Genomic DNA, 288,358 nt, shown 5'->3' with positions numbered 1-288,358 from the left:
TATCATCATAGTCAAACTGCGTACATAAAGTATTAAGGTTTTAGAGTATAAAAGATTTACAAACCATACTGTATATTACATTCTTGGCCGAGCGGCCATCAAAAAGCATAGCAGAAATATCTATCCAAAGCCATAGATAACTAGGGTGCGAACGAAATGACTAACTCTACTCTTCATCCTCGCCTTCGCCTCCAGTGAAGTCAACGTCTGCTTCCTCATCTGAATGATAGCAAAAGTAAGTACGGAAGGTACTCAACAAGTCCTGTACTATTTCAAGGTGTTGATAGATGCATAAATGATAACTCAATGATAAGGCTTTATAGTTTAGTTTTAAGCGCAAAGCAATTTATGTAGGGATTCAGTTGTATCCTCCACTGTTGACTTTAAATTAGTTTAAATCTAGAAAACAAGATAGCAATGTATATCTGGTGGGTTTTCGGTCCAAGGAGGGGCTACATCTCGCTCTGTAGTCTCTATCATCACATTTGGTGTACCTCTAGTATCACACAGCTCTTGGCGGAATGAGTCAGCAACCTCATCACACGGACATCTAGTCCACACACTCACTCATTAGGACATACACACCCTGAGTCTAGTCAAAAAGGTTCTGCCTTCGCCTTGTACTAAATGATGGTTCCCTTTTTAAGCTGTTGCTGGTCTCGAACATTCAAACAAAGGGACAGATAGTCACTTGACTTCTCGTTGCACCCAACCTCCTAGTTTGATGCCCAACCTGGTCCAGTGGTAGAAAAGTCAAGTCTTGCCCATACAGGACATATGGTTTCACTGGGGTGGCTAAGCATGTCGATGAAATGACTCAGTCCTTAAGTTTACAGGGCATGCATCTTCTGGCAATGAAGACCACAGAGGTAACTCAAGCCTCCAGGAGCATCCTCGCCCAGAGTGCTACTCTTCTTGCCCTCGTCAAAACAATTTTCACCTATTTTTACATGACAGGTAAATCATAGGGTGATATGTATTTTGGATGATAATAATTAAGTCATGACAATTGTATGATAGGATTAACTAGTATAAGCAGTTGAAAAGCACAATACATAGTACATGCGATAATAAGTTTAGTTTTTAGTTGATCATGTAGATTATTTGAAAATATAGGTTCAATATGATCAATGATATACGACTTTTCTTCTCTAAAGTTCTCTTCTAAGCCTTGGTCGTAGTCAGGATCCTCCGCGTTCTTTGTGAAGTCTTCCGGTTCTGCAAACACGACTATGATCAACAATGAACTATACAAGAGAAGAAGAAATGACACCAAATGGAAAGACAAATGAGCCATAATAGATATCACAGTATGGTAGGTAGGTAGATCTCGAATTTACATTAATTTAAGTGAAAGAATCGCTAAATCGGAGCCATAACGGAGAAGTTATGACTCTCAAAAGATTTAATTTAAAATTAAATCTAGAAAATATGAAATTGCACTATTCATAGGTGGGGTCCACTGCACATCAACCCGGTCCCACTGAATAGTAACTTGGTGGGCCCATGGTACAATAACCCAGGTTGGGCCGAATGGGCTCTGATTGGGCCAGGCTAGGCTTGGACTGCATAGTATTGGGCTGCATAGTAGCCAACCCACTCGAGTCGGGCCAACTGGTGTTGCGGTCTGTGGAAGATGGTCTAGCCAACTAGGGCACAACCTCTGGTGACTGGGCTGGCTGGCAGGCCGATAGTGCATGGGCCAAGAAGGGCTTGCTCAGCCAGGCTGCACGACGCGTGAATGGGCCTAGCCATGTGCACCGGCAGACCGGAGTAGAGAAGGGGAACGACGATGAGCAATCACGGTAGAGCCATGCCGGAGGGCTTGCTAGAGTTGGGTTTTCACTGGAGTCCCACGACAAGATGCAAACACCGACCACCTACACGCCACGGGGAACTTGGCTAGGGGTTCGTCGATGGGCATGCCGTGACCGGAGCAGTGTTAGATGTCAGCCAGAGAAGACAGCGGCGGCGCAAAAACATAGGCAACACCTCCCTTACACTACGCATGGTCTACCTGCAAGGAAAAGATAGCCTAGTGCTCCTGGGATACATGGCACGATGGCCGCTCCACACGCAGAGGATAGGTGCACGCCGACGGCGAGAGTTCGATGCAACGGTGGAAGAAAAGTTGGTGGCTACATGCTGCCACGCAAAAAGGAGGCACAAGGATGACGATATGCTATCTAGGAGGGTGCAGGAGAGGACGAGGGTGCTCACCGAGCTTGGAGATGGTGATGGGCTCGACAGTGGCCGATGATGCGACGGTGTGGTGGTGTCGGAGCTACTCGATCTTCGGCTCAGGTGCACTCATGTTGGGCTCCTGGGCAATGGAAAATGGCACGAGGGCGACGAGGAGCTCTTGGTACTCCTCTGCTGCTTGGGGAAGAGACTGCGATAGCAAAGCTATGACAATGGAGCTATGGTAGCGACATAGTGGTGGCGGCGAGTTGGAGAAAAAGGAAAATGGAGGCCGAGCTGCCCAATTTGTAGAAGGGGAGGGATGAACAGAGAGGCGGTGTGATGCGTTGTGCTGTCCTTGATGAATAGGATTGAAAGTTTATCTAGCTCTTATATGTGGTTTTGGTAATTAATAATAATACCTATAGACTAACAATGTTGTTGAGTTTGTTAGTAAGTTGTTCCATAGGTGATGCAAGGAGGAGGCATATGCATCAAGATGAATGAGCTCTTAGTAATGCTCATAAGACGAAAGAAAAGCCCATATAAGATTAACGATAAGTGTGAATGCTAAATTACCTTAGGAGATTAAGTAACTAAAGGTATGCCATTGTCAATAGAGTTTTATGGACTAACCCGTGCGCTTTATACTTAAGAGTGAGTTGGGGGTTATAATACATAAGAAGACATAAGTTGAATTTAAATCCAATATGGCCAGAGTGAAGAACAATATTTGACTCCATATATGATAAAGTGAATTTATTGAAGATGTCAGATACAAAATAGTTTTCTATGGCAAGACGGTGAAGAGCAAGCAAGACTCGGCCACGATGGACCATCCGGTGGTGAAGGGCAAGCAAATGTCTTGGCGTTGAAGGACCAAACCAGTGATAAAGAGCGAGTGAAAGGTTTGCACCAATACCATGCAAGGCCATGGGGAGCTTTGGGTGATTCACAACAATCACATGAAGAATCAAGAAGAGATTGAGTGAATACGATATAGAAGTTGGCAACCCTCAAGGTTTGAAAGAAAGAAGCGGTACTTGAAGGTAATCAAAAGCTCAAATTGGTTTAAACGAGTTTTACATTTAAATTTGAGTATAGGTATGCCGCACTATTAAGAGGGATGTAACATGATCAATTTGTCATGTCTGATTACTCAAGAGTTTCTAATCAACCCAAAGTGAGAGCTTTAAGAATCCGATGCGGAAAGTGTGGAAGTGTCCAAATTGAGTTTTGGGGTGTTCCTAGATTGTTCCAATGTGTTTGGAATCATGAATTTAGTTGGGATGTGTAGCCCTTTGAATAAGTGTTTCGTAGAGTCCAAAATCATCGAAATCGGACTTCAGGATCAAAAGTTATCACCGCTTTCAGAGGGTCAGCTATGCTGAACTCGGACACTCCGGGCTGACCCGGATACTCTGGGTTGGCCGGAGTCTCCGGGTTTAGCTCCGAGCCGGGTGGTCTGTTACGGTCTATGTGTTTCACCTAGATACTTCGGCTTGACCCAGAGACTTCATGTTCTAGTAGTTGTCTAGACCCTTTGAGTTGTACTCCAGCCAGGATCCTCGGTTACGCGTTCAAGTGCCAACTTGGATACTCCGTGTCAGTACAAAAAGCTGTGTAATGGCTAGTTTTTGGGGGAAGAATATAAATAACCGCTTACCCCCACACTTGTTTGCTGCTGCTTGGGCACTAAAGATAAACCTTCTAGAGCCAAAAGAACTCCTTCCCACTCTATTTTAGTGTGAGATTTTAGAAGAAAAGTGAGTTGTGTTGAGAGATTGGAAGATTAAGTGCAAGTGAGCTAAATCCCATCTTGAGCACTAGGGTTCATCAGCAAGAAGTTCATCATAGCGTTTGTTACTCTTGGAGCTTTAGCTCCTAGGCGGCAAGGCATCGCCAGTGAGCACCCAAGGTTGTGGTGTGTCGCAGAAAGTTTGTGAATGCTTCGATTTCACCTCTGAAAGGGAAAAAATCAAGAGTGCAAACCCAAGCTCAAGTGTGACTGAGCTTGGAGAGGAAAAGAGTTGAGAGAGACCTGGCTCAAGTGTGATCGATCCCCTCAGCGGAGACGTAGGAACCTCTACATGAGGTGTTTGAACTTCGGGAAATAAATCCTGTGTCACCTCTCTTGTATCCTTATTATTAAGTTTTTGCTCAATATTTATACATATTGCTCGATCTACTTGCTCGTGTGAAATTGATTGTAGGTTCTTCGTAGATCTACTTGGAATCATAACTTGGAACATATGACTTCATTTGTTTTGAGATAGAACTCTTTATGCACACTTTACTTTTAGTTTCAAGTTCATTCTTTGTGGAACCCGGAAGTTTCGGATTTAACATGGATACTACGGATACTGTACAATCAGCTCTGAACCCGGAGGTTCCGGATTCAACCCGGATTATCTGGTGAATAGTGTTTTCAAGATTTTCAACTAGAGTTTTCTTGCATATCTTTTGCTAGTTTTGAATAATCTTTGTCACCATAGGATTATAACTTTTACACTTATTTAGGGTGATTGTGCACCTGTTGAGCCTAGCATATTTAGTATTTTCACTTGTGAAAAATTCGTTAGTTTATTTTTCGCTGCAAGTTTAGGCCAACGGTAAAAGGGGATAAATTTTTGTAAAATCGCCTATTCATCCCCCTCTAGGCGACATCATTGTCCTTTCAAGGATGGCGGCGAGTTGGCATGCCGACACCTGCATCATTTCCCGCGGTATGACGGCTCTGTGCCATCCAGCGCGAATGATAGGCGCTGAATTCAAGCAGCGTTAGAGGGCTCAAGCGGCGCGCGTGAGAGAGTAGAGAGGGGGGGGGGGAGAGGGGGGGGGGAGAGGGGCAAGTTGCTGGTGCATTGAATGCGCTAGCCGTTGCAGTGGCGCGAGTGGACAACACGATGCTATCATACTGGAGGAGGAGAAGGCGCGGTGGCATGGCCCGCGTGTCGACAAGGATGAATGGGTGCATTAGGATGTCCGACATGCGAACAACTGCGTTTGCTCACTCGGGAGTGCATGATCTAGGCCGAGGGGCCCGTCACAGCCCAGGCGCACTGGCGGGGTGTGGGGGAGAAGAAGGGGAAGCCGGGCCAAGTGATGTGTTGCGCTGAGGGGAGAAGAGGGGGTGGCCCGAGAAGGTGAAAGAGATTGGGCCCAGGGCAAAAAAGAAAAAGGGGAAAGGAAAAGGGTTTTGGGACAATTCAAAAGAGAGATTTGAATTTGGATTTGACTTTAGACTTGGCATAAATTCAATTAAGTATATTTGAATTATTAAAAGAAGGTAGAGCTCTGAGATTTAGAAGATGATTTGAATCAAGAAGATTTGAATTTGAATTGGGTTTGAGCTGAAAAGAAACTAAGAATATATTTGAATTTGAGAGACACTCAGATTCAAATCTCCACTCAAAGAACCATAAGAATAATAAACTAAATGCATATGAATTAATTCAATGCATGGATTAATTTAGAAATAACTCTAGTGCACTTTGGAATCCTTAGCCAAATTAAATCATTTAAATGTATATACACATAAATGTGTGTGTGTTTGTGTATATATATTCAAATGTATATTTCCTTGATTTTAAGTTGGTTTAGTTAATTACATTTTTAAAAAAAATTGGAGTGAATTTTACTATAACATATATGCTAAAACTTAGGATGTTACATATGTTGTGTGCATGCGTGTGCGGGGGCGACCGGCCTAGAGAGAGATTGTTCTCTCGGCAGTGGCGGTGGCGACTGGCGAGAAGGCACTCAACCGGCATCAAATTGAAGCGGAAGGGTGGCATGGGTGTGAGGTCAATGCAGATAATGGCGGAGCTAAGGTGGAGAGGCTCTGGTCAACGCGGTACAAGAGACAACAAGCGATGAGAAGGGTCAGGGCGGCTTCACTTGGGAGCAACGCACGGCTCCACTCAGTGCGGCTCATGGATGGTGCTTGGGTCTGATACGCTTCGTGTTGGCTCGATTTGGGTGGGGATGACCTTGATTTGTGGTATGTTTGTTCAGTTTTGCTACCAAGGTGTTCGATGTGAAGACGAGAGAGAAGCAAAAGAGGAGCGGGTGTACTTTAGCAAGCCCGTACATGGGAGGAGTGATAGTGTCAAACCCCACCTTTGGGTCTCCCTGTGCAAACAGTATCAATCCCTAGATCAATAGCTGATACACATAATTTTAACAGAAATGGATATCACAAACATACTTTGAATAATATACCTGAATTAAAGGCTTATGTTGCAGCAGAACTCAATGGGTAAATCCAAGCCCTACAGGCAACTTGGGTGCGGACAAAACCTTAGTCTTCTACTCTTCATCGCCATCGGCATATTTGTCAGGATCTTCATCTAAAGATCAACACCACAAGAGTGAGTACATAAGGTACTCAGTAAGTCCTACTTCAAGGGGAATAAGTAGATGCATAGGGGTAGAACAAGGAAAAGGCTAGAGAGTCTTTAAGTTTTGCGGAAAGCCAGTTTTTCATGCAGGGGTTTAGTTTTGCAAAGCCTTTTCAAAATAGTTGAGAAAAACATAGTTGAGTTTAAGATTATGGGGTTGTTAGCCCTGGGGGAGATGCAATCTATCCCGCAAGTTCTCAAGTTTTATAGTTATGGGTACCGTGTCTTGACCAACTCGAAGGCTTAAAGCCTGTATTTCCAAAACATGGGCACACTGTCTACTTACATATCTAGGAATACTCATACCATAGAGCTAATCATTAAGACAACACTGTAGCATCGTTCATGACTATTGGCATGGCTATTTGAATAGATTTTCACTCTGCAGAGGTGTACAACTTTACCCACACGATATGCCCGAAATCCAACTAGGATCAACAGCGGAGTGACATAATGAGGCTACTCACCAACTGAACCTTCCGAATTCCTACCTATGGGAAATCAGCGACCATAGGCTTTTGGCTTTTGAGTTAGCCGCTCAGGGATAAGGCTTCTTAGGGCATATCCAGAATTTAACAGCCTCCAGCTGGACCTCAAGCCTTCCAATGGACAACTCGAGTCTTCTCCTGGCTCCCGCTGCAACGCCTGGCTTCAGGAGGTCATTCAAAAAGGTCGAAAGGGGAGTTGCCAAACCCTTTACCCATTCTTAGGACATGTGGTTGTATGGATGATCGCTAGGTGAGATGTCAAAATGAACTGATCCTTATGCGAATGAGGTGAGTGTCTCCTAGCATCTCGCTCATCATACTCACCCCTGTCAAAACATCTTTGGAGTTTCTTTATTAACACACTTACGCACACCATTAAGCGCGCGCGCGCACACACACACACACACACCACATTTCACACATTTCGTAAAAAGCATGATTCATGTTATTATGATGGTTCCTTTATTTAAGCAGAACAGTCCTAAGCATGCTAGTAGGCAAGCAATCATCCAAATAATCATTATAGTTGATGTTGGGAACCTTCTAGGATTTCAACAGAATAAAGGTAATCAATAACAAGGCATGACTATAATAAGCTAAGTCATAACTATCTCATCATTTTAAATTAGAGTTAACAACTTAAGCATGCATATTAGTATAGTTTAAAACAAGGCTCTACTGGTTGTGTTTGAAAATATGGGTGCAATATAATCGACGGTGTAGGACTTGCCTTCGTTGTAGTCCTCGTCTACTTCTTCTTCGTATTCTGATTCTCAGGGTCTCCTTCGTACACTTCTTCTAATCTACGAAAGAATGCCGTTGAGCGCTTGATCGGATAACATCTACATGGATTTCTAACAAGGAACGAACACTAGGGAGAGCAGGTCTAGCGGTACTAGAGGGATATGCTCTATTTTTATCTACTGCAATGTGTAAAGATGTCAATGGGGATCCAAGCCCCAATTCTCCGTGAGGGATTCCCTTATTAAGGGATGTGGATGGTGAGATTTCGTCCCCCGCAGGGATACAAATGGTAGAAAAATGATCCCCGTCGGGTCTAGCAGGGATTGTCCCTGTTTTTCCTTGGGACCCGTTTAGATTATAATACTTGTATATGCATACATGTATTGTATAACTGTGTAAGACCCATCCATTCAATGTCTTTCACTCCACCTCATCTCAGGGCTCAATCAGTAGCAGCCCAACACCCAACCACTCACCTCAGGCCCATCCATTCAATTATTAGCGGGGACGGGTTCAACATCGTGTTCCCATTCCTTGTGCGGGGACGGTGATGAGGAGAAAATATTCCATGCGAGCAGGGGCAGGTATAGAGAATTTTCTTTCGTTTGGGGATAGGGAATTCCTCATTGACATCTCTGGCTACGCGAATCAGAAACATGAGGTAAGGTTTACGTGGTGATTCTACACTATTGAGTGCACGTGTGTCATATTCCTTAATTCCTATTTATTTGGCATTTTTACCTAATTAACAAGTATTTACTGAATAATTGTTCCAATTAAGCTACTATTCATTTGAAGAAAAATTACTTTTAATTATTATCTACACAAGTTAAAACTAGTATAAACCGCACACTAATATTTCTTATATAACATAGGTCATGGTTATCTAATTTATCTACATATAAAACTACGATAAAACTAGCTAAAGAGCTAATTCTAGATTTTTGACAACGCATAAATAATTTAACAAATTATATTAAAAATGAATTAGGTTACCAAAAATTATGAAATTGACATAATTGGATAGATCTCGAATTTAGATGAATATCGGTGGAAGAATCATCAAAAACAGAGTTAGAACTTAGGAAAAACGAGCTTCAGAAGATTTGCGAGAGGTTAAAATCATAAAAAGGAAAAGAATATTCCTGAAATATTCCTTCAGCTCGGCTGGGCTCATTTTGGGTCGGCTTGGCTCAACTTTTGGTGGCGGCTCGGCTCACTCGAGTGGGGCTCTGTTGGGCCCACCTGTCAGGGTGAGGGGATAGGATAAGGGAGAGAGAGGCGGCCGGTTCGACTTAGATCCGATTGGATCGAGTAGAGAGAGAGACAGAGAGAGACAGAGAGAGAGAGAGAGAGATGAGGGGTGAAGGAGATGACTGTGGTCGACAGCGAGATCTGGTGGCAGCAGCTTCGACGTCTGGCAAAACGGAGCTACGACGGTCGGATCCGGCCCGAGCGGGGGATTGATATAGCTGGCGACGGCGAGAAGGCCGATGATGGTGATGATGGAGTCGGCTAGTGACGGCGACGAAGGATGCTCCGACGATGTGGCCGATGTATGTGGGTTCTTCACTCATGTGTGGCTTTGGGTGAGGGAGAAAGAGAGAGGGAGAGGGGAAGGAAGGGAGGGATGGCTCATCGGTGGCGGTGACAGTTTGATGGCTATGGCCTCGGGTGGAGGTCCTGAGTGGGGATTGCGGAGGAGGTGGTGGCGCTGTGGAGTTAGCTTAGGATGAGGCGGGCTTGAGGTGTGGCGAAGAAGGGGGGGGGGGGGACCTCGGCGCCATTTATAGGTGGTTGGGGAGTGCGGTGAGGACACGACGGCATGGTGCTGGGTCATGTGCGTGGAGTGGCACCAGAGTGGGGTGGCCACGATTCGTGCGACTTGCATGCCACGCACGATGCGACAGGACGACATGTGGGTGGTGGTGACGACGGAGAGGAGAAGCAACAGTGTATAGAGGACGACGAAGTGGTTGGTGATGCGAGTGATGGCGAGGATGTGGTGACGAGTGGCACTGTGCGATGGGACAGGACGGAGGATGGAGGCGAGAGAGAAGAAAATATATTTTGTATTTAACTTGTTTTTCTCTCTTTTGGTGTTCTTCTTTGGGTCTTCAAAAACTGGGTGTGACACATAGGCTACCGCAGCCAAGGCTTTCGGTCAGAGCAGTGGCTAGGTAAGTGAGCCTACGATGATCTGTTGGCGATTTGGCGGCGGGAGCAGCAGCGGGCAACTGGGTGAGCGAGCCATCATGGGTGAGACTTGGATTCATGGAAATCTATCTGTACTAAAGACTGATTTCTTTTTCCATTTGTTTTATTCTTTCATTTATGCCAAGCCTCAGGTTGTTGAATGGGGTAGTACGGAACCTCAAATCATAATCTTTCTTTGTCCATCGATTTGGATTTGTTGATGCTCTTCTTTCTCCGTTCCGGTTTCTCCATTGATTTGGGGGTCCACGCAGGAGGGCGCGCATAGAGGTGGTGGATATGGGCGACGAGGATGCCATGGACTCGCTGGTCCGTGCGCCACGTGCTTCTGGACCTTTGCTCCTCCCCGCCTGTGATTGAGCTTGTCGGTGAGGGAAGCAGTAAGAGTGGCGCTTTGTCGAGGAGCACGTGGCCACTCGAGAGGGAGGAGCTATGACCATAAGAGGGAAGAATAGGGCATGACAATGAGCACAGACTATCCACATGCTCACAGGTAAAAGCTATAATAGACGTGAGTTCGGGTTGCATTATTTGTCTATAGGTTTAGTGCGGGTTTGTATTTAAACTTAACGAGCACACGTAAGCGGGTATAAAAAAACTTACCCATGCCTATTGTACTCATGTACCCGCTTCAAGCATCGGACATGTGTGTCTAAATATTTTATAGTCGAGCAGGTATATCAAATACTTCTATGTTGTTTTATTTTCATCTTATTCTTTGCTCTTGATTTTTTGCTACTCTAGTTTTTATAAGCATAATTTGTAATGAGTACACCTTTGAATATATGCTTCTATATTCCCTAAAAATAAATATTGTCGGAGATGTAATATGCGAAGAGGGTGATCGTTGGAGACGCACGGGCTCGTAGTGACTTTTTTTCACGGGAATATGAGGAGTCTCTTATGTTGTTGGTGGGCATATGAGTGTGCCCACGGGTATATGGTGCCCGCGGGTGACGGATGTGGATTTCATTTCTTACCCATGTCGGGTAATGGGTGCAGGCACGGGTTTAGAAATTAACTCTTAGGTATGGGTATGTACAGCTTGTATATGTAGGTTATCTGGGTTTTGTGCATATAAAAAAAAATAGAGGTAGTTTTGTCATTTCCTGTAGGTCATTTTGTTTCTTTATTTTCTTTTGTTTCATGTTGAAACTGATATTGTATTCGAGGGAAGAAAATCAGACTATCGCCATAGTTGGAGCAGGCGAAACATGCTTTTTCTAAAAAAACACAACTCGCCCACTCCCCCGTCCACACGACCATGTCTCAAGTCCAACAAAATCCTGAGCCTCATTTAATCCCATGCCGTCGGCCCGAGGTTCCAACCCCAGGCGCGGGCTCCAACTCGGCCGAATGGCCAGCCCAACCCTCACAGCCCAACGCGGAACGCCGCGTGCCGGCCCGAGGAGCCGGGATCGAGTCGCGTTCTATCTTACGGGCTTACGGCCCGATACGAAGTGGCACCGGCGCAGCTCTCACCTGTTGGCCGCCACGAAAAGGCTTCGGCACGAACAGTCCCCCGCCCCGCGGCTTCGGCAATCTCATCGATCCCCCGTCGTCGCCGGCACGCTCGCAGTTCGCAAACCGTGGCCCTTCTCCAGGCCTTCTCGCTGCCATGAAGACGCGAATAAGAAGCCCGCCCGGTTCCACACGATCGGCACTTCCAGTCTTCCACGGCACACGCAACCACGCCCACGCCACAAGCACACGCAGGCTGCACCGGAGGGAGGTGTCAACCAGGGCAGGAAAGGGAACCTAACCTAATCTGCGCTAGCTAAATAAAGGAAAAAGACCACCGATAGCCAAGACCGACCACTTGCGCGCTAGATAATCCGCGTCGTTCTCTCGACTTCTGGGTTGGTGAGGAAGCAAGCAGATAACGCCGCCCGAGCTGGTTGCCAAATCAACAGAATCCTGCTCCTGCTCCACATGCCTGGATATGTAAATATATGACGAAGCTGCAGGTTGGGGCGAACAAGAAAGGAATTAAAGAGGGCACGCATTACTCTACTTGGAATGTGCAAAGCGCCCGGACTTTTGGAGAACGACCAGCATGTGATGGGACGCGAAGTTGACGTGGCACCTGTCGGTTGGAGGAAACATTTCAATTTTGTCACTAGCTAGGGATCAAGGAACGCTTTCTATTTTTTTCCACACTTGCCAATAAAACATTGCACTTACCATTGTTGTCACCCCTCCACTAGTAAGATGATGTGTTCTCCTTTTGTTTTCAACGTTAGTGTATTTTTACCAGGTTTAAGATGCTATAGTTTATGGAAAAAGATATTAAAAAATACTTTGAATAAAAAATATGGTGGATCCTTTTATGCATATTAATTATTTAGGCAAGATCAAGATAGTGTTAGTTTGACGCTGTTATTGTAAGCATAATTTGTGTCGAAACATTGGAAATGGAAAGGGAGAAACAAAATATGTTTTATTTAACTAAATAATTAACCGTATAAAACTCAGTACACTATCTAGTTTAAGTTATGCCACTCTATATAATTATTACCCAAAAAATATTCAAGCAATATTACGAATAGGTCACAACATATCGAAGGTATCAGAATTAGTAGAAATCTCTCACCCGGAAGGATGCTATAATTAATTGTATTGTCAAGGGGATGAACAAACATATTCCACTCTTGGTGGTGCAGATCGCCAGCCACGTTATCTACGATATGGAATAATGAAAGAAATAGAAAGGACACAAACGTGTGGGAGAGAAAGGGATCACGGCCTCATGATCTGAAGAAAAAAGGTTGTATATCATCTCAAATATAGCCCACCTAGAGGTGCGTGAGCATAACCTATAGGTGTTAATTGGGAGAGCTTTTGCTTCTCCAAACAACTTTTCTAAGAAGCAGACTTTCGACTTCTAGTTGTTCGGTGCCTTTTTTTTTCATTGAAAAGCAGGTTTAAAAAGCAATCTATTCGTTTCTTCTCCTTCACCGAGGAAAAAAAAAAGCCGAGGTTGAAGCTCCCTAAGCAGGCCAAGATCGATTTTGGATCTATTTTATCTAGTTACAGCCCATTAGAACAAAACACAAAGTATCATTGTCGGCCATGTAATTGGACAACATTTATAAACTTACCAAACTACTACCTCCGAAGTAATTGGCCGCTACGAGGGTTGGTCGAGTTATTGGTTGAACGCTAACATAAAACGTGGCACATACTTGGTAAAGACGTGACAGTGTAACATCTTTCGCTTTGTAACTAAAGTAAGATCGTAAGAACTTAATCAAAAGTTCTTTGTATGATCTATATATGGTTTAGGAAACAAATAAATCTGGCCTAAAAGAAATTTCCATTCTGTTCTAGAAAGACAATTTATCTTCTACATTATACTACATCCATTCTTTTTTAATATCGTTCTAAGATTTAAGTTTTCTTCTCAAATAGATGTCGGTCTCAGTTTTCTAAGCATTATCTTCCTAAATAGCCCCTATTAAATTTTGAGGAGTCCTAAGGCATTATCAGAGATCGATGGTTCTCCTGCTAGTTTATTCAAATACTACATTTGGGATCGAAGGGAGTAGATGATGGCGTTGGGAGGGATGCTACAAGAGTTAATTTTGGGTATATTGATTAGAGGGTAAGTTGGAATTAGAAGGAGCAAAGATATCACAAAGAGGAAGTATTAAGTGACATGTTAGTCTCTGTGAGAAAGACTAAAACGATAAGTAATTCCAAATAGAGGAAGTACTATTGATGGTCTAGTGGGACAGGAGTTCCATTTCCATTTCGAGAGTGATCAAATTTGAATAAGACTACTAAAATGAGATATCACATCACATGATCAGATAGCACCTAACTGCCGGAAACATCTAGCGTGACCAACATGTACGGACACTGACAGACACATGAATACTTTAGTTCTACAACATTATCTTCCCAGGTACAGAAAGTATCAATCTATAATTTTGATTGGCTGCAGGCAACTGGTCTCTTCTGACCTCCCAAAGGTAAATGGACAGTGGCGTGCAACCTCATTACTCACGTACGAAGACGTGAAAAGAGGAAACTGCAGCTTCATCTGGTATAGCTTCGCGCGGCCCGAATCTCCAGAAATCTTGACCTTTTCGTCTCGCTGATGATTGACACTTGTGATGAGTGCCATTAGATTATGGGAAAGAATTAGATCGAAGTCCTGTTGGTCTCTATTTTGAGGAGGTGCTGAGTCATATCCTCGAATGGTCGTCATTGGTTGCGAACATCATATCCTACCTCACTTGGCGGGCTCCACCAGTTACCAAGGACTTTGTCTCGCTCAAGTTCCCATACATGGTATCAGCAAAAGGCATGGACAATATCTTTCTACCCTGGGGAAAAAGAAGCGTTGCAGATGCATGCCGCCATGATGATTTTCTGCCCAAGATCTTCTATGCCAAGGAGAGGATTGAGATGAATACATACATGTTTCAAGTAATACATACCTCCCTAACTGCATCAATATTATCTAAGGCAAATCTTATGGCATTTTTTATTTGACTCATGATCTCTAACACCAATGCTTATAGTATGTTCTCAAATTCAAAACGTTGTGAGTCAGTTAACAGTTAACGTACGCTCCACTTCAACATGCTAAAGAGAGAACAACAGATTAGTCTCTTAACAGGACAATCATTTATGTTATATAAAAAAGCGCAAAGGAAAAAAGCATCTGACTAAGTCTAACAAACACTTACTGCTATATTTTTTATATATGTATATATGCATAGCATGATGCTATATATTTTTTATTTTTTCTCTTATTTTTTTCTCACCTCAGTAGCACTTAGAATAGAAATCATTGTATATTTCTGCTCAAATTTGATGTAAAGGGGTGACGGTTATAGACACAAATGCGCATTTCGAAAATAGTGCAGAACTTCAGGGGGTGAGAACTCAATCTTCTAGGACAAATTTAGCCTTGAATTTGCAGAACCCAATAAAGTGGAGGAGAAATGGATATTCTTTTTCTGTAGATATCCGTACAGTCAAAAAATAATGTTAAAATCGGAGTCCGTATGAAAAAGTTATACCCGTTTTACTGAAGATACTCTGGCTCACCTATCAAATTACGATGGTCTAAGAAAAAGAAGTGGCAATCACTGTGGATCCGATCCTGCAATGGTTGAACTCATTTAAAAGAATGAATTGATGTAATTGCACCCTTTGGACTCTGGTAATTGCAATTTAAGAATTTGGGAACATGAACATTAGTGACGGGTCAATATTTTGACATGTCACTATTTAGTCATGAGTGGTGGGTCATAGTTTGACTCGTCACTCATAACCTTTGGCAAAGATTCTGATCCGTCATTATTTAGTCATAAGTGACAGGTCACAATTTTGACCAATCACTCATAACCTTCGGCAAAAAAGGTTTAAAGGATAAAATATCCGAAATCTATCACACCTATGTCATAGGTGTGGTGGTAAGGTGGTTACGAGCGTGAGGGGGTGTTTTGGGTTCGATTCCCACGGAACACAGACTATAAAAATAGTGTGAAAAATAGCAAGTGAACCATGGTGATTGGTGATGGTCTTGCGTTGAGATGGCTCGGGTGAAAAAGATATATTTTTTAGCTTTTTTCATATTAAAAAATACGAAAAATATTCATCAATCATTAATGACCTCATAAGTGATGGTCATAAGTGACGAGTCGTACCCGTCACTGATGACTAGTTATCAGTGACGCGTTCGAAATGACGAATACAGGACCCATCACGTGTAACGGTTATCACCTATCACTATAAGGCTTTTTTCACATAGTGCATGGCTTATCCTAAAAAATACGGCCTGAGCCCGTTAGCCCGGCCCACCGATAAAACGTAGCTTTCTCTACGACTGGAAGTCATTTTTCTGCAAATAAATAAGGTAATGCTGAATGGTGAGTTTTCGTGGTACCTAGAACCTAACGTGAGTTTCGCGCTACCTTTAATTGCAATGTTATTATAATCTAAATAAAAAAATAAGTATCTACAAACACATTCACATAATTTTTGAACTTGAGGCATTACCACATTCTTGACTATGGCATTTACTCTAGCTAGTCTAACAAACAAGATTTAGAAATATTCTTCATGAAATGTCCTCTATGTGAGCCATTTCGACATCATGTAAAAGATTCGTGAAATATTTTAGGTTATTGAGGTTCGTTGTTAATCGATGGACCAGTCGTGTGCATTCGTGTCACCGGCCCTGCAGCTGGGCGGCCAACTTCTAATTTCTATACGACTTTCTTGACATATGATAAAAAGATATCATAATTGGTGGACTAACGTGCTATACTCAAGCTCTCAACGGTCTTAGTCACTTTATGACATAAACTATATTTTATATAATGATTACGCATGTTAAATGAATTCTAATCAAAGTGCAGAGTATGCTGATGCATCGTACATAATACTGGTTGTTATTTCTGAAGTGCCATCTTGACAAAATTGCGGCATAATATGTGGAGGTTCTAGCCATGAATCACCACTGATGATGCGGATCCGAAATTTTAGTTTAATCGGCCTTCGGCTTACGTCTGCTCACATCTGTTGATCCACACGCTGATATTTTTGCCCCGTTCGGTCCCCTCCTTCCTCAGCAGAACCTTACTCCATACCCCCTCTCTCTCCATACCTTATCACTTCCTCCTCTCTCTCTCGTGCCCCCGCCCATGCATGTAGGCATGCATCGGAGCTTGCGCGGCGGTCGACAAGCTCGACGGCCGAGCAGCTCCGGGCGAGCGTGACAGTGGGTGTGTAGAGGAGCTTGCACGGTGGCAGGCAAGCACGACGGTCGAGTGGCTCTGGGCGAGCACGGCGATCGACTCCCGCACGCGACGACGGGCGATTGGCCGATGGCTCCAGGTGAGCGTGATGGTGGGCGTGCAGCGAAGCTTGCACGACGGCGGGCGAGGGCGATGGCCGAGGGGCTCCCGGCGAGCGTGATGCCTGGCGGCAGCGCGCGGCGGCGACGGAGCTCACGTGACGGGGGCTGCCGAGCGGCAGGCGTGAGGAGGAGGCGGAGGTGAGTGGCGTGCGGAGGAGGCGAAGGCCAACTGCTGCTGGCGGCGGTACCGACAACCAAGCCAGCTCGATTTTGAGTCGGTTTTTTCTGTTTTTTGGCTCCTGATCCACCCTTACTGTCGATTCGCGGCTCGAACCGGTAGTGATGGTTAGTTTCTGTGCCGACTCTAGACTCAGCACTAATAGTCACTGACTATCAGTGTAGAGTAATCAGTAGAGGGTCAAAATCCGTCACTGATGATAATTTCAAACCGCCACTGGTGACGTGCTCTGTAATAGTATTAGCTCATGAAGCCAACTAAGAATTTCACAAATTGAATGTCCACTTGGATGGTGTAACAAGTTATTGCTTTGATCTACCACAAATTAAAATAAGCATATCTTTTTTCGATATAGTTGTTTCCTTGCCGTCTTGACCCTTCCTATGTCTAAATCCTGTCTCTTCCTGGAAGCCAGTGCTAGCTTTCTATGGAATCTCTCCAACTGGACCGAAGGAGGTGATAGCTTTTGGCATTTTGCCCGATGATATATCCCCTTTCTTCTTGGATAACCCACCAGGGTTCTTGCCACAAACGTCAGCTTTACTACCTGCAGAAGTGGCTTTCACAAAGATACATGGTGTACACGATCAGGTGGTGCTGTGCTTTCATGCTTCGTTTGCAATCGGGAAAAGCTTGGCCGATACTCCATTTCTCATTGGACAGTACAGAACGCAGGACCTGCAGGACAGTATGGCCGTCACATCATCCAATTAAACCTTTGATCCCATTGGTCGATGTACGGCCATCCTTGGTTTGATAGGTTTCGGTTTCTTCGTGTTATTCTGTTCAACACTACAGTGCATAAGCAGTACAAGCCATAGCCACACTGATTGTCTGAGGATGCCCTATCAATGCACTCCATTGATGAGTATGATGCTAGTTAGTAGTGGTTAGAAGTGGTCTTCCGTGAGAATTGTTTCATCAGTACTAATAAAAATTATGGTGATGACATGACAATATCTTATCGAAGCATATAACTGATATTTGATGTTTTCGACTAAGGAGCGGACATGGTGTTTAACAAAAAGATGCGGGTGACATTCTTAATATAGACAACATCCAGTCACCAGCATAGGTACGAGAAAATAGTGAAACGATAGAATACAACATGATTTGCTTTGCGCCGGTTGGGGGAAATAAGGGGTTTTATTGATAAAGAAGGAAAAAAAATAGTTGGTGTGTTATACTCAGGAATAGAGCCTCGGATTTTCTGTGCAAAATTGCACAAGTCTAGGACACGCACCTACTGCACATACGTAGTTGTTCTCAACTAAAGTTGGACAAATTTGGGGTGTTACATGGTGTGAACAAGATAAATCGAAATAAGAAGCTATATGGGCATGAAGAATATAATAACTTGTTGTTTTTATAGCTTAGCTCCTAAATTCACAAGAGGTGCTAAAGAATAAGCAACTAAAGAATGAGAAGAAAAATGGCAAATAATGTGTTACTCCCTCTGTTTCGCAATATTTGTCCACGCCCACCATTGCGTAAAAATCAAGAAATACTGAAATCGAGTGAAAAAATACAGTGAGATGACCATGCTACCCCTAATCAATACAAGGATGAGAGCAAGTAATTCACCAGCGTGGGAGTAAAAGCATGCATGCACTCAAGAGCATAACAGGAAAATAGACCATAAAATATCCTTAGTTACCGCAATGGATAAATAATTTGAGGCAGATACTTCCGAGACCATGAACAAACATTGTGAAACGTAGGGAGTACATACTTACATCATATAACAAACGCTAGGGTTCTCTCTTCTGCGCATAACCTTCTCCATATAGATTCCAATAGGAATTTCATAGGAAACCCCAAATGTGTTTCCATTTTTACGAAATACCTAAGTTCCAAGTAGGGCCTAATTTGTAGTACTGTCCTGAGATGCATCGAACCGAAGCTTTTGTTTATTCTTGTGGGATAGAAAATCCAGTGCTGTAAAATACTACAACAGAATAGATTATCTGTGTTGCCTTATCAGTGTCGGTTAGATACAAATCGGTATTGATGAAGTATCAGTGTCGATTCGTAACATTCTGAGCTCTCAATGATTGAGCCGGATTAAACCGATACTGATACTCATTATCAGTGCCAGCTCTATTTACCAACTGGTACTGATGTACCAGTGCCAGTTCATAAACATGGACTGACACTGATAACTTTTTATCAGTGCTGGTTCATTAATAGAATTGGCAGTGAAAGTCGGACCTAAAATTTTAAAAAGATAAAATGAATGTCTGGAGTCTGTGTATAGCATAGCTCAACCTTATCTCCTCACGCCTCACCTGACAGAGCTCTTAGTCTTATCTCTCTCCCCCCCTCTCTCTCGATCTCTCGATGGAGCCTAGATCCACGCTCGCGGACGAGGTGGGCATGGTGTCGCGGGACTGGGGCTTCTTCGTGGTGGTGGGGCACACTTCAGCAGAGGCTCGGTATCCAGTGATTAGCCGATATGGAGCAGCGAGAGGCACCCTATATCCACCAAGCGCATAGGCACTCGGCAACCGGCTGGGCCACGATGGTGGCGCGCGTAGCAATTGGTTCGCACGGGGGCGAAGAAGCAGAGAGGGTTGTCGCATACGGTGTTACGGCTGCTTCTGGTCCAGAGCGAGGTGGAGGAGCGGCGGCTTCATCCATGGCAGCCCTGGAATAGCTTTGTCGTCATCCCCGGCCGCAAGAGCCATCCCCGGATGCCATCTGCCCACTCCGTCGAATCCTCGTTTGGTTCCATGAATGGCAGCTATTAGTAATGCACTCCCCTCTAGGATCTTCAATTTGTTGATATGAAAGTAGTGGGATTCGTGAGTTTTGGGAGGTTGTATGCTGATTAGCATTGTGGAGAAGATTAGGTTATTTCGGTTTGGCGGGGACAAAATCGGAGCCGCCCCTGGTCCAGTTGCCATTGGATCAGCTGAAATTTTGGTTTCTTGGGGTGTATTTGATCCCGTGAATGTACTGTTTGTCTTCCATTCTCTTGTAGCTTTACTAATTTGCAGCAGCTATTTGATATAGTGATTTGGTCTGAATCTGGTAATCGATGCTAGACAAATTGATTAAGTTTTCACTGATTTACTGATTCAACAGTTGAGCGCATATATATTGCATCAGTATTGAAGTTTATGCTGTTTTTGTAATTACAGATTTTATAAGTATTGCATCAAACAATGAATGCATAGATGGATTTCGATGTATCAATCTACAGTTTCCTTGTTACTATGCAATTGTTTTATTTTTCTTTTCAATCCAGTTCAGTTCTAGAACTTAAACTATGAACCAAATCTCTTGTATTCAGTTCCATTTTTGTTAGACTAGTGGACTTCAAACCTGTCGTATCTCTCTGTATTGAGTTGTGAACATGAAGTTCGGGCATGTTCAGTTCAATACTTAACTGAACCTCTCTGTATTTTAGACATGTGGCCCTCTAATATTATTTTTATTTCTAAAATGCGAGTTTTTTTGTCCTGTAATATGTATTAGTATTAGTTGGTAAAAAAAACCGGCACTGATAATGCCAGTATCAGTGTCGGTTGATAAAAAGAACTAGCACTAATAGTTCTAATAAAGAATCAGCACTGATATTAATTATCAGTACCGGTTATATAACCGATACTAATAATTCATAATTATCATTGTGGAGTAATCAGTGTTGATTAAAAAACTATTACTGATAATATTTTTAAGTCGATACTAATAACTATTTATGTAGTAGTGAGACGACTTGACTAATTTGTGAATTGATGGCCACAACGTTGGAACCCTGTGGAGGGATCTGAATCTAACTCATGCATGTAGTGCTCATAGAAGATCTAAACCTAACTTATATTTATTTCTTCGTACATACCACGAGGCTTCATATTAATTGTTGTGGGTATACGTAAAATTAAACCATCATGCATGCACTTGTTCAAGTAAGCGTCAAGTGTGAACGCGCTTGTAGTGCGTTAGTAGTTTGCTGGTGGGCAAATGTCGAGAGTTTGACTCTCGGTCTCGCACTGGAGGTTGTTTCGGTTAATAGAATTCTTTCGAACACAGTCTTGAGTATATGTGAATCATAATGGTAGTGTGTGCTCGTCGTTTGCAGAGTTAGAGGTTTCGTAAATCTCATGTGTCTTAGTGTGTGTGGATGTATGTGTATAAAATGGATGTATATGTGTGTGTATATATATACGTGTGTGCCTGAGTGTGTGTGGTTGTACGTATATAAAGTGTTATGTGTGTTTAGATGTGTTACCCTTTACACTAGTGTTGAGGCTTTTTTTTTAAAGTAAACATTCAAGTTGCAGCTATATCACACGGAAAACGTAAACTTTACAGAAAACCATCATGATACATTTTTAATCTCTCGATATTCTAATTAATACGTAAATCATAACGCTAAAAGTTTAAGTCCTCCTTCATACATATAACCTTTTTAATTGCAGCTCGGGACGAATTAGGCTTACTATGTATATGTATTACTTACTCCTTGAGTATTTTAAAACTTTACTGTGATTTTTTGGTTGCATGTAAATGGTTTCTTGCTCAGATTAATTGTCAAACGTTTTATTTTGCCAAACAACCCTAACATGTGGTCGAGAATTAAAAAAGCCTACCACAGCTAAACTTGCCTGGGAAATCTTGTCACTGGGGGTGTACAGAACAAGGTTTGCATGAGTGGGGCCAATAATATTATTAGAACACTAATAGTTAAACTCGGACCTAGTTAAACTCGGACTGGGAAGACTGGTCCAGTCCTTGCTGCAAAGCTACTCGACCTCATCATTGAACCGTGGCCAATTAGTCGGTAAGTTTGTCTCTATTACTACTATAGAAGAAATTATCAGTGCTAGCTAAAAAACACTATCAGTCCTAATTTTTAAACCGACACTGATTACTCGGTACTGATAGTTTATGACTTTCAGTACTGATTTATGAGCCGACACTGATAATAAGTATCAGTACCAGTTTATAATAAGGAACTAATATTGATACTCAGACTATTAATACCAATTTTTTTTTATCATAAACCAACACTGATGGCCCCTCCCCCGTTACAGAATCTAGTCATTGCTAACAAGAGCACAAATAATATTACAAACAACACATACGACAAGATAAACATGTATATATAATCATCTCGGCACATATAATACAACATACATGCACAATTCATTCACATCTCATCTAATTCATACATACAAACATGATTTTTCACATGTCATTCACTAAACTTCATAACTAAGATAAGTTTCAAGAGAAGTTCATAATTAACACAAGTATGTAACAAAAAGGTAAGAAGCGATGTCATTTAAGTTTTTTTTAACCGAAGACCCTAAACTACGCCTTTTGTCTTGAGAAGAATCAAGTAATGAACTCCAGAGGGTAAGTGAAGGGATGACATCCGAACAACACCATTTGAAAATATGGTACTGGCCGAACTCTAGAATGACTTTGTCATTGATGAACCCATATAGTTGTTCCTGAAGTGCGATGATTCTCTGCGGTCTGAGCATACCTATTTTCAACTCGAGTTCCTGCAATTACAAGAATTGAAGAAATTAATCTATTTGAATACGAGTAGGAATCTGAAAATTAGTCATCAATATGTATAGCGGTTACCTCAGCATTGGTAATGCTACTATAATTATGTTCGGTGAATCCATACATGAAGTCACATACATATTAGCCACATAAATTGTTGTCCTCGCTCTGAATCCTACAAGCAAAGTTAGTTACGATTTTCCATTCCTTCCGGTATGAAAAGTGATGTCCATTCCTCTTGACGTAACGCACGTACACCCAACACATGTGAGATTATTGATCGTAACTAGACTTAGATTAAATCAATTTGAAGTTTACTAAAGCATTAATGAAATAATTAGTTTAACTTTGTAGCAAGTCTATGAGGGATTGATAGTCATCTACTGGATTTATTTTCGCATCTAAGACAATGATACTGCTAAGGCCTGTCTGGGTGACAAAGAGGACCTTGTGAAAACTGAACATATGTCATCATATGTTATTAGTCCTAAGTCCTAATGTTGTGTTGCTGAAAAAGAGTAAAACAAACATGGAGGAAAACACATACCTAAAGTTGTATAGTAAGAGAATGATCTACAAGGGCCTGGAAGTTCTTGAAATCATGAGAAGCTAGAGAATACTGCAGTCCATCATTCAGTCCTTCCAAAAAACAATCTTGCTTCTTCTCATCAGTATCGACATCTTCTGGTGCATACCAAGACAGCTAAGTGAATCTAGTGACATACTCACTCACAATCATTCCTCCTTGCTTGAGTGCTAGGAATTCCTTTCTCTTGATCTTGATAGCTCCTTGAAGTACATGATGAGCATGGAAAGCATTCTTGAACTCCTGCCAATTGATGCTGTCAGGTTCTTCATGAGCAGCGACATAGGCATCCCACCAGTCTGCGGCAGGTCCCATCAGCTAGTGTGAAGTGAACATAACTTTCTCCTTGATGTAACATTGAGTGATTGAAAGCTTCTTCTCGATGACCTTGAGCCAGTCATCGGCGTCCATAGGTTCAACAACATAAGACAAGGTGGACGGCTTAGTCCTTTGGAATTCTCTAAGCTTTTCACGGGGTTGTTATGGCAGTGCGAGGCGGCGGCGAGGGGATTCTGCTGCATTTGGGCTATTGTTTGGGCCACTCCTTGTAGAATCTGAGTTTGCACTGCCAGAAGATGCTTGAGAGAAGGCTGCAGCGGTGGAGGTGGATTGTCATTGCCTTGTCCATCACAAGCATCATCAATAGTGTTGGCGCAGTTCCTTAGGTTCACCATCTGACATAGAGACGAGAAGATGAGGAGAAGAGGAGAAAGGTAGAACAACAATAGTAAGAATGGATAATATAAACAGAGATAGATACCCAAACTAACTAATATATACTATTATTATAAGGATGCATTCATGAAGAAGCTCTTCACAATACATCACACAATCAAACAAAGATCCAAATCATTACATAGCACACCACCAAACTCAACAGCTCACTAAACTAGCACACAATTCTAACGACTCATAACATCTAAAGGGGTAACCTCCTAGACGAACTCATAACTCTGTTGAAGCCTCAGGGTGCTGGTGCTAGGAAATGATGAGTCTCAAGGCAGGGCAGAGAACGCGTAGTCTCTTCCTCAAACTCAGAGTCAGAAGAAGAAGATTCTCAACAATCTGGGTGGTGGAACTTCTTGTTGCGTAGCTCGCTTTGTGCATGAGCTAGCTTGCCTCTAGCATACTGCAACTCCTCAGCGGTATGGTCCAGCTCATGACTCAGCTCCAAAGCTAGGGCTGTTTGCTCTCCAAGCTTGGTAGTGCCTTCTGCAGGGACAGGAAGAGTGGTGACGTTGGTGAATCCACTGATGCGTTGAGGGTAGTGAAGAAATTGGGTGGAAATCAGCTCCTCGTTGTGGCGGTGGCAGAGGAACAGAAGGGCTTGGCGTGCAATGTCACGTTTTCCAGCCTCGAAGGTAGCTCTTGGTGAGATGGCATGGTATAACAGGTTAAATTTGCATAAATGCCAACTATGCTATCATAGAGTTATAAAAGCAACCTATTTAACTATATGATTCATCACTAGACTTCTAACTCCTAGAAACATCTCCATATGTTTCTCAACAACCTGAACACCACATCAGGATCCCAAACCAACCGACTTGATACCCATCATAGGTAACAACCCACCAACCAACTAATCATATGAGGATCCAAGTCTCTCATGATCGTGAACACAACTGTTATATCAGATTTTACACTCTACAGAGGTTGTCCAGCTTTCCCCACAAGTAGTGTTTTCCTTGTTGCCGTATCTGCAAAACACTTAACACACACACATGGTGTGTCGACTAGAAAATAACTACACGGTCGTTATAAAGTTTCATCTAGTATGTGCATGCCCGCTAGGTTTCACCGTCATCAAAGTGGTATTCACGCCACCTAGAAGCCCCCTTTTGCGCCTTGTAGCTACAGCAAGATTTCACTCTTCCCTTCCACTACACATTCCATACCACTAACCAAATAGTTATGGCTTTAGCCATCCCCACACATCCACTCTTACGGTTTGGCACACACAAAACTAGAATCCACTAATTAATAAGCCAAAATTGTCCCATACCAGGTCTCATGGTTGGTACGAAACTTCTTGGGTTGTCGCTCCACGAATCAGTCCTTACTTATGTCACTTGAGCAATTGCCAAACCAACAACATAAGTGTAACCACTATCACTAGCATCTCTTTGCTCAAGACCTAAGGTTCCATGTTGCTATACCATTACCAAAATTTCCCAACTCATAGTTGCAAAGATCATTAGTCATGTTCAACTGACTTCCCATCCATACCCTTGTGCAAAGCTAAGTATAAGTTACTAAACATAACCACTACTAACAACTAGACGATAAGGAATATATGGAACAAAGTACTATAAGTAAATAGGATTCAGAATTAACAGCATACATGTTTAAAATAAATAACGCATTTGAAAAGTTAGGATCATAAGGTTCAAGAACACTTGCCTCTTCCAACTTGCTGCTCAGACTCTTCAAAGACGTGGTCCTGGAGATTCTTGAACTGCTCCTCGTCTGCTCTCAGAACACACCAGAAAAGCACACAACAAAACTAACTAAGAATAGTACACCAAACAATAGCTAACATCTATAAAAAAAGGTACTAAAAGATAGTAAAAATAGAGGGACTCTTCAAAGACTTGTTTTGAATAAAATAGAGAGGATAGAGGTCTTTTGTAAAAATAGAGGGACCTATTTGTAAATAAATAAAAGTGTAGGGACTGAATTATAAAAAGAGAGGAGCTTTTTGGTAAGTGCAGAGAAGTTCAGGGGCTAAAGTGCAAAATTTTCAATTTTGCCAAATTAAAAACAATTATTTTTGACTAGGTAAATGGATGGCTAGTATGGCTAGTGACTGGGCTAGCAAGTTGTTAAAACGGCTGATGGGGCAGCTGAGGTGGACAGTGACGGGGTGTTGACTGGATTAATGAAGGTGACATGTGGCACTCTGCGATTGAATTGGCGAAGGGGTATTCTAGATCTAATCTCGACCATCGGTGTTAGATGAGATGGCTGAGAGATGGGGGAGGACAGTCAGAGAGGGGCGAGCGACGGTGAAAAGCTCGGCACGGCGGCAAGCCTATTGGAGAGGGGCGAAAACCTCATTGCCGTGCACGGAAAACGTTGGCGATCAGTGAAAAACGATGCTAGGAGTACGAGGGACCTGTTTGATGGAATACCTTGGGTGGTGCAGCTCGGAAAATCAGTCGACAGCGGGGTAGACAACGATGGTGCTCGGAAACGCATTGGGGAAGGGCTCCGGTGGCCAGAAAGTGAAAGGTGAGGACACCGACGCACAAATTGGGTAACAACGAATCTCACGGGTGGGTCGGTGATGGCAAAAAGGCGGCAGAAACGGCTGGCCGGCAAGCTCGGTCGATAGCAAGGGCAATAGGTGGCGAGAGCTAGGGTTTTGGCGAAAACAGATGAAACGGAGGGGAGGCATGAGATTATATAGGCGGGTGGGTCCCATGGGAGTCGGATTCAGCTGGGATTTAGTTGGGATACGGGCTCGGGAAGGCCGCGGTGCTCAGGTTCAACTCGGACTCGGCTAGCATGAGGAGGAAGGAGTCGGCATGCGGGCACAACGAGAGGGAGGAAATGGATTTCAGCCGAGGCGCCAACTGGGAGAGGCATGTGGCCTGAGCAGCTGTTGGGCCTGGCTTTCGGCCGGCCCAAGCAGGAAGGCGAGGGAGGAAATAGGCTTAGCCCGGGAAGTGACCCAGGTGGGAGGGAGGTGAAGGAGGACGGCTGGGCTACACAATGGGCTTCGTCTAGGAGAAGGAAGAAGGGTGGGCTGGAAAGGGAAAAGAGAAAAGAAGAGAAGAGGGAAAAAAGATTAGGCCCAAGGGGAGAAAAAGGAATTTTCTTTTTATATAAGCCTTTTTCAACCCTTTTCCCAAAAATTCAAATGGTGCACCTCGGTATTTTCAAAAATTATTTTTCACATAATAAAAACTCTAGTGCATCTATTCCATCATGAATGCAACACATTTTTCAAAACCTAAATTAATTACTTAATTTAGAAAGTAAATTTTTCTCCTAAGGTTTTGAGACAAAGATTAACACCCTAAATCTATGGAAGGAACAACTTATTACTATTTCCAAAAAGTTGAAAATTAGCGTGTTACGGTCCTGTTCTACCCCATGGTTTCTTAGAGGAAAGAAAATGAATAAAGAGTAAGAATAGGGTAGATTCAAAGGAATTTCTTTTGATCAAGTGTAATATAATCATGGTGATTAAATCTACTAGTCAAACTATCATGCTGACTAACAGAGCATGTAATATTGTAATGTACGAAAATAATAATACATCCAATAGAAAGATTATAAGTAAGAAGAGTGCATATCCATGAAAGTCTAGTAGAAAATATGGCCATCTAAATAGCAGCTATATATCTTAACACAAAGTAGAAGGCATGTTTGCAAAGAACCCAATTTATTTTAGAAGCAACAAAAATGCAGAAGATTATCTACAAAAGAATGATATTTTAGTAAATAATGTGATAATATGAGCATGGATTTCATTCCACATATACATATACCTTTGGATCTAGGTAAAGCATGAAAGTAAAGCATAAAGATCAATTTTCGAAATCATGTATACACCAAGTACTAGATAGCAGGTACATTTGTTTTGTATAAGTGCTGTCAGAAAAGGTATAACAATTGGCCCCAGGACAAGCAAGGTCATGCTCCCTAATTGTTCTAATGAATCCATCATCGACTAGGCAGTTTACTAAGTTCTCAACTAGTTATTAGAACCTGGACATATTTCTTGAAAATGAAATGTCACCATAAATAGTGTTGCTATAATAAGCCAGAGAGTAGAGATCCTGAACAAATGAAATAAGTTGCAGTCGAGACATATAAAGACTGAATAGCAGAGCACAGAACAAGTACTAACAGTAGCTAAAAAGCTCACTCGACTGAATTGTCCAGAGTCAAAAATGGTGAACACCCTCTCAGCTAACAGCAGCACTAGAACCAAGGATCAAAACAATAAATAGCCCACTGGAGAACCAACATAACAAATATTCTTCGGTGAACTAGAACAGACCAGGGAGTATCACCAACAATAGTCTCCAGGGGCTACCAAATATATCAAACAATTCGAGAATTCATAGGTCTAAACCTACTGTATTTAGTAAGCATGCTCAATCTCAATGCATTTGTTCATCATCGAGCTTTTGATATGTAGCCAAATTGTCCAGATAAACATAGAGATGAAGGGAGAGAAGTGAACCTTAAATACTCACAGTACTATGCACTCAAATGAATGGGACTCCTCTGGGACGGTGGCGATGATGTGGACAGTGGAGCGCGGAGGAAGGCGATGACGTTGGGCTCCTGGTCCTCCTCGTCAATGGGGACGACAGCAGCACGGGCTGCCTCCTTGTCCTCCTCCTCTAGGACGGCGGCAACGAGTGGAGGGTGGTGCACGAAGGAAGGCGACGGTGTCGGGCTCTTGGACCTCCTCATCGTTGGTGGGGGCGATGGTGGCATAGGTGGCCTCCTCCTTCTCTGGGATGGCGGCGGTGCGTGCAGCGGTCTCCTGGTCTGATGAGATGGTGACGACGGCAGCGGGCTCCTAGGCTTGGAGGCGGCTCAGGGACAAGTTAGGATTATGATTTAGGACTTAGGAAAAAAGACACAGAGAAGGGTGGGACCTCAGCCAATATATACTATAAGGTCATAGGTGACAGGTGAATACTATCACCTATCACCTATTATAACCACTCGTCACTTAGAACAAGTCATAGGTGACGGGTGATACTATTCACCCGTCACATATGACCGATTAGTGACCGGTGAAAAAAATCATAGGTCACGGCTGAATAGCATCACCCGTCACCTATCAGTTGTAATAAGTGACGGGTCAACATGATCACCTGTCACCTATCACTTTGACAGGTTTGACATTAATATTAAAAATTTGACATTAATATTACAAATATAATATATACAAATTCAAATTTGATATTAACATTACAAATTTGACATTACTATTGCAAATTCAAGTAACTTGAAACCTAAAATTCAAATTTGACATTAATATTAATAATTTAATATATACAAATTCAAATTTGACATTAATATTACAAATTTGACACTAAAATTCAATTCACCATTTTCGTGCTTTCCTGAATCCCCAAGTGTAGAGTTTTCTTGGTTGGCGAAAGGCATGGCACGGTTATGGTAGTAAAAGGGGGGATTTCATCGAATTGATTGAACTCCTCCTTATGAATGACATTTGCAACTCCAACGATGCATCTTTTCCCAGCAAGAACCACATGGCGTTTCTTCTTTGTTATGCCAGTCACATGAAAGACTTGGTGAACATCTTTAGCGAGTACGAAGGGTTCAAACTTGTATCCGACATGTTTGAGATCAATGCTAGTGAATCCATACTTCTCATTAGTGAGGTCCTTTGCCCCACATACCAAACGGCACCGAAATAGGGCTACCTTGAATTCTAAGTAGTTCAGCTCCTAGATATCCTCTATTTGACTGTAGCATGTGCCCCTCTGCAAGTCGTTGTCATAAGCATCTATATAAACACCAATATTTTTGTATATGCTTTTCTCATCTTGGGCAACCATGTAAAATGTGTATCTATTTATATCGTACCCTTGATATGTCATAATTGTGTATATAGGGCCCGATACCTATTTTTTATCTGAGCACTTGTAGAAGTACTCGATTGTCTGATTCGATCTCGAAACCAAGTCATGAATCTTTCCATATGTTACCTTGCAACCCAAGCTTCAATCTACCCTAAATTCTCTTCAAGTAGCATTTGCTTGTGCTCATTGACATATGGGCACACTTCACTCATTTGCTACATCATAAGGAGATGAGCTTGGTTTTATGGCTTCAGATCAGGAGCTTTTGTCATCTTCCCCAGAAGCCCTACACTTGCGAGCCTCCCCTCATGGCAGGACTTGGGCATGCCAACTGGGTTATTTGGGTCAATGTAATTAACATACCACTCCAATGCCTCCTCCGCCGCGTAATCTTGCACGATGCATCCCTCAGGAAATACTTGATTCCTTATGTACAACTTGAGAACACCCATATATCTCTCATATGGAAACATGTGATGCAGGAACACGGGGCCAAGGTAGTGTATCTCCTTCATAAGGTGAGCAATGAGATGTACCATGATATCGAAAAAGGATGGAGGGAAATACACCTAAAAAATACATAAAGTCTCAAAGTATCTTTTTTCTAGCTCCTCCAATGAGTCTTGATCGAGCACCTTTTGCTCAATTGCATTGAAGAAGAAGCACATGCTCAGGATAGCCTTGCGAACCTTAATTGGGAGGATGTTCCTAATAGCTACCGCAAGCAGTGACATCATCATCACATAGCAATCATGGGACTTCATCGTGGCAAAATTCATTTTCATCTCTTTCACCAAAACAATGTCTTGTGATGTTGGACGAGTAACTGGAGGGAACTTTCACACTGTGGAAGAACTAACCGATTTTTTCTCCTTCTTGGAGAGCTGATGGTGGTAGGTATTTTCTTTTGTCCGTATCATGTGCTTGGAGCTTTGACCTTAAGCTCATTTCTTCAAGGTCAGCTATGCGTTATCACAATCCTTTCCTTTTCCCTTCATTTGTAGCAATGTATCGATCAGAATCTCACAGATATTCTTCTTTACATGCATGTTGTCGATAGAGTGACAAACGTCTAATTTTTCCAAATACTCTAGCTCAAATAGTATTGATTTCTTGTTCTACATTCCTTTTTGTTCTTCATGCTTGGAGGATCGTTTTTGTTTGACAAGGAAAACATTGATATTCTTAACCTAATTGTGAACATCTTCGTTTCTTTCGTAGGATTCACCCGTACCGAAACATGGACAAGCAGTTCGATGGCAGAAGGGAGCATGTACACTATTTTTTTTTGAGTTGTTCAACCTCAAACTGCATGTGTCATCTAAGCAATGGGGGTAAGCTTCACCTTTTGTTTTACTTTGACCTGACAAATTACGAAGTGCTGGTAGATCATTGTTGGTGACGAACAACATGGCGTGCAAGGTAAAACACTCATGCTTGTACTGATCTCATACCTCGACATCTTCCGACCAGAGTTTCCTAAGATCATCGACTAAAGGCCTGAGATACACATCGATATTGTTGTCAGGTTGTTTCAGTCCTGATATTAAGACCGACAACATAATATATTTCTCCTTGTTACAAAGCCAAGGTGGAACATTGTAGATTGACAATACAACAGACCAGGTGCTATGTGAGGTACTCATGTTACCGAATGGATTCATGCCATATGTGCTTATAGGAAATCCAATATTTCTCAATTCTTCAGCGAACCAATCAAATGTGAAATCAATGGTTCACCACTGAGTGGAATCCGCTGGGTGCCTTATCATTGCGTCATTCTTACGACCCTCCTTATGCCAACGCACTAATTGTGGCTCCTTTCTGTTAGAAAACAAACGCTTCAGATGGAGAATTATAGGAAAATACCACACCACCTTCCTAGGAGGCACTTTACTTTTCTAGCCTCCATCTCAGTCACCACACTCATTTCTACGCTTATATCAATGAGTTCCATAAACGGGGCATTGATCTAGCTCTGCATACTCTCCATGAAACAAGATACAATCCTACTTACATGCATTTATTTTTTCTATTTCCAGTCCTAAAGGACAAATTATCTTCTTCATGTCGTAGACGCCCTGAGGCACCAAATTTCCCTCTGGTAGCATGCCCCTTAGCAGATCCAGCTATGCTTCGAAACTCTTGTCAGTCCAATCATGGGTTGCCTTCAACTGTAGAAGCTTTAGGTCCCTAAATAGCCACATGTAATTCTCTTATAGTTAGGATAAAGGGGCGTCTTGGAATCTCACACAAATTCAAGGAATTTAGCAAACTCACCACTATTATACTCGTCGTGCCGCTCGACATCCCACACCATATGGTCCACATTTTCTACAAAATCCTTGAAATTATTATCATCGAAACCTAATATGTCCTCGTCCCTGAGATCATGATCCATATCACCAGCTATAAGTCCTTGATCCACACTGTTGGCATGTAGACCCCGATCCATCTCTTCTTCGTTAAGACCTTCCTCACCATGTTTGTTCCAACATGTATAATTCTCTTTAAATCCACACATGACCAAGTGTGTATGGACATTGTCTGGTTTCAGAAACTTATCATTCCTGCAATAGCGACATAGACAATACATTGCCGTTTTACCATGATCTTTCATATCCGTCAAAGCAGCACTCATGAAATACTTCATCCCGCTCAGGTACTCTGGAAAAGTCCGGGTCTCAAGATACATCCAGATTCTGTTAGATATCTACAATGTAAAAACATTCATTTTTCATCAATAATTACCTTAATTGCATGATTAAACATGCGATTAAAATTTTCATACAATTACACTAGATATGTGGCATCTCGCGGTAAATTGGGCAAACTTAGTATCAAATCTAACGTAAATACAACTCACTTATACTAGGATTTTGGATAAAGATACAAAATGGTCGATTACAACTCAAAGCATAAAAAATCTACCAAACAGGGGTTACAGAGGACGAAAGAGGGAGATGCAAATCTTCAAAGACCTAGCAACAATTAAATTTCAAATCAACAAGATATTTGAGAGTCACTACTGTGCGTGCAATACTGTTGAGTCTTGTAACTGTTGGGCGCATATAGTAGCTGGCCAGCTCTTATAACAGAGCTAAGTCATCAATGACGGGTCATAAGATTACTCGTTACTTATGACATGTCATAAGTGGGTCACAATATAACCCGTCACTTATGATTGGCCCAAGAAGACCCATCACCGATGCCAGGTCATAAGTGCTGGGTTGTAACATGATGTGTCACTTATGACTGTCACTTACGACCAGGTTATAAGTGACTTGTCGTAATATGATCCGTCACTTATAACTTGTGTAGGGAGACCCATCACTTCTGACCAGGTCATAAGTGACGGATGTAGTTATGACATGTCACCAATGTGATAAGTGACGGGTTATATCATTACCCGTCGCTGATAATATGTTATTAGTGATGGGTCAAGGTCCCATCCCAACATGAGGCTACATAAGTGACATGTCGTAAAAGGACCCGTCACTAAATCGTGTCTCCTTTGTCTGTTTTTCATGTAGTGCATGAACCGTTCAAAAGGAAACATCTGATGCAGAAACATGGGGCTGATGTACTTTATCTCATGCACGATGTAAACAATGAGATGTGGCATTATGTCAAAAAAAAAAACAATCAAGGGAAAATACTCCCAAGCTAGCATATAGTATGGACCACGCCTTCCTGCAACTTTGTTGGTTTGCTCAGATCGATGACCTTATGTGAAATTGCGTTGAAAAATAAACACAACTTTATGATTGGGTCTCATACCTTATCTAACAGAATACCTCTAATTGCAACAACAAACAACAGTATCATCATCATGTGACAATCATTGGACTTCATGCCAACTAACTTCAAAGTTTTCATGTTCACTAATCACTTTACTTTGGAGGAGTAACCGGTCGGAACTTTGATTTCATGCAAGCATATGCACACGCCGATCTTCTCTTCCTTGCTCAGGGTGTAGCAAGCCGTGGGAAGTTCATTTGCCCTGTTGCCTAGGATTTTAGGATGCAGAATTTTTCTTAGCTTCATATCTTCCAGTTCTAACCGTGCATTGAGTGTATCTTTTATTTTTCTAGGTATATCTAGTAAGGTACCAATCAAGTTGTTAAACATGTTCTTTTCCACATGCATGAAATTAATTGCGTGTCGAACCATCAAGTGCTTCCAATAAGGTAGGTTACAAAAAATTGATCTATTTTTAAACATAGAAGCTAGTTTTTCAGTTAGGAATTTTGTACTGCCTTTGCCCTTTCTAAGGACAACTCTAATCTTCTTTACCATCTTATATACTTGTCCCCAGTGTGAACCTTCAGAGCTTGAAGAGTCTCCATTGTCCCATCAAGAGCTCTTTTATTCCTGCAATATGGGTGATCCGGGTGTAGAAACCTATGGTGACCCATATAGACTATTTTCTTACAGTTCTTCAGCCACAACCCATTTATTTCATCCAAGCACCATACACATCTATTGTAGCCTTTTAAAGTCTGTCTCGATAGGTTAGCAAGAGCAGGCCACTCTTGGATCGTTACAAACAGCATTGCGCATAGGATGAAATTTTCACGTTTCTACATACGTCATCTTTCCATAGCACAAGGATATCTTTAATAAATGGTTGGAGATACACATCAATATTGTTGCCAGGTTGATTTGGCCCACTAATCAGCAAGCATTTTATAAGGAACTTCCGCTTCATACATAGCCAAGATGGAAGGTTGTAGATACAGAGAGTCACGGGCCAAGTGCTATGACTATTTCTCATGTTGCCGAAAGAATTCATCCCATCCGTACTCCACCCAAACCTCATATTCCTCACTTCAGCTTTGAAATTTTTGTATTTTGTATCAAAGCTTGTCCATTGCATTCCATCAGCAGGGTGTCTAAGCATCTCGCCTTTCTTGCACCCTTTGGCATGTTATCGTATCAACTTGGCATTCTCTTTGTTGGTGAACAATCGCTTCAAACTGGAGATTATAGGAAAAATACCAAACCATCTTAGCAAGGGGGGCTCCTTACTCTTCTCCCCTACTTCATCGCTATTGATATCATCAACGTTGCGCTTGTACCGTAATGCACCGGAAATGAGACATGCTTCCAAGTCTACATCCCCGTTCCGATACAGCATGCAGTCATTTCAATATGCATGTATTTTCTCTACTTCCAACCCCGAATGGCATACAATCAGCTTAGCATGGTACGTATTTTTAGGCAACTTGTTGCCCTTTGAAAGCAAATCCCTCAAGAATCATAACAACTCGTTGAAACCCTTATCTGACCAACCATTGCTAGACTTCATTTGCAGTAACGTTGGCACGATATGAAGCTTGTTGTGATCTTTCTTATAGCCCAGTGACATCGGTGTTTTTAGTCCTCTATCATGGGCTGGAACTTTCCATATTGGCTATCATTGGGGAAGTCTCCCTCCGCATTGCACAACATTTCGTCTAGGTTGTCATTATTGTTGTCAACAAAAGTATCTTTGAACGCCAACATATCAATATCTTCGTCAGCCATCATATCATCTCCTCATGTTCACCATGCTTGGTCCAGCGGATATAACCAGGCTTGAAACCCCTGTGAAACAAGTATGCACGGATTTGCTCTATACCTGAGAACTACTTCTCATTCTTGCAATCAACGTATGGACCGCATATATAGTGATTATCATGCTTATTTTTTAGCTTCCTGTATGCCGTGGTAGCCCTATGGGCCATGACGGTCAGCCTTGTATATCCATATCCAGTCCATCTGCAAATTTATGATTATCATTACGTTTTAGCAATCATTAAAAAACCATTGAACTGATAATCATGCAATATTTTAAAATGCACATCTAATTTATTGAATTACCTCACATCTTGATTGTTCCATATTAGAGGGCCCATCACCTTCCGACACTTGGCCCGGGTCGAAGGACCCACCTTCTAAATGCTGCCACGATCGTTTTGTGACTAGCGGGTGGATGTGCCATTCTACAACATAATATTTAAATTCAATATGTTGATCTATTTAGAGGTGATTTTAATCTTTTCTCCTAATTCACTACTAGAAAATTGAAGCTAGGTTTTAATTTATTTAGAGGTGATTTTAATCTTTTTTTCTTAAATTACTACTAGAAAATTAGAGATCTAGGTCACAATGGCATAATCACATACTTTCAAATCTAGAGCAATCTAGCAAATAAATCTAACCACAAATAAAATATAGATCATCTCTATGTGCCCTACAATGACAAAATGTTAATACTCAATTATAGCTCAATCGGAGCTCTAGCTCCTCCCAAAATTCATCACCATGGAGCAATCACATATTTTCAAACCTAGAGCAAACTAGCAAGTAAATCTAAGTAAAAAATAAAATGTACATCACCTTACTAACCTTAGAGCACCTTGAGCACCTAGATTCCTCCAAATTTTGAAGTCTCCAAGCGCAAGGTTGGACAAAAATTACGGGAGCCAAGCAGAATAGAGCTTCTCTCTGTTCTCACTACTACAGAACACCACATATGTGCCGGTCCATCAGTGCCAGTTCAATAGTAACCGGTACTATTGACGTATCACTGCCGGTTCTTAAACTCCCGCACGTGACCATCCACTGAGGAGTTAAGCACCGGCACTAATAGAAACTACATCAGTGCTGGTTCCAGTCACGAACCGGCACTGATGGGTCGCTACAATATAAAGCCCTACCTTCTCCCCAAGCGTGACCAGCGTGACCAGAGTTGCTGCAAGCCCACCAGAACAATGCCGATCGCCATTTTTGCCATCTCTACCATCTCTATGGTTGGAGGATTTAAGATTTGGAGGAGTCAAGTGCTCTAAGGTTAATAAGATGATCTATATTTCTTTTTTAGATAGATTTACTTAGTAGATTGCTCTAGGGTTGATGGTTGGTACTTGTTCCATGGTTATGGATTTAGGGATGCAATTGAGAACTAATTTAGGAAACGTTGCAACTTTGTCATTCTTAGATGTATAGAGATGATCTACATTTAATTCTTAGTTGGATTTAGTTGCTATATTGCTTTAGATTTGAATTTAGGTGGCTGTTCCTTGGTGTTGAATTTTGGAATGAGCAAGAGCTCCAATATGATATAAATTAGAGAAAGATCGATATTTTGTCATTGTAGATGATTTAAGGAGTAGATTAATAGTCATATGTAAATAGATGTGGGTGCGTACATTAAGATCATTGCACAATTGCAAATTTGCCAATACTTGAACCGTTATTGCCATTAAAAAATTGCAAAAATACCACTAGAACTATCATTCGAGTGGTATCCTTGCAAAGAATTAAAATTAGGGAGGTATTTGCAAATTCCTCTAAAATCTAGCTCCAATTTTCTAATATGTGGTTTGCGTATATTGTTAAAGTCTTGAATTTAAATAATAATCCAGTGGATTTTCTCTATTCATTAATCAACGTAGTCAATTTAACATAATTGATAGAATACTATGTTGTAGGGATGGCACGTCCACCAATGGATCGCAATCGGACACGACAGTCTTTGGAAGGTGGGTCCACGACCCGGCTCACGTACCGAAAGGAGATAGGCCCTCAAATAGGGACCAATCAAGATGCGAGGTAATTCAATGAATTTATTCTAGATTTTGAAATATTTAATGATTATAAGTTGAATGTGTTTAATTATAATGATTTGCAGATGGACCGGTCATGGATGTACAAGGATCGAGTGCCAGAGTTCATTGTTGGCGTTGAAGATTTTCTGAGGGCTGCCGCATTGTACACGAAGCCAAAAAGAAAGCGTGTCGATCACTATATATGATGTCCGTGTGTCGACTGCAAGAACGAGAAGCAGTTTTTAATCATAGAGCAGATCCATACACACTTGATTCGCAGGGGTTTCAAGGCTGGCTATACCCGTTAGACTGAGCACGATGAACTTGAAGATGTTGTACATGAAGGGCAACTAACAATCAAAGAAGACATAAGCAATGATATGATGGCTAACGAAAACTTTGATATGTCGGCATTTGAAGATACTTTTATCAAGAATGATGAATGGGACACTTTTGTTGGCAACAATGAAGGTGGCTTAGAGCAAATTTTGTGCGATGGGGAGGGGGACTTCACCAGTGAAAGACAACATCAAAAGTTTCAGCGCATGGTAGAGGACTCTAAGACACCAGTTTACCCGAACTGTAAAGATGAGCACAGCAAGTTGCATGTGGTGCTGACACTGATGCAAATGAAGGCTAGCAATGGTTGGGCCGATAAGGGCTTCAATGAATTGTTAGAATTATTGAGGGAATTGCTTCCAAGGGGGAACGCATTGCCCGAAAATACGAACCATACCAAGCAGGTTGTCTGCCCATTGGGATTGGAAGTAGAGAAAATACATGTATGTGGAAATGGCTGCATGTTGTTTCGCAGCGAGGATGCAGACTTGGAAGTATGTAAATTTGCAATGCACCATGGTACAAGTGCAACATTGATGATATCGAGAGCGATGGCGTGGGGGTGAAGAGAAAGAAGAAAAGATCCTTCGTTAAGGTGGTTTGGTATTTCCCTATAATCCCCATTTGAAGATATTATTTGCTAACAGAGCGAATGCCGAGTTGATGCGATGGCACACCGAACAGTGCAAGAAAGATGAAATGCTTAGACATCCTGCTAATGGCATAAAATGAAGGAGATTTGATTCAAAATACAAGGAATTTAGAGATGATGTGAGGAAAATAAGGTTTGGGTTGAGTACGGATGGGATGAATCTTTTCGGCAACACGAGAAGTACTCATAGCACTTGGCCCATGACACTCTGTATCTACAACCTTCCACCTTGGATATGCATGAAGCAGAAATACCTTATGATGTCTTTGCTGATTAGTGGGCCGAATCAACCAGGCAACGATATCGATTTATACCTAAAACCATTGGTCGAAGATCTTCTTGTGTTGTGGAAAGATGGCGTATGGGTATGGGATGAGTACAGATATGAGAATTTCACCCTGTGCGTAATGCTATTCGTAACGATCTCAGATTGGCCCGCTTTTGGTAACCTATCAGGGTAGACTGTAAAAGGGTACAATAGATGTGTTTAGTGCTTGGAGGAAACAGGGGGGGAGGGGCGGTGGCTGACGAACAGTCAGAAAATGATCTTCATGGGTAACCGTAGGTTCCTTCGTCCAGATCACCCATACCGCAAGAATAAAAGAGCTTTTAATGGGACAGTGGAGCATCTTCAAGCTCCGAAGATTCGCAATGGAGAACATGTATTTAAGATGGTAAAGATACTTAGAGTTGTACTTGGAAAGGGGCCAGGCAGTACAAAAATTCCGGCTAGAAAATATGCTCCTATGTGAAAAAAGATATCAATATTTTGGTTACTGCATTATTGGAAGTATCTTATGGTCCGACATGCAATCGACGTCATGCACGTGGAGAAGAATGTGTTTGATAGTTTGATTGGTACCTTATTAGACATATCTGGCAAAACAGAAGATACACTAAATGCACGGCTGGACCTGGAAGAAATGAACCTCAGGAAGGACCTACATTACATACAATTAGACAACGGCAAAAAGAAACTTCTCACAGCTTGCTACACTATGAGCAAGGAAGAGAAGATCCGCCTGTGTGGTTGCTTGCGTGATGTCAAAGTTTTGACTGGTTACTCTTCCATCATCAGGAGCTTAGTAAACATGAAAGATAAGAAGTTAGTTGGTACGAAGTCTCATGATTGTCATGTGATGATGATGCAGATGCTTTCACTTGTAATTAGAGGTATTCTATCAAATAAGGTTTGAGACCCAATCATAAAGTTGTGTTCGTTCTTTAACAATTTCACAGAAGGTCATTGATCCGAATAGACTAGCAAAGCTGCAAGAAGACATGTTCCATACTATATGCCAGTTTGAGACTATTTTCCCTTCGATATTTTTTGATATAATGCCCCATCTAATTGTTCACATTGTGGGTGAGATAAAGAGGCTTGGCTCTGTGTTTCTGCATCAGATGTATCCTTTCGAAAGGTTTATGCGGGTTCTGAAGAAATATGTTTGTAACCGAGGTCGCCCAGAAGGTTGCATTGCCCAAGGGTGGAGTACGGAGGAGGTCATTGAGTTTTGCATTGACTACATGAAACTTAACACGATTGGTATGCCTATATCTCATTATGAGGGGAGGCTAGAGGGGAAAGGGACGATAAGTCATACTTTAATCCATATCAAAGATCGTGTTTCATTCACTCAAGCACACTTTGTAGTTCTGCAACAATCACTTGTAGTGAGCATGTATGTTAATATGCACGTGAGCATACTACGCTCCACAAATCCAACGAAGTCAGATGATTGGAGCGCAAGAGAGTACATAGATAATTTTGGTAATTGGTTACGTCAACACATGATGGGTAAGGATATCGATGATGCTCTGTTGGAATTGCTGGCTAATTGCCCGTCAACTACAATTCGCACATTCCAAGCATACAAGATCAATGGCTATACATTTTATACGAGAGCACAAGACAACAAGAGCACTAACCAAAATAGCGATGTCCGTATTGATGCCTATAACCACGCTGGCAATAAGGAGACCTACTGTGTATTCACAGAAAAGATTTAATATGGCGAGTTGATTGTCCCTCTATTTCAATGCCAATGGGTCAGACTCCCTGGAGAAGGTAAGGTCGGCAACTACGGTATGACTACTGTGGACCTCAAACTCGTCGGATATAGAGAACAATCATTCGTGCTTGCCAAGGATGTTCCACAAGTCTTCTATGTAAAGAACCTAGACCCAGCTAACAAGGAGGAGCATCGCGTGGTTATTCAATGAAAAAGAAAGATTATTGGTGTTGAGGATGTTGTCGACGAAGAAGACTGCGATAGATTCGACGACCTGCCTACTTGTGGAGATAATGTCGAACTTCCTCTCATTGATGACACTGAGGAAGCTACCTACATACGCCGCAATCATAACGAAGCATTAATCGTTTAATGAAAGCAACTTTCATGTATTTGGCGACCATAACAAGGTGCAACTTTTTGAAAGTTCAGATCTGAGTGTCGGACCAGGCGATTAGACTTATGTGACACCACACTTTTCTCTTATTGGAAATCTATATTATTAAGTTTGTGTATGTTTCAATTGGTTAAAATTCAAATTGGATTAAAAGGAGAAAATTAAATGAAGAGCTAAAAATCACAAAGTTAACCAAGATTAACATAGTTGGTTTCACATGTTTTTTTTATATGGATATTTCATAATTTCATTACGGAACTAACAAATTATAGACTTATTAATGAATTAAAGATAATTTAGTGCACATTTCATACATGCAACTATTTTAATCATGTAGGCGACAGTAATACAGACTCAACAAATTTGGTTTCATATTTTTCTCAACTACAATCATTTTTCTATGAACTTTCAAGTTTTCAGCTAAATTTAACAATAGAAGAATATTTCTAGAGAAAAAATAATTATATGTGTCAGTTCTAAGTAGCCACCGGCACTGATACATATATCAGTGCCGATTAGAACCTAAAATCGGCACTGATATCTTGCCAATATAGCCAACACTTGGTCGTTACCCTCACTCGCTGCATTCAGCAAATACTTAGCTGCCGTCTCTGCGCTCTTCTCCCGACGCCGCCGCCTCCTCCCCGACGCGCCGGCTCGCTGCCTCCTCCCCGATGCGTAGCCATTCAGCCTCCTCCCTGACGCGCCGGCCTGTGGTCTCCTCCCCGACGCGCATCCGTGCTGCCTCCTCCTCGAACGCTGCCTCCTCCTTATAGGTGTGATTTTGTCTATTTTAGGGCAAATTTGTGAATGGTAACCTCCACATGAAACAAATTTGTGATGTGTAGGGTGTCATCGAGTCCATTTGTGATGTTTAGGGTGCCGCCTCCTTTGTGTGATGTTTAGGGTTTCAAGGATGTCCAGCTGACCCATCTACTATTTTTCTACTAGTTGCATCAACGCTAGATGCTACTACATTCTTGCTGGTAACAAGCTTTTGTGTTTGTAACTGTTGCTTGTATATCCACGTCCACGTCCAATCCTTGTACATCCACATCTGCAACTATTGCTGCAATACAAAAGACTGGAAAAAAAAACTGAATGCGATACCAAAGAAATTCAATCGATCTTTTGTGTTTGTTCTCTATTAAGAAAACTAAAAATCATAGTCAATTTTTTGTTTATTGTTTGGGTAAAAAACCGATTTAATCCACAAAAATTGCATCCGATTTTTTCTGTATGACAAAAACAACACGAATCATTACATGTCTAATTTCTATTGCCCCCCAATAAAATGAGTGTATCCTCAACAAAAAGTAGCTAGCTGTCAGGTATTGCATTTCCTCGAAAAAATAGGTGCTGTGCTCTACCCTAAATGGATTGGTTTGTATTTTAAATTAGTACAGAAATTTAGATGAGTACTATAGCTTAGCAAATAAGCATCAAACATTCAAACGTTTTCAGATAATCATTGGATTTCAGGTGTTGCAAGTTGTTTTTTTCCAGCGGTCATAGAGTGGCAAGTGAATCATGGAAATGTCAGCAATCCCTAAAAGTTAGCAAACCCCCCATAAACTCGGACTTATCGAAACAATGGCAAATTTTACAGTACTCCATGTTACGTTTCAATTATGGGCAATTCATAATTGCAATTATCAGTTACTTTGTCCATTGGGAAAAGACACATTTTTCTAATCCTAACTTCTATGTCTTCACATTGTATATATGTAACATTGATAAATGAAATACAATAGCGAGTTCATTCTCTACTCTATTGTCTACTGTAAAATAGTAGAATGCTCTTGACTATAGACAAAACACTTGAACTAATAAGACTAATGCATGTACCATGTAACAAAAAGTGGTCGAGATGGTTTACACATAATGTCATAATGCAGGGGCGCAAGATATTATGTTTATAGCTTGCAACAAAACAAAAATCTGGCAAGAGCAATTAGCTATTGAGATCAAAATCAAGTGCATGTTTGTACCTTCTTGACCATAATTTGATTACATATCTTATTAATTTTAACTCTAAATCAAGTGCTTTTGCGTCTAAAATTTTTATGTAGGAATGGCACGTACAAAATCCAACCGTCGTGCATGGCCCCATCCTGTCCCCCTCTGATACAAGGCCCCTCCTCAGATCTAGCTCCAACCTCAGTACAAGATGAGCCTGCAAATATGGAGCTGGACTAGACAGGAGGTGGTAGCCCGAATGCATACCTAAACATGAATCAATTTGAGTTGGATATAGCCGTTGAGGCTGCGTAGGGTAGGGTCGAAGATGATGCTCCAGAGGGTCAGATCGATCCTAATGCTGATGCTCCGAAGGGTGATGAGATGACAAGAGAAGAGATGGCTGGATGATTTCCTAGCAGGATGCCCGAGGGACGTTTCATCATCACGGAGATCAATTCAGTCGGGGAGCCCACGAGACCTAAAGTTGTTCTGGGGCCGTTCAAAACAGCAGTCGAGTGTCTAGTGAGAGACCATGTTACAATCACATATAGAAGCTGGAGAGGCACACGGGATGACATGTGGGTGGTTCCCGATAACATCAAGGATCTTATGTGGGGCAAGTTGGTGGCAAAGTTTGAATACCCTGAAGGGTGCAACATGGTCACAACGAAGCGTCATGCCCTATCAACAATGGCCATCACGTTCAAGAATTTCAAGGGGAAGCTGTGGAGAAATTATTACTTGGTGGGCCGGACACCGAAATGGGATGATTATCCGACGGTGGAACCATTTTGGAATGATTTTGTAGAGTACATGCGGTCAGAGGAACCACAATGACCAAATGAGGTAAACAAGATCAACTCCCACAAGAACATGTACCAAAACTGGCTCACATGGGTATGTGAGGAAATACGACGAGTGGGAAGAGATGGAAGAACAAGTAACCCGTAGTGGTGCCACGCCTCAGACGACCGACTGAATTGCACGAGTGAAGCACTATCTGTATGCGAGAGGGGTGACTTTGTCGGCAGATGGCATCCTAATCTTCAAAAGCGTCAGAGAATAGGAAGTGACGCAAAAAACTATAGATGCCCATGCCCAGTCTTATCAAGGCTCTTTTAGGCTAGATAGAGTGAAAGATCAGCTAACCTTGGCACTGGGAACCAAGGAGCACTCAGGTCGCACCAGAGGCAAGGGTGTGGTGCCTTGGAAAGAGGGATTCCCAGAAGTTGTCAAAAGTTACTGGAGTCAGAAGAGAAGGATAGAAGAACTAAAAGAGCTGCTAGTTGTAGTACGACAAGAACTTGTACAAGAGCATCAGATGATAGACGCCAAAATCAAAAAAGCACTTCAGCAAGGAAACAAAAAGCAGCAAGGCGAAGAAAATAATATGAGCCCCAGTGGTCGTCAGAGCAGCTGCGCGTCCGCGGGGTTTGCAGAAGAAGAATCGGCCTGTTACCCCAGGGAAAACATCACAGAAAGGTAAGTGTGCAAGCTTGCCGTGCCCACCATGAACATTACCTCCACAGTGGCTATGGGGTAGGTCGATCAATGCTTGGAAGGAGCTCTCTTCAACGATCTTCTGATACTGTAGGATACGCCAAGGTCTACGTGGACTCCGTGAGAAGGCCGTACCGTAAGATTGACATGGATTACCCCAGAGAGATGGGTTCCAAGAGGATCTGATCAAACATGGGTGGCTTCATTCTGTGGCCCAAGCGCTACATAGTGTTTGAAGATGAGATAGACGAGTCGTCTGATGCGGAGTCGGACCCACCACACAGAATTTCTTTAACTCCTCCACAGTCATAGCCACCACCACCGTCACAAAGAAAAGAGCCAACTCCTCCATGGTCGCCGCCACCGCCACCATCACCCATAAGAGAGCCAACTCCTCCCCTATGCAGGTCACCACCAAGGGAGCCAACTCCTCCTCCTCAGAAGTCAACACCAGTGCCACCAAGAGAGCCAACTCCTCTCCCTTCGAAGTCAGCACCACCACCAAGAGAGCCAACTCCTCCCCCTCCAAAGTTGACAACAGTTGCACAGTCTAAGAATTTGAGTTCATCTCAGAAGTCGGCTTCATCCCAGAAGCAAAGGGCACCTAAGAAGGTGGCAGCACCTGAGAAGTTGCCTTATGAACAAACACCAGAGGAAACCAGAGCGATAGTGGACGCCAGTGTCAAGAAATTCTTTCAAAAACCAGAGTCTGAGAAGAAAATACCAATCCGTGTAGAAACATAAAAGTTTTTCTCGAAGATGGCCAAACCTATTGAGCGTAAGAGTAAATCAGACTACGCGTGCATCAAAAGAAAAAAAATACTTGAAGGAGTCTTCTATCGAATAGATACAACAAGAATCGAATTTAGAAAGATTTCTTAAAGATGCTAAAATGACAAAAGAGCAATTTCTAGATGAGTCCGTGACACCAAAAGCAGTCGAGAGATGGCAATTTAAGCTGGGCATACTCTTGGTCATGCCAACATGTGGGACAAAATGACATATCAACTTCGAAAATTCCATGCGTGGTACATGAAGGAATCACGGGATGGTAGAGAAATATTCGAGGCCAGATACAAGGATCGAGATTTCCTCCATAGGGACAGCTCTATTTATATATTATTTGAGAAAATGTATCGATTGTACCAGCAAGATGCCTTCGATATGTCTATCTTGAGTTGTTGAAGTCTGTAAGTATCGTATACGTATAATTCACAGTGTACATTTATGTACCATTGGATTCAATATCTTAACTTATTCCTTATGTAGAATGGAGGTACAAAGATGCAGGACGAATGGCATCGACCATGTGGGATTCATCGACCCGCATCATGTAAACCAGACAATGATACAATCTGATCCAAAAAGGAACCGAGGACTATGCACTGAAGTGTATTTTGGAGCTAAAATTGAAGAAATACATACTTTTGCCCTACCACTTTGAGTACATGTTTCCCTCCATGAATGTTCTACTCTTTTTGAGCAATACATCGTTAGAAATTAGGACCAACTAACATATATGGTGAACTATGTGCAGTTATCACTGGATCCTTCTTATCATCTAGCTAGACATTAGCAAGATTATTGTCTTCGACTCACAAAATAATCCAAAATAAGCCTACCAACCGATCATTGACTTTCTACAAAGGTAAACTTGACCATTCATTATTGCTCTGGTAATATTTGATTTGATTGAATCTAAGTCTACTTTTCTTGTAGGAAGCAGGGCCTGGGCAAAAATTTATGTAGTTTTTATGTAATGGAATTCGTGCACGGATTCAACAGAGACACGTCATACCAGGTGGTCAATGCTGAGGTATGCAACATACATTTTGATGACTAATTTTCAGGTCCGGTACGTGTTCATAAGGATTGATTTCTTTAATTCTTGCAATTTGCAGCTCCTCGTGCTGTCCAGAGATCGACTCATGGCCATTGAAATCAACGCGCTTCAAGAACAACTTGTCGGGTTCATCAATGACCAAGTCATCAGTCCAACCGGCGAGTTCTATGAATTTGTCTCCTCTCTCTCTCTCGTTACCTTCATCCAATAAGAAAAAGCAGAGTTCAGAACCTTCGATTAGTAAGAAACCTTAAACTCTTTTTCATTGTTGTAATGAAATCTCACATGTATGCTTTGTATATATACTGGGATGAGACTTGATATTTTAAAAATAAAATTTATATGTGCTTGTGTATATATGCTGCGATAAAACTTGATGTCTCGTAAATTAAATTTATATGTGCATGTCTATAAATATACCATATACTATTACCGGTAATGGCCAAAATTTGAAAATGTCACGGTATTAGCGGCAACCGCCATATTTTAAAAATAGCGGGAAATACCTATCAGTGTCGGTTGGTAAAAACAAACAGACACTGATATGTGTACTATCATTGCTGGTTCGATCCATGAACCGGCACTGATAGTGATGTTCAGTGCCGAGTAATCAGTGTCGGTTCAAAACCCGCCACTGATGACGATTTTGAACCGACACTAATGAGGGTATCTGTAGTAGTGTCTGTTCGAGCTTGGGGTCATGATTACCAACTGGCACTGAAATATTAGTACCGGTTTGTGTCAAGAGTCGGCATCAATACTGAGTATTAGTGTCGATTCAACCCGACTCAATCATTGATTGAACGGGGATGTTACAAACTGATATTGATACTTTATCAGTACCGGTTCTGATCTAACCAGCACGGCACGGATGATCAGTTTATATTGTAGTGTTTTCTTCATTTAGAAATAGACTGAAACCGTGTCAATACTAACTTTGGAATAATTCAGTTTTTTTTTTTTAGCTGCAGAGTGACGCCCCTTGCAAACCACCATGAGCCACTCGAAGTATTCTTCACCATGAACCTGTGCCCCTTTTGGCTGGTGACGCATCGATCACAGAATAACATATGTATATATGCTACTACTACTATTTGTGCTAGTATTAGACAATTCTGCGGGGTTGAGCTTGTGCATCCCCAATTTGCAAGTTGCATGCACTTATTAACAGGCCATATATCCAAATGGAGAGAAGATATTTCAGTGCTTTTTAAAAATAACCAAGTGTCTGTCTCTGCAAGTTATATAGAAAAAAAAATGCGAGCTTCTACACACCTTACATGTATGTATGAGCTGGTTGCCCTTGCAACAAGATCGAACTTACAATTTGCACTAAGCAGCATAAAACGGCAGCATACAAAATCTATCATGAAAGATGGTTAAAATTATCTAAAAGACTACCCTCAAACTTATTTATCATGCACGAATAATTGCCCTCAAATCTAAAAATTTGTATACAGAATTTGCATTTTCCATCAGCAGCCACAGAGAAGGGCATATACATGAGAAATATAATATGCGTACATATATGCAAAGAAGGTCCTTCACTGGGCAACGCAAGTTTTGTCCACGTCAAAAAATCAGGCCACTAGCTAATAGTTTCTCAAAATAAACATGGTTGCATTTTTGAGTTGTGACTAGTTGTTTTCTTAATAGTGCGGCGTCCAGCATGGTGGTGGGTGGGTTATTTATCCTCTGATATCTTTTTTCTGCAAGGAATCCTCTAATATCCTTGTGTTCCTACTTCTTTTGAAAGTTGTATTAATTAAGTAATCATACTTCAGGAGACCGCCCCTCGAACCATAATGAAAAAGTGAAGTGAAATCCAAGGTACCGATCTCTCTAAAACTTAAGGTTGAAGGCCAAAATATGAGCTCAACCACGCGACCATATACAAGTTACTACTCCGTTCACCCACGAGAGAGTGATCACCACGTTAGAATGAGTTATTACACGTGGATTTTAAACACTACATGTACGTCTCTTAAAAATATATATGATATTGATCTTATTATAGACGGTTATAACTACGTCTGTAATAAAGATATATACACAGATGGATTTTTCATAAAATTGCATATGAATAATAAGGGTCACAGACGGATTTTGTAGAACTCCATTTGTGAGCAGTAAGAGACACAGACAATTTTTATTGAAATCTGTCTGTATAAAGTGTCACAGACGGAGTTTTTTTTTAAAAAACCATCTATGTAACTCTTTCCCTCCTATAAGAAATTTTGCTTATTGTCTGCCCTCATGATATGACATACATATTTTATGGTTCACAAATTAAACAACATCACATGCATTATTTACATATTACACATTGAAAACATCGATCACATATTGTTCAGAATTTCAACATAAGCATTTACATATCACAAATGTTAAGAACATCACACATATGCACATGACACATTGTTTGAAACACATAAAACTAACTAACTATACACAATCCTTAGCTATATATCATTGGTGATGATGTCTTCTAAAATGATGAGATGATTGACATCATTAGCGATGCCGTCCTTCAAAAGATGCTTGACATCACTAGCAATGCCGTCTTCAATGATCGACATCATTGGTCGACGCTGTCTTACAAAAAGATGAAATTATTTACATCATCTTAGCCTCCTACGTTTAAGCACAATATCAACTCAAGCATCATCTTCAATGAGTATCTCGTTGTCATCCGGATAATACTCCATCCCGACTAACTCAGTTATGTGATAGAATCAGACTGCATTGCTACCAAACCGCTAGTAATGATTAAGCAAGAAATACGAGTTCAAACTAGTCTTGTAGTTCATGAAAATGTCTCCATTGGGACGGACAACAATAGAGAAATTTTCATCTACGATAACAGAATGGAGAACACGATTCGTAGCAAAAACAGGGTCTACGAAGGGGCCCTTCACAACAACGAATAACACGAAGTCCACATGACCGAAATTCACATCTAGCATCTGCATCGTGGAAGTGGGCATAGGGACAATCCCATCTTACCACTACCTGATAGATTTAAGATTTGGCATGCTTACCTTAGCCATCCTTGTTTAGGGATGATGATGAAACTTTATTTTCAATTTTGTTGGTCACAACATAAAATATTACAAATAACTTCTATGATCAATTTTGAGGCTCTCTCGTGCCATATGAAAATTAATTTTGATGCCCTTTTACTTTAAAATTAAACATGAACAACTTTCAAGGAAAAATATGTCATCTCATTCAGCCATTATCTGGATCATTCATGGTACTTTATAGGCTCCATGAAGCATCTACAAGATGGTCATATGTGTATCTACCCTCTCTGATAAACCATGCTCGTACCAAATTAATTGCTCCAATTACCCAATTAAGAGCAAAATATCCTACACGCGGGATAAACTCCATTGGAATGGATAATGCCGTGAAATTTTCTTCATGGACATTCAAATACCTCTTGTTTGGCTCTAAGTATCAATACGGAGCATTATGTACCTTATGTCCATACTCAAATGGTCTCTTTTCAAGAGAGTTAAATTAATTGAATTACCACCCCTCACAAAATTGAAATTTACTAACCTCTTGTTGGAATCATACATTATTGCACTATACGGATTTGATGCAAATCCGACCAACAGCATATCATGCAATTTCCCCATTGCATTCAGTATGTGGAAATCAACCAAGAATTTTCCATCTAAAAAATTTGGTTACGCTCTCTACGTACCGATATCACTACCGCAGCATACATTTATGGGCCCCTACAGGAAACTGTGGATCTAAGTGAGGTATAAATCTCCGTCAATGATAAAATACCTCGAACTCCTAACGAGACTTAGATACAACCCAGTATGTTGATTATATTTTGATAAGGACAATTATTCCAATATTAGAGGGAGATATGTATCACAAACAATACCTTCAGTCCTTAAATCCACGTACTAAAGAATCTGAACAAAAAGTTCAAAGAGTTATAAATTTGCAATATTTTACAAATACTTTGCCAATTGCATTTACTAATCACAAGAGTCTCACTAATCCCTGTGGTCAATGCACAAGAAAGAGTGAGGTACCTTATAAAACCACACATCTCCCAAATAAAAATAAGAGGGGGAGAAATCTAGGCACAAATAATGTTTCTCAAGCAGCTACATAAGCAAATAAAGATATTTTCTAAATCAGTAAATGAAATTCAACCCCTTATTGAAAGACACTTAATGGATGCCCTACATCCAGATCCCAGCAAGAATGTGCATACAAACTTATATGCTGGGATATTAGAACACCCTAACTCTATTGTTATTGGAAATTATGAGGAGTTAGAAGGGTTAATGAAATATCCACAAACTATATTAATTTACCATAATCATATAATAGAATGGATACAATTATCAACATATATATTTCTCCTCAAAAATTGCCAAAAAACTTCAACTAGATCTAGGCCAAAGTCCATAGCCATAGCAGAGTGCCTCTGGCGCTCGATCTGGACCAAATAGAACGAAGCAATTGAGGTAGAATTGCACTCACATAACAAAAGAGAGGTCATTTACCATTGTAATACCTACTCTTCATTAAGTCTTCCCACTGGAAGCAAAATGGTTCTATTCATTCGAAAGAATGAGGTGGTGAGATACAAAGCGAGGCTTGTAGCACACAGGTTCATGCGGAGACCTGACATCAATTTTTTTATGATAACATACTCTTGAGTTTTGTGTGGAATTAAGTTCTGATATTTAATATTTTGGCAATATAAATAGATATATCCATGCAGTTGATGTAGTTACCGTATACTCATATGAGTCACTAGATTCGGATATCTATATGAAAAATTCCTGAAGGGATTAAAATTATAAATTCAATAACAAATCGCAACATATATTGTATAAAACTAAAAAGTCACGCTATGACTTAAATCAGTCGTACAAGATATGGTATAGCTAGGGACGACAATCTTTCCCGATTACCCGATTACCCGTGGGTAAATACCCTAAGAGGGTCATATATGGGTAGCATTTGGTACCCGCAGGTACGTTCGTGGGCGAAAAATACTACTCGACGGGTATACGGGTACATGTATAGGTAAGACATACCCATACCTATGACACCCGTTTACCTGTATAAATCTATGACATGTGGATCCATTCCTCTAAAGCCTAACCTTCTACATCCACACCATATAAATACACACTCCCTATCTCCCCCACCACCCCACCCTCGCCCGCACCGCCCTGCGCCACCACCCTGTTCCCCGCCGCCCCTTGCCATCATGTCACCCTGTCTCGTCCCGCTCCACGCCGCCACCCCTTGTCCCACCACACCGCTGCCTTGCGCCGCCTCATGCCATCATGTTGCTCCACCCTGCATCATCGTAGTGTCACCCGCGCCGTAGCCCCTCGCCGTCGTGTCGCCCTACCCCGCCCTGCCTCACGCTGCCCCTCGTCGTCGTGTCGCCTCGCCCTGCCGTGCTGCGCTACCGCCTCGTGTCCCTATCCTACGGGTAAATGGGTATACCCGTGGGCACGGGTACCCGCAGGCGATGGGTTTGAACCCCGCTCTTTGCTTGTGGATGGGGCAAAAACTGGCGGGTACGGGCATGAGTGAGTACTTCCCGTACCTATCGTACCCGATTGTCATCCCTAGGTACAACTGATTGAGTGAGTTTCTTTTATTGAAGGGTTACTCAAATGATGATTGCCCATTTGTGTTCATTAAGTAATCTCTTATTGGATTTTGTATAATCTCAATATATGTTGATGACCTTAACATTATTGGAACCACACAACATTCCATCAGGAAGTGGCAAACAATCATCTTAAGATGGAGTTTGAGATGAAATACTTAGTTAAAATCAAGTTTGGTTAAGTCTATAACTTGAGCACATTCTATCAGGAATCACATCTAGAGCACCTATGGCTATTCGATCCCTTGGTATGGATTAACATCTATTCCGACCTAAAAGTGATGATAAGGTGATATTAGGACCTGAAGTTCTATATCATAGTATGATTGGCGCACTTGGGTATCTTGCAAGTCCAGACCCAACTTTGCACTTGCAGTCAAGTAATTAGTTAGACATAGCATAGCTCCAACCAAAGGACATATGATTGGCTTATGAAATATTCCTCAGATATCTCCAATGTACAAAGGATCTTGATTTATTCTAGATAAAAATCAAGATACGGTCATGGTAGGATATACTGAAGTTGGCTTATTGTCCTACTAGTTCTGTTTTCCTATATAGTAGTACAACCTTACGATGGAAGTCATAGAAAGCAAATTCTAGTTGCTACTTTCACTGATCATTCTGAAATAATTACATTATATACAACATCACATGAGTGTATTGCTTCGCAGAATGATTAATCACTAAGTCATTGCCCACTAAATGAAGTCATATGAAAACCTAGCATATTTATTCACTAAGTCATTGCCCACTTAAATATTCCAGAAATGTATTTGTGGAATTGGCATGCGAAGACTTCGAGAATTGCAGAGTCCAGGGGAGTCAATCGCTAAGTCATAACCTGTTTATGATCATCAGATCATATATATTGCACTATTTTCTCTTTATGAGTTTTATTCTCAAGTTTTCTCATATAAGATTTTTAATATGGCAATATCAATATAAGCATATATGACATATCATTTTCTCCTAAGATTTTTCTCCACTGGGTTTTCAAGAAGTTTTTCACTGGCATATTATAGTCACCTTTCTCATTATATTTTTTTCACGAGGTTTTTAGAGGAGTTTTTCATTATACTATATACAGATGGCAAAATTAATCAAAGGAGAGTGTTATAAAATTATCAATTCGTGCCTATTGAGGAGAGATGTCTCCCCAACAAGCATCTCCTCGTTTATGTCCGTTGGGGAGAGGTGTCTCCGCAACAAAACCATTTCATCTTGTAACAAGACACAATGCAACGAATCAATGATTTCGACTATACTCTATTGAGTTCTATTGTTTCTGTTCGTTTACACTTCAACAATTTGCTTATATGAATTTATGGGGCTGACCCGGACACCTGTACGACTCGTGTATGATGTATTTTATATTACAGATGAATGAATTTACGTAGATTGGCAATATAAAATTGATTACTAGGTTCATCATAATAAAAATATTATCATAATATATAATTATTCTTATTTAAATTATTATATTTTTTATAGAAATTGCAAGTCAAAGTATCACTTGAAACGATGTCAATGTCCTTAATGACTTATATTTTAGATCAAGGGGAACAATATATAAGTAAACACAATTAATACATAGCTAGAGAACACTTCTTTTATGGGGCATACAGAGAGCTTATGTGTGCAAATGCAACAGATCAAATCAACAAAGGAACCATATAAAAAAATCACCAAAGGAACGCACTAATTACTATGGAAACTAATCTATCTAAACCTAAAACTTATTGTAGTACATAGGCATGACTGCGTACGTACATGCATGCATATAACTGGCCAGTTGCTTGTGACGATATTGCGAATCTTCTCTCGTCCCTCCACGCGTCGGCAAACCGTCCGGCAGGCGGCGGGGACACCACGAGTACATCGCATCCGTCTCTAGCTAGGGCACACCAACAATATTATCTTCGCCATCGGCCTCGATTATTTAAAACTATAGTACGTTTTAATAAACTTTGCTAAGCACGCTAAACCAAACTCATTGTCTGTGATCTTCTGTGCGTATACCATTTGTAGCACTCTTTGCCTCTTTTGTATTCTTGGTTGGCAGCGTGGCACGTACAAATTATGTGCCTTCTGGTTTTCTTGTGGTACCGAATAAAATTGGGTATAGTTTTCTTGTGTTTTAAGTTTCCGCCTCAATACCGAACAACTTAGGGATGGATGCAGAGCAATATGTGGATTTATTTTAGTTTAACTTAATCAGTTAACTAGTTATTTAACTATATCAAAATGACTAATTAGTTTATTAAATGAATCCACAGATATTCATTAGTGCTCCATGTCCATCGTTATTAACAACCACTACCTTATATATATTCTCTATGTATTTAAATTTGCACACCCAAGAAAGGTTTTGCTAATTATAATAGTCTATTTGCAAAAAAAATCGTTGGCCTAAACTAATTTTCATATTAACTCAATTTGAACTGTTTGGGTGCCTCATTACACGCTACATGTACAGCTCGGTCGGAACAATGCCAACTTCTTTTCCAATTAACGACTTATATTTCATGAACAAGGCCTGGTCGAGTATATATTTGGCATATAATAAAAAAAACAGTGCTGTCATGTGCAGATTGAGATATAGTATATATCAGTTCCTAGTTTTCGTGCCTGCGACGATTTCCTCGTCTCTCATTAGCCCAGCCATTGAGCAGTAATTGGCACTAACCAATAAACTAACCCCTGTGTAGTGGCGTTGCCCCTCCAGTTTACCTCAAAATAAACTAACCCCTGAGCTCGGGTAGCCAATTCCTTGCTAAATAAAGAAAGTACTAGCAGATAGAGGAAAGTCGTCTCGCTGCAAGTTGCATCCACGCCAGCGCCAAGAAAAGCCAGCCTCTCTCCCACAAATACGCACACAGAGACATTATTCCCCTCTCCTCCCTTGGGAAACCTTTTGAGCTTTCTTCTTCCAGCTCCTGTCTCAGATCTCCTCCTTACCTTCTTTGGCACATTCGGCGTGATCGCGTCTGGCCGGAGATCCTGCCGAGCTCATCACCGTACTTGCTCTTTGAGGGCCATCTCCATTTTCAGTGTGTGAGAGGAGGAAGATTAAGAGAGAGATGGGGAGGGGAAAGATTGTGATCCGCAGGATTGACAACTCCACGAGCCGGCAGGTGACGTTCTCAAAGCGGCGGAACGGGATCTTCAAGAAGGCCAAGGAGCTCGCCATCCTCTGCGACGCGGAGGTCGGCCTCATGATCTTCTCCAGCACCAACCGCCTCTATGAGTACTCTAGCACCAGGTAAGTTAATCAGTGTTTTCATGTCAAATTTGATTGGTTTTTGCTTGTAGGAATATTGGTTATTCTTGCTTTTCTGGGTTCTTGCTTAGATTTACCAATTGAGAGCTAGCATTTCTTGTTCAAAGATTATATACGGACATCTACACACTTTTCTATAGAACATGTTAAACACAAAGTTACTTATCTCATATTTGCACAGAGTATTATAGTTACATATTTAGTCTTTTCCTATGAAGGAGCAAAGGTGTCCGTCTAATTTGTCTTTTTGGTTTAGTATCGGTATATTTTCCCTATTCCTTATTAATCTATTTCAATTTCTCCGTGTTTTGTGTAAAAGTTGTATATTAATTTGATCGTACACTTTCATGTGATCAACACCATGCATTAAATACTTAGGGTTTCGTGACAGTATTCATGTGTGGTGTGTTTTACACAGGCCAGTTCGTATCCTAAATATATATAATCTAATTTGCAGATTTCTCCCAGAGAGATTGCGTGGATCTAACTTGTATAGTCAAGAAGTTTTAATTGGCCTTCTGTTCCTTGAGAATTGAACTTAGATATTTTACACTGAATCACATAGTAAGGACCTTCGTAAATTACCTTTGTGCTGTGCAGCATGAAGTCAGTGATAGATCGATATGGCAAGGCCAAGGAAGAGCAGCAGGTTGTCGCAAATCCCAACTCGGAGCTTAAGGTTTGCTCTAGACAAATTGATCTTACAGTGTATTATATCCCACTATATATTTTCCTGAAATGTTTTCTTATTTAAGTGAGAGATATTAATACCGCTTCAAAAACTGTTTATTTAGATCGTGTACAGCATCTAGTACACCAAATTGAAACTTAATACTAATATGCTTAATTTTATAAATATAACTAATCTATTCTATTTTGCCACATGTCAATTCCAATTACAAAGTGTAGAGCCTATGTTTTGTTTTAGTGAAATAAAGTTTCTTATTTAATATAGGATGGTCTGGAGTTAGACTGATCCGGCAGCTTTGCACCAAATACTCCTTGGGTAGGAGTATTGATATTATCTCGGTCATGTTTTTCAATTGCAAAGGACATGTGTTTTAGGTTTCAGTGTTGGGGAGAACTACACATCTAATTACTAGATCAAAGAAAAATTGGAATTTGATTGGATAGATTTCACTATAAAGTTCATTTTAGATACAGGTGCTTGGGTTGTATTATTCACAAGTCACTGTATTTTTAACCAATAAAAGAGTAACTGTGACTAAATGGTTCCTGATGTCATGCATGTATTCTGCAGCGGTCGAACATTCTTTGAATTTTATCTCAAATTGCAGATTTGAGTTGAGATCACACATAAGTTAGAATACACGTGTTTGTTAGCAAGACATCATGCATGAAATGTTTGATCTTTGCTAGCTAATGAAGAATGTAGGATAATTTCCTTAATTTTCTAGATGTGTTTGATTAAACCAAATAAGCAAATTAAACAAAAGTAATTTGAACTACTTGAGCGTATTGGTTTGTTTGTTCTGTTCGTCCATGCTTTCCAAAACTCCAAAAAGGTTAACTTGATCAAACACTTCCATATTATATGCATGAATATTCAGTAAACAAAACTAATATAGAAAGTAGGATGTTATGTGAAATTAAATCCCATCATATTGGCTAGGGTATTACGACTTTTATTATTCGGTGCAGATTTGTAATAACAGAATTTTAAGGAATCAAACAGCTAACTATATACTAATAAACCAAAGAATAATCAACCACATGCATGAGATGACCATACTAGCTTGGCGATTGGGGTATGATACTTCTTACCACGGACTCAATATGGTTGTTATCCTATGCTTTCTAAAACAGTACCAAGATGCAGTCTAGTATTTCATAAGAATTCAACTTAAAAGAAATATGATGATAAAAATCGTTCACAACTGAATGTGAACAAGACAAGGTGTAAGAAAAGGTCCCATTGTTATCAGAAAGAATATAATTAAGTGGTAGTCTATTGATATCACTTCTTAACTATATTTTGATCAACTGAAAGACAGGCAGCTGCTAGCATAGAAGAACTACTCTTTTATATTAAAATGAACTTACTTCAACGCCTCAAATTGCTGGAAAAATAGTTACGAACCTTAAAAATATTAGTGAAAGGCGAATTTGAACTTGCTAGCATTATTAAGGGTAAATATGGAAATGTATTTAATGTTTCTGCTAATACATGAAAATCAGGTGCAAAAGTTTCAAAGTTCTAAAAAGAAAAGGAGAAAAAAGGCATATACTTTGACAATAACAAATTCACGTTGATCATTAAGTATTTGTTTTTCCATATATCTCAAATGTAGTTGATTTTGGTCTCAGACAGTTTTTCATCTAGGGCCTGTTCTGCCTTATATGATACGCTGCTTTGAACTTCATCGTCATTGCTAGACCTGTGCATAGTGTGTTTTTTTTTTTTTTTTTTTTGAGAAGGCTAGACCTGTGCATAGTTGAGGCTGCCTCAAACAGTTGGGTTGCACTTTAGACAGAGACAAGGTTCTCATGCCTACTCGTTCAAGTCCACATAGTCCGGCCGAACCATACTCAAATGGAGTTGGACTCAACAGACAAGATGTGAAAAATCAACGATGGGCTATCATTCAAACTTGCACTGCCCAATCCCCAAAGACGTATGGGCTTTAAATCTTGGGCCGGGCTAACTAGTAGATGATCGAGAGTCTGAAAACGAGTTTTTTTTATTTTTATATTTTTTTAAGTTAAAATTTAAATAAATAGATTCCCGGTGAAGATATTTACAAAATTTGCGCCTGTAGCCCTCTGAGAGGGTGGTTAGGCCTACCGTCCTCTCAAGGGGCGGTTAGGAACCGTAACCGCCCCCTCAGAGGGCGGCAAGAGGGGCTAACCGCCCCCTCAGGGCCTAACCGCCTCCTGAGAGGGCAGTTAGCAGAGGGCAGCTAGGGGCATTTTTTCCTTTAAATTTTTTTTCCCTTTTATCCTCTAAAAATATATTATTTTTGTAATTAAAGAAATAAAAAAAAGAAGGGGTGTAAGGAAATTAAGAAATTGAATTTGGAGTAGGTTATGTAATAACAGGAGAAAAAAATCAGTAATTAATAGTTGCAGCATTTTACGTGGGTATGGGGTACGAATGAGGACAAACATAGTATTAAACACAGGGTGAAAATATTACAATACATTGTAACCGCGACGACACGATGAGAAAACAAAGGTGGCATGTACGGTTCGCACTAAGACCTACTTATTAGTGCGCCGATCCTAATCATAACATGCCTTAGGGAGGGAAAGTATGTCGGATTATATTAGGTACTCTCTACTGCGTGCATCTAGGATACTGTCTCTTTCGGAGGGTATTGGGACCTGCCGCCTTAGCACGGCAGGTTCTCTCCCGCTTCCTTTCCCTCTCAGCCTCTCGAGCCTGGGCCACGGTACGGTCATGCGCCGCCTTCCTCATGCTCTCTTCTTCCTCCCGCTTGAGGCGAAGTTCCTCTTGATGTTGCTCGTACTCCCGACGTGCGTACGCTTCCCTTCTCCACCTCATGTTCATGTTGACCCACAGCTTCTGTGAGTCATTTTGCTCATTGTCGAGCCACTGAATAAAATCACAGAGCGGTGGAGGGGACTGAACAAATGGAACAAGATGAGCGGTTAGTAAAAGAGGGTGCGTAATCGGAAGAGATGAGGCGGATATCTATTACCGTACCAGTCGATAACCAGTTGTTGCATGGTAAGGCTTGTCATACTCGTAGTTGGCACACATGAAGAAGCGCAGCCCATAAGTGTATGAGATGTCCTGCGACTCGCGGAGCTTACAAAGGTCACCACAGAAGCACATTGGTGGTTCGAGACCTTCAGGTATGGTAGTCCCCCAATGTTTCTTTGGTGGGCTCGATAGAGCTGAGGAAGACATTGCACTTGAAAGATATGAGAAATGAGCGATGCTTCACCGTAAGGAGGTCCAGCTATTAATAGTTGGGGGAGGCAGGAGCATTGGATTCGCTCTTGAAGAAAGGAGTGAGGGTATGGGCGTAGCTAGTGGGAGGAGCATCAGATTCCATCTTGAAGAATGGGAAAGTTGTGTCATTGCTCATGGTCAGAGATTGCACGTTTATTGGTACCCGTGTTGTCATTTACTGATTGGAAAAAGCTAGGTAGTGTTGTCACATCTTGTTTAAAGCCTGCGGCAGGAAGCATGTGTTGTCAAGTCATGGTTAAAGAGTGCTTAGGTCACTTCTTCATTTAACATGTCTGAATATGAAATGCATTTACGAAATGCTAAGTCGACCATACAAAGTAAACGTGTCTTAATAAATAGGAGTACATCACGAAGCGAATATGCATATGTTAGTTACATAAAATGTAAAATGCTACTCATGCCTCCCTCATTGCCATCGCCCGTGCGCCCCATCGTGGTCCCGATGCCGCTGGTTAACCCTCACGTGACCCCTGGAGTTGGTGAGGGGGTCGGGTCGACCGACGTGTCTGGTAGGCCTAGTAGGGACCACCGGTGTCGAGGGCTCGTCTTGCGTGGGCTATGTCCGAAGCGGTGCACTGGAAACCTGGGACCGCTGAAAGACGTCATAGTCAGGTGTGCCCCCGAAGAAGTCACGGACGATGTCGTATGCGGTGTCGGGGCCAGCCTCATCCTCCTGACTAGGGTAGGAGGACTGTGAAGGCTCAGCAGGCGTCCATGTGTACTGGCTGGAGGAGCCTATGAACAAATAATCACGTTAGATACAAACAATATGGTATTGAAAGTAGTAGTAAAAAATGTATAATTGTACCTGCGTGGTACGACGGTGCAGCAGAAGAAGGCCACGCTGATGTGCCGTAGTACGTTGTGGGCGGGGTAGGGCGTGGGGCCGCCAAAGACGGACCGTCCTCATCACCAAAGTAACCTGAGCACAATATTAACTTATTTTGCTGAAAGTATTAGAAACCAGGAGTAAGGATTCCCGGAGTACCTGACTGTGGACGCACAGGGCTCGATCTACGAGGCTGCGTCGAGACTTGTGCAGACGGACCTAATGAATGTTTAATAATAATAAGTAAAGGATATTGTTCAACATTATTCAAAAGTATAATTCGTACCATGTTGCTCCGACCCTCCATGACGTGGTAGAAGGGGTCATGTGGGTGCCGACACTGAAGAACGTCGGTGCACGTCTGACGGCCGAGACGACTCGGCGTGTACACCACTCGACCTGGGAGGCGGCCCTGCTACATCTGTGGTAGATCGGCAAGAGGTGAGCTTCAAGGGGCGCGTCGTCTTGTCGAAAACCCGTCTAATGAAGCTCGCAACATCCGACGCACTTAGGTGATGCCCTTGCCGGACGCAGTCCATGGCAGCAGCTGCATCCCTATTTACGTCATAAATGATATCTGTTTGCGGATACGAACAAAAGTGAATAATTAAAGTATACGGTTATGTTCATTCAATATGGAGTACAGACTTCAAAAAGTTACTTACTGCTAAAGCGATGTCCTCGTCCCAATGTACCGGGTATGTCTCCGTTGTCGACGCGATGTGGGGCCGGACATCCTCAAGGGTGTAGGTGACACGGGTCCGCGTACGTGGTACATACCACCGTAGGTACTCCCTGAAGTTTCCCTCGCTGTAGGGACGCGCCTCCTCAACGACGTCCTGTAGCGCTTGGGCCCATGTTGCCACGTAAGGGGCCAAGCGCTCCGCCCAGAGGTTGTCAGCTGGCTGGCCTTTCTGCGTGTAACTGCATTGAAACCACAGTAAATGTAAGTCACACTGAAACGAAGGTTGCTCAAATTATAATTTTGCAAATGTACCTGTGGACTTGCACGGGGACGGTACGGATGGGGACGAGCGGGAATGCCTGGTGACGGCCAAACTGCCGCATGCGCGGTGCGGTGAGTACTCTTCAACGTAAATGTCGAAGACAAGGGGCGCCTTGGTGAGCCAGTACTCCTCGTCGCGGGTGCACAAGGGTGACAAACCCAACCCTGCGCGTGCCTACATGGACGGAACGCTGTATGGCTCTCATACCACATCGTTAGAACGTAGCCTGTCAAACTGGGTACGAAAATGCTCGTACGCGCTGCGAGGCTGCTCGTGCGCCCAGTGTGGCTGAGTGACAAACATCAATACAAATATTCAGAGACTAACACAATACGAAGGAAACTGTTAATGTAAAATACGTACCCGTCGACGACACCACATCGAGGCCATTGTAGGCGCGTCCTCGTCCGTCTCACCGTACCATTCCTCTGGGTACGGAGAGCAGTCCACCACCGACCTGCCTATGGCAAAATGCTCGTACGACCATAGCTGAAGAAGAAGTGGACACCCGGCGAAAGTGGCTAGTGCCTCCTTCTTCGTGCATACGTCGCAGAGCGCCCGATACGTCGCAGCAAGAACAGCGGATGCCCAGCTGAACTGCGGTACGTCCTCCGCATCAACGTCCGCTATCGACCGGGCGTACGGCACAAGCGTCCTCGTAACCAGGTGGCCTTGGCCACTAGTGAACATCACCCACCCAAACAACCAAAGCAGAAAGGCCTCCAAATGTCTCAAGACCGCGTATGCGTTGGCGTGTGGGTGTATGTACGCCGGCTGCACATATGATTGGTGTCGGAAAGGATCATTACGACATACTTTGTTAGTATTCGATAGGTTGTATGTTACCGTACCTGAAACTGTAGGATCCACTTCTTCGTTGGCCCTCGTGCATCGGATAAGAACTCAGGCACGTAGGGAGGTGCGTCCGCCTTTCGCTCCACCGGCCCAAATCGCTGATGCATGTCGTTCATCCAGTCAGCCTGCATACCGATGACCCCCAACCGCAGCTCCCGCGCAAGGAAGGCCTAAGAGGTAGGAGACATCCTGCATGGTTGGGGTCATCTCTCCGCACAGGAGGTGGAACGTATGTGTCTCCGACCTCCAACGGTCGACCAGTGCTGCTATCAGCGACCGATTGAAGTAGAAACGACAGGCCGCAACCTCGAGGTTCTCCGTCGATCGGGCCTCGACCAACTGGCAAAGCGGTAGGAGTTCGGCCGCTGCCAACATATAAGTATTGCAGTATATCAATAATATGTAACAACAACAGTGATATGATAATTTCGTATCAAATTTTCTAAGTACCTGTGGCTCCATCGCTCGTCTATCGTCAGCAGCTCTCCAGGGCCTCATGGGCGAAACACTCCTAGCTCTGCCTGGTGCTCGACGGATAAGAAGCTGCGATGCTTCTTGTCCACGACAGGGTCCAAAAGCTCGGGGGTCGAAGGGTGAGCCATCTCTGCATTTGAAAGACATGTACATTAATACATTGATAAATAAATACAACAACAATATACTTTGAATGCAAATTAACTATATGTGAAATTAACAAATATTAAAATGGTACAAAACTAGCTCAACACACATGAAGCTCACCTAGACAACAAGTGCATCACCACCTGCATTTTTAGGACAATATTTATAAGTGTGACCTACTTCATTGCACTAATTGCATCGCTTAATCCTAGGGCCAGCCTCGGATTCATCCATATCATTGCGAATCCGACGAGTTTGTCTTCGGCCCGGTGCGTTCTTCATCTTTCCCAAATCAGGCACATATATTCTTGCAGGCCCTGGGTTACTTGTAAAAGTGTCAACAATGCCGTAACCATACAGCTCCTGGTTCTAGATGTTCAGTATTTGATCTTTTATGAAATATTGTGACACATATTGCCTGGGAAGCATATGGTGCTCCGCACACGCAGCTATGATGTGTGTACAAGGTTTGTGGAGTAATTGTGGCTTCTGACAACTACATATGCATGTCCCACTCCTTAGCACACACTCTTGAACATGCCGCTCACGTCTACCCCCCTCCGACCCTTATCCCGACACAGGACACTGAACCTGTGCTCTGCAGTGCCCTCTTGATTTGCGCGATGCATGTGGGCCTTCCTATTTGCCTTCTCCATATACTCACATAGCATCCACCCGTAAAGCATACGATTGTCCTCCATTACAACCTTAGCAACTGCATACCGATCAATGAAGTACTTGCAGGTCCCATGCAAAATGCCTTCTACAATTCCAACTAGTGGTAGGGACCTCATTCCTCGCATGACCCAGTTATAAATCTCTGCAAGGTTTGTAGTCATTACTCCATACCTGGCACCACCACTGTCGTACAGTAGAGCCCATTTTTCATTCGGCTCATTGCGTATCCACTGTGAGAAGCTCTTAATAGATGAGCCCGATCTCCTTACAATCTGCGGAGTATCGGTTGGGAGAGGACCATTGGTTCGTCACCGTTAGGTGCAGCCTCCGCAGTTTGTTTTAGAATCAGTTCATCAAGTCTTGCCCATAATGCATTGAACTTACGTTGCTGGTTCTGACTGCACAACTTCTTGAAGAGCTTCATTAACTCTTTATTTTTAAACTGTCCGTAGAAGTTCGCACCCATATAACACATGCACCACCTGCTTTTGAGATCTGGCCACTGTACTGGTACACCCCGTCGCACGCTACCATGTTGCATATCCAGCAAAGCCTGCAACAATCCTGCATGTCTATCATGAATGAGACACACATCTGGTCGGTCAAGAACAATTGCATGCTTAACCCGCTCTAGGAACCAATACCAGCTGTCCCCGTTCTCACTCTCCACGAACGCAAACCCTAGTGGCAGGGCTTGATTGTTACCGTCGACCCCTATTGCAGACAAAATCTGCCCTTTGTATTTCCCAGTCAGGAATGTTCCATCTAGGCATATGATGGGTCGGCAATATCTAAATACTTTGATAGTTGCAGCGAATGCAAAGAAAGTACGCTGCAACACTCTTTTTCCGTTGTACTCCACATCAGTAGAGGGGTAATGCTTGATATCATAGTAGCTGCCTGGATTTCTTGCACAAATTGTGGCTAATTGACGAGGTAGATTGTGATACGAATCTTCATATGTACCGAACCTCATCTCAATAGCCTTTTGTTTCGCCCTCCATGCATTCGCATAGTTTATTGTCTACTGGAACCTTTGCTCAATAGCACGGATTATTGATCGTGGCTCATACCTTAGATTGTCCATAATCTCTCCGTACATAACATTTGCAATGAAAGCAGAAGACAGGTTCCGGTGAGCGAACTCTATTTCTTCAATGTGACAATTATGTTCCTTAACTATTGAGCATTGCCAGTAGTTTGCCCATTTTCCTCTGAATGCGTGCACCCGCCAAGGACACTGAGGCACCAAGCACTTCACATCATACTCTCTTTTACTTGATTTAACAACCTTGAATTGTCTACGAAGAGACAACGACCAGAATTTCACTGCATCAATAGCTGCCTCTTTTGTAGGGTATATAGCACCCTGTGATACCTCATTCTCATGGTACTGCCACGGTGTCTGGTCAGCCTCGCTAACCACCAACTTTGAAAATTCTTGATCCCGCCACTCTGCAGGAACTGGAGCATTACCCTCCTCATCAGAAGAATCCCCATCGGCAAGGCCTTCCTCTAACTCTTCATCCTCCAAATCCATATCTTCAATGATGCTAGGGATGTGCTCCCCTTCATCAGCTACACCCATCGGCTGCAGCTCTGGAACATCACCAACCTCCTCCCTGGACCCTGCATTAGCCGCATCTGACTCATCTTCCACTGCCTCACTTGGTCCTGCTACTGCTTCTGCAGAATTCACCTCATTTTGATCTTTCAGGTACGCCTCAGCTAACAAAACAAGCGGCAGGCCACGTTCACAGCATATATCTACATACTGCCTCCAAGTTGATGTGGCTTCGATGGGAACAAGCTCACCAAAGTATCCATGACTAGCACGGCTTATGACAGCTTTCAACTTCAGCTCATATTGCTGCGGATCCAGTTGGAAAAACCGCATGAGCCATTTGCACACACCCACAATAGTCCTCTCATTAGCTTTACTAAGCCCCTTCATGACATGACAAAATCCAGACAGATCTACACCGTTGGGACCGTACCTAATTTCACCCTCACCATAATATATCTGAAAAATTAATTTATCTGCCATCCCTGGAAACACCCGCAAACATAACACATGTTAAGACAACAAACTATATTTCTGATTATCGGATAAAATAATTTTTAAATGCTACCCTAGGTTCGCAAATTATCATCTACTGTTGACTCCTACGTCCGCAGGTACAAATAATATACTAAAAATAATATACTACAAATAACATACTGAAAATAATATACTACAGATAACATACTGAAAATAATATACTAAAAATAATATTCTATATTGAACTGCTATCGTACCATTTTCTAAATAAATTTGACAATTTTCTAAACCCTAGGTCATAAATGTCTAAAACCTATGTCATATACTACTAGTGCACTAATTAACAACAATAAAAAGGAAAAAAGGATTTACCCAAAAAATTTCTTCAAATCCGCGGCTCAAATGCAGCAGGGCTTCGCCGACCTCTCTTCCTCCCCTCTCTTCTCCTCTCTTCTCCTCTCTCTTCTCAACTTTTCCTTTTTTTCCGATTTTTATGATTTTTTGTCAATTTTTAGCCTTTTTATAGCAGCAGGGCGCAGGGGGCGGTGCGGCGCGGCGGGCGGTAAGGAGCTTTACCCGCCCCGGGCTGCAGGTGCCTAGTTTTGCAAATATCTTCACCGGAAATCTATTTATTTAAATTTTAACTAAAAATATATAAAAAAAACTCTCTGAAAACGCTACTGAGTTTGTACAAAATACAGTAGCGTCCTCTAAAACTTATATACGCGAAAGCTCTGTTACCGTGTGTTTAGGCCCAGTAAATAGTAGAAAATCAAATTGGGGTGAAGTTGAATAATTAACATGCAACAAATCACATCTTTTTAGCACTAGGAACATTGTCTATCCCTCTGCCAATACAGAACAACGTATTGTTCGTTATAATTCTTGGATCTTTTTACAGAGTGGTGAATTCATTATTAAAAGTCTAAAAGGCACCTAAGCTAGCCCTCCCTCTCTTTTGCGTGGCCCCTGATGTTTACACGAGTATTGTAGCTTTCTCCTCCATCAGGTGATGTCTTTGAGATACATGAAGTTAACCGTTTTTTTAGATTTTTCACTTGAACATACAAAAATATATGTCGAATCGTCTATAAGAGTATTACCATAATCCTTCATTGTATATTTAACCATAGATCTATTTGCATAACCGGTAAAGCATTCTGACGACTACAATCTTACTGTCTCCAACATCCACCCTTTAAAAGACTGGCTCTTGAATTGTTTGAATAAACTTGAATTTCATATATTTAGAGATGATATGAAGTATAAAAAAGGAACTACATCTCAAAAGACACATGCTTTCTCTTTCAGATAGTTCTAATAGCAAAAATTACAAGTTGCTGACTAGAAAAGGCTGCTTCATTTACAAGTTGCTGAACTAGAAAAGGCAGCTTGAAACACCGGTTAGATTTCCGAAGACGGTGAAGTCAAAGAGTTAATTAGGAGTTCCAACGGATAACAGCACCGCATACCAATTTGGAATTATCTTCCACTGCATGTTAACTGAAATCTCTCATCTTCCATCAACAGCAGGACTGTGTTTGGGACTCTTATGTTCCACCAAGAAATCCAAAATTGAACAGATGCCTTAACCAGCAATCATACTTCAAGGTGTCTCTTGGCCGCTTCCTTCCTCAGTAGTGGGTTTGGCTGCAAATGACAGTGAAATTTAGAAATTCTAGTACTGTTGCACGACAGCCCAAAAATTCCAAATACCATGCCTTCAACGGGGCATTCCTGAATACACCAGAAACCACCTTCGATGAAGATATAGCAGGATAGCTCAAACCTCAAATGCAACTGAACTCTCATTTGTAACCATGCCTGTTCCGACCTTGCAAAACAGAGAAAGTGGGATGAAGCTATAATATGGTCAACCCGTTCTGCTAATTGTCAATCACAGCGCACTTAACAGCAAATGAAGTTAAAAGGATACACAGTTCAAGACCAATGACACCCAAAGCTTTAAGCTTACCGCAGAGTAAATATTGAGCAACCTGAACACATAATAGAAGAATCAGAACGGACTTACAAATGCTATTAGTGCACCCTTTAAAGATCAAATAATAAAAATCACAATAAATCATTTACCTATACGCACATGTTCTTATCAGAATTTCCACTCACCTTATTACAACTTTCTGGAGTTTGTTGACGTTCTGCGTGGTGGAAACAGTCTGCTAAAATGGGCAAGCAGCCAGCATTTCCTTACAAACAAGTGTCATTTTTTCTCGTAGTCTTGTACCTAATATCTACTCTGTATATATCATGCTGCAAAATATTACTTCATGTCACATGACTTTAATTAATAATGCATCATGTTTGTTACCGATACACGTTTCTAAATTTAGTATCTATGGGTTCATTAATAGCATAACCTGTGCTTTTACTCTTGGTAGTTCTGGCAAAGGGAGGCAGCAAGCTTGAGACAACAACTGCACAACTTGCAAGAAAATCATCGGTATTGTCCGAAAACCCTGCAAAAGTTTCAAGTATATTATTCATTAAGAACTTGCTTATTCAGAGACAAGCACAATACACAAGTATGAAATATCCGAATGAATCTACAACTGTCCCACATTCAAACATGATAGAGATGATAACACCACGAATTATTATGTGAGGCTAAATACTTGAGGCAACATAGAGTTGAGCACATGGAAAGTATTCGATGTAAATAAACCATATCTATTAACTGGGCAATTGGCTATATCAGTGTTCATTTACCAAAGTATACATTACCTATATATCAAGTTATATTCTGATGCTCCTAATATTTACTGGAGAAAACAATGATGCGAAACCGCGTAAATTGACCAAGATCTTGGCTAGCCATTGTATTAATATAACACCTCATAAAAAGGTATTGCACATTAATTGGTTACAGGCAGTTGATGGGAGAAGATCTATCTGGGCTGAATGTTAAGGAACTGCAATCCCTAGAGAATCAGTTGGAAACAAGCCTACGTGGTGTCCGCTCAAAGAAGGTCCGGCCGCTAATCACATTTCTTTAGTCAATTGTTCCTACAAGAGCCTTAACTAAAGATTGTCACTACTGTTGCTGCTCTTTCCAGGACCATCTCTTGATTGATGAAATTCATGAACTGAATCGGAAGGTTCCACGACATTATGATTTTATAGTTCCTAGTGAAGTACTCGCTCCAGTCAAAAATAAATGTCATTTTGGGTTACGTGTAGTCAATTATTTCAAACTTTAGCTACAAATTACTTTTTATGTATTGAGTTTGGATACTTAAAAAATGAGACGGTAGATTTGTCTCGAAAAGTACTTTTATAATAGTATAATTCTGCTATGTTTTATCAATATATTAAATACAGAGACCGTGTCGATATAAAAAACGACACTTATTTTGGGCTGGAGGGAGTATTTTCTTTGATTTTAGTAATGCTGACTCTACCACTGCGTTGGTTGCAGGCAAGACTATTTCACCAAGAAAACATGGACTTATACAGTAAGATCAATGTGATTCGTCAAGAAAATGCCGAGTTATATAAGAAGGTAGCTGATGAATTGGGCAAGAATATCACAGAGTAACCACCTAACCACATATTTGATATGATATTAATTGTTCTCAGATCTATGAGACCGAAGGACCAAGCCAAGTCAATCGGGAATCACCGACCCCATACAACTTTGCAGTGGTAGAAAATACAGATGTTCCTGTGCAACTTGGACTCAGCACACTGTCACAACAGAACAACATTGAGCCGTCGACTGCTCCTAAACTAGAGTAATAATTATTATCTATATATATTCAACTGGTTAACTAGTCTTAAGTCTTAACTTCAGTGATATAATGAGTCTCAAACACATGCAGATTGCAATTAAATCCATGAAGCAGAGTAACACTGTCATTCTTATTATGATGAAGGGATACTATTCGTGGTAAAGGCATGATACTCAGATACAGACAGAACAAAATATTTATGCCAGAGAGATTTGGGATACGAACTTTTAAATGTACTGCAAATGAATTTCAGACCGGAATTGAGTTGTGGAATTCAGTGAATGATTGTTTTCTAAGAATGTTTGGTGAGACTTTTCTTACATTAAACAGGTGCAAGTTTGTTGATACAGTTACGAAGCTTCCAAAATAGATGATTATGTGTACTAAAAAATATCCATGATGAGTTTTACATAACTAAAAAATATCATCATGAATTTTACTATGAGATAAATATAACATGCAGTTAGGCGTTAGATTAGCTTTCTACCAGGAGTTCATTGGTTGCACAGAATCAGCACAAAGCCACAGATGTTAGGGCAGTTAGGCACATCAAGGATGGAGCGCCAGAGAGATTTTTCAAATTTTTGAGAAGTCAGTAATAAGCCTATTATCGCAAGGTACTTTTGTTCATCATGTCCTTTACTAGAGCGTCAGTAAGAGAAAAACATGAATTAGCATCAGCCATCAGTCGTATAATATTAAAACTGTTACTATGTGAATTTTAAGTCATCATAACCCACAAAAAGAACATTGATGGCAAGGGTTAAGCCTTGAGAGTATAATTTTTTGACGGACGCCTTGAGAGTATATTGAAAAGGGCAAAAAAAGAAATCCTCACTCTAGCTATGTATTGTTGCTTGTTAGATATGACTCAAATACTAAATACTTGGAAACCACCGTGTGTCCTGCTTAAGTCTAAAAAACACCGGTAGGCTACAAATAATACATCATATTCTCAATGAAAAGAAGAAAAAAGCATCAAGAGTTCAAGGCTCGAGAACACTGATAGCAGAGATCCCACTTCCCACTCCTCTGAGCCGAGAACTTTCTGGTAACAATAAGATGGCAGGGAATTTTGGAATGCAGTACAATCCCATGTAATCGAAACAAAATCTCTGTATGGGAACAAGTCCTGCATGATACCTATTTAGGGCCGAGAGGGCTCCCATGAAACCAAGCGTCTAAGACTCCATGTACCATAAATTAATATCTGCTTCTGCCATGGATTGAAGGCAATGCCTTAGCGGGCCAAATTTACCACTATGGGCTGGGCTCAGTCAAGGGGTTTCACGTTTTAGTTCATTTTCCTGCACACAGGCCGAAACAACCTATCACCCAGAAGAAACATACTTGTCCAGGGGATTATTCCATAGGAATGGCCCAAATCCAGGCTATCCGAAAGAGGACCTTGGTGTTCTTGCAAACAAGTAAATACACTTCCCCTAAAAATTATTTAGCTTTGTTTAATGTTGATAACGAAATTTCGAAGGCACGTGACAGAATCCAGTCAATAGACAATTCAAAACGCATTGATAACACTATCTCTAAAGCAACATGAATATGAATAATGCCAGTCAATACACTAACTTTTTTCCTAAAAGAAATCTAAGACGCATCACAATAACGATTCTAAACACTTCTGCAATTCAAGGGAAATTTTTGATACACGCTGAGAGTGATTACGAAATAACTTACATGTTCCTTGCAAGATATGCAGTTGCTGCCTCTAGCTTGTCACCGCCCCTTGCATCAATCTATCATAAAACAAAAATATTGAGGTCATATCAACGGTTTCGAAATAAATCTGAAGTAATTGTTATCACTAAATAAACAGCATAAAAAAATACATAATTCACAAGTAAAAACCATGTAATGAAGGACCACACAAGCCAAACTAAACATTTCTTCATGCAGTAAGTTAATCAATGTTTTTTGGTTCGCGCTACAGTACCTTGCATAAAATATGTAATGTTTCCAGCTGAGCAACTAAAGGATCCCTCCTAACAAAACCACAACAAGCAATGGCAAAACTTCACATGATCTCATCTAAACAGATGGCAGGCATACAGGCAACAGGAAAATAAAGAGGCAGGCAGATTCAATTACAACAACTTGCTAGGACTTGAATCACATTAACTTCCTGAAACTTCCTATGACTGTCCATATCCTTTTTCCTGGATATTTATCAGACATAAAATTCCACAGCTTTAACTAAAATTCAAAGCTAACCAGAATTAGAAGGTCAAAACATCTGATCTCATTAAGGCTATGTTTCCCCATGTTTTTGTTTCCTCAGTCCTCACAATTGCAAGGTCCTTCTCAAGGTCTCACCTCATGCCCTATTTCTCTCAGTAATCTCATCCAATACAAATTTTCTTTGGAACATCCCATTTATCACATGTATCTGCAGATCTTTGAACTAGTGCCATAAGTAACACTAAATCGAAAAAGATAATAAGGTCCTGTTTGGCACAGCTTGTGCTTCTGTACAATCCGTTTCCTGGAGAATCCTGTGAAAAGCATATTCTGCTTCTCTAGATTGTGCAGTTTATTCTCAGAATCTGCTTATTGATAATCTGTTGCAGAATCCTACCGTTTGACACAGCTTCTGCAGAATCCTCTAGAATCCACAGGCAGAAGTTGTGCCAAACAGGACCTAAATTAAGTACAAAAATCCAGAAAAATTGGCCATGACAAGTCCACTGACCCACTAACAGACCGAGATCGAAGCTACCTTAGAATTGCCACAGACTTACCAAAAGGTGGTCTTCTAGACAACCAGTTTCAAAATGATCATATCAACAGTTAGATCTATCGCAAATTGAAGCCAACACACGAAAACAAACTAGAAACAATATGCACCAACATGATGTGATCAGAGAAAAAGAGAGGTACCCTTCCATTTTTTTTCCCTTATTTTTATCAGCATCATGTTTTGAGATAACATCAGTGACTTAAAATGGCTAATCAAAATACTATTTGGCAAAAATCTTCTACGCAACCAGATTCAAAATTGTCATATCAACAAGTAGACAAGCAAAAACAAACTATATTAAAATAGAGAGCCATGATGTGAGGGGAGAAATAGAGAGCCACTATTCTATGTCTTTTCCTTCAATATTGTAATCATAATTGAATTGCATCATGTTTTGAGAGATAACAACAGTGATTTAATATGGCTATTCAAAATATTAAAATAGTAGGATATCAGGCATTATTACCAAACATAAAACAAACATTGACTTATCAAACTAATCTCCCTACCCTAATTCAGCTCAAAAAAATAATTGAATCATGCAAGCACATTATAGTAGATTTGTGTTCTTTCTTGCTAAATCTCTGATGTCATTCCACCACCTATCTCAAAATCTTAATATATGCCCAAACGTACAATTACAAAATTATGACAAATTTTAATTATTCAAAGAAATCAAATGCATTATATGTGTGCTCTGCACCAGGTTCACTTGCTTACCCATCATTGCATACTACACATTATCAAGTACATCTAAATCTTTAATACAACCTATAAAAAGTATAGCGGAATTGCAACATCATCAGAATGTCATCTTTCTAAGTACAAACAGTAACAAGCGCATGCCTCAGCGAGCAGATAGATGTACCCAAAATGTGCATTATGAAAACATACAATATACACAATCCATTGCAATAACTAGTCCTCTAAAATCCATCGGGGTTAAAAGTCACCATTCGCTTTGAATCTGCTCTGCCTGCAAAAACCGCAAGGAACACGCATCCGCTGCCACTCCAGATGACTAAATTCTAGGACGTCCCCCATTTCCTGACATTGTGAATTTGTGATATCGGTTCCCAGAAACCCGTAATAACACTCCAGCGTGCTTGCATACAAGTACAGTAGAATGCAGCCGCATGTGACATATGCCCTAGAACCTATCCCTGAAAGTGTTTACAGCAGCGAAAAAATTGAGAGAGAGAAAATCCTAGATTCAAACATAGACATCTAGAAGGCAAAAACCTTGATGTCTCGCACGGCGCTAAAACCTGGAAACAGCTAAAATAATTCGGTGCTATCAAGTCCGTTAGAACATCTCCAATGCAAGCAATAACAACACCATATGTATCCCAGAAAACACAAACCTAGCACGCAGGAAGGAAAAAGGCAGGTGTTGGACTGCTCACCTGAGACGCCGGCGCGCCGCGGCCGCTCGAGAGATGGGGAAGGGAAGGGAAGCCATTTGTGAATTGTGATTTTGGGGGGCAGTGGGCTACTCTACTACAAGAGCACGGGATTTAGAGAGCGAAGGAGAAGCACAAGGCGATGCCCAGACGACAAGCGACGAGAGGAAGTCCCGCGCGTGCGGATCTGGCTGGCCGCCGCGGCGAGGGAGAGAGACACGAGGACGCTTGGCAGGAGCCATGCGAGGCAACAGATGCCGTCGTCGAAGGCAAGCAAAACCCAACGGCACACACGCGTCGCTCGCGGGGGCTGACCAGGACGGGGAGAGAGAGAGAGAGAGAGAGAGCACGGACGCTGCGGGAGAAAGCAATCGAAATCTGAGTCGGATTCGAGATCTCCCGGCTCGATGCGAAGGGCGCTGCCGCGGCCGGTGCTCTTGTAGGCAGCGGAAAGGCGCCGGGGAGCCAAAATATCTAGGGCTTTCCGCCATTAAAATACACGGCGGAAGAGCGTTCCACCTTGGGCCACGTCGTCCCCCGACAAGCCGGCGCGGGCGCGCAGCACGCATCCGATCCTCCTCCCGCCGCGCGATGCCGACGCGAGAATTAGAAAACCTCAAACACCTGCTGGTCCGATGGAAGGGAACGATGGGCACGTGTGCTTACCTCCGTCGGATGGAAGGTCCGGAGGGACGGATCTTCCCCGGCGCCGACACGTGTCCACGTGGAAACGGGTTGCCGGGTCTGGCGGCAGCACCGGGCAGTGGGCTTCCACCGGCAGTCGGGTTTCCCCACGAATAATGCGGAAATCAATTGCGCAGGTACTACAAGTTGCAGTACGATGGGCCGCCTCGTGCTATTCTTCTCTCGTGCAGTACGACGGTAGCGGTACTAGAAGAAGCACAGCTCGTTGTAACAAACCCGATGGAGATCGGGGGATAATCGAGTGAGGAAGAGAACAACGGGAAGTTGTCTTGAGAAAGAAGGAGATGCTTATCAGAATCTTTAGAGTTCACTTCATCAGTAAAAACCTTCATAGCTTCCTTTCCGATTTAGCGTTACCCTGGTGTGCGAAAGATAGTCATTTCTTATCCCACTCGTGAACCATTAGACTGTGGGTTCTAGCCAATCCATCCCTAACACCACATCATAATAGCCCAGCTCCAATATGCGAAGATCAGATTGGAAGGAGCAACCTTGAACCCACCAATCACACTAGTAAATTTGTTGATCACACTGCAATATGCCTCCATCTGCCACTTTGACTGCAGTAGGGGAAATAGTAGTGCAGAATCTCTATAATTTGGTGGTAGTCACTGTGAAACTATGTGAACTTCCAGAGCATACCAAAATCAACGCCTTTTGATCATCAATCATGCCCCAAAAATGCATGGTACGGGGACCCTTAGTTCCATTTTGTGCAACCTTAGAGATGGGCATGAGCGTCTCTTCTTCAGAATCCTATAACGATGCCTCGTATTGCATTGCTTCATAATCTTGTAATATGTCCAAGAGCTCCTCCACAACATGAAGCTACATTTTTAGGGCACATCGATGGCCGTACCCCAGTGCCCTTCACAATTGAAACATAGGCCTATTACTCTTCTGTAGGCATGTAATGCTCAGCATCTCTAGCACTATCAAGCCCTCGATGGTCCGCTGCTAGGCCCTCAAGCGTTGGACGCATTTGTGGAGCTAAAAACACTAGCAAATCATATGTGTGCCCGCTGTTCCGACCCCCATACCCCGCTTCTGTACGCTCAGGGCACAAGCGTGGCAAGCCTTGCACCCCTTCCTAAATAGATGCCAGGGAATACACAGTATCCAAGTCCTTTGGCCAATGCAGAACTATCATGGCATGATGTCACGTCCCAAATTCTTAATCACGCATTTAAGAAAAATTATGCTTCTTAAGCATTATGCTTAAATTTTGTGTAATGGTAATTCGGAGCGCTAATGCACTTCGTTAAAAGTCATTTGGATGAGAGAAGAAAATTGGAGAAGAAAATAATTGAAGTTGCATTGGAAATACCCATTTTCTCTAACATGTGGGCCCCACATGTGGCCCCACCATCTCACTCACTCCCTCTCTCAAGTGGGCAGCACCCCACTTGCCCTCTCTCTCTCTCTCTCCTCCCTCACTCCCCACGTCCCCACCAAGTGTAGCACACAGCTGCTATCCCCTCCCTCTCTCCGTCTCCCACTCAAGCACTCTCTCCCTTTCTTCCCAAAATCCGAGCTCAAGTGGAGGGTTCAAGGTATGTATGTGGTACCATTGCATTCTCTAGCTTATGAGCTACTCATCTATCTAATCCATTTTCATTTTTGTGGAAGAATTGAGTAGTTCTTGAAGTTCTTGGCATTCTTGAGCTTTTTGGAGCAAAAATAGAGTTTTGGTCGAAAATAAGCTAGAGTCGTGTTGGTAGTCGATGAGTAAGTTTTTGTACCCTTAGACTATCCCTAACATATCTCCTTTAGGCTTGGAAAGGATCGCAACTCGAATCAATCAAAAATCCACTCAAGAACAACTTTTCTAGGCTAACTCGGATACTCCGGACTCACCTGGATACTCTAGGTTCAGTAGAATTTATCCATTGAATTGTGTTCAAATTTGGTTAGGGTTTAAGGTGTGAATTTGGTTTAGGATCTCTTGGATAAGGCATATGCACGTTTTTGTAGCACAGATTTGTAAAATGAGTCAAATCACCCGAGTGAAAAAATCGTGAAGAACCCAAGTCTGTATCACTCGGATTATCTGGACAAACCCGGAGACTCCGAGTAGTTATATAATCATGTAGCCGAGAGCTTCGTTCGGAACCTCACTCGGAGTGTCCGGTATATCCCGGATAGTCCGGACCAACTCGGAGGTTCCGAGTCAAGTTAAAATAGCGCTAACCGAGAGCTTTCACCAGAGGATGGCTCGGATACTCTAGAACTCGGACATTCCGGATTCACCCGGATACTCCGGACCAGTCAAATAAAAAGTAGCAACCGAGCACCTCTTCCGGAGGGTCACCCGGAAGGTCCGAGCCCGGATACTCCGAACCATTCTGGATACTCCGGATGACTGTTAATTTCCGGATTTTGTTTAGATTGTTTAGTATTGCGTTGATTCGCATATCTTATGCTTCTAGCATGTTGTTAAGCTTTGTGGCGTACTTGTTGCACTTCATTCATACTCATTGTATTGCACGTATTGATCCTTTTTAGAAATCACCGATTCGTCGATCCAGGAGGCCGAGGGCGATCCCGACGCGCCCCATCTAGTTGAGCCAGTGCATCCTGGCAAGCAACTAAGCATATTGATCCCTCTTGTGTAATTGGATAAGTTTAAAATTGATGAAATATGCTTATGTACGTATGCATGTTTAGTGAGTCAAAGTCGGGTATCAATGAGTAAAACCTATGGTGATTGTATTCTTCTACCTTGAATGCTTGTGTATTTACATTCCTTGTAGCCTTCAGATGTTGTCAATGTCTAGGTATGAGTTCGACTTATATGCTTAGCCATTCTTAGGTCATTCGGTAGAAATCGAACAACGGCGTATCCCGTTGTTCACGAGCATAGGACCTTTTTATGATTACATACACTTGTTGAGGTTGAGATAGTGTTATGGATGGTGAGTATGAGACGAGGTGTGGGCGGTGATAGGATGATATTTTATCTTTCCCGGATGTGGAGTTCCCCTAGGTAGGTCGGTAGAGGAAAACCGGACACCGTAAACCGCTTTGTGCCGGTTAAGCACCGATCGTCGGTGTATGGTAGACCTATATTAAACTAGCAATGACAATATCATGATGTTAAATGGATAAATGTCATCATGTATTATATAAAAGATCATACATTTGCTATTGTAGCCGAATTTGAGTGTGAATAAAAATTGATGTTTTAAGTTGATCATGAGACATGAATTTATCATAACACCTATATTTTATTCTTCTAAAATAGATTGGCCAAAATTAAGAAAAAGTCATGTTTTTTATAAAGATTGATTTGACAGCTTCTAGAACCAATTCAATTTTTCTCTCCTCGAGCCCCGCTATCGTTGAATCTTGACTCCGCCCCTGTGTGTGCGTCTTTGAGGATTAGTGGTAAAAAATAAAAGGAACAATTACAAAGAAATTACTATTCCTGGTGTTATTGCAAGCTTACCACTAAAAAAATACAAAAATACCATTAAAACTGTCATTCGAGTGACATCCTTGAAAAAATAAAAAGCCAGAGAGGTATTTGCAAATGCCCCAAAATAAAATAGTCCTCTCGTGGTTTTTGGTTGACGTCCATTGCACCACATTGTCATTTCAATGATGACGGAATATAAATGGTTTTTTTTTATTTTTATATTTTTTGATTAAAAATTTAAATAAATAGATTCCCTGCAGAAGAATTTGCAAAACTAGGCGCCTGCAGCCCTCTCAGGGGGCTGCATCCCTCTGAGAGGGCGATTAGGGGTCCTAACCGCCCCCTCAGCCCTCTCAGGGGGCGGTTAGGCCCAGAGAGGGCGGTTAGCCCCTTGCCGCCCTCTGAGGGGGCGGTTAGGGCCATTTTTTCCTCTAAAAATGTAATTTTTTGTGTAATTAAAGAAATAAAAAGGAAGGGGTGTAAGGAAATTAAGAATTTAAATTTGGAGTAGGTTTAATAGTCGGAGAATAAAAAATCAGTAATTAGTAGTCGCAGTATTTTACGTGGCTATGGGGTGCGAACGAGAACAAACATAGTATTAAACATATGTGAAAATATTACAATACACTGTAACCGCGATGACACGATGAGGAAACAAATGTGGCATGTACGATTCGCACTAAAACCTACTTATTAGTGCGCATATCCTAATCATAACATGTCTTAGGGAGGGAAAGTATGTCGGGTTACATTAGGTACTCTCTACTGAGTGCATCTAGTATACTTTCCCTTTCGGAGGGCATCGGGACCTGCCGCCTTAGCACGGCGGGCTCTCTCCCGCTTCCTTTCCCTCTCAACCTCCCGAGCCTGAGCCACGGTACGGTCGTGCGCCGCCTTCCTCATGCGCTCTTCTTCCTCCCGCTTGAGGCGAAGTTCCTCTTGCTGTTGCTCGTACTCCCGACGTGCGTACGCTTCTCTTCTCCACCTCATGTTCATGTCGACCCACTGCTTCTGTGAGTCATTTTTCTCATTGTTGAGCCACTGAATAAAATCACAGAGCGGTGGAGGGGACTGAACAAATGGAACAAGATGAGCGGTTAGTAAAAGAAGGTGCGAAATCGGAAGAGATGAGGCGGATATCTGTTACCGTACCGGTCGATAACCAGTTGTTGCATATCGAGGCTTGTCATACTCGTAGTTGGCACACATGAAGAAGCGTAGCCCATAGGTGTATGAGATGTTCTGCGACTCGCGGAGCTTATAAAGGTCACCACATAAGCACATTGGTGGTTCGAGACCTTCAGGTATGGTAGTCCCCCAATGTTTCTTTGGTGGGCTTGATGGAGCTGAGGAAGATATTGCACTTGAGAGATATGAGAAATGAGCAATGCTTCAACGTAAGGAGGTTCGGCTATTTATAGTTGGGGAAGGCAGGAGCATTGGATTCGCTCGTGAAGAAAGGAGTGAGGGCAGGGGCGTAGCTGGTGGCAGGAGCATCGGATTCCATCTTGAAGAATGGGAAAGTTGTGTCATTGCTCATGATCAGAGATTCCACATTTATTGGTACCCGTGTTGTCATTTATTGTTTGAAAAAAGCTGGGTAGTATTATCACATCTTGTTTAAAGCCTGCGCCAGGAGGCATGTGTTATCAAGTTATGGTTAAAGTTTAGTGGTGTGGTCATTTCTTCATTGAACGTGTCTGAATACAAAATGCATTTACGACATGCTAAGTCGACCATACAAAGTAAACGTGTCTTAATACATAGGAGTACATCACGAAGCGAATATGCATATGTAAGTTACATAAAATGTAAAATGCTACTGCTGCCTCCCTCGTTGCCGTCGCCCGTGCGCCCCATTGTGGTCCCGATGCCGCTGGTTAACCCTCACGTGACCCCTAGAGTAGGTGAGGGGGTCGGGTGGACCAACGTATCTGGTAGGCCTAGTAGGGACCACCGGTGTCGAGGGCTCGTCCTGCGTGGGCTGTGTCCGAAGGGGAGCACTGGAAACCTGGGACCGCTGGAGGACGTCATAGTCAGGTGTTCCCCTGAAGAAGTCACGGACGATGTCATATGCGGCGTCGAGGCCAGCCTCATCCTCTTAACTAGGGTAGGAGGACTGTGAAGGCTCCGCAGGCGTCCACATGTACTGCCTGGAGGGGCCTACGAATAAATAATCATGTTAGATACAAACAATATGGTATTGAAAGTAGTAGTAAAAATTGTATAATTGTACCTGCGTGGTACGACAGTGTAGCAGAAGAAGGCCACGCTGACGTGCCGTAATATGACTCGTACGTGGCGGGCGGGGTCGGGCGTAGGGCCGCTGAAGACGGACCGGCCTCGTCACCGAAGTAACCTGAGCACAATATTAACTTATTTTGCTGAAAGTATTACAAACTAGGATGAAGGGTGCCAGCAGTACCTGAGGGTGGACGCACAAGGCTCGATCTACGAGGCTGCGTCGAGACTTCTGCAGGCGGACCTAATGAATGTTTAATAATAATAAGTAAAGGATATTGTTCAATATTATTCAAAAGTATAATTCGTACCAAGTTGCTCCGAGCCTTCATGACGTGGTAGAAGGGGTCGTGTGGGTGCCGACACGGAAGAACGTCGGTGCACGTCTGACGGCCGAGACGAGTCGGCGTGGACACCACTGGACCTGGGAGGCACCCCTGCTACATCTGTGGTAGATCGGCAGGAGGTAAGCTTCAAGGCGCGCGCCGTCTTGTCGAAAACCCGCTTAATGAAGCTCGCAACATCCGACGTACTTAGGTGGTGCCCTTGCCGGATGTGATCCATGGCAGCAGCTGCATCTCTATGTACATCATAAACGATATCTGCCTATGGATACGAACAGAAGTAAACAATTACAGTATACGGTTATGTTCGTTCAATATGGACTACGGACTTCAAAAAGTAACTTACTGCTAATGCGACATCCTCGTCCCAATGCACCGGGTATGCCTCCGTTGTTGACGCGATATGGGGCCGGACACCCTCAGGGGTGTAGGTGACACGGGTCCACGTATGTGGAACATACCACCATAGGTACTCCTTGAAGTTCCACTCGTTGTGGGGACGAGCCTCCTCCCCGACGTCCTGTAGCGTTTGGGCCCATGTTGCCACGTAAGGGGCCAAGCGCTCTGCCCAGAGGTTGCCAGCTGGCTGGCCTTTCCGCGTGTACCTGCATTCGAACCACGGTAAATGTAAGTCACAGTGAAACGAAGGTTGCTAAAACTGTAATTTTGCATATGTACCTGTGGACTTGCACGGGGACGCTACGGATGTGGACGAGCGGGAATGCCTGGTGATGGTCAAACTGTCGCATGACGCGGTACAGTGAGTACTCTTCGACGTAGATGTCGAAGACAAGATACGCCTTCGTGAGCCAGTACTCCTCGTCGCGGGTGCACAAGGGTGACAAACCCAACCCTGCACGCGCCTGCACGGCCAAGATGCTGTATGGCTCCCATACCACGTCGTCAGGACGTAGCCTGTCAAACTGGGTACGAAAATGCTCATACGCGCTATGAGGCTGCTCGTGCGCCCAGTGTGGCTGCGTGACAAACATCAATACAAATATTTAGAGACAAAAAGAATACAAAGGAAACTGTTAATGTAAAATACGTACTCGACGACGACACCACATCGAGGCCATAGTAGGTGCGTCCTCGTCCGGCTCGCCGTACCATTCGTCTGGGTACGGGGAGCAGTCCACCACCGGCCTGCCTATGGAGAAATGCTCGTACGACCACAGCTGCGGAAGAAGTGGACACCCGACGAAAGTGGCTAGTGGCTCCTTCTTCGTACATGCGTCGCAGAGCGCCCGATACGTCGCAGCAAGAACAACGGATGCCCAGCTAAACATCTGCAAGATTTGTAATCATTACTCCATACCTTGCACCACCACTGTCGTACAACAGAGCCCATTTTTTCATTTGGCTCATTGCGTATCCACTGTGAGAAGCTCCTAATAGATGAGCCTGATCTCCCTACAATCTGCGGAGTATCGGTTGGGAGAGGACCGAGAGCTATTGGTTCATCACCGTTAGGTGCAGCCTCCGCAGTTTGTTTTAGAGTCAGTTCATCAAGTCTTACCCATAATGCATTGAACTTACGTTGCTGGTTTGACTACACAACTTCTTGAAGAGTTTCATTAACTCTTTGTTTTTAAACTGTCTGTAGAAGTTCGCACCCATATGGCGCATGGACCACTTGCTTTTGAGATCAGGCCACTGTGCTGCTACACCCCGTCGCACGCTACCATGTTGCATATCCAGCAAAGCTTGCAACAATCCTGCATGTCTATCATGAATGAGACACATATCTGGTCGGTCAAGAACAATTGCATGTTTAACCCGCTCTAGGAACCAATACCAGCTGTCCCCGTTCTCACTCTCCATGAAAGCAAACCCTAGTGGCAGGACTTGGTTGTTACCGTCCACCCCAATTGCAGACAAAATCTGCCCTTTGTACTTCCCAGTCAGGAATGTTCCATCTAGACATATGATGGGTCGGCAATATCTAAATGCTTTGATAGTTGCAGCGAATGCAAAGAAAGCACGCTGCAACACTCTTTTTCCGTTGTACTCCACATCAGTAGAGGGGTAATGTTTGATATCATAGTAGCTGCCTGAATTTCTTGCACAAATTGTGGCTAATTGACGAGGTAGATTGTGATATGAATCCTCATATGTACCGAACCTCATCTCAATAGCCTTTTGTTTCGCCCTCCATGCCTTTGCATAGTTTATTGTGTATTGAAACCTTTGCTCAATAGCACGGATTATTGATCGTGGCTCATACCTTAGGTTGTCCACAATATCTCCGTACATAATATTTGCAATGAAAGCAGAAGACAGGTTCCGGTGGATGAACTATATTTCCTTAATGTGACAATTATGTTCCTTAACAATTGAGCATTGCCAGTAGTCTACCTATTTCCCTCTGAATGCGTGCACCCACCAAGGGCACTGAGGCACCAAGCACTTCACATCGTACTCCCTTTTACTTGATTTAACAAACTTGAATTGCCTACGAAGAGACAACGACCAGAATTTCACTGTATCAATAACTGCCTCTTTTGTAGGGTACATAGCACCCTGTGACACCTCGTTCTCATGGTACTACCACGGTGTCTGATCAGCCTCGCTAACCACCAACTTTAAAAATTCATGATCCCGCCACTCTACAGGAACTAGAGCATTACCCTCCTCATCAGACGAATCCCCATCGCAAGGCCTTCCTCCAACTCTTCATCCTCCAAATCCATATCTTCAATGATGCTAGGGATGTGCTCCTCTTCATCGGCTACACCCATCGATTGCAGCTCTGAAACATCACCAACTTCCTCCCTAGACCCTACATTAGCAGCCTCTGATTCATCTTCCACTGCCTCACTTGGTCCTGCTACTGCTTCCGCAGAGTTCACCTCATTTTGATCTTTCAGGTACGCCTCAGCTAACAAAACAAGCGGCAGGCTACGTTCACAGCATATATCTACATACTGCCTCCAAGTTGATGTGGCTTCGATGGGAACATGCACACCAAAGTATCCATGACTAGCACGGCTCAGGATAGCTTTTAACTTCAGCTCATATTGCTGCGGATCCAGTTGGAAAAATCGCATGAGCCATTTGCACACACCCACAATGATCCTCTCATTAGCTTTACTAAGCCCCTTCATGACATGACAAAATCTAGACAGATCTACACCGTTATGACCGTACCTAATTTCACCCTCACCATAATATATCTGAAAAATTAATTTATATGACATCCCTGAAAACACCCGCAAACATAACCCATGTTAAGACAACAAACTATATTTCTAATTATCGGATAAAATAATTTCTAAATGCTATCCTAGGTTCGCAAATTATCATCTATTGTTACCTCCTACATCCACAGGTACAACCCCACTATAGTAAAAATAATATTCTACATTGCATTGCTATCGTACCATTTTCTAAATAAATTTGATAATTTTTTAAACCCTAGATCATAAATATCTAAAACCTATGTCATATACTACTACTGCACTAATTAACAACAATAAAAAGGAAAAAAAGACTTACCGAAATTTTCCTTCAAATCCGCGACCCAAATACAGCAGGGCTTCACCGACCTCTCTTCCTCCCCTCTCCTCTCCTCTCCTCTCTTCTCCTCTCTCTTCTCAACTTTTCCTTTTTTTCGGATTTTTATGAATTTTTGGCAATTTTTCGGCCTTTTTTCGGCCTTTTTATAGGAGAGGGCGACTGGGCGGGTACCGCGGCGCGGCGGGCGCGGAGGCCCTTTACCGTCCGGTCGGGCGGGCAGGCCGTACCCGCCCTTTAAGGGGGCCCCTCAGAGAGCTGCAGCTCCCTGAAAGGGCTGCAGACGTCTAGTTATGTAAATTCTTCTGTCGGGAATCTATTTATTTAAATTTTTAATAAAAAAAATATAAAATAAAAAAACTCGAATATAAACAAGGAGCTTGTTGGCACAAAAGGAGATTAGGCCCAGTTCTGTTGTAGTGGGAATCAAATCCCTGTCCATATTCCAACTTTGGTATAACGCCTGGTGAGAAATCTGGGCCTAGTATGGCTTGGTTTGTGGCATTTGAGAAGGCCCAACCACGTGCAAGCCAACATGTGTAGCTCGCTCCACGTCTAAACTTCAAACTAAAATTTGACTGTTTGTGCATCTTTCATTTCTTTCCCCACGAAAACCATCCCAGAAATGCAACTTTTGATATGCTACCTATGCATACATGCCAAACCAAAACTAAGTTAGGAAGTTGCACGGAGACACATATAAATTTGAATGCAGACATGATCCACAGAATCGATAGGCATGTTCATGTTTAGAGGTGCGTCCTAAACATCTTGTGACACGCTTAGGGGTGGAGTCAGATATCAGCCACACGCTAAGTTAGGCTTGACTCTATACATATTTATTTCTTTTCCTAATTTTTAATGTTGTTTTTATGGGCTTTTTGGTCCGATTGCAAAGCTAAGATCTTTAGAAAATCAGGTCTTGACGATGCAATAGAGTCTAAATGTTAATACGGTATTTATTTTCATGCACATACAAGTACATCCAAGTATTTCTAGAAAAGAGACAACCAGACAGTCGAGGTTGTGGAATTATTCTCTCATTGCAATTCTAGCGGTGTGGTAGGAGCAAGAAACTCTAAGGTGGGTTTGATATGGATTCAAATTCTTTTATAAACATTTTAATTTTAATTTTTTTCAACATTTTTATGGTGAATTAGAATTATTTTAAAAAATCATTGATCATTTTGCCCTTCGTTGCTATACTTTTTTTTAGTTTTTATCTAGCTTTTTTAACACAAATAATATTTTTTATTTTTATTTAACCTGTCACGTTTACTCTCTTCCTTATCCATTCACGACCACCCTTATCTCTCTCACTTATCCATTCACAACCATTTGGCAGACAAAGTAGAGGGTGGCCGGGCCGGTAGCAAGCGCGGTGGGTAGCCCGGTGGCAATTTTGTGTAAATACTGGTAAGTAGGGAGTTCGTTCGTTCGCGTCGAAGAAACGGCTGAAACGGCCCTCAAGCTGTTTCGTGGATTCACGCCCGATTCACAGAATGTTTCGTCATGAAACGTTTCGTCCGACAGCGTTTGGCTGTCGGATTCAGTGAAACGGCTAAGAATCAGAAACGATTTTAATAACCAAATGTGAGTCTAATTTTATCAAAAACACGTACTTATCTGAGTTAAAATAACTTACATCTATCCCTATTATATTCATCTAAATATTAGAGTATTTTTAACCATACATATCAGCTAGTTATAAAATTTTCATATTATATTTTTTTTAGTTGAATGCGAGATATGAATAAGAGAGAAAAGTCAGCTCTTAATATGTGGATAGAATATAACACATGAGACATTAAATATAAAACAAAAAGTATATGAAGATTAGTTGAGAGAATATGGGTGAGTGGACTAATTAAAACTTTAGTTGTGCTATAAATTAATGATTAGAGATGTACATTTTTACACCATCTATATATAATATGAAAGAAATAATAGATAGTAACTAGTTATATAGTTAGAGATGACGTAATTCACTTTCATATAATAACAATTCTATATAAACTCATACTTAGACGGTCATAGTGAGAATTGCACTCGTATGCAAGAGTAACCTAAGTAAAAATATTAAGTAGATCAATTAAAATCCTATCCACAATTTTAAAAATACGATTTCACCTAATTACTACTAGTTACTTGTTCATTGGATCGGTAACCAAATATAGTGGGTCAATAGTTACTCATATTGGTCAACCCACTTGCATTTCTAAGCGCAAATTCTATTCGCACGGAGGGGCACATAACATTTGATTTAGCAGCGAAGACGAGCTGCAGCATCAAGCCATCGACGGGTCATCGCTGGTTGCATCTGCGGTGGCATGGTGGCGGGCTGGCGGCGGCACGCCCATGTCTCTCCAGGTTCGCGTGCCATCCTACACAAAACCAACGGCGCAACATCAGCACGTGGAACTACAGGAATCGTACTCTGCTACGCTTGCGAGATGGATCATGAGGCTAAGGTGGTGACCCAGCAGTACAGTGGCATGGTAGGCCGTAGGCGCCGAACTGCACCTGTGTGGTGGATAATGGTGGAGGAACTGATTGACAGACTGATTGACTGGTAAATGATGGAATGGCCAGAGCAGCCACCAAACTGTATTTATTTATGTGACTTCCGCAAAGCAGAAACAGTGAGATGTAGACATAGTAGTGGTAGTGCTGCATGACTTGGTCTCTCACTGTCTTGAAGGCGCTCTTTCCACGAATTTTATGAAGATCACTTGCACGGAGAGACCCGATCCCCGATTCTTTATGGAGAATTCTTTTAGTAAAGGATGGAAGTGGAGAGATTTCATTCTTGCAAATTCATATGAAAACGAGAACGGAAAAACGCTATTTATACCTAATATATATATATATATATATATCATAACATAGAAAGTATCTTATTTGATAAATGATATGTACATAGAACATGTGAGTATATAAGATCATTTAAGTAATATATATATTTTTAAAGTGATTTGTACATATTTTTTAGTATATTATAATTTATGTACAAATATAAAGGTATTATAAAATCTATTAAAATTGATAGACTTTTTTTTAATTTTTTCATGTAGTTCACATCGAAGTATCTTAGAATAAGTATATAAGTATACTCATAATAGTAAAGGAGTATATCTAATTTATTTATACGATATATCATAGTAGGAGTATGTACTCAGAAGTATAGACTAATTTATATATTTATATATATATATAACATTATGTAGAGTAAATAATAAATTACTCTTATTTTTTGTCTAACCTACGATATTTAATCAATCTTATATTAATTACCCTCGTATGCATCAATAAATTACTTATTTATACTATATACATATTATTAATATATAAAAATAATCAAATATAATTCAATTTTACATTCATATTAGGTATCCAATTCCCAAAATTCTTTACATGAATAGAGATGAGTGAAATCATTGCCCCGATAGCTAATTAGGGACGAGGATATGGAAATATTCCGTGGGAGGGATTGGTCTCGTTGCCCTCCCTAACATATTGACGTATATGGAACGAAATTTTATAGGTCTTTTGAAAGATCCTCTCCTAACACGATATGTGCCATTCTTCTTCTTCTTTTTTATGCTAGCTATTGGATTAGATGAAAGATAGAATAGATCAAGATCTTTCTTGATCTTTCGGTAAAGAATCCTGTACAATTTCCTTCCGGCAGCATACCTAGGTTTACGTCGAAGCCTCTCTTCTTGAGCTCGCGGTACTGCTGGCAGAGCGCGCAGGGCTCGCAGCAGCAGTGGACGCAGCAGTCGGCGCAGGGGCTCTCCTGGAGGCCGTACTGCGCGCGCATCTTGGCGCGGTAGAAGCAGGAGTAGATGCACTGGCACCCCGTAAGCAGCAGGATGAGCGAGTACAGCGCGCCGCTGGCCCCGCACGACGTCCATCCCCGGTCGATGATCTCCGCGATCTGCCCGAACGTGATGCACTGGCACAGGCACGTGATGAAGCCTGTGGCAGTGCACGTATGAGAGAGTCGATCGCACGCTCGATGTTCATGTCGTCGACCACACGTGCGCGCGCTCGCATTATCAACGCGGCGAAGCAACAAAGGGATCGTTTATCTGGCCGCGATCGGGCGCGAGTACTTACAGTTGCCACAGTCGTCAGAGCCCAGTGGACCACGCGGCGACCGGCGCCTGCGCCTGCACCGCGAAGGCCGCGGTCGCGCCGCCCGCCGGGTAGTACGCGTCCCCGCCCCTCGTCGGGAAGCCCGTGGCCGGCGCGGCACCCTCCTCCGCCTTCGGGTACATGGCGGCACCGCACCGCACCGGTCGGCCCGCAAACCCTCTTGTCTCTGCGGACACGAAATGAGACCACCGGTGGTGAGGCCGCGGCGAGAGCGGAGAGACTGAGCAGTGGTGTGCGCTCTCGATGATAACTGCACGCGGGCAGGCTGCCTAACAACTCGAAAAAATAAAATAGAGATTCACTCTCATCTTTTTTTTTTAGGGAAAACCATCATACCGGATTTTATTGATCGCAGACAATAGTTACATAGTTCGTTAACAAAGCAACAATAAAATCACAAGGCTCCTCACGTCAAATAATCCACGTAGGACCCTCCGCATTACAAGCAAGAACATGTGCTACCATATTAGCTTCTCTCCGACAGTGGTCAAACACCACATTATCAAAGCTATGAAAACAAATTATATAGGATCTTGTCCAGAAAGACTTTTGTAAAACCCATTTATCTCATAGTTTAATAACTGAGCTAAGAGGAGAATCATCACAAAAGAGATAATCTTTTATAGAATAGAATTGCTTCCTCAAAACCACTACAAAGGAAAGTTCATTCTTCGTAAAGTGCAGCAACCGGCCCAATAGAATTCCCGCCATCCTTCATCACCTCCACCACCTCCATGCAATCATAATTTACGATCACCTTGCTGCACTCAGCTGGCCAGCTAGAATCAAACCATCACGTAGGGCCCGGGCTTCTTCAGATGGAGCATCAACAATGTAGGCGATCCCACAGCTGCTGGCTGTAATGCAGAAGCGCCGGTCATCACGAAGGACCGCACCAGAAGCCCCCGAGCCCTGATCAATACTGAAGCTAGGAGGCATCAATATTTAGTTTTACGTACCCTTCCTTCGGTTTCTCCCAGCCATGCCGAATGATACCCTTGTTCTTCTTCTTAGCTTTCGAGTAGTTCGTTGCCAGAACTGTTATTGCCTGTGCGGAACCTGACAGGATGTTGGGCCATCTCCCCGTGCATGGCCTGCCGTCTTTCCCACCAGACATACCAGATAGCAGTAGCAATCAAGTCGTTCCTATCGATCTTTGACAGAAGTGGCGCTTTCACATTCTTATCAAAAAGCAGAAACTCAAGAACAGACTACCCCTCTCTGTCCACCAAGCAAGCATCCTTCGATCGCCCTCGCCATTCCGAGGTTATCCCAGATCTCCTTCACTCTCGATCGGACACTGAAACAAAGCGCGTCTAACACTTTCACAGTCTGTCTTGCAAAGCACGCATTGCGCATTGTTTGTTATATGCCGGTTCTCCAAAACACCCAAGCATGGGATAGCACCCAATAGAACACGCCAGCATTGGATTTTAATTTTTGTCAGGACGTTTACACTACCGGATTTTGATACAGGGCACACGGCAAAGCGCTAAAAACACTCGGCAAAGTGTTTGCCGAGTGTAACATTTGGCATAACACTGTCGGCATACACAGTGCCGGCAAACAACTGTTTGCCGAGTGTTTTATATCGAGCACTCGGCAATCATATTTGCCGAGAGTCAAATACGACACTCGGCCAAAAAAAACGACCTAACGGCGCCAGGGTCTTAACGGCCTCTTTGCCGAGTGTCCGTGGAATACACTCGGCAAATCACGTCACGTTTGCCGAGTGTATTGGAGGGTACTCGGCAAAGTGAGTACAAAATAGCGCCGAGATAGCACTCTTTGACGAGTGTATACACTCGGTAAACTGGCATCCAAAATGCCAGATTAAACAGTCTTGCGACACGTGTCACGTTTGCCGAGTGTAACACTCGGCAAACTGTTCTATACCAGACACACCACCTCCTCTCTGGCACGTTCGGACTCACCATGGTAGGTCCACCGGGTATAGTGTGGCATAAACCCATTCTTACAAAGGTGTTGACCCATGACCTCCTTTGTTTGTTGACGCGCGTTTGCACAAATACTGCAGGGGCACCAAGTTCCACGAGGTCCCTTAGGTCTAGCAAATGCTAATTCCAAAAATGTATCGGTCTTCTAGATCCATTCATCGGTCAAAAAACCCTGACTAGAGCGGCCAGTGTACATCCACTCACGATCATCCATCCTCTAACATATTGGAAAACATACACATATAATATTTTTTATTCAGCAAGTAATATAAAAATCAATTTCATCTACCTATACAATTAATTATTTCCATCAAATATTTGTGTTTTACCATAAGAGGGAATCGGCATGCATCAAACTATCTAATCGGTAAAGATAGGTCCTAATCCCACCCGACGATGTGTAAATTGGGCCGTTTCCATGCTCTACTCCGATCCGAGACAGAATTTTGGCAGCACCTCCCCGCTGTTCTCCAAATACACGTCTCAGCAACAAGCCAAGACAATGTGTATCCGGAGAACAACGGGGAGACGCTGCCGAAACTCTGTCTCGGATCGGAGTAGAGCATTGAAACGAACCCAATCTACACATCCTCGGGCTGTCCAAAAAGTGTGGACAATTCGAAACAGTTACGGTTATAGATATGCAAAGACTTGCATATTTATAACCATAACTCTTTCAAACGGGAGACGCATAGGTTACGCGACATGCACATCCTAAACCCTAAATTAGCCAAAATTCAAAATATCGGCGGCACCTCATTTGTAATAAATAGCAAAACTGACATAACAACACAACAACACAGGCATGACAAACATGGAGGATACAACCATCTAAAGACTAATTCATAACCCATTCCCCGGATAGTATTGCCACGAGGACCCCATATGATCTACTTCATGTGCTATCAGCAACACATGCCCACAAAAGGGATGAAAGCTTATGAGCAGGTCACGGTTTTCCGATTCTTTGTTACAGAAATCTCTTTAATTGGTCATCATAGAATTCATGTAGATAGTAAGAAGAAAATTGATATTTATGTGATTTAATTTAAGTAGATGGTCAAACTGCTACTTTTCTGTTTATGGAACTGCGAACATGTAATTTGGGAAAAGTACACTCTGCTTATTTCTGTCTCTACAGAACACCTGCTTATTGCCAAAGACTAATGTCGACGGAGTACCTTGCTATCTAGATGCTTGCTGTTTTTTTTTCATTTAGATAGGAAGAGGTAAAACTGGATGGAGTATTTAATCTATTTCTAACAAATTGCAAGCTCGAAATTCTCCCAAAAGGAAGAATTGTTTGTGTGCTTGGATTTCAACTATTGTGGGCCCTCTCCACCAGAGAATTTTCAGATTAAAACTACATGCTGTTTTTCCCAGGCTGAAGGAAGTGTCATAGCTATCATCAGCATCCTCACAGGGTTTTCAAGCCATAATAATTTCTTATGCAAATTTTATCAGGCTAATTTTATCAACCCAATATATACAGAAATTCCAAGCTACCATTATCCCAACAGATCAGAATGACAATCATAACAACAATGATACAGTAATGAGCGAACCAAAAGATTATAATTCACAGCACGAAATCAATTAGAACTCCACGCTGTACATTTGAACCATATAATTTTTTTATCCTAAATGGCAATTGAACAAACAATTGGTGTGCATGGAGAGGCCACATACCTTGCTGATTTGCAGGAGGTCGCAGTCGACAGAAGATCACAGCCCTAGGGGGGCGGCGCGGGTGGGGTGGCAGCGGAGGAGGGGGAGCTGGCCGGCGCGGGGAGGCGTCGGAGCGGGCCGGCGCGGAGCGGCGTCGGAGGGGGCCGGCGCGGGCAGGGCGACGCGAGGCGGCGTCGGGCGGCGGCGCGAGGCGGGGCGGCAGCAGCGGAGGGGGATTTGGGAGGAGGGGGAGGGCGGCGCTGGCGGCAGCGGCGGATTGGGGCGCGGGAGGCGGCGGCGGCGGCCAGGGAGAAGGAAAGATATTCTGAGATCTATCCCCGCGCGCGGCCGGGGTGGGAAACCCTATATTCATGAAATTGCCGAGTGTCAAATCTAGAACACTCGTCAAAGCGCTTGTTTGCCGAGTGTAAACGCAAGAACACTCGGCAAACACCTGAAATTATTATTATTTTTTTGCTACAAATGCACTTAATGAATTAAAAATAGCAAACGGACCCCAAAAAATATCAGATTTTAACATCGAATATGCTATGTTGTATGTTGAGTATAAAAAAAGTTTCAAGGTCAAACGACGATTGAACCATCACTTCGGCTTCAAACCTGATCCGTTCCCTCTCGAAACCATGATTCTTCCTCGGAGATGCTTCAGTTTCTAAGCATCGTACGTGATAACTTTTGCGAAACCTTCTCAAATTTTTATCACAGCCTCTACGTATCATATCATGACACTATAGCAAGTCTCATGTTTTTCAGACTTCGTTTGTTTTTTTTAGAATTAGAAAACCAAAAAGCTATATGTTGGTGGTCGAGTATTGCCGCCCAGATGTTTCAAATTTCTTTTCATTTCTTGGGTAAGGCCTAAAAATAGACTCAACAACATGAATATGATTTTTCTACCCATTTTTGTTCATTATTTCATGTACTTGCAGATCAAATTTGACTTATATCCATTAAAAGCCAGGAAATGCACTTAATGAATTAAAAATAGCAAACGGACCCAGAAAAATGCCAAAGTTTAACATAGAATATTCTATATTGTATGTTAAGTATAGAAAAAGTTTCAAGGTCAAACGATGATTCAACCGTCACTTTGGCTTTAAACCTGATCCGTTCCCTCTCGAAACCATGATTCTTTTTCGAAGATGCTTCGGTTTCTAAGCATTGTACGTGGCAGCTTTTGCGAAACCTTCTTAAATTTTTACCACAGCCTCTACGTATCATATCATGACACCATGGCAAGTCTCATGTTTTTTTGTTGCTTTTTTGTTCCACCACTTCTCACTATGCTACCAGCTACCTTCTCTGATGCACTTAACGATGAACCAAGCAAAACCCATAGATTAGAAGGGCATCTTGGTGTGTCAAGCTGATCTGCTTTTGCTTCTTCCACTTGGCAAGCATTGAAAATTCTTTCTTTGTCTGGATGACAGCTGGAATGATAGTATATAGCAGAGAAATTCTTTTTTTAAGGCAAGCAAGAAGAATTGTCATTCTCCTTTGTTTGTGAGCTCAGCTCATCACACGGTAGCATCTTTGACACATGTTTAGAGCACAACTGATTCCAAGGGCCGCTCTCAGGAGTTCACATCTGCTGCATCTCAATCTTGAAGCACGACTGAATTCTAACTCCAAGTTCATAACAATATCATCCTTAAACCATACTGCAGTAGTACCGGAATCGATGTGTGGCGGTCCTTGATCGGTTGTTATTAAGAGAAAGAAAAGAGAACAAAAGGAAACCAAAAAAAAATAAAGAAAAAAAATAGTTTGCCGAGTGCCTAATATCGGGCACTCGGCAAACATACATGTTTGCCGAGTGTCCGTTAGACGACACTCGGCAAAGGGGCGACTCGCCGTCAGCCGCCGAACGGAGGGACACGTGACGCGTTGTTTGTCGAGTGCCCGAATTCGCCGAGTATTTTTTTCTCTTTTTGCCGAGTGCTATTGTTTGCCGAGTGTTTTTTTATGAATTTACCGAGTGCCTAATTGTTTGCCGAGTGCTTTCGTTGGGAACTCGGCGTAGGTGGCTGTTTGCCGAGTGTCCGATATAATGCACTCGGCGTACACGTAGACACTCGGCATAGGCCTCGTTTCCGATAGTGTTAGCGGCCAATAGTCTTCCATACTGGGTTGTGTTCTGATGGGCCAAAGTCACTAGTTCTTCTCAACTTCTCCCCGTGCTGGTGATCACACTCAGCGTAATACGCATAATAGACAGAGAACATCCCATTTTTCGTGTGATGCCATGAGACAAAGTCGTCAAGCATGCCAATTGCAAGTGGTATGTTGAGAATTCTCTGCACATCAACAGGCCAGAAGATGTCACGGATCAACTCTTCATCCCATGAAAAAGTCTCTTCATCAATTAGTCCCGATACTTTTGTCAGTACAATTGCTCCTCTTCTCATCGTGATCGTCCTATTCGGACTGCTAGGTACCCATGGGTCATTCCAGATGTCAATGTTTGATCCATCACCCACTCTCCAGATATTACACCTTTTAAAAATCTGGATACCTGCCTAGATGCTCTGCCAAGTATACGAACTTCCTTTCTTCAACTCACAATTTAATGAGTCACCCGAGGGGAAGTATTTTGCCTTTAGCACTGATGCACACAGAGATTCGGGGTCAGCAAGAAGGCGCCACGCTTGTTTAGCTAACATGGCAAAGTTGAAACAGTGCAAATCCCTAAAACCCATGCCACCTCGCTTCTTTGGTATACACATCTCCCACCATGCAAACCAGTGCATATGCTTCTGTTGTTCATCATCTCCCCACCAGTATTGGGAAATAGCAGAAGTTATCCCTTTGCATACTTGTTTCGACAGCTTGAAGACCGACATTGCGTAGGCAAGTATAGCTTGAGCAACTGCTTTCAAAAGCACTTCTTGCCCTCCAAAAGACAATTTTTTCTCCTTCCAAGTTCCAACCACTGAGTCTACTGCACACACTGTCCGTCAAGTGTTGAAAACAATCAGTTCTATCAGCTCCTACTAGTGGCGGTAGACCCAAGTACTTATTCGTGATGGACTCAGTCATTATATCCAAGACAATACAGACTGCAACCCTTGCATCCACTGATGTACAGGGCTAAAAAATATGCTGGACTTGGCCGTCCTAACCAACTGCCCAGAAGCGGCGCAGTAGTGATCAAGTACCCGGCGCAAGCTAGTGGCATTGCCTTCGTCAGCCCTCATGAAAATCAAAGAGTCATCTGCGAAGAGTAGATGGGAGATAGGTAGAGCAGCTCTGCACACTTTAACACCCAAAAGATTACCTGCCTCCTCCTCATACTTAAATAGACTTGTCAATCCTTCAGCACATAAGAGAAACAGATATGGAGATAGGGGATCCCCCTGCCGGAGTCCGCTAGATGGGTAAATACAATCTGACTCTTGGTTATTGAAACGAACCTGATACTTAACTGATGTTACACAGGCCATGATGAGCTTACTCCTTAGGTGATTCCTTCTCAAGCTGACTCTTGGTTATTGGAGTCGAAGCACCTGCTTGCTCCTTAGGTGATTCCTTCTCAAACTGGTTCACAAGCCTCTTCCTGGACTTCGGGTCTACTACCACGATCGACCTTATTTTGCTTGGGCTAGTCGCCGTGTCGGACAAGTCGTCTTCCTCCATGGGCTCCATGCCATTGTGACGGCCAAACCCACGGCCCCCGCCTCTTCCTCCCCTCCCATAGTACTAGGTTCGGTCTCTCTTCTGTTTTCTTCTTCGGTGGCCAGACAAGCATCCAATCCCCGAACTCATAGCTGTTCTCATCATGGACTCCATCGCCACATTCAAGTACTCCATGGCCCAGCAAACCACACACCTCACAGAAGCGTGGAAGCTTCTCATATTTGACCTGATAAGTATTCCTCGGTTTCCCCCTCTCAAGGGTGATATGCATGCACAAACCTCATTAAGGGTTTATTGAGATTGAGCTTCACCCGCAGTCGCATAAAATCACCAACAAAGTTACCATGATTCAGTGCCACGAACTGCCCAACTTTATCTCCCATGATCTTCCTCACTGCCTTATTAATGAGACCATCTGGGAACTTCATAATACGAACCCAAGTTTCGATGACATCCATCCCGGACGTATCTATATATCTCAGAGAAACCATCATACTCCTTTAGAATCACAGCACAGCCCTAGAAGATCCAGGGCCCTTCTTCCATCGCGCGTTTCGAATCTCCGAGGCATTGGAATTGGACCGTGAAGATCGTCTTATCGATAGCGTGGAATCTAATAAACTCCTTTGCCGGCCGGGCCCAAGCAAAATTCATGGTGGAGAAGAAAGAAATGTGGCTGAAAGGCTTGGTCATATGAACGCGAACCAAGGCCGTCCACCGCGCGCTTGATCGCAGATTTTCAAAGACGGCTTCCAGATTGATTTCTTCATCCTCTTCACCCTCGAGATGCAGCCTCCCAAGGAGCTCATCAATCCGATCTGCTCTGCTGGGCGCGTCCACATCTCCCGTACCGCTTGCCGACGCTGCCGTCATCCTTGCCCTAGCGAGAGATGTTTACAGGGGAAGAGAGAGACCCCGAGCAAACAAGGCACGGGGTAGATAAAGGAACCCACGAACTACTTCGACTCTGTACCGTAGGAGAACTCCGGTCCAGCGACGATATGGTGGCCTCGCTACGGGATCGCCGTAGGAGTAGGAAACCCTAGGTATTTTTTTTTCCTAATTTTTTTGTCACTCCCATCTAATTAAGTTAAGAAAATAATAAACTAAATAATAATCCATAAGTATCATCCTAGTTGCGGCACGTCGTTTCCTGGTGGGCGTCGGGACGATGAGTAAGGGTTTGTTTCAACAGGGAATTCTAAAAACGGTACGTAGATTGTGAATGGTAAAAACTTGAATCGTGAAAAGTTTAATTGTGAAAAAAAAATAGATCACAGATTTAAAAAACTTTTATAGGCAGTTTATTAAAATGAACTTTCACAGTCTATGAAATGCTGAGAGAAACTAACTTCCCAAATTTCTACTATCCAACAAGCGGTTTATAAAAAACTATAAAAAAACTATCTATTTATTTCAGTTTCAAATGCTAAACGCTAAAGGCCACAATCTGAGATCCTATTTATTTCAGATAGTAAAAGCTGAATTATGATCAAAATCTAAAATTGAAATAAACAGCTGGATTATAACAGTTGACTTGTGATCATAATCCAAAAACTGAAACAAACAGCTGGTTGAAAAAGCTGTATTATTACAATCCAGCATCCAAATTATAACAATTTAGTAAACCACCTTCCACCAGATTGTAACAATCCACAATCTAGTTTTTATAATTCAGATTTTACAATTCAACTTCTTGCAATTCATAATCTAAGCTGTTTTTCACAATCTGAAACTGAAACAAACACGCCGTAAAGGCAAGCGTGTACTTTTTCAGGAAGTAGCGCCCGGGCCGTTGGTTCGCTCCAGACCTTGTTTGGTTTACAGGAAGTAGCGGCCGGCCGGATGGGAGGCGCGAGTCCACGTCGGGGCGTGATTGAAGACTCCGGCGAGCGGTTCAAAGTCGTCGCGCCCGGCTGCCGGGTACGACGAGGCAAACTTGGTTTGGCCCGGCCGACCCCGCCGGACGGACGTCGCGGTGCGACACGTCTACTCAAGTATGTGGCCTGCCGGACTGCCATGAAGTGATCACGCTCTAGACGTTGTTTCCGACGTTTTAAGTTTGCACCGGATAATAAGAGCGTACGTAGTCTGTTGGGCACCGTCGTTTCTCTGCCACTTGTTTATCCAACCTGGCAAGCGAGAGCTGTCAGCTGTGGCATCATTTGACACTATAGCATTTGGTAAATTACATTGTATTTTATTCGTTTTTTAGGTTAACTTACGAGTAAATCTCCACTAATCCACATCACAGATAATCAGTGCTGGCTCCGCCGCTGCAGCCTCGGTGCACTCGATGAATGGTCCAACATGGTTCACAGATACTGATCCGTGCTATTGAAGTTGCAGCGAGACTTCATAAACTATCAATTGGTTTGCGAGGGTCACTAGTCACAGAGGTACCCGCGGCTAGCTAACCGCTCGGCACCGCAGCGCAACATTTTCAGCGTTCAGAGCTCTGTGCTCACGATTCAATACTCCGTCCGCCCATCTAGTCAGCTTTCAGCAGTGGGTCTGGCTCCTCCCTATGCTTACCCAAAATCAAACAGATAAGAACATGTGTTCTCTTCTCAATATGACGTCCACCGTCAGTACTCCAAATGCCACTGGGCCACGACGACAATAGTGGAAATGTTGAATAAACATCATGTGATTAATTAGTTGTCAATTATAAGAGTTATATTTATTAGAAAGGAGTGTCTCACTAATAGATATATCCTCTCATCATGTCCATTCAATATGTATAAATATATAAATATTTTCATCAATGAATACAATAATGACTCTCTACTCTCTACTTCTTTGTCTCTCTACAATTACTTGGAATATGTTATCAGCACCTTGCTCTATAAAGACTACTCGGCCACACCGTGCACCACAAGCACAAAAAGGAACCGATGAAGAACAACGCATAACTCCGGTGATCACAGAATTATGATGGTCGAACACCGAAGGAGGCTAATCGGCCGGCAACGTGCCTACGAGTAAGCCATGGTGATCGACGAAGATCTCACCTCCTCTTTGGCGGCACCAACGACGTGATGGCCATAACAGAGAATTGAGGCCAACAACAAAGGCCTCTACACAGAGGATGCATCACAGGTGAGCCATGATGTCGACTCACCTTCATCATGCTGAAGTTCTCCGACAAATGCACCGTTGTTGGTCATCGCCTTCCATAGACTTCGGTCGGCTCATTCCGGTCGGGTCCCATCCGGATGCGCAACACCAATGACATCCTGCCCAATCTGACATCGGTTGCGTCCATGGGCACCCACCCATGGAGGCGCCCCTCTAGCCCTCACGGCCGGCTCCATCCGGCCAAGCCTCCTATGACCATAGATCCATCAGATCTAGAGCCAACCACGGCACGAAAATGGCGGCCTCGGCCTGCCCCTCCGACCACGGCCTGATGGTGCCTTCCCGCCCCCGCCTAGTGGCGGCTTGCCTAGCGAGCTGATGGCTGGTGCCCATCCTCTGGCAGGGAAAATCTGCCCTCTAGCAGCAATCAACGTGTCGCCCTTTGGATGCATCTTCCTGGGGCGGCGACCTACCCAGATCCAGCGGCTTGACGCGTCGGTGGCCTCATGCAGGGTCGGCAGTGACCTTCTCGCACCCGAACCAACCACGGCCCACATTGGCGCCTCCCTCCGGCGACGGTAGACCGTGTGGTGCGCAGATCCGACTGACTGGCGCACCACAACGGTTGTGCCCACCCTCTTTCAGTCGATGGTGACCACCGCCAACTCTGATGGCTCCCGCCCTCCAGCCGAGCATCCCCATCCAGCGATAGCTTTCCCGACGACGGCCTTCCCGCACCTGGCCATTTCTCGGGTGCATGCGGCTTGGCCCGCACCGGTGACGGCCTGCCTAATGGCAGTCACGAGGCGGTGACCTCATCCCACCCGGCTACTCCCCAGCCTACCCAAGGGGTGGAAGCTCGGCATCCTGGCTAGAGGCGACGGCACCACAGGTGCAGGTGAGGGTGGTAACCCTAATCACCCCTCATCATACCAATTTATATGCCGCCAGCCCGCCAGGCCGAATGAGCCCAAAGGCTGACTAGGCCTCAGCCCAAGTTGGCTTGGCCCATTTGGCCGGCTGCATGACCAAATGGCCTTTTTACAGAAAAGACCTCGCGTTTCTATGAAATTGTGTTATAAAAATATAGTGAATTATCTTTTTACATTTAAACCCTCTGGTTTTAAATATATTGCTATGAGGAACCGTCCAAATAATATTCTAATTAATCACCAGGAGGATCATTATTCATAATCACAACCTCGATGATTAACTAGAATATCATCCCGGTAGTCCCGGCACATGTTTTGTGTCTAAGATTGGAACACATGTATTTCCAACATATACATCACAACAAAGCTCAAGAAAGAGCAAGTAATTATATTATATTACAAGTCTTTTGGCCATGTAACCATTTACACCAATTTACAACAAAAGACAATAACATTTACGCAGTGGAAACATAAATCTATACAACAAAAGAAAGTGGAGCCACATGCCCTTAGGCTCCACCCCAAAAGTACGACTTCTAAGAGTATGATGAACTACTCTTGCCTACCACGCTCAACGGCAGGCACGAAGTAGCCAAACACCGGCTCTTCCTCACCAGCAGCACTTGAAAACGCAGGCATGAGTACAAAAGTACTCGCAAGACTTAAACCATAAAGAGCACATATACATAGCTCGAGTCCAAGGATTATGCATTAAGTCATTATCAAGGAAAAGCCAAATGATTAAGTTAAACATAAGTGGTAAGCAACCTAGACACATGTGTATAAGCAACTAACTTAACCAACAACAACATAACTCTACCATGCTATAACCAAATGAACATAAATAACTAGAACCATTATGAGCGTACATGTAACAAAGATCAACTCAACCATCTCCCACATATCCAACCATCAACCACAAGTGAAAACTCTACGACCGATGCAGATGGACAAAAGCATGCTTATGACCGAGAGCACGGCATTTCGAAATGTTTTTACACCCTGCAGGGGATACTCCTGGACCCACACGACTTAAGGACCATACGACTAGCATGACCACACAGATCCATACAAGAAGGTACTCATGTCAACCTTTTCCAATAAACCCCAACCATTTGGATCATGCATCGCTCGACGCGGAGGTACTAGAACTACTCCCGGAGTAAACTAGCACCTCTTACAAGCCTGCATTCTCACGCCGTCAATGTTTATGCCCAAATAATCACAGCTACAGCGGTATTCGGCTCGCCTTACCATTAGATCGGCATGTGGTGAGTAAGGTAAGTGCTAAAGCCGACTACACCGATGACCGGTTCTTAAATGACGCAAGCGGTCTACGGTGTCCGGGTTCCTCTCCCGGCCTGCCCCCAGGACTTTCCTCCGGAGCAGATAACACCCCTAGCACCACCCACATCTCGTCTCATTATCACCACTCATCCAACCATCATCAACCCATATCCAACATTGTGATCATTACAAAAGTGAATAACGTCTATGTCGCGAATGATGAAATAATTCACTGCTCGACTTCTACCGAATAACCTATGCATTGCTAAGCATTTCGATTTAACTTGTAATCTAGACACCAACAACATACTCAAGGCGACAAGAAAAGGATGAACAACAATTCAAGGTAGAAGTAATGCATTCAACATAGGATCTACCCACTTGTACCCAATCTCGACTCGACACATGCAAACAAACATAAGCATAGATCATAAATTTTAGACTTCATTCAATTGAACAAATGCGCAATATGCTTAGTTGCTTGCCTTGCTGCTCTTGGGTTTGCCTGACACTCCCCACACAGAATTCACAGAAATGCAGGAGCTCGCTGCTGCCTTCACTCACACCCACGTCACGCTTCGGTTCTTCGTTCACTAAAGAAGAATGCATGCAATGATGAGTATGAATGAAGTGCAAATATGTATGCCACAAAAATGCATATGATGAAATGCCATAAAATTATGCATGAAAACATTTTTTTTAGATATAACAAGTCATAATAAGACTAGCAAAATTGGTTTCACCCATTTTAGGCTTGCGATGAATTAACGGTGAATTAATGAACTTTTAATCTAATTAATAAATCTCAAAAATTTAATTAATTATTTAATGGCTGGGAATATTTTTAATAGGTATACTAGGTTATTATGAAACAAAAATATTGGTTTCATAATTTTTGGAGCTACAGAGAATTTATTATGAATTTTACAAGTTTCAGCCAACAGTAAACTGTGTTGAAAATGGTTCTGCTGAGTTGACTGCTGTCAGACCGCCGACAGGGGCGGTCAGACTGCCGGGAGTCACGGTTAGACCACCGAAAATCACGATCAGACCGCCGGCGTGCAGAGAGGTTTGGGTTCTGACGGTCAGACCGGCCCGAGGGGCGGTTGGACTCCTAGAACGACGGTCAGACCGCCAAGAAACGCGGTCAGACCGCTGTATGGTGTCGGGGGAACTTGGTGAGCTCGTCAGCGACCATTTAGGTGACCTTTGGGGGTGGGGATTTGGACTTAGAGCATCATCTTGACCTCCTCTACCGCATAGGACCACACGCATAAGCCGAAATCGATCAAAACTTGGCTATTGCTACCAAAACATTAAGAGCTCATGAACTTCAAACCTGGCTCCAAATTCTTAGATTTAGACCAACCAATTCGTGCATCCATGCCATGGGAGCCTAGTAGACTCAACCATGGTGTTTTTGGAGTTGGGTGACCATCGGATGATGAAGGAAATGGAGGAAATCGCTCGGGAGACGAAGAAATCTGGTGTTCTTCACGTTTCAACCCCAAACACCAAAAGACACCAAAATGGGCTTGAATCCTTCGGAAAAGAGCAAAAGAATTGGAGGGATAGGAAGCTTATGAGCTAAGGATCGCGATGGTACCACATACTCACCTTGAATCCAAGTTCTTATGGGCGGATTTAAGGGAGGAATGAAGAGAGTGCTTGAGAGGGAACGGAGAGGGAGCTGCTCCTTGCTTCTTTGGCCGGTTGAGCACGGGAGTGAGGATGGGAGCAGGTGGCTACACGCGAGGGAGAGGGAGGGATGGTTGGCCAACTCCAATGGGGCCCACATTCTAGAGAAACAAAGTATTTCCAATGCGATTTCTATTCTTTTCTCTCTCGGATTAGTTTCTCTCATCCGAATGACTTTAAACGAATTGCTTTATAATTACAAAACAAAATCACACAAAATTAAACATAATGCTTAAGAAGCATATTTATGCTTAATTATGTAATTACATATTTTGGGACGTCACAATTGCATTGTATTATATTTACATCATGTAAATATGCATTCCAGACCCTGTTTTTCTGGAATTTGTGTAATGTTCAATGTGTTTGCACCATGCAATCCCTATAACATGCAATTTTGTTTACGATAGCTTTAATTTTACAATTAAGATTCATTTTCTTGCAAGATTATACATTAATTCACCTTAATTAAGCACAAAGTGCTTTTATGCCCGATAGTGCTTAAACCAAGCAAAATCAAATTAAGTTATTACCTCAATTAAATATTTATAAAACACAAAGTAAGGGAACTATGACATCTACTGCATATTTGCATATTATCCACTATTACTGTGAAGTTTATATTTTGTCACCTTGACTTAATGACTATCTTCAATATATTCTTCCAAATATTCTACTTAGCGTAACACAAGGCCCTCATGGCTGGCTCCATTCGTCCAAGCCTCATATGGCGATAGATCCATCAAATTTGGAGCCAACCACGGCACGAAAATGGTGGCCTCAGCCTGCCCATCCGGCCACATCCCGATGGTGCCTTCCCGCCTCTACTTAGTGGCGGCTTGCCCGGCGAGCCGATGGCCGGCGCCCACCCTCTGGCAGGGAAAATCTGCACTCTGGCAGCAATCAACGTGTCGCCCTCTGGCAGTCGCATCTTCTTGGGGTGGCGACCTGCCTAGATTTAATGGCTTCACATGTTGATGGCCTCATGCGGGGCCGATGGTGGCCTGCTCGCACCCGAACCAACCATGGCCCACATTGGCGCCTCCCTCCGGTGGTGGTAGACCGTGTGGTGCACAGATCTGACTGACTGGCGCACCACAACAGTTGTGCCCGCCCTCTTTCGGTCGGTGGTGACCACCGTCAACTCCTATAGCTCCTGCCCTCTGGCCGAGCCTCCCCATCCGGCAATGGCCTGCCCGACGACGGCCTTCCCGCACCAGGCCATTTCTCGGGCACATGCGGCTTGGCCCGCACCGATGACAGACTGCCTGATGGCGGCCAGGCGGCGGCAACCTCGTCCCGCCCGGCTGCTCCCCAGCCTACCCAAGGGGTGGCAACTCGGCCTCCTGCCTAGAGGTGGCGACACCACAGGGGTGGGTGGGGGTGGTAACCCTAACCGCCCCTCACTACACCAATTTATATACCGCCGGCCTCAGCCCAAGTTGGCTTGGCCCATTCGACCGGCTGCATGACTAAATGACCTTTTTGCAGAAAAGACCCCACATTTCTATGAAATTGCATTATAAAAATACAATGAATTATCTTTTACATTTAAACCCTCTGGTTTTAAATATATTGCACTGTATTATATTTACATCATGTAAATATACATTCCAAACCCTGTTTTCTGGAATTTGTGTAATGTTCAATGTGTTTGCACCATGCAATCCCTATAACATGCAATTTTGTTGACGACCGCTTTAATTTTGTAATTAAGATTCATTTTTTGCAAGATTATACATTAATTCACCTTATTTAAGCCCAAAGTGATTTTATGCTCAATAGTGCTTAATCCAAGCTGAATTAAAATGAAAAATCAATTAAGTTATTACCTCAATTAAATATTTGTAAGACACAAGGTAATGGAACTATGACATCTACTGAATATTTACATATTATCCACTATTACTGTGAAGTCTACATTTTTTTCACCTTGGCTTAATGACTATTTTCAATGTGTTCTTCCAAATATTCTACTTAGTATAACACAAGTTAATATGAGCATAAATATCTATTGACAAGTGTCAAATTATGTCTCTTATTACTGCGAGATCTACACCATATTTGGTGATTATCTTTAACATGTTAGCTATATAATTTGAGGTCTACACTATATAATTCAAGTATAAACTTGACTTTATAAACTTTGCATCATTATTACAATATTACCATGATGATTTTTAATTTACCTATAATAAATTAATCAAATATATGGTCAAATCCATGTAGGATACAATGATCCGAAAAGAGTTCAATTAACTCATGCTTGATGGTCGCAATTATCTTACATGAACAATGGACGTCAAGATCAGTCTTGTGTCCCACGAAATAGTAAGGGCACTCCAACCTCCCAAAGAGGGAGTTCCAACGCTACCAAATTAAGTAAAATATGGAGCTTTATACATAATAAGACATCATATCCATCTGGATCTCAAATCTGAGTATCTGATGGAAGAGAATCCGAGCACTTTATGGCTACATCTCAAAATATGGACATCGGAAGGCAGTCATTATGCCTGATGCAAGTTATGAATGGACACATCTTCGACTCTAGGATTTCAAATCTGTCAGAGATTACAACCATGTTGCTCATAAAATCTGCTCAAAATTGCATTTTTATAAAAAAAAACTACAGATGCAAAAAAGATAGAGAACACTTTATCTGATATTCTTTCCGCTAATAGGATCTTACAACAATAATATCGTGCAAAAGAATGCCAAGTTTATTCTGACTTAATACATGTATTACTTCAGACCGAAAAACATGATGAACTCCTTCTAAATAATCATCATCAGTGTCCAATCGGCGCTGCTCCTTTACCTGAAGTACACGCTAATGTTTAAAATAACAACAAGTTCAATAGTTCTTTTAGACACCATCTAAAGAACTTCAATGGTAAACGCAAACATAACAAGAAGCCGAAATCCTATGCACCAAATTAGACATTTAATTTAACTATATTTATAATCTGTGGGATGTAACCGACCTGCTCAAAAAAACAAGATATGAAGCACACTTCAATCTTTAAACTGACTCCACCAAAGAGACTAGTTGTTCACAACAAGTTCTAGAAGAATCAAGTAACAACCAAACTCTTTTGCTGCCAAAAGATCCAATGAGCATGAAAAATATGTTTGTCAAATTTGCTTCACACGATATGTTTGAAGATCTTAACTAATCTCCCAATTCCTTAGGTATCATGTTATCTATGTCCCATTAAGTGGTGTAATTTAATATCAGTATTTATAATACTCAATAAAGTTTCTATGTATTATATATATCCGATAAAGAATTTCATATCAAATTCTTCAATTCTATACATAGATTTTTACGGGAGTTAATCCAATGTAAGAGGAATTGCGCCTTGTGGACAGTTGTACCATGAACTTTATACTACAAGGAACCAAAATATTTTTAAACTCTTACTAAGAGATAATAAAATATTTTGATAATCGCTAGATGTGATGCAGTGATTGTTGGCTCTGGTCATACTTTCACTATGAGTACTCAAGTTATAATCGATGTGCTCTATTGTACCTCGATTCAACCTATACCTTACTAAATTATAAATATATCCATCAAAATGGTTTCCATAGTGAAACTCATGATGGCAACAAAGAGGAATTTCTTCTCTTAATTAAAATAACGGATAAGACAAGCTTCTCTATATACAGTCTGAATTGTACTATACATACATCAAACCCATACAATATATTGCGTATAAAATAAATTTTCTATCTCTTTCAAATCAATACTTGGCATGATTACTTTGGTCACTCTACCTTAGAGATGATGAGAAAAATTATTAACAATTCTATTGGTCACAGTATTCCCAAAATCTTCATATTTGTGTGCACCGCATGTGTCACAGGGAATTTAATATTAAGGTCTTCTTACCTTAAAATTCAAAATGTGCCACCCAATTTCTTGAACGTGTTCAAGAACATACATGTGGCTCTATTCAATAATTTTATGGATCATCTAGGTATTCTACAATATTAATTGATGTATCTATAAAATAGTCACGTATGTGACCCTTACACATAATGCACCATATTTATGCCAAACTCATTGCTCAAATAGTAAAAAATTAGAGCAAATTATTCTGGATGTAGGATCACATCCATTCACATAGATAATGTCATTCCTTAATATGTATTCAATTATTGCTTCATTTTGGGTACTACTGCATTAAGAACTCTATATACATATTCATAATGACCTAGTTGAATCTCTCATCAAGAGAATCGAATCATTTGCATGGCCAATCAAAGAATTGTAATTTGCTAACATATAGTTGGTGACATGTGGCTTTACACACCGCATCATTAAACTAAATCCATCCAATTGCAATCATACGGCTCCCTCCGTTGCAATTAATATATGGAAATTTAGCATCAGCAAAGTATTTACCATCTGCAAATCGGTTACATTCTGCACGTACTAATATCACCACCGTGCAACATACAACATAGACCATTGAGGATCCATATGAGGTGTAATTATCCGTCAATCATATAATACGTCGAGTTCTTCACATGGGAATTATTCATTGTCAGTATGCTCAAAATATTTTGAGGATAATTCCAGGTATTAGGGGGAAATTAATACCACAAAGAATACCAGAAATTATAAAAGAATGTCACACACATTCATATTCAGTCCTCATATACACGTACCAGAAATCTAAACTCTTATTTAGAACATCTTGTATTTACAACATATTGCAAATAATCTGTTAGATGTGCTTACTCATCATAAAAGTGTCATCAAATCCGATTTCCGTTATTAATGTGCTAGAAAGAGTAAATGTACCTAATAAAATCACTCAACTCCCAAACAAAAATAAGAGAAGGAGAAGTATGGTCACAAGGGATATAATATCTTGCAAGCATTCTCGAAAATAGGGGAAAACATCCTCCAAGACAGTAGATGCAAATCAACATCAAATTAATTGACACATTATGAATATTCACTATCCAAACGTCTATGGATGTTCAACATCCAAACGCCCAGCACAAATATATACACAAATTCAGACGATGGGTCATAGGAACACCCTAACTCTATTTTTCTTGGGAAACATGGAGTTAAACAGGATAATACTTACACAAACTATATTGATTCTATAGAATCAATCAATACTAAACACTACAGATTTTCAGCATATATGTCTCCTCAAAATGACCATACACCTTCCATTGGATTCAGACCAAAAGTCCTACACAGAGTGCTTCAACACTCAACTTGGTCAAACCAAAATTGATAATTAAGGAGAATTACTTTCGCTCAACAACACAATATCTTCCATATGGAAGGGAAATGAATTTTCATTCCATAAGGTGGTGAAATAGCAAAACTTGTAGCAGAAGTGTTCATGCAGAAATCCGACATCAATTACGACGCTACATACCCTATAGTATTTGTGAAAATTATATTCTCATATTCAATATCATTGACAAATCAAATGATTTGGATAGATTCAGATATATAAGTCCATAATAGACTTCATATTCTGAATCTAAATACAAATCGTAATATATATTGTGTACAATTTAAGTCACTTCATGACTTCAAGCAGTTAAGTTGATTATAGTACAACTAACTAAGTGAGTTCCTTCTACAAAATAGTTACTCTAACTATCACGATTACATATATGTGTTCATAATAAAATTCCAATTGGATTTTATATCATCAAACCACACACGATAAAGTATGTAATCATGTTAAGATAGAATTTAAGATGAATGATTTGGGTAAACCCAAATTTCGCTTAAATCTACAACTTGAGCATATTCTTTCAGAAATATTTATTCATTAGTCCACCAATATCTAAATGATATTGAACAATCATATCCATCAAAACACTTATAGCTATTTTCCTAAATATGAATCAAGATCCATCCATACCTTGCCTAAAGTTCATTAAAATGCCCATATATCTTGCAAATCACAATAGGCTTGATATTGTATTTACAGATAATTTGCTATCTTAAATATTGTTGCTCTAACAACACCATTAGGTGGGACTCAAAGAGAATATCCGCAGATATCTTTATGGCACTAAAGATCTAGATTTTTCTATCAGAAAAATCAAGGTATAACTATAGTGGGATATCCAGATACTGGCTATATAACTGATCCTCATAATGCCAAATCACAGACTGATTTCATGATAATATAGCTTTCTCATATGAGTCATCAAAACAGATTCCAGTGACTACTTTCATCTATCATTTTGAAATATCACATATATGTGTATAGCTTCGTAGAATAATCAACCACATACAACAGTAATGTGATATTGGTTTCATTAAATCATCAACCATTATCTACAAAGATAATGCTACTTGTGTTATTCTGATGCAAACAAAATAATGGGAAGATAGAAATCTTGCAGATTAAATCATATGATAACCTCACTAATTTATTCATTAAGTCCATATTAACTTCTACATTTCAAAATGTATTCGTGAAACTAGTATGCAGCGACAACAGGATTTGCAAGATTCCATGAGAGTTGATCACTAAATAATAACATATTCATATTATATTACACTCTTTTTCTTTATAAAATTTTTCTATACGATTTCTCATATAAAATTTTTAATGAGACAATATCTACTTTATTCCTTATATTTTCTCAAAAGATTTTAATATAATTTATAGATCATAATTATTGTTTTCTAGGCTCACCAATAAATTTTTCCTTCCTAGATTTCTCATACGAGGTTACAATGATTCAATATATACCATATTATTTTCTCTTTACATTTTTATTAGGTTTTACAAAAGCTTTAACAACATATTAACATATTGTTTTCTCTTTATATTTTTATATAAAGTTTTAGAGGAATTTCCAACAAAAAGTTTACAACTAAAATAATAGATCAAAAGTGTTGAGAATAAACGTCATTCAATCGATTAGATGTCAACAACAAAAGCTGTGTATTAGGAGATGTCTCCCTAATCGTTATGTTCATTCAACATATATAAATATATAAACATTCTCATCGGTTAATACAATAATAACTCTACGTTCTCTACTCTTTGTCTCTCTAATAGAAAGACGTCTCACACGCTCTCTTGCAATGCAATGCCACCAGCAGTCAGCAATCGGTGTGCGCCGCTCACAAGGTGAGGCAGCAATTACCCTTTGATGCCGAGCCATAGTTTGCAGTAGCCTGGAGGTTCATGCAAGTTAACTGCAACATTACAGAGCGCTGTAAAATTATGAAACTGCTAGTACCATTTTTTTTGGACAGGAAACTGCTAACATTCGCCATGAGGATGTCAACATAAGCAAACATGATAAATCAGCCAGACGGCCTAGTATGAGAAGCAATGATGTATTGTACAACCAGCCAACCATGAACTGTTGCCTACATGTTTTTCAGACTTGGCTATACGCTTACAAGGGCCGTTTGCAGTGCAGGCAGCCAAGCACAGTCGCAGTCAACATTGAGACCCATCAAAGTTCAAAAAAGAAAGAAAAAAATTCTTCCATACCTACAAATCTTACGACTACAAAATAAAGAATAGAACACATTGCCGCACTGACTAATATGCACAAGTGTTTCCATTAAATAATGAACAACCACAACCACTATGCATCACAAAAGCTTAATCTCGAAGATGGATTTAACAATTTCTATCTTTCCACAAAAGCCTATACAAATAAAACTAACATTGCCGTAATACCTGAGCATGAACACGTCACTGCTTCATTGGGATATGGGAACATTCTGTGGTTTCGGATAGCCTCCAAGATTGCTGGGGCACCTCAGTTCTCTAAATTTCAATGGCAGGAAGATCCAAAACTTCTTTTCTTCTGCAAATGCCTACCTAAGTTTTGATGGATTCACATAAACGAGCAATATTTAACCCGCAATTCAAATACTCGACGTATTTGGCAAACGATCAAGCCGACCATTCAGTATTTGGCGAGCACGAGCACTTCGGTACTGCAATCGCTCGTGTAGTGTCTCAGACATTTGCTCGAAAAATTCAGGATCCCATCTCTGAATCAAAAGGGGATCCTCGGCATAGCATATATATATTGATGTAACAGCACTTTCCACAACCACAACAGTTAGTCCAACCTGCAAAATAGATCATCACTCAGCTTTGAATAAAATATACAGATAATATCAAACAGGAATGCTCCAAAAAACTTTGTACAGTAAGAATAAAAACTTAACATGAGGTTTCCTTTTCTTAGTTACTTTAGTCAAACAAATTCATATAGAAAAATAGATACTTACCAGTATCATACCCATCAGCATAGAGGTTGAACCAACCATAACAGCTTTATCACTTTGTTTGAAATATGTCCAAACGCCTGTACAAGTTCCAGTAATTAACCCACCTAAAATGGTGCTCATCAGAAGGATAGCACCCGAACAGTCATAAGCAACAAGTGCTTCGATCCCTGTGGATTGAAACAGCTCCCAAGCATCCCTAGCTGAGCGATTGAAACTCTGTCCATTGACAGCAATCTGAAAAAAAAACTATGTGAGACATGCATTGGATAACCTGATATCAATTATCAATATTCAATAGCATGAGAATACAAATAAACTGTTGGTGTAATGAACACTCGAGTTCAATAAAAGCAGTGGTTGGATCACATATCATATGCAGTTGTGTAAAAATATTCAGGTATGCAAAGGTACTTTGACTGATACAGGTATTAAAGGCTATAGCTTTTGAAACAAAGTCAGTACAAGGATATAAATGATAAGCAGAAAACACTTAGAACAGGTGGAATCTTAACATTGATATGATCTACATCTTGAAAACCACCACCAAGATAAACATCACTCACCTGTACATATGCATATTTGTTGAAGAAGCGAACAAGTGTCTCCACAATATGAAACACAAAATCAACACAGCACAGCAAGCACTCGTTGCTGCCAATTTTAGATCGGATTCCACGAATCTGTAATTTAATATCAGAAAGGAAAGGGCAAGGACAAAAGGACAAAAATGATGAGACAATAATAAAAAATAAAGTTAATATCTGAGTTTGATGCGGGCAAATCTAGGAGGTAAAGGTGCAAACCTCCCAACGTAGAGTCCTAATAGCAGCTGTAAAAAGTGATCCATAGCAAATGCTTCCAAATGAAGTCGTTACAGCATATTGAAGCGACTTTAGAAGCGGTTTTGGGGGCATCGATGCAGCAGCTGGTCCACCGTGAATGAGAACAAGGAAAACCATCCCTGACACAATGACATGGACAGTATTGCTAAGGACAGCTCCAGTCCAAAATAAACTGACTGAAAAAATCTGCAAACACAGGAAACATTATTAAAAAACATCTAACAATATTAAAAGCACTGAAATTTGATATAGAACAACGATAAAAACTTGCCCGCTCACCAATAGCAGCCACCATTGCCCACCATTTGGCATGCCAAAGGCAACAATACCAGAAACTCCAAAGGACCATAATGCCATCCAACAAAGCATGACTAGCACAAATGCATATGCAACTCTCATCACATCAGGAAGTTCCCATACAATTCTTACTGCCTTCTGCAGTACTAGCATTGTGAAGGGAAACCTAGCAAAAATCAACCCAGTAACTGCCATGAACAATAAAGAGTATGCATTTTTGTAACAAATGTATTGCTCATGTGGATATAGAGGTACTGTTTCTTTGTGATTTAAGCACATAATTAAAGTCTAAAGGATCTGGAAGGCCTGCTGCCCCACCTTATTATAAATTTAGGAGGCATGATTATTGACTTATTGCACAGCATAACTTTGGGGGACAACATTCAACAAAAATTGAAAGGCCAGACAGACAGGAACCAACAACTAAATCAAGAGGCAAAAAGAGTAAATTTCCGCTCCAAGATGGTATGCATGGTTTGCCATATGCCCTTCAAGAGAACATATATGATATCTATGGTGGATGGGAGGTTTCAGCTATGGCCTTCATCAACCAGGAGCTGTGGTGTGGTTCAGGTGGAGGTGCCACCAACACAAAAAGAGGGAGGGGGAAAAACTTCTTGATCCTTCCTTGGTTCCACAGCAAAGACTCTTGACTCCTCATGTATAGGTGGACCTAGCAGACATAGCTAATGAAAATGAGGTAACGATTTAAGATAGCATGGAAATAAACTGAAGGATAATATGCTTGGTTATATGGAGACAAGATATTGTAATCAAAGGAGCTATTGACGCTGCTGCTACTGCTTCTTATAGCCGTGCTTCATGCATGTGGACCCTGTTGGTGATAGACACACCATTTAACCGGAAATCCTGCACTAGAATTCTCCTTTTCTTTCGAAAGGAAATCAGGTCTTAAGGTTTCAGGATTAGATACTATAGCTGTCTTCCACAAAGCAGTGTTATAAAAAGAGGTCTACTAGACGGCACAAGGGACAGGCATCTACTGATTACACATCACTGATAGGCCGCATAACCAGGCTGCTTATGGCATATAGTCACTACTGGGTGAGTGGCCAAACAGATACGAGTTACCAATTTTAGAACCTTGTTCCACTCCATGCACAGTTATTGAGTAGCAACTAAGTTTCCATATGACTTTCATGATAACTTTTTATCAAATAATATATCTTTCACAAGGAAAAAAACATTTTTAAAGAGTTATGTTAAAAACTTGTTAAACTCTACAGGTTACATGTGTATCACTAACTGCCAATAAAATGCACTTGATACTGCACGATGAACACCTGTAATCTGAATAGAATACAAAGGACTGACCAACTTATGGCTCATACTACACTAATCACTCTTCCCTTACCCATTTTACTAGCACTCCCTTCAAACAACTACAGTGATATTAATCTTGAAACGGCATTGAAGTTGAATGATCCAAAATATATAATACTTAAAAGTAGCACAAAGGCATGCTTAAATTGTGTACTTTCCACTCAAATCAAGTAGATTGAAAGAACATGTCAAGAAAGAAAGCAGTTACAATTGGCGTGAAGGCGAACGGGCACAGGTATGCCAGCATATGCAGACAACTGTTGGAAAGGGGCATTGAAAGAGACACTCATCAACCTCCTAACGAAATCATAACAACTGCAGGTGCGATAGTTCAAATTTGCAGATAAGATGTTGAGGAATCGTGAATAGAAGTTCCCCAAATTTGCATGTGATTGGCAGAAATTCACCTCCCTAATCGGTTTCAGCATCGCACCCTCATTCACTAGCGTCCAAGTTCGTTTCAAATTGGATCGAACTGCCAAATTTTACAGACTAAAAATGCAGTTGCTGTGGGGTGTACCTATCGAGCACTGACATGACGTAGAGGAAGTGCAGGCCGGCGCCGACAGCAAGCGCGACGCCCCAGAAGAAGTGCTTCCCCCAAAAGCACAGCACGCTGACGACGGCGAGGTACGCCGTGAGGCTGTGCACGGCGGTCCGCATGACCACCCTCCCCCCGTCCTTCCTCCCGGCCGCTGCCGCCAGCCACGCCCACGCGAGCGCCGCCCCCACGCCCCCCGCGACCCCGTAGTACTTCCAGTACGTCTCCGTGAGCTCGGACGCCGGCGCCGACACCACGTCAGGCACCTCCACCGAGGGCGGCGGCGGAGCGGTCTCCGGCGATGCGGCGACGCCCCAGGGCTCCGCGGTGAAGTTGGTGAAGCGGCCGATGTTGAAGCGGTCAACCTGGCGGAAGCGGTTGAGGCCGAAGAGCACGAGCGCGGCGCCGAAGACGAGCAGGTGGAGGAGGAAGACCACCAGCCAGAACACGTCGCGGCAGTGCCGCCTCGGCCACGCCCCCGCCGCCGCCGACGCGGCCCCCGCCACCCCCGCCGCCGGGGGGCTAGGGTTCCCGCTCTCGTCGCACGAGGAGGAGGACGAGGACATGGCAGCGATCGGCGATTAGAGGGGGATCAACCGGTACCGGAGAGGGGGGTTAGCGAGAGAGGGAGAGTAATTAGCAACGCGAAGAGGAGCGGTAACTGCGCGGTGGTGGCTGTGGTAGGGCAGTAATCATTTCGGTCATCTGGGGGAGGAGGGGAGACGGCGACCTGCGCGAACAGCCGGATGATGGTGACGTCCCGCGGAATCTCGGGGGACGGGGAAGACGGGGAAGCGGTTCGGCTCGTCCGCGAGCGAGGCTGGTTGGTGTGGGGTTTGGAGCGTCGCGACGAATGGGAAGCCAGGAAGGCTTGGGGTTTTCGTGCTGGGGCGGAGCGCGACCGGCGTCCGGCTCTCTCGACAGGGACGATGGCGTTGGTCTGGGGCGGGCGCGGCTTCTAAGGTGTTTGTTTGGTTTTTTTTTTCGCCCTTACAGGCTTAAATTTTGGTTATACATAAAATTAGAGTAAGGCTAAAATTTAGTAGAAAAATGTTATTTGATTTAGGATCAACTCAAAGTTAGGGTTATAGAAAAATTAAGACTAAAAGAGGATGTTTGGATTATAGTCATATCAAAATTTCTAAAAGATATAAGTATGGTATATAGGACTCACATATAACTATTTTTTAGTGTTAAAATATAATTAACATGGATCTTGATTTATAGATTTCATTGTAAGAAGTATAATGAAACAAGCATATTACAAATCAGAATTACGGTTTAAAATATATAGTCTATCAAAGCTTGCTAAATCTAAAAGCATGTATTTATACCAACCAAAAACTTACCCTGTCACTTCAGTACTAACTTGAGCAGTAGGTTAAGCCAAAATTGGGGTCTCCATTCTACTCGCTCCAACCCGAGCCAAATTTTGGCCTCTTATGAACTGAGGGTGCCAATTTTTTAGACAGGATCAAATCAGGATAACAAACTAAATTGAGGCTAAAATATATAGGCAATACTAAATTTTAGTTTAGCACACTAGAATCTAGAACTAAATAACCCTAAGCAAATCAAACCAATATTTGGCTATATGGCAAAAAAGAAAAAATAGCTAGCTTTGGGTTCAAAGCTAAAATTTGATCGTGCCAAAGAAATTTTAGCTATGACCACTACGGTCAACATGAAGACTCCGTTTTCCTTCTGACGAGCTTTTTTGTTCGCCTACGAATTGGCTCGGCAGCACAAACAGTAGCTGGGTTTGGTGGCAGCTCCCCACATGTCACACGGGTTCTAAAATTTTAGGATTAACAAATTTCAAACAATTTTATCTTCTAAACCGTATATCTTATGATATTTTTGCATCATAATATTTCTTATAATTAAATCTATAAAATAAGATATCAGATGACTATGTTTTGGTGAAAGAAAATTTTATTGACAAGTAGAATCACATGTCATACCAATAGTTTTATCACAGTTCAATATGGCTACAATCCAAACACTATTTTTTTCTCTAATTTTGACACCTATCTCACATTTAATTTGGTCACGAACCAAATATCATCTTTTTTATCCTAATTTGGTATGACCCTAACTTTGACCATAGCCAATATTTGGTCAGCCTCTCTGGGTCTAAAACCAAACATGCCCCTAAAAGTTGAGGAGCCAGTTGAACACGCTAGTGGCAGCTACGACTGGCTGAGTCACTGATGGGTTTTGTTACTCAAAAGTAGAAAGTGAATCAAATAGTCTATTTTTTAAAATGATTTTTGAAAAGCAAAAGTTAATAAAAATTATCAACGAGATTCTAAACGGTATTATATATATTATTAATTTTATTTCATCCACATCAAAAATCAATTTAAAATTAGTATTTCAATGAGCCTAAGTTCTAACACATGCCCTGAGAGAGAGGGGGGACGGAAATGTCGAGCCTCGAGCGTTTTGGTTTGGCGATTTGCTGCACTGGATCCAGCGTTTCCGCTGCTGCCTGCTCAAGTGGAGTGGAGTGGAGTGGAGTGCCTTTTCTTCCTGTTCACCTGCCCGGCTGTACAAGTGAGATTCGTGTGATGGTGCTAATGTCTCGTGACACCTCATTGGTTCTTCACCTTCAAAAGCAACGCAATCCTCGGATGGATTAAATCTTTGTTTCGAATGTAACCAGATGGATGAAACCAACAAAAGTTTAGTTATTCACACTTCGGATCTACATGGACGTATATTGCAAGATAAATACGCACAATTTTGTCTGTTTTCTCACACGTATGACCATGTCTTTCTGAACAATCTTCTGTAGGTAGTATTCACAGTTTTTCTTGATGACCAATTTGGTCTCTCGACAATTTCCAAATGATCACTCTAGTCACCGATGTTTCAAACAGGCCAACTAGTCTCCCAAGTTGCAATTTGGGGGCAAGAAAGGACTTCCGGTGATCTGGTTAGCCGCGTGGCGTGCTCATTCCTCACCCAATTACTTGTTGGAAATGACGAAAATGCCGTACACCATGTGGTGGTGGGCGCCATTGTCGTGCCCTCTTTAGCTCATACCCGTAGCATAGCATCACTGTGATCACTCGGCAGCTTGTTGTCAGTCGGCTCGTGTTGCCATTCATGCCGTAACAAAATTTCCCTTCTCGCCAGTCAGAATTTTGATGGGGCTCTTGACGCATCTAAAAATGAAGGCGGGGGATGGGGAGTGGTGATTCGCGACCAACAAGGGCGGCGCTTCGCAGCTGCTTGTTGTGGCAAAATCTCGTTCGTGTCGGACGCGCTGCAGGCCGAGGCAGAAGGCTGTTTCGCCGTCATCGATTTGGGGCTGATAGCTTGGGTACCGGGAGGATAATTTCGGAGTGTGATTCAGCAAACCTGGTCGCAGGGATGAACAGCAATGAATTTAATGTTACGTCATTTGTTGTGTTGGTGCGTGAAGCAAAGATTTTGTGTTTGGATTTTAGACGACTTTCAGGTTGTGTTTCGTCGGAGGAAGTCGAATAGTGTGGCGCATGCTATTGCTAGACATGGCGCGGAGTTAGGGCATGACTCCACCATGTGGGTGGATATTGCCCCAGGCTTTGTATCGAGTCTTTCAGCCACTGATCTAGATGTGCTGTCTGATTAATGGGATGAGCTTCGTTCCTATCAAAAGAAAACTCTGCCTCTGCGGTGTGTGACCACGAAGGGTTTTGAGCGAGAAGCAAGAAATCGGAGATCGGCCGTGACCCGGAGCCAATGGCTATTAGGCTAGCATGGGACACCATAAGTAGTGCAACACACTTCCCAGTAATTTAATATGGGCCAGGAACATGTTAGGCCATCTCCAACAGCTACCGTAAAATTTTATCCTCTAAAATACTATTACAGCATCCCTTATCACTATTATAGCTTCCCTCGTTCCATCCATCTCCAACAGATACTCTATATCCCACCTCATTTCTTCTCTCTCATATATTTTATTGATTTTCCTTCTCCCCTCCCTGTTCCCCATTCCCCGTGCATATCTCGTTCAGTCCGCCACCGCGCTAGCTCCCTCCACGATCCGCCACCGCGCTCCCTCTGCCAGCAGCGCCCCCGCCCTCCCCCATCCGCGAACCCCTACACCGTCAGCTGGTGGACGCCCCTCTTCCCAAGCAGCAGCGTCCCCGCCCTTCCCCATCCGCCACCCCGCCCCGACGGCTCCGCCGCGACCGGTCGACGCGCGCAGTGCCGGGGGCTTGATCCCGAGCTGTGACTTCGTTCTCTTGTCCGGCCGATGACCACCTCGTCGTCCGAGAGCATCGAGACAACGACGAACTCGAGGCCCGGCTCGCTCTCCTTCGCGACCACGAGCTACACGGACATGTTGGGGGCTCCACCGCGGCCGGCAGTGCGGCGCGCGGGGCGTCGAGGTACAGGGCCATGACCCCGCCGTTCCTGCCGTTATCATCGCCGCCAGTATCGCCGTCGTCCTACTTCAGCATCCCCGACGGCCTGAATCCCGCCGACTTCCTCGACTCGCCGGTCCTCCTCGACGGCGCGGCGATCCCTGTAGAGTTCTGCTACCTCTTCAGCCCGCGCCATGGCCACCGGTGAAGCAGTCGCCAGTATGGGTACGTGTCATGCTCGGCCTCATCGCGGGAAGCAAGCAAACAGTGATACGGCTACTCCATTTGTCCGCAAAACAGCCGACCCTCTCTCCTCCCTTTGCCGGCACCGCATCCCTGTAGAACTCGATGCCGACTCTGTTGGAGTAGATTTTCGTCCGCTCCGCGGCGGCACAGTGTTGCGGCCAGCCGAAGCCGACGCTGCTGGAGATGGCCTTAGGACCTATCATGCTAGGTTGCCTGTTGTACGGGCGAGTCCGGGCTGGATGTTGAGTACAACAAGGGAGCAACAACACCGACAATAAGGCATCGATCAACTGAACCAGAATCGAACTCCTCTCGTCCATGTTCTTGTTCCAATCGAACTCTTGCTGTTGTACCCTCTAGACTCCTTGCTGCTCTTGTATTCCAGTTCTCATATTGTATCTCCAAGAGATCAAGAGTGCCATGCCTATTGAATCAATGGAGTGGTTTGCTAACAGAATAGTACAGGCTACGCCTCGAATTAGGTAGAACTAGAATTACCGGTTACTAAGGATCTATTTGGTTTGCGTACAAGTTTACCACGTGTAAGATTAATCATGTTATAGATTTTTAGTCAACTGTTTAGTTGACTGTCACAACTGTGGTAAACCAATTTTGTTAGCCATCTGATCAATATGTTACTCACTTTTTAACTAATTTTGTCACAATATGACTAAAAAATTATGAACTATATTTCTATAATAAATTACACTTGACTAATCTTAAACGTGAATCAAAGTTATTAACTATATTTTTATAACAAATTATCAATAGGCCCGCTCCAGCTGAGCAGCCGGCATCCATCGTGAGCACTCCCCAGCAGGCATGTGCTCGCCCGGCCTCCCGGACTCCTGGGCCCACTGCATGCTGAACGCGACGTCGTTTGGGGCTCGTGGGCTGTCGGCCCGTCGGCGTAGAGTAGAAAGGCGTTTCAGTCCCAGTCGGACGCCGCATCCAAGCTGACCCCACGGGCCGCAAACGTCCAAAGTTTCTCACCGTCACGCTGCTTGGGCCCACTGCTGCTGCAAAGTGGAGTGCACACGCGATCATTCACTCCGGCGCCGATGACGCGTGGGGACCCAGCGAACGGCGGGGCCGGGGAACCAGGGCGCGCGGCGCGTCGTCAAATAGGGGCGCGTCTCGAGGTCCGATTGGATGGAGCATCCCTTTTTATACTGCCCGTGCGCCACCGCGGTGAGAGCTGAAAATAGTTCTTCGAAAAAAAAATATATCCTACACCTCGATTCGAAAAGGGGAACCAGCCGCCGGCGCACAGGTAAACTGCTCCTCCCTCAAATTTCTCTCCGATTTGTCCCGTTTCTCACAAACCAACACAAAATTTGGCCTATTCCTAGTGCGATTGAGTCATATCTGCTCGTGCTTCGGCTTAATCTGCGCTGGTTTCTTCTCGGACTTCAGGGGAATCGGGGTGTTTCCTGAGGTGATGCTGTCGAATCAATCATTCCGGTGTAGATAGATGAATTCCGCCTCTGTCCACAGGCTCGTCGATCTCGAGCGCAAGCAGCAGCTGATCCACAGCCACAAGCAAGGGACTGGCTCCTAGCCTCCACCAATCTCTCTCCATGAAATGCCTCTCCGATTCCTCGGTCAGTGGCGACGATTCCCGGACTCCGGTCGCCGGTGCCGTCGATGACGGCTCGAGCGAGCCGAGTAAGAAGCAGCGGACGGAGGAGCCGTCCTGCAGCTCGAGCGGGGCAGGGGAGTGCTCGTCCTCGTCCTCCCGGGCTCCGCCGCAGCCGCAGGAGGAGCAGCAGCGGGAGCAGCCCCCACCGGCCGCTGACGCTGGAGGGGGCGAGCCGCCGAGAGTGCCGGATCTCGGGGAGGACCTGGTGTTCGAGGTGCTGCTACGGGCGGAGGCGCGGGCGCTGGCAACCGCGTCGTGCGTGAGCCGGGGGTGGCGGCAGCTGGCGCGGGACGAGCGGTTGTGGGAGGCGGCGTGTGTGCGGGAGTGGGCGAACCTTGGCTTCTCCGAGCAGATGCTTCGCAGGGTGGTGCTCTCGCTCGGTGGCTTCCGCCGCCTGCACGAGCTCTACATCCGCCCGCTCCAGCAGCGTGGTGCTGGCGCGCCGCACAGGCAGGGGAGGCGGCAGGTGCCGGTGAGGATGGGCCGGGACCAGGTTCAAGTCTCCCTGTCTCTGCTGTCGACTTTGTTCTTCCAGAAGATGCCTAATGCTCCTCCTAAGAAAGACAAGGATAACGATAGTGGCAAGAATGGAGGTGGCCAGTGCGGGTGATATAGCTTGTGAAAAAGAATGACGAGCGTATCTCCCAGACAGCATCACTGCAAGCAGCCTATGCAATTTCAGGCGGTCTGGTTATGATTCTTTACTACATTTGTGGGAGTTAGAATCTGATAGTATCACTTGGATTGGTGGACAGAGAAGACTATGTGGATAGGTGCGTATGTACTGATGGGAGGCAATTTAGCTGAGTGAGATGGCATGAAAGGGGTGCAATAGCGCCTTAAATCAGTGCCAAGTCTACGTGCTGGAACTGCTAAATTACACGCTATCAGCAAAATGTGTAAACTTGCCTAGACAAATATGTGTCAAGAGGGTCAGTGTGAAGTTGTGCCATGGCATTTGTCAAATCTCCATGGGTCAGAGGGCATGCTTAGGTGAGCCTTTCTTTGGCTTCAAAGCTTTTTCTCACTCCCATGGAAAGGGAAAGGACTTTACCCGTTTGAGCACAATAATGTGAGGAATGGCCTGAGGTGTTGATTTCTGCAACAAAGTTTCAGTTTAGTGCTGCATTTTTCACACTATTGTTAGGTTCATTAAGCTCTTGTGATGCGATTGCTGTGTACTGATTAACAATGTTTGTTTGGAGGAAATTTGATTTTCTCAAATTAAAAATTCAAATTTGATAAAGTCGTCATGTATGATATATTTGTGACAGTTGGATCTGTCCGATGCTTTTATGGATTTAACTTTTGTTTAACTTACTTTATGCATTACAGAATTTTAATTTTCAAGATCACTAAGATTCTTCCTTCGCAATTATTTTATCCTTTTTTTTGGGTAAAATGTGAGATTACCTTTTCTAGTGAAAATCTTTCCTGTTTTCTGCTATTTCAGTTGTAGTTTTTAAGATAAAGTGTACAAATTGCTTCGGTGGTGTTGTATTTCGTGTGGTAATTAGCATTTAACTCACTGAAGGTTTTCCTCAAATCCTCCAGTGTGATCCTTGCTGGATCTTTAGAAACCACAAAGATGTCGCTGCCTGAGCTTTCACGTGAGGAAAACGTTTACATGGCTAAGCTTGCGGAGCAGGCTGAGAGGTATGAAGAGATGGTTGAGTTCATGGAGAAGGTTGCTAAGGCAGTTGATTCTGAGGAGCTCACTGTGGAGGAGCGCAACCTTCTCTCAGTTGCTTACAAGAATGTCATCGGAGCCTGACGTGCCTCATGGTGCATCATATCCTCCATTGAGCAGAAGGAAGAGGGCCGTGGCAATGAGTACCGAGTCACTCTCATCAAGGACTACCGTGTCAAGATAGAGACTGAGCTCACCAAGATCTGTGATGGAATCCTCAAGCTTCTTGATTCCCACCTTGTCCCCTCATCTACTGCTCCAGAGTCCAAGGTCTTCTACCTCAAAATGAAGGGTGATTACTTCAGGTATTATAATAATATTACTACGTTTAAATGTCTGTAATTTCTATTTTGTTGCACTATTAAATCGTTTTGGTTGAATCTATGGTGTTACAGGTACCTTGCCGAGTTCAAGACTGGATCTGAGAGGAAGGACGCAGCTGAGAACACCATGGTGGCATACAAAGCTGCTCAGGTAATTTGCATGTCCTGCATTTCACAGACCTAATGTTAATTTTTGTTGGCTGGGGCATTGATCCTTTTTATATATCCCGTTTATCATTTAGTGAAGTGTGTTTCTAATTCTTTTCTGCTAAATCTGTCAGGATATTGCACTGGCAGAGTTGCCCCCTACCCATCCTATTAGGCTTGGGCTGGCACTCAACTTCTCAGTGTTTTATTATGAAATCCTGAACTCTCCTGACCGTGCTTGCAATCTTGCCAAACAGGTTTGATTTCTAGATCAATTATATGCATTGTCTACTACTTTGTGTTGCAATCCTGATGAACGGAATGTGGGGTATGTTGTGAACCTGAGGATATTTTGTAGTTCACAGTTCAGACAGCTGTCCTGGACATGGATACGGGTGTCGAAATCCGATTCGGACTCGGGTGTCCGATTCGGCAAAGAAAATTTGGACATGCGAAATACAACTCAGAATCCGACACGGGTGTCGGAATTCGACTTGGATTCGGGGTGTCCGATTCGGCAAATAAATTTGGACATGGGCGTCCGGGTAACACAGGTTTAATCAAATGACTAGTGCATGATAATAAGACATCTGGGTCATAGAGTAGTGTAAGCAACTAACGTGTGCTGGATCCAAAATCCCTACGAGGACAATTGGTAAAGCATCATGATTGACCAAAGAATATGTGTAAGCTTCTTATTATGAATGAGCAAAATTTCAGATCAAGTGATGATCCAAAAGAACAAGTATAAGCATATAAACATTTGGAAGCATTTCTTCTACAATTCTTTACACCTCTTCTGTTGGAGTTAATTTTCTTGGTCCACTTTGGCCCTTAAATCTTTTTGAGACCTCAGTGGCTAGTCTTTTACCAACGTAGTAGAGCCACACTCTTGGTGTCTTACTCTGCTTTGCTTTTGGCAGGCTTTTGATGAGGCCATCTCGGAGCTGGATACCCTGAGCGAGGATTCCTACAAGGACAGCACTTTGATCATGCAGCTTCTGCGAGATAACTTGACCCTGTGGACTTCTGACATCTCGGTATTTTCTTCGTCCTAGCATGTTTACACTCGCATCCTATTTTTGTTAGTCATCCTAGATATTCAGATTCCATTTGCTTGGGTATAGGAGGACGCCACTGAAGAAATCAAGGAGGCTCCAAAGGGCGAATCTGGAGATGGCCAGTAAATATGGTCCATGTGCCCAGAAACTACATTTGTAGTATTTGATCTACTAGTGACACTGCCATGTGTTCTGGGTTCTTTTTTCATCAATATTGATTGTATTGTTCTCGTGATAATTGGAAATTCGTGACCCCCATTTATGTTGTGCTAGGAATGCTTGCAACTGCCTCGGTAATTTTTTGCAGGTGGGTTCTCGAGTTATATTTGGTATAGGGATCATCAATTTGAATCCTTCATGTTATTACTCTGTAATTTTTAGATTGTGCTTCTTGCTGTTGCTTGTGAACCGTCATGTCACAAAATTCAGTTTTCGGCTCTGGATACTTTTTTCTGATGTGTGCTAACGTGCATGCTCTTGAACTGAACGGGTTCTATATCTGCATGTGCTGCTGGATTGAATGTTTGGTATGACACGGCGATTTCTTGATGTGCTGGATGTATATGTGAACAACGGACCTTGTCAAGATGGCGCATGCCCTTCTCTGAAGCAGGTGTGTTTAGTCCCTTGGGCAATTGGGAACCTACTTCTGGTTATGACTCACGATATCAACTTCATTTTATCAACTGGGCAAATTTGCAACTGAAATCCTTGCAGGAGACATGTTGCATTGCACAACTGGGAGTGTCACAAGACATTGTTCAGAGTCTCCCCGATTGCCTACTAAATCACAACTGAGACCACGGCAACACTCTATCTCCCGTTTTAGCTGCAACTTGTATAATCCTTCAGCTGGATGATGGATTGAAATATCCTATCTATTTTAGTACGAGCCAAATGCGAAAGGCTTGAACCCACGTGGCCTCCTTCCCCTCTTCTCCAGCTCTGCCTTCAGCCTCTTCGCTTCTATTTTCATATTTAAAAAATCTCTCTCCACGGCCCGCCTCCTCGAGTAGCTCAGCTTTTGCCGTCCTGGAAAATAATTTGGCCATGTAAAGAGCATTAATATCCTAAGAACCTTAGTAAATTCACGAATACAAAAAAATATAACTGCTGATGATTTTAATTCTTAAAAACTTTCAAAAACACATTGCCCCTTGCTCAACTAATACATCCAGGTTAGAAAACTTATCTCTGTAACAAAGCATAATATTTTGAAGCAGAAATTTTCCATATGCATGCGCATGTATATAAGATCACAAAAGCACAAACCTGGCCCTCAAATTCTCCTCACGTAGATCAAGCACCTCTGCTCTTATAGCAGGTATTTGTTTGTGCTCAGATTGGATCTGTACTAGCTCCCTATACAATGATTGAACCTTCGCAGTTAGGCCTTCATGCAAAGCTTCCTGCTCCATCTTTTCAGAACTTAGGTGCAACACTTATGCCTTGATAGGCTCAAGAGCATGCATCTCTTCCTCTAATTTCAGGCCACCTTGGATAATATCCCTATACCCCAGTTCATTATCAGCATGAAGCCTGGGAACGGTCTGTTTGGTTAGTATGTGGATCTCGTCTTCAATGAGAGCTAATTCTTGCCTAAGACCTAGAATATTCTCCAGTGCAAGATTATTGTCAGCAGCAATTCTCTGAATTTCATCATAACGGGAAACAAGCTCCTCTTGAAAAGGGAGCGGATGCATGGGTCAGGAAACTCCTCCAGCTAGTGGGTTTGAAGGGCCATCTCCGTGACCAGGCCTATTACTCCAAGGTTGCCAAGTCATATGGTTATTCGATGATGCCTGAGATGGTGTAAGAAGAGGACATACAACTTGTGAATGAACAGTTATTGTAATAACAAGGAGTAAACAGACAAAACTATTTTTCAGCAGTTGAAATGGCTTAAGTATGTGACTATGTTATCAGCTCATCATTTCCAAACAGCATGAGTGCATTTCAGATACACAGAACTTCATGATAGGCCATGATGGTACAAGCACACCTCAGATAAAAAGAACATCTGTTCTTCACCACACTTTTACACTCAATTGCAACTCATGTTGCTCGGTGGCTGGAAAGTGGAAATTGCACAACCATAAAACACTTGCAGGAATAAAGGAGAGAGCCAGTACATTCTACTGTCTAAATCAGATCCAGGTATTTTTTAAGCTACACAATCATCGTGTGCAATAAAGGGAGACAGTTTACTCCCAGTAACTAAACACTCCAAGGGGCACATTTGGCCTACTTCATCAAGGAAGGAATCAGCGTTTCAAAAACCGGCTGCCTAGTCAGCCTAGGCACTTGGTGCCACCCTCCCGCCAAATCGGCGACTAGGCGCTAGGCACCATCTCACCGCACGCCTAGCAGCTAGCACTTTTTAAAACACTCAAGGGAGGCAAACATTAGGTTCACAAGTAACATATAATGGGTTCCCCTCTAAAAATTAATGAGCGGTATACAAACCAATTCGAAGTGCAGAAATGAGTGTGTTTCATATCGAAATCATGATACTTTTGTAAGCATGACTCCAGATAATCAAAAGGGGAGTTAGTAAACTCCTGCATCACCTTAGCCTCAAATTAAGCAGAAAACCGCTCCAAGTTTACATGCACATACACACAAAGCACAAATGTGATGAGCAACAAGCAACGAGCATAATCAATAGGAATCACTATGAATTACCCTAGGGCCAGGAATCTCGCTTTCTAGCAAATGTAATTACTAAGCCTGATGGTTTACTTGATGAGCTAAGAGCTAGGGCCTGCACGAAGGAACAGAGCGTGTGTACCTGTGGGCAAGCAGGCGAGAAGGACCTGGATGTCACCCGCGACCGAGGCCGCCTCCCCAACCTGCTCTACCCAGCGATGCACCCGCTCGAGCTGCTCGCGTAGGCAGCTGCCCCGTCCCCCGTCCACGCCGCCGCCCAGCTGCCGACCCGTCCGCCGTCCACGAGGCTGCTCGAGTCTCTTCGTCTTGTTCAGTTTAGCCCTGAGGAAAAACCAGGCCGGGCCGGAGAGAAGCACGGTTCAATTGGGGTCTAGAAGAACCTCTGTGAACGAAATTGGCCCGGTAAGCCCATCAGGCCGATCGAGATCGAGCCATCCGGTTTAGTCTGCGTGTGGTTCATGTTTCAAAGGTACTATGACGTGTTTCGGTGCACTACTCGTTTGCAGCATAAAAAACTATGAAGTCTTGCTTGGCGGGGTCTCCGTCTGATTCGGCGACGAAGGAGACGGAATCCAGGTCCGGCTCTGATATTTCGGTGACTCGAGACGAGATTAAAAATAGAACTCATTATTAAATATAAATTGTTCAGATCTAATTTTTTCAATTTGTTTTTGATCGATATACACAGTATACATATACATATGGGGCCTTTGATTTTGAGGGCCCGGAGCGGTCGCACCGCTTGACCCCTCTCCGGACCGGCCCTGACGGGATCCTTGCAAGATCCATATATAATTTTATTGATCTTTAGGGGTGTCAGCAGCTCTTCTGATTGCTGGCAACGAAAGAGACAGGATCCTTGTAAGATCCATATGTAATTTTGTTGATCCTTAGGGATGTCTTTGTAAGGATTGTTATATAATCCCGTTTATGCTTATATGAAATACATCCTGGCTTTAAAAAAAAATTAATGCTCCCATCAAGAAATTTTGGTGGGGCTGTGAACGAGGCAAGAGGAAAATATGCTGGGTTTGTTGGCAAAAGATGACGATGTCAAGCGCGTGCGGCGGGCTTAGGTTCAGAGATATTGCACGCAGATGGACCACACACTCATACTACTCTATATATATATATATGTATATACATATATATATATATACATGTATATATATATATATGTATATATGTATGTATGTATTCACACAACATCTATAGAAGATCGAAGATATAGAGTTTAAAGATCAATAAAGTTATCATAATCACACACTCATACCACTACATACACGTACTCATATAACGTATACTGAAGACCGAAGATGCATAATTTTGAGATTAATAAGTCATCACAGGTATATTGCTATTGACAGGTACACCATTTACTACTGAAAAAAAAATCCATCTTAATAAGACACTCAATAAGTAAATCTAAAGTTTGATCCTTGATAGATAAGAGATATAATCATTTTTACTAACCACCGAAGCAAGGCTTAGTTCTCATTCAGGTTTTCAATTTGGCATTACTAAACCGCCAAGCGTGGCGTATCCCATCTGATCCTGATTCTCTGAGTGCCCCGTCTGCTTAAGGCAGTGTACTTCCCGACGAGTGCCTTGCTACAAGCTGAATTGGGTGCTTCACCGTCTCAAGTGTGGCGAGCGATCGTGGAAGGAAGAGACGTTCTTCAATTGGGCTTGATTCGTCGCATAGGTCTGGTGAACGAACCAGCATTTGGGGACACAACTGGCTACCGAAGGAGGGGCTCCTCAAGCCTCTTCGGGTGAGTGAGCTCATCGATTCTTCTTCATGCACTTGGAGGAGAGACATACGTGAGAAGTTCTTCTACGATATGGATGTTGAGGCTATTCTCAATGTTCCTTTGAGCCCTATCCATCAAGAGGATTGTGGGGCCTGGCATTATGAGAAATCTGGCATGTTTTCAGTCCGGTCAGCATACAAGCTCCTAACCAACACAAAGTCTCAACAAGAGGATTGGCTGGAGAAGCAAAGGAAATCACTGTGGGGTATCAAAAGTGCCATCAAAGTGTTTTCTTGGCGATTGGCTCAGAACTCGATTCCTAAAGGCACAGTGTCGCAAAACCGAGGTATGGCAACAACAAAGGAGTGTAATATCTGTGGTGCTGAAGAGGATAATTGGGATCATGCGCTGCTGAGATGTACATTGTCAAGATGTGTTTGGGCTCTTATGGATGAGGATATCACTGAACTCATCGCGACGGCAATGATCAGAAACCCGGAGGAATGGTTATTCTTCATGATAAAATGCTGCCAGAAAATGAAGCACGGCGCCTTTTGGTGGCGTGCTGGGCAATTTGGTGGGCACAGAGGAAAGCTATCAATGAGGGCGAGGGCACTTGTATGATCAATTACGTGTAAAATATGCAATCAGAAGGTGAATGATTGCGAAAACTAAATTTAATTTTAATTCATCCAAAATAAATATTCAATTTAATCTCAAAATTAGTTTGGAACATACTGCTATCACGACAATAAAAATGATGTATATAAATATCTGATGGTCCGACTATTGCCCTTAAATTCTAAGGGTAACTAGATAGCGATAAAACTATTCCAATAAGAATTAAGTCAATCGGATCTCTGAATTAAGAGTTATGAATTTGCAAAGCAGACTATGACAGATGATGACGAAAATAGATTAAATACTAAATTTATAATTATGCAAGAATTACAAAAATGCTACCAACCAAAACTTTACCTTAATGTTCTAAGATGATTTTAGATGGATCAGATCAAGACAAATTACTACGATGAAAAGATCCACACGAAATCAAATATCGAACGATGAAACAAAAAGTGCAGAGAAGTAATGGAATTACCAGCACATCAACTTACAAAATTTGATCTTCATTGCATAGATGAGCTCTCAAAATACATCTCAAAGCATCCCTAAAAAATTCCTCCTCAAAACCCTAATTATCACTTAAAAGACTCTAATTTATCTCCTTGGCTACTGTACATGGTGTGTTGTCGCACAACAGGCTCTTGTAGCCATCGATCGGCACAATATCCTATTTGTTAGAAATCCAGTGACCAATGCCAGCGACAACCGTCCAGCAGTTGCTCATGCTGGTCACGTCCGTTAGGCAGTAAACACCCGTTCAGGAGGGATGCCTCACGAACGGGTATGATCCCGTCTATTCATTATGTATATATATCAAACATCAATCAATGAGAAAGAAGTTCGAATCCATTTGTTCATTGTCTACATTACATTGCAACTACTTCTAATACGTTATCAGACACGCATTGCTCTACTCGATCAAGAAACAGAGAAGGAGAAGAAGACGATCATCGAGAGGTGAGAGCCATGGATAATTGGAACTTACCCGTGATGCACTTGGCGTCTTCCCTTCTTTATGTTCTGCACCTGGCGCGAAGTCACCGCCCGAATGCCTTTATCGGCCGCCACCGTGATCCTCATCATGACCCGGGTCACAGTCGTCGTCACCACGCTCCCCAGGGCCGTGACCGTCGCTTCTTCACTCGTCGTGGTCACCGTGATCGCCAAGGCTCTCGCGTGCTCCATCGCCCTTTGGATATGTAAATGACTTCAAATGAAAAACTTTTCAACTATAAAGTTGTAGATCTCATCGAGAGCTACAACTTTTATATAGATTTTGTGCTCATCCAACTTAGTATGAAAAAGATATAAATTTTTTAAGATATGTTGTCACTCATTTTTATAGGCGGTTCACATAAAGAACCGCATGTAAAAATAAGTGACAACATATCTTAAAAAATTCATATTTTTTTTCCTACTAAGTTGGATGAGCACAAAATCTATATAAAAATTACAGCCCTCGATGAGATCTACAACTTTGTAGTTGAAATTTTTTTCATTTAAAGTCATTTAGATGCTCAAGTAATGGTTTGAAGTTTCGTATAGAAGATATCAAAAGGATTGCATATGGTGTTAGTATCACTAGCAATTCTCTGGTGGGATGGTAAGGAAGGTTCGCACGAGCTGAGGGGTCCTGGGTTCGAGTGCTAAGAACCGCATGCGCGCGTATTTCGCGCGAAAAATCGCCTGACTTTTGTGACTTACAATGTCACGATCGTGGGGGTGCATGGTCGGTTAAAAAAATTGTTTTTTTTCGAATAAAAAATGTCGATTCGGGGACCAATTATTACAGGCAGTCCGCTTAAGAATCCGTCTGTGAAAATTGATTTCTACAGGCGGTTCGCTTAAGGAAGCAGCACAATAACGGCTAGTTTTTGGGGAAAGGGTATAAATACATCTTCTCCTCCTCCAATTGAATGTTGCTGCTTTTGCTGAGCTACTTGTGGACAAACACCTTCAAAGCATTGAAGAGCCCTCCCAAACCCTATCTAGAGCCTTGTTTCTTGCTAGATTTGAGATTTAGGGTTTGGTGAGAGAGATTAAGAGCTTGAGAGCAAAAAGCAAATCTTTGGGCATTCGAGTCATCGTCAAGCTTTCGATTCACAATCTTTTACTCTTGGAGCTTCATGCTCCTAGACGGTGAGACGTCGCCCGTAAAGCACCCAAGATTTGTGGAGTGCCACGGGAAGTTTGTAATCTATCATCAAGTTGAGTAAGTACTCTAGCTTGATCTTTGTGGTCGCTAGGAGAGGATAGGGTTGAAAGAGATCTGGCTCTAAGTGAGCTCCTCAACGGAGACGTAGACACTTCTTTGTAGAGTGGCCGAACTCCGGGATAAATTCTTTGTCTCCTTTACATTCTTGCAAAGTTACTTTTGTTCAAGTTGATTTTGGGGATTTCCCCGATCTTTGTGCTTGTGAGTCTCTAGCTGCAGGTTCTTGTTGAAAAGAAACTTATACACCTGGTAGGACCTGTGGTAACCTTTAGATCATATATAACTTCTCTCAACTTACTTTGATTTCGTGCTCCTGTATAGGTCGAATAATCCGGGTTAGATCGGATACTCCGGACCTCGGAGTATCCGGGTCTGTTTTAATCCGCTGCGAAGTTTTAAATTTTAGGAACGCCTATTCACACCCCCCCTCTAGGTGACATCAAGTACATTCACTATAATAGAGTTTTAAATCCGTTTGCAAATACATGTTCTAGGGTAGTGTCGATCTTGCCACCCTGGAGGCAATAGCCCCTTTTTTTTCATAGAACATGACAAAAGAAGATTAAAAAAAATTATGTTCACCAATTTTGGGTATCTCAATATTTATTTATGAATTTATTAATATTTAACACATTCATTTAATTATGGGGAAAATAATATTATTTTTATACATACACATAATTTTAATATGTAGCCGACAGTAATACAAACTTAACAAAATTTGTTTCATTTTTTTTAGTTTTAGATATTTTTCTGTGCATTTTAGATTATTTCAACCGATTTATTACACCTTCCGCTATTTTTCTGGAATTTCCAAAAGAATTATTATACATGTAAATATACGAATATGTATATACATACATACATGTATATGTACATATATACATATATGTATACGTATACATATCCGCATCCGTATATATTCATATATACATACGTATGACCTACATAAACAGTAGATACAGTGCTTGACTCTTAGAATCACTTCAATTTTTAGAGCTTTAATATATAGTATTGATTCCAGATCTGTTTCACCAACACTAGTCCGGCTTTCTCTAAAAAAAACTCTATATCCAATTTTGCCCAAAATTTATTGCTTGCTAGTGACTTTAACAGATCAAAATTTATTTCTGAATCGTCGTGAATTGAATCGATTGTACGAACATCCCATATTCCCATTTGCCTCAGTCTCCCAGATCACTAGTGTTCGTACATTCAACTTCTGTACCTCTGTAGCGTAAAGTTTTCTCCAACTGGGAAAAAGGCACGTACGGTACCACAACATTTTTTGGCGAACACTCAAACGCTGATTGTATGAATCCTGATTGAATTTTGATTTGACTCAACTTCTCATACAGTTTTTTGCAAGAAAAACCGTTTCGTAACGGCCTCCGCGGCTCCGCATCGCAGGCATGCAAGTCTCAGCATGTGATCCTGTTACCCTGGCAAAGCCATCGTTCCTGCTCGGTGCGCGCGCGCGCGCGCGCGCAGGCGCAGGGGCTTAGTCAAACGCACCCAACAGGCCAACAGGTCCCCGCCTCTCACACCGCCGATCGCTCCTGAGACCTGGGGTCGACGACGATGCGCTGCCGCGTGCACCTCGCCGCTCTCCTCCTCCTCCTCTTCCTCCTCTCCTCCCGCGTCGCCGCCGCCGCCGCTGGCGCTGGGGGCGCCCCGGACGCCGCGCCCCCGGGACGGCCGCAGCCGTGCCTGGACGAGCTGCTGCCGTGCACGGCGTACCTCAAGACCGCCAAGCACCCCTCCAACACGTGCTGCACGGCCATGCACCACGCCGCAGCCGCGGAGATGCCGTGCCTCTGCCGCCTGCTCGCAGACCCGGAGCTGCTTGCCACGTTCAACGTCACCAGGGAGCAGATGTTCAGGCTCCCCGCCCGCTGCGGCCTCCCCGTCGGATGCCGCGCCGGCGCCCATGAGCCAGGTGAGCCCCCCGGTTAACTAGCTATCCTGCACGTACGCACGTAATCCACCGACCGATGGCGTCTGACACGTGGATTAATGCTCGCGTGCACTGTTGCGTGCAGTCGTGGAAGCGCCGCCGCCGCCAGCCCCTACGCCGCCGCACCACCAAGGTGACTCGTCGGGCGGCGACGGGTTGAGGGACTGCGTCTGGCGCTTGATCGCGTCGGTGGTTTTGGGCGGAATGTTCTCTGTTGCTGCGCTATCCTAGGCTTTCTGGATGCTCTCGTGCCATAAGATTTTGGTAGCCGCAGGCAGATCCGTCCTGCGCTTGATCGTATGCAGTGATGTGCTTGGTTTCAGCATTGTCATGTGGTAATGTTTCGCCGCCTCTCAGTTAATAGTGATAGCTTTTTTTTTCATCTAGATGTAATAGTGATAGCTAGGCAATGCAGGGCGTAAATAAAAAGCTAGGCAATGCGGTATACATGAGTGCTGCTTGTTAAATATCAACTGAACAAAATGAAAGATAATCACTCGGATATTCTTTTTTCCCTAACAGCACCATGATACCGGTGCCAAATAGATGTAGGAATGGATCTTCGATGCTTATCAGACTCGATGTCAAAGTCGGATGAGAATTTTAGGTTCCATCAGTCCATTTGTTCCTCAACATGTGATTGCAAACATTCTGAATCTGAAAAATCGGTCAAGCAGCAGATCATAATAGGAAGCATCGATCCATCAGAACAGGTTACAAGCTCAGCCATCATACAGTAATGCTGATTCACAAGCACAGCTACTCCCCCTCTCGCACTGAAGAACAGAGTCGAGTGACAGTTTTGACAGCTAAAGGATGTCAAGGTTTACATGGCAGATGAGTGCGTAGTACATGGAATTTACATCAGATTGGTTCTACATATTTGCAGAGAGGGCGATGATCTAGAATTCTACTCTCCTTGTCCTTCTGCATGTTAAATGGCAAATACAGGCTACTTCTAGTAAAACTGATCTTAGGTCTCAGCGTGGATGGCCTAATGGCTCAACAGCGGTTCTGAAGAGAAGAATATAGACCTTGTCAACAGAGAAGTATAAGAAACCTCCCAAGGAGTGAGTGACATAGGAACCAAAGCTTGTTCCGACAATGCAATGCCAAGCAGGACCATATGCTGTATCAAATTCCTGCAAACAATTGGAAACAATATCCAGCTATCAAAACATGGAAAAGGTATCCATAGAGTCGCTAAGAAATCTCACCCTAAATGACCAGGTTAAACAAGCTACTAATATGCACCCAATGTTCTGGAAAGCAGCATCCTGCAGTAACCAGCAGGCTACTGGGAACACATTTTAGGACCCGGATTTATTTCGCTCGGTTGGTTTAGGGGGTTAAGAAAGAAGAAACTAATAGTCAAGTCATAGAGCACATGAAGAGATACACAGATACACCAAGGTTGAACATTTTCACTTATTCTTTTGCTTGGGCAAATTATGGAAGTTAAAAGGGGAAAAATGGTGCTGGAGGGTGCGATTTGGACTACCAGGACTCAACAATGTGCACTGTTTTAAGCAATCAGACCTTCACGGATGTCCAGATCCCCATACAAAAGTGTCACACCCACAAGAGTGATGCTTCATAAAAGGAAGACATAAGAGTGCACAAAATGGTGAGCAAAATGCCCAAAGATTGCAAGGCAGCCAGTTTTTGTCAAGCACACTTTATTGCATAGCTTTGTACAGATCCATTTTAGTTAACATTAACACCGAGCATATATGTCCTCATGTATGGATTGCTCCCATCCTCCAGCATGCTTGAGACCAACAATTTTGACGATAAATTTCTCGTTTACAAATGTAGGTAATGAACTAAAATAATGACTGGGCAAGACAAAAGGATGGCAGGGAAAGAAAAACATCATAAATGAATGAGAAGTTCTTTTCAGGGGATGGGAAGACAAAATTCGGCGAATGAGAAGACAAGTAACAAGTTTCATGCAACACATAACCTTATCAGCTAGGTCCACTGCTAACTTAAGCCAAATGCATCAGGTCCACATGAACAAATATTAATAGCTACATAGAAACAGATTCCATATTTACATTTCTAGTACTCTGGAGTTGGGTCTAAGGTAACACTTTTAAAGTTAGGACCAAATGCCCATCTCTAAATGAAAGAAATACTGATCTGTCTCACTTTCTTCAACATGTCCTTTTTAGTTACTAAAAATGATGGTGCATTGCCATCATAATCCTATTCTTGCTAAATTTACGCTAAGATGCATACATAACATTTCACAACTAGCATCGTCTTCCCCTTCTTTTCCAGGACATCTCTACTGTAGTAGGCCGAACAAAATCAGTCACTAATGAAATCGTGTGTACTCATGCACACATAATTTGTACTCAATGTTTGACTCCTAGCTTGGTTGTGAGTCTAATTAACCATCTAAACCAGAATGCATAGCGTCATTCTCACAAAAGCTCCTCCAGCAATTTCATTTCATCTGAGGGAAACGAACAAACTGAATGTCAAAACTGGATCTTCGATTTTAAATCCATCCCAACGATGCAGCCTAGCCACATTCTTGCTCATGAACCTCCAGAATAACGCACACCTCCGCAGTCCTCTAATTAAATCCAAATCCACATCCACATCTATTTATGCATGGCTGCATTCTCCGTACCAGGTCAACAATAAATGATCTCTGTGCGCTCGACGTAGGTACGAAATCATCGTATCCTAGCTGCCCAAGAGGAACCAGCTACTACCAATTGAAGTCTACTGCGGGATGGAGGTATACCTTCTTGAGCGCGAGGGCGAGGCGCTTGCTGTCGAGCCGCGGCATGGCGGCGATGGCTTCATAGGCGAGCCGGATCGCGCGGCGCTGCAGCGCCAGGGGCATGTCAGCCGCCCGCACCCGCACCGACACCTTCCTGTTCTCCTCCTTCAAACCCCCCTCCTTCTCCTTGATCTCTTTCCCCTTTCCGTCCCCCTCCTCTTTCACCTCCCTCTTCTCCTTCTCCTCCACCAACGGCGCCTTGGCCTCCTCGCGACTCCCAGTCCCAGCCCTGGGCTCCGGCAGAGGAGGAGGGGGAGCGGGGTCGGCGCTGAGCTTGGTGCGGCGGATGAGCGAGCTGAGGTAGCGGCTGCGGCGCTCGAGCTCCTCGGACGCCGGATCCATCGCGGCGGCGGCGGGGTCTCGAGCGGCTCAAGTCACCTCACCCGCGGCGTCGGCGTCGGCGGGCGAGCATGGCTGGCTGCCGGTCCGCGCTCTGCGGTTGTGGTGCTGCGGCAGGGGGGATGGGCGGTCGCGTCGTGGTCAAAGACTCGAAGCACAGTACCGAACGGCGCACTGGACGGGATGCGGGATGTGGAGAGGCGAGGGGACCTGTACTGGACCCCTCTTGGCCTTTTGCAGATGGTGACCGGTGCGGCCAGTGAGGACAATTTTTTTTTTTTTCAAAAGGACGGTAAGAGCATGGTTGAATTTGCAACCAGCACAAGTTCACGATCTAATTCCATAGATCGACTGGCCTGCATACCGATTACCTCGCCCGTCTTCTCTCTGGAGCCTGGACTCTGGCGGCCGCTAGCTCATCAACGACGTCCCTGCCACGCTCGCCGTGATGGACGCGCGCACGGCCGCTGCGAGCTAGATGTTGGCAGTCCATTTTCTGGCCAACGCACCGGCGAACCAGCGGCACGGAAAACCGCCAATGTTTGGCGAGCCAACGTTTTGGCTGGGCACAATCCAAGAACGTGCCCTTCATTTGACAAATACAACTGGCGAAAAGAAAACATTGAAGTGACATGGGAAAACAGCTTACTAAACAAAAACATCTAACAGTAAGATCGTGTTTGGTTCAGGCTTTTGTAACGTAATCTGATTACAACGGTAACCAATTCTATTAAATCGTGTTTGTTTCATCTCCCCCTAATCGAATCACATGTAATGGGATACCATGTCGTCATCGTCAAGATTCAACACTCCGAGATATGGACTTTTTTTTTTTTTACAGCTAGGTCCTTTTCCCAATGCCTACATTAAAGGTTTTAAATGGGGGTGCATGTTCGGGAGTGGAAACTTGGACCGGCAAGGTCGCGCCTGTGTGCCTTTCCAATGAGCCGTTCGCTCGCATGCAGAGGCGCGAGCAACAATTCCCCTTCCCAGTACTAATAGTGACGCAAATGACTCGTTGTCTCTACCAACATGATACATCTTTGACGATAAGGTTCCTCGACAATCACGTCCTCCCACTCTCATCTCATCATGCAAGCACACAAGCCACAATAGCATGAACTTTCTCATCAAGTCATCGTCTTCGTGGAGGGGACCGGGCAGAGGCGGCGACCCAACATAACGCATGATGCGGTGGCCCCAAGCAAGCGGCATAGATGGCGGCCTAGGCCGGCGTGGATGCGGAATGGGAGGTGGCAACCAACATAAGAGAGAGGGAGCTTGGTGGCTGCGCGTGGAGAGAAGGAGCCAGAGATATATGCAATGAGCTAGTTTGAGATGAGAATATCGATGCATAGCAATGAATGGATAATATGACCCTCTATTATTCTACTCTCTCAGTTCTCAGTTCAAAAATATTATATTTATTTTTTTTACTTGGTCTTCGAAATTAAATTTTAACTAAAATTTTCCTATAAAATTATATATTATTTATAGCTATAAACTTATATAGTGTAAAATCATTTTAAATTATAATATAATTTTTGTATACAAGATATTTTTATAATTTGACTAAATGTTAATTAAAGTACACAAAACTTGATTTTTTTTTAAAGAAATATGTCTCTTGGTTTTAAACGGAGAGAGTATCTATTTGCGATTACTGAGTAGAGCCAAACAAAGTGAGTAATCGGTTAATTCATTTGCAATTACAGTGTATTATGATACCATTTATGATTACATTTGCATTCTCCGATCAAACACTAAAGACCAAACAATGACTCGAGCCACACGATCAGCGGAACAACTCTGAAAATTGACATTTACAAAATAAATACACAGTCAGCATCGTTTTATCATGATTCGTGAAGCTGGGGCAATCGAAGCAAAAACTAGGATGTGAGCCAGAATACGAACCAGCAATTGATGGCATTAGCATCAGGTGCTAGCTTTTAATGCGTAATAACATGATCACACCCTAGGACAATATCCATGATTCATCCTTGTTTAGTCCTTTCGTTCTTTAAGACTCTTACCTCTAGCTTTCTCGTTTCTTTTCTTAGTTTGGTGCTACGTTGTACGACGGAGGTTTATTCTTTCTCTCTTTTCTTCTTTTTTTTCTTTGTTATATATAATAATTACGGTGAGGATATAATACATAAACGATCGTATAACATAAAATTTTATGATCGTAATAATTGCTGGATTACGATTGCGGGTTGGTTGGCGGGGTTTCGCGAGATTGGTCTGGGTCAGGGGGGTGGGGGCGGGGCAACATTTTTTTGTAAATTATCCTGTCGTGAATAAATAACATATATACGGTTAAAACAAATGAGTAAATACGAATGTGTACGGTTATGTGCCGCAAGGGGGACCGTGAAAGAATAAAATATATATGATTATATTATCTAGTTCAGTACGGTTATGTGCGGGTTCGGCGTCAACATGACTGTCAATGGTATGTTACACGTATACGACCATATATAATGTAAAATTACGGTTGGGAATCGATACAGTTAATTGCCACGTCGAATCGTTAAATAAGAAAGAAATATACGGTTGAAATATGAATGGAACACGGTTGCGGTTGTTTTGATCTGGTTGCTATATGGTTACGGTTATAAAGATTAAATAATTACGGTAATGATATAATACATAAATGGTCGTATAACATAAAATTTTATAGTCGTAATAATTGCTGGATTACGATTGCGGGTTGGTTGACGGAGTTTCGCGAGTTTGGTCTGGGTCGGGGGGGGGGGGGCGGGGCTCGGGGTGGTTCGGGGCTGGTCTGGGTCGGGGGGGGGGGGGAGCGGTGCGACCGGTGCGTTGAATAACTATTTTTAGCGCAGAGAGTAGAATAGAGAATATATATATATATATATATATATATATATAGGAAAACTAGTATGTACTCCTGGGTGTATGTACTCCCACCTCTTATATACCACTTTTACACGTGTGTTATACTTCTTTATCACTTTAAATATACTTCATTAGTAATTACAAGATACTACAATACAAATCCCACGAAATTTTTTATGAAATTCCATGATTTTTATCTTAATTTGCGTATATACTTCTTTTATGTATAAAAAAGAGTATATAGCAAAAATGAAAGGCTAACATTGAATTTTTTTTCATACAACTCATATTGGAGTATCTTAGAATTAGTATTAGAGTATACTAAAAATGATAAAAGAGTATAAAGTGTTTGTTTAGGTGGTGTATTGCATGTGGGAGTACATACTCCTAGGAGTATAGAATAGGTGTCCTATATATATATATATATATATATATATATATTAAATATATCACAGTAGAGGTTTCTCTTACTTTTTCCGCTTCAAAAATATCCATGATTCATCACTAGAAAGCTTGGTACCGTTCAGGACATCTCAATGCTAAATTAATCTGACTAGTGCGCTGAATAATCTTAAGACTTAAATCTCAAAATAGATAAAACAGGATAAATAGAGATGCTAAGGAAATTCTGCCTAGTTATAACCAAGTGCCATATTTGAATAAAGTACAAGATGCGCACACAATTAGATTGCAATCACATAAGGTTGGGACTGATCTAACACAACAGTGTTCAATTGGACAGGAACTAGAATGGTTTGCCATACCTGCAATTCATATTCCTTCAATCATGCAGAGTTATAAAAAAATTGCATCAACTCTTATCCAATACTGTCTTTTCCAGGTTTAAAATGATCGAAGATACCAAGGTTCACACAAAACCTGTGTCAAAATAAGCAGTGCTTCTATCAACCTGCTAGATAGGTAACAACTAACAAGTGCTGGTTCAGGTTGGAAGTTTATCTTTTCCTAGCGAAGATTTAGTTGGTTCTGAACCGATAAACCTGGATAAATTTGAATGATCGATTGTGGACACTCAAATCAACAATCAACAATCAGAAGATGAAACCCCGCCAATACAGATTTACCAATCGTAAGGCGCACAGGGGCCAGCACCAAATTGCACACACAAGGCACTACACTTGAATGCAACATTCAGGAACAGTTCAGATAAGCAAATTATGAGGTTAGCCTAAGCAAAGATGGAATATGGGTTCATGATTAGCAACCATTGGAGGATTTTCTGCTAAAATCCAATGTCACACTAAAACTTTCACCCATAACATCCCAGGATAAAAACTAATGCTTCAGAATCACATGGAAGGTGAATTTCAGTACCAGGGCGAACCTAAAAAATGGTAAACCGAACTACGATTCTTAAAGAAACAAGGGTCTTCTGGGGCCTTTTTCTTTACAATTCTACACTGCATAGTTCCCAAAATTGTACTAATTGCAAAACAAGGAATCTATAAAAGATTAACAGGTAGCACCAGTACTGAATAAACAGCTAGCTCCTAAACCTTCACTTTATAGGAAAAGAAAACAGGACATGCATCAAATTTTAAAAAAATCAGAGTATGCTGTTTGCTGTGTAATGTGATCCAAGTCAGATAATACTTTAAAAAAAATGCTAAACGGATAACCACAGCATGAACAAGGCAATGCAAAATCTTAACAGCACCAATCAATTGAATGCAACATTCAAGAACAGCTCAAAATCAGCAAATTGTGAGGTTAGCGTAAGGAAAGGTGGAGCTTGGGTTTCATTATTATCAACTATTGGAGGATCTAAACTTTCAGAAAGGCTGATCTTTCGAATACATCTGAAACACATTCTGATACTAAATTCCAATATCACATTATCAAACCTTCATCCACAACATCCTTGGAATAAACATTCATGCTTCAGAATGACATAGAAAGCAAATATCATGCCATGGTACAGCCCACAAAAATTTTCTGGTGTCTTTTCCTATACAGGTCAACATTATATTGTTCATAGTAGTTCACTGATAGCAAAACCAGGAAATCAACCGCAAAGCAAAAGATTAACAGAAGCAGCTCTATAGCTGAATAAACAGATAGCTCCCAACCCTTGTTCATTTTTTTTAGAAAAATGAGAGAACAGATAGCTCCTAACTACATCCTCACCTCCATGTGTATGATACTCAAAAATAGAGTCAGAGAGTACTGTTTTCTACTAGATGTGATAGGAGGCACATAATACTATGGTAATGCTAACCAAATAACCAAACATAGAATCAGTACTCCTTAACTTTACAACTCTGCCGGGCTTAAGAGAACCACAACATCATAAGGCAATGCAGAATGTCTACAGCTCTGACCCACATATAGTGCAGAGAACAAACACATTCAGAAATCAAGTTGCTTCGGACCAAATATCATCCCTGCAATAGTTAGGGGGCCGCAAGCAAAATTCAACAAGAGATCATCACAGGCATAGACTGAGCATAATTTTGGAAACAAAATGCAGGAATTGTGTAATAAATTCTCCATCAGCGGAACATTATGAGCACTGTAGTACCATCGTAACAACCTCCAATCGTATCGCAAAACTATAACTATGTCGATGCATCTGAGATTATTAAAGCATTTCAATGGACCACTAATTAAAGGGTAAGAGACGACCCATTCACCGGGCGGCGTTGAGCCCGAGCAGCATCTTGCCGTTGTCACCGGAGGGGATGTACGAGACGTTGGGCGAGCGAGCCAGCACGCCAGCGATCTCCTTGGCCGCCTCGATCCTCCTGAGCTCGATCAGGCCGTTGCCCGCGTCGGCCGTGGCCTCAGAGATGAGGCGCGCGGCCTCGCTCTCCCCCTCGGCGCGGACGATGGCAGCGCGCCTCTCCTGCTCGGCGCGTGCGACGAGGAACCTGGAGCGCTCGGCCTCCTGCTGCGCAACCTGCTTCTTCTCGACGGCCTGCGCGAACTCGTGCCCGTAGGCGAGGTGGGTGATGGCGACGTCGTCGAGGACGATGTTGAACTCGCGGGCGCGGCGCATGAGTGCGTCCCGGACGAGCGCGGAGACCTGGGGGCGCTCGGTGAGGAGCTGGTCGGCGTTGAACTGCGCGACGACGGCCTTGAGCACCTCGTTGCCGATGGAGGGGAGCACCTTGTCGTCGTACTCGAGGCCGAGGGAGGTGAAGATGTCCGGGAGGCGGTCGACGTCGGGGCGCGAGAGGACGCGGAGCGTGAGGCTGACCATCTGGAGGTCCTTGGTGCCGGAGGTGGAGGAGAAGCTGTGCGGACGGGTGCGGATGTCGAAGAGGAAGGGCTTCTGGAGGATGGGGACCAGGAAATGGGTGCCCTCCGACACCGTCTCCGGGAGCACACCGCGGAAGCGGTCGAAGATGACGGCGCGCTGCCCGCCGTCCACCGTGTAGAGGGACGTGGAGACCGCGGACGCCGCCAGGCCCAGGCCCGCCGCCGCCTTCGCCGCCTTCGTCAGGAACGACACCGACTGCTGCCCACCACCGGCCATGGGATCTCTCCTTGCTTTCGCTTTTAAGGTGGGGGATTGCTCGCCGTGGTGTTCTTTTGGCTTTGGGGAATTCGGCGCTGTGGTGATCTGGCTGGGTTTTTAAAGCCGTGCACGGGTCTCCGCATCTCCTCCTCCTCCTTTCTTGGCGGAGAAGAAGAAAAGGTTCCAGTTGGCCGCGCGAGGTGGACAGCCGAGATGGTAGGTTAGTGGCCTCGAGATTCGCGCGTGGGTTTGGTGGCCTGCTTGCGATGGGACTTCTCGTAGGCTGTGAGATTTTTGTGGGCCAGCGCGCGATGAACGTTGATACCAACTGATATCAAGATTCAAAAAACATATGGGGTATTGCATTATTGTTAACCCATGATGAACGTTGCTTGTCTATTTTGTTTCCTGATAACTAGGTTAAATATGAAATTAAATTTTATCAGATTTACTTAACTTTATACGTACTACAAACATAATTTTTTAATCTAAATTTGGTAATGGGTACGTTATAACCTTTGAAAACAAAATCCGCACTCTTTTGAGATATGAGGTATAAGGTCTTTGGCAATTTGTAAACTCATAGTCTCTTATCCGTTTGCTATTCTCTTAGGACGGCATAGAAATAATATGATGTGTAGATTACAATAGTGCCATGTTTTGATCTACTTATTCTCCTACGGTTACCTATGCTAAATTTGCTATTTTCCTATATGCAAACATGTTTGGTAGAGCTCTTTTTGATTTAAATTATCTGTGAAGAGTAATTTTTTGGGAGAAGTGATTATGTGGCTGAAGATAATTCTCTAGAATAAACTATATGGAAAAAGTGATTTTATGTGGGAAGTGAATCAGGAGAAGCTATTTTTTTCAACTCCCCAGCTTCTAGTTTATTTCAGATAATCACTCCCACGAATTCGATTCAGATAGTTAAAAGTTGAAAGCTGCTGTTTAACAGAGCTCTCATTGATTTCAGTCGAGAAACTACTCTGTGAGCTCTGTCAAATAGACCCTAATATTATGATCTTATCAGTTTTTATAAATTATCCTCTTATTTCCGGCCCTGTGTTTATCATTACGGTGAAGGACAATATATGAAAAAAAAATCATTTCTTTCTAGCGATATACTTAATCTGTTTGAACAACTGAACTGTTTAAACTTCAGTATCATAGTCATGGCATTGCAATGTAATATAAGTTCATCATAACCTTGAACTTGCGCCTCATTCTTTCTTTTTGTTCGGTCCATCTTTTTCTTAAGTAACCGTACAATTTAAATTTGCATTTTTACTCTTGGTTGGTAGCAAAGTACCTCGATTAGGCACTATATTTATCAGAGGTGATCAAATGAGCCACTCGGGCTAGCCCAGCACGGGTTCGGCTCGGCACGGTCCGGCTATGGCACGGCCCAAACAGCTCAGCTACTGTAACAGGTCTTGCCGTATTGGCCCGCGTGCCTCCTCTCAGTACACGGCACGGCCCGTCGATCACCGTGCCGTGACGGGCCGACCTGGACACGATTTCGGTCCGACGGGCACGGTGCTACTTGCGGCCCGTCGGCACAACCAGTCCGAAAAAATAAAAAAATAACTACAAAATTAAAAAAATATAGAAAATAGATAAAAATAGCTACAAAATTAAAAATATATATAGAAAATAGCCGGATCCATGCTGGCCTGAGTTGGGTCATGCCCATGCCGGTCCAACTCAGTCGGGCCGCGCGGTGCCGGCACGCCGTGCCATGCCTGGACTGTGCCAGTGTTGTGCCTCAGGCCGACCCAATAGGCACGATCCATTTTAACATCTTTAATACTTATTCCGTGGAAAATACGATTTGGGCTCGTAACATGGAGGCCACCAATTCTGGTATTCTGCCCTAGCCTTGGTAGACTTCAGTAACAGTTTACAATTAACACATGCACATGCATATACAGTCAATAATAGAGGACAACCGAAACTTTAAAGATTTTGTATGCCCCGTCATAACCTAGCATATTCCTAATCCTAAAAATAAAAACTTTTTTAGTTCTTCTAGAAAAAAATTAAAAGTTTTGAAAAAAAACAAAATTCGCGCGTAACGTGAATACGTATGTATACACACATGGATTGGACAAACATAGCCTATTTAAGTTTAAGTGTCCTGTACAGATGGTGATATTCTCCTATAAATCCTGACTGAAAGAGTCGCATTAGTTCATTGAAGTTTTAAGCATACTTAGTACGCTCATAGAATGTTTCTGTCGTTTATCCACTATTTGGCAATGTCAATGATGTAGGAAGATGTGGTCTATGCCCCTTGCCATGCTTCTAGGATGATAGTCTGGAATTCCCACCTATTCCAAACTCATCTGAACTAAACTTGAGGCTAAGAGGGGTCTAGGTAACTTCGAAAAAGAAAAAAATGAAAATAAAAGGTGTAAACTATCTGTGCTGATTCTATATGCTGGAAATCGTTTCAGTGCTGTACTCATATATGAAAACAAGCCAACAAGAAGCTTTTTATTGAATGGTGTTGAAGTATAATTTGGTAAAATCTGGCAATAAGGATCACAATCTATTCCATGTTAAATGCTTTCCAAGAAAATATTGAGTTAATTTGAGTTCCACTGCAGTTATGGTACGCATTCCTATCATATCACTATTCGGTATTCACTAATTACTCTTCCTAAAATGTTGGATGTGTAAAGCATTCAGATGGAAGATAGAGAAGGCTGTCATCCATTTGATACGATATCTGCCTTTAGCCAGTGGACAAACCCTGCTTATAAGCTCTAGCATATGTATGATGTATCAAAAGCACTGGGGATTTGCCCCCCTCTCAGTGCCGGGCCCTGGGTAGGTGGATCGGCTGCCTTACGCTCTTTTTAACGCGAGGCCGGAACAAAAGGGGCTGGGGACACCAGCGAGCTGTACAGGATCAGAACACTTCCAGACCAAGGCCTCAACCAACTATCCTATTACGTCTCAAGCCAACTCCACCTGATTATATTTCCCCAACATTAGATACAGACCTAGGAGTAGGATTGAAGTCTCGCAGCCACCTCCAGAGCTGGGCTGAGGCGTTGTCCACCTTCATTCTATCGTCATCATAAAGAAGGATACTTCATTTCTGCACAAATAATACCGCTAAGATCAGAACTTCATCTGGCCTTTTGGGGAACTTCTTCTCGATCGTCATAGTGTTCCTCGTCCTCTACAGCGCCCAAGCAATACTTGCAAGGAGGAAAATCCCTAGATTTTGAGTGATGTTAAACAATTTCGGGAGCCAACTCACCCATAAGTCGGGTACCGAGGTGGGGAAACCATTCCAACCAAATGTATCTCTTAGCGCACTCCATGAAAACTGTGCGAGAGGATGCGAAGCGTGAGGCTGACCATCTGGAGGTCCTTGGTGCCGGAGGTGGAGGAGAAGCTGTGCGGGTGGGTGCGGATGTCGAAGAGGAAGGGTGTCGGTGAATCAGGAACCAGGGATCCCCGAATCCCGAGGCCAGGCCAGCAATCCGCCACGTGGCGCCATCCCGCCGGGTCACCTCCACGAGGTAAAAAAGACTAAGTCCCGGAAGAGGGCGCTCGGGGCCACAGTCAGTGGTCCCCGAGTACCCGGGTTCCTCGATGATCTGCGAAGACTAAGTGACCGGGAAGAAAGTGCTCGGGGAGGGAAACAGTGACCCCCCGAGCACCCAAGTCCCCCGACGACCAGGAGAACCGAGTACCGGGAAAGGTGTGCCCGGGGCTATGAGCAGTAGCCCCCCGGGCACCCGAGTACCCCGAGGACCCAACGAAGGAAGTTCCGGGAGAGAGTGCTCGGGGCTGCGAGCAGCGGCCCCCGAGCACTTGGTTCCCTGAGGATCCGTACAGTCAAGACCAGGAGAGAGTGCTCGGGCCGTGAACAGTGGCCCCCGAGCACTTGGTTCCCCGAGAACCGAGAAAGGGCATTCTCAAGGGAGAGTGCTCGGGGAGGTGAACAGTGACCCCTCGAGCACTCGGTTCTCCGACGACCCAGGAAGCCCCTCCGTCAGTGGCCCCCACAGGGGTCCAGCGATGAGGTGTCATCTAGTGAAAGGCCTGAGGCCGCATTTAAGAGCGTGCGTGGCCTGTCACCTCCAACTGCTCCCGCCACGCTCGGTGTCAGTTCCTGCCATATTCTGGCAGAAAGGTGTGGGGACATTTAATGCACGGGTCCCATCTCGCGCTACCCGGTGCGCCTCGGGATAGTATCGCGAGGCCTGAGGCGTTCCGTCTGCCGCGCTGCTGTGGTAAGTGAACAAGACGGGGCGGGTACGCCGGGCCGCTCTGCGGCTACCCGGTGGGCCCTCTCCACGGCGCCCGTTGCTAGCGCCATCATGATGACTGAAGACCGGGCGCAGGGCGCATTTTTCAACCCCCGTTACTTCGCGCAGAGGCCATGATGATGCCATTTACATTTATGGCGTCTTGGCACTCGTGTCCTCCCATTCGGGACACGCTACCGCCGCCGGGTATTTAAAGCGGCCAGCAGCGCGGACAGAAAAAGGGAGGGAAGGTCTAAGAGAGTTAATTGAAAGGCGACGCTCGAACTCTCAGACAGGCATACACAGAGTCCAACAGAGATCGAAGAACCCCTTCGTACGAGCATAGAAACCGAAGAACAAGGAGCCCCAGGCTCTAGGATAGATAGACATTCTTGTAACTAGCACATTCCTGGGAGACATTCTCAGGGCATTTATAGCATCCACACAGGAGTATGGTGTTACGCGCAGTGCAGCCCGAACCTGTCTAAAAATCCCCCAACGTATTTACTCTTTTCTGCATTAGATCATTCCTCACCACCTGCCATCGCATTTACATCTATTTATTTCTTCAGCAAACTTATTCAGAATCATCCCCCAGCCGAATCTCTAAAAAGGGGTCCCTCAAGATCCCTGCAACAGGAGCTAACCCTCTGACAAAGGGCTTCTAGAGGCTGGGGACCAGGAAGTAGGTGCCCTCCGACACCGTCTCTGGGAGCACGCCGCGGAAGCGGTCAAAGATGACGATCGCCAGTAGGCTACTGCACTAAATAGCTGTTCAAAGACTGGAAAGAATGATTCTTCTAAAAATCCAGGCCTCACAAGGTCCATCAAGGAACAGATATTCCAAACCAAATTTCTGGGCAAGTGCAAGCGCAAGAGAGGCAGAAGAAGCAGGCCTAGCTATAAGCATGATAATTCCGTTGAGCATGGGGAGGCTGAATATAAGTTATTTGATACATTTGATGGAAATGGGTGTTTGCTGCTACTTCAGGCACATGAACAGGACCTTTCACCTCCAAAGGTGTCTGCTCAACATGGTGGGGAGGCCTTAACTGACCTGAAGGATGACTTGCTTGTGAGCAGGAGGGGTGCTGACTTAAATCATCCTACTGCCTCCCCTGAACTGATTAATGTACTTGCAGCTAACAACATGCAAATGCACAAGAGAAAAAGATCAAAGACCGCCAGGGTTTTGGAAGTTGATTTTTCCAATTCCAAAAGTGCTCCTGAACCAGGTAGCGCCCTGCTAAGGTCAACCAGTGAGAAACACATGTCTCATAGTGAATTAGTATCTGAGATGACAGAGAATCGCTCTGATACGCCTCGCAGAAACAATGATCCCGTTTTGCAATTGTCGGTGACATAGGAACCAGAGGTCCCTGAGTCCCAAGGCCAGAACAGCAGAGTGCCACATGGTGCCCTCCCTCGGGGATTATCTCCCCGAGGTCCGAGAAGACCAAGTTCCGGGAGAGGGTGCTCGGAGCCATGAACAGTGATCCCCGAGTACCCGAGTTCCCCAATGACAAGAGAAGTCAGTTCCGGGAGAGGGTGCTCGGGGCCATGAACAGTGGTTCCCGAGCACCGAGTTCCCTGAGGACCCAAGCAGGCGAGTTCCGGGAGAGGGCGCTCGGGACAACAGTGGTCCCCGAGCACCTGAGTTCTCTGAGGATCAAGAGAGGGTATATTCGGGAGAGAGTGCTCGGGGCTGTGAACAGTAGTCCCCGAGCACTCACAGTTCCCCGAGAGCCCGAGAAGTCCTTCGCCGGTGGTCCCCACGGAGGCTCAGCGGTGAGGTGTCAATTGGTGAGAGACCTGATGCTGCATTTAAGAGGGTGCGTGGCCTGTCACTTCCAACCACTCCCCCATGCCTGCTATCAGTCCCTGCCACGGTCTGGCAGGGAGGCGTGGGGACATTTAATGCGCGGGTCCCATCGCGTGTCATCCGGCGCGCCTCGGGATAATGTCACAGGGCTCGAGGCTATAATGCGCGGGTCCCATCGCGCGTCCTGTTGTGTTAGGCTCGCTCTGCCGGGCGGGCACGCGGGGCAGCTCGGTGGCTGCCTGGCGTGCCCTCCCCGCTGCACCTGCTGAAAAGCGAAATGATGACGACGAAGACCGGATGGGGGCTCATTTTCAACCCTCCCCGTCATCTCAAGCTGCAGCCCATGATGGTTGCTTTCCATTTATGACGCCTTGAAACTTACGCCACCCTTTCTGCGCACGCTACCCGCTCTGACGGGTGTAAAAGAGGGACGGGCTCCCCGGAGAAGAAGGACGAGCTTTGGAACACAAGACAAACCCTGGGCAACGACGACGGACGAACAAGAAGGACGAGGCTCTAGACTTAAACAAACATTTTTGTAACACAACAAATCCCCAGAGAGACATTCTCAGAGCATTTATAGCATACACACAGGAGTAGGGTATTACGCTCCGTGCGAACCGAACCTGTCTAAAATCCCCTGAGTATTTACTTCCTCCTGCACCCAATCATCCATTCCACCTGCATCTCATTTACCCTCATTTATTTCACATACGAGGCAGATTCAGAATCATCCCTCTGGCCGAATCTCAAAAGGGTCCCTCCGGATCCCTACTTATGGAGTTTATCCTCTGACAGCAATGTGCTACCGAATTTTTTATGCATCAGACTGATGCAATAATGGTCAATTTCAGTCTAAAAACAGGTCTGTAGTGCTTCTTCAATGTACCAAAAGTGAGATTATAGATTATGGTACCATCATAAACCTTTTACGTTTACATGGTCTACCCTTTCATTAATTTTTTAATCTGGTTTGAACCCAAACATTGTTAACATGATGCAGGTTACTTACTAGTGGACCAGCCAGAGCTGATAAGCTAATAGCTCCTTCAGATACCATCAATATTATTAATATTTTTAAAATCATACAAAGTCTAATTATAAGAGCATATGGACGATAATTAGACCATCAAATAAACTCGATTGCTGTTCAAGCTTCCTTGGATATGTTACAACTAAATTCTTGTAATATTTTATTACTTAGAAACGTGAGAGAAGCACCACAAACTTATTCGGACATCACCTCTCGAAGGCCAAGTCTACTCTAACTCGAGGATGAGCTCTAGTCATGATCATGGTCAAAAGTCGTGGTCGTGATCGACTCTCAGGACAACATATTAGTAAAATGGGTATAACTCTCTTATACGAAATCCGTTTTAGACGATCTTAGACATTCTGGAAAGCTTACGACGAACCCTTTCCAATGGATATGAGCTCAACCAAATATTACTTATAGTGTTGTTAGAGTTGAAGGAATAAGATGTTGTGTCATTGTTTTGAACCCTGTCGGGTCTTGTAGTCGTGTCGGTGTCGGTGTATTCAGAACCAGGGGTCCCTAAGTCCCGAGACCAGGCCGGCCATCCGCCACATGTCACCACCCCGCAAGGTAAGAAGAAGCTAAGTCCCGGGAGAAGGTGCTCGGGGCCGCCGCCTCTGGTTCCCGAGCACCCTAATTCCCCGATGATCCGCAGAGCCCGAATACCGGGAAGGAAGTGCTCGGGAGAGAGTGCTCGGGGCTGCACGTGGCAGCCCCCGAGGACTCGGTGCCCCGAAGGTCCCACCGGAGTGCTCGGGAGAGAGTGCTCGGGGCTGCACGTGGCAGCCCCCGAGGACTCGGTGCCCCGAAGGTCCCACCGGAGTGCTCGGGAGAGAGTGCTCGGGGCTGCGCGTGGCAGCCCCCGAGGACTCGGTGCCCCGAAGGTCCCACCGGAGTGCTCGGGAGAGAGTGCTCGGGGCTGCACGTGGCAGCCCCCGAGGACTCGGTGCCCCGAAGGTCCCACCGGAGTGCTCGGGAGAGAGTGCTCGGGGCTGCGCGTGGCAGCCCCCGAGGACTCGGTGCCCCGAAGGTCCCACCGGAGTGCTCGGGAGAGAGTGCTCGGGGCTGCACGTGGCAGCCCCCGAGGACTCGGTGCCCCGAAGGTCCCACCGGAGTGCTCGGGAGAGAGTGCTCGGGGCTGCACGTGGCAGCCCCCGAGGACTCGGTTCCCCGAAGGTCCCACCAAGTGCTCGGGAGAGAGTGCTCGGGGCTGCACGTGGCAGCCCCCGAGGACTCGTTTCCCTGAAGGTTCCACCGAAGTGCTCGGGAGATAGTGCTCGGGGCTGCACGTGGCAGCCCCCGAGGACTCGGTTCCCCGAAGGTTCGCGCAAGATCATTCGACGACCCGAAGGGTCCCGTCGTCAGGGTGTCATCCAGTCAAAGGCCCAATGCCGCATTTAATAGGCACGCGCGGCCTGACATCCTGACATCCTGACATTCTCAGCTGCCCACGCCCCAGTGTCAGACCCTGCCATGCACTGGCAGGGGGGGGGGCGTGGGTCCATTAAATGCACGGGTCCCGTCCCGTTTCATCCGGGTGCCTCGGGATAACGTTGCCAAGATCCAAGCGCTCCGTCTGCCACCCTGCCATGGCGGAAGAACAAGACAGGGTGGGCGCACCGGACACCTCTGAGGCTGCCCGGCGGGCCCCCTTTATGGCGCCCGAGGGCTTCCACAGTGGCGGGTGGTCGGATGCGCGCCGCATTTCTCCACCGCCCCTGTCACTTCGTCAAGATGAAATGATTACGCCTTTTTCTGTGGCACCTTGGCATTCGCATCCCCTCTTTCCCATTCAGGATATGTTGAGGTCGGCGCGCCTATAAAAGGAAAGGATGGAGAATACTAAAAAAGAGAGGACCCCCCGACGAACAAGACCGAAGGAACCGAAAGTGTGTGAAGAAGAGGACGCAGACGCTCAAACCAGCTCAAGCCAAGCTAGAACACGAGAGCCTCAAGCTCTTTGTAAACGGCTCTCCCCTTAGAACCAGATACATCCTTGAAGAATTCCCTTCAAGGATAAATATAGCGCTCACACAGGAGTAGGGTGTTACGCCTCCGTGCGGCCCGAACCTGTCTAAACCCCGGTGCACCCATTTTTTTCTCGCATTAGGGCAATCATCTCCCGCCAGCCATCACATTTGTTTCCGTTCCCGCTTATTTCCCAAACAAGCTTTTCCAGGATCATCCCCCCGGCCGAATCTCTAAAAAGGGGTCTCTCGGGATCCCTGCGACAGGAGTTCACCCTCCGACAGCTGGCGCGCCAGGTAGGGGGGAATATCCCTGGATTGTTTGTTTCACTTTTTTTTCCAGGAAAAGATGGCCGGCGGGCACCGTCTCCAGCGTTCCGGCTCCACTTCCAGTGATGGAGCGCTGCCCGACGCCCGAGAGAGCCCCGTCGCTGCTGCGTACCAGCGGCAGCCGCCATCCACGTGCGCGGTTTTTCCCGCTCAAGGGGATCAAGGCGCTGGGCCCATCAGGGCCGCCGTCGCCGCTATCGACGTACTTTCCGACCCCCAGCAGGTGGTCGGATCCTCGGCCGCTAGGTCCGCCTCTGGACCACGTCGGGTGCCGCCTCGGCGCAGGCTCGCTTTCAGCGAGGCCAGCCCAGGGAGCGCGCTGCTTGCAGCACATGCTCTCCTCAGGCACCCGCCCGTTCAGGCCACGCCAAACACTCCGGAAGGCCGGTGGATACAAGATGTCGTCGCTTTGGTCGGCACTGCTCGTCGCCAGGTGCAGGCCGGGAGTCCTCGCGCCACTTCTCAGCATGGTGCCGCCAGAGCCGGCTCCTCAACGGGCAACACCCGCACGGGCCGAGGGGTCTCCAGGCGGAGCGCCGTCCCCCTGGCCGTGTCTGAAGCCCGGGACCTTCGTTTACACCTTGATGAGCGGAGGGGCCACGAGGATGCCCGAGTTACTCTCGAACGTCAGCGGGAGACCCGGCAGGGGGTTGGGGCAGAGGACCAGGCTTCCTCTCTCCCGGCCCGCGGCCACCGGGGATCCCCGGCTCGCCGCTTCTCGCCACCGAGGACCCCTGCCTGCGCTGCGGGGTACGGCACCGGTTGCCGTGCCTTCACCACCGAGCTCCGCCGGGTTAGGTGGCCTTCCAAGTTCCGCCCCGAGCTGCCGGAGAAGTACGACGGGTCCATCGACCCCGTCGAGTTCCTCCAAATCTACACAACGGCCGTCCAAGCGGCCGGAGGCAGCGAAAAGGTGATGGTAAACTACTTTCATGTTGCCCTGAGGGGCTCCGCCCGCTCTTGGCTTATGAACTTACCCCCAGGGTCTATCGGCTCCTGGGATGACCTGTGCCACCAGTTCGTGGCCAACTTTCAGGGCACGTTTACGCATCCCGGTTTGGAGTGCGACCTCCACGCCGTCCAACAGCAGGAAGGGGAGACGCTACGGCGATTTATACAGCGTTTCAGCCAGGTTCGCAGCACTATTCCGCGAGTGGCCCCCCATGCTGTTATTGTTGCTTTCCGGCAGGGCGTCCGTGATGAGCGGATGCTCGAGAAGCTAGGTACGCACGAGATCGAGACCACTGCAGAACTCTTCGCACTGGCCGATAAGTGCGCCAAGGCTGCGGAGGCCAGGGCGTGGCATGCTCCTCGCCCCGCTTCCGACCAGCCAAGTTCTTCCCGCTCTGATAAGCGGGAAAAGAAAAAGAGAAGGAAGCGCGAGGCCGCTCCCGTTGAGCCAGCCCAAGTCCCCACTCACAGGGTGCCGCAAGAGCCCGATCACCGGCAAGAGCGTCGGCCAGGTGTCGATCGGCGCCCCGTCAGGGCCCCTGCTCGGGCTCCTCCTCGGGCCTCTGTGCCCGCGAGGGCCCCGGCACCGGCTAGGGCGTCAGCTCCAGCAAGAGCCCCGGCCCCTGGCCGAGCTCCTATTCCAGCGAGGGCCCCCGCTCCCACGGGGCCCGAGCCAGGTAAATGGTGTCCCATACACCTGACCAGATGGCACGACCTCACGGAGTGTCGTACGGTCAAAGGACTCGTGGAGCAGCGCCAGAGGGAGCGCGATGAGTCCCGCGGAGGAGGCGATACCGAGGTCGTCCCCAACAACGCCGAGCTCGGCTTCCAAGAGCCCGAGCATGCGGTTGCCTTCATCGACGGGGGCGCTTACACCCCCTGCTCGCGCCGTGGCATCAAGGTCATGCGACGCAAGGTGTGCTCGGCAACCCCGAGCGAGGAGGCCACAAGACCCCTAAGGTGGTCGGATGCTCCGATCACGTTCAGCATGGCTGATCACCCCGCCAGTACTGCAGCCGTGGGACGGCTACCTCTGGTAGTGTCTCCCACTATCTGCAATGTTAAGGTCGGCAGAGTGCTGATCGACGGTGGTGCCGGCCTCAACCTCCTTTCCAAAGAGGCTTTTGAGAAGCTGCAAGTATCTTCCCGACGCCTAAAGCCGTCGCTCCCCTTCTGTGGAGTAACCCCCGGGCACTCCCTGCCCCTCGGGCAGGTTGAGTTGCCTGTCACGTTCGGGAGCCGGGACAACTTCCGCACGGAGTGCGTCCTTTTCGATGTCGCGGAGCTCCCTCTCCCCTACAACGCCATCCTCGGGCGTCCGGCGCTTGCCAAGTTTATGATGGCCGTGCATTATGCATACCTTACGGTTAAGATGCCCGGCCCCGCAGGCTCTATCTCCGTGATCGCCGACTCCGGCGGCGCCGTCTCCTGCGCTGAACAATCATACATGGCTCTGGTCTCAGCGCAGGCCGAGGTTGATGGCTCTACAGGGAGCCCGGGACCCTCTTCATCCAGACCCCGACTCGCCGCCGACACCTCTGTTCCAACGAAGGAGGTCGAGGTGGGCGAAGACGCTACCCAGGTTGTCCGTATCGGCAGCGACCTGGGCATCAAATAGGAAAGCGCGCTCGTCGCCTTCCTCCGGGCTAACGTGGACGTGTTTGCCTGGCAACCGTCCGACATGCCCGGGATCCCTAGGGAGGTGATTGAGCATCATTTGGCCGTGCGTCCGGACGCCCGCCCAGTGAAGCAGAAGGTCCGGCGGCAGGCGCCAGAGCGCCAGGAGTTTATCCGCGAGCAGATCCGCAAGCTCCTCAACGCCGGATTCATCCGAGATGTCCTCCACCCCGACTAGCTAGCAAACCCAGTCATCGTCCCGAAGGCCAACGGCAAGCTTCGCATGTGCGTGGACTACACCGACCTTAACAAGGCTTGTCCTAAAGATCCTTTCCCCTTACCTCGCATTGATCAAATTATAGATTCAACTGCGGGATGTGATCTTTTATGCTTCCTAGATGCAAACTCTGGGTATCACCAGATTCGCATGGCCGTGGGGGACGAGGAAAAAACTGCTTTTACTACCCCGGTGGGGACTTATTGCTACATGTCAATGCCTTTCGGCCTGCGCAACGCTGGATCCTCTTTCCAGCGCGCTATTCGTATCACTCTTAACTCGCAGGTTGGCCGCAACGTCGAGGCTTACATCGACGATCTCGTGGTCAAAACCCGAGACCGCGCCACCCTGCTCGAGGACCTTGCCGAGACTTTCAACAGTCTCCGCTCTACCCGCCTCAAGCTCAACCCGGAGAAATGTATCTTCGGGGTGCCGGCGGGCAAGCTCCTTGGTTTCTTGGTCTCTAGCCGAGGGATCGAGGTCAATCCAGAGAAGATCCGGGCCATCGAGCAGATGCGACCCCCGGTTCGACTCAAGGAAGTCCAGCGCCTCGCCGGCTGCATGGCAGCCCTCGGGCGCTTCATCTCCAAGCTCGGGGAGCGAGGGCTCCCCCTCTTCAAGCTTCTGAAGAAATCCGGTCATTTTGACTGGACGCCGGAGGCCGAGCAGGCCTTCCGCGACTTAAAGAAGTACCTCACTTCGCCGCCCGTGTTGGTGGCTCCTTCTCAAGGTGAGCCCCTGCTGCTCTACGTTTCGGCCACTCCTCAGGTTGTGAGCGTAGTACTGGTGGTGGAGCGCGACGAGTGTTCGGGGCCGGGTGCTGGGTCCCAGCTCCCAGAGGCCCCCGACCACTCACTTGTCCTCGCGGCTCCCCCTGGGCAAGGGGTCGAGCCCGAGCACACTGCTCTTCCCAGCCAAGGAATCGAGCCCGAGTGCCCGGCCAGCCCCGACCATACCGCCGACCCTGGGGGCTGTGGCAGCCCCCCGGGTGGGGCCACCATCCGGGCCCGCCGGGTACAGCGACCGGTGTACTTCGTCAGCGAGGTCCTCCGGGAGGCCAAGACAAGGTATCCCCAGGCGCAGAAGCTACTCTATGCCGTGCTCGTCGCCTCCCGGAAGCTGCGCCACTACTTCCAGGCGCACAAGATTTCGGTGGTTACCACTTATCCACTGGGACCCATTCTCCGGAACCGGGAGGGCACCGGGCGCGTTGTCAAATGGGCGGTCGAGCTGGCGGAGTTCGACTTACACTTCGTCTGTCGCCAGGCAATCAAAAGCCAGGCACTCTCCGACTTCTTGGCAGAGTGGACGCACGTCCCCTGCGTCGTCCCAGAAGAGATCTCTACCTATCCCGGGCGCGACGCGCCCGGGTACTGGGTTATGCACTTCGATGGCTCCCTCTCGCTGAAAGGCGCAGGGGCCGGAGTGGTTCTCACCTCCCCAACGGGTGAAGAGCTCCGGTACGTCGTACAGTTGCAGTTTCGCGCATCCAACAACATGGCGGAGTATGAAGGTCTCATCGCCGGCCTCCGGGCTGCGGTGGGGCTCGGGATTCGTCGCCTCCTGGTCAAAGGGGACTCCCAACTGGTCGTCAACCAGGTATCCAAGGAGTACCAGTGCACGGATCCTCAAATGGCGGCGTACGTAGCTGCAGTCAGGAAGCTCGAGAGACGCTTCGACGGCCTCGAATTGCGGTATATCCCTCGCCGCGACAATGCTCCGGCCGACGAGCTCTCTCGCCTGGCCTCCTCACGTGCACGCGTCCCTGCCGGAGTCTTTGAAGAAAGACTCGCACGGCCTTCCGTCCTGCCTGCCGAACAGGATGAAGGGGAAACCTCGAACTCAATTCAGGGGACCCCGGCGGTGCCCTCAGTGGGAAGCCCCGTCAGGGCGCCGCCGTCCGGCGAGTACGCTGTGCTTGCCGAATGTTCTCAAGATGCCTCGTGGATGTCTGACATCCGAGGGTACTTGAAATAAAAGTTCCTACCCGAGGATGAGGCGTCTGCCGAAAGGGTTGCTCGGCAGTCCAAACGCTATGCCATGGTAGATTGGGATCTCTACCGACGTAGCGCAGGAGGTGTCCTCCTGAAATGCATCTCTCGGGCAGAAGGCGGCGATCTTCTCGCTGAGATCCACGAGGGCGAGTGCGGTGGCCATTCATCGTTCCGCACGCTGGTCGGGAAAGCCTTCCGGCAAGGTTTCTACTGGCCTACAGCCCTCCAGGATGCTTCCGAGCTGGTTCGGCGCTGCAGGGCGTGCCAGTTCCATGCAAAGCAGATTCACCAGCCAGCTCAGGCTCTCCATACCATTCCCCTGTCATGGCCTTTCGCGGTCTGTGGTTTGGACATTCTGGGTCCATTCCCCCGAGCAATCGGGGGCTATGCATACCTATATGTCGCTATCGACAAATTCACCAAGTGGCCGGAGGCGGTCCCAGTCGTCAAGGTGACCAAAAACACGGCGCTCCAGTTTATCCGCGGCATCACCAGCCGCTTCGGTGTCCCCAATCGGATCATCACCGACAACGGCACCCAGTTCACTAGTGCCTTGTTCGGGGACTATTGCGAAGATCTCGGCATCAAGCTTTGCTTCGCTTCCGTCGCTCATCCTCGGAGTAACGGGCAGGTCGAGCGCGCCAATGCGGAGATACTGAAGGGCCTCAAAACCCGGACCTATAACGTGCTCGCTAAGCACGGGAAGGGATGGGTAGACGAGCTGCCAGCCGTGCTATGGGCCAATCGGACTACGCCAAGCCGCGCCACCGGGGAGACTCCGTTCTTCCTCGTCTATGGCGCCGAAGCAGTCCTCCCCTCCGAGCTCACTCTGGGCTCCCCTCGAGTGCATGCATACTCCGAGGGTGAGCAGGAACATCAAAGGCGCGACGACGTGGACTACCTGGAAGAGCGCCGGCGGCGTGCTGCTGTCCGGGCGGCTCGGTACCAGCAGAGTCTGCGGCGTTATCATCTGCGCCATGTCCGGGCCCGGTCTCTCGAGGTGGGGGACCTAGTTCTCCGACGCATCCAGTCGCGCGAAGGAATGAATAAGTTGTCCCCTGTGTGGGAAGGTCCCTTCACCGTGATCGCGGTCCCCCGGGCAGGTTCTTTCAGGTTGGCGACGGAGGAAGGACAGCCACTCCCGAATCCGTGGAACATCGAGCATCTCCGACGCTTCTACCCGTAGATGGTCGTGCTCGCAGCTCAGGTCAGCAAGGCCGGGGGTTTCTCCCCGCCCGAGCAGTCTGAAGGCTTCGCCCCGTGGGGTAAGTCGTTGTCGCCCAACCTTGTAAATATTGCACATTAAGTATTTCAATAAGCAATCGCTATGTCAAAATACTTTTTCTGGATTCCGTATGTTTAATCTGTCTGGTGAGGAGCTCGGTTGTGCGAGAAAAAGTCCGTTCTCTCTCTTTTTCCCCGCTGACAAAAGAATCCCGATCGGTATGCATGTGAGCAGTCGCTACTGACTTACGTCCGCCATGGTAGGCTGTGGTGTTCGGTGTCGTGACAGGCTCCCGGGCACTACCGAGTTTCGGGGTGCTCCGGGTAATCCCATCGCTCGAGCTGCTCGAGTAGTCCGGAGCTCGGGCCCCCGGAGCGGGCTGTCGGTGCTCGGTCTGGTCTGTCATACCCGGGCACCACCAAACCATAGGACCTCTGGGTTATGCCTCTGACCGCTCTTGTCCGCCGGTTTGGGTATTCAAGAGGTCTCGGGTAGAAAACGAGAGCAGTCTATAGCAAGTACCGCACTGACAGAGCGCACCAGACAAAGAAATCCTATTTTTTCTCTTAAGTCACAGGCTGGCGATCACGAGCAGCTCGGCCGCGAGGGCTTCAATGCCCCGGTCTCTGGTCGGCTCCAAGGGTCCTCAGGCGGTCCTACCACTTAGGCATGGGTGGTCGAGATCACCCGACCCTAGGAGCCTCGTATGCCTCTGGGCACTCGGGCGCTCCGTTGAAAGAATCGAGTCCCCGGGCACCCGAGCTCGGAAGCACATCCCTCCTGGATCGATGAGCCGGAAGGCCGACAGCTGTCCGGTGAGTGGTTATATTCAGACAAGTCTGCTTTAAGTAAATTTATGTCCTCGAGTCACTCTCGGGGGCTCTCGCGGTTTAATCTGTTCGGCGAGGTGGCCTCCTCGCACGCAAAACCCTGCCGCGTGACTACTTTTTCCCAGAACGACAGAACGGTCTGCAGAAAAGAGTAGCGTGCTTGCGATAACGTCTGACCGAAGCCCTTCGTGGTGGTCGTGGTGTTCGGTCCGCTTTTAAGGACCCCGAGCACTACCGAGTCCTCGGGTGCCCTGGGTAATCCTATCACTCGAGCTACTCGGGTAGTCCGGAGCTCAGGTCTCGGGGGCGGGCTGTCAGTGCTCGGCCTGGCCCGTTTAAAGCCCGGGCACCACCGGACCGCGAGGACTCTTGGTCACATTCTCGCCCGCACGCGTCTCCCTTCTACTAACTGAGTGGTCGCAAAGTGAAAAAGTGTTCATCAGGCACGGCGTGTTCCGAGCGGGATCGATCCATCTCCCGGGCAAGGAAGTCTGTGTCTTTGTTCTTAACTTAGGCAATGCGGATTCGTGAGAGCTTGAAGGCCGACTGTGCCAGCAACAGCGATCAAGACAACTTCATCCTCGGGGACGGGAAGGTCGGGAACGGCCCGACTGAGTACTCCCCGGGACTTCGAAGTAAAACATCGGAAGAAGCATCGAACACACAGAGAAACTGGAGTTGCGAGCCTAGGGAAAAACAGCCATTTAATATTCACAGGATATTTCCAAGGCATTTTCTAAGGGTTCACTCCTACATCTACAACAAAAGAAAAGAGGCTACGAAAGATCTAGTCGGCGGCAGAGGCGTCGGCTGAATCCTCTGAGTCATCCCCGGGGGCTGGCAGTGGCGGCACCTCTCGCCTGAAGCCGGCCGCCACCTCAGCGGCGGTACTCCGGACCGCTGCCCGGGTGGCCTCCCCCTCAGCCTCGACCACTCCCTCCCGCGCCGGCTCCAGCGGGAAGTTAGGGTCCCTGCTTCGGTAGCAGGCCAGGACGTGCTCGGCCACTGCATGCGCCAAGCAACGTCCCTCCCGGGCGGCGAGTTCCTGGACCGCCCAAGGCAGGGCCTCGAGGCGCTGGCAGACCTGCTGCAGCCCCAACACTTGTCGTGCGGGGCCGTCGCCCTTCGTGTCGTCGACTAGCCGTCCGAGACCACCCTTCTCCACGGCCCGTCGCATCCGCCGGAGTATGTCGTCCAGCATATGCTCGAGGTTGACCCGCGAGACAAAGGAGGTCTCGAGCTTCTCCTTGGCGGCCCGCAGCTGTGTCTCGAGTCCCTGGTTCCCGACCGGACCGGAAGAACCGCCAGCCGCGGCGGGGGCGGCAGCCTGCTTCATCTTGGCCACCATCTCGGACAAGGCGCGTTCACGGGCGGCCAGTTCCGCCTCGTGCTTCGCACTCTCCTCCGCCCTAGTAGCCACGGCGGCCGCCGCAGCAGCAGCCTCGCCCTCTCGACGACTCAATTCGTCTTCTCGGCGCCTCATCTCGCCCTCCCGCCGGGCCAGCACATCCTCCTGCTGGGCCACCGAATCCTCCCGGGCACCAAGATCCGACGCCGATAGCTCATTGTCCACCTCCCGGATGGAGACGTCCTCCTCCCAGTGCTTGATTTCTTCTCTGATCTTCCAGAGGTCATCTTCCCAGCGCTGGAGGTCGGCGCGCGTCTTCTCGGCCGCGCCCTCCCGGCGGGTCAGCTCAGCTTGCCGCTCCTCCGCAGCCTGCTCCCGGGCTGCGACTGCCACTTCCCTCTCCTGCGCCTGCCCCATCCTGGCAAGAGCCTCGGCAGCTTGCTGCCTCGATGCCTCAGCCAAGCGGGCGGCGTCTTCTCGTTCCCGCGCGGCTTCTGCCCGCGCGGTCTTCAAAGCTTCTCGTTCCCGCGCGGCTTCCGCGCGGATGTCTTCTAGGAGTTTCTGTTCCCGCGCGGCCGCCGCGCGGGCCTCCTCCTGGGCGCCCGCCAGCCGCGCCTTCTCCGATGCCAGGCGGGCGCGCTCGGCCTCGAGCTCCCCCTCCTTGGCGGTCACCGCTGCGCCCAGCCGTCCAACCGCTACTTGGACGCCTTCTATGGCGGCCAGGAAAGGATCGGCGGGCTGACCGGGCACCGGTGGGGCCCAGGCTTCTCCGCAGAGTGCCTCCAGGGGGGCCGAGCTCTCCGCAGGGCCTTGCACCGCCATCCGCCCCGGGCTCTGCTGGCCCGGGGTAGGCTCCGCCGGAGCCAAGGTCTCGGACGGCGGCCGCATTCCCGCATCGGCCGCCCTGTCCACCGGCCCCGGCAGAACATCCACCTCCACCGTTATCCGCCCCGAGCTCTCCGCGCCCGGGGTAGGCTTCACCGACGCCCTTCTCTCGGCCGCCGCCTCCGCCTCTCTCCCAGGGGCCGCCACGTCAATTGGCGCCTCCGCCGTTCCTGTGCCGGCCTCCGTCGACGCAGCAGGTGGGCTCGGCTCTGGCCCCGGCGCCTGTTCTCTCTCCGTCGCAGCAGCGCCTGCGGCCGGCCTACGGGAGACAAGTGAAAATTGTCAAAACTTAGTTCGGGCCGAAAATGCCCATGGAAAAGCAAGAAAGAAGACTCACCGATATCGCCATTTGGCCGCTGGGAGCCTGATGTCCGGGTCCGGCGCCGTCGGTCCGGACTCCTCCCGCCGCCTCTTCCGCTGGGGGCTCGGCTGAGCCACTGCGCGGGCCACGGGCGCCGTCGTGCGGGCCTCGGGTGCCGCCGCATGGGTCTCGGTCTCCGCCGTGCAGGTCGCGGGCGCCGATGCAGGCCCCATCCGCACCAAGCGCGGCTCCAGCACCGGAAATGCCGCCGCTGCCGTCGGCGACGGCGGAGAGTCCGGCACTAGGATCAAGGCCCGGGGACGCTTTCCCCGGTCTCCCGGCGTCAACTCCTCAACAACTTCAGTGGCGCCCTCCTCTCTGGCACGGCGGCTGCCGCCTCCGGCGACCCCTTCGCCAGCCTGCGCCGAACTGCCAGCGACCTCCTCGCCAAGTAGTTCCTCCAGCCCGGGGAGTTCGGAGGCCTCAGGACTCCGGCTTCTTGGCTGGTCCACGGGCCCCTGGACGTCAAACTCCGGCAGCCGCCTCATGATGGCCACCCGGTTGGGGTTGGCACAGAGTGCCATCTCCAGCCACGGGAGTTCCGCCCGGCTCATGTCCTCCGTTCCGGTGATCACCCTTGTCATCCCCCGCAGTTCCGCCGCCCCCAGATCCCAGCTCGCGCCAATCTGGGTCCTGGTGATGTCCTCCGGCCCGGTGTAGAACCAGCTCGGCCGGGCCCGTTCTCGCAGAGGCGCCAACCGACGACGCAGAAAATCCGCCACCACCATGACGGAGGTCAGCCTGGACTCGCGCAGCTCCAAGATGCGCTCCAACACCGGCTTCAGCCTCACGTCTTCTGGCGGCGGCGCCTCCCACGTCGATCGCCGAGGTTCCGCCGCCTTCTCTGGCAATTCGAGGCGCTCGTGGGGATCGATGTCGACGAAGAACCAGTCCCGTCGCCATTCCTCCCACTTGCTGCGCATCACCTGGGGAATGTAATGATCCCCCAGGCCTTCCCGGAGCCGAAGGTTGCAGCACCCCGCGACGTCCGCCGTGGAGTGCCCCCTCTTCTTCCCCACCGGCCGAAGGACGAAGAAGTGGCGAAGTAGCGTCGCCGACGGCATCACCCCCACGAACATTTCGCAGAGATGCGCGAAGACCGCCAACGCCACGACGGAATTGGGGCTTAGGTGTACCATTTGAATGCCGTACGTCTCCAGCACTTGCAGGAAGAAGGCGGAGAATGACGGCACTAACCCCGCCGCCACAAAGGAAGTGAATAGGATGGTCCGCCCAGGGATGGTCGTCGCCAGCGTCAGAGTCGCCGGCCTCACCACCACAGCACCTTCCTGACCCTCCGGTACCAGCAGCTTCCTAATCTTGTCCGCCGCCTCCTCGTTCCTCAGACGAGACTCCGGCAAGATGCTGTCCGAAGTCTTGTCCCGGCGTCCTCCTCCAACCCTCGTCATCTCGACAGGATGGAGGGTGTTTTTGGTGGTGAAGAGAGAGAGAAGGGAGAACGCTCCGGTCGCCTGGGAGTTTCCTGAGGGCTTCGGAGCACGAAGAAGGCAGGAGCACAAGTGCGAGAGAGCGTAAAAAGGGGAACGGACCATTCCATTCCCCCTTTTTTATATCTCAAAGTTCAAAAACTGCCGCCCAAAACGGTTCGCTCGGCGAAGCGTCGCCTCGATCGGCGCAACTGCCAGGCAAATCTCCCACCGGTCGCGCGATGTCAGCGGCTGCCAGGCGTATTTTCCTCGATCTGCGCGGCGACCGCGCGTGCCGCCCGTATGGTTATCATACCCTTCAGAAGTTGTGTGGACACGCGTCCACTCATTTTCCCGTTGGAACGTACTTGAGGTCTAGGTCCGCAAGGACCACCTCTCGAAAGCTTGCCACATGGCGTCCGCGCCAGCCTTGGCCTCGGTCGCGACTAAGGGCCCATTCGCAGTCTCCGTCCCGTCGGCTACCAACGGGCCCGGGGGCTACTGTCGGTGTATTCAGAACCAGGGGTCCCTAAGTCCCGAGACCAGGCCGGCCATCCGCCACATGTCACCACCCCGCAAGGTAAGAAGAAGCTAAGTCCCGGGAGAAGGTGCTCGGGGCCGCCGCCTCTGGTTCCCGAGCACCCTAATTCCCCGATGATCCGCAGAGCCCGAATACCGGGAAGGAAGTGCTCGGGAGAGAGTGCTCGGGGCTGCACGTGGCAGCCCCCGAGGACTCGGTGCCCCGAAGGTCCCACCGGAGTGCTCGGGAGAGAGTGCTCGGGGCTGCGCGTGGCAGCCCCCGAGGACTCGGTGCCCCGAAGGTCCCACCGGAGTGCTCGGGAGAGAGTGCTCGGGGCTGCACGTGGCAGCCCCCGAGGACTCGGTGCCCCGAAGGTCCCACCGGAGTGCTCGGGAGAGAGTGCTCGGGGCTGCACGTGGCAGCCCCCGAGGACTCGGTTCCCCGAAGGTCCCACCAAGTGCTCGGGAGAGAGTGCTCGGGGCTGCACGTGGCAGCCCCCGAGGACTCGGTTCCCCGAAGGTTCCACCGAAGTGCTCGGGAGAGAGTGCTCGGGGCTGCACGTGGCAGCCCCCGAGGACTCGGTTCCCCGAAGGTTCGCGCAAGATCATTCGACGACCCGAAGGGTCCCGTCGTCAGGGTGTCATCCAGTCAAAGGCCCAATGCCGCATTTAATAGGCACGCGCGGCCTGACATCCTGACATCCTGACATTCTCAGCTGCCCACGCCCCAGTGTCAGACCCTGCCATGCACTGGCAGGGGGGGCGTGGGTCCATTAAATGCACGGGTCCCGTCCCGTTTCATCCGGGTGCCTCGGGATAACGTTGCTAAGATCGAAGCGCTCCGTCTGCCACCCTGCCATGGCGGAAGAACAAGACAGGGTGGGCGCACCGGACACCTCTGAGGCTGCCCAGCGGGCCCCCTTTATGGCGCCCGAGGGCTTCCACAGTGGCGGGTGGTCGGATGCGCGCCGCATTTCTCCACCGCCCCTGTCACTTCGTCAAGATGAAATGATTACGCCTTTCTCCGTGGCACCTTGGCATTCGCATCCCCTCTTTCCCATTCAGGATATGTTGAGGTCGGCGCGCCTATAAAAGGAAAGGATGGAGAACACTAAAAAAGAGAGGACCCCCCGACGAACAAGACCGAAGGAACCGAAAGTGTGTGAAGAAGAGGACGCAGACGCTCGAACCAGCTCAAGCCAAGCTAGAACACGAGAGCCTCAAGCTCTTTGTAAACAGCTCTCCCCTTAGAACCAGATACATCCTTGAAGAATTCCCTTCAAGGATATATATAGCGCTCACACAGGAGTAGGGTGTTACGCCTCCGTGCGGCCCGAACCTGTCTAAACCCCGGTGCACCCATTTTTTTCTCGCATTAGGGCAATCATCTCCCGCCAGCCATCGCATTTGTTTCCGTTCCCGCTTATTTCCCAAACAAGCTTTTCCAGGATCATCCTCCCGGCCGAATCTCTAAAAAGGTGTCTCTCGGGATCCCTGCGACAGGAGTTCACCCTCCGACAGTCGGGGTCGGAGTTCAAGTTGTGCACGCCTCTTTCTAAGGCTGCACAACCCTAGGTCGATTCCTCATGTCCTCCTATAAATATACAATAGCCGTTATAGTTTAGGCTCGTATTTTAGCTTAGATTATTTTGTTTTAGATAGTTTCATTGTTTATCGGTTTGTTCAATCCCAACTTGAGTGTTTTATTGGTAATTAGCAATAGTTAGATTGCATCTACCTGTTCTTGTTTATGTTCTCGATTCGTTTGCAGGAAAAGCCATCTTTGCGAGGTTAATTATGTCTTGGCACGGTTGATAACTACAGAGTAATGGTGTAGTGGTTGCGAGGGTTCTCGATCTGTTCTGATCGGAGCTTTTAGATTATCAACATCAAAACTCCATTAATCGACTTATTATAATACCTTCGAAAGATCGGACATACACGCATCAAGAGCACAAACCACCGGATAATAAAACTACAAGCTGGAAAAAAATTAACGAGGATGGAAGTTGTAGTTTGGCTTCAGATAAAGCTGATGCTTCAACTGTTAGCTCCCTAGAGAAAGAAGAAAATTCGAAGGCGTATTCTGGACTTCCCATGCAAGCTTTAGAGAAACTTGATGCTTCAGTCTGCAGCTCCCAGAACAAAGAAGATCATGCGAAGGCGTTTTCTGGAGCATCCATGCAAGCTGAAGATGCTAGACATATCAAATACACATTCAACCGCATAAAACGCAAGTGCGTGTCTATAGACAGCACTCCCCATCGTGCTGTCCCTGATAAGAACATCGACCTGGTTAGTCCACCTAACAAGCAAGTGCTTCGTTTTGATCCAAAGACACAAAATCATCTGATAGATTCTCCTCAAGGCGACAGTCAACTAGTCCAGGTTGCCCAACAGGTATGTGGTTTTGTTTACATCTAGCGCCTTGTGTGCACTTATGAGTTAACATCAAACCAGCAGTCAGCATGTCAGTATTTATTTAATCATTTCTCTCGTTTTGCAGCTCTTTTGTTGTCAGAGCAAGAGTGATGAGGGTTTTGCAATACATAAAGATGAAGAAAGTGATTGGCTCAGTGATACAATATTTAAGTGATACTCCCGATAATTGAATTTTGTACTATCCTAAATCCATTTGAGTTTTTCCATGGAAGAGTAGACGAGTGTATAGATTAGGCAATAAGTTCGGAATTGTTATTTAGTTGATGATCAATTTGGAATATTGTTTTAAGTAGGTGATAAATTTTGAATTATTATTATGTTATCTGAGTCACCAAGATTCAAAATGGAAAGAATTGCTCCCTGGAGCACAGAGGTATTTGAAGCAATCTCTCTGTCTCCTAGACTTCTTTTCCCCTGAAGTTCCTTTGTTCGTTGGAACTCCGTTCCCATTGTATATCGTCATCATATTTTGTATTTTTTTTAAAGCACAGTCCAACTCATAGATTTACATACATACTCACATCACTACACATATATATACTCATGCAATGCGGCTGAAAACCTCTTATTTGTTACCAACTTTTATTTATATATACCCCTTGTTTTGTTCCTATTGTTGTATCAAAAGTTACGGAACTAATATTCTCTCTGGTTATAAATACTTAAATATTTTGTACAAGATCTAGTCAAACTTTCACTATAAACAATCTTACTCCTTTGATCCTTTCGAGTAGAGAAGCTATCATGTTTGTCCTCCCCATCTGGAAGAAATAAGCCTCCAGCAACCTCGTTAGCAGCCTCACCAACACTGTAGGCTCGCCATCGCGGCCCCTGGATCGGCAAATGTAGCCGGTGGCAGCACCTAGCTATCCCAAACTCTAAGGGCGCCCACCCTCCATTCTAGCAACTTGAGGAGTTTTGCTTCAAAACTTCATTCCTTCTCCCCACTTTCGTAAATTCAAAAGGTAATTTTATAGAGCTCCTAAAATTACGCTGATTTTTGCGCTAATAGAATAATTAACAAAGAATCCATTTTAATTGGATTAAACTTAAAATTTCTTACATATAGTAAATGAAAATTCCCCAAATCTGATTGCTTTTGTAACTTATTTGAATTTTTAGGCATAAATTTAATTCCTAAAAATCAAGAAAAAATCATGAATATTCATCTAAACTAATGTACTAATTTATTAAATTATTGAAAACCCTAAGTGTTTAGTGTGTGCTGCGCATATATAGAGGAGAAATATAGCCATTGCAAAAAAAATTAGTGGTTGCAATATAGTCGTTGCAAAAAAATATCTGTTGCAAAAAAAAATTAAAAAAACTAGTTGTTACGAATAAAATATAGGTGAATGGGATATAAAGAGTAGGATTTAACGAGTCTGATCGTATAGAAATATGAAGAAATAACATTTTAAAGTGGATAACCAAATGAAAGTATAAATAGTGAAATTTAAGTAATATGCTGAAGATGCTCTAAATGGCTCAGTACACCGTACGAATGAGCATATGGTTCCCAGTAGACTCGGAAAAGCTGATTTCAGCATTTCTTGATCTGTAGTGCCTGATAACAACTTCGCCTCAATTTTGTTTGTCTCCTTTGTCGTTTACAGGAGAGCAGGCAGAAGCAAAAGCAGCAAACTGACAAGCAAGCCAAAAAAAGAAGAAAAGAAATCGCCTTACACTACCCGAAAAGCCAAAGCCCAATGCCATCAGTACGCACTCACATGATTGCTCATCATACGCACAAGTGCATGCATTCCCTAGGTACTCCATGGCGCGCCTACTCCCTAGTGCCTACACGTCCATCCCTTCGACGGCCTCCTTGACCGCGACGAAGTCGTCCATCTCCTTCGTGGCGGCGCCGTTGCCGTCCTGCTCCCCGCCGGCGGGTGCCGCCGCCGTTGCCACGTTGCTGGGCTTGTATTCGTGCCGCCGCGCGAACACCAGGAACACGGCGAAGTTGGCCACCCCGAGCACGGCCAGCATCCAGTAGAAGAGGTCGAGCCTCCCGTGGTCCAGGTTGTTCCGGATCCACGTGCCCCGCGTCACGCCGTGCACGACGAACACCAGGAAGCTGCTGAGGAAGAACCCCATGGACAGCGTCACCAGGAAGAGCCCCGTGCTCATGGACTTCATCCGCTCGGGCGCCTCGCGGATGAAGAACTCCAGCTGACCCACGTACGCGAACGCCTCGCCGGCGCCCACCAGGAAGAACTGCGGCACCAGCCAGAACGCGCTGATGGCCACGTGGTCGACCCCGTTCGACGCGTCGCTGCGCTTCTTCTCGACGAGCGCCGAGACGATCATGGCGACGATGGAGAGGATGAGGCCCGTGCCGACGCGCTGCAGCGAGGTGAGCCCCTGCGGGCGGCCCGTGAGGCGGGCGGCGACCGGCACGAGGAGGCGCTCGTTGAGGGAGGTGAAGAGCAGGATGGAGAGGAAGAGGAACACGGAGAGGGACCCCGCCGGGATGACGAAGCCGGAGGCGGCGCCGGGGCGGAGGTGGCGGTCCATGCGGGTGGCCTGCTCCACGGAGAAAGTGGTCATCTGGGAGTACACCGTCCAAAAGAGGATGCTGGTGGACCAGATGGGCAGCAGCTTCACGACCATCTTCACCTCCTCCACCTCCGTCACCGTCGACGCCGCCGACGTCGGCTGCTGCTTCGCCGGCTGGGACAGGTCCGCCTCCACGATTGCAGCCTTGTCCAGACACCTGCATGTTACAACGAGTGAGTACGTGCTGCACATGTCGTGATACATGATAGAGAAATAGATGACAGATCCTTATTCGTTAGATCATTAGGCCGATGCAGTGCACCAATCTGACTACTCAGCTACGCAACAGAGACTACATTTATTGCACTTTGGGTGTGTGCGTAACTAGACATCCGTGTGTACTCAACGTCTCAACAGGAGGGTGAGGATACTCAGCTGAAACAGATTGGCCGACTCATCAATTTCAACTGAAACAGGGAGATGGCTCTAGCTAGCAGCGCGTCCATCTGTCTAGATTCTTTTGATCACCAATGAGAATTTCGATTTGAAGTTTTTCTATTTTGCCTCTATCGATCACAACTCGGTTCGTTTCCTCTCCGGTATGATTTCCCTCTTTGCGTGTTGTGTTAGCAAGGGCTTTGACTGGGCTACCGTTTTTAGCTTCCCTTGTCCATCTCAGCCGACGTACGTGACACTGACATGACAAGGAGCAAACAAGTGGTATGCTCGTACTAATAATAGACTTGTGCCGAACTCTCATGCCTACTATCGAACACTTCATGCCTAACCAAGGAAAATTCATGTGGCTGGGGGTTCAAACGCGACGTGTCCTGACCAAAACGGGCAAAACCTCGTGATATCCTATATGTTTTCAAACGAAAAGATGCATGGAAACATGGACACAGCAACGGTGTATACTTGTATCAACAGCCACACCACATGCATGTAATCTGCGATGGTACTAGGCTGGCTACTAGCTGGGTCAGGTAGCACGTCGTGCTACAGAATTAGCACTGTCCACTATTATTGTCCTTTGTATATGGAGTAGGAGTAGTGTGCATCAACTGATGCATCATATCCCAGCCATAAAGTTTTCTTCTTGCTGCTCCAGCTACTACTACGACATCAACAAGCCAATCAACTTTCTACAGAAGACAATACACTGCAGATGGCATAGAGGAAAGAGATATTCTGCAGTGGTAAGATTTAGTCGCAGTAATAGTTACCTGAGCCTGTTAGTGTATGCCACCTTGGCCGCGTGGAAGCCGTTGAGCTCGGCGGCGTCGGCGGGGAGCGGCAGCCTGCGCTTCCTCCATGCCGTGGCGAGCACCCTCCCGATTACCGTGAGCGGGCTCCCCTGGGGCCGCCGGTACCGGTACTTGGGCGTGCCGGCGACGAACACCGCGACGGCGAGCACCATGGCGCCGGCCGACACGCCGTAACCCCACCCCCTGCCTACGTTGTCCTGCACGTACACCAGCACGGTGACCGCGAACAGCGACCCCAGGCTGATGCAGAAGTAGAAGCGGTTGAAGAAGAACACCATGGCGCGCTCCTCCCGCGGGTCGCGCCCGTCGAACTGGTCCGACCCGAACCCGGACACGTTCGCCTTCAGTCCCCCCGCGCCTGCCGCGATCGTGTACAGCGCCGCGTACAGCAGCGCCAGCTGCCCGCCGCGCGCCTTCACGCACTCGTGCGCGCGCGGGCCGCGCACGTTGGCGCACGGCGGCGGGCGCATGCTCGGCACCGTCGTGTCCACCGTCAGCAAGCTCACGCCCTGTTAATTAGTTAACCAACCTTGCATTAATGCAACGAAAGAAACGTACGTGCTGTGTGCAAGACCGAGCCGTGCGTGCCTGTGACAAGATTGATCGACAGTGAGGTGGTACGCACGGTGGCGGCGACAGTGGCGGAGATGGCGATGGTGAGGTAGCGGCCGAGCTTGGCGTCGGCGAGGAAGCCGCCGAGGAGGGCGAGGAGGTTGAGCGTGCCCATGAAGTTGGTGACGATGTTGGCGGACCTGGCGTTGGAGAGGTGCAGGTCGCCGACGAGGTACGTCACCAGGTTCATCGAGATGCCCATCACGCAGACGCGCTCCGCGAACTCCGTGCCAAGGATGAGCCCCGCCCCGAGCCACCCTCCGGTCCTGGACTTGTCGACCGAGTTGCCCTGGAAGTCGACGGCCATGTCATCATCGGTGTCGCCGTACCCACCATGGCCTCCGGCAGAAACCTGCACGGTCACATACATCAAAACTGAGCAACCCGCGAACTGAAACTACCCATATCACGACCAGATCATGAGAGCAGCATGCATGGCATGGCATGGCATGGCAGTTGTTACCATTGCTGGTGCTGTCCTGCTGCTGCTGTAGCCTGGTGTGTGCAGGTAGGCAGCAGGGGATGAGGAAGGAGAGGAACGTTTGTGTTGTGAGCTTGCCCGAGAGGACGAGAGCCAGGATTTATAGAGTTAAACACCAAGAGCTGCAGCACTGCTTGAGATTTTTATTTTGCTACTTTTATCTCTCTTTTTTAATCATATTTTACATTTACTTGTTGTATTTAGGTAGGGTGAGATGGCCAAAATTAAGATGATTACAGGCGGCGAGGCAGAGACGGGAGAAACTGTGCTGCCCGTGAGTTTGCCCCCCGCAACGGACAAGTAGGCCTGTGGCGGATGGTGGCCTGGCAAAATCTCCGGTATGTGGTGAAGGGTAATTTTCGGCCAAAGATGGCAGTGGAGGATCCTCTGCGCACATGCTCCTTTCAGGCCAGGAGATGGTCTAGTTTAGGCCGCCATCTATGCCGCTCCTTGTCGGACGCGTGTACCTTTGTTCTAGTCATGTTTAAATCTACGTTTGTTTTTATTCTGATTATAAATTATAGCTTTAAAAGCAAAAATAAACAACAATCTAAAAGCTAATTCTTATAATTTAGCATTTATATTATACTATAAAATCTTACAATTTACAATTTAATGAGAATAAGTTTCTTCATAGATTAAAAAAAATGACAATTCATAAAAAAACATATCATGCCTAGATCTATATCATGTTATTTAAGGGGCTGTTTGTTTGGTCTTTTGTTTTGGGGCTTTTTCAAAAAGCTATATTTTTGGTTTGTCTAAAAAGCTATTTTCAGAAATAGGCTATTAGCTTCTATAATAAATTTTTGAGTTCTTAGCCTATAGCTTCTCAGAAAAAACGTTTCTCAACGAGTTTCCCAAGTTTAGTTTATTTTTCTTAGAAGTAGGCTTCTGTTTTCTCTATAAGACAATTCTCTAAAACCTCGTTTGTTCTGTCTTCTGACTTCTGGCATCATCAGAAGTAGAACCAGAAGCCTAAGGGCGTGTTTGGATGACTACACGCGCGCCGGCCTGACTCTGCGCGTGCAGGCACCAGTTGTTCGCTCCGTGTTTGGTTGCCGGTACTGCCGCTCAAGACTGCATCCGCCCATGCACGCGCATCCGTCCATCCTGGCTCTGCGCATACGCCGGAATCGGCCGTTTCTGCGGGAGTTGGCTGGGGAGATACAAAAGTACTGTACACATAATTTTTTATTTAACTTTTGATTTTATTTAGAGTACAAGAGAGGTCTAAAAAATCTAAATGTTTTTAGAGTAAACTAGAGCTCATTAGCAACCTATTTTAATTAGTTTGAACAAAAAGCCTAAGATAATATTTAATTAAAATTCTTCAAAAATCATAAAAAATTCACTAATATTCTTGTCCTGCGACGTACTAATTTATAAAAATATTTTAAATCCTAGGTTATTTGGTAAAAAGTGAGTTTCTTTATAATGCAACATATACTCATGCAGGTAACCTAACACAATTTCTTTTCAGCCAGACTGAGCACATGCAGCCAACCAAACAGACCTTATTGCATTTTCACAGCCTGTCTCAACTCAGTCTGACTCAACTCAGCCTGTCTCAACTCATACGGACTGAGCTATACAGACAACCAAACACACCCTAAATATATCTTGATTAAAGTCATATATCCATGTTGCTCGTGTATTTTTTTCTTTTGAGATTGCACTGGGATAACAAACTTATATCGCATGCCATATTAAGAATATGTTTAGTTGCTAAAATCTTTCCAAATCCGATTCGTTCTAGCCAAGTTCAGTGGATACAAATATACGGTCTCATTCTGATTCAAGAGTGAAGTTTGATTAGAGCTTCAATCTGTAGCATGTTCCTGTGGATGCAGGATTATGCATTCACTAATACAGGCGGGTATACTTGTTAATATCATAAAATTATCTTTATACAAGTAACCAATTATAATTTCAACTCTTACATTCGCTTATACAGCCTCATATTCAATCAACCAAATAAAAACTCAACTCGATATATTCAAATAAATACAACTAATCAAATAATCTTTTTTCAACAAATATAACTCTGCTCAATATACTTATACGATATAGCTTTACGAAATCTCACCTTGAGAACCCCACACACCCTAAAAGGTGCTTACTTGGTTTAGTCATTTGATCCGGCTCTTTGAAACACGGGACATGGCGCTTCATCGTCTTCATTTAACAATTGACACTTCACCGTGAATATAATCAAGGAAATGTTTATAATCTCTGGATTGCAAATGGCATAGTGGGGTATAAAACCTATGCAGTTAGGCTGTATAAAGGCTTAAAGCATCACAAATCCGTCAATAGATGCGAAGTATCTACCTTTGATAGTTTCGAAAAGGAGATATCTCACCCATGCGCATCTCTACCATCGGCATCAGATTGCTCACTCGGGCAATTCATCGCAGAAGATTGCAATGATTAGGAAGATAAGCGAGAGGCGCCGCGGTCTGGTGGGCCAGGAAACGATGACAGCGACGGCGCACGGCCCGGCCACCCGCGCGGCGCCCGTCGTCGACGTGTCCGAGCGCGGAAACGTAAATAAATTCCACCGCGCCGCCGGCCGGGCCACGCGCGAAAAGCGGGGACGGCAGCGCAGCCGCCCGGTCGAGTTCGAAATGGCCGCCGTCGTCGCGGACGTGTCATGCTCTGGCTGGTCAGGGTCGGCCGGTGGGCCCTGTTTCTTGGTGGCGTGGATGGCTCCTGTCTTGCAAGCAAGGAACTCCTCCTGCGGGCTTGTGGTCGGAGCGCCCCGGGGCTGGTTTGGGTGTGTTTCTTTTTTGGGATAGGGTTTTGTAGATATATATTGTATAATTTGGTTGAGCAGAAGCATATTAAATTTAGTTATATTTGAAAAAAATAGAGTTTGGTTTGTTTTATATGTTTGGAAATGTTTTATTTGTGACTAAATCTTAGGCTATATAAGTGTAGAGGTAAGAGTCAAGATTATAATTTATTGCTTTTATAAAGATGTTTTGTGCTACTGATAGGTTAGCTCGTCTGTATGATCGGATGCAAGAGTCCATATTTGTTAGGTTAGGCTGCAGTGTCAGATTAAAATAATAGATACAGATAATTAAATATGCTTCTCTATTAGATTATATGTATTCACCAATATGGATGTAAGAGTCAAGATTATAATTTATTGCTTTTATAAAGATATTTTGTGGTACTCATAGGTTAGCTCGTTTGTATGATCGGATGCAAGAGTCCATATTTATTAGGTTAAGTTGCAGAGTCAGATTAAAATAATAGATACAGATAATTAAATATACTTCTCTATTAGATTATATGCATTCATCAGTGTGGAGGTAAGAGTCAAGATTATAATTTATTGTTTTTATAAATATATTTTATGGTACTGATAGGTTAGCTCGTCTGTATGATCGGATGCAAGAGCTCATATTTATTAGGTTAGGCTGCAAAGTCAGATTAAAATAATAGATACAGATAATTAAATATATTTTTTATTAGATTATATGTATTCATCGGCTCATGGTGGAGCAAATTCCAGATAACAAACCCATCTTGTGGTCCCTATGATCCGGGCACTGACGTGGCTCTGGTGAACAGGAACGAGCCAACAACCTGAGCCGCTTTGAAATTGCGTGGCGGTGCAGGGTTTCCTTCAGGGCGTGCTTTTGCAATACACGGCACTTGAAATTTGTCTTCGAGCTGGAGCTTGTGTGTTTCACATTTTAGCCCCGTGTACCTAGCATACACTGCCTTGCCATGACACTTGACACCCTATGGTCGCTAAGAATTTCGATTCTCCCTTTCTGCTTGGTGCAGGTCATGACGGGCTACGCATTTAGCCGTGCATAATCCGTTACAGAGGCAATCGAATCGATGTCTCGCGTAGGCGTAGAGCAAAGCAACCTATCAGCTTGGTAAGCACATCATAGAACTGCAAAGGTTGGTGACGCTTTTAATGCATGCATGCATGCATACAACGCCACGTGTACGTACGAGATCGGTGTCGTAACAGAATAAAGGTTATAGATCAGAACATGTCTGCAATGTTCTTGACACGCAGCATCACCCGTACGAATTACTGTCCTCGGCGTCCGAGCCTGTAGCTCGGTGATTGGGTGCGAGTGGCACGCTCCAACACATCCGGGGGTTCGAGTCACGTTTTACGACTCGCGGGTGTGCACGGGTAGTTAAAAAAGAGAGAGAAGAGATTACTACTGTCCTCGTATCTTCTGGGTCGACAAGTCTCCAGCACGTTTTTCCTGGAAGCTAATGTGGTGTGTGTGGCCATTGGATCAATCCTGCAATGTTTTCCCCCACGTCTAATTACGTGTTGATTTCGTACGCGGACTCCACGCTGTGCTAACCTTAATTAGGCTGGCGTGTCGGGGTCGATGCACGCTGCCGGGTGCGACCGATTCCCGGAAGATATTTCCACAAGGACACGTGTCCATGCATGACGACGCAACTTACGACCGCAGCGTCGCGAGACGGTTTACACGTGAGGGATTTGCTGAAAACTGTTTGTTTGGGACCCACATAATTTTTATTTTTTCAAAACTTTTTAAGCTAAAATTTTCTTATGCAAACTTTTTTAACTTTTTGAGTTAAAATTTTCTCGTTAAAATTTTTCTAAAAAAAGAAAAAAATGAGGAGGGAACATATTTCCAAAAAAAGAGCGGAGGCTGTCTGATCCGGGATTTGCGTCCCTGCTTCTGGGATCACACAAGACAAGTTTACATGTGCTTAACAACACAACCTGCTCAGCTTCACACGAGTGGCCTTCCATCACTCCATCAGCTCATGATAAGAACAATCATTGAATATTATTTCTCATCTAGTCATCTTTTTTTGGTGAAGATGTTACAGCACAACAGAAACAAAAGTGACAGCTCTTCACACACGTGTCAGCTGCCAGTCGGCTCCGGCTGACAGGGCCAGCCGGCCGGGGCTATGTACCTTTCCAACATCTCTGTCTCCATGTTGCGTGTTTAATTTTTCGAATGAGATTTTATATAATTATATCATATAATTTAGATGGTGAAAGTAGGTGAGCAAAGTTATTTTATTAAAAAAAATATTTTGTTAGTTATATTTATCTAAATAGGTTGAATTGAGTTTTTTTAATTGACCGAATCTAAGATCGTATATAAGAGTTGATATTATGATTGTTTACTCATATGAAAATGATTTGATGATACTGACAAATAAATCTGTCTATATAAGCAGATGTAGGTTTCTACATCCATCGGGTCAGGCTGCAGAGTGAAATCCGAATCGAGCTTCACTCACGAGCTAGGCTAAAGACATATATTTATATTTATCGGATCAGACTAAAATAATAAATACGAAAAACTAAACACGTTTCTAACTGAGATTATACGTATCTATCGAATAAGCTAAATAAATTTGAGCAACCAACCCCACCGTCGGTGTCTTTGGCCCAAGCTTGGAAAGGCCGTATCATGATACGTGCTCTTGAATATTCTCAAGGACATGGCCACATGTTATTACCGCATCTGCAATCCCTCCCAGATCAGGTCGGCACATGTTGATACGCCTCTTCCACTTCGGAATACGATGCGTGTGTGGCATGGCTCAACGGTCATCGCTAGTCAATACAGAGTCAAACTTGGTTGAAGTCGTGAAGAGTCGAGTCCCATGCTTCTTTTTGGTTGATCCATGTGTCACCTTTCATTTTTCACTCTTAGAATCATATGCTATTCGACGTGAATACGTGATCATGTCTTTTTTTTGTCCTAGATGATGAAATGATTGGATGTATATCGTGATGGGGAAGTGAACAACTCTTTGTTCATATTCCTAAAAAGACTTTGTTCGAGCAAATAAACGAAACAGAGAAATGTTTAACTTTAACCAGTTAGTTACACAGCTAGATAATCAGATTTACCGCTTTAATTCTATGTATTTTCTGAAACAATATGAGCTGAAAAAGAGTATGTGGAACTGTATTGTTCACCCACAAAAATCATGGATTTCCATGTAACCATATCAAAAGATCGCAAAAAGAGAGGATCAATAATAGGAAAGAATGCTGGAACTGTTCCAATAGATATGGTGATGCACTCTAAATCGTTATCAGGATATCGTCATGATTGCAACATCTTATGTTCCCTGAAATCTGGTGGAAATGCAGCCCAATGGCTATCTGTTCTTAAAGCAATTTTGGGTTCTTGCGTTCAGTTTGTAACTTCTCTTTCTTATCCTGAACAAAGAGAGGAGAAATTGCGTCGTTTTTTCTTACATTGTACATATTATTTGACCAGCCAAGATGCAATGACACTTTGTTTAGGACAAAATTGTTAGAACCTATTATGTGATCTTTGGCTAGAACCGTAAACCCATTAGTTAAAGGCAACATAACTGATTACAAGATTAAGTTATCATTACGGATTAATTAACTAAAGTGTCTTTGAGGAGGGTTAAACGGCAAATGGTTAGGTTTCAGATCAATTCTACGGTATATTAAGAGGGGACGCCCATGGATCGAACTAATCTCGTTATTAGCATCAGTAAGAAGCTACTACTATTGCAGAAACCTTTAACGTTGCTGGCTCTAAAACCTCCTTTACTATTGGTTTTAGAGTAGGTAGTAGACAACGGGTAGTGATAGTTGATCTAGAGATCGGCAATAAAGGGGTTATCACTGCTACTTGAAGGTTTCAGTTAGCAGTGAAATGGGTTATCACTGCTGGCTGAAGGTTTCAGCCGGTAGTGATTGCTGATCCCCGATTCAACATATTTGTGGTCGAAAAAAGCAAAAATATTTTTTTCAACCAAAGGCACCCGATCGACAACTGCTCACCCTCCCCCTGATTCAATATGTTTGTGGTCGGAAAAAAGCAAAAAAAAATACTTTTTTGCGACCAGAGGCACCTGGTCGACTACTGCTCACCCGCCCTCGACTAGAAGCTCGAGTACCGATCACTGTTCACTTGCTATTTTTTCACACGAGTTCTAGGACTCGAACTCATGACCTCGATCAGAAGCTCCGCGTGCATGACCTTTCTAACCATGTCACCTCTCATTCGTATTCAGTACAATAGCAAAATCAATCTTTTTGATATCTTCTTAACAAACGTTTGAATGACTTTTTACATATATAAATGATCCTAAATGAAAATATTATCAAATATAAAGTTGTACATCTCTACAATGTTAGTATAAAGTTTATCTTTATCTGACTCCGTATGAAAAAAATTGTATCAAATCCGTGTAATATTCAATAAAACAGCCATAACTTTTACATACGGAGTCCGATTTTGATGTTCGATCTCTACTTTCGAAGCTAAAGATGAGATACATCTGAAAAAATATAGGTCTTTAAATCTGTACGTTTATTGACGCTCAAAAAATGCTCGGAAGATCCTCGACATGACATCTAAAGTTTTTGGACGAAAACTGACATTCTCTAATTTGCCTGATAATTTTTGAAGATATAGTGTTACATCCGAAAGTCAGTGCTATGCAGATGTTTCATCAATCCGAGTTATCAAACTCATGATAAAAATATTTGAATTTACGGTTTTCAACTTTGTGATCTTGTGTGTGGCTTTTTAATGATTCCTACTAATTTTACACTAGATTTAAGTCAAAAGTTTATGGTCAAGTATGTGACTTCCTCTGTATCAATTTTAGACATTTATTTGTGCACCTATATGGTGTCAAACAAAAATGATTAATTACAAAATTATAGATCTTATCGAGAGCGATAATTTTCATATAAAGTTAATCTTCATCCGACTTCGTATGAAAAAGTTATACTTTTTTTAAGATTAGCTGTTATCGACCACGGTTGAAACTTTATTAAGATTATTTAGACATTTAAATGATATCAAATTAAAAAGGTTTTAACTATAAAGTTGTATATCTCATTGAGGCGTACAATTTTCATGTAAAGTTTTTCACCATCTGATTTTGTATGAAGAAGTTATGAATTTTTTAAGATATACTATTATCTATTATCACTGATGGCTCGTCGCACGAGCCGGTAGTGATACCTATTATCACTATCGGTTCATTTATACCCTTAAACCTGCTAACTAGTCGTTTTTCCAACGACTCAGAAAAACTATTAACAGCACGCTGGAAGAGGTTCCTGGAGGTGATCAAGCTGTCTTCATCGACTATACCAACTAGGAGGGGATGGCTTCGACTAATCCAGGTTTTTATCCCTAATTTCGTACTAATTAGCGTTGTGTTGATGTTATTAGTGTAGATCATGCAACTTAGATGAGTTTTTAGTTTAACAAAAAATATGCAATGACACCCCTGAAATAAATACTTAGCAACTTTCCCCAAAAGTTTTTCCTTTCTTCGTCAGCTGTACGTACCCTCCCACCATTTTCCTGACTCCTCTGCTTACATGGAGCATGTGCTATATATTTTTCAATTTTGGGGGAAATTTTTCTCACAGTATGGCAGAGCATTATTTTCCTATTCAGAGCGATGTTCTATCCAGGTGTCAGCATTTTTTTTTTCTCGTACAAAGAAGTTTGTTGCTCTACCACTCTGTCATATTCAGGCTGTTGTGCACGCACAAGAGGAATACGCAGCACAAGAATCTCCATTCGTATACGTATATCGATCGATCGTGCCTATTGAGGGTGTGTTTAGTTATTTGTAGAGCCGCGTCATTTAAGTAGGTTGATGGAAATTAGATTAAATGGAGTTATATTTGTTAAAAAGAAGAATATTTGATTAATTGTATCTGTTTGGATAAATTAAGCTGTGTTTTTATTTAGTTGATTAAATTTAGATCTGTATGAGTGGATGTAAAAGTTAAGTTTTTAATTAGTTATTTATATGAAAATTATTTTATGACACTTATAAATGAGTCTGTCTGCATGAACGAATACATAACTTATATCTATCGAGTCATAATAGAGATGACCCATCAAAACAAATTGCAACAGTGACTATAAACTAACAAACAAGCTTTTTTTCAGGATTCTACTCATTCGATGAACCAGGATGAGGAAAATCCAAAGAATCAAATACACCCTAAAGACCCTCATAGCCTCAGGTTGGTGCCAGTGCACTGATTGAACCCAACAACCATGAAAACCCAACTTAGCTCGACGACGAGGTGCAGGCTCCACCTTAGCCTCATTGAGATGAGCTCCTCCTTCATCGACGACAAGATGTCGACGATCAGCGGCCTCAGTGGCCTCCTTATCCGCACTTTTGTGGACCTCAACCACCACCAGTTCCTTTTCAGCCTCCCCTCTTGGTAGTATGGTTAAAGAAAATAAACATATGTATACAAGTGATGCTCTTAACATCATAATAAATTTATCTAAATAATATGTCATTATATGTTCATAGATCTCTTTTTGACCTCAATATTGAATCCTTTGAGGCGTTTGCAACCCAAGTCTATCTGCTACATCCATTAGACTAAATTTTTGTATACAAGCAAATCTTGTTAATATTATTGATCATATTGACATTAATTACTAAAACATATTAACCTTATACTATGGTTATTGATATTTCATTCTGTTTATGGATATACTGATCGATGTATGAATTTACTCTAGTTTAACTTAATCAATTGCTACTGATGTTGGAATTTATGTCCAGGGGAGTGGAAGAGGCGTTGCAGCTGTTTGGGGACAGTGGAGGGGTCCGCGTCTGTTCGGTTAGTCTATGACCAGGTGCTGCATGGATAGGACGGGGATGAAGGAGATAATGAACGGCCAGATGAGACTAAGACATGACGAGCAGACAGTCTATCATTCCAGTGATGTGGCTTAACTTGATTACAACTTTATAGGAATTAACGATATTAGTGGCCTCCATCTATATGAGATATATAGATATGGGAAAACAATACAATATTCCTCGGTCTCTGAAAATTTCTTATATCTCGTTCACCCAAAAGTACATATATTTAACATATTTGCCATCAAATTGGATTCTTGATGCTTACACTTGATGCAATTTCGGTTGGTGGCTGTCATGGTTAGAGTCTAGGTGGAGGAGGACTGGTGATAGAGCGCTAGTGACAATGTGGCGAGGTGGCGGTGGACCTCCCCAATCTTTCCGTGCTCGCGCGGCGCTCTGCCGTCGTGCTCCGCGGTGTCGCGCACTGGCTGTACCACGACGACCACGGCCCGTCCTCCCAACGATACGGCCTGCTCGCTATCCGGGTCGGAACTGAACAGGCGACGGAGATTGAGGTCCCAAGGTGTCCGCCGGCCGCTCCGGTGCTGCCCATACGAGATGGACCTGGTTCCCCTGCTTGCAGCCATGAAATCGTTCTGAATTCTGATGCTTCTTTCTCGAAAGCTAACTTGGAATGTTTTGATACTTTCAACTTTCATAGACGAGTAGTGACTGTTTGCTCATTCCTACGATACAAATTCATTCATTCGGAATGTCTAGTTCTCAGTTGGCTGAAAGTATTCAAGGTTTCTGTCGATAGTCAACTTACCGAGCCTTCTTCCTCTCCAGCACTGCTCCAACGAGATTAGGGCTCCAGGTTTGCCGGGGTTAGGTTTGGGGGTTCACCAGAGTCCCCGGGCTTAGAGGGAGACGGAGGCCCGGGCGCCCGGCGGTGGGAGGCGGCAGCGGCGGTGCAACCAGGCGGGGATTTGACAAATATGCTGAAGGTTTCCCTGTCCTGTGGCGGTGCACGTGTTCTGAGATTGATTAGCATAATAATTTCTGTCCCAATCCGCCCAACTCCAACTTCCTAGCTTTCGGTTTTCTCTCCATTTTTTTTTAATACCGGACTCCTTCCTAGAGCCTTCATTGGAGGTTTTTTGACAGAGATGTGATGTCGGGATCGAACACTGGCGGGCTCAGCTCATGCGTGGAGCTCTGCCGCTAGGCACCATGCCTGTTAGCTTCTCTCCAAATTGTGTGTTCTGACAGCCTGTAGGATTGCTACTGCAAGAATTGTGTGTTCATGTACAAAAGACGAAAGCTCCATTGAGTTGCCCTTTTGGGGATTTTTTTAGTATGTTTGTGCGATTCGTAGTATCAGAGAATTGATGTCCGATCTACCATGGTAAGGGCCTCATGTATGTCTTTTGTTCTATGTGGTAGATTCTCTTCAGCAAGAACATGGACCATCTCGGGAAAAAGAACCGTGTAAAACAAGAAGCCTAAAAGAACTGTAAAAAAAGATGTCTATTTGTAATGGTTTGAATGCCAGTACTTCCATTGACAGATTTGATGTAATCGATTCTTGTGTAACCTTCCATTTTCAGGGTATCAGTTCAATGGACGAATGGTGCAAAAACTATTTTGAAGTTCTAGTCAGATTGTTTTGGTCAGTGTAAGCTTCCATGTTCAGTGTAACCCTGTGCAAACCGTGGAGGTATCAGAATGTCAGGTAGTTTTTTTCCGAACGGCGTTTCCCACGGCACGGTCTTCATTGGAGACCATAGGGTGCTACTGAGCTTGGTGCTCGTCCGCTAGAATGTCAGATAGTTATGAGGAACAGAAGCTACTTTAGTAACAAATGCATCATCTTACTGCTGCTTTTTGCAAACAGTATAGCCGTACAGGTGGTCAGATTGTTAATTGTGAAGTTCAAAGTTCAAGTTGTATCTAATGGATGGAAGTCAATTGGAAAATATGTTTTATTTGATCGAGCTTATCCGATTCTTTTGTGGTTGATGAATCAGGTGTAACTGAATTGGAAATGGTGTGTGTTTGTTGTTGGAATTGATCTCGCTCTCTCTCCTAATGTATCCCAACTAACGTGCCAAGAAAAGGAGAGATCGAACCACGCTCGCGCTCTGATCGAGAGCACCAGCAACCCATGATTGCGGTCCCACCTTGCGCAATGCCATATAAACAGAAAGGGGAGTCCGGTGCCCACGTGATTCCTAATTCTCACGTTAGGCCTCAGCCCCCTTACACTCCCTAACCTAGCCGATCCTAAGAGGCACTGACATCAAGGTGAAGACTGCCGCCACCGCTTCTTCAAGCTCATCGATATCTTCTCCCCAGCACATCTGCATCATCTCCATCGACAGACTGCACGATGTCGTCCTCATCACCAAGGCGGTAACCCCTTCATCAACACACTGCACCACCCCACCATCAAGCACTGATGGCATCTTCAGGCTCAGGTATGTCACGCTTCCGCACTAATGTTAGGTGTTCAATTCCTTGAGCTAGGTTTCATGTTAATTAGCTAAGGTCAAGACCTAACATTCGTGTGAATTTTGATGCAACATGAGTACAGGAACTGCCAATGAAAATGTAAATTTGGATGTCAGATCAATGTGATGACCATTTCCACAACCAGCTGACAACTTCTATAATTGGAGAATGCTGTGAACAATTCTCACTCAACAACGCACAGCTATAACAAGGAGAATATGTCAACCATACATTTTCAGTTGGGACACTGGGTGTTGGCTGCTGCTGGTGGTCTGGCAGACTGGCACAACACACATGACCAAGTACACATATCAGCGCTCAAATCACATCATTATTCAAAACTTCACATCGTTGTTCAAATATAGCGACTGCTTAAAACTTCACATTACCGTTCAAAGCTTAGGACTAGCCAAACAAAAAAAGGGGACATATTTGGTCACAAGTATGGTCTGTCAAAGTAGCAAAATGTAATATCTACCTAGAAGCAGTATGGTATGAAGTCTTAACAATACAAGCTTGCAGTTATGGTATCAAGTGTAATCAGTATGCAGTATCAACAATAGGAGCTAGGAGCAAAACATTATCCAGTACCATCAGTATGAAGAATCAACATTATGTGCATCCTGCCATTTGTGGTTTATGTATGTGACTCATCAGTGGTGCCTCCGCAGCATGGATGTAGGAGGGAACTCCATCTCATAAGTGATCATGCTAAGCTCTTGGTTCCTTCTGATCAAGTATTGTAATTTAAATATTTTGTATTCTTCCTATAAAAACTTATTGGCAAAAGCTGCTATTGGAGGAATGAGTTGATGTCCAAAAGTGAAATCATGGAATTAATATTTAGTTTCTTGCTGGTTCACATTTTAGGCCCTACTTGGATTGTAAGATTTTCACGCAGATTTTTTTTAGATAATGAAAAGAAAAAAAAATCTGGTCTCTGCACCATGCAGCGCACACGACCTTTTCAGGCAGGTTTTAGAGGACTTCAATTCATTATGCTTTTGTAGCAAAATAAAAAGGTTGTCATATTCCTATGGGAAAACCATCCCTACGAAGTTCTACCTAAAAGTGACAGATTTGTCTTTCAAAGTTGAAATATCGTCATGAAAAAAGGTAAAGGGAAAACGCTGTAGTGCATAAAAACGTGCATGCAGCAATGCAGCTGATCAACTGACTTCTGTAGTGGGATTTTGGTTGCTCGGCAAGGAAGAAATATAGGCTGATCATTGAAACTGAGTGCAACTGTGCAAGCATCTGGTGTCATTATGGGTGCATTGGGAAGATCGTTCCCATGTAGCCTGCATCTTGTTAAAAGCTAGGTATCTTTCTTTGTATTTTAAGGTTTGCTCCGTTGTGTTGTTAGGAGGGAGGCAAATGATGTGGCTCACATTTGTGCTAAGTTTGAATGCATAACAAGTTGATGAGATGAACCTCAATGTGTCCGAGTTTATTCAGGCCATCCCTCCAAGATTACTGCAACCGCATTGGTTCAAGTTAATTGAAAGTTGTCTTCCTCCCTAAAAAAAAAAAGGACGTAAGTGTCGCGTCCCATATGAATAAAAATGCTCAAAGGGAAACTAGCGGCAAAAAGATCGTTAACAAACATCTTTTCCTTAATAGAAGGTACATATCGCAATGATCACACATTGATCAATTTTATTAACTAGCAGTTTTATTTTATTCAAACTCCTTAATACCATCATACACTCCATCAGCGATGACAGCCATCCCTTTTACACCATGACCTGAGGGGAAAATGTTGAAGGACGAGTTTTAGAAGGATCAATCTATTTCTTCAATTATCAGCACTCAGCATGTTGTGTGGTAGTATGAAAGGCGATATCAATCAATATTTTTTATCAGCACAACCAATTCCTACCTGATCAGGAAGAGGAGGAGCCTTGTCGTCAGGTTCATAAAGATCATGAAATCGCTTGTTCTTACTTTTATTATTGTAAGGATCGGTAACGTCTCAAAAGAAGAGGGTGAATAAGACATTTACAAACTAATGGTTCTAAAAACTTATAAGATAAATCTATCTCAATTTTTATCTAAATATACTATAAATTTATCTAGTGTGCCTACTCTACCGCTCAAGAGAATTGCAACCTACCATAATAAGGTAAATTGCAAGTATGTAAATACAGAAACGTAAATAAGGTAGGGAGATAAACTTAGCACAAGATATTTTTATCTCATTATATCATTGGTACACAAGCTACCTCTAGTTCACGTTGGAGCTCTATAAAAGATATGCTTCTGGTCACTAAGTCTCTTCCGATTACGGCTCTTGAGTTACCAAGTCACCAAGACAAAGCCTCAAGCACGATGAGCCACTAAGCCACTAAGCCACTAAGACGAGGTCTCACCACTAACCTCTTTTCCGGTAACTTGTACATGAGTACATCGTCTTCACTTTGCAGCTTTAGTCACAAAGATAAAGGCATTCGTGTCACCGTACAATTTTCTTGCTGTCGCTCCACACCAAGTTGAGGGGTCAACAAGTTACCGACGAGTTACCAAGACTCTAAGGCGCTGGCGTACCTCTCGGTACATGGTTGGATCACTCTTTAATCCACTTTCTAGATTGCAGCACCTAGCAACACTTCTCTCTAGGCCTATAAGAACTAATCACTCTCTAATAGTGTGCTTAATCACCTTGGATGAACACTTTATGCACTTGGATGACTTGGATGTCTTCTCAAATGTGTATGAGGTTCTCTGGACTCCAGCAGCTTTAAATGACTGAGTGGAGGGGTATTTATAGCCTCAACCCCGTGGACTAGCCGTTGCTCCAACGGCTCAACTTTACTATGAACACCAGATGATTCGGTGATAACAGTAGTACAAGCACCGGACCATTCGATGAGTACAGTATAAGAAACTAGCCGTTGGAACTCCACTCAAATACATTCTGAACACCGGATTATCCGATGTATCCTTCACTTTCATCACCGGACTATTCGGTGTGTTATCTTGCACCAAGCTGAGCCATTTCTTCTCTGTGCAATTAGTCCAGTGTGTAGACCCTTTGATCATCGGACCTTTTTTTGTGTTGACCTTCATTTGCTTTGACATCTTCCTGAAAAACACTCCGGTGTGTTGAAATCTTTCCTTCCCTCATTTGCACAGCTTCTGTTAAATGCTCTGATGTAGACATTCAGTGTGTAGTACTCTGCTCACCGGACCATCCGGCGAGATCTTCATTTTCCTCTTCTGAGTGAAAACACTCCGGTGTGTATAGCCTTCTGAGCATCGGACCATCCAGTGAATATAACACACCTAGGAGGAATACTTTGGTGTGTAGAAAGTACTGAGCACCAGAACATCCGGTATACTTATTTTTTCTGGGACTTGTCCAATTCAGTCCAAACTTTATCCCGACTTCGATGGCTTTTTCATGTATTATATCCATGAGACCTACTAACGTATGTTCTTGACAAACATATTAGTCCTATTGACTATGTTGTTATTAATCATCAAAATCATAATCATAACCTAATAGGGTCATTTTCGCTACAATCTCTCCCTTTTTGGTGATTGATGACAACACAACCAAAGCACGAGGCAAATGATACCAATTAAGAAAATACATGATTTTAAAAGTTTACAAAACCATACCTCTTTGCTTGGATGCATGGTAAGAACAAATTATGATACCAATTGTAAGGACATTCATATTATTATCAACATTATATCTCTCTTTTTGCTACAATTTTCCTCAACATTATGTCCCCTTTAGTTGTGGCTGCCATGTAGATAGTTCCTCTTTTTTCTTCATTGCCACTATCTCTCTTGATCGACCCATTCAAGAGTTTCTTTATCTTTATATTGGTGATGACCTCTTTAGCCAGCCAAAAAGGTTGGTTCTACCCCCTGATCCTTTCTCTTAACCATATGTGCAACAATTTTGCTATAGTTTTTCTTCTTGAGCTTGTAGTAGTTGCTCTTGGTCTTGGTCTTGTAGTTGGGTTTGGTGTAAATGTTGGAGGTCTTTTTGGAGAGGTTCATCATCATATTTTTCTCCTTGGTCTTCTTATTGACTTCTTTGTATTAAAAGGACTTGTGACATTCTTGATGGCACTTGAAACATGTCACGGTGGACCCCTCCGCAAGTTTTTTCACTATAGTAGCATAGTTATCTTGTGCAATAAGTTCATTAGATGGTTCTATAACAACATTATCTATACATGTCTCATTGTAAAAGGTTGAGCTAGATAAATCAATTAAATTATCACAAGACGTGAAAACATCTACCTTAGATTTGAAATTAAAGAGAGAGATAGATTGCTTTAAAGAGGCCTTAGATTGATATTCAATGCACTTAAATTTTGTCTTAAGCTCTTCATGCTCATTGTTTAGCAATTCGAATTTGCTCAATAATTGTTCATAATTAGATACAAAGGTAGTATGAATATTATTAAGGGCATTAAATTTCTTTAATTCTTTAGATTGTTTCTTGATGTCCCTTTTTTGCTCATTGATCAAACTAAGAAGTTCTTCTTAAGATGGTGAATCCTTATTGGATTCATCATCACTTATATCGCTTTTCACGTCTTTGATCGTAAGGCACTTGTGTGATAACTTGCATGATGACGACTTGCGTGATGATGACCTTGAGGATGAGCTTCTCTTCGAGGAGTGGATGGTGAGCCTCTCATCGCTTGAGATTGAATCTTCATCATCACTCACCTATCTTCCCATGATTGCAAATGCTTTGCTTCTTCCTCTTGTTTTCCTCTTGTTCTTGGGCTTCTTCTCTTTCTTGATATGATTAGATGATCAATCTTGACATTGATCCTCTTGATGTTCTTCTCCAATTGTGAGAAGAGCTTAGCCATATTAGGATCAATCTATTTATCACTTGAGGTGCTTTGCTCATCTTCTTCATCACCATCTTCACTTGATCTTGACTCTTGCTCTTATCTCCTCATCTTTGCCTTCATGTGTGAAAATGGTGCTTGCTTGCTTGTGAGGGCAAGATTCTTGGTGCCAGATGAGGTAGAAGCTTCAACCCATATGTTTATGGTCATCTCATGGACGGTGATCTTTTTTAGTACTGGCTTGGTGTCATCTTGCTCATGTTGTGATTGTTGTATACGATGGAGACGATTAGCTTGTATTTTGAAAGAAGAGCTTGAAGTATTTTTCTTACCACTTGAACGTCTTTAATTGGCGTCAAACTTAAACTATTGATCTCATTAACAAGAATATTAAATCAAGAGTACATATCATTAGCACTTTCATGGGTAAATTATTTGATACTATTGAGCTTAGTAACAAGCACATGATATTTCTCATTGCGCACATTCTTTATGCCTTCATGCATTTTAATAAGATTAGTCCAAATATCATGTGTATTGGTGAGAGAATATATCATATTGAATGTATCGATGCTAAGAGATGATAAAATGATACTCTTCACCATAACATCAGATTGCCTCTCCTTGTTTATGAGACGATGTCTCATCTCCTCCTCGGTACTCTCCAAACATCTATACATTTGGTTTGCAAATAACATATCACTAGAATTTTCCAATGGGAAAAATTAGTACTGCCAAAGTGTGGAGCACTATCAATATCCATCCCAACCTCATACGTCACAACTCTAGGCGATTAAACATATCTCTTATGAGTATTCAATACTTGTATGAACACATTAAGGGGGAGTATATCCTATATGTTGTGATTTTTAGACTAATATGTGTTTCAAGTGATATTTTTTGTAGTCTCATGGAGCAATATACAAGTCCTCGGAGGTATGAAATGCTTAAAGGCTTCAATTGGTATCTTTGCCAATTCATTTGTTCATTTAAGCTACCTCTATACATAATATGACTTAAACTTTCATCTTGATATAGTGTCTAGTTGTGTACATATCTCTCATATGTGTGCACATATATAGTAGGAGTTTAAATTATATCATGTGAGTTTTATGAATTCTGATCCGTGTGCTTTTAGTTCAATTGGCACCATATTCTTGAAATTGTATCTTCACAAGTGGTATCCCTTCAATTGGTATCATTTTGTTGGATCTTGATTTATGAAGCTTTCTCCCATATGCTCTGACGCTCTTCCTCGAGGTCAACATGTGTTTGTAGCCCTTTTTGAAATTGTATACAAAGGGTGAGAAGTTTGATGACCAAAGCAAGAGGTATGTCTAGTGGAGAACAAGTAAAAACGCAAGATGCCAAGGTTGAAAAAGAGAGACTCATCTATATTTGGTATCAAGAGCATGCAATGGAGAAGCTTTTGCATGGGTTGATTAAGGGAGATATTTGTAATTGAGAAAAGCGGAGCCACAACAAAGGGGGACTAAGTGGTAAGAATATGCATCCAAACAATATGGTAAGGTTGTAGCGAAAATAGCCCTATTAGGCCATGATTGTGATTGGTGATTAATGATAACGTATTCAATGGGACTAACATGTTTGTCAAGTATATACTTTAGTATGTCTCATGGATGCAATACATAAAGAACCCATCGTAGTCGGGACAAAGTTTGGTTGAATTGGAAAGTCCCAGGAGATTTATTCTCACCAGATGGTGCAATGTACTGAAGGTAGTACTCACGGAGCTTTGTGTCCTGATGCAGTTGAACTCACCGGATAGTCCGATGTTAAGCAAGTTCAACACACCGAACAATGAACGGTGCAAAGAGAAAGCAGAAGACCTCACCGGATGGTCCGGTGCTTAGGAAGTGTGCTCATTAGAGCATTTCTTACAGTGGGTGAGGATCACCTCACTGGATGGTCCGGTGCTCAATGTGTACTATACACCGGAGCATTTCCAAAGAATAAAGAGAAGAAGCCATAAGCCAGATGGTCCGATGTGAAGAACTGTGTGCACTAGAGGCTTACACTGGAGTATTTTACACAGAGAGGATGTAAAGGCGCGGTTTGGCTCAGGTTAACTCACCGGATAGCCTGTTGATGGAGATGAAGTATACACCAGAGTGTCCGGTGTTCACAGTGATTTTGAGTTGGAGTCCAATGGCTAGTTTCTACTGGTGTACACACCAGATGGTCTGATGCTTGTACCGCTTTTGTCATCTGATCATCCGGTGTTAACAGTTTCTATGAGGCGTTGGGGCAATAGTTAGTTGATGGATTTGAGGCTATTTATACCTTTCCACTCAGTCATTTGAAGTGTTCGGAGTCCAGAGAAGTCTATATACACTTGAGAAGACATCAAAGTTATCAAAGTGCTTAAAGTGTTCATCCAAGACGATTAAGCACACTATTAGAGAGTGATTAGTGCTTATAGGACTAGAGAAAAGTGTGGCTAGGTGCTGCAACCTAGGAAGTAGATCAATGAGTGATCCAACCGTGTACCGTGAGGTACGTTGGCGCCTTGAAGTCTTGGTGACTCGTCGGTAACTTGTTAACCCTCCAACTTAGTGTGGAACAGCGGCAAAAAGATTGTGCGGGGATGCGGAGGCCTTTTGTTTATGACTAAAGCTCCGAAGTGAAGACGACATTAAAGTGACCAGAAGAGAGGTTAGTAGTGAGATCTTGTCTTGGTGGCTTAGTTGCTCATTGTGTTTGAGGTCTTGTCTTGGTGACTTGGTAGCTCAAAAGTTATGATTGGAAGAGACTTGGCAACCGGGAGCATATCCTTTGTAGAGCTCTAACGTGAACTAGAGGTGGTATTCATGCCATTGATACCACGGGATAAAAATTTCTTATGCCGAGTTTGCTTTCTTTGTCTTGTTTATGTTTCTGTATTTACATTCTTACAATTTATCTTCCTAGATAGGTTGCAATATTTTTTAAATGGTAGAATAGACACACTAGATAAACCTAGATCACATTTATATAGAAATTGATATAGGTTTATCTTGTGTAGTTTATGGAGACGATTTAGTTTTTAAGTGTTCTAATTCATGTCACGTCCCAAATTCTTAATCACACATTTAAGCAAAATCATGCTTCTTAAGCATTGTGCTTAATTTTACATAATGGTAATTCGGAGCACTAATGCACTTCGTTAAAAATCATTTGGATAAGAGAAAGAAAATTGAGGGAGAAAACAATTGAAGTTGCATTGGAAATACCCATTTTCTCTAACATGTGGGCCCACATGTGGCCCCACACCTCATCCACTCCCTCTCTCAAGTGGGCAGCACCCCATCTGCCCTCTCTCTCTCCTCTCCTCACTCCACACGTCCCCCCCCAAGCTGCAGCAGCAGCTCCCCTCCCTCTCTCCCTCTTCCACTCAAGCTCACTCTCTCTTTTCTCCCAAAATCCGAGCTCAAGTGGAGGATTCAAGGTATGCATGTGGTACCATTGCATTCTTTAGCTCATGAGCTACTCATCTATCCAATCCATTCTCGTTTTCGTGGAAGAATCGAGTAGTTCTTGAAGTTCTTGGCGTTCTTGAGCTTTTTGGAGCAAAAATGGGGTTTTAGTCGAAAATGAGCTCTAGAGTAGTGTGGATAGTTTATGAGTAAGTTCTAGTACCCTTGGACTACTCCTAACATATTCCCTTTAGGCTTGGAAAAGATCGCAACTCGAATCAACCAAAAATGCACTCGAGAACAGCTTTCTGGGCTGACTCGGATACTCCAGACTCACCCGGATACTCCGGGTTCAGCAGAAATAGTCCGTTGAATTGTGTTCAAAATTTATTAGGGTTTAGGGTGCAAGTTTGCTTTAGAACCTTTAATTAGGGCATATGCACGTTTGTGTAGCACAGATCTGTAAAGTGAGTCAAATCACCCGAGGGGAAAAATCATGAAGAACCCAAGTCTGTATCACACGAATTATCCGGTCAAACCCAGAGACTCTGGGTAGGTATGTGATCGTGTAGCTGAGAGCTTCGTTCGGAACCTCACTTGGAGTGTTCGGCCCATCCCGGATAGTCCGGACCAACCCGGAGGTTTCGGGTTAAGTTAGAATAGTGCTAACCGAGAGCCTTCACCGGAGGATGGTCTGGATACTTCGGAACTCGGACATTCCAGATTCAGCCGGATACTCCAAAACTCGGACATTCCGGATTCACCCGGATACTCCGGGCCAATCAAATAAAAAGCAGCAACCGACCACCTCTTCCGGAGGTTCACCCGGAGGGTCCGAGCTGGGATACTCCGAACCAATCTGGATACTCCGGATGGCTGTTAATTTCCGGATTTCATTTAGATCATTTAGTATTGCATTAATTCATATATCTTATACTTCTAGCATTTTGTTAAGCTTTGTGGCATATTTTTTGCACTTCATTCATACTCATTGCATTGCACGCGTTGATCCTTTTTAGAGATCACCGATCCGTCGATCCTGGAGGCCAAGAGCGATCCCGAGGCGCCCCACCTATTTGAGCCAGTGCATCCAGGCAAGCAACTAAGCATATTGATCCCTCTTGTGAAATTGGATAAGTCTAAAATTGATGAAATATGCTTATGTTGCATATTTAGTGAGTCAGTGTCGGGTACCAATGGGTAGAACCTATGCCGGTTGCATTCTTTTACTTTGAATACTTGTGTATTTACATTCCTTGCAGCCTTGAGATGTTGTCAATGTCTAGGCATGAGTTCGACTTATATGCTTAGCCATGCTTAAGTCATTCGGTAGAAGTTAAATGACGGAGCATCCTGTTGTTTGCAAGCATAGGACCTTCTTATGATTACATACACTTGTTGAGATTGAGATGGTTGTATGAGTGGTGAGTATGAGACGAGGTGTGGGCGGTGCTAGGAGGTGTTTTGTCCTGCCCGGATGTGAAGTTCCCCTGGGTAGGTTGGTAGAGGAAACCGGACACCGTAGACTGCTTTGTGCTAGTTTAGCACCGATCGTCGGTGTTGTTGGCTTTAGCACTTACCTTACTCACCACATGCCGATCTAATAGTAAGGCGAGATGAATACCTTCGTAGCTGTCGCTTTTTGGGCTTGGACATCGATGGTGTGAGCGGGCGAGCTTGTAGCGGTACTAGTTTGCTCCGGGAGTAGTTCTAGTACCACCGCGCCAAGCGATGCATGATCCAAACGGTTAGGGCTAGTTGGGAAAGGTTGTCACGAGTACCCCTTATGTGCACTTTGACGGTGGCACAAACCGAATGGTCCTCGTGTCGTGTGGGTCCATAAGTATCCCCCTGCAGGGTGTATAAACAGTTCGAACTGCCGCGCTCTTGGTCATGAGCATGCTTTTGTCCATTTGCATCGGTTGTAGTGTTTCGAGTGTGGTTTGTGGTTCAGTATGTGGGAGATGGTGATGTTGGTCCTCGTTACTTATTGATATACATGTTGTTTACAGTTACACTTGTTCAGTTGTTAGTTGCAGGGTAGTTTTCATATGCTTTGGTTAAGTTTCAGTTGTTCACACATATGTCTAGGATGCTTAGTGCTTATGTTTTACCTAACCTTTGGTTCATCCTTGCTAATGATCAATGAATAATCCTTGGAGTCGAGCTATGTATATGTGCTCTATATGGTTTAAGTCTTGCGAGTACCTTCGTACTCATGCCTGCGCTTTCAGGTACTCTTGTTGCTGGAGAAGAGACTGTTTTTGGCTACATCGTGCCTGCCGATCAGGGTGGCGGACAAGAGTAGTGCATCCTACTCTGAAGGTGGCGTGCTGAGACGGTGCCTAAGGGCATGTGGTGCCGTTCTCTTTTGTGGTTTATAAGTTTAACTTTTCCGCTGCGTAGTTATTTTGTAGTTAGGAGTTGAGGGGTTTTGTCTCCTCCTAGATCGCTTTTGTTGTAAATTATGAAAATCAGTTGCATGCTTAATACTTGTAATATAAATGTTTATTACTCGCTCTTTATTAAGCTATGTTGTGATGTCTATGTTGGAAGGCATGTGTTCCGATCATTTGGCACAAAACACGTGCCGGGACTACCGTAGCGGTATTCTGTTTAATCGCTGAAGTCATGATCGTGTCAGTGATCGACTTAGTGATTAATTAGAATACTGTATGGAAGGTTCCTCACAATTCACCCCCTATTAGGCCATCACCGTTCCCTACATGTAGCCTTCACCTTCGCCCTCCCACCGTGACACCAATCTCCTAGCCCATTCTAGCACAGGCGTTGCTGCCATCGACGTCATAAATGATGCCGACTCCCTTTTTCTGCTCAGTCGGACGGTCGTTAGCCATCCTCCATGCTGACGGCCTAAACACCGACATCTCCTTCTCCGGCTGATGTGAGCCCTCCGGGCCCATCTGCTTGGTGTTGATAGCGGCGGCCGGGAGACGGAGCCAAGTAGCGGTGATGGCACCCTGCAAGCAATCCAACTCGGTTTGCAGATCCCGCGAAGGTGCGATCCTCCCCGTCAGTGGTGCCATCACCCGATGCCAGCCACACAGCGACGACGCCTAGCAGGCTATGAGGTGGCGACGCCTGACCAAGATCAAGGCGGGTGCAGTGGCCAGCCCAGATCCATCTAGCCTAGATCTAGCCAGCCCAAGATGGTGGAATGCGACGGCGGCGCCCGACCGCCATGGTGCCCGATGGAGTCACATGGACCGGTGGAGGCTGGCCCCTTCAGTGGCAAGCGGCACCTACAGGCGGTGGCCAGCCAAAGCGGCAGCCGCACCTAGCGAAGCTTGCCGTAGTGGTAGCAACGGTCGCGCCCGGTGAGCTGAGACGCAGCAACGGCATACTAGCCGAAGAGACGGCACACAGGGCGGTTGCACCAGGCCAGCTGATGTGGCAGCGGGTGGCCATGCCCGCCCGATCTGCTCCGGCGGAAGCGTGCGGATGGCGACGACCAGCCAAGAAGGCAGCAGCGCCATTGGGCGGCGGCCAGCCAACCCACATCGACGGCGCTCGGCTAGTTGGCGATTATGCCCTCCCCGACCAGCGACTAGGCCCTCCATGGCCGGCGTCGGCCAACCGGCCTGCGACACCACCAAGATCAAGGCGGGTGCAATGGCATGGGGGTGAGGATGAGGAACCCTAACCCTAACCCCCAGGCCAGCTTATATACGCCAAGCCCAAATGGGTTGACACACCCAAGCCGAATGGGCTAGATGGGCCGCTACAGTGCTGAGTCGAATTGGGCTTAGAGCCGAATAACAACTTGGCATGCTATTTTTTCATAAAAGCTCTCAGGTTTTCGTAAAATTACACGCCATAGTTAAATTCATATAAAAATTGAGGTTTTTATACGTTTAAGTCCTTAGACTTAATATTTATTGCATTATGTATTGTTCAAATAATATACAATTGCAATTTAGGCCCTCGGATATTCAAGAATTGCATGTTATTGTGTAAAAGATAAATTTTTAGTATTACCTCAGTAATACATTATCATTTTTTGTGATTACAATTTCTTACATAATGCTTATTGCTTAATTACAATTCAATATTTACATACATTTTTTTTTTTGCATTTTCAATACTTATTTAAGTCTCAGCTTAAATACTATGCAGATGATTATGCAAAACTTCGCGGTGATTACCTTATTATTGTATTGGCATAAACACAAGGTAGTAGAAACTATAACCATGGTTGCGGATGTAGTGTCGTCCATCTTAATTGGATGGTGTCTATGTTATAACAGCGAGTTACTCACCTATTGTTGTGAGGTCTACATCAAATGGTGATTACCTTTAATGTGTTTTCCAATATTTACATGCACAGAGACTAAGTATTTAACAGTGACCGCATATCACCCATTTTTCAAAATGAAGACCAATACTTTAGCACGGATTTTTCTTTTGCCATGAAGGTCTACACCAATAGGAATTCAATAGTCATATTGAATTATATTTTGCATTATTACAACATTTTCATGATATTTAATTTACTTTCATAGTAAATTAACTCAATTCATGGTATTTTCATGTAGAAAATTGCTCATATCACCAACAAAGATTTTCAAGAACTCGTGTTAGATGGTCACAACTATCTAATATGAGCAATGGATGTCAAGATCTCTATGACATCTCGAGATTTCATTTTAGCCATAACTGAACCTCTATATTTCTTAAGGCATCATCTCCATCCGGATCTGAAAAATGAATACCTGATGGAAGAAGATCAACTAACTCTTTGGACATCTCTCTCAAAGAGAGTTATGATCATCAAAAAGCTATGATCTTGCATGAAGCAACTCACGAATGGTCATATACTTGTTTTCAAGATTTTAAATTTGTGGTAGAATACAATTCAGTTGTTCATAAGATTTGCTCGAAGTTATGTTTCTACGATCAGTCCGTCTTCATCGCGGATATGGTTGAGAAGACATTGTCTACTTTTCTGCCAGCCAATAGGGCATTGCAACCGTAGTACCATACTCAAAAGTATATCAAGTATTTTGAATTAATCTATACATTATTTCAGGTAGTAAAACATGATAAACTTCTCATAAAGAATCATCAACAATACTCTACGGGTACGGCTCTACTGGCTGAAGTAAATACTGAGTTACAACAGCATGCACAACTAGCAAGAAAAAAAAAATGACAACACAAGGGCCTCTAGACTAGAAACGCGTCATCACTCCTAGGTTTGAACTTGAATCTACAAAACCGAAGCAGCATCAGAAGCAAGCACACAGTTGTAGTAGGCCAGACCAGCCCAGCACAGCTGATCGGCCCTGATCGCGATCGCAACGGTCAGGTCCAGTAACCCAAATTGTGCCTCGATCCGGTCCGCCCGTTCGTTATCCTCTCCGACCACACCCTCGCGTTATCCAGCATCAGCGCCCTCCCCTCCGCCACGTCAAGCCGCGACGCCAAGTGGCAGCGCCCCACTGGCGGAGAGGCGGCCCAGCCCCCACGGGGGGATAAGGCGCCCCCCTCCCTTCCCGACCTCAGCTTAATAACCATGCGGCGCCCGCCAAAACCTCCCCACGAAGCACGAGCACACCACGTCCACACGCGCGGCAGCAGAGCACAGCCGAGCGCCCGGCCGACGACTCGCAGCAGCCCAGCCGATGGCGTCGCTCACCATGATGGCGTGCTTCGCCGCCGTGGCGGCGGCCGCCCCCTCGCGCCGCGGCAGCCTCGCGGTCGCCAGGGCCGCCAAGGTTGAGCGCTGCCAGGAGCCTGCCAGGCTGGCGGCCGAGGAGGCGGAGGCCCGGCCGGCCGATGGGCGCCGCGCCGTGATGCTCGCGGCCGCGGCCGCGGCCGTGGCAGCCATCGGCGGGGCCGGGGCTGCGTCGGCGGAGCCCAAGAAGGGGACCCCAGAGGCCAAGAAGAAGTACGCGTCCATCTGCGTCACCATGCCCACCGCCAAGATCTGCCACAACTGAGGGCGCGAGCGCGTTGCAGTGACGCCGGGGGCGGTAAATATATGTACGGGTTTATCTCTTGTCCATTAATTCGAGCTTAGATGCGTGAGGCCTCCGCTTGGTCGCCATGGACGGTCTCAAAGTTGTAATGCCATTGCAAACTCGAGGACAAAACCGTTCTTGTTCCTTTACATGAATATGTGATCGATGTGTTTGTCTCTCCCTCTGCTGACGCTGAATCAATGGCGATTGGCGACGTCGAGTTAGGTACCCCTGCTTGCCGACGATGCTATGCTATGCGCCCGCGCGCGCGCGTACGAACAAAATCAAGTGGGAACTACTAGCAAGTTCGGAGAGGAATTCGTGGCGCTGCTTGTCGTAATGCTAGGGGCTGTCCAAATCGATTGGCCCCGTTTGCTATTTCTTTACAGAAAACCATCAATGGTGAACAAATTCAAGCTTTGGGCGAAATGTTCCCCCTTTCAGAATTCATACTTCAGAGTTCAGACTTAAGCCCCTGTGTTCGACGTTCGCTATCGTTCAGATGAGTTTGCAGACGAGCAAACTGCTTGTGCTTCTGTGGGCGTGGGCAGATAAAAGATGAGTCCAACTATACCCCGTAGTGTAATTTGAGCAGTTGATTTTACTCTTACCCCGTCTGATTCAAAATATAAACCAGCATATATAACAGCATAAGTAAATTTCTGTATGGCTTTGTTCGGTGTCTCTTGAATACAGATGGTAGTTCCTATTACGATATAACAGCGACAAAATGTACAGTTATGTTATTGTAAATGTAACTTGATAACAAATCCGCTGGTTTTCCTTGAAAAAAAACTTTCATGTGGTCAATGCAGAGCAACCCTTACGCTTCCCGTGTACGTAAGTTAAACTGCAGCTTCTCTGAAACAAATCATATCTAGTAGTAGAAAACTAGTATTAGAGCGATATATATAAATATGCCTATGTTCTGCCGTCTTCAACATGAACGTCAGAATGTGCGATTCGACTCTGTCGAATATCTAACTGCAGCATATATACATATAAGAGTACATTATATATAGATATAGTATATCGTACACATCTTTAACAATTTCGAATATGAACTCGAATCTGCGAGACCCAGTATACTCGGGATGTCGAAAGCCTATACTAGAAAGGTCTCGATCGGGTTAACCGACTCGAGTACAACTGATATCTATGTTGAATTCGGTTGCCTTGCCTTAACTAACAAGATAAATGACTTCCTATTGACTACGGCTGGACCCATGGTAGCGCCAGGACCCCTATAAAAGGCAGTGACCCAAACCCTCAGGAGTACAATCTATGCATACGCAACTCAACACAAGCGACAACAAGATCCTAACAATCGGTGAGACTCGATGACTTCAATCCTAGATTAGTTTAAATCCAATATGTTCTATTGCAATAGATCTAGCCACATTACTTGTACTCGAGACATCCATATATACAATATAATCCACACAGGACGTAGGGTATTACTCTAATCAGGGGTCCGAACCTGTATACATAGTGTGTCTTATTTTCTGCTCGATCCCTGATCTTGAAGGTACCTAGTTCAATTACACATATATTGTCAGGAACTAATCTTTGATAGTTAGCGCGTCAGGTAGGGACCTTTTATCAGTTTTCCATGATCGATCATGTCTCAAGTGCGCGTTCATGTTGGATTCTCCAACACCAGCTTCTACATCCGCTTTGAGTCGACGACAGTCATCTTCGCATCTCCTCCTGTCGGCTCTGAGATCACATTCGGAACTATGGCATACCACTAGGACGATCAGGGTGGACTGATTCACACCGGTATCATCGAGTTTAGCCCATTAGACGCATACCACGAGATGGGGTATCTCTATTAGGATCCTAAAGAGTATAATGTTCTTCAGTTCATGGACATCGACACCGACATTGAAAGTCACGAGAGCGGCGATGACGGCTCCATCGACGGTCAGAGCAGCCAAACAGATCGATTTGTGTTCATGGTCGGAGCCAACGACACACCCGTTGAGCAGATTGTGGAAGATCCGGACGTTGTGATGAAAAATGGGGTAGGAATCTCTAAGGTTCCAGCAGCGGCGATCGCAGCCCAAGGTATTGGTGCGGTCGGAGGGTTACCGCTAGGGACGACCATGGTGGGAGCTTTGCCTATCCCCAATACCGCTCATCATCGACGGACGATGGAGAGTCAAGTGAACCCAAATTTTCAACGACGACTCACCATGGGAACGCCTGTTGATCAAATGATACCTCCACCCACAATGATTCCAAGATCGAGGAATGAACTTCCTCAACATAGTGATCACGGAGCAACATCAGCTCGATCATCGTCGAGTCTAGGCAGTGGTGTTTTTAGTACACAGAAGCCAATGTTCAGGGTGCTCATATGATTCTAAGATCCTTCCCCGAGTTGGATCCGACGAATCCCCTAACCCCGATGGTTTATCAGCTCAAGACTCTGCTCGATGCGGCTCATCCAGGCGGCTCGAGTAAACAACCCTGGCGGCTCTAGGCACCATAGCCAGCAAGGCGGTGGTTTGAGGAGCCATGGACGCGGGCACCCCCGAGTCGAGGGAACGCAAATCGGAAGCTCGGGTGGTCGAGCTTGAGCACAGTCCTGGAGACTGAACTGTAACTGCCCCATCTAGACGTAGGAACTAGGAGACCTGAGGAACCGCATTCGACACAACCAGCACGATCTACGGAGAGTGATAGACAATCTTCGTGAGGGACACCGTGAAGATGATCATCATTATAATGACTACAGGTCTTCAAGACGAGGCAGTCAACGTGACTCCCTTGTCCGAAGAAACATGCATGATAGTCCTCCCCCATCTTCTCCTAAAGAATTCGATAGAGGTTGCGAAGCCTTCATGCTTGAGCTTATATGATGGTCTGAGAAGTTCAAAGCGGGTCCGATCCAAAAGTACGATGGGAAGATCAGTCCCAATGAGTGGTTACAGATTTACACCAATATTATTCGAGCAGCTGGTGGCGACAACAGGGTAATGGTCAATTACCTACTGACCACCCGCAATGGACATACAAGGTCTTGGTTGTTGAACCTGCCACCCAGCTCGGTCCGGTCATGGGCCGAGTTGAAGGCTTGATTCATCGCCAACTTCCAAGGTCTGTTCGAGCATCTGAGAATGGAAGATGATCTTCATCAACTGAACCAAGGTAAGGACGAATTCCTTCGAGACTTCATTCGTAGGTTTAGTGATAGGTGTAATACGATCCCGAACATCTTCGAAGGGCCAATCATCATCACTGTCACGTCCCAAATTCGTGACCACGGATTTAAGCCAAATCATGCTTCTTAAGCATTATGCTTAATTTTGGTAATGGTAATTCGGAACGCTAATGCACTTTGTTAAATGTCAATTGGATGAGAGAAGGAAATTCGGGAGAGAAAGGAGTTGAATTCACAGTTAAAATGGACTCCTTTCTCTAACACGTGGGCCCCACACCTCACCCACTCCCTCTCTCAAGTGGGAAGCACCCCACCTTCCCTCTCTCTCGTCCTCTCACTCCCCACGTCCCCACCCGAGTTGCTGCAGCTGCCCCCTCTCCCTCTCACTCTCCCACTCAAGCTCCCTCTCCCTTTCTCCCAAAATCCGAGCTCAAGTGGATGATTCAAGGTATGCATGTGGTACCATTGCATTCTCTAGCTCATGAGCTACTCATCTATCCAATCCATTTTCATTTTCGTGGAAGAATCGAGTAGTTCTTGAAGTTCTTGGTGTTCTTGAGCTTTTTGGAGCAAAAATAGAGTTTTGGTCGAATCTGAGCTCTAGAGTCATGTTGCTAGTTGATGAGTAAGTTCTAGTACCCTTGGACTATCCCTAACATATCCCCTTTAGGCTCGGAAAAGATTGCAACTCGAATCAACCAAAAATCCACTCGAGAACAGCTTTGCTGGGCTGGATCGGATACTCCGGACTCACCCGAATACTCTAGGTTAAGCAGAATTTGTCCGTTGAATTGTGTTCAAAATTGGTTAGGGTTTAGGGTGCGAGTTTGGTTTAGGATCTCTTGGATAGGGCATGTGCACGTTTGTGTAGCACAGATTTGTAAAATGAGTCAAATCACCCGAGGGAAAAATCGTGAAGAATCCAAGTCTGTATCACTCGGATAATCCAGACAAACCCGAAGACTCCGGGTAGTTATGTGATCGTGTAGCCAAGTGCTTCGTTCGGAACCTCACTCAGAGTGTCCGGTATATCCCGGATAGTCCGGACTAACCCGGAGGTTCCGAGTTAAGTTAGAATAATGGCTAACCGAGAGCCTTCACCGGAGGATGGCCCGGATACTCCAGAACCCGGACATTCCTGATTCACTTGGATACTCCGGGCCAGTCAAAAAAAAAAAAAAAAAAAACAGCAACCGAGCACCTCTTTCGGAGGGTCACCCGGAGGGTCCGAGCCCGGATACTCTGAACCATTCCGGATACTCCGGATAGCTGTTAATTTTCGGATTTCTTCATTTAGATTGTTTAGTATTGCATTGATTCGCATATATTATACTTCTAGCATGTTGTTAAGCTTTGTGGTATACTTTTTGTACTTCATTCATACTCATTGCATTGCACGCGTTGATCCTTTTTAGAGATCACCTATCTGTCGATCCCGGAGGTCGAGGGCGATCCTGAGGCACCCCACCTATTTGAGCTAGTGCATCCAGTCAAGCAACTAAGCATATTGATTTCTCTTGTGAAATTGGATAAGTCTAAAATTGAAGAAATATGTTTATGTATGTATGCGTGTTTAGTGAGTCAGTGTTGGGTACCAATGGGTAGAATCTATGCCAGTTGCATTCTTCTACTTGGATACTTGTGTATTTATATTCTTTGTAGCCTTGAGATGTTGTCAATGTCTAGGTATGAGTTCGACTTACATGCTTAGCCATGCTTAGGTCATTTGGTAGAAGTCGAATGACGGAGCATCCCGTTGTTCGTGAGCATATGACCTTCTTATGATTACATACACTTGTTGAGGTTGAGATGGTTGTGTGAGTGGTGAGTATGAGACGAGGTGTGAGCGGTGCTAGGAGGTGTTTTGTCCTGCCCGGATGTGGAGTTCCCCTGGGTAGGTCGGTAGAGGAAACCGGACACCGTAGACTGCTTTGTGCTGGTTAAGCACCGATCGTTGGTATTGTTGGCTTTAGCACTTACCTTACTCACCACATGCCGATCTAATGGTAAGGCGAGCTGAATACATTCGTAGCTGTCGCTTTTTGGGCTGGTTGGGAAAGGTTGTCACGAGTACCCCTTTGTGTGCACTTTGGCCGGTGGCACAAGCCGAATGGTCTTCATATCGTGTGGGTCCAGGAGTATTCCCCTGCAGGGTGTGTAAACAGTTCGAACTACCGCACTCTCGGTCATGAGCATACTTCTGTCCATCTGCATCGGTCGTAGAGTTTCGAGTATGGTTTGTGGTTCGGTATGTGGGAGATGGTGATGTTGGTTCTTGTTACTTATTGATACACATGTTGGTTACAGTTACACTTGTTCAGTTGTTAGTTGCAGGGTAGTTTTCATATGTTTTGGTTAAGTTTCAGTCGCTCACACATATGTCTAGGATGCTTAGTGCATATGTTTTACCTAACCTGTGGCTCATCCTTGCTAATGATCAATGCATAATCTTTGAGTCTTGCGAGTACCCTCGTACTCATGCCTGCGCTTTCAGGTACTCCTGCTGCTGGGGAAGAGGCTGGGCTACTTTGTGCTTGCCGATCAGGGTGCAAGAGTAGTTCATCCTACTCTAAAAGTGGCATTTTTGATACGGTGCCAAAGGGCATGCGGCGTCATTTTCTTTTGTTATTTATAAGTTTAACTTTTCGCTGTGTAGTTCTTTTGTAGTTAGGAGTTGAGGGGTTTTGTCTCCTCCTGGCTCGCTTTTGTTGTAAATTATCAAAATCAGTTGCATGCTTAATTCTTGTAATATAAGTGTTTATTACTCGCTCTTTATTAAGCTATGTTGTGATGTACATGTTGGAAGGCATGTGTTCCGATCCTTGGGCACAAAATGCGTGTCGGGACTACCGGAGTGGTATTCTGTTTAATCGCTGAAGTCATGATCGTGTCAATGATCGACTTAGTGATTAATTAGAATATTGTTTGGATGGTTCCTCACAATCACCTTCAAATGAGGCATTAAGGACAAAGATCTGGTCGTGAAGCTGGCTACCCGAAAGATTCATAAGGTCAAAGAACTCTTTGAGCTGGCCGATAAGTGTGCAGAGTGTGTCGAAGCCCAGGCGCATACCAAAAACCCCTAGTCTAGGATGGACAAGCCCGAGTCTTCAAAGAACGAGGGGAGGAAGAACAAACCTGGTGACAAGCACAAGAGTCCGGACACGATCGAAGCCACGGTTGAGAGGAACAAGTCATGCAACACTGGAGATAACAAGGGCCTGAGTCGTGGTGGCAGAAATTGGTGTCCTGTCCATCGGACCAATCAGCACAACTTTGATGAGTGTCACATTATAAAAAAGAAGCTCGATGATAAGCTTTAAGCTGCTATTGTTGTGCTAAAGATGATGAACCCGAATTCCACGTGGCTGATCAAAACTTGGCACACTTCTTAGAAGGATTCGCCTCGTATGAGTCCAAGAGGCAGTATAAGGCGGTCGAAAGGGAGGTCAACCTGGTGCTAATCGAGCCTCCCCGGTACCTCTAGTGGTTAGAAGTCACGATCACCTTCGATCAAGCTGACCACTCAACCGTGGTTCCACAGGCAGGTTGATATCTGGTTGTGGTACAACCTATTATCCTCAACATCAAAATCTTTAGAAGCTTGGTCAATGGGGGGTAGCTCGCTCAACCTCATCTTCGCCAAGACATTAGATAAGATGGGAATACATCGGTCGAAGCTCAAGACAGGAGGTGAGCCTTTCCACAGTATAACTCTAAACTCATTGACTATGCCCCTTTGCTAGATCGAGTTGCCGGTCACGTTCGACAAGCCTGACAACTTCCATACAGAGAAGTTGACCTTTGATGTTGTGGATTTGAAGATAGCTTACAATGTGATCCTAGGCCATCCAATGCTAGTCAAGTTCATGGCCATGGTGCACTACGTGTACCAGGTGCTAAAGATCCTAGGTACAAAAGGGATCATAACCATCAAAGGAGATCAACGTGCAACGATCAAGTGCAACAAGCAAAAACTATATATGGTCAAACACTTCTGCCGAACGACTACTACCTCAAGAGGTGTGGAGTCTAAGCATCAGAAGCATCAATCCACCACCAAAGTCAAGAACTACAAGCGTGTGAGCCTCAGTAATGCCTCTAAGTCTTCCGCTGCCACCAAAGGTGAGACCAACGATGGTGCTAAGGACAAAAAAGTTGGTGGTGGTGTCAAAGCAGTGCCCCTCAACCCGTCTGAGCTAGACAAGACAGTCAAGATATGGGTTGACCTTGATCTCAAATAGGAACTCAACCTCATCACCTTCCTCCACGTGAACCGAGATGTGTTTGCGTGGCAACCGCTCAATATGCCTGGAGTCCCTAGGGAGGTGATCGAGCATCGACTAGCTGTGGAACCCGACGCAAAATCTATGGTGCAGAAGCAGTGAAGGTTCACGGAGGACAGAAAACAAGCCATCAGGGAGGAGGTTGGCAAACTCCTAAAGACGAGCTTCATTCGAGAGGTTCGTCATCCCACATGGCTCATGAATTCATACCTCATGAAGAAAGCTAGTGGCAAGTGGAGAATGTGTGCCAACTTCACCAACCTCAGCAAAGCTTGTCCTAAAGATCCTTTTCCTCTTCCTCGCATCGACTAGATTGTCGACTTCACGACTGGTCATGCATTGCAATATTTTCTAGATGTCTATTTAGGGTATCACCAAATTAGCATGAGGATAGAGAATGAAGAAAAAAATTGCCTTTATTACTCCTTTCGGTATATTTTTCTATGTAAAGATGTCTTTTGGTTTGAAGAATACTGGCGTTGCGCATCAACGATGCATTTAGAATTGTTTACAGCCCCAAATTGGGCGCAACGTTGAAGCTTATGTTCATGATATTTTAGTCAAATCTAGAACCAAAGATGCATTGATCGATGACCTTAAGGAAACATTCAACAATCCTAGGAAGTATTGTATGATGCTTAACCCCAAGAAGTGCACGTTCGACATCCTATCCGGCAAGCTTCTCGGTTTTCTAGTGTCAAGTCGAGGCATCGAGGCCAATTTGGGCAAAATCGAGACTCTCGACCAGATGCAGTCACCCCGAACACTGTAGGAAGCTCAAAAATTGATAGGATGCATAACAGCACTTAGTCGATTCATCTCCAAGATGGATGAGCGAGGGATGCCTTTCTTCAAGCTACTGAAGAAACAAGATCAGTTCGAGTGGATGGAAGATGCGGAGTAGGCCTTTCAAGACTTAAAAATGTATTTGTTATCTCCATTAATTCTAACCCCACCCATCGAGAGAGAGGAGCTCTTTTTTACATTGCAGCTACCCCACAAGTCGTAAGTACGGTCCTGGTGGTCGAGAGGGAATGTCCCGAGAAGAAGGCCAAGATCCAGAAGCCAGTTTACTATGTAAGCGAAGTCCTACATGATGCTAAGCTACGATGCCCACAAGTGCAGAAGTTGTTGTATGCAGTCTTGATGTCTTCCCGGAAGCTACGACATTATTTTCAAGAACATAAGGTCATCGTCATGGCGACATATCCGCTGAAGGATGTTATACGTAATAGGGAGGCTATTGGATGAATCACGTAATGGGTGGTCGAGCTCAACGAGTTCAACGTGGATTACACATCGTGTACAAGCGTCATGTCGGGAATACTAGCATAATTCATCACCAAGTGGACAAATGTTGAAGAAATAAAGTCAAACATGGCCGAGGACCATTGGACACTCTTCTTCGATGGTTCGCTCACGCTTCAAGGCTCGGATGTTAGCGTCATGCTCAAATCTCCAACGGACGACAAACTAAGGTACATCATTCAATTAGAATTTAAAGCTTCTAATAATGTTGAAGAATACGAGGGATTGGTAAACGGGCTCCACACAGTTGCATCACTTGGAATCAGACGACTACTCATGAAAGAGGACTCACAACTAGTCATAAACTAAGTGCAAAAAAAGTACCAGTGCCTAGACGGCAATATGGCAGCTTATTTGAATGAAGTACGAAAGATCAAGCAAAAGTTCGCAAAGGGCTTGAAGTCACGCACATTCGGAGAGGCAACAACTTCATCGTTGATGAACTTTCCAGACTCACTTCATTGCATTGTCCAATACATGTGGGAGTTTTCGTCGTTAAACTCCTCAAACCATCTGTCTCGATAGTGTCAAGTACATATGCAGCCCAACTCGACCAGCCATCTAGTCGGGTTAGTGAGACAGAGTCCGTAGACACGGAAGCTGCAATACTCAAATGTGAACCAACTGGGATGACCCCATTCCGAGCCTATCTTGAAGGACGAGAGATCCCTGATGATGATACGTCTACAGAGAAATTGCTCGTAAGTCTAAGCTATACGTTATGGTAGATGACAAGCACATGTGACGGAGTAACAAAATCTTGATGAAGTGCATAACTCTGAAAGAGGGCAATAAGATATTGCTCGATATCCATGGAGGCACGTGTGGTAACCATGCCTCTTAAAGCACCTTGGTTGGAAAAGGTTTTCTGCCAAAGATTTTATTGGCCGACTACCCTTTAGGATACTTCCGAACTGGTTAGAAAGTGTGAAAGATGCCAATTTTTTAGAAGGTAGATCACTCGACCGGCCCAGGCTCTGCAAACTATTCCTCTTTCTTGGCCTTTCTTCGTCTGGGGCTTAGATATCCTAGGAATATTCTCAAGGGTCTAAGGTGGTTTCAAATTCCTATTCGTGGCTATCGATATGTTCACTAAGTGGATCGAGGTCGAATCCATGGGAAAGATAACCGTAGAAGCCGCTAAGAAGTTCACGAGGAGCATAATTACTCGATACGGCATTCCGCATCAGATAATTATAGATAATGGTAGCCAATTCAGATGCGGAACCTTTACTGCATTCTATGAAGAATTCAACATCAAAACTTGTTTCTCTTCACTAGCTCACCCTGAAAGTAACAGTCAGGTTGAGTGTGCTAATGATATAGTCTTGCAGGGTATCAAAACTCGGGTGTTCGACAGGCTGAAAGCTTACTCGAAAAACTAGGTGAAGGAACTTCTCTCGGTATTATGGGTCGTTTGTACCTTGACTAACAGGGCCACCAGTGAAACTCCTTTCTTTTTAGTCTATGGAGCAGAAGCAGTGCTTCCGACTGAACTATGGTTTAGGTCGCCGCGAGTGAAAAGTTATTCAAAAAATGGACAAGAGCAATTACAAGTACATGATATGAATCTACTCGAGGAGTACCGTGATCGAATGTTCGTACGAGCGGCTGAGTATCAATGAGCATTGCCTAGATATCACAGTTAGAAAATCCAGCCCAGGAAACTCACTACTGGGGACCTTGTTCTCTGAAAGGTGCAGAAACAGGCTTTATGCCATAAGTTATCACCTAAGTGGGAATGATCCTACATAGTAATTGAAGACACTCGGCCTAGATCAATACGACTATCTACTCCAAACGGTGAAGAACTTAAAAACTCGTGGAACTGATCAACTCCAACAGTTTCATTCATAGATAAGGTAATTTAAAGGTAAGTCGATTATATTTTAATCAGACTGACTATCTTGTTACATATGTCTCTTTCTGACATGTGTGGTTAGCGAAAAGTTATAGAAAGGATTCACCTAGCTTTTGCAAATAGTGAAGATCCACCACCTCCAAGAGTTCAGAAGTATATGGACCCCTAGTTGCCCTCGAATGAGTCAAGGAACCTCTTTTGTACCTCTTTGGGGTGGCAGTTGGTTGCCCTGGGAATCAGCCGCCGACCAACATAAAGGCTAGGGAGAGTGGCCAAAGCGAATACCCTACTGGAGCTGTTAACCAGTGTCGGTGATGTCAAGTGTCCCTCCGTGGGATGCGGAGGCGATCTGGCGATTGTCAACAGAGAAGACGACCGCGCTTTCTTCACCACTTGAGGCTCGAGGGCTCCATCGATGAAGACCTCATCGGCGACCTGGTCGATGATCTCATCAAGAACATCACCATCGATATCTCCCTCTTGCGCAGCCCGCGTCGTTGACTCCTGCACTGCTTGCTCCGCGGCATTGGTGTCAAGGAAGCGTTGTATGTGCTGGGAGAAGGGTCGACGAGCTTCGATGGACATTGTGTTCTCTTCTCTCTTAGGATTCTCACTCGATTTGTCCACGTTAGAGGAAACGATGATGACTCCCGGTGGAACCATGGCGAGAGGCTTTGGGGTGAGAGATCCTACTTTTTTGGTTGTTGGAAATTGCTTGGGAGACGATGGTGGAGTAGATGCCATGGTTTTAGGTTCTACAAGTACTATTGAGCAATGCGTAGGGAGAATGGAAGAAGATTGGGGTCAAAACAAATGGCTTCGGGTAGCCCCTATTTATAGCCGCGGTAACGAGTCAAACGGAAAGATTTGGATCTGTCAAGATCTGATAATGGCGGTTGAAATTCTGAGGTCGTATCTGGTGCGTGGTAATTCAAAGTTAATGTGTCGGGCAGAAGCTGAGATGTCACCAAAGCATTATAGTGCATCCATCTCTGTGCATAGGGATGTCGTGTTATTATGATACGTCAAGTTAGAGGTTGTGGTGAAAATGAGCACGAACGGGAGTGGATTTTTAATGTTCATCCACCTTACTGTTTGAATTCATTCGATGATCATAACGTAACCACAACCATACGCTTGTAGGTTTACGCCTTTGAGCATGTCATCAGGAATAGTGAGTTGATGCTTACGCTCTACTCTCTGTCTTGATTATCACATCAAGTAGAGAGTTGGGGGCTACATTCCATACTTTCAATTCTTATGCTTCGCTCTTTGTTTAATTATCATGCTAACCGGAGAGCCAGAAGTTACATTGTTTAATGATAGTGCTTATGCTCTACTTTCTACTCGAACTCAATTATTGAGCGAAGAATCAAGGGCCACATAGGGTATTTTTCGATGCTACGGCTTTACTCTGCACTCGATCCAGTCCCGAGTAGAGAGTTAGGGGCTAAATTGCATACTTTCGATGGTACAGGTATGTTCTTTGTTACTCTTTGATCTGGAAATTTTCTCCTCAACCAAAAAGTCAGGGTCTACATAGTACTACCATATTCTATAAATACATATTTTTTGCAAGAGTTTATCTAGCTTTGCATTAACTGCATTGGATAGAACTAGTAGAGGCACGTGTTGGTCGAAGACGAACAACTACATCTCATAAGGCATAACGGCATTAGAGATTATCAGATATCTCATGCCTAATGGCCCACAAGATTCTAAAGTTCTAGTCAGTCTCATCTGTGTTCTCTATTGAGTTCATGTTCACACGCTGGTCAAATACGTAAGTCGGTGAAAGTTTGTAAAAAATTATTATGTTATTTCTTTTTCTAGTTTTGTACTAGTATTCCTTATTCTTGTGGTTACTTTGAGTGCTTACTCAAGGTTCGATGCATCTAATAACATGTCTAGTTGAGCTTTCAGGTATCAATATATATTCAATGAGCAAGTTTCTAGGATGGTCATAGCATGTACTAATCATTTTTTTACATCTACTTATGCTAACTCTATTTCATCAATAAGGGAATAGTGGCAAAAGCATACTGGACAAGAAAAATAATAGTAATGTTTAAAGGCATCTCCAAACCACTAATCAAGTTTCAAATGTTTTGAGTAAAAATTGTAGGACATTAGGAAGAAGGGCTCCCCTAGTCTTCATCACTAGGAAGTCTAAGTGCTAGAGGCTCGACGAAGGCGGGGATCAGAGGCTCAATGTTGTGAATAATCTCTGCTACCTCCTCTGCTGAACATCCGAACCCCTCTGTCACTACTGATGTGTTGAGGTTGTAGCTCTTGAGGAGACCAAACATAGTCTTGGTGCTTATGGAAGCCAATTGGTTCATGTGGTCGAGGGTCTGGTCCCTCAGCTTCTGAAGCATTGTGACTGCAACATCCCGTTCGGCAGTTATGGTGTCCCGTTCGGTGGTCATAATGTCTCGTTCGGTAGCCATGGCTTTTTGGTAAGCTTTCATTGTCTTCAAATTGCCTTTGAGATTTTCTAGATATTTGTCTTTCTTCTCAATAGTTTTCATTGCTTCGTCAATAACAGCGTCTTTGTTCCTTAAGAAGGATTCAAGAACTAGGAAAGCAAACAAAAACAATTATTATCAGCTGCCCAATATTCGAGTCACATACTAGTGATCTGTGGGTAGACTAACCGTCAATTCTTTCTTGGCTAGTGACAAGCAACGCATCCTGTTCCTTCTGGTAGCTAGTGTAGTCGATCTTCGAATACCGAGCTATGGTGATTGCTACCTGGGCACCTATAGCCTTGATGAGATCCTCTATCGTAGCCCAAGGATCATCAATTAGGGTCGATGCCAAGGTCTCAGCTTTGTTGGGCCGCATGTTGGTTTCAGGCGTGCCCGTGGAAGGATTATCTACTTGAGGAAATTGAGGCAACATGACATGAAAGGTTGGAATCAGCTGATTGACCGATCTGCTTGCAGTTTGTTCCTTCAACGTCTTCAGGGGTGACAGTTTGCAATTAGCTAGATTAGGAAAGGAAAGGAAGGCCACAAGCCAAGATAAGTGTTCAAGTCAAACCTTTTGGCAATTGGAATACGTGGAAGGATGTTCGACTTCTGCTTTTTTATTGTTATTTTCTTCTTCATCATACCAGCAGCTGGGACTGGTTGTGGTGAAGGTATGACCTAGGAGTCCACCAAAGTTAAGGAAGCCATTGCCTACAAGAAACCAGCCCATAATGACCCATCATAATTCTAGACTTATCGAGCGAACCCTCGGAAAGAATGACCAGTGTAAGGGGGATAACTTGATACGAGTTATCTTTCTTACTGAGTCATCAGACATGGCAGTCTCTCGAGGAGGCGATTGAGGGGGTGCACTAGTTATTCCCTATAAGAAGGCCACCCATACGGGTCGAGTGTTAGTTGGCATATGCTCGATAATTAGAATAATAGATGAACTAGTGATCATTTAAGGACTCAATTTCAGTACCATTTGACTTTTTCCTCACACGCGTTTGAGGGGTGGTGGGTCAGATGATGAGGACAATCTCTTGGATCGAAGAGACCCATTGACCTCTTGATCGGTCGGGATTTTCCCCTTGTCATTAGCGCCAGAGGAGGAGTCCTCTTGGTGGAAGGCTGGAATCTGGAATAAAAAAAAACAAATCAGGTCGAACAAGTAATCAGTACTGCCTTCTTAATCCAAGCAAATTCTCACCGGTGGTCAAGGTTTCAAGAGGGAGTAGGGTTGAACAGAGCATGGTTGTGCCTCTTCAGCAAACAATTTGCTCAATCAAGCAGAAGTGTTCGACTGCAGCTATAGAAGCAGTAAAATGCTAACTAAATCTTATATTCGGCTACATCCCGAGAGTTATCATCGTCTCCAGCATAGTCCCAGGCAAAGCGATCCCGCACTTTCAAGAGGCTCGATCTTCGACTAATGAACTCTTTGGCCAAATGCCATCCAATTAAACTATTCTGCCTAAGTTCGCCAATCTGGTTGACGTAGTATGGAGTGTGGTCGAGCTTGCAGTGTTTCTTCAACCAGGATGGATTTGGGCGAGGATGGAGGATCATATAGACTAATGGAGAGGTGACTGGGTTGGGGTTGGAGACATAAAGCCAATTTTTCTTCCAATCTTTTTGCCAGGAGGAGATTAGCGCAACCGGGATATAGGAATTCTTTATTTCGTTCCGTAGTTAGAAACCATAGCCTCTGACACATTTACTTTCAGTATTCTTTTTCAGATGATAGAAATACTGGAACAAATTTAAGCTCGGTGCGATACTAAGGAAGGATTCGCACAGATGGATAAAAACACTAAGCATGGTGATCAAGTTCGAATTTAAATGGTGGAGCTCGATTTGGTAGCAGTCAAGTGTGGTGAGAAGAAATTTGGTATGGGAACATTGAAACTGCATTGGAAAAATGATTCAAACACCACAATTTCATGATCGAATTGGCAGGATGGAAATTCGTCACCTGATGCCTTCCTCTAGTTGGCCATCTTGCAAGGAGGAACGATTCCTGCGCCTTCAAGTTCCTGGAGCTTCAATTCTTGCATCATCAAGATCACCCGGACCTCGATTAGGAGCTTCATCTCATCTAGTTGCTTAGGAGAAGTGTCCGCAACCTTCAAGTTGGATTCTTTCTCAGGCGAGGAAGGAGAAGCGGCGTTTGCAAAAGGACAGGGAGCCATGGAATGAGATTTCTGTGCGATAGCGCGTGCTTGGGCGAAGGAAGGTGAAGGCTTGTGTGAGAAGATTGATGGCAAGAGGATGAAAAATGGCTACAGTCCAGGTTTATACAGATAAATAGCTTGGAGCTTAACATATTCTTTGATAACTGCTCCCGTTACTGTGATGCCTCATTTGGTGTGAAAGACGGGATGATGGTGTCGTGTGAATCTTTACACACTCATCCAAGTACATTAAATGTGTCTATACCTAATAGTTGAACTTTTAGAGATTTCTTTTTAACTCTACTCAGAATCGGGTGTCGATAAGTCGAGTCTTTAAACCTTTCTTGAGACTTGAGGTGCGTACAATGGCAGGGCACTCGACCTAATTACATTTCCACTCGATACTCGAAACATAATTTTCCTTGCTCAATTCTTTTGACTACAAGCTTATTCCACCTTTGCTCGACCAAGCCTAGACTTAGCATTACTCGAGTAGGTGCTTGTGAAACTCTCCCTACTAAACATAGTTAGGGGGCTACTATCAAATATCTAACTACAGAGTATATACATATAAGGAGTATATTGTATACAGATAGGGTGCATTGTACACATCTTTAACAATTTTGAATATTGCAGACCCGAATATGCGAGACCTAATATACTTGTGGATGTCGAAAGCCTATACTAGGAAGGTCTTGATCGGATTAACTGACTTAAGTGCGACTGCTATTCGGGTTGAATTCGGTTGCCTTACCTTGGCTGATAAGACAAAGGACTCTCTATCGACTATGTCTGAACCTAGGGCAACGCCAAGACCCCTATATAAGGTGGTGACCTAGACCCCCAGGAGGATAATCTATGCATACGCAACTCGAGGCAAGCGACAACAAGATCCTAGCAATCGGAGACACTCAGCGACTTCAATCCTAAATTAGTTTAGATCCAATCTAGTCTATTATAATAGATCTAGCCACATTACTTGTACTCAAGATAACTATATATACAACATCATCCACACAAGACGTTGGATATTACTCTAATTAGAGACCTGAACCTGTATATATCATGTGTCTTATTTTCTGTTTGATTTCTGATCTCGAAGTTACTCCAATTCAATTATGAATATATTATCAGAAACTCACATGATTAAGCCTGATTACCTAATCTGACGACACGTTTGGTTCCGTGGATGAATAGTTTGATCTGTAGCCCCCAATAAGCGGCGCGCCTAACAATTCAGGCGAACATTCGCCCAGCTATTCAAAGTGGCAAATACAAAAGTTAGAATGGTTTGGCAAAGTTGTAAAAGTGAACATTACAAGTTGTCATCGGCTTCCAACAACGCCGGACAAAAGCTGTACCTGCTTGGCTGCTTCCTTTGTTCCTTCTCTCTTCTATTCGGTGAGTATTCTGCTCTATTTTTTTAAAAGAACATTCTTTCTAGGGTAATCTCGAGTACCATTTAGGTGTATACATTGTTTGAACTTTGAAATGCCTTTACGTGTAGCGACAAATGACTGTATATCATATGTTAATCCTAGTCCTGTCCTTTTGCTTTGCTTACACACACGTAAAGGTGCATTGCAATTTGCAAACAGAGTTGCAATTTGTAAGAGCATAAGAGAGAGCGCTGCTGCTCTAGCTAAACGAGAAATCTAGCAGCTCGTCTTCTATTACCTTATTGGCTCGCTAGTATCTAACGGTCTGTTTGTTTGAGCTGGAGATTGTGAAAAGTAGTTTATAGATTGTGAATTTTAAGAAGCTAGATTGTAAAATCTGAATTATAAAAATTGGATTGTGAATTGTTACAATCTGGTGGAAGACGGATTGCTGGATTATTACAATCTGAGTGTTGAATTGTAACAATCCAGTTTTTCCAACCAACTGTTTGTTTCAGCTTTTAAATTTTGATCATAATCTAACTTTTATAATCTGAAATAAACAGGACCTAAGATGCTTGATGAGATTGTTTTATATGACAACAATAAGATGCAACTTCTGAGTGCGTTACAAGCCTCGCATGAAAACAAGAAACGAGTGGTAGGCGTGTGTGCGGGATGCTGAAGTCTGCAGATCAACCTCTCGGAGCAACGCAGCCACGCGACAAAGACGGCACACCTAGGCCAATTAGGCTTGGCTGACCCATCTTTAAGTTGCCTTTATCTGACGCCATATGCAGGCATACAGCAGTAGTGCAGCATGCAGCACAATCTCTGCCAGCAGTACGACGACATACATGCACGTACACTCCTCGATCGTAGCCTTTGCAGAGGCAGATCACCGACCATCCTTAGGGCCTAAGGATGCGTATGTAGGTATACATGCATGCATCTGTTTGGCCTTCGAGCTAGCTAAGTAGCTATCTTTTTTTTAAGGAAGCTAAGTAGCTATCTAGTGGTCACTGAATTCAGATTGTATAATCTAATAGAGAAAAGTAGCAGAACAAAAATAAATGGTGTGATCTAACAGTATATTTATGTGTTTGAGATGCGTTCATCAGCAGAAAGATTAGAAAAGATGGAGCATTTTTAATTTCTGTACATGATTATATATACTGTTTGGCGTTGTTTGAAAGAGTGTATGCACACATGCCTATAGATAGGCATACATGAGCGCAGAGGATAGCCATACGCTAATTAACTACTAAGGACCTGTTTGTTTATCTTCTGTTTCTATTAGAAGTCTAAAAATCAGAAGTTCAAATAAATAGGTTTGCTAAAAATGATTTATAGAGAAGCTAGAAGTCTGCTTCTGAGAAAATGAACTAGAATCTGATAAGGTAGCTGAGAGTAGTTTTTGTGAGAAGTAGTGTGCTGAAAAACCAAAAAATTGTTATAAAATTCAACAGCTAAAATTCAAAAGCAACTTTTCAGATAAGCTAAAAACATAATTTTTCAGAGAAACAAAATAGAAATCCAAACAAACAGATCCTAAGAACATGCGACGGATGGATCCGATGCATGCGTAGGTGGATGCAGAGGCCGTTGCGCACGAGTGGTGAACGAGCTAGCTGCACAAGACTCAGTCGTTAAGCTCCTCAGGAATAGGTCGTCGTAACATTCTTCCTGGTGGTTTCGTGACCGAACTCCCCCACAGATCGCCGCTTGCAATTCCAGCTACTTTGGGGGCAGAAGAAAATTCATACTGTAGTTCATATATGCATGTACCCGTACCGCATCAGTGAAAACATGAGGAAAGGAGATCAGCAAATTGCACTAAACTAATCAATCTCCAGTTGTTGCTAACTAAGAATCGACTGGTACCTTAAGCAGGTGGCATGCATGAGGACCTCTTGAGATGATCTCAAAAAAAAAAAGGGACCTCTTGAGATCTAGGGAAAAATCTGATAGTAACTAAAATTTTAGTTGACAACAATCACTGGCCTCACTGAGTTAATTTGCAGCTATATCGATCGAAATGACGAAATTGTCGCTATCTATAGGCATCTGTTATCAGAGAGAGAGAGAGAGAGAGAGAGGGAGAGAGAGAGAGAGAGAGAACTTATCGCTGGTCCTCTCTTCGCATTGCTCGATCGAAGCTACCAATTGAATTTACGAATCCGATCTGTTGCGGCAAACAAAAAGATGCTGATCGATCACTAAACATAAAGGCAGCTTATGATTACAATTCCATATCTTATTCTCCTTTTCTTTTTTGATACTTTGTTTAGAAATATCAATATAATTTGTGGATATACACACACTCACACCATCACACATATGCACTCACACATCGTCTACTAAATACTGAAGATGCAGAGCTTAAAAATTAATGATATCACTATTGATGTCTAGCTACTGAGAGGTATGTCGATCACTTACCATGTATTAAAAAAATTCAGCATTGATCAGACACAGGAGGGTACATCCATCTCCACTAACTATACAAGCCAAAGCTTAGTTCTCTTCTTTTCTGCTACTTGCATACGTGTTGACACTAAAAAAAATTAGTATTGGATAAAATAGCGAATATATGATCGTTAAGAGGGCCGATGCTAGTGATGTGTATGCGGGCGTGACCCACTCTAATGTGCTTTATGTTAGTGGCATACTGGGAATATTGTAGCTAGGATCGATCGATACGATTGCTCCATGGCAAGCAGAGGGAGAACAGCTTGCAGTAAACCTTAAACAAGCTGTAGCTGCAAAGGTACAGATTCGAAGACTAACCTAAGCTAAAGGCACGTCGTTTTGAGTCTTGGCCATGTTGCCTTTCCAAACCAATTAAGCTAGATAGATTTGGCAGGGAGGCGTCGGGCGGGCGTGGTCGGGGTCGTGCCTGGGGGTTGTGGCGGGATGTGCAGTGGATTGGGGTGGGGCTAGGGTTAGATTGCTTATGAGGTGGGAATTGATCTGAAACATTGGACCGTGATCGGATGATACAGAGTTAGAATGTTTTGAGGAAAAGAGTCTGTTAAACTTCTTACCTGTTCATATGAGTATTTTTTTTACTTTCCTCTTTTATATCTTTCCATGCATGCATGAATGCATACACAGCGTGTTCATACTCTTCATGCCCGTTCACACGAGTATCTCTTTGACTCCCCTCTTTTACATCTTTCCATGCATGTATGAACGGTTTGTTTACACTCTTTTGTGATAGCTGGAATTCTATATATTGTATGTTGTGATCCTAAATATTCAATCAACACAGATTGTACGATTCATTCTATTATCATGGTATCAGATAGGTTCGCTTCTGCAACCTTACTTCCGCCTCTCTAAACATTCACCGGCGACATTCGTTCTCCGATTCTCTTCCCCATCTCGTTGCTCTCCTGCACGAGACGTCCACTTTCCACTCCGACGTGCTCTCTCTACACGCTTTCTTGTCCATTCCCTTGTTTTTCTTCCACTCACTGCTATGGTTCTGACCGAGACTAAGCGCGTTGAAGCTGCGCGAGCCGAGACTGCATGCCGCACCGAGGCCGAGAGCCGCGCTGAGGCCATGCGTCTGGAGGAGCAACATCGCATGAGTCATCCAAAAGAGAATTAGACAGACCCAGAAAAAGAACCTAGTAGGACATATTGCGCATGACAACAAACTAGAACAAGCATGAGATATTTTCTTTGATATTTTTCAAATATGCCTTTTGGCATAGTGCTCTAGAAAGCTCTTGCAAAGAGAGCGACAGGCGGCCAATTATCATCGAAGGATCAAGCTGTGCAGCAGGAAGTGGAAAGAGAAAGAGGGTTTCATGCATGCATGCATGCTTTTCTCTCTCTCCCTAGCTAGGGGTTGGAACAAAACCAAAGCAGAGCTGCAGAGGCCTGGAAACCACGCTCCCCTTTTGCCCTCCCGCGTTTCAATATCATCATTCATCATCTTGCCGCTAATGCTATATAGAACATGCGCTTTAGCATCTTTTCACATCGCGCGACCACGGTCGTCCAGTCCTCCGCCATCCTGCCGTATTCACCTTTAGTTAGAACCCTAGAGCTAGCCAGCTTGCATCCACCATTCCATGTCCTCAGCTCCCTCCTATAAATTGAGCTGCTCCCTCCTCTCACTGCCATTAAGCCGCAGTCGAGCAAACTCAATTAGCCACTAATCGATTAACACAGCTCCCTAATTAACCAAGCAAGCCATAGCAGCTCTCACAATATACAGCCAAGAAGGCAAGAACTCAAGAAGAGCTAGCGCCCCGCCGCCATGGGAGGGAAGTCGTCATTCCTGTGCCCAATCTTCAGCTTCATGCGCAAGTCGAGGCGGTACGACGACGACATGAGCGACTGGGACGGCCGGTCCGGGTACGTGCGCAAGGTGCGGTCCAGCGACGAGGACTACGGGTGGTGGGTCGGCGAGCGCGACGTCGACCGCAAGGCCTCCGACTTCATCAACGACTTCCACCAGAAGAAGGTCGCCGTCTAGCTGCTATGAGCCTACTACTACGCCGGCAGGCAAGTCATGGCATCACTCGATCTACGGCGCTGGGGCGTCATCAACGGTGGTCCGGCCGACCGGCCAAAGCTCATGCAACTATATGTAATACATGTAGATTCTGTGATATTATTCTTATATGTTAATGTATGTTGATTAGTTGATCTCGTTTGTGATGTTACTGTCTTAATCAGAGGATGAATAATTGTGGGCAGATCTAGGTCGATCGCTATTGTTTTGTTGTGTATGCATGCGTGTGTGGAGTGGGTGTAGAGGGAACGATCATGGATGTATGTCGACCGCACATGTATTTGTTATGACCCAATACATAAATGTATGTATGATCATGTTATCATGCATGCACCTGCGTCACATATATTTTCTCTTGGTTAACATATGTATGTAGACCGTGCATGCGTTAATAATAAACTGGAACTAATTAAGATTTCCACAAATTAATGACGAATACAGATATCAAATGTGCACTGCTTGTTATTTCATTTTTGAACTTTTCTTCAAACTATATATCTAGCATATCTTTCTCCTTGCTCATATGTATTGAGCACAATATTAGGGACTTGCTACAGAAACTTTCCACAACGTACAATATGATAAATTATACACATATATACAAGCAAAAGCGGTAGTTCAAAAAAAAAAAACTCAACTAGGAGGTAAGGTCGTCCACCCAATATATGTAGATGAGTGAGAATCGAGCCCTAGTTGGTTGTGTGACAACCACCGGTGAGTGGTACTTTCATCTAGCTAGGTTTGAAATGTATATTTTTTGTGTTATGAGTTAGTAACTGTATATGCAGCTGTTGGTTCTTCATTATGTATTATGTGAGGCCAAATAGCCTAAATCCCTTCGATTTTCAATCAGAAAAATCTTTGTTTCTTTTTTACCACGCTTCAAAGTTTCTAATTGCAATGCATGGGACAGTTTAAGCATTCCTCGTCCCTTTGTCTTAAGCTTTCTTTTCACAATTTGCAATGCTCTCGGATCAGCTTAGTTTGTTACTTAGTTCGCACTGATCCTATTACATATATATGTGTATTATGTCCGATTCTACAAATTAAGCACTTGCTATTCTGTCCATTTCACTTGGCACCCTAAATTTGATAATATTTTGGTACTGAAGCATTCATTAACTTAATAGCTAGTAGATACTCCCTCCGATTGTAAATGTAGGTCGTTTTAGATTTATGCACAGGGATTAAGAAAGTAGATCAAATGACCTTGTTGCCCATTATTTATTCTGTATTGGAAAAGATAACTCATTCATTTGTGAGAGTGATAGCATTTATTAAACAAGGGTAAGAAGGGAAAAAAAAGAAAAAAGTGCATAAAAGTTTGAGAATGACTTATATTTAGAGAATAGTTGAGGAGACTAAAATGACCTACATTTACAATCAGAAGGAGTATATAGGAAGGGCTCATGTAGCCCAATGGTAGAGTACAAGTTTGTAGTGATTAGGGTCATCATGGACTCATGGGTTCACAGCCTCCTTAAGATCGAAAGAATAGCAAAAATAACGGAAAATGCATCAAAATATCTCCACAAAAGTCCTTTGTTAGTTCAATGAAGCAAAGAAGACACAAACTACAACCAAATTAATACTGCCTCTCTACAACCATCCAATCAAGCATAATGGAAAATGATGTCAATGTTTTGCTCAATTTGAGAAAATATCTACGAGAGGATGAATACCCTACTTTTTATTCATGCCATGTTACATGCATGTTAATTTATCAACGATTAGTTACGCAGTCTCTCTGGTCACAAATAATTGTGTCCGGGGAAACTAATTGATTCATCTAAAAGACTCAACTTTAAATAATTTTGTATTGTAATATGTTTATTAAACATCGTAACATTATACTGTACAATTTTGTAGCTGCCAGCAAGCTAGGTTGAAGTGGTATGCCGTATGCACTATGCAGTCTAGCTAGCTGTAGAGCGGTGGTTGAGAACTTAAGGTCGTGATTTTAAGTCCTATATATTCTCCTTTGAATCAAGAATACACACTGCTCTTCATGTGTACCCCCCCCCCCCCAGGCTACCTTGTGAGTTGTGATACAATGCCTTTCACCTAAATTAGCTAGGCAGCTAGCCTTTGTAGTTTGTAGTGCAAAAACATTTGGAAGAAAAGCAAGCTATGCAGCAAAGCATATCATCCTTATGTCTCAAGTCGCCTTCAATTACCAGCTTAGACCATCTCCAATGAAGATGCTTTTTTGTCGTATTCCTATTTGCCGTACATTTGCCGCTCGTCTGCTCCGAACAAAGCTCCAACAGAGACGACAAGTTTACTTTTTGATGTCTACAGGGAAGCGGGCACCGACGGGATTTTGGCAAATTTACTGGAGAAAACGGGTTCCCGTATCACTGTTACCTGAGTATACATGTGGATTCGAATGGAGAAGAAGAGTAATAGAAAGTAGAAAATAAGGTGGCTGTTAAAATAAAAAAAATAATAGATATCGTAATAATATTAATGGATACTATAATAATATTTTAATAATATAATTTTAAAGAGATGATCTTAAATAAGCAGTCACATTCCCGTATCTGCTCCGTCTGCTGTTATTAAGGCGGCGTGTTGTTTACCCTGCATGTAAACCGAGGAAGGCAAAGGTGTAGCCTGTCAAGCCCTAGCGAATAAAGCGGCGGCACGCATCGGGTCGGAGGGTCATGGTTTCCTCCAAAGCTGCAGCTAGCCTGCTGCATGGACAGGCATCTCAGAGGCATCGCACGGCAAAATTTAAAGCGAATCGAAAAGCGAGCGACGCGTCGTGTTCTCCCGCGGGCATGCACTTCCATGTCGTGATGCACTTCGAGGTAATGCAGGGCACCTTCCTCCATGGCCGGCCAGTCCATGCATGCCGAGTTGCTGACACGTGCAGATCTAGGCCAAGAATGCTGCGTCTTTTTTGCTCATCTGCTCCTCTTACTACTCCGTATGTCCGACTCTGCATCTAGATGAAGAGGTTAATTAGGGCAGACGGCAGAGTGCAGAACCGTGGGTGAAGTTGCGCGTTCGTCCAAAAGACCTGCCCGCGTTCGTCCAAAAGACCTACCCCTTGTGAAGGGCATGTGTGGCCGCGACAACGGGACACGGCCTTCCATGCTGAACCTTCACTTTTGGACACACAACGCGCGCAACCCAAAAAGGTACTAGTACTCAACTTGTGTGCTTTGCCTGATCTAACAGTGCAAACCAAGCGTGTTCAGTTCGTGCGAGGCAGATTGATTGTTCACAAGAACGCTCAGATCTGTCCGTATCCAACTAAAGAGAGCCTCGATGCTCTGATCCTCTTTTCTCATCATGAAGTGAGGGGGACACACGAGCTTCCATTGTTTGATATTGATCCTTCAGCGTCTGCAACCCGCTAAAAATTAAGATCCCAGGGTACCATCAAAACTTCAAACTGAGGTCATCTGGTATACAGAATTTACATAATTTATCGACGGAAGCTAGTCTTTTCCGGAATGTCACATTGGTACTAGTCACTGGTACACTTCAAGTCTCTACGGAGTGAGCAGTCAAAGAATATGGTCTTTGATCTTCAGCTGAAGGAAAAAGATTTTGGAGTGCGACTTCTCATGCATACATAATACAGTAAATGGGTGGCCGAGACAGAACAAATCGTAGCTCGGCTCTAATGAATTTCGTGAGGAACAATGCTCATCCTCCCATAATCTGCACGTATTCTTGAAGTCCAGGAAAAGAATACGTAAGCTCGGGCATTGGAGTTCATGCTCCTAGCATCGTTGCAATACAGAAAACAGGATGGTGCCAATCAGTCTTCATGGTCGTCTTCTTCTTCAGAGTCTGTATGGAAATCATGAAAAAAATTTAGAGCAGATTCATTTTTTTTATTTTTAACCTCGACAGAAGTTGGAAGAAGCTAATTATAAGTAGAACTTTCCCCATGAGCAAAGAAAGCTGATTATTTTTCACAGCATTTTGCAAATTTTCTTGCTCATGTAGCACATATAAACTTCAGAAGGGGCAGTGCTTACCAGATCGAACATCATCTCCAACATTTCTTGTCATGATTTGTCTCACAAGCATCCGATATATTAACACCCACCAATATATGTGAAGAACAAGTAGTGAAAATAGAAGAGAATTGAACACATAGTAGTATATAGGACCGTCAAAATTGTGCTTCTTTTTATCCAAAGTCAATAAGACTTCATAGCTGAAATAAATGGGTTTAGTCAGATCATGCGTAAATAACCCAAAAAACCTTCGATTAGTTTGCTTCTAAAGTGAAGCACTGAATCCGTCTAGCAACTTATTAGAATTTAACATGTCGTCTATAGTAAATTATTATGATATATTTTGGACACTAAATCATATGATTAGCAAAGTGAACAAAGGTGTGTAATCCCTAATTACTGTCAGTGTCGCAGACAAAATTATCCCAAACTTCAGTTGTGTGGCCAATAGAAGAAAAAATCTACAGGGTATAAGACTTACTATAACACTGGGTCCGTCCAATTTTCACAATAAGCATTGGATATAAAACAAATAAGAAATGCCTGCCTTCAAATTTCGTACATGCAAACAAACCTTTTATTCTTCCAATATTTTGGTGAATTTTCTTGGCATAAGAGTCTGATAGACTACTGAGTCAAAATAGAACAATTTACCTTGTACTTCTGAGAATCCAGAACGGAAAATATGTGAGGCGGAGAAGAACCCATGAAACAACAAAAAGAAGAAATGCAACATTGGCAAGCCAATCACAATGGCTGTACTTGGACATCTTCCCTACTTCCAGGAATACGTCACTTGCATCATGAATTGCCAATACTATAGAGCCAACTCTAGCAAATCTGGTTGACCAAGGAAAAGAAGTTTGGAATTAAACATATTGTCTATGAAAGGAGCAAAAAAGAAAAAGAAATTAGTGATGATGACTAAGAAGTCCTTCGCTACTGATAGAATGATGTTGCAAATTCATGAAACAACAAAAGCTAACAATTGTTCGAGATAAGGAACGGACCTGAACACATAAGATAGAATGATCAGAACAACAGTTGCAACATGATGTGACATTGATACGCCAAAGTCTGAACGTCTTGTTTCCCAAAACATTAGTGCAAATATGGAATATGTGTAGAATCCAGCAGCGTACATATATACAGCCTTAAGTTTCAATCTGAGAATAAGGGCACAACCATAAGATTTAGATCAGCCTGAGAACCAGTAAGAATTTGTATCAGGAAGTACAGTGGAAGGATCGGAGTTACTTTATCTTTTGATCAGGCCAAACCTGTTCTCCAGGTCCTACCCAAAAATATTTGGTATTACTGAACCAAGGCTCATTATATGTGACTGACAAAGACAAAAGCTCTCCAGATAGGAAATAAACACATTTCCAAGCCGATTCCTTGAATTTTCTTATTTTCTTCCTTGTTTCTTCCATTTCGCTATCAGCTCTCTGATATCCATTCCCAAGTATAAGCCTCCTTGCAACCCTCTGAAACAATTACAGAAAAGGAAAGCAGCGAAGTTGTATTGTTAATACCAAACTTTGAAAGGCATATCAGTGGTTAAAAATAAATGTAGAAGAAACAAAGCTGTAAAAAAGGTGGGTGAATCTAAGAGAAATCATTTGAACACCAGACTATAGAAGCATGAAAGTTTCTTTTGAAGGATGCCCATGCTGGAGAACCTGTTAATGCAACCCTTTCCATGACAAATGATAACAATGGCCAGGTACCAGAATTTCATTAGCCAAAACCTGTATACTAAGGGTGCAAATTGGTGAACCTAAGGGTACCTACTGACCCTCTTTAGTTCAACTAATAACACTATTTTTTCTCAAATTGAGCAAATTTTCAGAAAATTAGTGTAATTGATTGAACTAAAGAGGGTCAGTGGGTATCCTATATCCTTAGGTTAGTTAATTTGCAACCTTACTGTATACTGTGATTGTGCATTTCTTTCTATACTATTTTTTAAAAACATTTTAAAACTTTTCCTAATGGAACATAGCCATAGTAGTCTCACCTAGCATTCAACTTAGTAATATTTATAAATGTACATAATTTATTGTACTGTAAGGCTTGTAGTTCCACCAAACCAGAAATGGAACAACACTGCACTTTCGTGTCCAAAATACTGTCTGCTGACTGGTTAGAATTATTTTCTAGATCAGAATGTTCACACAATTAGCTAGTACTAAAAATTTGAATAGCACACTGATTGTAAATCACCATAGAAAGCTTAACATATAAAACCAACAGGCATTTCAACAAAGCAAACATCAAAGCTCAGTGAAAGTGTTATGGGTGTGATGGCCATAGGACATGGTGCAACAGCAGCAGCCATGCAGTAAGATTGCAGCAGCAATAGCTGGGATAGGTGCTATGCGCTCAGCTTAGGCAGTAGTTTGTTAGTTTATTCACGTTGTTTCAGGGTTGTTAGCAGATAGGATTTGATAGGTTGTTAGGAGATAGGATTAGATGATCGTTAGCTAAAGAAATCAGGGTGTTCATTCATTTATTAGGCAAGCCCCTGTTTAAGAGGCACCCTCCTGTTACCTCACGTCAAGCAAAGAATAATCAAAGAAACTTTCCTCACGTACTTCCTCTGCTCTAAGTATCTATCTCCCCAAATACTCTCCTCCCTCAAGCTCCCTCCTTCGCCTAGTGCTTTCTACCTCAAGTCATCGCCATCCAACCTCCCACTAACGGATGTTTACCCAATAGATGGATGTTTACCCAATATAAGCCAGTGAACATAAAGTCCTGGTCCCAGAAAATGATGAAGGTACCTAAGTGGAGAAGCATACTGCTTTCACACTCGACATCTGGAACTTGCAAGTTTAAAATCCCCAGGAATTGTGGTATTTCAAGAAATTTATAGTCCATTTGTCTAGCTCAAGATCCTCACCCGACTTATATGAAAAAAATGACCTCTCTTATGCCAGAAACTGATGTCCAGTATAAGACCTTCTGTATAAGTCTTTATACTCATGAATCGACCAAGTAACGGTACTTAGTTTTGAATAGAACACTTGCAATAAGATGTATAGTTTTACCTTATTAAAAGAGCAACTAGCCCTAGAAATAGTATCTGCATATTCTGCCACCAACTTAACTGCATGCAAATGTTGCAACTATCTTTCCGTCTTAGAGGCTTACAACCGAAACAGCTGCCAATCTACTGACCTAGGAGACAAAAATTTCTTCAGGAAACCAACTCGCAACTGCAAACCAACCAACCACATTACTCCCTCCTTATCAAGAACCAATGTTAAAAAATGAGATATGTTTCTCAAATTTAAATCCCGTGAATTCTGCGTTGAAGCTGCATATCATTGCCATTGGATTAATTCTGGATTCAGAGACCACCAGCGACCATGGAACAACCCTTGAAACTCTAAACCGAAACTTTAGAATTAAGCAGTAAAGCTCATATTACAGTTGCCACTACGATCAAAAGGGCGATTTGCTATTTTGGATTAAAATTAGGCTTCAGAACCAGGCAATTATTAGACGATATAGGACTCCAAGACAAAAATTCTATGGTTTAGATCTTCCAAAGAATCTAATCGTTTGAGCCCCAAAAGAAACAATCACTCACCAAGCGCTTTCCACGTGTCAAATTAGCACAAACACGCAACGACTAGATCACTAAAAATAGCGCGTTCTTTTTTTTTAAAGAACCGGATCTCCTTGTCCGGGGCCTAAATTGGAGACCAAATCGGGAGGGTGCGACACCCGGTAATCGAGTCCAGGTGGGTGCGGCCACACCCTGTGGCTTTGCCGCCGCACTCCGTGTGCTTTCGCAAAAATAGCGCGTTCTAGTACACAAGGCACCAAGTTTAGCCGAAGTAACTGTAGAGCTATGATTAGAGCTGGGAAACCCAGGAAAAGCTGAACTTTTAGGCAAATTAGTCATCAGCAAGCGACGCACTCCTGCCACACGCTGCCCTCTCCACCACAAAGTCAATAACCTTGACTGAATTAACCTGAGAAAGACGCAAGACTGGATTTTCTCTTGGCGCACCTCAAAGACGAAGCGGTCGAGGAAGAAGCGGAGGGTGGGGAAGAAGAGGACGAAGACGGGGAGCGCGAGGAAGTCGTCGTACGCCGGGTAGGCCTCGCGCTCCCAGTCCCAGTCCACCGCCGCTACCCCGAGCCCCATCGCCCAGCTCCGGCCGAATCGAAGCCAATTCCGTGGAGCCCCGTGGTGGCGGCGGCAGAAAGGTCGATGGGATTGGACCCGATCCGGCGGTTCTGGACTGGAAATCGCTGGGGGGGATCGGGCTGGCGCTGTGTGGCGGCGCTCGCCTCTGTTTTACTGATTTTTTCACCCTTTTTTTTTTGTTTTCTCACAGTGACCAGTGTACTTGTACTGGTGGCACCGTGGTACGCGCTATCCAAGATACGGTACGGAAAATTCCAAGGCGTTGGACATTTCTAAGCCTTTCAAAAGTTTCAGATTATTTTGGAAGCTGCCGTACGTCTGTTTGCGTCTGCTTCAGCTCTGCCGAATGCGAAAACTTGGAATCCGCGACGTAGGTAGCACAGGCGTTTGCGTGCTGAGTATTCAGCTCAATGAATATTCAAGAATCTCAGCGTCGACTACCTGCTGCACAAGTTTTGGAGGAAGTAAATTGTATAAAATCTGGTTTTATATGTAGATTCTCGTTAAACGTTGATACTTGTTCTTCATTATGGGAAAATGCGCAAGTAGAGATTGCTAAATCGAAGATGAACATCATAGATATAGGTCTCGTAGAGATCTTTACCACCTGGATTTTATATAATTTGCTTCTAATTTTAAAAAGGAATTTCTGCAGGGCAGCGTACACGTGTTTGATTGTCTATTGTGCATGTCCAAAGTAACGAAGTCACGAGGAGGAGCTAGTTGTATCTAGTCTAAAATAAGTCTTTTTAGTTATTCGTAGTTAACTGTTTTAAATTTTGGTTATAAATTATTTTTATATTTTGAATTTAGATATTTGAAAATGATACGGATAGATTTTTTTTAATTTTTTATGATATTTTTTATATTTTATTAATATATTATAATAAAAATAGCAGTTAAAATTATATTTTAAGAACCATATTAAAATCTAAAATTATATTTATTTCGAAATTGAGTGGTAATTCAATAGTCTCACAAAGTTCCTCTAGATCACGGTAGTATACGGCATACCCCAGTGACAACCATGAACTTTTGAGATGTGAACTCTTCTATGTTTCCAAGAAAGTCGTGCTACAGTTGGAAACAGTACATTTACAGTTAGTTATTGTACTCCTTCCACCGGTCAGCAGGACACTGTACTGTTTTACTATTCATTAGGTCATTGTAGTTATTGATCTAATCCTTTCACCTTCCATCCGACAGCTGAAGATCAACTAAAATCGCGGTGCCTTTACTAATGTCAGAGGATCCTGATTGTAATCACATTCGCTCAGTTGTCATCTAGAGAGTTAGACTTGTTACATTGCTTGGCTATTCAGCCACTGTCAACTTGGCCTTGTTTAGGTCAGCCACGGTGTAGATATTATTATAAAAATAATTTAGTGGAATATTTCTGTTCAGATGGTTCTATAAAATTGTCTGTACAAAGATTATTACAGGTGGCTTAGAAAAAACGTATGTAATGACGATGAGACGCATTCGAAAATGGTGGGACTCTTTTATTATATGCGGATTCCATTTGGAGTTTTCTATATTAAAACAAATATCACATACGACTCCAAACAGGAACCGTCTATAAAATTAATACAGACGAATCCAAATACAAGCCGTTTGAGAAAATGGCCGAGAGAAGGTGGAACACTTTAGTACAGACGGCTCCAAATATGAAGTCGTATGTAATGTTAAAATAGTACATCGTCCTCTACCTCTAGATCAAAATAGAACATGTGGGGAACAGTGAAGAATAGTGTGCAACTTTTGGAGAAAGAAGCCGACGATTTTGACCAAAAAAATTGTTAGATTTCGGTGAAAACTTAAAAATTCATTGGTGTTTGTTACTCCAAGGTAAACAATATGTTCTAATTTAGTTTAGATGATCTAGATTTGGTTTGGAGAGCTAGCTAGATCTAGATCTAGATATTTTTCATGATGATATAGTATTGTTCTATTCATTAGATGATGTAGATTTGTGTTCTAGTTTTGTCTTGAGAGATCAACTATATCTACATCTAGATTTAGATTTTTTTCATGATGATCTAGAATATATTAATTGTTCTAGGTATATATGAAGCTCAAAGTATAGATCAAGGTTTAATTATGTGTTACTATAAATGGCTAGCTTTAATCTAGTGTTCTAGATAAATTTTAAATTTTTGGTATATAAACATAAAATTATCAATAACTATATAGTATTTAACGATAAGTTTTGAATTAATGTTTGCCTTTTTTTAGCTATTCATGTATATAATATAATGGTAATCATTAATTATTTTTTATTAATTGTCATATGTATGGTTCATTCATGTATGCATGCATGGTAGCTCCATTTTTTCGATGAAAAGCTTAGTTGCTCTCTTTTATTAGGTTAATTTGACATTAATTTACTTCGTACATTTTAGATGGATCGTGGCTGGATGTACAGTTCTCGTACGAACCAAGAGTAACTTTATGGTGTGACAACTTTTTTGGCAGCTATCGAGGAGGATCATTTGGAGAAGGGTGTTGAATTTATATATTATCCTTATTGTGATTGTAGAAAAGAAAGATCCTTTCTTAGACGGAATGCAGCCCTATAGATCCAAACACACTTGATTATTAGGGGCTTCAAACTGGACTACACGTGTTGGACCAAACATGGTGAAGAGCAGAATGTGTTACATGAAGACGTTGGTATCGTCGAAGAACCCAAAGTTGACGTAAGAAGAGAAGATGAGGAGGAATTTGGTGCAGATGATGATGATTGTTGTGGTGCAGACGATGATGATAGGTTGGATCAGATGTTGTGCGATGCAGACGTGAACTTAAGTACTCAAAGATACTTTAACAAATGCATGTGCTTGATTGAGGACTTGAAAAAACCGTTGTTCCCTAGATACAAACCGGAATACACAAAGTTGTCATCCGTGCTTGAACTGCTTAAATTGAAAGCAAGTGATGTTTGGTCAGATAAGAGTTTCACAACGCTATTAGAACTATTCTCGGACATGCTTCCAGATGGAAACGAGCTGCCTAAAAGCACATACGAAGCAAAGCATGTTCTTTGTCTATTGGGGATGGATGTAGAAAGGATACATGCATGTCCAAACGACTGTATCCTCTACCGTAAAGATCTATCAGACTTACATTCATGTCTAGTGTGCAAAGAATCTCAATACAAGCGTAAGAGTCAATCAGGTGATGGCGAGATGAAGAAAGGAGTTCCTGCTAAAGTGGTGTGGTATCTGCCTATAATTCCACGTCTTAAGTGTTTATTTGCGAATCAAAAAGAGGTCAAATTGTTATGCTGGCACTCAGAGGTTCGCAAGCAAGATGGAAAGCTAAGACACTCTGCCGATTCAACCCAGTGGAGAAACATCGACACGATCTTTGATGACTTTGGTGCAAAACCGAGGAATATAAGTTTTGCTTTGAGCACGGACGAGATGAATTCTTTTGGGAACATGACCAGCAGGCACAACATTTGGCCAGTTATTCTCAATATTTACAACCTAACTCCTTGGCTGTGTATGAAGCGGAAGTATTTAATGATGTCGCTGCTTATCCAAGGCTCGAAACAATCTGGGAACAATATTGATGTATACCTAAGACCATTGGTAGAATATATAAAAACATTGTGGATCGAAGGGGCGTCAGGATGCGTACAAAGAGAGAATTTCACGCTATGCTCCTTGTTGTTCTGCACGATCAATGATTTGTCTACACTACCTATCCTTTCGGGCTAGAGTAAATAAGTAGATACGACGTGCCCTCATTACATAGATGGTACCATGAGTATGTGGCTACCCCACTTGCGCAAAATGGTATTCATGCGCCACCGTAGGTTCCTTAACAAGTATCACCCGTACCGCAATATGAAGGAACAATTCGACGGAACGAGGTAAAGAGCTTTATGTCCAAGGCACTACAGTGGTCAAGAGGTGTACAATATGGTTAAAGATCTCAATGTTGTGTTTGGAAAGGGGAGTAAAAAATCTAAGGATATCGGTGACATGTGGAAGAAGAGATCGATATTGTGGGAACTACTGTATTGGAAGCACCTTGAGGTTCGCCACTGCATCGACGTCATGCATGTAGAGAAGAACATGTGCGAAAGCTTGATTAGTCTTTTACTTAATATTCCAGGCAAGACGAAGGATGCTTCAACTCAAGGCTTGACTTGGTTGATATGAAGATCAGACCTGAGTTGGCACCTGAGCCCTCCGAAAAAGGTAGAACGAGGTTTCCTCCTGCATGCTATAATCTGAAAAAGGCTAAGAGAACCGAACTGTGCCGGTGCTTGCATGGTATGAAAGTTTCGTCCGGTTACTCTGCCAACATCTCAAAATTTGTTTGGATGCAAGATTTGAAATTAGTTGGCATGAAGTCTCATGATTACCATGTGTTGATGACATAGATACTTCCTATTGCAATATGAAATATCCAACCGACCTATCTCAGAGACACAATCACCAAGTTGTGTTACTTCTTCAACACAATTTCTCAGAAGGTCATCGATCCCGAAGTACTTGATATTTTACAAGCAGATGTGGTGAAGATACTATGTCATCTTGAGATGTACTTTCCTCTGTCGTTTTTTTATATCATGGTACATGTTATCGTTCACCTCATGAGAAAGATAAATATATGCAGTCCAATATTCCTACATTAGATGAATCCATTTGAGAGGTACATGGGAATTCTCAAGAAGTGTGTATGGAATCGATCTCGTCGGGAGGGCAGCATCGTCCAAGGTTACACAACCAAAGAGGTAGCCGAGTTCTGCATCGATTACATGGAGCAGCTCAAACCAATAGGTGTGCCCTTGTCTCGCCATGAGGGGAGACTGGATGGGAAGGGGACCATAGGTAGAAATTCAATCATCGCTGACTTTGCCATATTATCTAAAGTCTATTTCACGGTCTTGCAACACATGGCTGAAGTATCCCCGCATATCGACATGCATAAGGACGTGCTACACAGAGAGAATCCAAGCCGTACGGAGGCTTGGATTACAAAATAACACAACTGTAGCTTCAACAACTAGTTGGCAGTGTGATTCAGTAATAATAGCTCAACAGAGGATAATATTGGCATGTTGGCAATTTGAAGAATATGACATAAATGGGTACACCTTTTACACCAGAGCACATGATAATAAGAGCAAGGTACAGAACAGCGGCGTGAGCATAGATGCCTCCAGGACAAATGTGGAGTCTGTGGGTACTATGGGTACATAAAGGAGATTTGGGAACTCGACTATGTATGTTTCAGATTCCCCTCTTTTGGTACCGTTGGGTCGCACTCTCAAGTGTTAAGGTAGACAAGTACGAAATGACTACTGTCGATCTCGAACGTGCCGAATACAAAGACGAACATTTGTACTCGCTAAGCAAGTGGTCCAGGTCTTTTATGTGCATGACCCGGTAAATCCAAAGTTTCACATAGTCCTTCAGGAAAAAAGAAAGATTGTTAGAGTTGAGAATGTTGTGGATGAAGAAGAGTACAATTAATTAGATGAGTCCTTAACGAAGAACAACTTTCGACCGGGGCTGCTTGCTATCTGCGCGTCGATCATCAAGAATGATTGATTGTTAAAGCTATATGATGTTACTTGATTATTATGTACCTATATATTGCAATGTAATATGTTAAAATGAATTAGTTATGAATTTACTTAAAAATTGATCTCATTAATTTAGAGTTTGTATGAATTATTTATGAATTTTGCTAGTTTTAGTCCAGTTTAATAAATACGTCTAATGTTCAATTTAGGGTTACATTAATTACATAAGTGAGATCTACACCATGTGATAGTACAAATTAAACCAAAAATTTGCATAAAAGTTTCATCTCATTTGGATTTTGTATGAATTAGATATGAAATTTGCAAATTAAAATTAATTGTTTGGAAATTACTGTTCAGACGGTTCGTAAACTGGAACCGTTTGTACTATTTATTTTTATAGAATGTTGTTTTTTAAGATCGTCTCTACTATTGATTTCTAAACAGTTGGTTAAAATTTGTAAAATTCATAAATAATTTATACGAACTTCAAATGAGATGAAATTTTTATGTAAATTTATTGTTTAATGTGTACTAACACATGGTGTTAAGATTAACAAGTACAAATAAGAGTAAAACTAAATTTGATTATTTCCCTCTCTCAGACGACTTAGTTTAGTGTTGATGTTAAATGTTGGGTTATAGTAACATGAATGAGATCTACAACATTTGATAGTACATATTAAACCATAAGTTTACATAAAAATTTCATCTTAATTGGAGTTTGTATGAATTATTTATGAATTTTGCAAGTTACAATGATTTGTTTGTAAAATCAATATTATAGACGGGTTATTATTTTGAACCGTCTATAATATTAGTACAGATGGCTATATCTAATGAGCCTTTTGTACCCATAATATTAGTACGGATGGCTTCTTATATATAGCCGTCTGTAGTAAGGTTGGTATAAATACCGTTTTGTCCAACCCGCGCTGCCACCAAGTTCTTTCGTAAACCCTAGCCGCCTCCTCTCCCTGACGATTGTGGTAACCTAAACCCTAGTCGCTGCTGGTGACCGCACTCCTCCCTGATGTCCTCCCCGGCGACCGCTTTCCTCTTCGACTCCTCCTCACTGGTGGCCCCCTCCTGACGACCTCCCTCCCTGGCGCACCTCTATCCCCGGTGACCTCGCTTCCCTTCGCCACCCAGGCGTCCTCAACTCCCTGGCGCCCCCTCCCGGCTACCTCCCTCCCTAGCGCTCCTCCATCCCTGGCGACCTCCCTCTCCTTCGCTGCCCAGCCGCCCTTCACTTCGCCGCCAGCCACCAGTAAGCCCTTCACGCGGCTGTTGACCCGCTTTCATGCGGCTTCATTTGATGATGAGACTCATTGTATAAGGATTTCGTAGCAAAGGAAAAATACGACAAGGATTGTAGTGACATAAGTGGTTGACCATGCTACACTAGCCCTTGCAGCTTATTTTTTTGAGGAACGCCCTTGCAGTTTGTAATCAGCAGTACTAATCAAGGTGTGGTTCCTTTAGACAAATTATGAATTGCTAGTTAGTTTATGCTTATGGTCTAAGTCATGTGGAACACCTGCATAGTTAGTGTCTTCGGAATGTAAGATTTGTGCTTTCGGTGAATAACTAATATGAGTCAATTTTGATTTTGTTCTTGATTGGAGCAAAGGGATATGAAAACTTACCAGATGAAGTCTACCTAGTATATGCTTTAACGATTGAAAAATGGTAATGCTTAATGAGTTGCCGGTTATTAATTCTAGTTGGATATGGTTTGTATTGATTCCCATTAAGCTTATCACATGCACAAAAGCACAGACGTAAACATAGATGCATGATGGACGAGATGAAGTCATACTGGTATATGCTTTGATGATTTGGAAAATGGAGATGATTAAATAGTTGTCATTAGTTAATCTATCTGGAGTTCATCACATGTACAAGCACCGGTACAAATATAAATGGAAAACTGACTAGTGGGAAGTATTTATGTATGCTTTGATTCTTAGAAATTGTATCCTTCTTGGAAGCATTTGTGGAGTCATTTTAGTTTGTGCCTATGAACAAGGACTTCAAGAACTTCCACTGCATCACGCATCTAGGTGAACAAGTATTTGCATCAGAAGATAACAGGGACAAATTTCCCTTAATGCATCATGCTAAATGTTAAGCTAACAAATTTGGACAACCAAACCATATATAATTCTAAAGGTTGTACAATAAACATAAGCATTAGATAGCTTTATATTTTTCCTAAAAAACCTAAAGGCCACAATCTATATATAAAGCAGTTGAGTGTAGATTATTTGGGTAACGGTATCAACAGTCACATGCGTGCATGTAGGGCAGTGAAATAATTCCAATTTTTAGTACTCTATCATGCATATATTCATGGAGGAATCCTAGAACTTTGCCTGGTCAGTCTTGGGTGTTTACATGTGCACATTCTCCCCAATTTAGTACTCCTATTTAGTTGTACTCACTATTACAGAAATGATTTAGTGGGACGCCCCTGTTCAGTTAGTTCAGTATTGTAGTACTCCTTTTACAACACTGATTTAATTGCTTCTAAAATAGTATTCCTTTTATGGTATAGAGAGATATTTCATAGTGATTTGACAAAACTTGACTTCTATTATCCCCAGCTAAATATGAACTCAATGGTTATGTTTATTAACAAAACTAAATTTTATGATCTCTCAAGCGGTACCAGCTTTTCTTAAAAACTCTATTAGCAAAACAGTTTTAAAATCTTTGAGCCACTATAATGCTTGGACATACCATGTACAATCCCTATCCTGTTTGCATCTTTATTATGAAATAATATGGACTTCAAAATTAGGAATCAGAGACCAAGCAAATTGACTAGAGAGCCGAAAGGTACTATAGACCACCTAGTCTATTTCTCCATAAGTGAAAGGTTAGATGATTTGAGCTAATTGGCAATCTTTCAACCATATTGAATCAAAGGCCAATTGGCAGGGACTCTTTTGTCACAACATCTTCTACCATTATAACAAGTTCCTAATAAGCATGCGACTTTTCCTATTTTGAAGATGACGTCTTGAGATGAACTTGAACTGCATCGTACCTCTTCTTTTCAACAAGAAGAGGTCACTACTCAACAAGATAAGGAGGCCACTTCTCAGGAGCAAACAGAACAAACTACGGCGCAGAAGTGAAAGCGAGATGGCCGAGGCAAAAACCAAATACCCACGGGTCACTACACCATAACTCACGTCAATGAGGAAGGTGTGCCAAGAAAGCCTCAACAAGCTCAGGTGGTATTCTGTAGAGCATGCACCTCACTTGGAAGGACAAGGGTCAGGATAACTTACCAAAACTGGAAGGCCGCGCCGTAGAGCAACAAAAGCTTCTTGTGGGAAACAATTAAAGTTCAATTTGACTACCCTAAAGGATGCTCCTTGGAGGCCGTGGAAAGACAGGCAATAACCAAGATGGGCAAGGCATGGAAGACCTTCAAGAGCGAGCTGTATAATACATATGTGAAGCAAGATCTTGTCCCTAATAATATTACTTATGGGTACTTAGTGGATCAATGGACAGAGTTTGTGGTGAGGTGCTAGTCTGAGAAAATTTAGTAGTAGAGTCAGGTTAACAAGGCGCGCAGCCACGCAACATGCACCCTCACAGGCTCGGCACCGGTAGGTATGCGTGCAAAGAGTTGGACTGGGACAAGGAGGATGAGCAGGCAACTCGCGAGAACCGCTCCACACTATTTTCATAGATCCCAGAGAAGTGGGCCCAGAACTGGTTCCGAGGAAGGGCAGTATACTCATCCGATGGTTCCGTCAACTTCAGGAAGCTAAAAATCGAGCAAGTGGTTCAAAGGATCCTGCAATTTTTGGAAGAATCCACTCAAGGATCATTCCAGCCATCTCAATAAAAAGATATACTAACATCGGCTCTGGGAAACAAAGAGCACCTAGGTCGCACGCGTGGCATATGTGTTACCGTTCCTTAGAAGTTGGGATTCCCTAACGACACTGATTCATATAGGAGTCGAAGGAGAAACAAAGCTGAACGCGAAGTAGCCGAGCGTGAATGGATGAGAATGAAGATTGTCGCTGAGGTTGCAACAAGGATGAAAGAAAAGATGGATATGCTTGAAGAAAGGATGGAACAACGAGTCGAGGAGCGAGTACTTGCTATCAGGCAGCAGGATGTAGCCACGACACTTGAATCTCCACCGGCTCGACACCGAGTAGCTGTGCATCTGCGCAACTTAGCGCTCCAAATAACATGCTCGATCAACATGACTTCCCTATCGATGGATTTGAAGGTGACCACCCCTTGGATAACATTCCAAAAGAGGTCCTTAGTGAGAGGTACCCCATTGACGACATAGAGGTGGCCACAAAGTGCAAGCTCGTACTGCCCACCATTGTCGGCTCCGATAACATCATTGATGTTAGCATGGGCTTGGCATTCCCATGTGACGAAGAACAGACGATTCACGGAATTGCACGTCCCTCCTACTTCCTATTCCCCCAAAGGACGACGTTATGACACTTGGAGAGACCGTCCACTCCTTCATCCAGTGGCCGAAGAAGTTCATAACGCTGGTTGTCCCTCTACCACCTCCACAACCTCTATCTCCAGTACGCGACGGCAGCGACTTCTTTTTTCGTCGTGCTCCATCAAAGGTCAAATATCCTTCTACACCACATGAGCAACAACAATTGTCCAGCAAATCTGGCCAACTGTCCGCCAAAATGGCATCTCCCGGAAAGCATAGAGCCAAAATAATTGAAGAAGAGTAAGGAGGTAGAAGAAGAACCTCTGTCAAACACCTATGTGGCAGGCCAGCCATTACTAAGAAAGAAAGCGTTAGAGCAATTGGGCTGGACAAGTATGATTCTGCATGACGTACACATGAAGAGGATCCATGAGGAGAAACATCTTTCTCCTTATGGTTTTAGTGCCAAGTACCAATGGCAATATTTCCTGAAACCAGCTAGAACCTTCCTTGTGACCTTCGAGGATTTATTCCTCCTCTACCGTCGTGACATGCTAGACGTCGGTCTAATGAGATGTTGGACACTGTAAGTGTTATTAATCATAGTCTATGCTTAATGAACCACCTAACTCATTGATACACTCATTCATCTATATTACTCTGATATGTAGACATATGATTCAAGAAGCCAAGAGAGAGAATCCGAGAATTGGATTCCTCAACCCACATGTTGTATGTGGGTCAACGATCACTTGGTCTCCGGGGGAGGTCGAGAAATATGTTGCGGAAGCCATGGTTTCTCTCTGCGGATCAAAAGATCTTATTCTTCTACCATAAAACCACCAAGACAATTGGACACTAGTTTGTATCTATACACACAATCAACACTGCATATACTTCGACCCCAGGAACTATGACACAGAAAGATATTCAAATCTAATAGACCTGCTAACAAGGGCTTTCGCGATACATGTTTCGATGGACGAACTTGTACAGAGAGATAAGCCCTCGGTAACCCACCAACATAAGTTCCTAGTAATAATTGCTCTGTCGTAACTCAATTTACAGTTATAATATGCATTCTATAGAACTAAATTTACATCATAAAGTTCTGCAATGTCACAAGCAGCCTCAGGGCACCAATCTCTGTGGGTACTATGTTGCCCAGTATATAATTCAAATCATTGGCTCTAGTCCACCAGTATATCCACCGGTTAGTATAATTATAGTATATTGAAGTGCATTTTTCATCGTTATGCCTAACTATTTTAATTTTCTTCTATAGATATATAAATTTCCTATAAATATTCTCGAGAAGAACAGTCTTATGTATTTTTAAAAATGGCTAATCTATTTCATACATGAGGAGATCATAAAGAAGAGCGGCAAATTTCATGATCGCAACAACTTTAGGAGCCAAGGTTTGTAATCTCAATAGAAGTTGATCAGTTTAATATATTGAAAATGCTTGCATTTTGGAGTCTATTGATTTATTATATCTTCATGGATAATGATATAGAAAATGAAGCAAATAAACTCATTACTTTATTTTAATTCAGTGTGCTAAAGCTAATTTGTTGGTTTATATTATCAGGCACGTGGTTGACTCAAGAATGAAGAATGAAGAATGAAGTGCTTTGCTTTGAATGAAAATGATAAATTTGGAGGTCAAGTGCGCTGTCAAGCCTCCATATGAAGCGGTAAAGGTTGCAAATGTTGTGAGCCTTTGTAATGTTGACATATTACTTATGTTTATGACTTAGTGAGTTTCATAGACTTTGCATGATATATGTATGACTTTGTGATATTGAATGAAGATGTTCGATTTGTGTATGGAGTTTGAATGAAAATGACAAATCTGTTGTTGATATATTTGATCTGTTGTGTGTATGATCTAGTGGATGACTGTTGTCAGTTTTACATTTAGTAATATATAAATTTAGTACTGTATAAATGAATGTACAAACGATTCTAAGTTTACGACCGTCTGCAAAAATATGCATAACAGACGGCTCAAAATCAGAGCCATCTGTAATTTTCCTATTTTATAGACGGTTCTAAATTAGAGCCGTCTATATTATACCATTTTCACAGACAGCTCAAAATGAGAGTGTCGGAGGGTTGACTCCTCAAGCAGGGATCCAGAGGGACCCCCTTTGAGATTCGGCTGGGGGATGATTCTGAATCTGTTTTGCGGGTGAAATAAATGGGCGTAAATGCGATGCAGGTGGAATGGAAGGATCGAATGCAGGAGGCAGTAAAAGCTCAGGACGTTTTTAGACAGGTTCGGGCCGCACTGAGCGTAACACCCTACTCCTGTGTGTATGCTATAAATGCTCTGAGAATGTCTCTCAGAGGTTCTGCTGGGTTACAAGAATATTTGTCTAGTCTAGAGCTTCGTGCTTCTTGTTCTTCGGTGCTTGTCGTCGGTTGCCGAGAGTTCGAGCTTGTCTTCACTCGGTCTGGCTATTGTCCCGTGTCAACTGGTCCTTCTCCGGGGTGCTCGCCCCGCCTTAAATACCCGCCGGGGCAGTAGCGTGCCCAGAAAGGGAGGGCGTGAATTCCAAGGCGCCATAAATGGAAAGCAACCATCATGGGCTGCTGCGCGAGGTGACGGGGAGAGTTGAAAACGCGCCCCGTCCGGTCTTGTTCGTCATCATGCCGTTCTTCAACGGACGCCGCGGGGAGGACCCACCAGGTAGCTACCGAGCAGCCCGGCGTGCCCGCCCGGTCAGAGCAGGCCTGACACAGCAGGGCGGCAGGCGGGGCGCCTTGGGCTTCGTGATGTTATCCCGAGGCCCGCCGGATGTCCCGCGATGGGACCCGTGCATTAAATGTCCCACGCCTCCCTACCAGGCCATGGCAGGGACTGATAGCAAGCGTGGAGGAGCAGTTGGAGGTGACAGGTCACGCACCCTCTTAAATACAGCATCGGGCCTTTCATTGATTGACACCTCACCGCTGGACCTCCGTAGAGGCCACCGGCGAATGACTTCTTAGACCCTCGGGGAACCGAGTGCTCGAGGGCCACTGTCCGCTGCCCCGAGCACTCTCTCCCGGATATGCCCTTTCTTGGTCCTCGGGGAACCGAGTGCTCGGGGCCGTCTGTTCTCGGTCCCGAGCACTCTCTCTCAGAACTGATTTCCTTGGGTCCTCGGGAGACTCGGGTGCTCGGGGGGCCACTGTTCACAGCCCCGAGCACTCTCTTCCCGGCACTTAGTCTTCTCGGGTCATCGAGGAACTCGGGTACTCGGGGACCACTATTCATGACTCGAGTACCCTCTCTCAAAACTTAGTCTTCTCGTACCTCGCGGAGATGATCCCCACGGGAGGGCGTCACGTGGCAGCCTGCTGATCTGGCCTCGGAACTCGGAGACCCCTGGTTCCTGTGTCACCGACAGCGAGTCACATATATTGTTCCTTGTTCACAGACAACTTGAAACTTTAAATCATATGTGATATTCTCATAGTACAGATGATCCCAGTCATAAGCCGTCTGTATAAATCTTTTATACGTTTCGCATAGTTTTTAAATCATCCGTACAAATTTTTTCTGTAGTGAGACGAGCCTTTAAAATCCATCTCACCGCAACGTCCTGGTGATGCTTCATGCTTCAACTGCTTTTTCCGTCGCAGTCTGTAGCATCGATGCCGAAAGTAATGTGAGGCCTGTCCCGGAATAAAATACGACAAATCGTCTAACCAAACCACACAGAGGGCGCTGTGGTAATATTTTACCCAGCATCGAGGCAACTACTTTTTTTCGCAGCCAACGTTTATTTAACTGCCCGTTGAGTACTGCACTGGCAAAATCGGTGCCTAGGTCTTCTCTCCCCTACTGGAGCATCGTTTTCTCTCTCACTGTGGCTGGTCTCAAGGGAGCTTTATGCCTAGCTTTTCCCTTTGAAAAGGCAGAACCATACCAAACCACAGCTTTGTATTTCGGTCTTGTTCTATTGTAGAGAGTCAAATAATATCGCGCATGTTCTTTCTAGACATGACACTAAGTTAGGGCATAACACCCACATGTGCGATCACATCACATTGGACTTTACATTGAGTCACTTGACCAGCGATTTGGCTGGGCTGTCTGGTTAATGGATTGAGATGCATTCCCATCAGCAAAAAACAAAGGGGTTAGCGTTTGGACTTGCTTTCGCTAAAGCCACTCAGTAACTGCAAATCAAAAGGCAGAACAAGCTAATTCTTGGAAAAAAGCTACTTTTGGAGTGAAGCAAAAGCTCCCCAAACAAAGGTCTTACTTTTCTTTTTCAGAGCTAGATATGCAAAGTTGCTTAACTATGCTAATTAGGGCCTTTATTAGAGGAATGCTAATTAGGCCCTTGTCTATACTTCATGCAAACCAAAAGGAATTAGCCGGTATTATGGGCCGTGATTCCGTGAATAATACGCACTGGCAAGCCTAGCCTGACCCGTGATGATTGGGCCCATGCCCATACAGCTCGCACTCTGCCCTCCAAGCTCGGCCCATACGAAGCTCACCGAGTGATGATTTGTTAATGTGAATTTTTCACACATGTATATATGACTTGTTAAGATCGTTTATTTGTATTAAGATTTGTATTAGATAAATAGATAAAAAATTATAGAGTAAATAAGAAAAATCAACTAATGAAGAAATAGATGGATAAGATAATCTATACGTGCACAAGTTCGTACGGTTTTGCATTTATCTAATTGGGTCGACTAACCTTATCCCCTTCCCTCTTAAACCCAAACGTCCACTTCCACCACCGCTCCCTTTCTCCTTCGGTTCTCCCCCACCAACCTCGCCAGAATGCTCGCCGTCTCGCCCCCTCCCCGTCTCCCCCTCCTCTTCTCCCTCTGCCCAATTCATCCTCTCCTCTCCCCACACCGGCGCTGCCTCCCCGCCCATCTCTTCTGCCGCAGTGACCCCCCTCACCTCCTCCTCCAGGCCGCCGCCGTGGGGGGCATCCTGATCGATGTTGACGTCTCGACGAGGTGGCTGACAGCGGCGACCGCGACCTCCCCATAGACTTATCGTTCACACGAACGCTTCCCCTGGCGCTCACCGTCGGCGATGGCCTCGACGCGCTGCAACGGACCTCCGATGAGGTCAAGGCCAGCCCACCTAGTGCCGGGAGCAGAGTGATCAGGTTCGAGGTAAGTTGTCGCTACGTGTTTGTGCCGTTGTTGTCAGACCCGGGAGAGGTTCACATGGAAATTGCAAGCTAGAGGAGGAATTGGACGAACTCAGGAACAGGACCGGCCCTGAGATCTCAGTGGCCTGGGGCAAAACTAAAAGTAGGGCCCTATTAAACATAAATATTAAAATATTTATATATCAATTGCAAAGACAATATTTTGGCTAGAGTCCGCGAGTATTTACGATGAGCTGGAACAACTTAAAATGCGTCCTTTACGTAAGCTGGAACAACTTGAAATGTGTCCGATCGGACGTACTCTAGTTTGCTCCAGTTGATGATCAGATGTATTCCAGTTTATTCTAGCTTATCGTAAATGCTTGCAGAAAAAAATTATTGTAAATGCTTGCGAGAACAAAATTGTAAAAGATCAAGGTATACGTACGTATGCTTACGTTAATACATGCTAGCTAGGTAGAGATACTTACTCGATCAGCTGTATTTGCATGCCTATATACAACTTGCTGCGTGTAACTCTAGCTACTCACCAATGCATACAACAGGTAGCTTGCAGCCACAGTATGGCTTTGGAGCTATTTGCTCATAGGTGCCAGCACCACAGCTCAAACGCTGTGCTGGTAGGCAACTGCTTACTGCTAAATGGCTAGGTTCAACTGCGGGTGGTTGACCAGCTGTGTGCTTCTATAATTGTTAGCATGAACAATCGGGTTTTGTGATGGTGATGATTGGGCGTGCGAGGGAGTCGCCCCTGTACCGTGCAACGGAGTCGAAATCGATCGCCAGAGCGAGCGGAGACTTTTTTATATTTCAAACGTGCAATCTCAGCAAGGGTCAAATCCATTTGAGGTGGAGTATAAACTATAGAGGAGAAAAACCAGGGACGCAAACTCATATGGCAATGGTTGACGCCTATCCTCGATCGACGTTGCGGGCATATGGAACGCCTTGGAGTCGTGGTTCCACAGAACGCAGAAACCTAGATTGACTGGACAGAAGAAAATACAAAATAGGCAAACCGCCTAATAGGCTAGGCATACAGGCAGGTCACTTGATTTTTTATGGACCGAAGGTACCAGGTCACATACATCCAACTATACGGACTATTAGACCTACGTGCTATTTTAGACCTAACTCTATCTATTGTCGTGCGGATTGTTAGATATATATTATACATAGGTATATAAAAAGCGGCCTCTCGGTTTTAGGGCCCGGGGCGGCCACCCCGCTCGACCCCCTCAGGGCCAGCCCAGCTCAGGAACCGCTATAGTATTTTCTGGACATGAACAAAAGAGTCTAATTCTTACAAATGACATGATGTCTCCTCTCTCCAACCCTCTGCTAGTTATATCTAGTTGGGCCAACTTAGCTAACCCTCATTACAACGGTAATCACTGTAATTAAGACTAAACAAGCTTAATTGTGCCTAATCCAACAATAAGCAAAAACATAGCTTCACGCCGTCAGGAGTTCAGACAAAGGACGCGCTCCCTCCTTCCTTCTGTCTTCCAGGCAAACAGGGCGAGTCATGACAGTTGTGAGTAGGGGATGTTGGCTGGTTTGGTGAAGAGTAGCGATGCGTTTTGTGTGGCGATGACTGATCGCGTGTGGGTGGGCAGAGCACTCGCAGAATTTTTGGCGTTCGTTGTATAATTATGACATTATTATTTTATTTATGCCCTGTTTCATTTCCACACACTGCCTGCGAAATTTGATGGATACCGTTGATCAATGTTACAATTGACTGTGGGAGACAATGTCACGATCCCACTTGACCAACACCAGTTCAAGGCCCAAATACCATTGATCAAGGGTTTTGAACTTTAGATCACTTTCTGTTGCTCACTTCGTTAGTATGCATAGCTTCTCCCTCGCAATTTGTTAGCGCGAAATCTGATCATCTGAGCCACCATGGCATGAGATGGGTGATATTCGTATTCAAATTGAATTTTTTATGTGATGACCCGCATATTTTTGATGTGATGAACTTCTGTTATGGACTCAGTATCTCTTTTGATGTTATGCCCTTATGGCAAGTGCGTCCTTTTGGATTTGCTCTCAAACTTGTGCTCCAGTTTGCCTTAGGATTCAGCAATGCTTCACCCTAGACTCTTTAGCTATTTATTTACCCAACTATGAGCAGCCAGAGCACTGGTTGCTGCCGGCATGGCAATGGATAACATATGTAGATTTATAGAATTTAGGCTGACATTTTGAAGCTGACCATATATTCAGCTGCATGATGCAATATAACTATTTGATAGATCGCTGATCTAACTAGTTTTGGCGTGAATTTGTCTATCCCTTGAAGTCCAAGCAACATTGGAAGATGATTAAAACTTGCAATGGGGCAGGTACTTTTTCCACCTAGTACGAAGGCACTGATGTGGTTGTGCTCTCAGTTTAGGGGATCATCATTTTCTCCACAGTTTTATTTATCGAGGAAGCTAACCTCGGGCTCATCATTTCAACTTGAAATCTGTGGCATTGGTTCTGCAGTTTGCTTGCACGGTTCCTACCTATAAAAAAATGGATTTGATTTGGTATCGAGGTGAGATTCAACCCCCTTCCCTGACTCCCTCTCTCTCACACACACATATTCCTGATTCACCCTTGATAAGGGCTTATGGATCAGTAGGCATGAAATATGTCAAAGAGTTATTATCAATAGAGGAGAAAATGGGTTCATATTACTTCTTTATCCCACAGGTAATAACCTTCAATTTTCAATGGTATGCACGTGATCTAGAAGTATTTTGATCAGCCTTGTACAATATAAACTTACTGTAGGTGTTATTTTATATTCAACTATATGTACTACTATAGAATACCACATATGTAGTGCTTTATCAGTACCGGTTCAATAGTAACCACTAATGAAGATGTCTCAGTCTCGGTTCTTAAACTCTCGCGCGCGAATAACGACTGAGGAGTTAAGAATCGACACTGATAGTGACTTAGCTGTATCAGTACCAGTTCCAACCATGAACTGACACTGATAGTGACTATCAGTGCTGGTTCCACATACCAACCGGCACTGATACTTGCTACAGTATAAAAGCTCGCCTTCTCCCCTAGCTCGACCAGAACAAAACCGTCGCGAGCCCAAGCAGACAACGCTGGTCGCTATTTTTTTGTTGTTTTGCGGTTGGAGGATTCAAGATTAGAGGAGTTAACTGCTCTAAGCTTAGTGACATGATCTATATTTTATTTTTAAATAGATTTATTTAGTAGATTGCTCTAGGATTGATGGTTGGTGCCTGTTCTATGGTTATAGATTTTGAGATTCAACTAAGATCTAATTTAGGAAAAATTTACGACTTTGTTATTGTTAGATGTATAGAGATGATCTACATTACATTCTTAGTTGAATTTAGTTACTAGATTGCTCTATGTTTAAATTTAGGTGGTTGTTGATTGATGTTGAATTTTGGAATGAGTAAGAGCTCCAATATCGATATAATTTAGAGAAAGATCATAATTTTATCATTGTAGATGATTTAAGAGTAGATTAAAGGCACATGTAAATAGATATTAGTGTGTATATTAAAATCTAAGGATAATTGCAAATTTGCCACTACTTGAACCATTATTTCTATTAAAAATTTACAGAAATACCATTAGAACCGTCATTCGAGTGGCATCCTTGCAAAATAAAATAAAAATCAAGGTGGTATTTGCAAATGCTCCTAAAATCTAGCTCCAATTTTCTAGTATGTGGATTGCGTATATTTTTAAAGTCTTAAATTTAAATAATAATCCAATGGATTTCCTCTATTCATTAATCAACCTAGTGAATTTAACACATTTGATATAATATTGTGTTGTAGGGATGGCACGTCCAACTATGGATCATAATCAGACACGACAGCCTTTGGAAGGCGGGTCCCCCGACCCGGCCTAAGTATCGGAAGGAGATGTGCCATCAAATAGGGACCAATCAAGATACAAGGTAATTCAATGAATTTTCTCTAGATTTTGAAATGTTTAATGATTATAAGTTGAATTGGTTTAATTATAATGATTTGCAGATGGACCGTTCATGGATGTACAAGGATCGAGAGTCAGAGTTCGTTGTTGGCGTTGAGTCTTTTTTTAGGGCTGCCGCGGCGTAAAAAAGCCAAAAAGGAAGTGTACTGATCACTATACATGATGACCATGTGTCGACTGCAAGAACAAGAAGTAGTTTTCAAACATATAGCAGATTCGTGCACACTTGATTCGCATGGGTTTCAAGGCTGGCTATACCCTTTGGATTGAGCACAATGGACTTAAAGATGTTGGGCATGAAGGGCAATCAACCGTCGAAGAAGACAGAGACAATGATATGACGGCTAACGAAGAGTTCGATATGTTGTCATTTGAAAATACTTTTATCGTAAACGATAGAGGAGACACTTTTGTTGGCAACAATAAAGATGGCATAGAACAAATGTTGCACGATGGGGAGGGGGACTTCACCAGAGAAAGACAACATTAAAAGTACTAGCGCATGATAAAGGACTCTAAAACACCAGTTTACCCGAATTGTAAAGATGAGTATAGCAAGTTGCATGTGGTGCTGACACTGATGTAAATAAAGGATAGCAATGGTTGGGCCAGTAAGGGCTTCAATGAATTATTAGAATTCTTGAGAAAATTGTTTCCAAATGGGAATGTGTTGCCCAAAAATATGTACCATGCCAAGCAGGTTGTCTGTCCATTGGGATTAGAAGTAGAGAAAATACATGCATGTGAAAATGATTGTATGTTGTTTCACGACGAGGATGCAGACTTGGAAGCGTGTTACATTTGCAATGCACCATGGTACAAGCGTAATGTTAATGATATCGAGAGCGATAACGTGGGGGTGAAGAGAAAGAAGAAAAGGTCCTCCCGTTAAGGTGGTTTGATATTTCCCTATAATCCTCTGTTTGAAGCGATTGTTTGCTAACGGAGCAAATGTCGAGTTGATACGATGGTACACCAAATAGCGTAAGAAAGATGGAATGCTGAGACATTATGTTTGCTATTTTTGGATTATAGATGTCTAAGGAGGAAGGAAGGCTTCATGTGTACAAGCACACAGCTACATATCCACAGACATTTGCTGCAAGGCATAGTGTGGCCTGGCAACGTGCCTGATTGTGCATCCAAAGCTTTCTCATCCCCAATGGATTAACTGCCTGTATGGTTCATGTAATCGATGTTCAGCGCATTCCTTTGAGACGGTCGGCTTTCAGCATGTTCCTTTGAGATGTTCACATCTGAACTTCTGAAAGTTTGTGCGGTGCTCGCATTTCTATGCAATGCATGTTCTCGAGGTTTCGTCAAGGTTTACACTGAGCTGTGGCGATTCAAGAAGACCTTTGTGCTGGTATTTGATGTAATCAAAATACCCCGATCGAGGTATCCTATCCAGGTCCAGGAGCTCAGGTCTGAACTACTACTAGCAATGTGCGTCTCTCTTGATCTTGTTGGAATCCGAGAACCGGCCGACTGCCGATCAACTGGCTTCTGCCCGATCCCTGACTGTAAATTTTTTAAATCTTCTGGGGGCACGGGTTAGGAGCATAGGATCTTGGTCCTTAACGATCTAGTGCAGAGGCGACGTGGACGGTTTTTTTATTTATTAAAGCCCTGACGCCGTGCAGGCGATTAAAGGACGTGCGAGGACCGCATGGTCACAACCCAAATTCTATGAGACCTTTCAAAAAAACTCATACGAGATTCTGATTTATATCATGCTTACATAATTCAACGGCCGTTATATGCAGCAAAGAGGAAAGAGAGAATACAGACCTGAAAATCGAATTTTATATAATTTCTTTCTATACTGCACCGTACCTGGTGGCGCGCGTGGCATTGGCAGACAGCCCCAACAGGGGGCTCTACTCCCGAAAGGCAACCACTGCCTGGAGGAAGGCCGGGCACGCAGACGTGCAGCGTTTACACGTGAAGCGCCGGTGCGCGCACCGTGCGTGGCGGTACAACTGGGAGTCTGGGACCGGGCTGTGAAAAATAACACCTAGGGTTTCTTAAAGAACGCTAGAGCACGGTACGGGCGTAGCAGATGTTTTATACTTTGTATACAGTGGTGTAAGAGATCTCATACGCTGAGCGTTGACCATCTATCGATCTTGAGCTGACCAGCAAAAAAGAAAAAGAAAAGCATCGCCGCTTCTATAAAAATCGAGCAACCATCGTCACCTCTTCCTCTCATCGTTTTTCTCGAGGCTGGTTCCTGATTTAGGAGTGCTGCTCGTACAGAAACCGACGCCTGCAGTACGAGCTCGCTGGCCATGACTTGCAGAAGGGCTTCTTCAAATGTTCTTATGGTTCTCCTGGCCATTTCCTTGCTCGCAGTACTTGACCGTCCCATAGCCCATGCTGGCCATGGTGAGTTCTTCTTCAGCCTTGCACTACTGCTATGCTTATGTGAAGCCTGTAGCATGCACTGTGTCCGTTTCTCTCTGCTCTGTTTTTTCCCTTCTCGCTCCATATGCTGAGTGTTGTTGATTTGACGAGGTGCTTAATCCAGTATATTGCCTAATCCTGCAGTCAAGGACCCGTCCATGTCGACCGGCGAGCATTCATCCACAGAGAAAGGATTACAAGGGAGGAGGAAGCCCGGCATGGAGAACACCAAGAGAACTGAAACCGTGGGAGTGACGGGATCAACGGGCACTGGGGCACAAAATTCAGTCGGGCCAAACTTCGGCCACGGAGCGAGTTCGGAGTTCGCCGAGGTAGTGGTTGAGCGCTACGGACCGAGGCCTCACCCTAAAAAACACAATTAAGTTTAGGTATCTATCGAAGTCTTGATGTATCTATTTGATTTAGACTAGTTTTTTTTCTCTCCTTTTCCTTTTCTTTTCTCTCTATAGGTGAAGATAGGATAGCTAGGATGGATCAAAGTCTATAGGTCATAGTGTACCGGTCAGATGTTGTCACTGAGAAGTTAATCTTGATAGAGATTAACATCTTTCGTATCGAATAGTACTGATGTTTTGAGTTTCGTCATTCATGCGCCGGCTGATCAGTTCAACCCAAGCTATTAGCTGTTCAATCGCTCCCCTTCAAATTTGGCTGTGCTTTTTTTTTTTTTTGAAAGAGTTTCTGAGTTTGGCAGTGCTGAACCAAGTCAACATGCGTCCAATAACATTGATGATCCCAAGAGTCCAATACATGAAAAGTTCATCCGGGAACTTAAAGAGGCAAGTTTCAAGGGAAAAAGAAGGCAAAAAAAAAAAAAGAGTTGTTTTTTTATATTTGAGGAAAGGGGTTGGAGTTTATCTATTACTCCCTCCTTTTATTTTTATAGGGCATATTATAATTTGAAAAATCTTCAAAAGTATACTTTGACTATTAATATTATCAATTGCTGCAAAATTAATATCGCATTAAAAGATATGTGAAATACGAATATATTGATATCGCATTAAAAGATATGTGAAATACGAATCTATTGATATAACTTTTATACACTAAACATGTATATAATTTACTAATTATTGGTCAAAACTTATGAAATTCAACCTTTTCAAATCATAATACGCCATATAAAAAGAAAATAAGGGAGTATTATCTTAGTAATTGCCTAACAAAAGAAGCATTCTCATTCGCTCTCAAAGTCTAGAAATTAACATGTTAATTAAAGGAAAAGAAAGCAAAGTGTCCCTAAACATGTTTATAGATTACTCACCACTGTCATTATAAAAAAAATTAACCTAAAATACCCCTACACATGTTTACAAATTACTCACAACTACTATTACAAAAAAATAACCCAAAATACCATAATACTTGTTTATAAATTAGCCACCATTACCATTACGATAAAATTAACTCAAAATACCCCTATACATGCTTCTCTATTACCCACTAATGCTATTATTAAAAAATGAGGCCAAGTGCCAGCAAAAAAGGCAACATAATTTTATTAATGCATTTAAGATTTTAAAAGTGCAATTTAAATGATCTTTTGATGTAAATGTAATAGAAAAAAAAAAGAAAAAGATAGAAATAGAGCACAATACGAGAGGTGTAAAATGGAAAAAAGAGAGATAAGACCCGATACAAGAAGATGACTGATTTATTCAGATTGTGGGAAAAAACAAGCGTCAGTTGAAAGAAAAAAAATATAACATATTCTCTCTCCCTCCCGGACGATGTAGACGTAATGCAATTTGATTGGACGATGTTGTTGCCCGCTTTGTAGCAATGGAAAAAGGATGGGTGCGGTGTCCAGCGGGAGGACATTGATGCCAAGGTTGCCACCATGTAGTGGTGTTGAGGTGGAAGACAAGCTCACACAACGTATCCAATGGCAGATGACAGAGATGTATGAAGTGAAAAAAAGAATCCTAGCAACCCATACGGCCAGCGACATCAATGGGTGGCAGAGCAAGACGTAATCCGTAGATTGCTGATGGTAGAACTATAACCTCTGGCAGCGATAAGAAACACCAACAAAGACATTTATATGCAGAGCAAGACACAAGAGTGAAAAATGGTACATGAGGATATGGGCTCAGCTACATTGGGCTTGAACCATATAGCTCAAGGTTGCGGTGTTAGAAAGGCAACAGGATAAAGAGAAGTTCACAGACCGCGCAGATTATTGCGCATGACCTCGTAACCTAAATAAAAAGTTATTCAATTGGAATAGAAAAAAAAACTGATAATAGGAGCTTGCGAAGCATAATCTACTGAAATAGAGTAAAAAGATAACGATAGTGCCCAAACAGATGAATATTGTTATGGTAGACCAAAGTTCAAATCATGTCTATCAATGAGCATGTATAGTAATAGTAGAAAAAAGAATGATGATATGGTAAAAACATTTGATGATAAAGGTAGGGTGATCTTGGATTTTTTATGCTAGCCGCACAATTATGCAGGACACTCCCGCTAGTTTATATTAAAAGGTAGCATAAAAAAGAGTTGGTAAGAGAGGTTTAATGTGCCAGCCCCATGCACACAGGGATCAGCCTTGGTCGTCATGTGGAAGCCCACCATCCACCGCTTTGGTACCCAGAAATTTCAAGACTGGCGTTGACAAGGGCTGAAGCACACAAGGTCAAAGCCTCTTACAAACTCTTCTGCCCTCCCCTAAAGCCAGAGTGTACGTATAATCTATTTTGATCGTTCATATATTTACCTAATATTCATCAATCTATTAATTTTCTTAACTACCTATAATTTTTTTCTTAACCATCTATGTAGCACGAACCTAAATATAAATAAACGGTCCTAATAAACCATGCATCCACATGCTCCTAGTGGAATTTTCATGAGCCGGAACCACATACCCACGCTACAGGCTCGGCGGTGACACCGCTCGGAACGGCACCTTTTTGTGCCGACGATGCTTAGTTCAGCTAGTAGTATGGTATGAATATGTGAATGAAATGTGGGTGGATGAACCATTAACATGTATCACACGGGGAAATAAGCGCACTGTGTAAACGCTCGCGCACGCCATTCGGTCGCAAGTAGTAGCCTTTTTTTTAGTCCATCCATGAGTGCATGCACCATGTTTCGTCAAAACTCTGGCTATGCTTCCTACCACGACATCAAAAACTATTACTCCCTCGATCTCAAAATAAATGATGTTTTATTCTTTTCTATAATATTCAAAAGGAATAAGTCTATTTTACTCTCTCAAACTATCACGTTTGTCCGTATAACCCCTGACCTCTTAAACCGTCCATTTTACTCCTTCAAACTATCAATACCGTCCATTTTACTTCCCAGAGTGGTTTTTCTGGGTGGTTTTGATGACGTGCTGGCAGCGGTTTCGCCACGTGGCAGTCCTAGTCAGCGTGTTGAAATCATAGTTGCGCAGTAATTCAATTTTTCTTTAAAAAAATAATTCATAAACATATATTATTCTGAAAAATAGGTTTTATGTTTAAAAAAATCCAAAAAAATTTAAATGATTTAGATAAATGTTTTAATATGTTTTTAGCTCTATTTTTATTTCTGTAAATATTATTTAATGTTTTTTAGTGTAAAAATTATTCCAAAAATGTTAGAATAAATGTTTTAATTTGGAAAATAGTTTTAGAAAATATAGATTAATTCTGATAAAGTTTAAAAATATTTTCTTTGATAAAATAAATGCTTTTAATATGTTTTGTTGTATATAAAATTAGTTTTAATTCTAGAAAAATTAGGTTTAATTCCAGAAAAATAGTTTTCGCGTCATTTCTAGCCATTTAAAATTAGTTTACCGTACTTTTTGACACATTTTAAGCACATTTGAGCACATTTTGAGCACATTTTGGCATATTTGGACACATTTGGCCATATTTTAGTCACATTTAGGGCACATTTGGCCACATTTTGGTACATTTTGGGCACATTTGGGTCCATTTTAAACACATTTTGAACACATTTTTGATACATTTTTGCTAAATTTGGGCATATTTGGACACATTTTAGTCTTGTTTGGCCAAATCTAGACACATTTTAGTCTTATTTGGGCATATTTTGGGCATATTTGGGGCATATTTGGACAAAATATGACCAAATGTGCCCAAATATGCCAAAATGAACCCAAATATGCTCAAATATGTCCAAAATATGGCTAAATGTGTCTAAAATGTGGCCAAAATATGACTAAAATATGTCCAAATGTGCCCAAATATGACCAAAAATTACCCAAATATGACCAAAATATGACCAAATGTGATCAAAATATGACTAAATGGGACCAAAATGTGGTAAATGTGCCCAAAATGTACCAAAAATATGCTCTAATATGCCCAAAATATGCACAAAAGTACGGCTAAATGAATTTTAAACGGCTAGAAACGACGCGAAACTACGACTAAAAAGGATGAAAACTATTTTTCTGGATTTAAACCTAATTTTTCTAAAATTAAAACTAATTTTATATGCAACAAAACATATTAAAAGCATTTATTTTATCTAAAAAAATATTTTTAAACTTTATCAGAATTAATCTATATTTTCTAAAACTATTTTCCAAATTAAAAAAATTATTCTAACATTTTTGGAATAATTTTTACACTAGAAAAACATCAAATATTATTTATAGAAATAAAAACATAGCTAAAAACGTATTAAAACATTTATCTAAATCATTATATATTTTTTGAATTTTTTTCTAAACATAAAACCTAATTTTCAAAATAATCTATTTTCATGAATTATTTTTCTAATAAAAAATCGAATTACTGTGTAACGCTGATGTTAGCACGCTGACTAGAGACGCTGATTAGGACTGACACATGGCGAAACCGCCACTACATCATCAAAACCACTAGGTATTTTTAGTCTAACTTTTCCCATCTTACCCTATTCATTAAGTAACTTACTTCTCAATACAAGTTTCATTTCTCCTACAATAAATAATATTAGAAGAGAATAAAATAATTACTTTATTTTTTATCTTAATATTTATATTTAACTTAAAATATAATCTATTTTGAGATGGAGTACGTCGTATGGGGCGACGTCCCGATCGATGACAATGTGATAGTGGCACTACGGGAGGATTCGTACCCGGTGACAGCAACCGTGGGGATCGGAACAAACTTCACGGTCGCGCGCGAACTGTTGGGTGCAGCACGGACGGCTGGGATGAATCAACTTGGGAAGTCGATCCGTCCATTCAAATTAGCTTCAATGCACTGGATCGGGATCCTCTCAGAGAGGCTACTGTAGCTATAGTAAAGTACATTTAGATCTGATCTGAGCCGCTGATTCCATAGGGGATGCATCAGATTCGTATGCTACATTAACGGGACGGCTGTACATGGAACCAGATTACTGTGGCTACAGGGCGCAATGATCAACCAATGGATATCACTGTAGCACCAGGTTACTGTACAAACAGTGATCCTCTGCATTAATAATGAATTAATGCAGAGAATCCGGGTCCCAATGCACTATGCGCAAACGACCTCTGATAAATGAACTGTAAGTACGGTGTGAAATACTGACGTATATAGCTCAAACCAACAAAGAACAATAGAACAAATTAATCCACCATTGCCTCAAAAAAAAAAAATCCACCATTGCCTCAAAAGAAAATTAATCCACCAAGGATGTACATCTAAAGCACCTCTACCAAGCACGATCGCTACGCTACAGCTATATACCTCCATTTCTTTTCACTCCTCACCATAAAAACTACTACACAAGCCATGCATTACCCTGCTCCAGAGTAAATTAAGAAGCAGGGTATAGCGCGCAAATGAGGAAATCCAAGGGGTGTATGGATGGGTGGTATTTCGCTGTAATTTATAATATTTAGCTCAAATTTGCACTTCGATCCCAAACTTTCCAACGAAATACCAACAATCCAAACATGCCCCAAGGATTTTTTCTTGTGCGCACCATGAAAGGAGCTGAATTCCGCAGGAGAAGGTGCGAGGGCGACCATACTCAGAATTTACAGCAGATGAGTCCTTTCCTCCAGCCACGGCGCCGTCTGGAACGCCTGCGTTCCGCCTTCGCCATCCTCACCGGGCTGCTGATCCACTCCCTCTGCAACCTGTTCATCGACCGCAACAAATGCATTTCTCCGATCAGTCAGTTTTGAGGGAAATGTTCAGGAACAGATCAAGATAAACATTCTAAGGCTCGTTTTTATGATTGTATAATTTTAGAACGAAAGTGAAGATCAACTACTAGTAGTTCATACGTTGATTCTAGAACGCAAATGATGGATGAATAGTGAGAGATTACATAATGATCTTTCTGTATCTTGACAAATTAAGTGGATAAGTACATAGACATAGACTTACACTGGAAATGCGAAGGACCGGGTGCTAGTTGTTGTGCTATCTGACCGAATAGAGATGTTGCCAGAATACGCTATATGACCGGAGATCGACACTGGGCCTGACATGATACTGGGACCAAAGAAGCTCGGTTCAAAGGGATTGTCATTGCCAATGCGACCTGTTGAACTTTCAGGCGCAGTCAGTTCAACCGCAATATCATCCTGCGCAAGGCTACAACTCTTACTGGCTGCATCGTCTGTGTCTATGCAATGCTCCTCATCTATCTGATTGGAATCATGCGCATCAGCAACAGCGTCAATCGCACATTTTTCTTGATTCTGCCCATCTGCATCAGTAGGATCAGTATTGTTAGGTGATGAAGATGTAGCAACTGCAGTTTCATCCACTGCACCTGGGATTGCCTTGCAAGCAATACTTTCACTGTGATCATTGCTCTTTTCAGATGATTGAATGTCAGAATTACTTGAACTCACAGCATCCACTCCGGTTTCAGCTGTTTTGACTTCATCTAATCCTGTGGAGCCACTTACCCTAAAGATATCAGTCTTGTCAACAGTGCATATGGGTTCTGTGGAAGCAGCATCTGTGATTGCTGGTATAGAGCACTCAGGTTCCGATCTATCCTCTAGTGACCTATGATCAATCAAAGGGTTGTAACGATCAATTTTGTTTGGCCCTCTCACATCTAATGCTGGAGCTGCGTCATGGTCTTCAAACATCATTGCAGCGCAACCACTGGTATTGTCCTTACTTGATAGACCATCAATGACTTCCTCACTGATTTCGGGAGCAAGAGCTTGAACTTCATGACAGTGATCTATGGAAGCCTGTAAGGAGAACAAAGCCTTGTTTCTCATTATAGAACCAATGCAACAAAATTTAACATCATGAAGTACACACATGCAATTTACCGCTGAATTTCAAATGAGGGAAGAAAATGAGGATACATCTACGGCATTATGATAGTGGTAATGAGACAAACAATTTGAAGTATTTGTAAGTCATAATAGTAGACTTGTGGCAAACCTGTCCAACTGCTTCTTCATGAAGAGGGCACTTATGTTTTTCACTGCTCTCGGAGTTTACTGTGCCTGCATGCCGGGATTCTTCTTCATTTTCAAGGCGAAGTAGCTCTTGCAAACTTATTTTCTTATCACTGGGATCACCTGAAATGTAACCACTACTAATCCTGCCTTCAAGGTCATACTCTTTGTCAGAAGTGTACCGTTTCTCGTTGTTCCAATCAGGAGGAAAAAGGTCAACTGGTACAACCGCTTCTGGTTTTAGTTCTTGTACCGATTTTCTAGCATCATCTTTCTTCCCACATCTTATATCACTGTTTGCATCAACCATTTGACAACCGAAATTCGGAAATGACCTTTTATCTACTGGTTTTTCTTCTGAAATCTTCCTACGAAGTAGTGCCCCTTCATCGACACAGACATCCTTGACAAAATTGCCACCATAATTAACAGAGTCAACAGTATCGTGCAATTTTATCTCCACAACATCCTTGTCGTAGGAAATATTCTGAAGTACGACATGTCCACCTATCTGTACCGTATCTTGTGATGATTTTTTGTCTTCTACCATTTTCTCTGTCAAAAATTCATTATCATTTTACCATCTAGTTCTTTTATCTAATTTCACAGAGCCAACAAATGTAGTAGTCCTGTACAGAAGTTCATGAGAGACATTGTCAGCGTGAAATTCTTCATCATCTTTGCATGAATACAGTAACACTTTCAGAAGGTAATAATTCGATATTGCCAACAAATGTCATGCTAATGATGCATCAGTACTATCATGGTTTTTCTATGATTTGACATAAAATCACTGACCAACAAATGACAAATTAATGATAAATATCTATTGGGCCATCCATACAAAACAAAGGGTAAATTCAACTTAATGAAAAATCTTTTGCAGTTTTGCTTATTTTTAACGTGGTTGACACATCCCTTTAATCAAGTACAAGCATTAAAATTTCTTGTTGTGACTCCAACTACATCGGCCTAAATTCATGATGACCTTGACAGAGACAGTTCTTTCTACTGTTTGAACAATGAGGCTGGTGGTAGTCTTGGTGGAACTAATATCATCATAGGGCCAAGTGAAGGCATAAAATTTTACAATTAAAATCAACAGCCTTCCCACTTGACATGAACAAGGCGAATAGCTTTCAGATTACAGGAAGCAATGTCAATTTAGACAGGACAGGTAGGGTGCAACAGCAACTGAGACTGATCGCAACCCGAATGCATAATGGCACCTTTCGAGGACTAAGATGGGCATATCACCTTCTGTGTCCACAAGTTGCTGAAGACACGGAAATTTCATTAACTTCAGGCAGAGTTGTGCATCTAGCACATTTCTGATGACGGTTCTCAGTGCTGTAAGTATGTTAAACCTATGGATTTGATAAAGCTGGGTTTTCGGTAAGGTATTGATCATCGACATATGGTGCTAACCATCCAGTGGATATTTAACTTCTAAATTGCACGTGACTACTCCAGACACACAGAACAGTTTACCAAACAAAGCTAACTAGATCAGGGAATATTCTGCCCTCGCTAAACAGAGCTAATTATATAACAAGTCATCCTAAACTCCAGCAAATCCCCAGCCTGTGCACGAGTGCATTGCAGTTTGTTTCAGTTACAACTAAATATTTGCACAGTCAGAAACATCAGAAATAGGTAAAATATGCAACTGAAACTAGTGTCAGTTACCTAACTTCATGATGCAGAACTAGAAGCAGCAAAGAGACTGCCGATGTGCTCATGTTTACCGGTACAAGGAATGTTTACTGGTGAAAGAAATGCTGCACTTTCTGTAGCTACATGTCCTTAACAGAGTTGTGAGTTTTCCTGGAGTCCTGGTAAGCCCACGCACTTCACAATCTTTGCGTGATCCAGTACAAACTGACATACTAACAGAAAGCAGATACACGCCAAACAAACTACAGAGTTGGCAACCAATCCAGCAGCCACATCCCATATACACACCAACCAAAGAAAAATACACTACAGGCATCAATGAGAATCCCAGACCCATTCGTACGCTGAAAAGTATTAAAAATAATCTTTTTTTCCCCTAACTGGTGGATCGACGTACTAAATGGCTATATAACTATCACCATGACACAGTACAATCCATGACCTAAAACTTCGGCGATTCAGTTCTCGATAACCTAGACCATATCAAAGGAGTACCTCCTGCCGCAAACGTACGGCAAAACACTACCTGCATCTGCACGAAAGCTCACGTAGAACTGCGACAAACACATCACACAACTCGCGCAGAAAAAGAGTTGCGCGCCAATTCCACCGCGGCAGGTTCCAGGAACCGGCGCAACCGAAGAAACTTCAATGGGATTTACTTCATGCATCAGATGTTGTCTGTCGCTCGGCAGTGCCCCCCACAGCACTAACTACAGGTGCAGGCGGGCAGGGAAGAACTCGACCGCTACTAGTACTTGGAAAAAATTTCACACTGGTTTTTCAGGTGAACGAACATGAAACCATGCTGCTCCCTCGCCTGTACTAGTTCTCAGATCAGTATCGGTTTTCTTTTTCAATCTAGGAGTTCAGAAAGCATGGCAAAAAATTGAGCAGGGTGTGACGAGATGAGACAGAAAAAACATAGGTTCTTCGGAATCATGAACGCACGAACTCTCATGCAGAACCGAGACAAAATCACGCAGAACTCAAGAAAAGAACCACGAGAAAAGGGCAAAGAAACGAGGGGAGGAACGGGAGAAAAGGATCAAGAACTCACTCACCTCTTAATGGATAAACTCCGGAGTTCTCTTCTTCTCCTCCTCCGCTTCCGAGGCCGAAGGAAACGCCGCGAGTGGAGATTGGCAGGAGCCCGGCGAGGATGGAACGAGGGGATCGCACGCAGGGAGCCCAATGACCAGGAGAATTCGGAATTGGAAAAAGAAATTCCAAACCCGAGGGAGGGCTCTTGAATAAAAGGCGTGAGAGGCAGAGCCGCGCAATAAATTTCGTGTGCTGTCTTCTCTCCCCCCCCCCCCCTCCTTCCCTTTCTCTCTCCTCTCTCGATTTGTATTTATAATTAGGCCCCTCGAGGCCCAGGAAACAAGTCCTTGGAGATTTTGCTTAAAGCACAAGTTGCTAGGACAACTACTGGTACAAGTTTGCCAAATTTTCTGGTTTGATGGCGTGTAGTTGTTGAAATTATGCTAAAGTTCAGGGCCATTTTTAAATCGTTCCCGTGTTTAAACCTTGAGATGGTTTGTGTTCAGAAAATTGGTAAAATGGTTATGAGCAGGGGGCGAAGCTACATGTTTCCACTCAAGTGCACTGACATCAAGAAAAATAAAATATCAGTTATTAGCAATTTAATTTCACCTCTTATACACCATCTAGATTCAAACATGTGCATCACCTAGATCTAAATATGTTAGAGTGTGTACTTCGCCTCTGGCTATGAGCAGTGAAGTTCCAAGAAACTCGGTCAGTTGGCTAGGTTACCAACAAATGTTGAGGCTATTAATTCCCCTATTGTTTTTCTCAAAAAAAGAGTAGTCAAGTTCGAATGTGCCAACTTTTCTCCATTGTTTGGGATCGTCTCTCACATCTCATATCATATGTTCGTTTACATTAATTAGTTATTTCGCAATTTATGTCTGCTATTTACTCCGTCCACAAATATATGGCATATTTATTTTGAATAAGTCAAACCTTGTATATTTTGACCGGTAATTACTTAAATTGTAAGCATGTTTAGTGTACAACTTTGTATGTTCCAAAAAAATTTCACACTATATTAATTTTGTAGCTATAAATGATAGGGTTTTTTTAAGATGACAACAGTCAAAGTCTAATTTTGAAGACCTACCACAATAAAATACACCTTATATTTTTCAACAGGGAGTACTAATTTCAAGTTTGCCCTTGTTTGTAGTGTAGCTTTGTTATTATTTTATCCCCATTTATTATTTGTTGGGAGCCAAGAGATTAAGTGACAGCGCTAGAGGTCACTGAGTAATTCAGGTCCATATCCGTTATGAAAGAAAGTATTAACAAAATGGGCGAAATGGGAGACACCATATCAACTCAAGTCTACAAGCTCATTGGTGGTGTAAACTAGGTACAAAAACACTCTCGAGCCTACGAAAATCTTTGTATGGTAGTGTTTTAAAACTCTAAAATGGAGAGCAGCAAGTAATTGTGTAGCACGCTTAAGGTATGATAAAACATCCTTCCATTTTGAACAAATGAAACCAAAAATTTTGAATAAAAGAAGAAGACTTGGAAGACATCAACTATATACTAAAGTGTCTGGAATTCCTAAATTCTCAGGGCCGCTGCTACTGTAGGTACTGTAGCAGTAGACACTGTGTATGTGTATGTATATATATACGTATAGGTATAGTGTACATGTGTATACATATGTATATATACGTAAATATATATGTAATTTTCTTTTTGGAAAATTCTAGAAAAAATGTTGAAATGAATATTAGTTACATTAATAAATCGGCTAAAAAACTAAAATGCAAAAAATATCTAAAACTCAAAAAAATATGAAACAAATTTTTTTGTTAGTACTTCTACCTACATATTAAAACTATATGCATGCATAAAGTACTATTATTTTCTCTATAATTAATTGAATGTGTTTAATATTAATAATTTTATAAATAAATATTAAAATATACAAAATTTGTGAACCTAATTCTTTTAATATTCTTTTATCGTGCTCTACACATCAATCAGACAGTTATACCAAAAGTTGGAGGCAAAAACGCTATAAGAGGAGGATGTGATCGTGAAATGACACAAAAGAAGTCAAAGGAGAGAAGGCATTAAATATTGGGGGAATAGCAAAACCAAACCGGCTGGAGACGACAGCTCTCCCGCATTTAAGTACTCTAAATTCCAAACCACCTCTACAGACCCAAAATTTATTACCCACACAAGAACCAACGAAGCATTTCTAGAAGGAAAACAAGAAAATAAGTCAGCATAAAAGTTTTTTTCAGAAAAGGTTTCTGGCAAAAGAAAAAAGATTTTATTACAGAGTGGCATAATGATCATACATGGAGAAAATTTAAATTCATATGAAAAAATATAAATGAATATCAAAATATTAAATGAATATTAATCTATCAAATTCTGTGAAAGTTAATTGATCCACTCGATAAGATTTTGCAACCTCGCAAAAAAAGATTTTGCAAGCAAAATAATACTTTTCAGATAAGATCTTGCAAGCAAAAAAGAAAAAAAACTTGTAGATGCCTCATGTACATGTTTTCGTTTCAAAAGTGGTATTACTTTTCAGAATATGAACTCTGATTGCAACGTGGAGAACTCAAAAAAATTTCATGAGAATTTCACGTGCATGTAGGCATTTGGTTCCAAACAAGCCACTAGTCTGTTTCCGTGGAATACCAGGTTGTGAAGCATGGCCACGGCCACAAAAGTAGACTATGGTGATGATGGCCATAGCCCGGGATCTTGCCAGATTGCCACAAGGTGTAGACCAAACTTCATGGTTCCAGGGCGACTTTTAGAAGGGGGTGAAAATTTGTGGTTGCAACTAGCTACAGCAATGGATGTAGGTGAGGAAAGGATAGGTGTGTGTGAGAGAAAGAGAATAGAAGAGGATGACATGTGGTCCACCGAGAAGGAAAAACATTATTTTTAAAAATGTTCCAAAAACAAAGAATTTGTAATATTGCAATATTTATCTTGAATACTTTTTTCATAACTTAAAACTTCTCAATTTTCAATAGCCTACTATGGCAAAAGAAGTATTTTTTCATCAATATTTAAAACACATTAGCCGTAGTTTTTTTTAAAAAAAACCCTAAAACAACATACATTGGAAACAAAGCCAGAAGGAGTAAAACACAATGTGCATGCAAGATTCATGTCGAACGCACCTTGCAGCTGCTCCATCTTTTCGTTCCCACTGAACGGATTAGTGGACGGGTCCGGTTATGGGCAGGGGCGAAGCCCAGTGAGCACCCCAGGTGCACTGGCATCAGGGTTCAAATTTTTTTTACTAGTATTTAGACTCATTTTTACCTTGTGTGCACCAGGATCCAAACATCCATTTGTGTGCACTAGGGTCAAAAAAAATACTAGTATTTAGACTCATTTTTACCTTGGCACAGCGGTAGAGGTTGGCGAGACAGAAGAGGAAGCCGGAGCGGTGTCCACCAGCAGAAGAGCGGTAAGGACTTGCCAATCTTGTAGTCCGCTACTCGTCATCTCCCAAGATGGGGTTCAAGTTAAGCAATTTTGTGAGGTGGGGTTGAGATGTTTTTGTTGTGTTTTTGTCTGTTTGGTTGATCGAATGGGCAGCTCAGGAGCTCCAAGATTCCAGAGAGCGAGTTCACCACCCTGCACAATGGCCTCAAGTACGTACGCGCTTGCTCCGGTTTTACTTCATGTTGGTGTGATTTTTGGGGAATTCGGTTCTGTGTTAAGTGCGTCATGTATTAGCATGGGTATGAATTAGTAGTCTGATAGAGAAAAGGATGCAACTTTTTCTAGTACTTTTGGATGTTATAACGAAGATACGGATTGAGCTGTGCTCAAAATTTCTGCTCGGTGCGTGAGAAATTAGAATGGATACTGCACTAGGCTAATCAGTTAGTGAGTTACGGCATTGTTAAAAGTTTTGCAGGGCAACCAATTTAGTAGCCAAATAATGATTTTCCTCATCAGTAGTGTAACTGTCAGTTACTATAATTCATAGCAATCATTTTCTCTCTAGCCCCTGGCAACTCTGTTACTGCAGAGAATAAGATTATAGATATTATGAAGTCTTGTTGGAGACTTGGATACAAGGTGAATATGTATACGTACTGCTAGTTCAAAGAATTAGAAAACTAGTTACACCCCCTATAACACTATTACACTATTACAACATCATCTAATACTATTACAGCATCTTCTATTTTTTTCATCTTCAACAGACACTTTATTTCCTACCTTCCATTACTCTCCTTCTCTCCTCGGATCCACATGCATACTTAGAAACAGGAATACGGTTTCCGCATCCGATCGGCAAATTTGCCGCAGGAATCCGACTCCCTTTTCCCTGTAGCGAGCGGCAAATGAGATTTGCCGTTTCTGTTGGAGCGGCTGACGGAAGCATGGAGCGGCAAAAATCGCTGCTTCAGTGTTTTACGGGAAGTATGTGGCTTTTGTTGGAGAAGCCTTAGTACCCCGCAGCAACCGCGGGCAAGATATTTCAAGGAAATTGATGCAATATACATGGACAATGATAACAGCTCATGTATGTGGACATTACTGGGACATGATGTAGCTTTCACGGTTGTTCTTAAAACAATTCAGGAAAATATGAAACACCTTGAGATAGAGTTCAACTGCGCAACGACCAAAGCAGTTTAACTTTCTTTTTTGCAACACAGATTCTAAAGAGAGAACTAAAAAATAGAGGGATTGGTACTTACATATTCCTATGTATTTATGCAATTGATCGAGAGGTATTATTACACATATTCAGACATATTTAACAGAATTTTACACCGTATCTTGATTGATGCTGGCTGAGTTGATACTATCCTTGATGACAAAAGCAACCGCGTATTGGCAGATGAATCAAATACAAAAGCATGGATGTGTATAGTAGATTAGCAAAGTAAATTGTTGGAGATGATCTAGTGGCTTGGGAGGCAATCAGGAAACAAAGGATCAGTAGAACATAAGCAAATTATTGTTAACCTGCTGTGATAAAAGGCCATGACCCCAAGTGAACACCTGAAAAGAGGATGGCATCAAAGGATCTGTTAAATTCTAGACGTTAGAACAATGCGTATGAAATATCAAACTTCAGCCTAGTACCAACTTACCTCACCTTCAACTGCTAACACTATAGTATGGTATTTTGCTGCAGATACACCTCTAAATAGTTTCCCTTTCAAGTACTCCACCATTCTTGGAATACATTTGGGTGTTGAGTTTGAAGTGCCATATCTTAACTGGCCTGCCTTATTGCAACCCCAGGTGAATATTTCACCGGTTTCAGCAACCGCAGCAGAGTGCTTGTTTGCAGCAGCTACTGCAACTATCCTTAACTAACACGTCTTGGTGCCGATTGGGTATCAACAGAAGGGTAATCAAGCTGACCCTTTGCATCATTCGGAGCATTCTGTTGTAGGCCATTAGGAGAAAATAATTCAAGCAAGGACGAAAAGGATATGACATGTGTGCTTAAGATTCATGCTGCTTGAAATGCCTTTGAGAAGCATCACACATACCTCTATTTAATCCCCAGGTAAACAATTCTCCGGCCTCAGTAGTAATCACAGTATGATGTTTGGCTGCAGCCACAACATTCAGTATCGAGGTGTCATAGTGAGAAATGATTGTTCTAGTCATTCTCTCTGAAGACAATGTATACCTTTACTTCATTTATACACGAATAAGAACAGAACAAACACATAATTTTCCTATCTCAGTTTCGACAACGGTAAAAACTATTATGTTGGTCTTTCAAGTAGGGACATAGGGTGAGCAAATTTTGGCTCTGTGATGTGGGGTGTGCATTGCTAGATTACTCTGGAAAGCTTGGAAATTGATCATACTATTTCTGTTTTGGAGAAAAATATGGAAAGATTTGGATGACACTTTTTTTTTTTTTTGCTTTTGAGAAAACAATCACAGCTTGTTTGGAAAGAAGAGACTATGGATGCTGGAAAACAAAACATCATGGAAGCAAAGTAGAACTTTCACAAACTTTCGAAGAGGTCAAAAGTTCAGTAAAGCAAACATTCTTGAACTGACAATTTAGCATCCAATAGACTAAAGCAATAACAATTCCGGGACACTCTCACACTGAAATCATAACATAGAGAACAGCGCATACCATGACATTGGAAAGGAAGACTGGTGACTCTAACAGCGTTGCCGGGCTCAGGCCAGGTGGGATGGTAAGGTAGAAGTATTGATGGATGAAGTTGCAGGATCAACTAACTGGTATTCATGCAAAAGGATAGGAAACCTATACAGGGTCACAAACCTTAGTGGGGTCAATGATACTGGCAGCCATCAAGTCTTCATACTCGATGGTAGCAACATTGTAACCGTGCTTGAAATTGTCTTTAGAAAGAACCTGGCGCAATAACATTTTTCCATGTTATTCAGATCCACACTATGAAATACAGGATATCAAATGAGTAAGCATTTTTAGCAATCAATTTAAGTGGGTAGCTCAGGGCCCTGCTCACTATTTCAGCTCCGACCTAGAAAAGTTGACGGTACAAACCAAGGCCAATTAGTAATTACCTCTGGTCATTCAACTAAGACGATTGCAACGCGCCGGGAGGTATCTGCACGCATGACTGCAAGGGGTCAATATGGGGAGGGTCCTGTCCAACGATTTCAGCTGGGCCCGCACCAAGACGATTTCAGTAAATAGTGTTCCTATGAGTTTGTCAAGGATTAGTGAGATATAGAACAATGAGGTTCAAACAAACTGAATCTAGTTCGATTCCAAATTTCTGAATCTTGTAAGAAAATCCTAGATGTATTTTCCAGAATATTAAAATGCTTGAGAAACGAAAAAACAAAGAAGTATATGCTGGTGCACAATCAAAGCATAATGGGTTACAACAGATGTTAGATTTTATACAGGAAAAGGTACAGTTTAATCAAATTACGCATTATATGAACCATCAAGATATGGTATCACATATCATTAAGCCAAGCTACTATTGAAATTGTACAGGAGCATTAGTTAAAACTGAATAAGAATGAATGAAATTGTATTGATGCTTACACGATGTTCCCCAAGAAGGCTAGCAAGCATCAGAAAATGTTATTTTGTCAAATAAATTGATGATTAGCCAAATTACCAGGGGACATGACAAACGTAGAAAAACAATCATATTGTTTTTGGTGAAGGTGGGGAGAAGGCGGTCTAGGCCGGCACTTTTTTCGCCGTGCCGGCGGTCGATGCGGCGACGGGAGTACTATCCGTGGTGGCCGTTCGCGCCGGAGACGGAGAGGTTTCCATCCACAGATGGAGGACGGCGCCGCGCCGGTAGCCCCTGGCAGCGGAAGGACGTCATTGTTCGATGCTGCGGGGCCAAGGCAGGCCGGCCCAGGCACAGACGCACGGTGGATTAGTGGCGGGGCCGGTGACCCGATTTGGTGAAGGTGGGGAGAAGACAGTCAAGGCCGGTACCTTTTTTTTTGTCGTGCCGGCGGTCGATGCGACGGTGGGAGTGCTACCCATGGTGGGCACCGCGAGGTGGGTGGGGGGGGGGGGGGGGATAGCAGCAGCAGGAGCCGATGGCGAAGGCGGCAAGGGTGGCGGCGCGTGAGCAGCACCGCCGGCGACGGGACTAGGCTCCTGAATGGATCGGCACTTGAGTGGGGCTGTTTATTTTTTTAAAAAATACAAAAATCCCTCAAAAGTCAACTGGATTTTGATTTCCCCCCCTAAAAATTGTTTGGTTGGAAAAACGCTAAAAGATTTGATTTTGTAGAAAAACACCCTAAAAATTAAAAAAAAATTAAAAAATCACAAAAATTTCTAAAAAAACTAGAGACAATAAAGACCTTTTGTGAAATTTGTTTTCAAAAATAATATCCTTTACATCATATTTTATAGAGAGGAAGTTAAAAAAGAAAAAGAAAAACGTGCATCTCATTTATTAATTTGAGTTAAATGCATAGTTAATTATTTAATAATCTAAAAATCATGAAACCAATTTTTTTAGTCTTCTTACATGATCCTCTGTCTTCTAAAAATACATGAAATCTTGAAATAGTTATTGTAACATGCAAGATTGAGTAAATGTGTTACAGATAGATTAATTCATAACTAATCCATAACACCCCAAAATTAGTAAAATGACTTTTATTAGTTTACTTAAACAATTATTAGTGTAGAAAAAATAATGGTAGACATGAAAAAGATAAAATAACATGAGTTAATATATGAGTTGCACATTTTTCTTTTTTTTTCCAAACTTCTTCTCCATGAAATATGATGCAAAGGGTATTATTTTTGAAAAAAAAATTCACAGAAGGTCTTAGAATTGTCTCTAGTTTGTTTTTAGATTTTTTTGTGATTTTTTAATTTTTTGAATTTTTGGGGTTTTTTCAACAAAGTCAAACTTTTGGGGATTTTTTTTTTTAACAAAACAACTTTTGAGGGAAAGTCAAAATCCAATGACTTTTGGGGTGGTTTTTGTATTTTCCCTTATTTTTTTTCTTTTCCTTTTTACCGCAAAGCGCTGATGGTGGTTCAAAAGGGTCCTAGGCTTGGATGGTTGAGATGGCATCGGACGGCTTGGGCGGAGCATGTACAGTGCTAAACAGTGTAACATTAGTGGTATAAAAAACATAGATAAGGTATGATATGGCTACTTTGAACTGACCGTTTTTTAATAATTGACAATTTTAAATTTTTTGATGCAAATCAATTTCTTTCAAGCAAATAAGCAATTGAGTTTTTGAATAATGTGTGATGACAAGTAAACTTATAGAAAGATGGTTGAAAAGGAAAATGCCAGATAATGCTACTAATGTTGGGAATTCTCATCAACAAGATATCGATGCTATGAATTCAGCTCCACAAGATATCAATTGGGAAGAGGAGATCCAATTTAATCCAGGCAAAAGGAGAAAAAATAACTACTTGCCATCCTAATCTCATAGAAATGGTAAGAAGAATGTGCTTACAAAATGGGCCTTGTCAACCTCGCACTTTTAATTTTTCATGGACTCGGATTGGGGAAAGAAATAAAAGGTTTAATCTTGAATGGTTTGATGAGTTTGGATGTTGGCTTGAATATAGCGAATCCACGGATAGAGCCTATTGCTATACTTGTTTTTTTTTTTTTTTGCGGGGAGCATTACTTGTTTCTTGATGAGAGACTGCACTAAGAAGGAGGCTGGATATAAATCTTTTGTTGTAGATGGTTGGAATAGTTATCATAAATAAAGATAGACTAAAAGATCATGTAGGTGGTCTTGGCAGCACTCACAATATGACATTAAAAAATTGTGATTCATTGTTGCAAAGAGAACAACACATTGATGTTGCTATTCATATACAGAGTGAAACTTCTAAGAATGCATATTTTGTTCAACTTAATGACGCAATCGATACCTCCATATTGCTATTGAAGCAAGGATTACCTTTTAGGGGTCATGATGAGTCAAATAAATCCTACAATAAAGGGAACTTTATGCTTGCTTAGCAGAATAGAATACAACTTTAGCCAAGACATTGCCAATTGATGCTGCAGATAATAGTCTCTTCTGATATCCAAAAAGACATCGATAAATATTTTGCAGATGAGATTTTGCATTCCATTATTGGAGACATTGTACATGATGTGTTTTGCTTGCTAGTTGATGAGTCCCGAGATGTCTCTTGCAAAGAACAAATGTTTGTGGTCTTGAGATATATTGATATTTGTGGACTTGTGAAAGATAGCTTTGTTGGCCTCGTTCATGTGAAAGAGACAACTTCTTCCAACCTTAAGTCATGTATTGATTCTTTATTTGCAAAATTTAAGTTGAGCTTGAAATAAGTAAGAGGCCAAGGATATGAGGTGCTAGCAATATGCGAGGTGAGTTTAATGAATTGCAATCATTGGTCTTGAGAGAAAGTAATACTACATATTATGTGCATTGCTTTGCTCATCAACTTCAACTAGTAGTTGTAGCTGTTGTTAGAAAGCATATAGGCACTGGTAAATTTTTTAGCATGATTTCTACCTTGTTGAATGTGGTGGGTGGATCTTCAAAGAGAAGGGACATGGTTCGAGATTTCAATCTTGAAGAAGTGCGTAAGGCCTTAGGTTGTGGGTTGCTTAAAACTAGGACATGATTAAATCAAGAGCAATGTCTTCAAAGACCTGACGATACTCGTTGGAGTTCTCACTATAAATCTCTTAAAAGTTTGGTTGACTTGTTCCCAACAATTGTCAAAGTGCTAGAATTTGCGGAGAAAGAAGACAGGCATGGAGAAAATAGATAACAAACATGTGGTCTTCAAGTGTACTTCCAGTCTTTTGCATTTGTCTTCTATTGGCATCTCATGTTGACTATTTTAATGATCACAAATATCTTATCAAATGCATTGCCATGGAAAGATCAAGATATTTTGAATTTTATTAACTGTGTGAAAGCAACTAGAAGTCATTTGGATGAACTTAGAAGAGACGGATGGGAGAAAGTCCTAGGTGAAGTGTATGCATTTTCTGACAAATATGATATTTTCAAGCTGGAAATGGATGAGGCATATATTAATCCAAAGAAGCCAAGGCAAAAATTTGGAATTACCAACAAGAATTATTTTAAAGTTGATTGCTATAATGATGTTCTTGATTGGTTACTTCTAGAGTTTGATAGTCATTTCAATGAGACAACCTTTCAACTGCTTGTTTGCTCGGCTGCTTTCAATCCAAGAGATTCATTTCATGATTTCAATGCGGAGAGTTTGATAACCCTAGCTAAATTATATCCAAATGATTTTGATTCTGGAGAATTGAGGAAACTTAATCATCTTCTTTATCTTTACATTGCTAATGTGCGGGAAGATGATAAATTCTCCAACATACAAACTATTGCTGAACTTTCAAAAAAAAATAAAAATGGTAGAGACAAGAATATTTTCTATCCTTTGGTTTATCGGCTTTTGAAGCTAGTATTTGTATTGCCTGTCACCACTGCTATAGTTGAGAGATGTTTTTCGGCCATGAAAACTGTGAAAACATATATGCGCAATCGTATTGGTGATGAATACATGAGTAATAGCCTCATTTTCTATGTGGAGAAACAAGAAATGCAAAAAATTACAAATGATGTTGTGGTTTGTCGCTTCAAGGTGTTGAAAGAACATAGATACTAGTAGGTAATGCAATATTTTTATTTGATCTTTTCAATTTAATTTCTCATTAAAAATGTTAAGTCATGTTTTTTTTTTACATATTTTTGTAGGCCATCGAGGTTGAATGGTGTATTTTCTAATGTTGATTGTATTTTGTTCGCGATTTCGGCATTATTTACCTTTTATTATGCTATTTTAACAAATGTTATGAGATCCTTCATTTTGGTAAACATTTCTATCATTACTTCTTTGTTATTTGTACATTATGTTAACTTTTTATTGTCATATATATGAAGTGTGCACTCGGGTCATTGATGCTCTAGCTTCGCCCTGGTTATGGGCACTATTCCTAATCAAGAGAGTGACGGTGAGTAGTATGTATCATGTTGTGACTAGAAAGACATACTCTATCATGCACTACCTTTATGTGTTGTACAAGTCATGATGATACAATATCTTATTTGTTTGGTAAGGCTTCATCTCTTAGCTCTAGCTCTACCTCAAATATGGAATTTATAAGTTAATATAAGGTAGTTTAAGTATCTACTTTTAGTCTAAAATAGAAAAAATGGCTCAACCAAACAGTCCGACATACCCTCAACTCCAAATCCACAAATACTGAACAAGAACACTTCATGGCTCATAAGTTTCTCAAGAATAGACTGGTCAACTAACTAGTAAATCAAAAAGGGAGATTGAAAGTGTATCTAGCCATAAGTGTGGTTTTGGTAATTAATGACAATACCTATAGACTAACAATATTGTTGAGAATTATTAATAGATTGTTCCATAGGTGATGTATGGAGAATAAATATGCATTAAGATGAATGAGCTCTAGGTGACGCTCGGGTAAATTAATGATAATACATATGGACTAACAATTGTGTTGAGAATTATTAGTAGGTTATTCTATAGGAGATGCATAAGTAATGAAGCATGGATTTATTGAGGAATGTCATGAGATCAAAAGAAATGCATCGATGTCATTGAGCTCTTAGTGATGCTCATGAGAAGAAGGGGAAGCATGAAGGCAAAGTCACTTGTGGAGATTAAGTAACTAAAGGTATGAGATTATCAATTATATTTTATGGACTAACTCATGTACTGCTTGAGAGTGAGTTAGGGTTAGGTTCTATAAGAAGGCATGAGTTGAATTGAGATATTCAATATACCGAGTTGGAAGAGCAAGATCAAGAAAAGCTTAGTGGAAAATTTGTGTGCTTGATACTTACGGTTCATAGCTTTGTGGTGAATCAGATGAAGATGGTGTGAAAAGAGAAGTCTTCCACGCTTGGTGCATGAGAAGCAACTAAGTGAACTTAATCAAGCTTCCGGAAGATCAAGAAGAGAAGCAAGGATGAACATCATCATCAATCTTAAGTGAAGAGTAAATGACAAACCTTGAAGAGCTATGAGAAGGGTCGGGACTAGGATGATGTGTTCGTCAAGTCCGTGAGATTGCTCAAGGCAAAGGTATAACTAAAATAGGTTTTCTAGTTTTGCTGGTCTCAATGAGTTTGGAGAAAGACCGGGTTATAGGATCGATAGCCGTACTATCAAGAGGGACTGACGAAAGCATTGCTCGATTGTTGTGTCGAATGCTCAAAGCATGTGCTTAGTGCAGAATGGGTTTGTGTTTAGAGTTATCTTTAGGAGTCCAGAGTATCTAAAAGGTGTTTTAGATCTAACGCTTTGTATTGTCGGTCTTAGTGGCAAAAAATAGTTGTAACCAAGCTTTAGTGGTGTTTGGCATGTTTCATGTGGTTCCTAGTTTAATCTTGGAGGATTAAGCTTTGGACAATGGGTGAAAGTATTTGAATCGGTCTTCGGAGTGTTCCTAGCTTTAATCAAATGTGTTTGAGCTTTTCGTAGAGTCTGAAATAGGACTTCAGAATCAAAAGTTATCATCATTTTCAGAGTATTAGCTGTGCTGAAATTGGAAGTTCCGATGTGTAAGGTTGTAAGTTTTGATGTCAGTCGGAAATTCCAATATTTTAGGGATCTGGTGCTCTCGAGTTTAGAGTTAGCTTTTAATCGAAAGTTCCGATCTGGGTGGTCGGAAGTTCCGATATGTGCTGGGAATAGGCTGTAACAATTAGTTTTTGACCGTTGGTTTCTTGAGATCGGAAGTTCCGATCTGGAGGATCGTAAGTTTTGATCCGTGCAGTCTGAATTTAACGGCTAGTTTTCAGAGTGGGGTATAAATACCTCTTAGCCTCATTTCGTGGGGCTAGCTGCTAAGAGGGCTTTGTGATGCTCTTATGAGGTGTTTTGAACTTGGTGTTCCATCTTGAATGCTCCCCTTCCCTCTCTAACAAGATTTGGTGAAATCAAGCCTTGGTGGCTTAGTGAGTAGAGAAAGAGGTGTGTAAGGGGTGTGGTACTTTGGTAGCCCACGGATTGCCGCATAGGTTGTGTGTGTTTGAGCACTCGGTGTTGATCGTGCACGAGTTCAGGAGTTTATTACTCTTGAAGACCATTGTCTCCTAGATAGCTCAGTGGTGAGTTGTCGGTGATCTCCTCAAGTGAAGATTGTGAGGAGGCTCGGAAGTGATTGCGGAACTCACCATCTCCGGAGTGGAGAAAGAGTTGACTATATTGGAGGCGAGAAGTGCATGTGTGCAACCTCGTGAGAAAAAAAGTTGAAATAGATCCGGCTCAAGTATGACCGAGCTTCCTCAACGGAGACGTAGGATATCGGTGGATATCCAAACTTCGGTAACAAATCATTTATCACTGTATTTACTTACTTTTGTGCATTACTTTGATATCCATATTTGTATGCTTATTTGTATGTGTATAGAGTTAATTTCGTGATTCTAAAATATGTTATTTTGAACTGATCAGAACTTCCGATTTTGGGTATCAAAACATCTGATGAACAGTAAAAAATCAGAACTTTCGATGAACAATAATTTTAGAATTTCAGGTTAGAGTTATCTTGCTTGATTTAAATAATCTTTATCTTACCCTAGGATTGTAGGCTTCATATTGGTTTAGGGCGTTTGTGTACTTAGTTGTGAAAAATCTGTTAATTTATTTCCACTGCAAGTTTAGGCTAAATAGTAAAAAGAGCAAAATTTTGTTAAAATGTCTATTCACCCTCTCTATACGACATCATTGTCCTTCCATTCATGTAATTAGGAGAAAGGGGAAAATAATACTCCGGTTAAATTAATTCTTCATGCTTTGTTGTCTTCAAAAGGGGAACAAAATCCTCTTTATCCTTTGCAAGGGCATCAGAGATCCCATTTCTCTTTCAAGGATACAGTTGTATATCCACTTCACTTTAGCTTGCGCTGACAAGCACGAAAAGTCAATACAACAAGATATGCTCATTTACTCAGCCAGGTTATATGATCTAGCTTGTCTTATTATATGCACAGAGTATTAAAACTGACCTCAAAGAAGGCTAGAATGATGGGTTGAGCTCACTAGATTTGGCTCATGTGGCACTAGCCTTTAGCTTGTCTTATTATATGCACAGAGTACTGTCTATTTAGAGTTTGGGTACCTCCAATGTATCTGACAGTGTCAAAACTGTCCCTAGAATGTATTGAAAAAATGTGCTTCAATTCTTCAAAACATATCTTTTGGGATAATTTTTGCAAAACATATCTTTTGGGACAATAACTGATGAGCCATCTGAAATTTATGCTATGTTGGGATCGATCATCAGATAATGCTTCTAAAAGTGACACCTGTATTCGTAGATTGGCTTAAACCAACCCTTCACTTTCAATTGGGACACATGAGATCACACTCACAAGAATGTCACATGTGACACAACCATTTTACCAAACTTAAAGTACAAGTACACTAATTATTCTAATATGTTGTTTCAAAGTATATTTTAGCAACATTTCGATTAAATTGATTCTTAATTTAAACATATGAGATAAAACATGATTGCCAACAACAAAGATAATGCTGATCAATATGAGCATTTCAAAAGCAAATATGACTGAACATATGCTACTCATATTAACAAGGATATTAAATATGGCAATCGACATAGAGAGGTCAGATAACACATGAACAAACATAACAAGTGTTATAAAGATTAAATTGCTCTAAGTGCGGGTTACCAATTTAACGGCCATCCAACGCATACTAAGCTTTACTGATTAGTGTGACAAAATTCACCACAAGAGCTATGTCGAGCTACCCAAGTTACTGATCAAGCCTATCATGCAAGTTACTCACCACTTAAGCCAACAGAACAGAGCCAAACCACAGAACAGAGAGTAGCAGGACAGAGCAAAAGACTCACACTAACAGAGCACTAGCTCACAAAGATAGAGCTCCTGCACACAAGACATAGTACCAGCTCACAAGATCAAAACTAGCGTCTACAGCCTAGCTCAAGTGCATAAATTGACACACTAATCATACTCAGCCCGCTATCATCACAGAGCAATACAATACAACCACCTCAACTAGCATGCGAGATAATCAAAACTGATAGAAATGATCAGGTAAAAGTACACTAGACAGGAAGTAAGAACAGAAACAAGAACAGGAACAGGAACATCCTTACAGTCCAGAGACGAAGCCGAAAGCGAGGCATGCAACAGCGTTGTCTCAGAAAACAGAAACACCCCTTCTATATTGAGGTCGACGGGGTGTGTGTTCTCGGAGATACAATGCCGCTGTACTAGCTGTAGGGCACACTGCAACAAGTACCCCAGGAGTAGAAATCACCACAACAGCGAAAGTCCAGCTCCGTGTCAGGGAGGAAAAGTCGAACACCAGCCCAAGGCAATCAACACTGGAGCGTGATCACCACGGACAGAACACGCACACGAGGCGCGCCCAGTAGAGAAGCCACACACCTGGCTCAAATGCCACACACAGAACTCATACGCGAAGCCTCCACCTGCAGAAAGCACGCACGAAAGCCGTGTGAGGAATCATCCAGATAATATTCTAATTAATCATTAAGTCGATCATTTGGGTAATCACGACTATAACGATTAATCAGAATATCACCCCGGTAGTCCTGACACGTGTTTTGTGCCCAAAATCGAAACACATGCCTTTCCAACATTCAACATCACAACACAGCTTAATAAAGAGCGAATAATTAATATTATATTACAAGTTCTTAAGCAAAAACAGATTTACAACAATTTACATCAAAGAGATAAAACTACGCAGCGGAAGATTTAAAACCTAACAACAACAAAAAAGACCGGTGGAGCCATATTCCGTTAGGCTCCACCCTAACCTCGCCACACGAGTAGACGGCACTACTCTTGCTCGCCGCCGGTACCGACGGACATGAAGTAGCCAAAAGCTAACCTTTCCTCGCCTGCCAACCTGAAAGAGCAGCGTGAGTATGAAGGTACTTGCAAGACTTAAACCATATATGACATGTATAAATAGCCCGACTCCAAGGCTTATGCATTTAGTTATTAGCAAGAAAAAGGCTACAAGATTAAGTAAATATTCATATGTGTAAGCAACCTAACATCTATGTGTGAGCACCTATACTTAACCAAAACAAGTATCAAATCTACCCTGTAAACACCAACCTGCACATAAATGTAAAAGGATCCATCTCATGTAACCAAGGATCATCACCAACCATACCCAACATACCCTCCATACTAAACATCTCACATTCATAACTCTACGACTGATGTGGATGGACAAAAGCTTGCTCATAACTAAGAGCGTGGCAATTCGAATTGATTTTTACACCTTGCAGGAGAGTACTCCTGAACCCACACGATATGAGACCATCGCCCACACAACCCGTCAGTTGCGAGTGATGATTCACGTACCAACCATTCACGTACCCACCCCAAACCTTTGTTCCCATGCCTGATGCATGTGGAGGACACCTAGACCCCATGCGTACGACGTCTTACTGGTAGATCTTAGGTGCCTCTACAAGCCCTTGCTCGCACCCCGGGCACATGAGTCAAATGGACGTGGCAACTTACGGTACTTGGATTACCCGTCCCATATTCGGGTATGTGGTGAGCACAAAAAAGTGCTAAAGCCAACAGCACTGACAGACGATGCTTAAACGACGCAAGCGGTCTATGGCATTCGAACTCCTCTCCCGACCTACCCATAGCACTGTCCGCATCTCGCCTCATTCTCACATCTCATCCAACCCGATATCATAATTATAAATGTGAACAATAGTAAGTAAGCCCTAAGCTCACGAACAACGGCCGCACCGTCGCTCGACTTCTACCGAGGACCTAAGCATTGCTAAGCATTTTGATTAACTGTTGTAGTTAGACATCGACAATATCATCCCAGGTTACAAGGAATAGGGATCATCAACAGATCAAGATAGAGGTAATGCAACAATATAGGTTCTACCCACATGACCCGACATCGACTCGCTAAACATACAGACATATATAAAGCATAATTTATCAATTGAGACTCCATTCAATTTGAACAAAGGATGCAATATGCTTAGTTGCTTGTCTTGGTGCTCAACTTGATCACAATCTACAACAATGAAATCTGGATCACCCTCGATCACACCCACGTTACCCTCCGGTCCTTCGTCCACTAAAGAAGAACGCGTGCAATGTGATGAGCATGAATGAGGTGTTAAGATGTATGCTACAAGATGCACAATGAATGAGGATGAGTACAACAAGTTAAGAATACAATGACACACGAACGGACAAAGAAGTTTTGCAATCCGGGTAACATTAGAACTTCCGACTTAATGTCGGAACTTCCGACTTAGATCAGAACTTTCAGCCTGGAAATCAGAACTTCCGGTCCATCGGACCTTCCAAACCTTTGAAATTATGGACGTTCGGTTAGAAAAATATTTAATCGGAAGTTCCGATACTAGGGTCAGAACTTCTGATCAGGTCGAAACATCTGGCACTTTACGAAAACGGGGTTCTTGGCTAGAAAAAGGTTTAATCATAAGTTCTGGTACTAAGATCAGAACTTCCGGTGTTGGGTGGAACATCCAGCACTCTCAAAAAATGGGTTCTCAGGTTGCAACTCTAGTCAATCAAAAGTTCCGGTCCCAAGATCAGAACTTCCGATTGGGTCAAAAACTTCGGCTCAGACAAGGCTTTTGGGTTGGGTTAACTCGAGTTAAAGCCGGAACTTCTGATATGTAAATTGAAACTTCCGATACCTTCCAGAATACAAAGTTTTGCGAATAACTTAGGTCGTTTTGATTTGCATGTTGAATCCTAACCCCTATAAACATGTATAAACACTAATGCATGGATTCCAAACTTCATCTACCCACCAACGAACACGATTCACAGGTTCTATCCCCTCCAAAATCCTTCTATTGGCTCTAAAACATCAAGAACACAACATCGTTTCGCCACTTCAAGAATGCAACTGCTAAAACTCGAACTCTACCATATCCATCAAGGAATTCTCACCAGGGAACCTAGGAAACTTACCCAAGGTCCTTGTCAAGGCTTGTGACCGTCGTTTGAGGGAGAAATCGAAGGAACTGGCTTGGAGAAGAGAGACTCGAGTGCTGAAATTTTCAGAAAAGAGAGAGGTGACGAAAATGGTTTGACAATCCTTCAATCCTTCATGCACGCATGAATTTCTTAGATTGATGGGAATCTAGAGAGTTGGGGAATACCATGGCAACACATGCATACCTTAATTTTTCTTCTTGAGGGAGAGTTTTGGGTGGAGGAGGAGAGAGCTGGAGAGAGGGAGAAGGAGAGCAGCTCTACTCTTGCTGTTTTTGGTGGGAGAGAGAGAGAGAGTGAGAATGAGGAAGTGAGGGGGAGCACAGGTGGGAGAGGAAAGGGCTGGTGCAGCTGGGAGAGAGAGGTGAGGTTGTGGGGTCAGCTAGGCAGGTCCCACGTATTAGAGTGACATGTCCATTTCAGCTGAAACTCATTTCTTTCTCTCCCTATTTTATTAATCCAAATGATGAGTTCTAGTGCTCTAAAAATCCTAAGGATTATGTGCTGAAATGACAAAACGAGATGAACTCAAATTCAAATTGGACTCTCCCAAAAACTTAGGCGAGACTTAAATAAACAAAAATTCTAATGTAAGTTAATTCAAAATATATAGCAAATATCATACCACCATTTGAATTTAACAAGCAAATCCAAAATGCTTAACAATTAATATGATGATTATGATGCTAAATTATGCTTAATAACATGATTAGAAATTGGGATGTGACAGGCCGTCACAGACCACCACAACATCGTCACCACCACGGCCAAGTCACGTGCTCATGCACAACCCAGCGACTAAGCTCCACCGCGCAAAGAGCGCCCAAGCGTATCGTGCCCGTGCTTGCACAAACCGGCAAGGACAAGTCGACAGGGCACACGACCAGAGGAGGTGCACCACCATGCTGTGAGCGTTCTCACCGAAGCGGACCAGGCACAGCACCGGAGAAGAACCGATAGATAGGAGAGTGGTGAGCCGAGGAGGAGGAGAAGGTGGAGAGCTCGAATTAGATTGATCCAGAGGAGAGGAACCACCCGGATTTATCCACCCGAGCGAGCGCACAACTCCCCTCGTCTGATTTCACCAAAGCTGAACAGATTGTTGGATAGGGGGGCGCCCTCAGCGCCAAGAGTGGTGGTGGCTACCCCTCCTGGGAGCCCTCGCTCAAAGCCATAGGGCATGGCCGGGTCGGGTGGGCTGCTCGGCCACTTGGGCCTAGAAGCGGCCCACCGGTCCAAGGCATCCTCTTCCTCTTTTTTCCTCTGGAATTTGCTCAAATCCAAATTTGACTTCAATTTCAAATTCGAATTTAAAGGGAAAACCCCTCAAATCCCAACAATCCCCACATTTTACCTTTCAAGATTCGACAAACTCTTATGAACCCCTTAACTGTTTGATATACTATTTTTTGACAAAGGTGCAATTAAGCTTGAACCTTGCCTAGCCAAAGAAACTACGACCCGCACAAGCAGCTTGGAGGACTAGGCCTTGATCCAGTGCCTTGGTATGGAGGCTTTCACTTCAAAGACATATAGTACAGGGCAGTTGAACTGCTCCTCTAACGGGGCAGGGCTTTACGGTCATGCCTAAGTATCTTTTCATGAATTCACTAGAGAGTGGAAGACTCTAAATCCTCATAGCATTACACTAATCCGCAAATATCGAATGATGCTTCGACAGATTCAGTCATCCATTCAGCTTTGAAATCGGAGACAAGGAAAACTTCATAGAAGCACCGCGGATCAATATAGAGATGCGAACCAATATCATTTTCCTCGTGGACTCTGAAGTACTCATCTTTTGCACAAGGCCTCGTGTCAAATAACATCCAACCACGTCCACGTCCTCCTACCTCACCCATTTGTTGAGATCATCTACATTTTGCTTCGCGTCAAGCTCCAATCGGCCCAAACGTCCTTTTCTCTCCTGGATCACGACCACATGATCAGTTCACATAGGTGAGCTCTTCAAGAAATCCTGTAGGATGATTTCCCGTCATTTGACGAAGAACTCATTAAGAGCCTATGCTCAACCTGCCATACAGATGAAGCACTGCAGCTAATGGGACCTATGAAGATGTGCTTTTAGTGTCAACCGGCTTCGTTTCCTACAACCTGAATCACAGGATCTCTGATCAGACAGGATAGGTATCCACTGTTGAGACCTTTAACAGGGTAAGAGCCACATTCCCTCGGACACTGCCTGGATTGGCCTCCTTGCCAAACCCTTAGTGAAAGGATTAGCCAAGTTCCTTTCAGACTTGATGTATTCCACTGCAACAACACTAGTCTCTCTGGCATGCCGACATTCCTTTAATCACCTCCGAATGTTTCTGGAGGTTTTCATGTTGTACATTCTACTCTGAACTTTGATAATCACAACTTGATTATCACAATATACTAGGATTGCTAGAATGGGTTTTTCCAACACAGGGAGGTCTGACAAGAGGTCTTTCAACCACTCTGCCTCCACAACTGTTGAATATAGAGCTACTAGTTCAGCCTCCATGTTGAATCATGTTGTTAATGTCTGTTTAGATGATCTCCACGACACGACCCCACTAGCTGGAGTGAATACATAGCCACTCGTAGCTCTCATCTCATCCGAGTCACTAATCCATATAGTATCACTGAATCCTTCTAAGACTGCTGGATGACCGATATATTTAATACCGAGGTTCATTGTTCCTTTTAAGTACCTGAGTACTCTTATCAGCGCTTCCCAATGATCATCTCTTGGGTTGGACATATAACGACTCAACCTGCATACTGCATATGAGATGTCTAGTCTCATCGCACTGCTCAAGTACATAAGAGATCTAATGACCCGCGAATACTTCAGCTGGTCTACGGGTTCACCAGAGTGTTTATGCAACTTGACATTTGGATCATAGGGTATGGATGGTTTAGCGTCCATTTGCCCAAACCGGGTTAGGACCTTCTCCACATAATGAGATTGCGATAGTGTGATCTCATTATTTCCCTTTAAAAGCTTGATGTTTAGTATAGCATCAGCTTCACCCATGTCCTTTATGTCAAAGTTCTTGGAGAGGAATTCCTTTGCCTCCTTGATAATTTCCATGTCAGTCCCAAAAAGTAATATGCCATCCACATATAAACATAGAATGACACCTCTGCCCCCAACAAATCGATAGTACACGCACTTGTCAGCTTCGTTTACACAAAACCCTGCATTGATCAATGTTCTATCAAATTTCTCATGCCATTATTTAGGAGCTTACTTTAGACCATACAGGGATTTAATCAGGTGACACACTTTCTTTTCTTGACCTTCTACTACAAATCCATCAGGCTGCTGCATGTATATCTCCTCATCCAGCTCTCCATTAAGGAAACCGGTCTTCACATCCATCTGATGAACATGGAGTTTACATGCAGTAGCAAGCGCCAATAGCACCCGGATCATAGTTAATCGGGCTACGGGGGAATACACATCAAAGTAGTCCTCCCCTTCTTTTTGAGTAAAACCTTTAGCCACTTAGCGGGCCTTGTACTTTTCTATAGTACCATCAGGTCTCCTCTTCTTCTTAAAATCCATTTACACCCTACCGGCTTGCACCCAGCTGGAAGATCTGCTATTTCCCACGTTTCATTAGCCATGATGGAATCCATCTCGCTACAAACTGCTTTCCTCCAGTACTCCGCATCTGGAGATGTGTATGCCTCTGCGAGGGATTGTGGTTCCTCATCCACCAAATAACTGACATAATCATCGCCCAGAGACTTTTTAGTCCTATGTCTCTTACGCCTTCTCAACTCCAAATCCGGAGCTGGATCATACACATTTGAAGGAATAGAGTATGGCTCATGTGAGCAATCTGGAGTGACTATCTCATTTCCTCTCATTGGAAATATGTGTTCAAAGAATGTCACATCTCGAGACTCTATAATGACATCAGTAGCGACTTCGCTCATCTCAGATTTGACCATTAGAAATCTATAGGCTGCACTGTTAGTAGCATACCCAAGGAAGATGCAGTTAACGGTCTTTGGTCCTAGCTTTCTCTTCTTCGGTAAAGGCAGACTGACTTTTGCAAGACAGCCCCAAGTCCGGAGGTGAGAAAGGTTTGGTGTTCTCTCTCTAAATCCTTCATACGGGGTCTCCTCATGGTTGCGGGGAGATACCCTATTGAGGATATAGCATACTATGAGAACTTCCTCGCCCCACCATGCATCCGACATAACTGAACTCTGCAACAAAGAATTAACCAAGTCACATACAGTTTGGTTCTTTTGTTCAACAACCCCATTTAACCGGGGTCAATATAGAGCAGTGGTTTCATGAATGATTCTACTTTCTGAATAGTATTCAGAGAAAAGGTTGGAGAGATACTCTCCTCCTCTATCTGACCTTAAGCATTTAACCTTTTTTCTAATTGGTTTTCTACTTCAGCCTTATAGATTTTTAAATGATCTAGTGCTTCATTTTTAATTCTCATTAAACAAATGTATATCTTGTTGCATCATCTATTAAAGTGAGGAAGTAGCGTTTACTGCCTTTAGATATTATGTCATTCATTTCACATACATCAGAGTGGACAATGTCTAGTGGTGAGTTATCTATCTCTTCTATTGTTTTGAATGGTATACGTGGTTGCTTTGCTTGCACACAAATCTCACATCTAGATGCATCAAGTTTATATTCATGAATCAAATTCATGTTGCTCAAACGTTTAATGGCCCTCGCATTAATGTGGTACAATCGGGAATGCCACACATCATGGTTCTTATTACAAGACTGATGAATAGCAGAAAAGGAATATTTTTATTACAGACATACAAAACAGATCGCAAGACTCATACACCTTCCCAATGAAATTACCAAACTTAGTCAGAATGACTTTATTGGACTCGAATACTAACTTAAGACCCTGGCGAAGCAATTGTGACACTAAGATGACGTTCCGCTTCATTGTTAGCATGAATAGTACGTCCTTCAAGATGATCATCTTGCCTGAAGTCATTTTCAGGTAGACCTGTCCACTCCCACGTACTACTACTGGTACACTGTTACCCATCAAGACGGGATCACTTGTTGCACCCTGAAAAGAAGAGAATGCAGAGTGATCAGCACATATGTGAATAGTAGCACCAGAATCAAGCCGTCAATCATTAGATGGACTTGCCATAAAGGCATGTGGTGCGTACCCATCGGAGCTGGACGGTCCCAGCGCCACATGTGCTTCCTTGCGCTGCCCAGGAGAAGGACCTTTGCCCTTCTTGTCCTAGCACATGCGAGCAGTATGCCCAGCCATGCTGCAAACATAGCAAATGAAGTCCTCCTTCTTCTTCATCTTCTTGCCTTTGGGCTTATTCTGATTCTAGTTCTGAGGAGGCGGAGCATTATTCTTTTTCTACTTCTGGTTTTGGAACCTCAAAGTCGACCCCTTCTCCACTAGATGAGCCTGGACTAGTGGTGCTGGCTCTTGCACGTTCCTCAACATTGATAGCAGCAGACAACTCTGAGAGTGTCATTTGCTTCTTCATGTGCCGACAAGCGGTCACAAAGTCACGCCATGATGATGGCAACTTGGCCAGGATGGCATTCACCAGAAATTGTCTGGAAGGATGCAGTTGTATTGGACTAAGTCTCTGACTATGAGCTGGAGCTCCTGTAACTGCTCCATCATAGACCTTCCCTCAGACATTTTAAAGTTGAGAAAAATTTTGGTGGTGAAAGACTCAATGCCATTATCCACTTCTATGAACTTGTTCTCCAGCTCTTCCCAGAGGTCCCTAGCCGAAACAAATCCCAAGTACACATCAAACAGATGATTCGATAGAATGTTCAGCAGACGAGACAGGCAGGCTTGATTTGCTTCTTCCCATTTAGCCTTTTCCGCATTAGCGGTGGCCTTCACTTTCGCATCAGCATCAGCTGGCGCAGCCTCAGGGAGAGCACTCATAATGACTCAAAATAATTTCAGGTCAGTCAGCCACATCCTAATCTTGATCTGCCAGCGTTTAAAGCATGCGCTGTTGAACGCGTCAGGTTTAATGACATCTGAGTGAGCGGCCATTAGTCTCTATTTTTTGGATTATTGTTTCAAAGTATATTTTAGCAACTTTCTGATTAGTTTGATTCTGAATTTAAATATATGAGATAAAACATGATTGCCAACAGCAATGATAATACTGATCAATATGAGCATTTCAAAAGCAAATATGATTGAAATTTGTACTCATATTAACAAGGATATCAAATATGGCAATTGACATAGAGAGGTTGAATAACACATGAACAAACATAACAAGTGTTAGAAAGATTAAACTGCTCTCAGTGCGGGTTATCGATTTAACAGCCATCCAACGCATACTAAGCTTTACTAATTAGTGTGATAAAATTCACCACAAGAGCTAGGCCGAGCTACCCAAGTTACTGATCAAGCCTATCATGCAAGTTACTCACCACTGAAGCCAACAGAACAGAGCCAAACTGCAGAACAGAGAGCAGAAGGACAGAGCCAAAGACTCACACTAACAAAGCACCAACTCACAAAGACAGAGCTCCAACACACAAGACAGAGTACCAACTCACAAGATCAAAACTAGTGACTACAACCCAACTCAAGTGCATAAATTGACACACTGATTATACTTAGCCCGCTATCATCACAGAGCAATACAACCACCTCAACTAGCATGCGAGATAATCAAAACTGATAGAGATGATCAAGTAAAAGTACACTAGACAGGAAGTAAGAACAGGAACAGGAATAGGAACGTCCTTACAGTCCAGAGACAAAGCCGAAAGCAAGGCACGCAACAGCGTTGTCCCAAAAAACAGAGACACCCCCTCTATACTGAGGTCGATGGGGTGTGTGTTCTCGGAGATACAATGTCGTTGTACTAGCTGCAGGGCACACTACAACAAGTACCCGAGGAGTAGAAATCACCACAACAGCGAAAGGTCCAGCTCCGGGCCAGGGAGGAGAAGCCGGACACCAGCCCAAGGTGATCAACACCGGAGCGTAATCACCATGGACAGAACACGCACACTAGGTGCACCCAGCAGAGAAGCCGCGCACTCGGCTCAAATGCCACACGCACAGAACTCGCACGCGAAGCCTCCACCTGCAGAAAGTGCGCACGAAGGCACGTCACAGACCACCACCGTCACTGCCACGTCCAAGTCACGCGCTCACGCGCAACCCAGCGACCAAGCTCCACCGCATAGAGAGCGCACCACGCTCGTGCCCGCACGAACCAGCAAGGGCAAGCCGACGGGGCACATGACCAGAGGAGGTGCACCACCACGTCCCTAGCGTTCTCACCGAAGCGGACCAGGCACAACACCGAAGAAGAACCGAAAGAGAGGAGAGTGGAGAGCAGAGGAGGAGGAGAAGGTGGAGAGCTCGAATTCGATTGATCCAGAGGAGAGGAACCACCCGACTTTATCCACCCAAGCGAGCGCACGACTTCCCTCATCCGATTTCGCCGAAGCAGAACAGATCGCCGGATAGGGCGAACGCCCTTAGCGCCAAGAGTGGGGACGGTCGCCCCCTCCTGGGAGCCCTTGCTCAAAGCCATAGAGCACGACCGGGTCGGGTGGGCTACTCGACCACTTGGCCTGGAAGCGGCCCACCTGTCCAAGGCATCCTCTTCCTTTTTTTCTCTCTAAAATTTGCTCAAATCCAAATTTGACTTTAATTTTAAATTCAAATTTAAAGGGAAACCCCCTCAAATCCCAACGTAATAGTCATGTGTTGATCTCAGATTTGTGTAAGCTAAAGTAACAGATGCAAGAATTTTTGCATGAGTTGATGCCCGAGGAAAGTACAATGCGAAAACTGCATGTTACCCAAAGCCCAATCACATGTATAATGTTTTGCAACTGCCCGCACCCCAATACATATCACAAACAAGGGCAATGCCATACACGGGTCTAGCTCTAGCAGAGCTCACTGTAGAAATGCCATGACCATACATTGCAAAGACCACCACCCCAAACCAAACTGCAGTGAAAGCTGAAGCACACTACAACTTTTTGTGACTGAAAACCGAGAACTTGTACAGCAACTTGAGTATGAAGTTCAATTGAGCTACCCTAGGTCTGGCAACTGAGAAAAGAATCCCTTGTAAACCCCGAATAACCAAGGGCACATACTGAAAAGGAAGAAAGCAAATCAACCTAACATTATGACAGAAAAGAAAGAAATAAATCAACCTAACATTATGCAAAGTTCCCCTCTAAAAAGAAAAGAGAAGCATTCCACAAATATCCTAGCATGGTGTTTGGCATGTGTGCCAATTGCCAAGAGCTTTTCCTGCAATTGTCGGAGCAGGACTTCCCCTTCTGCTCATAGCAACATTATGCGTAGATTCATTCTTCTAGAAAAACATTATGCGTGGATCCTACAAGATGTTTGGCACTTGTGCTGAGAGCTTTTCCTGCAACTCCCTGATCTTTGAGCAGAGTTCCACCTTCTGTTCCTTGTAGCTCTGAAGCACAAAGTCCTTTCCTTCGATAACTTCCTTCAGTTCAATAACCTCTTTCTTGAGCATCTCCACCCTCTCTATCTCTCCCTTCCTCTTCTCGATACCAACACAATGCAACCCAGGATCATCAACACTGCCATCAGCATAGCCATTGGAATGCCCATTGGTGGCATCTGACTGCCAATGTCCAGCTTGCAAAGATTTCTCATGAGAGAGCGCTTCTGCAACACAGTGATCTGCAATGATCTTCCTTAGATGCTGAATCTCTCGCTCAGATTCAAACAGATCTCGATTAGCAGAATCCAGCTGAGACTGCAGATTGGTGGACTGTGTCACCTGAATGTTAAGATCAGCAATCTGAGCTTGCATCTCCATTATCATCTCATCACGTTTCTTGAGGTGCTGCCTCAGCTTCTGTATGACCTCTCTCTTGCTATAGATGTCCGATCCTGATTCTGAAACGCAGGGAGAGCCAGAACTGTTAGAGTACTGAAATGGTCTTCGAGGATCTTCAAGCCGATCAGGCGATGATATCCACATGACGCCACTGTTCTCTTTGCTTGATTCTGGCCCAGGTATCTTTACAAGTGGAAGGGAGGGTTCAACTGATTTTGGTATAGGACTTGTAGGTGCTTGCTTGACTTTAACTCCACCATCTGCAAGCCCTGAACATGATATCGGCAATTCATATATCACAAGTTTTGGAACGAACAGTCATGCCAACAACAAAAATAAACTAGTGCCAAACCCAATCTCAGGAGTCAAAACTGCAAGAATTAGTTACTCAATTCAATTTGTGTAGTTGAAGTGACAACCAGAAACTATGAAGATGTCATCATGGTGTCTCTAAATGCTAAATTGTATCCAATATTGGAAATTTGGTAGAAATGCCACAACCTAATAGTCAGACTGCATTCTGGATAAGTATGACTCTGCACATATGAACCATGTAAGCCTATAATGCAACTATCCAACCCCACTAAACAGCATTCTGTTTACAAGTCAATGTGCAGAGAAAGACTGCAAGGTTCACCAAGAAGTGAGTAACAGGCAATAGAACAGAGCAAGTTACAGAAAAGACACCTGAAATACAATAGTAGCAGGCACTTTGGTCACTAAAACGGTGGAGGTTCGAGTGAAGCTCACATGCCCCAGGCCTTCTTTTGGCTGCAATTTTGCAAAGTTAGCAGCCATCATACAAAGAGTAAGAAAAAGGATCAAGGTTACAACTTCAAAATGAGGGCATAAAACCTTTGGGTGTATTGTTTTGCTGCTTCGCATCAAATATTTGCTTTAGCTTGCACCCGAGTCTGACTGACAGTGCGCTAAGCAAAACTCCCCCTGCAACAAGAACCCAGTTTGGCCCTCCTCCTTCGACATGAATACCTCTCCCTACCTTTTGTATGCTCCTATTTGTCTTAGACTTCATCTTAATAACAACCAAATTCTTCAGCTGAGTGTACAAAGACAGTAGCTTGACCTAGATGAAAATGTATGATAGTGTGTTAAGCTCCGCAACCACCACATAGGACGGTAGGAGATAGTAGCTTGACCTAGATAAGAGTGTATGACAATGTGTTAAGCACCGCAGCCACCATATTGGTGTAGGAAAAAAATAATTTCATCTACACGGATATGTACCACAAAGAACTAAGAAAATTTTCATGACTCAACCGTAAAAGGTACTAAAACAATTCGCATGGCCTTAATGAATGAGCAGGCACAATGCAGATTCATCTCCCTATGGAAGAAGAACCGCGAAACCTAAAACCATACTACTCCCTCCGGTCAAAAATACATGACATTTTTGACTTTTTACATCTTCGACGTGCAACTTTGATCATTATTTTCTATTAGAATATATGATTTTTATGTTTTCAAATTAAATATTTTAAAAACTATTGACGGTTAAAGTTTTAAAAGTTTAATCGGATCTTGATCAAAGCGTCAAGTATTTATGACCAGGGTGTAATAAGGTATTAATTTCTGCAACGGTATATACAAGAAATGGGTTCCTAAACCTTGAGACAGCCTCCCCTTGAGCCAGGGGATTTAGGATCCCCATCCAGGTTAACTGATCAGGATCAACAACCATGACAGCAGATAAAGTATGCACTATGGTAAGGAATCAATCAACCTAGCTGCCCCATTTTTTTCAAGGGAATCTAGTAAAGATGTATCCATAATCACTAGGCAAGTCTGGAAAATTCCTGACCTGTTGATTTCCTCCTCTGCAAGGCTCAGCCCCGCCAATCCGCCATGCCCAGGGGGCAGGCTGGTGCAGGACTGCGGTGCCGCCGGCTGATTGGATGCGCCCAGAGTTCGCGCTCGCGGAGCAGGCTGCGACGGTGGCGGAGGCCTCTTGGTGCTTCGCCACGACTAGCAGCGGCGAGCTTGGCTTGCCGGCCTCGCCCGCGTGCTGCCAGACGCAGGAGGGTCAGATGCGAAAGAAGGAAGGAGGCGGCGATAGAAGTGAAGCAGATGTGTTTTGTGTGTGACTTGGCGATTTGTGGAACTTGATGGTTTGCCCTCTTGAACCCTTTTTTGCTTTTTCTTTTGAGGTATTATTTTTCTCTTTCTCTCTTTTACTTTAGCCTCTTTCATTTTTTACTTTTATAGATGGGATGATAAAGAAGAGTACTCAGGAAAATAGTTAAAGACCTAATCGGACATTGAACCCATACAGTAGCTTTTGCAAATAGGATCACGGGCAAAGTTCACAAATTCGTTTGGATCTCGAAAACCGGTCTTCGACGGTAATCGGAAATACACGATTATCACGAAAACCGATCAAAATTCGGATAAATTCATTTGGTCAAATTTACAATTTGGTGCAAGTTCAGACCAAATTAACCGAACGGTAACCGATCGAATTCTGCCGGTAACGACTGAATTGACCGATTTATCGATCGGTTTTTCTGTATTTCCCACATTCACCGGTAACCGATCGAATTTCCCAAGTTACCGAGCACATTTCTCGGTAACCAGTGAGGTTTAACAAAAAACTAAAAAAATAGCTCAAACTTGTAAAATCAGTAACTAATTCATCTGAGCTTCAAATAAGTGAAACAAATTTTGTTGATTTTCCTGTAACATGATCGACGTGATAAATGTATTTATATTCATAAAAAAGTTGCATATTTTCTGTGAGAAAATATATTTGCTAAACCTAGTTAAATGCATAGCTAACTCTTTGCTAATCCAAAAACCATGAAACAAATTTTTTTAGTCTTGTTACATAATCCTATGTCTTTTAAAAATATATGAACTTATGAAATAGTTATTGTAATATGCAGGATTGTGTAAATTTGTTGTAACTAGATTAATTCATAACTAACACATCACACCTTCAAAATTAGTGAAACCACTTTTATTAGTTTACTTATACTATTATTTATGTAGAAAAAATAATGGTAGACATGAAAAAGTTAATTACAGTGTTGTTTCTTAATATGTTCACTTTCTTCTTGTGAACTTTGTAAAATCATAGAAAATTTAATAAAAGTCTAAATGAAGTGAAACCAATTTTAAAGATCCTCTTAAGATACGCTCTACACAAGAAAAATATGTGTTGACATGTTAAGCTTTTCCTTAACATAAGTTAATAAATGAGCTGCACGCTTCAACTTTTTCCTTTTTTTCAAACTTCCTCCCTATAGAATATCTATAGAATATGATGCAAATGACGTTATTTTTGCATTTTTTTTTTACATAAGGTCTTAGAATTGTCTTTAGTTTTTTAGGATTTTTTTATTTTTTTGAATTTTTTAATTTCAATTCGAAAACCGATCGCATTATGAAATTGGTGTGGACGGTAAACTCGGTAATCGTGGTTATCAATCAGTATCTGACAAATTTTCAAACCCTGATCATGGGTTGGACAGCCCAACCGCTGGTTTGCTAGTAGAACAGATAATAGACAAAAGTATATAAGAATATATAAGGGTATCTTCAACAATGCCAAAATTAGCTTGCTATATAAAGCCGCTTGGTTGTATGCCTAGACCACCTAAGATCAAATTATTTTCGATGTGAATTCAGTGTCTATTTCTTTTTAATATAAAGTTGCTTAGTAATTTTAGAAAACTATCACGTAATTATGTATTTGTGGTTTAACAATTCCACAAAACTTTATAAAAATTATGTTATCGTAAAACGTTGGACCCAACTAAACTGAGGCATTCTTTTCACCTATAGGCCCAATTTTGTATTTATCACTGGTACTTGACTCTTAATCTGCCTTTCAAAAATGGAAATATTTGCAGCTGTCCTATTATTCCTCGGCAGAGGCTATTCTACATAGTCGCTTGGTTATCTTATGCTAGGTCATTCAAGCGATGCATAGATAACAAAAATGGGATGTATATTTTTCAAGTGACCAGAGTTTCTTTTTACTTTTCAGTTACTTCTCAACCATTAGATCATTATTTAATAGCTCACATGTGTTATTTTTACATGCAGTGTCAGTATTCCAGTAATCTTCACTAGAATTGTGTAGTCTTTGTTTTAAGTTTTAAGCGAAACAATATAAATTTTAGATGAATGCGATATAAGAAATGCTGGAAATTATAGAAAGGTCATTTAAAAACTACAGATTGGATACTCAAATATTCCACAAAAGATTCCAAAGTTCAAACAAGATGAAGTACACAAATCTTGGAATTATCAGCGAAAAAAATCAGTACCGTCGAATAGAGCAAATCAAAGGCCATGGGGACCAGAGGCATTCACCTCCGGGCTGGGAGGTGCCGACGAGCGCAAGCCGTGCACCCGACCGTAGCGGGACCACCTTGGCAGCGA

At 43.4% G+C, this 288,358-nt stretch overlaps 12 protein-coding genes, 2 long non-coding RNA genes and 4 pseudogenes across 31 annotated transcripts; 7 read left to right on the top strand and 11 right to left on the bottom strand.

Moving 5' to 3' along the window:
• The first annotated feature begins 54,582 nt into the window (after nt 1–54,582).
• Nucleotides 54,583–69,069, top strand: LOC133921890 (MADS-box transcription factor 27). 8 transcript variants are annotated; one of them, XM_062366965.1, is made up of 9 exons: nt 54,591–55,011; nt 55,487–55,519; nt 55,630–55,708; nt 67,421–67,482; nt 67,909–68,008; nt 68,096–68,173; nt 68,458–68,541; nt 68,619–68,773; nt 68,861–69,069. In XM_062366965.1, the coding sequence occupies exons 1-9, from the start codon at nt 54,830–54,832 to the stop codon at nt 68,877–68,879; spliced, it is 792 nt and encodes a 263-aa protein (XP_062222949.1). In that variant the 5' UTR covers nt 54,591–54,829; the 3' UTR covers nt 68,880–69,069. The 8 variants fall into 8 exon arrangements, with proteins under 8 accessions (XP_062222955.1, XP_062222957.1, XP_062222958.1 ...); XM_062366968.1 differs by having other exon boundaries at nt 54,596–55,011; nt 68,096–68,137; XM_062366967.1 differs by lacking the exon at nt 55,487–55,519 and having other exon boundaries at nt 54,594–55,011.
• On the bottom strand, nt 66,286–73,385 carry LOC133921891 (uncharacterized). 3 transcript variants are annotated; one of them, XR_009910342.1, is made up of 4 exons: nt 72,932–73,385; nt 70,466–70,524; nt 66,779–67,498; nt 66,286–66,671 (listed from the first exon to the last, which is right to left on the bottom strand). It is a non-coding gene; the product is annotated as an uncharacterized LOC133921891 (long non-coding RNA). The 3 variants fall into 3 exon arrangements; XR_009910341.1 differs by having other exon boundaries at nt 66,286–67,018; nt 67,149–67,498; XR_009910340.1 differs by having other exon boundaries at nt 66,286–67,498.
• Nucleotides 73,386–85,415: 12,030 nt separating this feature from the next.
• LOC133923005 (cell number regulator 2-like) lies at nt 85,416–87,435 on the bottom strand (annotated as a pseudogene).
• A 21,110-nt stretch (nt 87,436–108,545) lies between these two features.
• LOC133921889 (uncharacterized) lies at nt 108,546–113,753 on the bottom strand. 3 transcript variants are annotated; one of them, XR_009910338.1, is made up of 7 exons: nt 112,864–113,753; nt 110,982–111,165; nt 110,664–110,888; nt 110,424–110,540; nt 109,861–110,094; nt 109,298–109,698; nt 108,546–108,801 (listed from the first exon to the last, which is right to left on the bottom strand). XR_009910338.1 is itself a non-coding variant. In XM_062366964.1 (6 exons), the coding sequence occupies exons 1-6, from the start codon at nt 113,448–113,450 to the stop codon at nt 109,489–109,491; spliced, it is 1,557 nt and encodes a 518-aa protein (XP_062222948.1). In that variant the 5' UTR covers nt 113,451–113,753; the 3' UTR covers nt 108,930–109,488. The 3 variants fall into 3 exon arrangements, 1 of the variants encoding a protein (XP_062222948.1); XR_009910339.1 differs by having other exon boundaries at nt 108,546–108,780; XM_062366964.1 differs by lacking the exon at nt 108,546–108,801 and having other exon boundaries at nt 108,930–109,698.
• Nucleotides 113,754–118,639: 4,886 nt separating this feature from the next.
• LOC133921887 (F-box protein GID2-like) lies at nt 118,640–120,456 on the top strand. Its single transcript, XM_062366963.1, has 2 exons — nt 118,640–118,767; nt 118,911–120,456. Exon 2 carries the CDS (start codon nt 119,075–119,077, stop codon nt 119,744–119,746), a length of 672 nt encoding a protein of 223 aa, XP_062222947.1. The 5' UTR covers nt 118,640–118,767; nt 118,911–119,074; the 3' UTR covers nt 119,747–120,456.
• On the top strand, nt 120,103–122,823 carry LOC133921886 (14-3-3-like protein GF14-E; annotated as a pseudogene).
• A 135-nt stretch (nt 122,824–122,958) lies between these two features.
• LOC133923004 (protein FLX-like 3) lies at nt 122,959–124,517 on the bottom strand (annotated as a pseudogene).
• A 6,684-nt stretch (nt 124,518–131,201) lies between these two features.
• Nucleotides 131,202–131,808, top strand: LOC133923002 (non-specific lipid transfer protein GPI-anchored 7-like). Its single transcript, XM_062368484.1, has 2 exons — nt 131,202–131,559; nt 131,663–131,808. Exons 1-2 carry the CDS (start codon nt 131,202–131,204, stop codon nt 131,806–131,808), a joined length of 504 nt encoding a protein of 167 aa, XP_062224468.1.
• Nucleotides 131,809–132,246: 438 nt separating this feature from the next.
• On the bottom strand, nt 132,247–135,468 carry LOC133921885 (uncharacterized). Its single transcript, XM_062366962.1, has 2 exons — nt 134,339–135,468; nt 132,247–132,719 (listed from the first exon to the last, which is right to left on the bottom strand). The coding sequence occupies exons 1-2, from the start codon at nt 134,717–134,719 to the stop codon at nt 132,558–132,560; spliced, it is 543 nt and encodes a 180-aa protein (XP_062222946.1). The 5' UTR covers nt 134,720–135,468; the 3' UTR covers nt 132,247–132,557.
• Nucleotides 135,469–140,015: 4,547 nt separating this feature from the next.
• On the bottom strand, nt 140,016–141,202 carry LOC133921884 (prohibitin-3, mitochondrial-like). The gene has a single exon (XM_062366961.1). It carries the CDS (start codon nt 141,078–141,080, stop codon nt 140,232–140,234), a length of 849 nt encoding a protein of 282 aa, XP_062222945.1. The 5' UTR covers nt 141,081–141,202; the 3' UTR covers nt 140,016–140,231.
• Nucleotides 141,203–144,417: 3,215 nt separating this feature from the next.
• Nucleotides 144,418–164,372, top strand: LOC133923001 (uncharacterized; annotated as a pseudogene).
• Nucleotides 164,373–165,889: 1,517 nt separating this feature from the next.
• On the bottom strand, nt 165,890–169,368 carry LOC133921883 (protein NRT1/ PTR FAMILY 6.4-like). Of its 2 annotated transcripts, XM_062366960.1 has the most exons (4): nt 169,210–169,368; nt 168,760–169,098; nt 168,093–168,643; nt 165,890–167,083 (listed from the first exon to the last, which is right to left on the bottom strand). In XM_062366960.1, the coding sequence occupies exons 1-4, from the start codon at nt 169,210–169,212 to the stop codon at nt 166,165–166,167; spliced, it is 1,812 nt and encodes a 603-aa protein (XP_062222944.1). In that variant the 5' UTR covers nt 169,213–169,368; the 3' UTR covers nt 165,890–166,164. The 2 variants fall into 2 exon arrangements, with proteins under 2 accessions (XP_062222944.1, XP_062222943.1); XM_062366959.1 differs by lacking the exon at nt 169,210–169,368 and having other exon boundaries at nt 168,760–169,131.
• Nucleotides 169,369–195,135: 25,767 nt separating this feature from the next.
• Nucleotides 195,136–195,731, top strand: LOC133921882 (photosystem II 5 kDa protein, chloroplastic-like). The gene has a single exon (XM_062366958.1). The coding sequence runs from the start codon at nt 195,244–195,246 to the stop codon at nt 195,559–195,561; it is 318 nt and encodes a 105-aa protein (XP_062222942.1). The 5' UTR covers nt 195,136–195,243; the 3' UTR covers nt 195,562–195,731.
• Nucleotides 195,732–220,186: 24,455 nt separating this feature from the next.
• Nucleotides 220,187–225,106, bottom strand: LOC133921881 (ASC1-like protein 1). Its single transcript, XM_062366957.1, has 6 exons — nt 224,772–225,106; nt 222,005–222,234; nt 221,758–221,913; nt 221,402–221,587; nt 220,766–220,947; nt 220,187–220,574 (listed from the first exon to the last, which is right to left on the bottom strand). The coding sequence occupies exons 1-6, from the start codon at nt 224,907–224,909 to the stop codon at nt 220,543–220,545; spliced, it is 924 nt and encodes a 307-aa protein (XP_062222941.1). The 5' UTR covers nt 224,910–225,106; the 3' UTR covers nt 220,187–220,542.
• Nucleotides 225,107–246,275: 21,169 nt separating this feature from the next.
• LOC133920501 (uncharacterized) lies at nt 246,276–247,127 on the top strand. Its single transcript, XM_062365116.1, has 2 exons — nt 246,276–246,423; nt 246,586–247,127. The coding sequence occupies exons 1-2, from the start codon at nt 246,327–246,329 to the stop codon at nt 246,822–246,824; spliced, it is 336 nt and encodes a 111-aa protein (XP_062221100.1). The 5' UTR covers nt 246,276–246,326; the 3' UTR covers nt 246,825–247,127.
• A 4,901-nt stretch (nt 247,128–252,028) lies between these two features.
• On the bottom strand, nt 252,029–256,840 carry LOC133921880 (uncharacterized). Its single transcript, XM_062366955.1, has 4 exons — nt 256,591–256,840; nt 253,833–254,478; nt 252,807–253,633; nt 252,029–252,553 (listed from the first exon to the last, which is right to left on the bottom strand). Exons 2-4 carry the CDS (start codon nt 254,397–254,399, stop codon nt 252,445–252,447), a joined length of 1,503 nt encoding a protein of 500 aa, XP_062222939.1. The 5' UTR covers nt 254,400–254,478; nt 256,591–256,840; the 3' UTR covers nt 252,029–252,444.
• A 4,420-nt stretch (nt 256,841–261,260) lies between these two features.
• On the bottom strand, nt 261,261–264,167 carry LOC133921879 (uncharacterized). Of its 4 annotated transcripts, none has more exons than XR_009910336.1 (5): nt 263,668–264,167; nt 263,099–263,236; nt 262,072–262,925; nt 261,664–261,962; nt 261,261–261,571 (listed from the first exon to the last, which is right to left on the bottom strand). It is a non-coding gene; the product is annotated as an uncharacterized LOC133921879 (long non-coding RNA). The 4 variants fall into 4 exon arrangements; XR_009910337.1 differs by having other exon boundaries at nt 262,072–262,134; nt 262,680–262,925; nt 263,099–264,166; XR_009910335.1 differs by having other exon boundaries at nt 262,072–262,134; nt 262,833–262,925; nt 263,099–264,164.
• An 18,728-nt stretch (nt 264,168–282,895) lies between these two features.
• On the bottom strand, nt 282,896–286,098 carry LOC133921878 (uncharacterized). Of its 3 annotated transcripts, none has more exons than XM_062366954.1 (4): nt 285,774–286,098; nt 284,810–285,038; nt 284,642–284,725; nt 282,896–284,214 (listed from the first exon to the last, which is right to left on the bottom strand). In XM_062366954.1, exons 2-4 carry the CDS (start codon nt 284,985–284,987, stop codon nt 283,475–283,477), a joined length of 1,002 nt encoding a protein of 333 aa, XP_062222938.1. In that variant the 5' UTR covers nt 284,988–285,038; nt 285,774–286,098; the 3' UTR covers nt 282,896–283,474. The 3 variants fall into 3 exon arrangements, with proteins under 3 accessions (XP_062222938.1, XP_062222937.1, XP_062222936.1); XM_062366953.1 differs by having other exon boundaries at nt 282,896–284,223; nt 284,810–285,111; nt 285,774–286,093; XM_062366952.1 differs by having other exon boundaries at nt 282,896–284,223; nt 285,774–286,093.
• Between the last annotated feature and the right edge of the window lie 2,260 nt (nt 286,099–288,358).

Source organism: Phragmites australis, chromosome 6 (assembly GCF_958298935.1).
Source record: "Phragmites australis chromosome 6, lpPhrAust1.1, whole genome shotgun sequence".
NCBI lineage: Eukaryota > Viridiplantae > Streptophyta > Magnoliopsida > Poales > Poaceae > Phragmites > Phragmites australis.
This window is presented reverse-complemented; position numbering and strand designations above follow the sequence as displayed.

Excerpts from the sequence above, each read along its gene's own strand:
- LOC133921890 (XM_062366965.1), top strand. The coding sequence starts at position 54,830 with ATGGGGAGGGGAAAGATTGTGATCCGCAGGATTGACAACTCCACGAGC. Across the intron at positions 55,520-55,629 it reads AGATTGCGTGGATCTAACTT|CATGAAGTCAGTGATAGATC; the intron begins GTATAGTCAAGA and ends TGTGCTGTGCAG. Across the intron at positions 68,542-68,618 it reads ATGCCGAGTTATATAAGAAG|ATCTATGAGACCGAAGGACC; the intron begins GTAGCTGATGAA and ends AATTGTTCTCAG.
- LOC133921889 (XM_062366964.1), bottom strand. The coding sequence starts at position 113,450 with ATGTCCTCGTCCTCCTCCTCGTGCGACGAGAGCGGGAACCCTAGCCCC. Across the intron at positions 110,889-110,981 it reads GGCAATGGTGGCTGCTATTG|ATTTTTTCAGTCAGTTTATT; the intron begins GTGAGCGGGCAA and ends CTGTGTTTGCAG. Across the intron at positions 109,699-109,860 it reads TGCTGATGGGTATGATACTG|GTTGGACTAACTGTTGTGGT; the intron begins GTAAGTATCTAT and ends TCTATTTTGCAG.
- LOC133921887 (XM_062366963.1), top strand. The coding sequence starts at position 119,075 with ATGAAATGCCTCTCCGATTCCTCGGTCAGTGGCGACGATTCCCGGACT.
- LOC133923002 (XM_062368484.1), top strand. The coding sequence starts at position 131,202 with ATGCGCTGCCGCGTGCACCTCGCCGCTCTCCTCCTCCTCCTCTTCCTC. Across the intron at positions 131,560-131,662 it reads CGCCGGCGCCCATGAGCCAG|TCGTGGAAGCGCCGCCGCCG; the intron begins GTGAGCCCCCCG and ends TGTTGCGTGCAG.
- LOC133921885 (XM_062366962.1), bottom strand. The coding sequence starts at position 134,719 with ATGGATCCGGCGTCCGAGGAGCTCGAGCGCCGCAGCCGCTACCTCAGC. Across the intron at positions 132,720-134,338 it reads TCGCCCTCGCGCTCAAGAAG|GAATTTGATACAGCATATGG; the intron begins GTATACCTCCAT and ends AATTGTTTGCAG.
- LOC133921884 (XM_062366961.1), bottom strand. The coding sequence starts at position 141,080 with ATGGCCGGTGGTGGGCAGCAGTCGGTGTCGTTCCTGACGAAGGCGGCG.
- LOC133921883 (XM_062366959.1), bottom strand. The coding sequence starts at position 169,116 with ATGTATGTGACCGTGCAGGTTTCTGCCGGAGGCCATGGTGGGTACGGC. Across the intron at positions 168,644-168,759 it reads CCGCCACTGTCGCCGCCACC|GGCGTGAGCTTGCTGACGGT; the intron begins GTGCGTACCACC and ends ACTAATTAACAG. Across the intron at positions 167,084-168,092 it reads GCATACACTAACAGGCTCAG|GTGTCTGGACAAGGCTGCAA; the intron begins GTAACTATTACT and ends TGTAACATGCAG.
- LOC133921882 (XM_062366958.1), top strand. The coding sequence starts at position 195,244 with ATGGCGTCGCTCACCATGATGGCGTGCTTCGCCGCCGTGGCGGCGGCC.
- LOC133921881 (XM_062366957.1), bottom strand. The coding sequence starts at position 224,909 with ATGGGGCTCGGGGTAGCGGCGGTGGACTGGGACTGGGAGCGCGAGGCC. Across the intron at positions 222,235-224,771 it reads TCGACCGCTTCGTCTTTGAG|AGGGTTGCAAGGAGGCTTAT; the intron begins GTGCGCCAAGAG and ends TAATTGTTTCAG. Across the intron at positions 220,575-220,765 it reads TGGAGATGATGTTCGATCTG|ACTCTGAAGAAGAAGACGAC; the intron begins GTAAGCACTGCC and ends ATTTCCATACAG.
- LOC133920501 (XM_062365116.1), top strand. The coding sequence starts at position 246,327 with ATGACTTGCAGAAGGGCTTCTTCAAATGTTCTTATGGTTCTCCTGGCC. Across the intron at positions 246,424-246,585 it reads CATAGCCCATGCTGGCCATG|TCAAGGACCCGTCCATGTCG; the intron begins GTGAGTTCTTCT and ends CTAATCCTGCAG.
- LOC133921880 (XM_062366955.1), bottom strand. The coding sequence starts at position 254,399 with ATGGTAGAAGACAAAAAATCATCACAAGATACGGTACAGATAGGTGGA. Across the intron at positions 253,634-253,832 it reads ATGAAGAAGCAGTTGGACAG|GCTTCCATAGATCACTGTCA; the intron begins GTTTGCCACAAG and ends TTCTCCTTACAG. Across the intron at positions 252,554-252,806 it reads CGGTCCTTCGCATTTCCAGT|GTTGCAGAGGGAGTGGATCA; the intron begins GTAAGTCTATGT and ends GTCGATGAACAG.
- LOC133921878 (XM_062366953.1), bottom strand. The coding sequence starts at position 284,987 with ATGAAGTCTAAGACAAATAGGAGCATACAAAAGGTAGGGAGAGGTATT. Across the intron at positions 284,726-284,809 it reads GCAAAACAATACACCCAAAG|CCAAAAGAAGGCCTGGGGCA; the intron begins GTTTTATGCCCT and ends GCAAAATTGCAG. Across the intron at positions 284,224-284,641 it reads CTGCTACTATTGTATTTCAG|GGCTTGCAGATGGTGGAGTT; the intron begins GTGTCTTTTCTG and ends TATCATGTTCAG.